Source organism: Coturnix japonica, chromosome 3 (genome assembly GCF_001577835.2).
Source record: "Coturnix japonica isolate 7356 chromosome 3, Coturnix japonica 2.1, whole genome shotgun sequence".
In the NCBI taxonomy this organism is placed as follows: Eukaryota; Metazoa; Chordata; class Aves; order Galliformes; family Phasianidae; genus Coturnix; species Coturnix japonica.
In genome coordinates this window covers 100,092,828-100,368,059 of record NC_029518.1, presented here as the reverse complement: position 1 = coordinate 100,368,059, position 275,232 = coordinate 100,092,828, and the positions used below count along the sequence as shown (strand labels likewise).

At 48.7% G+C, this 275,232-nt stretch overlaps 13 protein-coding genes and 1 long non-coding RNA gene across 24 annotated transcripts in view; 6 read left to right on the top strand and 8 right to left on the bottom strand.

Annotated features, from left to right (window-relative positions):
• Positions 1-17,266: 17,266 nt before the first annotated feature.
• On the bottom strand, positions 17,267-27,957 carry OPN5 (opsin 5). The gene is given in 7 exon segments (NM_001323223.1): positions 17,267-17,330; positions 18,217-18,461; positions 18,928-19,262; positions 20,902-21,072; positions 24,415-24,534; positions 27,749-27,920; positions 27,922-27,957. Coding segments are annotated over 7 exon segments (1,143 nt in total).
• Positions 27,958-42,190: 14,233 nt separating this feature from the next.
• On the bottom strand, positions 42,191-49,237 carry ADGRF4 (adhesion G protein-coupled receptor F4). Its single transcript, XM_015859946.1, has 8 exons — positions 49,114-49,237; positions 48,197-48,233; positions 47,909-48,069; positions 47,072-47,356; positions 45,591-46,955; positions 44,843-44,884; positions 44,698-44,757; positions 42,191-43,648 (listed from the first exon to the last, which is right to left on the bottom strand). Exons 1-8 carry the CDS (start codon positions 49,216-49,218, stop codon positions 43,643-43,645), a joined length of 2,061 nt encoding a protein of 686 aa, XP_015715432.1. The 5' UTR covers positions 49,219-49,237; the 3' UTR covers positions 42,191-43,642.
• A 4,418-nt stretch (positions 49,238-53,655) lies between these two features.
• On the bottom strand, positions 53,656-105,925 carry CD2AP (CD2 associated protein). Of its 2 annotated transcripts, none has more exons than XM_015859914.1 (18): positions 105,878-105,925; positions 92,468-92,629; positions 79,209-79,362; positions 77,275-77,375; positions 74,404-74,524; positions 73,211-73,395; positions 70,520-70,628; positions 67,608-67,699; positions 66,802-66,906; positions 65,544-65,580; positions 65,120-65,179; positions 63,175-63,334; positions 61,636-61,778; positions 57,126-57,241; positions 56,650-56,739; positions 56,208-56,392; positions 55,750-55,813; positions 53,656-54,655 (listed from the first exon to the last, which is right to left on the bottom strand). In XM_015859914.1, exons 1-18 carry the CDS (start codon positions 105,878-105,880, stop codon positions 54,614-54,616), a joined length of 1,929 nt encoding a protein of 642 aa, XP_015715400.1. In that variant the 5' UTR covers positions 105,881-105,925; the 3' UTR covers positions 53,656-54,613. The 2 variants fall into 2 exon arrangements, with proteins under 2 accessions (XP_015715400.1, XP_015715401.1); XM_015859915.2 differs by lacking the exon at positions 105,878-105,925 and adding an exon at positions 102,369-102,482 and having other exon boundaries at positions 92,468-92,628.
• Positions 105,926-123,061: 17,136 nt separating this feature from the next.
• Positions 123,062-153,582, top strand: TNFRSF21 (TNF receptor superfamily member 21). 3 transcript variants are annotated; one of them, XM_015859936.2, is made up of 7 exons: positions 123,062-123,288; positions 126,620-127,274; positions 129,002-129,499; positions 142,834-143,099; positions 148,891-148,944; positions 151,312-151,531; positions 152,442-153,582. In XM_015859936.2, the coding sequence occupies exons 1-7, from the start codon at positions 123,256-123,258 to the stop codon at positions 152,669-152,671; spliced, it is 1,956 nt and encodes a 651-aa protein (XP_015715422.1). In that variant the 5' UTR covers positions 123,062-123,255; the 3' UTR covers positions 152,672-153,582. The 3 variants fall into 3 exon arrangements, with proteins under 3 accessions (XP_015715422.1, XP_032299458.1, XP_032299457.1); XM_032443567.1 differs by lacking the exon at positions 123,062-123,288 and adding an exon at positions 125,363-125,461; XM_032443566.1 differs by lacking the exon at positions 123,062-123,288 and adding an exon at positions 126,106-126,216.
• A 5,818-nt stretch (positions 153,583-159,400) lies between these two features.
• On the bottom strand, positions 159,401-159,752 carry LOC116653111. The gene is made up of 2 exons (XR_004306477.1): positions 159,629-159,752; positions 159,401-159,486 (listed from the first exon to the last, which is right to left on the bottom strand). It is a non-coding gene; the product is annotated as an uncharacterized LOC116653111 (long non-coding RNA).
• Positions 159,753-167,022: 7,270 nt separating this feature from the next.
• On the top strand, positions 167,023-200,111 carry ADGRF5 (adhesion G protein-coupled receptor F5). Of its 4 annotated transcripts, none has more exons than XM_032443613.1 (21): positions 167,023-167,100; positions 182,041-182,167; positions 183,086-183,158; positions 183,735-183,905; positions 184,687-184,863; positions 185,039-185,166; positions 185,611-185,669; positions 186,118-186,260; positions 186,784-186,996; positions 187,562-187,795; positions 188,856-189,020; positions 189,120-189,338; positions 190,042-190,260; positions 191,127-191,276; positions 192,319-192,512; positions 192,654-192,827; positions 193,792-195,156; positions 196,078-196,119; positions 196,207-196,266; positions 198,065-198,149; positions 198,790-200,111. In XM_032443613.1, the coding sequence occupies exons 2-21, from the start codon at positions 182,066-182,068 to the stop codon at positions 198,867-198,869; spliced, it is 4,053 nt and encodes a 1,350-aa protein (XP_032299504.1). In that variant the 5' UTR covers positions 167,023-167,100; positions 182,041-182,065; the 3' UTR covers positions 198,870-200,111. The 4 variants fall into 4 exon arrangements, with proteins under 4 accessions (XP_032299504.1, XP_015715405.1, XP_015715403.1 ...); XM_015859919.2 differs by lacking the exon at positions 167,023-167,100 and adding an exon at positions 173,416-173,663 and having other exon boundaries at positions 183,110-183,158; XM_015859917.2 differs by lacking the exon at positions 167,023-167,100 and adding an exon at positions 173,416-173,663.
• A 1,341-nt stretch (positions 200,112-201,452) lies between these two features.
• MEP1A (meprin A subunit alpha) lies at positions 201,453-213,166 on the bottom strand. Its single transcript, XM_015859921.2, has 14 exons — positions 212,539-213,166; positions 212,429-212,453; positions 212,277-212,330; positions 211,094-211,134; positions 210,907-210,985; positions 210,479-210,596; positions 209,559-209,734; positions 207,069-207,290; positions 206,373-206,522; positions 204,940-205,155; positions 203,938-204,393; positions 202,633-202,806; positions 202,085-202,292; positions 201,453-201,812 (listed from the first exon to the last, which is right to left on the bottom strand). The coding sequence occupies exons 1-14, from the start codon at positions 212,620-212,622 to the stop codon at positions 201,665-201,667; spliced, it is 2,151 nt and encodes a 716-aa protein (XP_015715407.1). The 5' UTR covers positions 212,623-213,166; the 3' UTR covers positions 201,453-201,664.
• Positions 213,167-215,826: 2,660 nt separating this feature from the next.
• On the top strand, positions 215,827-218,574 carry LOC107312469 (taste receptor type 2 member 8-like). The gene has a single exon (XM_015859933.2). It carries the CDS (start codon positions 216,946-216,948, stop codon positions 217,918-217,920), a length of 975 nt encoding a protein of 324 aa, XP_015715419.1. The 5' UTR covers positions 215,827-216,945; the 3' UTR covers positions 217,921-218,574.
• Positions 218,575-218,683: 109 nt separating this feature from the next.
• On the bottom strand, positions 218,684-221,668 carry ANKRD66 (ankyrin repeat domain 66). The gene is made up of 3 exons (XM_015859935.2): positions 221,436-221,668; positions 220,715-220,943; positions 218,684-219,106 (listed from the first exon to the last, which is right to left on the bottom strand). The coding sequence occupies exons 1-3, from the start codon at positions 221,572-221,574 to the stop codon at positions 218,926-218,928; spliced, it is 549 nt and encodes a 182-aa protein (XP_015715421.1). The 5' UTR covers positions 221,575-221,668; the 3' UTR covers positions 218,684-218,925.
• Positions 221,669-223,984: 2,316 nt separating this feature from the next.
• On the top strand, positions 223,985-234,013 carry PLA2G7 (phospholipase A2 group VII). The gene is made up of 11 exons (XM_032443580.1): positions 223,985-224,152; positions 225,911-226,035; positions 227,104-227,254; positions 227,417-227,510; positions 228,158-228,226; positions 228,654-228,801; positions 229,891-230,004; positions 230,258-230,349; positions 230,724-230,897; positions 232,221-232,369; positions 232,804-234,013. The coding sequence occupies exons 1-11, from the start codon at positions 224,098-224,100 to the stop codon at positions 232,899-232,901; spliced, it is 1,269 nt and encodes a 422-aa protein (XP_032299471.1). The 5' UTR covers positions 223,985-224,097; the 3' UTR covers positions 232,902-234,013.
• On the bottom strand, positions 224,687-225,819 carry IMP3 (IMP U3 small nucleolar ribonucleoprotein 3). Its single transcript, XM_015859934.2, has one exon. It carries the CDS (start codon positions 225,769-225,771, stop codon positions 225,214-225,216), a length of 558 nt encoding a protein of 185 aa, XP_015715420.1. The 5' UTR covers positions 225,772-225,819; the 3' UTR covers positions 224,687-225,213.
• Positions 234,014-234,571: 558 nt separating the features above from the next.
• On the bottom strand, positions 234,572-245,115 carry TDRD6 (tudor domain containing 6). Of its 3 annotated transcripts, none has more exons than XM_015859931.2 (5): positions 242,588-245,115; positions 238,641-238,759; positions 237,430-237,519; positions 236,186-236,243; positions 234,572-235,110 (listed from the first exon to the last, which is right to left on the bottom strand). In XM_015859931.2, the coding sequence occupies exons 1-5, from the start codon at positions 244,305-244,307 to the stop codon at positions 235,049-235,051; spliced, it is 2,049 nt and encodes a 682-aa protein (XP_015715417.1). In that variant the 5' UTR covers positions 244,308-245,115; the 3' UTR covers positions 234,572-235,048. The 3 variants fall into 3 exon arrangements, with proteins under 3 accessions (XP_015715417.1, XP_015715416.1, XP_032299470.1); XM_015859930.2 differs by having other exon boundaries at positions 239,411-244,502; XM_032443579.1 differs by lacking the exons at positions 234,572-235,110; positions 236,186-236,243 and having other exon boundaries at positions 237,457-237,548; positions 239,411-244,505.
• Positions 245,116-245,323: 208 nt separating this feature from the next.
• On the top strand, positions 245,324-263,333 carry LOC107312474 (24-hydroxycholesterol 7-alpha-hydroxylase). Of its 2 annotated transcripts, none has more exons than XM_032443684.1 (12): positions 245,324-245,761; positions 246,941-247,076; positions 247,663-247,837; positions 248,818-248,967; positions 252,256-252,349; positions 253,636-253,734; positions 255,214-255,304; positions 256,069-256,202; positions 257,013-257,108; positions 258,454-258,555; positions 261,205-261,292; positions 262,479-263,333. In XM_032443684.1, the coding sequence occupies exons 1-12, from the start codon at positions 245,570-245,572 to the stop codon at positions 262,535-262,537; spliced, it is 1,416 nt and encodes a 471-aa protein (XP_032299575.1). In that variant the 5' UTR covers positions 245,324-245,569; the 3' UTR covers positions 262,538-263,333. The 2 variants fall into 2 exon arrangements, with proteins under 2 accessions (XP_032299575.1, XP_015715425.1); XM_015859939.2 differs by having other exon boundaries at positions 245,334-245,761; positions 258,467-258,555.
• Positions 263,334-271,648: 8,315 nt separating this feature from the next.
• The window catches only part of RCAN2 (regulator of calcineurin 2), a 56,148-nt gene continuing 52,564 nt past the window's right edge, over positions 271,649-275,232 (top strand). Inside the window, exons 1-2 of one of the 2 annotated variants that reach the window (XM_015859924.2) lie at positions 271,726-271,735; positions 273,521-273,524. The gene's annotated coding sequence lies outside the window, so the exon portion shown is untranslated. Of the gene's footprint in view, positions 271,695-271,725; positions 271,736-273,520; positions 273,525-275,232 lie in introns of those variants that run through there. The other variant, XM_015859923.2, reaches the window with a different exon arrangement.

Below are 275,232 nucleotides of genomic sequence, written 5' to 3'. Positions count from 1 at the left end.
GCCTGCTCACAGTCTGCTTGTATTTCTCTCTTGTCTCCTTCCTTTTTCTTCAGATCAGTAGCACTTTGAGCAGGCCTTCCTTTCGTGACTTCAGTACAATGGGTTTATTGTTTAATGTCATTAATGTGTGGTGTAGCACCAATTGCAACTGAGTTGTGTATCAAAGCTGACCCTTTGTCAGCTTTGGCTAAAGTACAACTTTGCAGATTCATCTAACATCTTTCCGAGTCCATGTCAGCCTGTCCTCACAATCTCTTTGTCAACTGGACCGTCTCCACTTTCTGTCTTATTGTTGGATCCTTACTATGCTTATGTAAAAACATACCCACTTTAAAATGGAAATAATAAATATCTACTATCTATTACATAATAATATATCTTGGTATGGTGAATACAATAGCTTTGAAATCCCCACTGCTATTTAAATTGTCAGGAACTCATTACTGCAGCACCTGATACTATGATATGTATCATAGGCAAGCCGTTACTCATAGGTATAAAACATAGCATCAGATCACAGTGGCAATTATTCTTTTAGAAGTAGAAACTCTTTTAGAAATCTGGAACATCTGACTCCTGTTGAAGGTCTGAACTACCTCTGCCATTCACCTGCAGGCAAAGAAACACCAGATGGGGCTGAACACATTGGAACAGGTTCCAGAGCTGTCCACCCATGGTGTGAGGCTGCTCACTCTGTGTGTCCTGCCAAGAAGCAGATAGCATAAAATAAAATAAAGTATAAAATAAAATAACACAGAACACCAAAACTAGAGAGGAGTCGTAACATTTAGAGATGAGCTACATGCCTGAAAAACAAAATTCAAAACCTCATAAAAAGGACTTTTTTGTTCATATTTTTAGAATATCTCTCTCTGTTCTTCCTGTCCTCAAAATCACTCAGCCTCTCTTTGAAGGTCGCTGTGGTCCACATAATACTGCTGAGAGCATGGATTCCACTGACCATTAATCATCCAAGAAAAAAACCTGTCTCAGAGTGCAAAACTTGCCATGACTTGATTGCATTGACGACCTCATCAGCCTTGTGCTGTAGATTTCTCTCCTGTTACCCAAAATCACTCTTTGCTATGCATACTCTTATCACGCCTCTGCTTATAAGCAGACCAAATGCCTTAGCTTTAACAAACCCAATTAGCAATTTGGACTATTTTGGGAAAGATTTCCGTAATTAAAAAACAAAACAAAACAAAACGTACTCCTTTCTTTCTCTGGTACAGAAAGCCTTCTCACCCCTCTGATGATACTGAACAGTGATGATAACACTCCCTGGGCTATGGTTTGTAAGAGCAGCAATTGTTGAAAATCAGTTTTCTGACATCCTTTCCAAATTGATACCGACACAATAATTACCAAAGCCCTAAAATGCGAGACAAGGTAAGGAAGCCAGCATTATTTAAAACACTTCTCTAGCGTTTAAACTTCAGTATTTCCTACCTTCACGCTTCACGGTCTGGCCGTCACTGTCACTTCCAACAGATCACACAGTGTTTGGGAGCAAAGTCAGAAATTTTCTGTGAATATTTTTTTTCATAGAATTTGGGGATTGAGCTGAGATTTCTATTGGCATCTCTATAATGACTGCTCCTAGAAGACTATTTTCTGTCTGTAGGGAACACGTGAAGTTCTCAAAGGATGAAACAAGTCATTTTGTGATACCCTCCCCTACGGACAGCAGCCAATGGGCAAAAGAAACAACTCAGAAACCACCAGAAGTACATTTCAGCTGTTTTGACATAGGTAAAAACTCCATCTGAGACACCCAGGTAGGTCTTTTCGTGACCTCTTGCCAGACTTCAGCAAATCCTCTCTCATTTCTGATACACTCCCAGATCCCTTGGAAACACCAGGAAGTCTTTGGAGGCATAAGGCAGCTGAGATTTGGCATCTGGTTGACATGTGATGTGAGTAGATGTCTTATGCAGGGACATACAGACACCTGAACAGACCTAGGAGTACAGAGGTAATTCCCCAACACAACTGTATCGATGAATGTCCTACTGTGGTCATGAGAATGAGGGAATTGATTCCCACCTCTGATACTGAACTTGGAGGAAAGCATCCAAACCAGCTGGGATACAGGCACTTTTTGAATCAGTCACATCACTTTAGGGTAAGTGAAGATTTTGCTATGGACACAATGCTGCTGCTTCATAGAAACATAGAATGGCTCAGGTTGGAAAAAACCTTAAAGATCCTCGAGTCCAACCCCAACCCAACCATCCTACCCTAACTAACAGCCCTCCGCTCAATCATGGCCCTGAGCTCCACATCCAAAGGGTTGTTAAACACATCAGGGATGGGGACTCAACCACCTCCCTTACTTGGGATGGATACATAGCCAAGGTGTCACCTACACAAATACAGCAACATTTCAGGCTCCTCTGCCAGCCAAAACACTTACTGAGATGTACTGCTTCAAAAATGGGATGTTTTCCTCATACAGAATTGTGTTCTTTGTTTCTTAGTGCCAGCATTAATAAATGCAGAGGAAAATGGTTACAAATCACTTGGTTTGGATGTACCAGATCACACTGCTGTCTTCACAAATAAGGTTTGCAAATGAGAAATTCCTTCAATGAGATTGCTCAGCACAGCTTTCCAGTGATGACTAAACACCCTGATCTCCAAATGACCCCAAAACCCAGGCTTTCCTTCTGCACATTCCATATAAACAGGAATTTCTAATTAAGAAAGGCACTTGCCTTGTGTATATAATAGAATTGACTTGAGTTAGTAAGAAATAGCCTCCTACTATCTTAAAAATTCAGATTCTTCTCAAGTGGGTCTTTAAATCTTTGCACCAGGAATTGATCATCCTCTTTTTGACATCAATGGCCAATACTGAGGTTATTGAGTGCAGCAATTTTAGAGCCACCTCCTTTGTTTTCCGTCATGTTTTACAATTAGCTGTAGTTTTAGCAGAAATATCAGCCAGGAAGAAGCCCTCTTGTCATTTTAGATTCATCGGCTGCAGAAGCTACCAAGAAAGGTCAAAAACAAAAGCAAACATATGTCTTCGTATTTACATTTAAAACAAGCAACCCAAGCAGCAGAGAGCTCTCTGCATTTGTTAAGCACAAACAAAACACCCTCTAAACTGAAGCGCGGAGGTGACTGATAAATCAAGTGACAATGTTTTATGGTAAGCATTTACAAAAAGAAGAATTCAGGACAAACACTTCAATTTGTCCCCCAGGAATGTGCTTACCCATGATTCCACCTGGAAAATGGATCCTCATCAAGAAAAAGAAGAAATCTAACAGTGTACCTTCACTTCTTTATTTCTATTGCTTATTTATTTGCCCTTCTTTCCATTTGTTCCATCTTTTGTTCTTCTGGAAACAAAATTTCTTTCCACTTTCTCATCTTTTTTGTTCCTTAGCACAGATTATCCCCGTGGCACAACACGCAGAGCTGCACTGAGGATAAGCCACAGAAATTTGGTTATTTAGAAATTGAACTACGCCACTTTTGTGTTTGCGTGGAATGCTGTGGATATTTTTATGGTCTGGTATCAAACTTGCTGCCTTTTAGTAGTGAACCAAATTCTGTGTAAGACTCTTTTTGTAGTTGCAAGGCCCATTTCCTGCACCAAATGTACCAGAACTGTTAAATGACTGTGTGTGGTGTGAAAATTAAGGTAGCCTCAGGCATCCAGCCACAGTTTGGGATAAAACTATGATGCACCTGATCTGCCATCTCAGAAGTTATTTTCCCCTGAACCACCCATTTTAAAAAGAGTTCAAATCACTGATATTTCATTACCAAATTCAAGTTTCAGTCCAGTGTATTTTTCAGAGGCTTAATCAGTTCTGGCTCTGAGATCCTTGCTCTTCTTGTCCCACGGCAGCTCACACTACAGACATCCCCACACACTACATTTCAGTGTTCTGTGCACTCTGTGACAGTCAGCAAACCCACAAGATTTCCCTTCCCTTTCATGATTTTTTTTTCAGGCTTTCTCCTCATTAGGAAGAATTTCATAGTACTTGCCCTGGAACTCTTCACCAGTGAGTAGAGCATTGACTGGATGATCTTGTAGGTCTTTTCCAACCTTGGTGACTGTGATTCTGTGAGTGTTTTGGTTATGCTCTCCCACATTTTGAAGAGTAAGTAGCAAGTTACAAGCTCTTCTGTCCTGCTCCCACTGCTGTGTTGGTTTCTCTGCTGGAGAACCACATCCCTGCAATACAGGAACTTTGCTGCAAACCCTCCTGCAGTTCTCAGCAGTCACTCCAAGAAGACTGCTTAAATGCAGCCCTGCTTGAGAAGGAATTTGGATGACTCAACCTCTAGCAGTCATATTGTGCTTCCAAGCTAAATTATGCAATGCTATGATTTAATAACGCAATACTTTATTTTAGTGATATTGATCAGTCCATATTGTGCCAGTTGATTCCTGCTCCAGAGAATGAACCCTGGCAGCATTTAATTCCAGTACAGATGGAGCTTTTCTGCTCCAAAAAATGGACTTTTTATGCCAGAAGTCTGCCATTCCTTCTCCTTGCCTTCTGTGATTATTCACAATGTCACACATATGTATATATATGTAATTTATATATGTCTACATCAACAAGCCTTTTGCAGAGCAAGAAAAACAAAGAACAAGAAGAGAATACCACACTATAATGATTTTCCTGAATATTTAACAAAAAAATCTTCAAAATTGTACCATATGTCTAAGGTTGCAGTTCTAATTGCACCAAAGTCAGGTAATTTGTAACAGACCGTGACATATCCAACACGCATATTGAAAAATAAACATTGACTTTGTCTCCAAGTTATGACAATTTGGCTTTATGTTCCTTTCTGATGTTGCATAAAACGTTCTTCTATGCTCCCCTTTGCTTTTATTAAAATCAGTGCGAAAATCTCATCAGCTATACTGTGATGAGTGGAGGAGAGGTAGATCAGCACTTATACAGCCTCCATGATGCTCAAAGCAGCAGCAAGCTCTTTCAGATATGTCAGAAAATACATACATCCCAGCGACCACTTAAGTCTTTTCCTTTATAATTAAGATCTGGATCACTGAAGTACTTAATATATAGAATAACCTTTGTCTTTTACTTTTGTGCCTTTACCCCAGAGGAGCAATGACTGTGATTCATAAGGTTCATTATGTGCTACATTTGGCACCTTGTCAACTGCACTACCTTCTAAAGAGCCAGGATTAAGTGTAATGGGATGGAAAATTTCCATTTGTCCCATTTTGGGGTCAGTCTGGATGGATCCCATGTATTTGTTTGAAACAGAAGGGCAGAGTGTGGACCTCAAAATCACATCTCCTTTGGAAATCTATAAGGGGAAGACCACAAACACAAAGGAAAACAAAACAAAGTAAAGTATTTGCAGTGACTTAAAAGGCAGTTCGTTTCTTTTGTTTTCTTTCCTTTTTCTTATTAGCTGTCTTTTCCAAACCATTACTAAAAGCATAATTTAGTTAGAGGTTGCCTTCTTTTTTAATGGAATTTATGTGGGTTAAAAAGTAAAAGTTGCCGGGAACTGGGTGCTACAGATGAAAGCCATTCACCTTCTCACAATGTAATCAGTGTCTGGCATTATAACTTGGGCTGATTTAAGAAGATTTTACAAACTGGTTATGCAAATCCCACAACAACCAAAGCTTTTTGTTCTAATCCTATATTACTGTCCCCTCCAAGTGTTACCATAATCAATGTACTATCTATCTTCATCCCCACCCTGACAAACCCCTTTCCCCATACTCTGTGTCTTTCCTACTGTGTAAGGCAGTCAGATGAGTGCAGCTACAACATCACAGAGCTCTACCGACAGTGCACTCTCTTAAGTCTTAATCGTCATTGGGTAAAGTGCTCATGTTCAAACTGCATGCTAGAAGTTTTCTTGACTACTACTGGACATAAAAATAAATAGTAATAATTCCCATTCTTCAAGTTTATTACAGTCAGTTTTCACAGAATGGCTCAGGGTGGGAGGGAGCTCTTCAGGTCATCTGGTCCAATCCATGACCTACTCAAGCAAGATCACCCAGAGCAGGTTGCCCAGAACCATGTCCAGATGGCTTTGGAAGACCTCCAGGGGAGATCTCCTACAGGATCATTGGAAGAAGCCATCATAGGTCCCAGATCATCCCTGGCACTGTGGTAAGTTAGAATCACTCAGGTTGGAAAAGATCATCGAGTCCATCCCCAACCCAACCATCCTACCCTAACTAACAGCCCTCCGCTCAATCCCGGCCCTGAGCACCACATCCAAAGGGTTATTAAACACATCAGGGATGGGGACTCAACCACCTCCCTGGAAGTTGTCACTGCTCACGCTTAGGCAGCTTCAGACTGAAATTCCATGAGATGCCCACATCTGCATCTGTGAGATCTAGTCTGGTTATGACCTCCAGAAGGAGTTTAAGAACCGTCACCGTTGGCTTTGTCACCCACCAGTCCTCAACATGGCATTAGGATACAATGAAACTCAAGGTCCATTCTCCCAGACAAGAAGTTCTGGGCCGGGTTAATTCAGCCAGCATGTCACAGCTGCCTGAGCTTACAGTGCACACAGAGGTGCTCCTTAGATGCTGCAGTGGCGGAACATCTCCCCTCAGTCTGGGGATTTTGTTAAAATTCATCTTGGATCCTTTCTGGAAATTGGAACTACTAAGCATGAAAAATGGGATCTGAGTGCTTGTTGGTTATTTTCCTTTTAAGTTTCTACAGTTCTCCAGGCAGAAGTGAGGTTACCCTGCAGAAACCACCAGACCTGCTCTTGGAAAAATATTAATCCCTTATTTTCTCCCACACTGTGGGACATTTTCTGCCTCCCCATTTCTAAAATAATGAGTGGCCTCGGGACTGACTGTAATTCCTTCCACATTCTATGTTCTATTCTATTCATCTGGACTAATCTGTATGCATTTTGATTTTCCAGCTAATTACTTTGCTCTGTTTGTATCATTGCTTTTATTGTTGCCAGTTTTAAGAGGCTTTTCCTGCCTAATTTCTTGATGTTTTGTTTTCCTGAAGTACGGAGTTACAGAAGGCAGCAGACTTTGTGCTCCCACTCATAATGCCCAATTTCTGAAAATATTGTTCTTTCTCATTGCTACTCCTAGAGAAAAAAATCATTTTAAAGCTATATTTCTCTCAGGTTGGATGTAAGGGGGAAGTTCTTTACTGTGAGAGTGGTGAGGTGCTGGAACAGCTGCCCAGAGAGGCTGTGGATGCCCCGTCCATCCCTGGAGGTGTTCAAGGCCAGGTTGGATGGGGCCCTGGGCAGCCTGGGCTGGTATCAATGTGGAGGTTGGTGGCCCTGCCCTGCCCTGTGTGGGGGGGGATTGGTCCCTTCCAACCCAAAGCATTCTGTGAATTTATGATTCTGTGATGCAATGCCCTGTAGCAAAAATAGGTTTCCCACAAACAATCCCCACAAGCAGGGCCGTGCATGATGCCCATGTCATTTCACATGTTGAACACAGAACACAAAGGACTTGATCCCATGAGAAATCCAGGTCCCCAGATGTGACACGCAGCATGCCATGGGACAACAGCCGTGTGCCTGCACCAGGCAGAGCCCTGTCACCTCTCAGATCACATCAGTGCTCACTGACCCTTGGTCTCACTTGCTGATGCTGCTTGCAGAAAAGCAGTGGATCTTTCTTGCCCAAGTGCTGTGCAAGGAAAACACTCCATGAACAAAAGTGACCGTTTGATTTGTCCTTCTGCTCTTCTGACACTACAGACTGATTGGAACAAAATGAAGAGATTGAAATGAGGAAAAGTTTTCCGAGACAACTCCAGTTCAGATTCCACTCCTTCTCTGCAGGCTGCAGTTTGTAGCCCTCCAAAGCGACAGAGAACCATCCTTATGTCCTTCAGCATCATGTTGCAGCTCATTAGCTGAAGGTGAGGAGCAGGACCAGGCCAGTGTGACAGCCAGCAATCTGCACGCCTGCCTGAGCTGTATTCCCATAAAGGCACTTGGGATTAAACTAAAGACATAAGGAACGAGTAATCCATTCCATCCATGCACAGTTTATTCCAACTCTTAATCAAGATTGTTAGGCACTGGGGTAAGCTCCCCAGGGAGGTGGCTGAGTCCCCATCCCTGATGTGTTTAACAACCCTTTGGATGTGGTGCTCAGGGCCGTGATTGAGCGGAGGGCTGTTAGTTAGGGTAGGATGGTTGGGTTGGGGTTGGACTTGATGACCTTGGAGGTCTTTTCCAACCTAAATGATTCAGAGCTTACAATATGTCATCCCATCTTGTGTTGAGGATGGATTTGCATGCTCCCAGCTGATTCTCCTCTGACACGTCCATCAGTCACTGGCTGCTCGCTCCAGTGACTTTGGGATGAAGGAGGAACTCCCACACTCTGCTGTTCATTAGGATTTATTAAAGTTAGCAGCCAGCTATTACTTCATCTGCTCATGTGAATTGCTGTCTCCCTGCTCCAGAGTGAGGATCAGTTCATTCTTGCATGTGAAGGTTGGCCATCGCCAGATGTGGCCACAGTCTGCTCCATGAGCAGTGACAATACACAGTCCCAAAAGGCATTTGAGAGCCTACCTTGGGCTTTATCAGTTTAAAATAAACAACACCATTTTTTTGTTGTTTCTGGTTTTGGAAGCCTTCAAGACTGAAATCCTAATGAACTTTGCTCCATTAGATATGCACAGCAGCTTTCTATTTCTGAAACATTTTGGTTTTCTTTCACTGGCACAGGTTGCCCAAGGAGGCTGTGGATGCCCCATCCCTGCAGGCATTCAAGGCCAGGCTGGATGTGGCTCTGGGCAGCCTGGGCTGCTGGTTGGTGACCCTGCACACAGCAGGGGGTTGGAGCTGGATGAGCACTGTGGGCCTTTGTAACACAGGCCGTTCTATCATTCTGTGATTCTATGATTCTTTCAGCATTTATCCAGCCACGTATCTCAGCAAAAAGAAAAAGCTACTTGCTTGTATAAACTGATCTGCAATATTTCAGCAAAACATACAAGCTATGCTGCAATGAAGAAAAAAGCAGGTTGACAGCATTTCCAGAATGAGACTATAATGTAATAAAAGCATTATCGTGGCTTGTGTCTGCAAAGAGAATAAGAAAATTAATGAAACATCACGACAAATTAGGACTGGGAGAATTCACAAGAGGAGGGAAAAATGAAGGTAGAGCTCAAGAAGAACAAAGCAAAGCCTTTCTGAAAGGCCGTGTTTAACCCCAGGAATGTATGGCTGCTCTTCTCAGCTCTGTGGACCCTTTGTGAAGGGACTCCCCACACCGAATGAAGGGTTTGTCAGCTGCCCACTAAACACTTTTTCTCTAAAATGCTTAGCTAAATTTAAATGCCCACTGTGTTTCCAGATGGTTGGACTGGATGATCTCGTAGGTCCTTCCCAACCTTGTGATTCAATGATTCTATGAATACCTGAATGCATTCCTTTCACTGAAAGTAGCAGTAATAAACATGGCAAGATGAGGATATATTCTCAGCAGGGCTTTGGGAGCACCTGATGTATGTCTCTATATGCCTACCTACACAGAAACAAACCTACTACTTTATGATGTCTCTTTCTATTCAGCCGTTCTGGTAAAAACCATTTTCTTGCTGCTGTTTTCAGTGAGATACAGCTTTTCTCCAAGTAGCAATGCAGGTTGATTTCTTGCTTCTGTTCCTTCAGGTCTCGAGGCAAAAACCGTGGGAGCAACAAACTGGTTATGGCACAAAAGGGAGTAAGGTTTGCAGTGCTCTGAATTCAGTAGGCTGCACCTTCATGCCATGATCCTCTCCAGTATTCACCCCAGCAGCATTCCTGGAAGGCTGTTACTGTGTACCCAGTTCCATTCTTAGACTCAGATCTCAGTCTGATAGAACTGTTGATTCCAATATTTTATATGGAGATTCAAATCCCTATTTAATTGAGCTAGCAGCAACCCTCGTGGTTTTAACATCCACACAATTCATGTGTATCAAAACTGCTTTTCTTTATTCAATCCATATTTACATTCTTCTTTTATTTTCAGCTTCCACTACAGGAAAGCTTACCATAAGCACTAAGCTCATCCCTAATCTCAGATCTCCATGGAGAGTGCATCTGTCAGGGTTCTCCCCCTGGTTTTGCAGCTCTCACACTCAATTTAAAAGCATTCTTTGCTCATAATTCTTCCTTTCTTTTCTTTTTTAACAAAAGTTATTGCTACTTTTTCAGTAAATCAGAGTAAAGAATGCGAATTAAAAAGAAAACAAATACATGTTCTTTAGTTGTGTCCTTAAAGAAAGCCACAGAAATAACTCCTGACTCACTCAGATCTATTTGTAGGCCATTTAGAAGCATGACCTCCAGAGAAAGACAAAACACTTCCTTCCATGTCTTGAAATACTTGTCAGTGGACCTAAGCACGCATGGATGGAATCCAAGCTTAGCAGCCCAGGTAGCCGTGGGCCCAGGAGGTGCAGGAGGAGCACCCTCCCATGGACATTAAACAGTGTGTTGGAGCACGTTGTCAGGCAGCAGCTCTCTGTGGAAGGTTGTGTTGTGCCTTGTTGGGTACAGCCATTGAGATCTGCCATGCTCAGCCAGGGGGGATGAGTGTCCCTGCTGCTCTGTGATGGCAGCAAGGACAGCACACGGCCCTTCCTTTCCCCCAGGCCTTATGCTGGATGTTTTGGTTTTGTTTCACTTCTGTGCCATGAAAAACAAAATAAAACCCTGCAGGGGCCTCTGTATAAGAGCTTGGACAGCCCAGTTGCAGAGCAAAGGGCGGGAGGACCAACTCTAGGCAGTTTCTTAGCTTTCTCTCACAGCCATGCCTTTGAGTCATCACTGCCTGCACAGCACATCCCTACTGCATCCCACTCTCATGTCCCCTAAGAGAGCAGCAGATTCCAATCCATGCCCTCAGTAGTGTTCAGCTGGGCCATGACAGCCATGGAATCATAGAACCATAGAATGGCCTGGGTTGCAAAGGACCACAATGCTCATCCAGTTCCAACCCCCTGCTATGTGCCTCCTCACCTCAGCCTCTTATCACACCAAAATGGGCCTCACCCCCTTCCTGCAGCCGCTCCAGTCATAGCAGAGCTCTTGCCTACAGACCCATGGTTGGCACTGGAAGAGCACAAAAAGCTGCTTTAGTGTGAAAATACACGGCTTTCTAACCAAAACCCAGAGACAAAGCAACATGTAACAGCATCAGTCCATTCTCCTGCTTTATTTGAAATCACATTCAGACAACAAAGTGCAGAAAATAAAGTTGGCCCATGATGCCACAAAGTCTGGAAATAGAAACAGGAGGAAGAAACAAAAATAACTAATCTGCTGCTTCAATGCAGTGGCAGCAAAGTGTCCCCCGGTGCTAAGTGCAGTCAGTGTGTTTGGTTCTTCACTGCTTCATGCCACACCATTATATATTAACAACACATCAATTCATTAACACCACTAAAAAACTTACATAGAAAGTTATTTACAGGTTCACCCTATTAATTTTCTCTTGCAGCGTTGATTGCAGTCCCAGGATGTTGCACTGACACACAACGCATTTAAAACATTTTCAGACAATAACAACTGAATTTCATTCTGTGAACTACAGGACTGTGGCAGTTTATGAACTCTCCCACTGCTCTGAGGTTCATTAGTGATCAGACTCAAATCTTCCATGACTCTTTGAGCTCCAGTACACAGAATAATGCAGAAATGAATATTTTAGGATGCTCAGTATTCCTTAATTTTGTACCGCTCCATAGAGCTCTGAGTGTTGCTTGCAGCACCAACACGCTGCTACTGACGTTTCTACTCATGGTCCAGTACATTGTTGGGTTAAATGCATCTTTTTTAAATATAATGAAGCAGAACATGGAGGAAGCTGAAACCACTCAGCCACAGGACTAATGCAGCCTTCAGCCTTCCTCATCTTCATGCTGTTGATGGAGGGAAAAGCTGACTGCAAATGGTGCCTTCTCAGCCTGAGGGATAGCTCAAGGTCTGGATAGTAGAGTCAGAGCTGGCAAACAAAGCCTATGAATGGGCTGCTACATCTCACATCTCATGTGCCAGCATGCTCCCATGCAGCTGGACTGAAAAGACACTTTGCTTTCACTTCTTTCACAGCTTCAGAGAACATTCAGTCCCGTGGTTGCACTGGAGCTGCTCATGGTTCATCTCTTCCATAAGTAAGAGAGTCGAGCTTTTTGCCCAGCCCCTGCTTACTTGACTTGTTTCCTATGGACACCATCCCTCTGTCACCCCTCTTCTGAAAGAAGGGGATTCCAGCAAGACAGGTAATGCAAAACTTACAAGACAAACAAGAAGTATAAAAACATTTCTTATGGTAGAAACACTGGAAATAGACATAGACCACGGTCTTCTAAAGATACACGAGAAGGAATCTGATATCCTAAACACAAAAGAAAGCTAACTATTGTGTGCCTGTGATTTCTTGCTCTAGGCTATGCATAGGTCAGTATTAGGATTTAAAATGCAGTTACAATTCCATTGCCAACAGACTGAAACAGTCAATATAACATATACATGAGAAATTACACTTCATTGATGCTCCTAATAGGAAATTCTTTCCTATGAAGAGAATCATAGAATGGTTTTGTTTGGAAGGGACATTAAGGACCAATGAGTTCCAGACTCGTTCCCTGGGCAGTGATGTCCTCACCAGCTCAGGCTGCCCAGGGCCCCATCCAACATGGCCTCAAACACCCCCAGTGTTGGGGCATCCACAGCTTCTCTGCACACCCTGTGCCAGTGCCTGATAGGGGAGAATTTCTCCCTTATGTTTTCTTCAGTATTAGGAATCACTGCCTATTTAATGGACACACCTAAGCCTTGAGATGCCATTGGAGTTTCAGTATCACTAAAAGTCTGCTGACATCTTTGTAAATTCAGCTGTATTAGAAATACAGTTCCTAAGAATGAAATTCACACTCTACTAATAACTGCTTTTTCTAAAGGTAATTTCTTCACGTAATTTAATTACCTTATGTTTATTTGGTGTATTTTAATTTAATCATTTTCAGGTACCAAATTTACCATCACATTCTCAACATCTCAGTAGCAAACATATATGAAACATATTATTACAAGAAATTATCCGAGGCAGAAATTGCAGCTCTTTGTTTCGTCAAGAACTGCAAGTGCTACAAAATGTTGCCTTTCTAAAAACTCATCTAATAACTGAGAAAGCAAAGATATTCCTCTCAAAACTAAGTTTTACACTTGGCACCTACATATGCCACTGCATTGCACCAACTTTGTGTTCATTAAACACAGAGTTTCACTGCATACCAGGCCTCTTAAAGTGTGTTTCAGTGTGCACAGTCTAGTCAATGGCATGACATTGGTATGTTCCTCATGAACAAAGGCAGACTATAAGGTAAGACAGTGTCAATCTTTACATTAGGAAATTTTTGAGAAAATCAGATCTTGGCACTAAAAGGAAGAAGTATCTCAACACTACAAAGAAGTATTTCCAGTTGTAAGTCCTGGTACTGGTTGGGTTAATCTGGTAAATCACATACCAGCTTTTCCCCTTCAGACCCCTTTCCAGGCCTGAATGCTCCCCTCCTTCAGAAAGTCTCCTTGCAGCTTTTCCAGCTTTAGCTTCCACATTTGATTTCTCATTCTATCACCTTCAGAGACTGCGAATAATTCCCTTTCTTCATTTACATTATTATTGCCTTAAAGCTATTTATAGACCGTTATAATTTACTTTCAGACCTTTCCTTTTCTAGGCTACTTAACTTAACCTGTCCTCCTCTTAGCTTCTGCTGCTTGTGCACAATTACATCTTCTTATCACAGAATCACAGCACGGCCTGTGTTGCAAAGGCCCACAGTGCTCATCCATCCCAACCCCCTGCTGTGTGCAGGGTCACCAACCAGCAGCCCAGGCTGCCCAGAGCCACATCCAGCCTGGCCTTGAATGCCTGCAGGGATGGGGCATCCACAGCCTCCTTGGGCAACCTGTGCCAGTGCGTCACCACCCTCTGGGGGAAAAACTTCCTCCTCAGATCCAACCTGAACCTCCCCTGTCTCAGTTTCAAACCATTCCCCCTTGTCCTATCACTGCCCACCCTCACAAACAGCCATTCTCCCTCCTGTTTATACACTCCCTTCAAGTACTGGATGCCCACAATGAGGTCTCCCTGCAGCCGTCTCCAAGCTTCTCATCCCAGTTTCTTACTTTTGGATGCTAAGCCTCTGTGTGGCCCCTTTTCTGAGCTGGCAAGACCTTCACTGCCCCCTTGTCATATATTTTTCCTACAAGTATCATAACATTTTCTAAATGTTTAATATTTTCATTAACATAGGATGAAGCTTGATGCAACGTGAACATTATTCATCATTTAAAATGCATGGCATACCACATGCCACATCCACCATCTACAACTAAAACACAGTCTGTGCGACAATAATGTATTTATCCAGTATTTCACATACATCTCTGTCATTTTACACCACGGGTAAGAAATCTACTCCCAGAATTCCCTGTAGACGCTACATAGAAATAATAATAATAATAAAAGACTAAGGAGCTATTTTGATGGCTGTTGATTAACCTTTACTGTCTGTGAGCACATCTCATCCAGATGTTGCACAAGTTAACTGTTTTGACTTTGAATGTCCCTCCTAGAATAGGTCAGTAACAGAATGGCTGTAATGACGAAACTTCAGTTGGTGACTGATAAAAGCTGATTATACACGGTTAATTAAGAATCCTTTAAGTTCAGAAATAATGAGAGCCTGAATCCCTGTAATCAATCCCTATACTTCAAAAGATTTTGTTGCATGTCATAACTGGGGAAGTGAAGGTCATGCTTCAATTTCAAAACTGCCCTACACTTCTATCTACCAAATAAAGGACAATACAAGTCATCCTGAGAAACAAAGCAAGAATGGAAATAGCAGAGAAAGGCCACTGTGGGATGAGCACTGGCTCAAGAATGCATGCAAAGATGGCAGTGATGTTTATGGCCTCTTCCCTTCTTTGCAATGCTCTGAGCTCAGCAGCAGCGCTGCAGAAATTCTAATTTCAGGTGGCTAAGCTTTATTCCTTGGGGCTGGACAACTACAAAGCCCTGTGACACCTGCAAAGACACAGATAGGGAGGAAAACAGACATTTATCTTAAGAGAGAGAAGGGAGAGGAATGGGTATTCTGGTGAACATTATCTTTATTATGATCTTCCAACCTGAGACAAGAGTCACCTGGGAACTCTCTAAGCTGGGAAATACAGCTAAAAAGATGTCACAGCAAATTTGCACATTGAATTGTCCGGAAGTTTCCTCGTGGGAAAGGTCAGAATCTCAAGCAAAAATGGGTAATGAAGGATAACCCTTCACACTGCAGGCGGAACATCACTGTCCACAAAGACTTTACACTGTCATCCAGACAGTGGATGGATGACAGGACCAATTTCTGTAAAGTCTTCAAGCTCACAACCACAACTTCCATCCTTAGTGCTCTTCTTTCAACTTCTTCTGTTTGCTTAATTCACCCCTGTCAAACGTCAGTACTTTTCAAGTAGCACTGGCCATTCCTTCTATGGTACTAGCAATTCCCAAGCCTGTGGAGGAAAGCTTAAAGGCATTCTACAGCTATGACTGGTAATGACGTAATTAAAAATCTTCATATCCACAGTCTTCACGCTGTTTTACCACCTGTAACCTTGAAATACAAAGTAGAGGGTTATTCCCACTGGGACAATCTTACTGTCTGGGTCAGCTCATTATCTGAATAGGGTTTTACCCATGTCCCTTGTTTCCTTCAAGCCAGTGGCAGTGAATTCAGATAATGCTTTGCTTCTTGGCAACTCTATCTGAATGTGCACATAGGATACACAATATTCATGGCAATTATTCTTCACAGCACTATTATCATTGAAAACCTAATATTAGTAGGTAAAATGAGAAACATTCATAATATGACAGTGTTGAAATATTGAAGATGAAGTAGAAAAAATCCTCCTTCAGAGTGATACTCCCCACACATTCCTGTGTTGGGCTTCGTTGATGATTTGCCTCAGCTCATTTCTGGGTCTTGGGGGTGAGGGTAAGCCAAGGGCTGGGTTACATCACAACACTGCTCTGTAGGGCAAGATCCAGAGAGGTGAGAAGACTTGATTCCGTGTCCATATTTGGCATAGAATAACATAGAATAACATATAGGTATCACGGCAACTCCTCGTCTGTTAATGAGTTTTCCTAGTGTTTATTCAAAGTCCTAAAATACTGTAGAAGAGGAAACAATTCTTCTACCCAGCTCAGGAAATTCAGCAATGTTCGACTTCTGCCATGTTGTCTGAATGTCATCTGAGAACAGAGCAAGTGTTTATACTGCAGAATGGGTGTGCCAGTCAACATCGGGCTACTTTAAATCTATGCTATCAAATGTGATCACATCACAGTTGTGAAATAACAGTCTGATAAAAAGAACTGCTAAGTGTTAAAGAGGAAACCAATTGAAACAGGTTCATGAATGCTTTCTCTCCTCAAAAACGCAGTTCAGAATAAGACTTTAAACCTCGTACCTTTTTTCACCATGAGGTCTGCAAAATCTGTATGGGAGATTCTGGTTTTCTATTAACTTATCTCATGTATCAGTTCCTCCCAGAAGAAACCAGAGACAAGCATCAAAATCATTATTTACAGAGTTAATAACCTGCTTATACTGGGCAGCTCATATCTGGTGAGTAGGGATGCCTCATTTTTAAGGCGAATCCACAAATGAAGAAGAATAGAATGGAAAGAACTGTGGCCCAGGTGCAGCACAATTATTGGTCACAATTATTGCAGATCCTTTCAAAGCACGTTGTTTGTTTAGTGTTGCATTTGGAATTACATGCTTTCTTTGGGACTGTCAGAATCCTTCCTAGACTTCATCCTGCAGTGTTTGGTGTTTTAGAATCAGACTCAACTGCACATGAGAAAGATTTCTGTGTATCTAAGCTGTAAACTTTCTCAGCTGATGGTCTTCGGGGGTCCCTTCCCTCTCAAACCCTCCTGTGGTTCTATGAAACAATAAACAAATTTCAAAGACTCTGAAATGAATCAATTTCTTTCATACAAATGAATCTTCTTATCTGAATAATGAAAACATTCGCCTGGCTCTAATCACACCATTTTAGTTGGTATGGAAAGAACTACATTGTACATAGGACTGTGGAGTAAAAAAAACCACCTGTCATTGTGTTTTAATTTATTCACAGGAAGAGGAATTTGCAACCGTATGATGGTTTGTCATCAGGTTTTCCCTCGCTGTGAAACAAGCCTTCACACTTCCAGTTGGGTTTCGCTCAGTGCTGCTGAATCTCTGTGTGAAGATATGGTGTACATCCTGTGGGAAGGAGAAAGCACAGGCATGTTGCTTGGAACAAGCTGACCATCAAGCTCCTAATTCTGGGAAGGTTTTTATTAAGAACATTTCTTCAACACACAAGCCTGGGAAAGAGGGACTTTATTGAACCTCCTTTCTCTGCAGTGATATTTAAGGCTGTTTTGGGTTTGTCTCCCTGTTGCCCAAAGCTGCAGAGAGTTCTTGGGTGAACTATGAATTTAGCATCTCAATTAAGAAACATATATAGACCCTATACTTCTGCAGATGAGATAAATCTGAGCCTGTGATTGCAGGACCATCTGCTAAGGGACACTGTGGAAGATGTCAGGTGCTTTATTTATAATCAGGTACATTAAAAGAATTCTGGAACTGGCAAGGGAATGAAATGAATGATGGCATAGACCCTCATGCCTCTCATTCATACATACATAGTCATACTTTCCTGGGATTCTACATATCTCCCATCACTTAAATCTGGTAGAGCATCTGTGGCCTTTATTCCAGCCCCCTGACAGACTGATTTACAGCATTATCTTACTGTTCTGACTTGGAAAGTAAGACAGAACTGGAAATGTTTTTCCTCCATGGACTCTCAGTGTTTCCATAACTTCCACTGGTGGTCAGTACAGACTGCACCAAAGCTACAGAGAGGGAAATGGAACTGAGGCCTTTCTGGTTTGATTGTTTGTTTGTTTGTTTGTTTGGTGTGTGCTTTTCACAGTTTCATTGATATAGGGCAAAGAAGAGGAACCAGAAGAGAAAAACCGTGCATAAGTCACAGCCAAAAAGAAAGGCCATGGTCAAAAACAAAAGCAGAGATTTGAGGAGCCATGACTCTTGGGAGCACTGTATTGAAACACACCTGACATCTCAAAGAAGAAATTACCTCGAGTCCTTCAAAGAGCTCTTCTTCTGCAGCGTCTTCAGCCCACCTGACCGGCAGCAGGAGAATTTGCAGTCAATGACCTGGTAAATAATTGGGTTGTACATGGCAGCCGACTTGGCAAGCAGAGTTGGTACCACCGAAAACTGGATGGGAACAGAATCTGGCTGTCCAAAGGCTGACCACACAGAGACCACGGCGTAGGGGATCCAGGCAATGAGGAATCCAGCACAGATCAACATTGCCACCTTGTGAGAGGAAGAGGGAAAGGAGTTAAGCTGGCAGAGTTGTCCTCACTGACAGAACGGCACAGAGCCTGGCAAAATGCATGATGTCACATTGCTGTATACTATAGAAATCTCATTTTAACCTCTTGCAAATGTAATTAAATGAATGTTGGATCAGCCAAGTAAAGGATGCTGCTCTGCAGCATTATGATCCTTGGCCTGGATTGCAGATGATGGTGAATTTTTACCACTAGGTCCATTGTTTTTTTGGCACAAGCTTTTGTATTGAAACAGCAAAATAGCCAGTATCAGCATGGAAATTATGGCTCAGTTCTTGCTTTTTCCCATCTTGACAATAATATGTGAGAAATCTAGACCACCACTTCAGATCATGCCATCGCTCAGCTCAGGACAGCACACTGCTGATGTTCTACAAGCCTGTCTTTATGATCCAACAAAGTAAACGAACTTAAATCTTCTCTCTTACCTTGGTCAGCTTCATTTCAAGTATGTGGCTGTTCTGGATCCTGGTGTCGTAGTGAGCAACCTCTTTGGTGGATGACTTGACCTTTAAAATGATTTTAACATAGGAGAACACAATCACTGCAGTTGGAAACAGGAGGCAAAAGAAAAGAATGCTGAGAACAAAAGCCTGCCCAGCCACTGAAGCCTGCGCCAGCCACCAGTCCAGGGTGCACGAGGTCCCAAACGGCTCAGGAGCGTAACTTCCCACACCAGCAAAAGGAACAGTAGCCCAGAACGTCGCATAGGCCCAGATCAGTGCCAGGCAGATAAAGGCATGGTGTCTCTTAAGCCAGGTACCTGCAAGAAAATTCAAGGGTTATAACCACTGTTCCACACGTATCTGGCACAATGAAACCTGCCATCCTACACCTAAAGTAAGAGCTTACTTCTCTGTCAACAACCTCAGTGGGTTTCATTTCATCTCCTTCTACATTGGACACCCACGCTAACCACCTCAGCACAGCTCCACACCTCATGGAGAGATGCTGCCTGTAGGGACGGCATGATTTTAGGTCTCTGCTTTGAGCTGCCTACAGGAGTCTGTACAAAAGCAATCCAAACATCTCGCTCAGCAACAGCATGGGAATTTCCCTTATTTTGTTGGGGAGTTTGTTCCTCACCATGCAAGAAAAACATCTCTTCCAAACTGTGGCTGTGCTCTTTAACTGAAAAGGGTGAGGCACATAATGCTTCATATTTGAGAGATATACAGTGTTGATGGATATTTCAGTAACAGCTTTCATTGCTAAATTCATTTCCTCCTTTCAAGATCCATCTCCAGACTAGAGAGATATCACATTTATTATGACCTACTTCACATCCAAATCTTTTAGCTGTTTTAGCCTGCCAAATATCTTACAGGAATGTAGGCATCTAATGAGGAATACTTGTGTGTATCAGGTCATAAGACCTTTCAATTTGTGCAAAACTTGAATCTGGTAACACCAGTTAACAGCCAATTAGACACAAAGTGATTTATCTATGAGTGATTACTAAAACTCCCAGCTTAAGCAGACAGCAGAGGGACAAAAGCAAAGAGGGTATGTCCAGCACTACAGATGGACATATATAATAATACCTACAGATTTAGTAGGTATTATTTGGGTCATGCAAACATATTTACTTTATATATGCATTCTTCTCTATAGTTAACATAAGTATTTTGGAGAGCTTAACTATGATTTCCAGCTAGAAACCTCAGATGACAATGGCAGGATAAAAAGCTTAAGATACTTAATATATCCAAGGAGAGGTTAAGAGCACAGCTTTGGTGGTTGTGAAGGGCTTCTGCCATCCAGCAAATGCAGTCTAACAGGACACAAGAGCCTGCTTGAGTCAGAATTAGGCATTTCTCCTACCATCAGTGTGATCTGCTCAGACATACTCGACATCTCAAACAGAAGAATACCTGCCTTCATGGTAATACTCTACTCCATCAGAAATTTGGGTTCTGGTTCAGAAACATTTGAGAACAATTTGTAGAATCATGGAATATACAGTTGGACGACACTGAGTCCAACTCCTGGCTCCACAGAGGACAACGTAAGAGTTAAATTAAGGTATTAATTATTAAGGTTCAAGACCACGATCAATGTTCCCTGAGGACCCTGTTCCAGTGCCTGACCACCCTTCCCAGTGAAGAGAGTTTTCCTAACTTTAAGTAGGATGTTGGCAGAGATAACCAAAGCAGTTGTTTTTGGTCATGTAAATCCTTAACTCCCTCATTTGTAATGTATTGTATTGTATTGTATTGTATTGTATTGTATTTGCTTTATTGGTTTGGGTTTTGTGTTGTGTTTTGTTCTTTTCCTCCTCCTATTCCAGGAAATCATTTCAAATTGTTTTGTTCACAACCCTAATGACCAGCGTCTTCTTGGGCAGGAGGGGGAGAGGAGGCAAAATGAGACCATCTCTTAATACGGTTTCTCTTCCTTACCATAAGCCAAGTGACAGATTTTTAGGTATCTATCCAGGCTGACAGCTGTCATGGTAATAAGGCTCCCACAGCCAAAGAAGAAGCCAGCCCATCCGTACCAGCGGCAGCCCATCCATCCGAAGATCCAGCGGTGAGAAAAGAAGGAAATGATACTGAAGGGTTTTCCTACAACTTCCAACAGAGAAAAGACTGTCAGTTGACTGACAAAATCTGCCACTGATAAAAACATTCTTTTTCATAGCTAAATCTCACAGCATCTGCACATGGTAGGATTATTCAAACATGTTGTATGTGCTGCAAACAGATGCTTCCCTGCAGACCACAGGAAGCAGAAGTCAGCTTGCACTCTAGTGCTAAGCACGTACAAATTCATCCCTCTAAAAAACTTCTGAGTATGATTTATCATAGAATCATAGAATCACAGAATGGCTGGGATGGAAAGGACCTGAAGGATCATGAAGCTCCAACCCCTCTGCCACAGGCAGGGCCACCAGCCTCCATATCTAATACTAGATACTGGTTTAGGTCCACTTGCAAACACAAACATGTGAATCTGCATATGGAACAGGCACAGACCTAGTCAGACTACATCCTAATAACTAATTGAGTATCTTCAAACATAGTAGAAAGAAATTTGCCTTCAAAGAGGTCTTCTGCAAGTGTACCAAGGCCCAGTATTAGAATCTACACTGTTGTACAGTGTTAGGTAAGAAAGACATGTGGTGCAATAGGCAGAGCATGGATCTGAGCAGCAGAATGTCTTCAGCGCCTGCCCATCCTGCTACATGTCCCGAGGGACTCTCAGCGAGTCTTCTGCATGCAGATACTCAAAAGTTTTAAGTATCCCCAGCCAGCAGGTAAACCCCGCGGTGCTTTGGAGATCCTCGTGGCTCTCTAGATTGGTTCTCCACTTAAAGAAGTGGATGGTGTGCTATGAAAGAAGTCAGGATAGGTCATATGTTGTCCCATTCTTGCCTTCAAACAGACTGACATTATTCACATTCTTTGTAAATACCAGGACAATGGGAAATCTTGGAAATCGTGATTTTCTAGTTGGAAATCTCCATCTTCTCAACCATTCAACGGTAACATTCAAACAACATTAAACATTTAACTCCAGCTTTCCATGTATATTCCTGCACAGGAGTTACCTGAGTGCCTGCAGGGGTTCACAGCACCACCAGCTGCCCTGGGCTCCTGCCCTGGCGGTGAGACCACAGCAGTTTAGGTAATGGACATGTGAAGCAAACTCCAATTCCCACAGCATAAATTATTCATAGAAATAAATCAAGAGAATTTCACAAAAACGATCTGAAGTAAAATGTTTCCCTGAATATTCCCCTTCAAATCAAGCTGATGTGAAATAAAATATTTCACTCTCAATGAGAAAATGGAACATTTCTACCAAAAGACAAATCTCACAAAGAAGGGCCTCTGCTCCATTTCTATGTCAGTACTGAGAAGCCCCCAGAATGAGGCGTATTTTTAAACAATGCACTCTGGGCATCTTTTCCTGTAGCTGAAGCCTGCAAGGAAAGCTCTATCTGACATGAAGGCTGTGCTTAAGTCATAGAAACACATTTTTCTTCAAGCAGAAGAGACACTTTAATTTTTCAAGCAAACGCTGACCCCGGTGATCAAAGTTTCAAGAAAAACATGAAATAGCACAAAAGCCGGGATGTACTCTGAGAGCAAGCAACCTTCTTCATGTAAGCCATTGTCAGCTCTAAAGGGCATCACATTTATTTGCACGCAGTGAGGTTCTGTTAGCGCTGCCCTGCCAGGCTCAGCCCTGAACAAGGAGCTGTTGCCACCCAGTGGCGATCTGCAGGAAGTTGGGCTATTGCAGACCTCGCATCTTCAACCAAGTGCCCAGGTAAGCCAATGAAGTAGAATGACTTTGGAAAATGTCCCATCTCCACTACGATTAGCACAAAGGCAGAACTCATCACGTTTTTTGAGTCAACGCCTTCAAGAAGCACGTGTAGCTCTGCCAGTCACCACTGCTTCCCATAACAATACTTCAGCAGGTGAAGTTGAGATCCCTGTGGAAATATGGTGACAGAGATCAGTTGTGTTGGGGATACACCTAAGGAGAGAAGAAGGGAGCCCTCATGCTAGGACTCTTGCTTTCCTAGCCTTCCCAGATGGGCTGTAGTTTGTGTGCTCGGGATACACACTTTAGTGTTTTAGAAATACCTTTACATTACAAACATGTAGCTACAGAGAATTCCCATTTCAGCGGAGCAACTCACACTATTCAGATCTTTATTACTCCTTCCCTAGAGTGCTGCAGGATGGAAATAGCATATCAAGGGTTGTTATGCTAAAACAAACACAGGGATTCATCTTTGTGCTAGCAGAGTGAATGTATTTATACCAACAGCTTTCTTCAGCAGAAGGGATGTGTCTCATTCAGATAACCATGCTTACTGACCACTGAAAAACAACAGAATTTCTGGGGTCAGCAGTCTGTTGGATGTGTGCAGCAGCCACAGCAAGAGGCTGCATCTTCGAGGGGCTGGGAGCCATCCTTCTATGTCACTCTACACTATTTCAGGCATTTGGAAAGTGGCAAAGCCATTCAGGAGGGATGAGAGCAGGGAAACAGTGCTGGACCTGAGGGCAATAGTGCCAGCATATGCAACACATAGGGAACAGATGACTTTGGGAGCATGGGAATGTTCTATCATTTATATTGCACTGAAGACACTGCATGGTCATAGCTGGGTCGCATCAAGCCTTTTTACTCATTAGGTCGTCTGCCATCTAAAAAAGCCTTTTCTAAAGGACATCCAGCTTTCTCCCTCTCGTTTTCCTGTCACTCTGAGCAGCTTAATGAGACTCACGTGAAGAGCCAAAGAAGTGACCTGCAAAGACCCTTGACTCCCCAGTGTTGTGTAAGCCTTTACAAAGATTCCTGTCTCATTCCAGAGCATCTGGGTTGCTCAGCCCTGGCTGATGAGTTAAAATAGAAACCCCTCAAGTTGGCTGATGTTGTTTTACTCTACAGACTGACACAAAGGCTTATTTTCCTGACACAAAGAAAGAAGGTGAGAGTCACTGGCAAGAGAAGTATTACCTTTGATAGGCCAATGGCCTCTGACAGGTTCCAATTTGTTCCCTTCACTCCCACCCCTTACTAAGGTTTGATTCCCTCTTGTTGCACCACGCAGCAAGTAAAGGCAATTTTCTTCAACAGCAGCGCAAGCCCATTTTCTGCTCACTGTGCTGGGATGCACATGGGAGCTGTCTCTGAAGGCTGCACAGCTCTGAGGGGAACACGAGCTTTGCCTGAGACAGAATTGTTAAATGTAGCCCTATTTTCTCCTCCGGAGTTTTCACTTCCTTCCATCAAGTTGTGAAGGAACGTTGTTTTCTGTCCTTCCCTCTGTCGTGCAAATAACAGAGCAGAAGTTTAAGTACCAGAGGCTCTCGTATCTGGAGGACTGCCTCTCCTGCTGCCAGAAAGGAGAGTATAACAAAATGAACAAAAGTAAGACATTAAATTACCTGAAATGCCCAGATCACACACTGCTAAATTAACAGTCATTATCTCCGCGGGTCTTAACTTCTTTTTTCGCTTTGAGGACATAAAGATAACATACCCGTTTCCCAGAGTTGAAAGAATCCCTACAATTTAAAAAGAAAAGAAAAGCAATAAAATTGGAGTTCTCCTTCACAACAGTGATGCTTCATCCCACCACTGAAATTCCTGTTTGTTCTGTGTTCCCAAGGCGAGACATTCTGCAAAACACGACATCTCACCCCCATTTTGTACCTCATAGAGACATCTGCAGGCATGGAATCATAAACTCAGAGAACAACAGAATGGTTTGGGTTGGAAGGGACCTCAAGGATCATGAAGCTCCCACCACAGGCAGGACCACCAACCTCCACATTGATACCAGCCCAGGCTGCCCAGGGCCCCATCCAACCTGGCCCTGAACACCTCCAGGGATGGACGGGGCATCCACAGCCTCTCTGGGCAGCTGTTCCAGCACCTCACCACTCACAGTAAAGAACTTCCCCATGACATCCAACCTAAATTTTCCCTGGGTCCTCATGAACCCAGTTTGTAACACAGCACATGAATGAAGCTCAGCTGTCTGATCAGCAGCAGCTCAGCTCTGACCAACCCTAGTTTTATTCTGCTGTTTTGAGATTTTCACTTTAAAATGAACACAAATTATTTCTATTCATATCACAGACTAACTTTTACAATGAAATTTGATTTATATCACAATCAGAAAGGAAAAATAGGCAGAACAAAAAATAACAAGACCATTCTAAATCACCTATCATAGTCCTGAACCCTTTCCAACCGACCTGAGGTCTGCAGAGCATTCTTCCTCAGACAAAACTGGACTCCTACAGCCACCCACCCTGTTCACTTTTTTTCCCTCTGTGTCCCAGCAAAGCCAGTGGGGACTCTGAGTTGCTCCAAATCATCTTCATTGGAAGGGAAATTCAGGATTGTTTCTGTCTGCAGAAAATATAAGAGCCACCAACAGAGCTTCCTGGGAACAACAGAGATGTATTTCCTTCCAGTTTCTGCTATTTCTGCAGGTCCAGGATATTATTAAAATGTAGCCATCCACCCAAGCACAAGTGGGTAACAAAGACAGGTTTGCATTGCAGGAGATGGTGGTGTAGGCTGGGTGAGGAGCAAAACCAGGCTTGGAAGGTACAACCTACACACAAAGCACCAACCAGCCAAAGTCTTGTTGTGTTGTTTGGAATCAAAAGAGGAAAGAGTTGGCAACCCTGCACATAGCAGGGGGTTGGGAGTGGATGGGCACTGTGAGCCTTTGTAACCCATGCCGTTCTGTGATCCTATGACTCAATGGGCTGATATAATCTGTGCAAACCCAAGGAGGATGCAAATGTAGTATTTGGGTGCATATATGATTAAGGTACTTGGCTCAAATGAAAACTGTTATTGGCATTTGTAAGGACCATAAGGATAAAGTATCTTTGCAAGTAAAATGAAAACAAAAACAACAACAACAACGAAAAAAAAACACAAATAAAAGTTAAATCTATAGCAAAAAGTGGGATATGATGTCTAAAGTAGAGCTACACGTGGATCCAGCAGAGAAGCTGTGTGTCTATCAGCCCTCCTTAACTACAAGATCAGACTCATGGTTGGGATTTGCTTTTTCACAGGAAACGTGATTTCTGTTCTTCACCTTTATTCAACTCTCTCTGTGCTTTGAAATACGTTTCACACCTGGCAGGGCTACTTCTTTGGAACTGAATAAATCTACACTGCATACAGCCCCCACAAATAGGCCCCATGGTGTGCTGAGGAAGGATTCATTTCAGCTCCCCAGACATCTTTCCTGGGATTACATCCAGTTTGCTTCTCCAAGCAAAAAAAAAAGCCTCGAGGGGGGTTTTTTTAGACAGCTCAGTGAAAACAGCTGTTTGTCCAGCAGACATAAAGAAATAACATATATTGTATATTTATGGAAGGATATAAAAACTTAGGATGCATACAAATTGGTACATGAATACTGAAAACAGCACAGAGTCACTGAGGGAAGACAGAGCCTCACCTGTCAGCTCTATAGCTCTGAATGTCTTCTTCAATAAAGGCATAAGCAAAAGGCCTGTGAGAAACAAGGGTTATTCCAGAAGGGTTATTCCAGCCTTTGTGGGATGTCAGCATTGGAAGGAAATAAATAGATCCCTTGTGTCAGTCAGAGGAAAGGCAGTAAGAGAGGCAAGTGTGCAAGACAGCAAAGAAGAACCATGAAGGTAAGACTAGGAGGTCTTTGTGCACAACTAGTAGAGCAAAAAAATGAAGTTAAGAGAAACGAATGTGAAGGAATATCCTCTATAAGCCTGGGTCCAGCTGGCTGAGCCCCAGAGCCCAGCCTGGTGCAGCATCGTTACGCCACCTGGGCTCAGTGTTACTGAGAAAATAGGGGTTGAGCTGTGAGAAAACCCATCAGCTGAATCCTTAGCAAAGGAAAACCAAAACTGCAGAAAGAAGTTAAGTGCTGAGACAGCAGTTAGAAGCTCAGGTATTTGTGAGCAAACCTGTTGGCACAAAAAGATACGATGCTGCCCCACAAATAGCACAACAGGTGGTAAATTGGCAAGAACAGGGACCTGCCTGCTTCTAAGATGGAGAGCAGCATTTCCCAACCCAGTAGCTACCTGATGCATCACTGTTTAACCTTGAAATCAGTTGAAGCTCTCATCTCCATGTACCAGCCAATAAATAACTGCATTTATTCTGCTTGCAAAGTCCCTTTGAAAGTGGTGGAAGATTCCAAAACAAAAAGGAGGAGAGGGTTATGGGCAGAAAGTGATGTCCGATGTAATATAAAACAGAGGAGAGCTGCTGCCAGGAGACGGGCAGGACCTGGGCGATCACATCTGAGGGTGTTCTTTGATGTGTGGGCACATGAGAGACTTGGAAACGAGGCAATAAAATCACAGTGTGAGGGCAGAAGCCTGCTCTGGTCAGAAACAACAGAACTGTGGTTTCTGCTCTCATTGTGTGTGCCTGCAAGGACACAGTGGCATAGAATCACAGCATGGCCTGGGATTGCAAAGGCCCACAGTGCTCACCCAGCTCCAACCCCCTGCTGTGTGCAGGGTCACCAACCAGCAGCCCAGGCTGCCCAGAGCCACATCCAGCCTGGCCTTGAATGCCTGCAGGGATGGGGCATCCACAGCCTCCTTGGGCAACCTGTGCCAGTGCGTCACCACCCTCTGGGGGAAAAACTTCCTCCTCAGATCCAACCTAAACCTCCCCTATCTCAGTTTCAAACCATTCCCCCTTGTCCTATCACTAGAGCTGTACTTCAAAGTTGAAATAAAAGCTCATTACCAATTACTGTCAAATAAAACCCAGCTATGATGTCAGCTTCTCTAGACAGCTTTGATGCAAAGGGGTCTTCCTGCTGCACGTAGTGTGGGAGATATTCTTCCTGGGAGGAGGAGTTGCAGTCTGATGCCATCCCACTCATGTCCAACTCAGTGTCTGAGAAAACAAACAAACAAACATACAGAACGAACAGAGCACACAATAGCACCCATCTGCCACCAGAACTGGCAAAGATGTTTTTCTTCATATGTAAGATGTATCCCCCCATCCTCATCTCTGTCCTCCCAGCTCCCAGGGCATTTCAGGATCTGTTTCAAAATTGCGTAAAGCATCTGGCCATAGTTTGTTTCATGACTTTGTTTACCCAGGAATGTCATGATTGATACTGTAAGCACTGCAGTAACCCATCCGAGCAGTAGCTGGGAAGCACTGTGCTGCAGCACTCAACCCACGGCTCCTGAGGCGCCTTCCCTGATTGTCTGAAGGAGTTTCATGTTTCCAGCTGAGCAACCCAAGGCTGAAGATCTAGGAAAACCAAGCAGGGCAATTGTTGATGTCTGAATAGATTTGTTGTTCAGCGCACTTAATGCGTACTGGACTTGTCTTTATCTATACGCACTATTCTCATAATCCCAAGAAGCTGGGAATTATCAGTTAGACAGTCCCAGCAGTTTCTTTGTGTCCCGAGGGGCACAAACTGCAGCTCTGCACATTGCACAGTTCAGTGAAGAGACATATCCATAATTCTCCTTAGAGTTATTTAGATGGTGGGATCCAACGCAAACAACTTCACGTGGTTTTGGTTATGAATATTAATGGTTATTTAAATATCTGGTTTAAATACCAGATTACAGCTTTAAAATAGTTCCAACATTCAGAAATAGCTGGGCCCCCAAAGCAAAGTTCAAGATTCAAATCTCACTTTAAGAGCAGAAGAAGACAGAAAGAGGATGTAATCAATAAGGCACTGCAATCATTCCTCTTATCATTCCAAGTCAAGGAAAACCATAATCCCCATCAGCATTCTGTTCCAGTGGAGGTTTGGGTAAAAGAACAGTAAGGAGGGATGGAGATGGCTTTTAAACTATCAGGTGGAGGGCTGCAAATGGAAATGTGCATTTCCCAAGACGTACCAAGTTTGAACACCTCACCCTATTGTTTTGTCCCATCTTATGTATGTGCTTCGCTAGATGCCACAGTATTACAATGACTTATCAAAAGGTCAAAAAGGTCCCTAAACATCCCACTTTGGTGGGATGTGTGATCCGTGTATGCACTAGTCTCCACTGCTTACAAGTATCACATCACACTGAATGCTACCAAAAAGTCATCTGTGAAAGCAACTGCAGCAGCAAAGCTTTACTGTGGCTGCTGGACAAGGGAGCATGAGGAATGGATTATCTTGAAAGTCATGGACCACATATGGAATCATTGCCATCATTCATGAAAGCAAATGAATTCACCAAGACATAAACTATAGAGTGAAACAAAAGATACCAATGGATCCCAGTGCATCTGCAAAGAGAGAATTAGCAGAGCTCATTTAAGGAGTTATCTCAGCTAAGTGATAACATTATCGATTGTGTTAATTAAGAAAATAACTTCCCACCCTCTTGTGATATGTAATAGGTCTTAAGGACAATACAAGTATGAATAATTTTAGCAGAACAAGTAAAAGACAAAAGCTAGAAGTTCACATTAGTACCAGAGGGCACGGTTATCTTTCAAGGGGGAAAAAGGGGAATGATCTTTCTCTTTTCTTTGCCCAGTGATAATTATTTCTCAGACACTCATTAACAAAGTTAGTTAGCTCTCAGTGGCAGTTCATATCATATGTATCTTTATTTGAAACCTCTCTTGTATTTTGCAGTGCGTGCTGTGCCATACAGACGGGGGCAGGCATGGGCCACAGTCCCCATGGGCACTGTGTCATCCCCACAGTCTTCCCAGCTGCTGTGCTGTCACCAGAGACCTTGAGTCCACCTCACCAGGTGACAAACAAACTTCTCTCTTTAGTTTGATGGTATCATCAAACTTGGTATCATCAAACTTGCTTCTGATGTTCTGTTTAGGTTGTAGATGCCCCATCCCTGCAGGCATTCGAGACCTTGTAAGACCAATTCAATTCTTGTAAGACCAGAGGACTACTTTGCATCAGGTCTCCAATGACTGAGGTGTGGGAGCAGAGAGCCATGGTGCACTGCTTGCCCACGCACACGTCCACTGCCCATCCTTACAGCACATCTCGTGCTGAAGGGCTGCAGTGAAAATAGATTCAAAGCCACAACAGAGGTCACCAATTTGCTCCATCTTGTGAGAAATGGACTCATGCTTGTTCTTGTGTTGCAGGCAATTCATATTTAATTAACAGAAACAATTCTGCTTTTAAATAATATATTCCTTAAAATGGAACTGTTCCACTATAGCTAACCTCAAAATCCTATAGCTAGTCCTTCAAAGTCCTTACCCAGACTGTATATAAGAGCAATAGCGACTCTCAGACCTTTTGCGACAAGAGACAGAGGAGGGGTAGACTGGAGAAAGATTATGGGTAGCTGTAGCTGTTTGGTTGCACCAATGCTATTTTGCCAGATCTGCCCCAATTCCACTTCATTCTCTCTCCTCAGCCCCACTGAGGAGCTGTGGGCAGGGAAGGAAAGCTCAAGAGCCCCAAACAGGTAACACACATCACAGAGACGTGCACTCATACAGTGACAGTCAATGAGAACTGGGCATCAGCAGTCCTCCTGGTGAGGAAAATCCTTCCTGCTCAGAAGCCAGAGTACAAGGAGGAAAGGGGCCGTCCCCCTGGCACCCCTCCTTGGAGCCCTCTGGCACACTGGAACTGAACAGATGTCCAACATGAGTACTGCTGCCCACAGGTGTCAGAGCTGTGCTCTGCACAGTCAGTCCTGGAGCCCTAAAGGCACACAGCTCTGTCAGTGTGTGCCTGCAGCCCACTCCTTTATCACACAGTAGGGATTGGGGTCATCCCTTTAAGCCTCATGAGAAGGGAGCAGAGCAGGCATTTCACAAGTTGCATTTCACAAGTTGCAGAGCAGTTGCAGAGGATTCACTGAACGTGAGCATTTCTGTGCCACTGAGAGCACTGCAGCCATGCAGCAGGTTTCACACTCCTGTTTTCCTAGTGCAAAAAGCACAGATGGGAGCAGCAGCACCAACAGCGCGAGCCTGGAGAAAAGCGGTCACAGGAACTTCTGGATCAGAAGAAAAGAACACATCACCCAGCATGGCACTGCACGGTGCGCAGCAAGGGACAGCACGGCCCAAAGGCTGAGCTAATGCAGAACCAAAAGGCACCCAGCATGTTGCCCTGCACTTGTACGTGCAGCTCCTAGGATGCTTTCAGGTGCAGGTTTGCTGTTGCAGAGGAAATCCCTTTCCCCAGTTTCTACATTGCTGTCCATTTGTCCATCAGTGTGTCCTGGTGACACACAAACCCAGACCCTGTCCTGGGCAAGGACAAGTGTTTCTGGCTGAGAAGCACACAAAAACCCATCTGTTCTGATCTCATACTAAACACAAAGTCCATACCATAATTGTAGAATCATAGAACCACAGAACGGCCTGTGTTGCAAAGACCCACAGTGCTCATCCAGTTCCAACCCCCTGCTGTGTGCAGGGTCACCAACCAGCAGCCCAGGCTGCCCAGAGCCACATCCAGCCTGGCCTTGAATGCCTGCAGGGATGGGGCATCCACAGCCTCCTTGGGCAACCTGTGCCAGTGTCTTTCTTTCTTTCTTTCTTTTCTTATCTTTTCTTTCTTTCTTTCTTTCTTGTCTTCTCTTCCTTTCTCTTTCCTTTCTTTCTTTCTTTCTTTCTTTCTTTCTTTCTTTTCTTTCTTTCTTTCTTTCTTCTTTCTTCTTTTCTTTTCTTTCTTTTCTTTCATTTTCTTTTCTTCTTTTCTTTCTTTCTTTTCTTTCTTTCTCTCCTCCACTTGCGCTGCTGGGGCTGCTGAGTGCTGTGCTGCATTCACTTGAGCCTGGGCACCGCTGATTGGAGTAACAACAGTGATCCCGGGCAGCACACCAGAACCAGTGAGAAATACTACACTCGAGTTTTGCGGCGACCGAATTGTTTCCCTTTAATTCTATCTGTGTATTTATTGCAAGCATTGGTGGAGAGGTCCCGTGCAGGTTGACATTGCCGTTATTACAAAGCTAAATGGTTGAAAAAGAGAATGGCATTGTCTGTGTCTGCTGCTGGCCGCGCACATGTCCAGGAGACCCTAATAAATCTGACCGGTTCCTTTTGATGCAGATTATCTGATTGATGTTGTTGTGCTGCTGATTATCAGTTGGCTTCAAAGTAAGGAGTGGGCTTGTTTAGCTTGAGAAGAGAAGGAAGGGCTTGCGGGACGAGAAGACTCATTGTGGGCAGCCCCAGTACTTATAAGGGAACGAATAAACAGAGAGAGAGGGAGGATTACGGCTGTTTGTGAGGACTGTGTGCGTGAGTTAAGGAGCAAGGAGGAATGTTTGAAACTGAGAGCAGGGGAGTTCAAGGTTGGATCTGAGGAGGGAAGTTTTTCCCCCAGAGGGTGGTTGACACACTNGAAAGAAAGAAAGAAAGAAAGAAAGAAAGAAAGAAAGAAAGAAAGAAAGAAAGAAAGAAAGAAAGAAAGAAAGAAAGAAAGAAAGAAAGAAGAGAAACTGTATAAAACTTCCAGATTCATCAGTAATTTCAGGTTTGTTTCCCTGCCTCTTTGGGGAGACAACATCATGACGACTTTATTCCTGCGATGATTTATTCCACAGGAAAGAGGAGAAAGATAGAATGGCCATCAGACCGTTAATGAAGCTGCTTTGTAGCAGCTGGTCCGGGGTTAGCGGGACCTTGATGGAGGATAAAGTGAGCACACACAGCGCAGACACCCACCTGTGCACGTCTGTGTGCACCTCTGCACCCACACTCTGCACCCGCAAACTTTCACACCCCCGAACAAGAACAAGAGCCGCAGGACCGGACGTACCTCGCGCACCAGCTCCACGCAGAGCATCCCCCCGAGCTCCGCAGCTTGAAGTCAAACCCAAACCGTCTGCAACAGCGTGAAACCGCGGTTCCTTCAGCGCTCCGAGTCCTACAGCTCAGCAGACGGGGCAGAGCGGCGCCGAGCCCCGTGCAGAGCCGACACTCCGTCCCGCCGGGTGCGGCTGAGGATACTGAGGATGCTGAGGATGTTGAGGATGTTGAGGATGCTGAGGATGCTGAGGATGCTGAGAGCCCCCTCCCTCCTCCCTGAGGGGCCGCAGCTCCTCCACCTCTCATCAGCCCACCCCGCTCCGGAGCTCCCAGCCCCGCCTCCGTCCAGCCCCGCACCGCACCCCGTCCCGCAGCATCCCGGGGGAACGGGTGGCTGATAGGAGATAGCCACGAATAGGAAACTGAAGCGGCACTTTAAAGCATAGATCAATACAGGCTAAAACACTTCTCTTTTGCTTTAAATAAATAAGCACAGAGCGGAGGGGGAAGGACTGTGAAACTCCACAGTGACCTGGCAGACCCAAAATGCTTGCATGGCAAGTGGCATGGGGACAGCCCACTGAAGAACGAATAGGAACACAGAGCTTCACGCTCAATTGACTTGGAGTTGCTTTGCAGGAATTGGTCATTGTTAAAGTCATCTTTTATTTACAGGGTGAAGAAACAGGGCAGAGAAAAACAAAAGACATCAGCTTTTTTGAGCAACCAGTTCATTCTAGTAAGATGTCGGTCTTTCAGATGATTGGGGTGTGCCAGATCAGAGGTAAATGTCAGAAGAGCTCCCAGGTTGTGAAGCTCCAACAGCTCCAGAGCCGATCCTGTGTTAGACTCAAGAGAAGGATAATGGGTAACTCGGCAGAGAGACCCAAACACCACAGCATCCCACACCTCATCTGCATTTGGAGATGGGAAAGGTGAGGGCTAAAGGGGGTGGTACAGCACAGAAGGGTCAGGACGTGGGCAGGGCAATGAATGGGCTCACTGATGGTGTAAGAGTAAAGATGCAAGTTGTGAGATTTAGGCACTTCCAGCATGGCTGCACACGGTGGCCTGAAAGAGGGGAAAGTGAGTGCAAGATCCTCACCCATCATGATGTGTCCATCTGAATTACCCTTATAGCACTTGCACTCACTCATTAAGAAATAGATGCCAGGACTTATTAGAGGGCAATGCAGTGTGAACCTCCAAGTCACACATCATGACGTGTGACAGAACAAATTAATCCATCCTCTCTCGGGGCCTCATTTTCCAGCTGCTAACATGAGTTAACTGAGTCACTGGCTGCACTAAACCTACGAGCATCATTTGGGGCGGTATTTTAAATGTTAACACTTGGACACAATTTGCCTCAGCATCCTCTGCAGACCTTCCCAGTTGAGATGCAGTCCAGTGATGGCTTCAGTACACCTACATGTCCACTGACAGCAGGAGAGTTTTGGAGAGGCCATGGATTGCTGGAAAGCAGCAGAGATAGCACTGCACAACAGGGCACAACAGGGCACAGCAGAAGGAGGGTTTCCACGGCTTGAGAAGACACAGCAGGCAGCTCAAGGCTGTGTGTAGTGTTTGCATAGTCTGGTCACAAATCTGAGACCACTCCAAAATTTCCTTGTGTCCAGAGAGCAGAAAAATACTCATCTCCAAACTACTCACATAGTTCTTCCTTGGAAAATATGAAACATGAAGGCCTTCTAAATGAAGAACAATGATGATGGCTTTACAGGAAGGAAGGAGGGAGGAGGAAGGCAGCATTCGGACATACTGTTGTTCTTTGAGGAAGAGAAGGTCAGGAATGGATAAACAAGCAAAGTGGGAGAAAAAAAGATTAGTATATGTGTATGATAGCAGTGCCTACTAGCAATGCCTACTTACTGCACCACAACCTCACGGCTCCTTCTCATCCACAGATTTCAGATGAAAATTGTGATTTAACACCAACATTCCTTTCTTTGAGCATTTTGGATGCCTGGATTTCAAGCAGCCCCATGCAGCACGATTCCAAATTGAGCATTCAAGTGGACAGTGGACAGTACAGCGAAAGCCATTCTTCTTAGCACAGAATCCTCAAGAGACATATTTCTTTTCCTGGAGGAAATGATACAGAGCAGGTATCAATGTGGGACCTTTCTCCTCATCAGTACAGAGCAGCCACTTCCACAGCTGCACAACAACAGGAGTCGTGTTCCAGCATCTCAGCTGCAGAGATGGCCTCAAAGGCTTTGTTCTCTTGTTTTCTGCCCATCTTTGTCCTCACCTTCTTATAGACAAAGTTCTTCAACCCCTTCCCTGGCTCTAAACCCTTCCTGAATTTCTAACAGCCCATTCCTCTCTTTCTTGCATTAAGCACAACCTTTCTCAGATGTGTTGTCCAGAAGCCTTTCAGGCACTGATCTCATACCAGTCACTGCAGATAAACAGGCAGTGTGGGTCTGGCTGCTGTCAGGGGTCATTTCACCTCTCTACAACATCCACAGCTGGGGGTGGTAAAGCAAACTGCTCTCTATGCTGTCCCTTTTTGTGGGACCAGAGAACAAAACAGGCTGTACCAACCCCATTACAAATGCAAGCTGTCTCTCCTTTAGCCTGCATGTAGGAATATTTCTTTCATCCTACTACATACAAAAAATACGTGATCCATTAAACCATTAATTCTGCCCCCTGGGCCTGCAGAGCTTACCAAGGAGTAACCTTAAATGAGGCCATTGCTGACACTTCAATCTGACCATCTGGGTATGTCCCACAGCAGAGCCCATCTCAGGCAAGGACAACACCTCGGGGTCCTCTGGTTTCAGCTCATGGCCCCTGGTCTCACAAGGAGACAGACATGCCAGGAACAAAGCAAGCAGAGTTACTTAATATTTCATCACTCTGAACACCTTTTGTACTTAAGGATGAGACAAATAAAGAGAATACAACACGTTTCTCACGGAAGCATTCCAAAGAGGAAATAGGGTCAACAGGAAAGAAATGGGGAAAAAAATCCTGACATTTTGAAATAAGAATTTCTACTCATTTTTAATTTCTTTAGCCCTGAGAATATACATCACTTCAGGAAACTGAATGACCATTAGGTTGCTGAGCTCGCTACTTGGATTCTTCAGAAAACAAAGACTGCCCAGGTTCCACACACAGAATCACACAGATTTTCCTCATTTATTAATCCCAACCAACACAGAAATTAATGGAAATCTCTGATTTGAAACCCTTTCAGTGTTTTCAAGAATCAGCAGGAGCAGATAAAAGGGATGGGGACCTCAAGTCCCAGGAAAGAAAGCAGAATTATCACTGATAGTCCTATTGATGGATGGAGGTCACTGTGGGTATCAGCCATGGTTAATGCTTGAGACACTGAACTCCTCGAGCAACAGAAACTCCCATACTTCTGTGTACAGTATTCCTCTTTCAGTGCTCACTGATGTTAAGAAGCAATGGCAAAAGACAACAAGGTTGATTTAGGAGGAAAAGGGAAGATGTGCATTTAGGGACAGACAATGTGAAATCGAGCTTCACCAATTCTGCTTCTTGTGGGGGAAAAAAAATGGTGACTTGTTTGCGTTTGATTTGCATTAAAATCAAAGTAAAACCACCACTGGCTGACAAACCATGTGTATCACCTATTTAGGTCGGTAGGCTGGTAGACCCTATTTCTGTTGATAGCCTCATAAATCTATGTAGACCCCACACATGAAATGAGAGATGCATCCACTGAAGTCTGGAAGAAAAGGCAACTAAACAGGCAGAGCTATGAAAAAAATACAAGATATTAAAATTTAAATTAAAAAAAAAAAAATTAAAGTTGTTTAATCTGAAATTGAAACTATTCAAGACAAATCCCTAAACAGTGCCAAACTGTGTAGAAAAGTGAAAATATTTCCCTCCTGCCTGTGCTAGAGAAGACAAGAAGGAAATGGAGGGAGCATTTCCACCAAGAGGCTGACACCAAACATCCACCAGCATCCAGTGAAATGGTTTTCGAAGAGCAGGGGCAGAGTCAAACTCAGTGGGTTCTCACGTTCCTTGCTCCCCCTGTTTTATGTCTATATAATGTAACTATATCTGTTTATAAAAGCAGAGCATGTGCCATTTAAATGCTGATGTAACCACCACAAAAACAGGGGCTACTTGTCTAAATAGAGCAAGCACTTTTTAAATGGATATTGAGTTATAGTAGAGACCAAAGAGTAGGGAACAGTATTTGGCAGATGTGTGTCAACTTGAATTGCAAATTGCTCTGCTTCATAAGGTGAGTTTAAAGAAGCATTCCAACACTTTTGTTGGCAGCAATTATCCTCATGGTAGTAACCCAAGTTCAGCCCCTGCTGGAATTGAAACACGAAACTGCCTGTTGGGATCCTGACCTTGCTCTTCATTTGGATTCACTCCTTCCCCAAATGAAATCAAATAAATCAGCCTTTTAAATGTTTTCTTTGATGGAAAAATTCCTTCTGGATTCAAAAGCAAACACCCTCCAGCAATTTCAACAGTGATTTTATCATTTAATTGCTAGAAAGTGTGGCATCTTCTTAGAATCATGGAATTGCTCAGGTTGGAAAAGACCTTAAAGATCATCGAGTCCAACCACAACCCAACCATCCTACCCTAACTAACAGCCCTCCACTCAATCACGGCCCTGAGCACCACATCCAAAGGGCTGTTAAACACATCAGGGATGGGGACTCAACCACCTCCCTGGGCAGCCCATTCCATTCTTCTTATATTTAACATCCGTAGACAATAAAGTGTGTCAGCCTGGATGTGGCTTTGGGTGTCCTGGCCTAGCAGGAGGTGTATTTGCTCTTTTACAGGGCAGTGGAACCGGATGCTCTTTAAGATCCCTTCCAGCCCAAACCAGTCTAAGATTCTATGAAAGACACTCACAGGTACTAACAGATGTAGACCAAAGAGCACTGAGCTATGGCAGAAAGGACAGATGAAGATGCAACCAGAAATCACAGCCAAGCTAAATAGCTAAGCCTAGTCTGATGTTCTGAAAGTCAACAAGAACCCTCTGTTCTTTTGTCCAAGCCCTTCTTTGGTTTGTTTCTCACTGCAGTGTACTGTAGTATTGTAGAATACTGTCAGAAGGACAGAGAACACTTCTGTTCCAACAAGGGGGCCCTCTCCACTCAGTGGATTAATTTTACAGTCTTCACACTGTGATGGCCTCAAGTCCCACATCACAACTGAGTAAAGCTCCAGTAAAACGTGTAACTTTTAGTGCTACCCTCTAAAAATATTTTCTTCCTAAAGGAATAAAAGCTCTAGAAACATGCAAACCCATGATGGTGGAATAACCTCCATCTTAACAATTCCCAGTGTTCAGAAGAAGTCTGCTTATTTATTTGAAATCCACTGCTGCTCATAATCTCTGTCTCTAAACAGTGACACATTCATGTTGCAAATTCTCCTGGGGTGTGAGCAGAGGGTCAAAATTATAACACTAAAAGGAACCCCAAATAAAGCCCATCCAAGAAGCAGAATATGCTTTAGCAAATAATGTTTTGTAATTGCAAACACGCCATTTCAAGATAGAATTCTCTGATAGGTGTAGGATGAGAAAATACTAATTACTGGAAGGCCGGCTGGAGCTGTCCTGACTCTGAGAATGAATCCTTTAACAGACCCATACTGAAGCAAAGATTCTGGTGTTTAATGGCACAGACTCACATGCTAACCAGCCACTGATTAACTTTCTTAGGTTATTGTAAGGGTACCGGGCACACGTTATATATGTACCGTGTGTCTGCAGGCAAATATGTGGGTCCAAAGTCACAGCCCTTCTCAAAAAAAAACCCACATATTTTCCCAGTAAAGTTTGGAGTGAAAAAGAAAGAAGACATGAACAAATTCTCTCTGTTACACAAAACCCAGTACAAATTGGGAATGCAGATCAATCAGTCTGGAATGGCATGTTGGGAATTTCTCCTTGAAACAAGAACTAATAAGTTTTCTATTAAAGCTTATTTCCCCTAAGTGAAGCTTAGAGCTAGAATTACAAAACTGCTGCAAAGAGAGGAATAAAACCACATTTGAATCAAGCATTCAGGGGATAGAGCATTTTCCTCCACTCCTGAGAAGCTAAGATGGAAAATATGAACTCATCTTTGTGGTTTGGATCAAGGTTGCAAAGCAATGCCATCAAGGAGAAAAGTGGGCAGCATGCAAACCCCACACAAAAGGTAATAGGAAGATTGTGTGCTGATGCCATACTGCTTCTGAGTACTAGCATGTGCTGCAGAACCCTCCCTCTTCAACCTCCTTGAGGTTTCTGGAGCCCTGAAATACAGCTGAACCATCTCTCCATTTCCACAGGAGAATACTACAGAAGGAGATACTTTCTCTGCACCCTTATGACTGCACTCTGGTATTCTTGGTTTTGCTAAGCAAACTAAAGCAATGTTCAATTAACAATTTATCAGCAAAATTAGTGCATGCCCAATTTATGCTGAAGTTCAGGATGATCAGTACACGTGGAGGATTTTTCTGAGAAAAGCCCACAATCTGAAACGTTGCCTCAGGAACGTTAATTTAATCAAGTCAAAGGACATTCTCCCTGAGGAGAAATGGGATAATAATAGGAAAGACACCTCACTGCGTATTTCAGAAGAAAACAAACACTTGTAATTCCTCCTATACAGAACGTGGCTGTGCGAACCCCACAGCGTTAAATGTTCAGCTGATGGAGCCATTGACCACAATGGCAGAGGTGAGAGATCATGCACGAATATGTGAAGACTAAATGGTGTCTCCATTGGTTTCCCTGGATAATTTTTTTAACATTTTTCCTTGATATGTGATCACAGCCGACGTCAGAGCACACACCCCAAAGAGAAGGACTTCATAACATCTGAAATAGCACAGAAAACCCTAGAAAATAATGTAAGATGGAGGGTTATTTGTACATTTAACTCCAAAGGAAAATCAGCAAAGTCACATCTTTCCATATAAAGGGAGAACAACGTGTCAGTGCTGGAAAGGTGTAGGACTAATTAGAGACGATCCCAATTTGTTCAGTTTGGACAAGCATTGGCTAAATCTGAACTAAGCCTTCATTCATGCAGGCATCAAATTCCACATAAGAATGGCCTGAAACTAATAGAGATGTCAGCAGGGAAAAGCAGAACAAGAGAGGAACAAGAGAGGAACAAGAGAGGAACAATTGGCCTTCTCAACCTCTGCTCATAACCGTGCATAGTGTAGGGAGCAGAACTGGAGGTGGCATTTGCTATTGGTCTTACATTCACTAACTCAGAGCCTACTGTACTCCTCAAGTGACAAAATCCCACACTGATTTCATGAAAATCCACAGAATTTCAGTCAACCCCTCTGTTCTGTCATATCCTGAAGTTTCAATACTCAATTAACTAACGGAAAGAAAAGTCACAAGTCTGGTATTAAACAGCACCCACACTAAGACTAACAAAATGGTACCCACGAGCAGCAGGCATCCTTGTGTAAATACCCCCGGCAGTTCTTTCCTTCCCTTCCCTCCCCCTGCCCATGCCCTGAAACCAGCAGACAAACACAGTTCCATGGGACTACCGCATGGACATGCTCTAAGTCTGCGCAGTGGTGAAAATCCTGATGGTTTGGTTGAGGATCTGCTCAGCAAAGGGGAAGGGAAGGGCTGCTACCCCACCCAATACGTATTTCTGTAGCTTAGAAAATGTACTTTTTGCATTTCCTCTGTGCAGATGATGTTGGCTGATAGCTGAGGTGGGGAGGCCGATCTCAGAGCTCACGCTGCAGATTCCCCAAGGCTCTGTGCTAACACTGATGAAACAGGGGAAATCTATGACATTAGGATGACAGAATCCATTATATTTGCACCTTTGGTGGCTGTCTGCTCAGGAAAAAGAAAGTGTGAATGTGCCGAGCAAGATGACTTTGACTTTAAAAATAGCTTCTATCAAGGTCATGCAAGAGGCTCAAACTTTTAATTACCACAGGGATGGTCTCCACACCCATAAGTCACATCTGGTGTTACACAAGAACAACACCACAGGGTGAGCAATGTCCTCTCTGCTCATCCAAGAGACAGGCTGCCCATTTCCTAAGGTGTTCAGCTCACACGGCAGCACCAGACTGTAGAAACATGGAATGGTTTGGATTGGAAGGAACATTATTCAGTCAGAACTTGCTTCAAATATGAGGGCTGCCACAAAGTAATGCCTCCTATTTCATTGTCAGTTCACCATGTCACAGGCTGATGTTGGTGGGATGGCAGCAGAGGTTGAACCTTCCCACCAATACTCCATTCCTTGCTGTAGCTGTGTGACAGATGGCGGACAGAATGGCATCTGATATAGGAGTGAAGGTGGAGCAAAAGGGTGGAACTGAATTCCTCCACGAGGAATGAATGGCACCCATTGGAATTAATGGATGCTTGGGAATGTTTACAGATAGCAACCAATGGGTGTGAGCGCATTGAAGGTTGGACTCCATGGGTAACATTTCCCTCACAACTGTCCTGTTGCAGCAGCTGTGAAGCTGTGGGTCACCTCCCCTGGGGCAGATCCTTCCAAGCATGGTGTGCAGGATGTGGTGCTCAGGGCCGTGATTGAGCGGAGGGCTGTTAGTCAGGGTAGGATGGTTGGGGTTGGACTCAAAGATCTTTAAGATCTTTTCCAACCCGAGCAATTCTATGATACTATGATTCAGATCTTCAGTAGATCCTTGTGCAGATACTGACACACATTATAGTCAAGTAGCTTGACATCTTACTGATAAAAAGGTCAGAATCTTCTGTTCTACCAACCTATTCCTATTATGAAGAGAAGCACTTAGCTGGCAGCACAGGAGATAAAGAGGTATTTTCTGTGGTACCTCTTCCAGTGCCAGAGATTAAGATGACTTTTTGCAGTACTGCAGGAGGCCGAGCAGGAAACCCAGGCTGCTGCAGAGCTCCCAAGCCAATCATCCCAGCCATGGGAGTGATTGTCAGCCACTCCATAACAGAAAAAAGATCTCATGAGTGTCGTTAACCAGAAGAAGTGCATATTGATAGTGGGGATAATGATTGCTCAGACACACACCAGTGCTATGGATCTGTTGTGAATGAGGCATGTGAGTGGTGCTCCAGGTCCACTTCTGCTCTCAGGTGTCAACAGAAGTCAGGATTAGCTGCTGACACCAGTGGAGTATTTCTGGATTCATCCCAGATCATCAGTAATGATATTTCATTTGTAATAGTAAGACAAACAAACAGAACAATGCCTTCCAAGTTAGATGCCATCCTGAAAAGAAGGGTCACGGAAAACAGGCATTCCTAAATGCACCACACAGCTCTGTATGCATGGAACCTGAAGGAGCAGGGAAAGGGGAAGAAAGAAAGCTCTAACCACTTTGAGAAGTGCCAAGAACAGAAGATGCTGCTTGACACTGCGAAGTGGACTTCAGGGCAAGAGTCTTTTTGAGTTTACATTATCACAGGCACAGGAGTCCAATTTTATATCCATTTAATCATAGCTCTTCAGCACGCAGGGATGGCCTCTTGCTATAAGCCTAGGGTCTAGGCAGAGAGAAGATAGGAGTGGAAATGCGAAGCAGCAAGTCCTGGGGACAAGAAGAGTTGTCTCACAGCCCAGCTCAGAGCTCTGCTCTCCCCATCACCATCTCCTCTGCCACAGCATCCCATCACACTGAGGGTGTCCCATGTATGGACCACATGTGCTGCACCCACAGATCCACTGCCGGGATAGTTTCTCACTCTTCAGTACAGGGATGCTGATGATGTAAGCCAGCATCACGTCAATTAGAGAATTAAATTCCAAACATGGATGAAGAATTACCTCTGTAGAAGCTAAAGGGGGAAGAGAGATTTCTGATTTGAATAATATGAGCTAATTATAAAGGCCATTTTGTTTACACGCATTGGTGAAGCGTGTAAAGGTGGCTCTGGGCAGCCTGGGTTGCTGGCTGGTGACCCTGCACATGGCAGGGGGCTGGAACTGGATGAGCACTGTGGTCACTTTCAACCCAGGCCATTGAGTGATTCTTTGATTCTAAAGGAGGATAGGAACAATGTACTATAAACAGTGAGAAAATCTGTACTTTGAGAGCATCGATTTGTCCTGACAAGAACCGACATTTCTATCCAAGGTTTCATTTGGAAGGGTTTCCCAGACCAAGGGTTGACCTCCCTGTAAAAACAGATACACCATCGTCCATGGACAAACTGCTCCTCAGTCAGTGCAGGGCAGGTAACGAGGAGACCTCCATCTCCACAGCAGCTCTGACGTATATTCAGACTGTGCTCCCCCACATCTGAGGAGGGCAGGAAACTCAATGCTGAGTGCTCCTCTCTCCTCATCTGTCAGCTGCTGTAGGACTGGAGAAAGAACGAGAAGTCTGTAACTCTGTGCTGAGCCGTTCAGTGCAGCTCCTCTGGCACATGGCACGGGATGGAGAGCAGAGCAGTGCAGGAGCAGGGCCACACTCACCCCACCTCCAGGAGCACAGACTGGTGTCTGACGGTGCCACCCCATAGAACAGCATGCATGAAAGGACAGACAACATCAACAGATAATGCTCAGTATTTGTACTTCATGTTAACAATGAAATGTCTGTAGAACAGCCCCACACGCTGTGCAGCTCCTTATTGCACTGACGTGAAGTCCTGAAGCACTGCAATGGCAAACAGGGACAAACTCTCCTCACAGCAGTTTTCACACAGGTGGAAGGCAACGTTTCCCCCAAGGGCTGTAGCAGCACCAACGGCTTCTTGCTGCCAACAGCAGCTCTGGGGCCTTTTCTCCTCTGGTGTTTGTGACACGTCCTGTGGCCGTGCTCTGGGACACTGCTGTGTGCACTCCTGGCTGCCCTCAATCCACAGCTTCTGTACCACAGCTCCTTCTCCTCTCACTGTGCTCAGATGTGCGCAGACAGCTGCTGCTAGGCCTAGGAGAGAGGATAGCAGTGGGTCATGTACGGCACAACAACATGCAGGGGGGGCCCACTGCTGGAAGGGTCCTAAAGCAGCTCCTGCTTGAAGCACCACAGTGGACAATCATAAAATGGCCTGGGTTGTACTTAAACTTAGCACATGACAGCAAAGTTGGACGCTACCACAGACAACGTGGGAGAGGAAGGATGCGGAGAAGTCAGAAGTTGCACAGCCGGCCTCTCTCACACAGAGCAAACTCGAGCACAAGGGCAGCACCAAGAAAGGATTAGCCTTCTTTCTGCTGTTCTTCCCCACCAGGTACATCTGAACACACTGTCACTGAAAGCCATCACAGCCTTCAAGACTACAATCAGGACTGACTGAATAGAGAGAAGCAAGGGAAACTGTGTGAGCAAGTTCAAGCTGAAGTGACAGTGTTTTGGTGGATAGGAGGAGCACTGCAGACAATGGCTGAGAACTAAAGGGGATTCCCTTCTGGAAACACAACATCAAACCATGGAGCCTTGGTTACAGAAGCAATCATTTAACAAAGGTTCCTTCAATCAAACTGCCCTCGTATTAACTTTGATGAGTGCCTAATGTGCTGGCTGAGCTCTGAGTGCCTTCCATCCTGAGCTGACATTCAGCTGGAAGCAGACCAGCCCTCCCAACATGCTCAAACAGCCCTGCTGCCACCCTGCAGTACTTCTGTGAGGAGCACAATGGGGTCACTATGTGGGAATTTGGGGATCCCAATTCTGCATCTCATTCAGTCAGTAACCTTATGGTTAAAGGAGGCCTGTTGTACTGAAGGGAGAAGTCATGCATTCTCTTTCTAAATGGCTTTGATATCGATCAGGGAAGAAATAAGAATAAAATAATACTTGTAGTTTTGTAACAGCAACAATAGTTTACGTAGCAGTCCCAGATTGCCACCTCTCCCATTCAGTACCTCCATATTCATAAAATTCCTTCCATTTATGAGTGAGCAAGTTGGTAAAAATTGTAAATTAAGCCACAAAAGAGAACAAACAAAACAACAACAACAGAAACAACACATCACCTTTGCTAGGCTGCACTCCCGCTTTGATGAAAGGCAGTTCTTCCTTAAGGCTTCTCTGGTCTGTACATTAAAAACAACAGAAATCAGAGGTTGCTCTTTATGGATATAGAAAATATTAACGCATTCCAGGAAATGCCCCAAGTACCTTTCTGTCCAGAAGTGTCCCAAACAACAGAATGAAGAATCCCTGAAACATAGCAAAAACAGTCATCAAAGCCAGCATAGCCACATGTTGTATCTCAAATATTTCTATTTCCACTAGCATAACTACAATAATGCCTTTGAGTGTGTAAAAGATCTCATCACCTATGGCGTAGGTTGCAGCATTGAACATGGAATGGCTTGGTCTGGAAGGGACCTCAAGGATCACGAAGCTCCAACCCCCCACCACAGGCAGGGCCACCAACCTCCACATTGATACCAGCCCAGGCTGCCCAGGGCCCCATCCAACCTGGCCTTGAACAGCTCCAGGGATGGACGGGGCATCCACAGCCTCTCTGCACAGCCATTCCAGCACCTCACCAGTCTTAGAGTTAAGAAAAAATGAGATTTTTTCTCCCAGATCACACAGACTATCCAGGAATGCCAAGAATACATATATAATCCATGCTGATTCTAATTACAAACTGAACTGATGGGTTACATACCACAACCTTTCCTATGTACTTAATTGCAGCATCAGCCAAGAGCAGCCAAGACAGTCTGGATACAGAAGAGTATGTCAGGCAATAGCGAGCTTTAAGTAACGTATGGAACCACCCTTAATGTCTAAGTGAGCATTCCCTGTATTTGTAAATCGATAGAGATGATCTTTGCATCTATTGAACATGAAATACTCCAGTTAATGTCTAACATAAATTATTTCACCCAATGCTCAAACTCACTGAGTTTACCTGGAAGGCATTAAGGAGGGCGAAGGTAACGTGGAATGCCAGAGAGTGACTGTCAACCACCGTTGCTAACCCAAACCCCCAGGTGAGGCCCAGCAGAGGCGTCAGAAGGGCAACATTTTTGCTAATTCGGATCATGTTGCTCAGATCGTGTGACTTGCAGCTTTCTCCAATAGAGGGTCTTGGAGTCTTCACCACAACCACCACCACCACAGCCAGATTCACTGCAACGATGCTCAGAGCAGGTACAGCAAAGGCCAGAAGGGCTTTAGTCTCGTACCAATTGAGCCAGCAGGCTCCGCTCCTTAAGTATCCATTCTTTGGTTCAGTAATAATGACAGTGAGGACAGCAATGACTAATGGACATCCATATCCAATAAGGAACGCCGTAACTATGAATACTGATCTTGTTATCTTAAAAAAAACTAACAGCAATCCATAGAGAATTAAGAGACCCAGGGTAAACATCCAAAAGAACAAGGCAAGGTAGAACAAGTGAAGGAAGAAAGTGGCTGCCACACACAGGCGGTAGTTCAGGGCTGCGTTATGCACAACAGCTGCCACGATGAACAAAATATCAGCAATGAGAAGCGACATGGCAATGTTCACCAAACAAAAATGGCGCATGTAGGTGATTTCAGTTCTCGTAACGTGATGCCAGACAGTGGTCTCGATGACCAGGCACAGAATCAAGCTGAAAATAGAAAGGCCTAACCCCACACACGTAATGTAATCCAGCACTGCGTTTCTCAGCAAGGTGGGGGACATCAGGATGGAGAAGGACCTGAAGGTGCGGCGGCGGTGCTTGCACATGCAGACAACACTGCTGATGTTGTTGGACTTCATCTTGCACGCCTTGTGATCCCACCTCCTCTCAGTCGAGTGCCATCCAACACACTGAGCCCCAACATTCTCCAGCTTATTCACCTTTTCAAAGGTAAGTAAGATATGCTGAAGCTCTTCTGGAAGGGACACGGATAAAACCATCCCATTCACAGAAACAGGGTCCAGATGGCTGGCTTCCATAATGGCTCCAAGTGTGGGAAACGCAATGCTGATCGCTTTGGAAGTCTTTGGTAACTTCTGAAGTTCTTCTTCTGGAATGACCACGTGCCCACTGACAGTGTTTGTCTGATTCAGCTCCATAGAAAAATCAAAGCTCTTCCCTGAAGCATTTTGATGTATGCTGAAGCCTTTTGTAGAGATGAAGCGTTCCTGAATATTTTCCGATCCGTTCCTTAGAAGAAGTTTGCCAGCAAACAGGTTCACTGAGTCCAGTAACGTTGAACTGGCATTTTTGTCCTTTACAAAAGCCCAATTGGAAATAACTGAGCTGTTCAGAATGTGATTTGCTATCTTGCTGAAACTCTGAAACAAAGACAAATAAGTTACAGCTGAAGTTAAATAAACCAATTATATTATTCCACTGGCACAGTCTCTAAAAAGGCTCATTTAAATTGAAGGCTTTAATTCAAAGTAAATACCTGCATTTTTCCTCTATTGACGTCCTCTAATAACATTAAGGAGATCTTCTGTAGCAGTTCCACTATATCAGCGATATTTCCTGGAATTGCTGGTGAAGACAAGATCTCTGGGACGATGCATGAAAAATCTGCTTGACAGTTACTTCTCCCACTGTCATCAGCACCAAAATATTTCGCTCCATCCCCAGGCTTCCCATGCGCTGGCTTTCCTGGCCCTACAAAGGGAAAGCGTCCTCCTGCAACGTGACCTTCTGAGCTTGGAAGGGGTTCCCATTTAGAAATCCTCTGGAGGGAGGAAAATAAATTTGAGACAATTAATGAGCAAGATGAAATGAGACTACTGCTGCAAGCCAGCAAACTGTGCAGTCAGTGTGCTGGAACGCCTGACTCCAGCATCAGCGCTCTGCTGAGAGACACGTCTTGGTTGCAGAATGCACGTGAAGGAAGGGGGAGAACTGAAAGTAATGTTTCATTCTTCAAGTGACTTAGAAAAAAATGTGCTTTTTGTAGTTGGAGAAGAATTTACCATGGATCATCTAACCATTATGGACCTCCGCACTGCTCTTTGCTCAGCTTCATCCCAGCCTATCTTTGCTCTCCACAATCTAAACCAAGACATTCACAAAGTGAAGAAGGCAACTTCATTTCTGAACTGTGTCAGGAATTTCCCAAAATCATTTCCCATTACTTAATTTTAAACAACAAAAAGGCTTTTTACTGCAGGAATCTCTGTTCTAGAATCCCATCTTCTTCCCTTTGCTCAAGACACAAAGGTTGGGTGAGAGTGGTGCACGTTTATGGCCACAGGCCAAAGTGGATGCATAGCAGTTACACTACCTGAAAAAGTGACTGCACGTCCAGATTTGTACAGGCATCTGTGAACATTCGCCACGTTCTGTCTTTGCAGACAAAGCTTTTCTCCCCATGGAAGGAGGGAGAACAGGCCTGAATGCAGAGAGTTCCGCTGTCTTCACAGGGAATCAGATCCCTACACCCATCTGGAAAACAAATCAAGCAGACATTTCTGCTGTGTAAGACAGCATGGCACATTCCATGAGGTATCAGGATCACTGATAATGGATGACAGTTAAAAAGAAATGGAGACAACACAGTTACTCACTGTACCTTGCAGGTCACCAGCCTTGGACCCATTACTGAGGACCTGAAAAATAACACAAAGTGGACTGTTGGTCAAATGTGAAGATAAGGAAAAGATGAGCACTTGGAATAAACAAGGAGTGAGGCTTCATATGCAAAATGGTATCTCTGATGTGCAGACTTCTCAAGGTATGGGATAGAGGGTTCAGAGCCCTTCATCCCATGTGAAGGGCTGGATGTGGCTCTGGGCAGCCTGGGCTGCTGGTTGGTGACCCTGCACACAGCAGGGGGTTGGAGCTGGATGAGCACTGTGGGCCTTTGCAACACAGGCTGTTCAGAACTCTCTGCTAACAACTGTTCCTATGGAAAGCCTTCAGCTGCCCCCTTCTATTGAAGTGACAGTACTGAGGTAATTAGCAAGGCCACGCATGCCTCTAAAATTCCTTGCCTGCAGGTGTTTGCACTGAAAGAACACCCTCTTAAAAATCTGGAGAGAAATATGTTTTGTGTTTCCACCAATCCTCATCAGCCCTTGGAAGAGATCTGTATTCCCCAGCTCAGGTCTGCTTTGTACAACCACATGAGACCAACTCTGCATGCATTATTCAGGGCAATTAGCAGGTCTGGGAGTGTTCTGTCCGTAAATCTAAACACAGAGGCAGTAACTGGTAGAGAGAACTGATACCAAAATAAATATAAATTTCATTTAGATATTAGAAGTGGGATATTACACAAGAACAATGTTGACCCAACTGCACCCAGTCCAAAAAGATGTATCAGTCCTTACATAAAATACAAGATGCTCCCCATTCATTGGAAGCTGAGGCTCAGTTTTGGGTTAACCCAGGTGAGTTGGTGGCTCCCATCCCTCCCCACGCTGAAATGAAGCATCACAGAGCTCTGTAACACAGGGCAGCAGCGCCCAGCTCCGCTCACGGACTCACCCCAGGAGCAGCGAGTGGGAGGATCCCAGCCCAGAGCAGCAGGCAGAGAGCTGCCCTCACAGCCATCGCCTGGCGGTCACCGCGCTTCTCCTGGAAGAAAGGCATTGCACATGACCACGTCTGTTCCCACTTATGAGCATAGCTTGGTTGCTAGTCAGCAAGCAGCCAAACCCATTCCAAAGGCTGTCCTCCATCTGCATGCAACGTGCTCTTCAGTTGTCACATATTATCATTAATCATTAAATTCATCATTTATTTGCTTTTTACTGGATACTTGTGCATTTAATCAGTGCTAGTTACAGAGATTAGCTCAGTAATGACCAAGTCATGGTTATGTAATGATAACTAACCATGTGCATTAAACCTGCTGTTAATGACTGCCAGTCTACAAAGGCCTTGTTTTACAGTTACTTATTTCTTTAAACATCCCATTTGTAGTGATTTATGATTCTCTAACTCTGAATTTTGCATGTATAGCACACGCTTGTGCATGTGTACAGACATGTAAATGTGTTTTGGCGCAGCAGTGTTTCAGCCCCGCTTGTAAGTAAAGAGAAGCGAGAGAAAAACTGTCCATGTTGTGTTCTGGCAAAGCAAAACATGAGTGGTCTCGAAGGAAATCTCTTCCTGTAAGAATAATTCTAGTAATTCTCACTGAAAACAGTTTTCCTTACTCATCAATAAGAAGAAATGGCCACAAGCAATTGAAACTGGACATGAGCCAGCAGTGTGTATTTGTAGCCCAGAAGGCCAACTGTGTGCTGGGCTGCATTGAAAAGGGGTGGCCAGCAGGGACTGGGAGGTGATTGTCCCCCTCTGCTCAGCTCTTTTGAGGCCCCATCTGCAGTGCTGCGTCCAGGCCTGGGGCCCCCAGCACAGGAAGGACATGGAGCTCTTGGAGCAGGTCCAGAGGAGGCCACTAAGATGGTCAGAGCTGGAGCAGCTCTGATATAAGGGAAGGTTGAGGGAACTGGGCTGGTTTAGCTTGGAGAAGAGAAGGCTGCGGGGAGACCTCATTGTGGGCATCCAGTACTTGAAGGGAGCGAATAAACAGGAGGGGGAACGGCTGTTTGTGAGGGTGGGCAGTGATAGGACAAGGGGGGATGGTTTGAAACTGAGACAGGGGAGGTTCAGGTTGGATCTGAGGAGGAAGTTTTTCCCCCAGCGGGTGGTGATGCACTGGCACAAGTTGCCCAAGGAGGCTGTGGATGCCCCATCCCTGCAGGCATTCAAGGCCAGGCTGGAGACCCAGCCTCCATCGTCGGCATCGGCACATGTTGGAACAGAACAGGCCCTGGTCCAATGGATGGGTCTCTGTCCAAGGTATGGAAGGCCAGGCACACAGCTGGCTGCCCCTTTCCTTTGTGTCATTTTCTTCATGTTTTGTATGCATTTCCAGACCCAAGTGTTCATTCATTGAGAAAATACTATGAAATAAAGAGCTACACTGAAGCACGGAATTTTAAGTTAGTTCAATCCATTTTGATAAAAGCACTGACCAGCTTTAAAGTGTCAGTTCTGCTAGGGTACAGAGTTTGATAAAGGCAAGGAAACCATCAGATCAGTGCTTCAGAAGAGCAGGAGTTGGGCAGGGAGCACCTACGGTAGGAGGTAAAATATCGCACGGCCTTCTTGTCCAGTTTCTGCAACCATTACATTTTCCATTTGTGCTGTCAGCCCCAATTCCATCTCACATTTGGGAATTGATTTCACAGTGCTTCATCAGTGATGAATTCACACCCACTTTGCATTTCATCACCTGTGTAACTCCACCCAGGGCTGCCACCTGTTTGCAGCTGCAGATCTGGGGCAGTTCCAGGCAGCTGAGCCGCCCTGAGATACTGACACGCACTGCCCATGAAGCGCTGATCTCGTTCAGTTGCATTGCTTGACTCATGGTGGAAACCACCCGGCCTCATCGCGCCGATAAGCACCGTGCAACACCAGGTACATAAAACACAGCAGTACAGTCAGTCAGTGCAGGGAAAGCAGACGGGTGCTCTCACAGAAACTCGCATTAAAGCACACACACTTGCACTGCCCCAGGCATCTCCCATTCAGGAAATCATCACCAGCTGCGGATCCTCCAACTCCTACTAATGGCATCTGATCCCAGCACTGTGGGGGTGGGCAGAAATGCCAAAAAGAGGAAGAATAAGTGACAAGTAGTGTCTGGAAGGGGTTAAAGGAGAGGAAAGAACCACAGCCTGGTGGGTCCCAGATCTCCATCCAAGGGTTCTCCATCACCTCGGGTCACAGCTTTCACCACCCCAGAAGCAGAGCAAGGCTCATAAGGATATACTGTGCAAAATCAACGTTTACAGGGGGGTTATCTGTTCATCTGTGCAATTCTCCTTCCCCAAACACTCACTGCAGATTTGCATTGTGTGTATTTAACATATAAAGAAAAGGTTATCAAATCCTTCTGTACTGAACCAAATTCTTTATTTAGGGCTTTAATGGCGACGTGGTCATCTTAAAGCCCAAGGAGCTCACAAAGCACCACAGGGTCACTGCTCACACTGCTCACTGCCATATCACATATTGAAAAGGCTGCAGCACGTGTTGCCAATGAAGGATAAAGATTGAGGCTTCTGAATACAGAGACTGGAATGACGTTAGTAGCATTTTAATGGAGCCACACTTGGAAAAGGTGAATTTAAGTAAATCAAATCCTATGACCTCTACAGCAATTTCAGCAATAGGATAATCTGACATTTTCTCAGAGGTGACAACGTTGTGATTAGAGACCAGTGACAGAACCACAAGCAAGAAGCAGAGCTGCCTAATTACTTCCATGGGAAGAAGGAACGCATACAAAACCAAGGGAAGAAGCACCAAGCGAATGGAGTCCAAAGCACTGCGATATCGTTTGGGTTGCAAACAAACCAACTCCACAGACAAAGATTCCCTCGCAGCTAACATTCAAACAGAGCTGGAAATGCACGCTGTGATGGCACTCACCCTGTTCAGAGCTCCAGGTTCTGCTGCACAGAGAATTCACAGCACCAGGGATCCTGGAGACATCACCAGTGAGCGCCCAACCGCACACCCATGGCCATGCTGCTGCGGCACTGCGCAGGGCTGCCTGTGTGCCCCACCTCGTGTCCTCTTCCCACGGGGAAATAACCCGGGGCATCAGCCTGCTTTCTCACTGGCCCCACTGGACTGACTGACAGCAGAGGTGTTGCAGCGCAGAATGCAGAATGCCAGCACAGTCACAGACGCGCCCACAAAGCGCCAGGCTGCCACTGTGCCACGGGTGAGTCACACCTGAGCAGCTGTTCCTCCCCAAGCCCTGGATGGAGCTCCTTCTGCTCTCCTGTATTGCAGAGATCTGCTCAAACAAGTTATGCCCGTGTCCCACTTGTGACCAAACAGGAAGCAAGCCAAGCGCAGCTCAGCGCCCACAGCATCAGCCTGGGTAGGCTCAGCAACTCGCGCTCCACACACTACCAGGCAAAGAATTATCAAGGCAGCACCTCAGCACACCTCTAACTCAAAAGCAAAGGCCCAAACACAGGTAACCCAAAGCACAGCTTGAAGATCTCCTCCCTGGGTGGCCGCAGCCCTGCATCCACACACACACCCAGGAGCTTTGCTGTGACGGCTGAGCAGCCCCTGGCTTTTCAAACACCCCCTCGGCCCAATTTGTGCTCTGAGGGCTGGTGTCTCTCAGCAGACACACACACACCTCCCACAAACCATGAGGTGTAAAGCTGTGCTCCACGGGGCTTACAAACATACCCAAGTTGTGAGTCCCACGGTGAGGAGGGTGCTCTGGACACATGGGCCTCATGTGCCGCAAGCTGGTCGGGGCTGTCTGCATTCTTCATGCTGGAGGTGCGTGCCTGGGCACCCAGCAGGGAGTGGTTCGGCACTACAGCTCTTGCAAAACTGGGTTTCCCAAGACCCAGGAAAGCTGTTTTGACACGGCTCAGGGAAGGCAATCAGCAACACCTCGCAGAGCTTTAGAAACAGCCCCGAGTCCGGAGCCACAGAGACCCATTCTGACCATTTCCTTTGGAAAGACTTAATGAGATTTCTGCTAAATTAGGACTTTTAAACAAACACATTTTGTTCACCAAGGTTTAACACACACTTTGCTAAGTAACCCCAAGTCAAACCCTGCATGACATTAAACCCACCCATCAGAAATGTAATTCTCCTGCAGCAACATGAAGGGAAATGACAGAATAACCTGGCAAGTGAATTCCAATGACAGCATCTCCTGGGTGGGCTATATGAGCAGCAATGCACTTTTCCACCCAGCGTCCTCCTGCTCTTGTCTTTAACAGCACAGGAATCGTTTCTGACCATGAAGTGAGCAGATGTGTCAACAGGTTGAACTCATCTTATTTGCTGATACCTGCAGATAAAGATAATGGCAATCAACGGGATTAAAACTTGTTTGCACACAAGAAGTGGAAGATGCTTTTTGGACAGCAGCACAGTTCTGTCACAGCAGCTGTTCTGATCACCCACTAAGGACAGTGACTCAATGTAGAGGGACACAACATACTGAGATAAATACTGAGACCCTTTCAGAGTATCAAAGTTCAAGTGATTTATTTTGAGCCATCTTATAAACAAAAATTGAGCACTGTAAAAACAGATCAGAATGCATATTCAGCCACTGGAAAGACTGATGACATCAGTTTAGATATGCAGAAGCACAGACCCTGTGAGTTCAGGTTTACTTCCCACATTGCAATAATTGAGGCACAACAGGTTCGGTTCAGAGCAGATCCCAGCCTCCTTTCTGCACTTCTTCCTTCTGCGATATTGAAGTTCATTCTGTTGTGACGTCATGACTCAGTCCTAAATCCCTTTTTAATCCAATAGTGCAAGTGACAAAACGTCCTGCTGAACCGCTCCAATGAGGCCAGCCCTTCTCAGCACGATGCGCAGCTGCGCCACCCGACCCGCGGCCTGAAGGAGTTCCTATCTCACCACCAGCTGACAGACAGCAGACAGGCACACAGCAGAACCCAGCCTGAGACTGCTGACATTAAAGATACACAAACATCATCTCTTCCCTTTCGCACGCAGGGGGAAAGCAGCGACTCTGATTCCCATACAGCTACTCTGTCCCTCCCAAGGGACCGTTTTACAGATTACTTGTAAAGATAGATCACCCTATTCATTGTATAGATCTCTTTAAAAATTAAGCTACAGATATTCAATAAAAATCTATGAAGAATTCCCTCTCCTCTTTATACAGATTCAGTAGTATTGTCAAGCAAACCAAAAAAAATAACGGTCTGCAATTCCAGCACAGTAAGAAATAAGGCCTCTTTTATATTGGCAAGAAAATTACACCATTTTTCTCTCTTGTTTTTTTTTTATCTCTGAATAGAAGACTATATTCCTTTGTTGCACTATATTTCCTTAAGACTGTAGAACTCCGGCATCCATTATGACAAAATAAGGGAGTCAGTTCTACTTGTGTTCAGTTTTGCATTCCTGGCAAGTTAAAGACATCCAGTCCACGGGCGTATCATGTCGACATCACTGCTTTCTTCAGCTTCTCTATTTCAAGCTGCAAAACAGACATTTTGGAAAGAAAAGTCAGTGTTAGAGCCACAGAGATAGGAAGTCTACACGGCTTTCACCACAAATACCACCCTGACATCTCAAAGAGCTGTAAGTAAATAAAACCAAAGAACAGAAGCAGTGACAGCTTAACACTTATGGCTGCTGCTGTGCTTCCAGGCTGCTTACTGAGCAGGAATTCACGATCATTAGAAATCTGCCTGTACTCCTGGTACGCAGAGCTGGACCAACCAGCAGTACCGAAGCTGAAGGGTGGAATCTCTCAGTGTGTCTCTGTGTAACGATGCACTGGATCAGACTGATTTCCTAACACAGCCTTCCTGCAGGACAGCATGCCAGCTCTAACCTTTCCTTCTCTGAATGGATTTAGGAAACACAAGGAGCTCGCTTCCTCTTCCCCCCCAGTGCACATTCCAGGCAGCTTCAGAGATGCATTAAAAAAAGAACTTGACAGAATTTCTTTCTTCTCCAAATCTGAAAGCAGCTTTTAAGTCAATACGAAGTACTGTTCTACAAAGATAACACCCACCTGTATCAGACTACCATGTTTTTCTATCACAAGCTGACCCTATTAACTTAATAACATGACACCATAATGCAGCTTGCTTTCATCAAGAAACTGAGGTGGGCGATGCCCAGAGGGACATTTTTCAGATGCATTCTATTCTCTTTGGCTTTCTCTAGACAGACCATCAAGAATTTAGGAAAGCTGATGTTTTCCTATTTCTCTTTCAATGACACATAATTTAAACTCATCCAAAATCTGTATGGTCTCTCTTGGAGCACGTCCCGTTGTGACACTGTGACACACCTCTACAGCACAGTGCAGAATCCAGCAGCCCTCACTTGATATCCCAACACATGTACAGTTAAAGGTGATTATTTCCCAAACAAAGAGGAACTGTGGATCTCCTGCACAAACCTACCCGCCCCATGAGGCATTCCTGCAATTGCACCCCAGCAAATCAATGCAGGAAAAGGTTGAGAGGGTCCTTCAAGACTTCCCTCCACGATTAAACTCCTGAACAACATAGATATGTCTCTAAATCTTTTATTCGTCCTTTCAATTGCTCACATTACCTCCAGATTACTTCGCATCAGCTTCTCTTCTTCCAGATCCTTCCTTAGTTTTTCCAGTTCTCTCCTAATAATTTATAAGGTAACAGAAACCAAAGTTAGAGGAGGGGGAAGCACAGGCCTTGTTTCAGTTTCACAACAGGGAGTCACACAAGCCTGATGCTGCATCTTACAAACCAAACATGCACAATTAGACCCACTCCGAGATCATTCAGATCATTCTTATCTGAATCCAGTTACAAAACAAAACATTTTATGAGTTTTTACTCTAAAGAATTTCTCTTCTACGTATAGAACTTGTCAGCTTAGTTTGAATTCATCTCTGCAGATAAAGTAATAAAGAAGTCCCGAATGTCAACGTATTGATACATGATATCTTTATCCTTAAGATGTTTGGCATTAAGGACACTTAGAAGACATTAACATACATCTGTTTGTTGGTTGGGAAGGAAAATACTCACCCATGCTCTTTTCTCAGTGCATCCACTAAATTCATCAAATCATGAATCTGAGCCCTGAGCTCTTCCACAGAAGCCTGTGAATTGTCTGTTTCAACTTTAGGCTGGATTTCTCCAGGAAATAAGTTGAGGATGACAGAACTTGGTCTCTGAGATGAAGGTGGAACTGGAGGACTCAACACAGATGGCTGGAAAATAAAGCAGTAGAAAGCTAAGAAATACAGACAGTGTCCAAATTGTCGTGCTGTGGGAGCTATTAGTATTTAGCTCTAGAGACACAATTTACCAGGTGTATTTAGAATTACAGAATGGCTTGGGTCGGAAGAGACCTTAAAGACCATCCAGTTCTGGCCTTTGTGCTGTGATGGGTTGCACCATCAGATAACAAGCAAGGGAAACAGAACAGCCGGCTGCTCAGCACAGCTCCAGCCCCGTGGTGTCGTACCTTTCTCATTTCAACTGGCTTTGGTTTGGCACTTTCCTCTTCTTCCTTCTGCATCTTCAAATTTTTTTCTGGACCGTCATTTTGACTTGTCTGAAAAATGAACAGTTCACAACATTTTCAGAATAAGGAGGGAAAAAGAGAAGGCCCACGTTTCTAAAAATGCCATTTGTATAAAATTAGCATTGCTACACTATTATGGGTTTTCATTCCTTGCTCAGAACTTCCCCTCCCCCCACCTGGGGGGTATGGCTGATCCCTGCAGATCTGAGTTCACTTCTGGAACAAATGCACTGTGATCACAGAATCACAGAACGGCCTGTGTCACAAAGGCCCACAGTGCTCACCCAGTCCCAACCCCCTTGCTATGTACATGGTCACCAACCAGCAGCCCAGGCTGCCCAGAGCCACATCCAGCCTGGCCTTGAATGCCTGCAGGGATGGGGCATCCACAGCCTCCTTGGGCAAAGGATACTCACAGCACTCCCGCAGTTGAAGCGCGTGGGCAGCCTCCGGCCGGGCATCTTGGGCCGACTGGCGGTGGGGTGTGACAGGTTGTCTGAGGTAGCTATTACATCATCAAAGCTTAGCAGATCTAGGGAAGGATAACAGAACAGACAAGAGCTGAAGGTTTTGCTGTGCTGTTTTTTAACATTACTTTTCCATGAGACAAAAACTAAATGCATAAATAATCAGATTTCTTATTGCTTCAGAGATTTTCAGCACATCCAACACACGAGCTGCATAACACACCTACGTGACTTTGGCATCTCAGATAAGTTACCTCCTCCCCCTTGAAAAAACTAAGGATTGATTCAACTCGCTCTTAAATTCAAGTCCTAATTGAAGTAGCGCTGCAGTAACACAGCACCATAAAACAGATCCGGTGTGTCTGGAGAAAAATGTGTTTTTTACTGTTCTTTGAGATAATAATTACAAAAAAAACCCAACCACTGTGAGAGATGTGCTCTCCAACCCTTCCATCAGCCTCCTTTCTTAGTGCCTATCAAGCATGAAAGCACAGAAACTCACATTTAGCAACGGAGTCAAAAGTAAAAGCAACATGGTAGATCCAGAGGTTCCCGTGTGTCAGCGAGACACGAACCTTTCTGTAAGGTTCTAACATCTACACAAATACAGAACATTTGTAATTCACCCAGTTAATGACTGGGCTTCTTGCTGAGTGTCCACACCAGTCAGCCAACCCTTACCTGCCAACAGGTATCCACTGAGACAGGCTTTTATTTAAGCATTGATGTAAGATACGATTTTACAGCACAAATTCAGCAAACTTGTTCTAGGGGCTCTAAATGCTTTACTCAAATGCCACTCAATGGTTACAATGGGCAGCAGAAGCTGCTTCCAAGTTTTGCTGTGTTTTCTGTTTTGTTCTGTAACCTCTCATTTTCCCATGGCATCCCAATCTATCCAGCAGAATCTATGGCAGCCCTATTTTCTCAGCTTTAGCAAGAGGTCAAACAAGAAAAAGCCGTAAGAATACTGGGCTGGACCATTAGTGCCACTTCTGTGTTCAGCTGACATGAAATCATCCAATTAATAGGAAGTTCTACTTGCACTTAATGGCTGTGGCAATCTAAGCCTCCTAATGAGTGTTTTAACGAATTTAACATCTACTACTGTCTCTCATTATCTTTTCAGTCCCTAAAACATTCACATCTTCCAGACATATCTGGACTTCCCACTCCATCCTCTGTTGCCTTCTGAAATAGAAGCACCTGTAGCACCACCAGCTACCAGAACGTTGTGCTGCCATTCAGTTCTACTGCAGAGAACATAAAGGTGGCGGTGAGTAAATGTGTAACCACGTCTGCAATTCTTAGGAAAGCAGGGAAGAACAACAAAGTAGGAAGAAACAGAGGAGTGATGAATGCAAGGGGCTGATGGGGCGGGGAGTGAGGGAGAACTGGCTCTTAGGGCATCATTGCAATCATTTCTAAATGACCTCCTTCTGTAATAATAATCCACTTGGCAGTAAATTTAAGTAAGAACTGAAAATGGAATTACTGCGATGGCTGCAAGAGCAGCCCTGTCTCTGTGAGCAAAATATCAGTTACAAACATATGCAGAACATTGTAACTGCAGATGAAAACCACCACAGTAATTCACACAGATGCAGTTTGAGACCACAGCAGTCTATGATTTAAAATAGCTCATGAGATGAAACAGAGCCCAGGGGTCTCCTCCACCTTCACCTGGAAATAACCAACCCAGGAGCTGCTTTAAGGCTGAGAACACCTTTCTCACTGGAAAGATGGGTGAACCTTAAACAATCACATAGGGCAGACTGTTAGAAGCACCTCCTCTGCAAGCTTAACCTGGATCCCTACACTGTAGAACTGCCAGGAGCTGGAAGAGATACAATTAGGTGAGAGGCTTTGATTCCATTTGTGAATGTCTTAATGTATTCCCATCAGCTTGATTAAAAAGCCCTCCCAAAAAGAAGGAAAACCAAAGGGGTTCACAGAGCCCGTCATGCTGGGATGCAAAACCCGCAGTGCAAGTGAGACCTAACGTATTTCAGAAGACCTGACATTAATCTGCAGGTGGGAAATGTGACAGCACTGACTGCCATCACTCACATTGCAGACCCTGCAGCCCAGGAAGTCAGGGGACAGAGGGAGTTTTCAAATATCTAAATGTGCAGTTGAGCTGTAATAAGGTAATTGCTATAATGAATCATCCGCCCAATATGAAACTTCTGCTACAGCTGCCTTACAAGATTCACAGTAACAAACAGCCAACACTAGAGAATTCAGGGCCCAAATACTGCACGGTATTACATATATGTGTGTATGGAAGGTAATGCCATTCAATCTGCACAGCCCTAAGTGCTATAACTATTATCCTACACCCAGCAGCTGGACTAAGGAGAGGTTGTTTGTCTTTATCTTTCCTGTACAAGTTCCTGCCCAAAGGGCAGGCTTCACTTCTCGTTGAACAGCAAAGGAAAAGAAGCATTCAAATAAACAAAAAAAGGCATTTTAAGTCGAAACCCAAATAACTGCAACTGAAAATTACGCTTATGAAGTAAAGCAGAGGCTACGTGCACGGCATCAAGCATTTGGATTTCCTTATAGATTGTTATCTTACCAAAATGGAGAAGGGTAGGGTAAGATCCTGACACGTAAGAAGGGAAACATGGCAAACAGGATAGGAAACAAAATCTGGAAAGAAAAGTCAAGGAGAGGAATGTCTAGAAAAAGATTCCCAACAAAAAATTATTTCACAAAGCAGGAAAAAAGAAACATTTGTAGAAGAAACAGAACCGCTTTAAACGTTCAGCCAACCGCATTACAGCTTTAGGTCTTTGGTGGAGCTCCAATTCCAACCCAACAGAGAAACACTCAGGCAACTTTTTGAATGAAGCTTCAGCAGAAGGAATTCCAACGTGACCAACGTTTCTGGATGTTTCTGGCTGCCCTTCCTTATCCAATGGATGGCTGGGGGCTGACTTTTTGTCTGTAGTTTTTATAGTTATATACACAGCATTCACAGCTACACCTTCAGCTCAATTAAAGGTAAATTGGAAGTGACTGAACTTAGCACACCTCAGGGCCAAACCAAGCTGCAGAGACTCATAATTAAACAAATTGGTTTACTAGAAATTCATCACTTCCAAAAAAAATAGTGCTGCTAACGTCAGTGCCTGCAAGAACATCCAGAAGTGCCCGCCCCAGCCATACAGTGTCCTCAGCATTTAATAAGCTTAAGATTTTTAGCCCTTCTAAGATTAAACAATACTAAAGGGCCTGATGTCCTGGGAGCATCACATAGCAGCAGCTGCTGCACTGAGCGTGCACACAGCAGCACGCATACAGAGCACGAGGAGCTCCACGTTCTGCTAGCAGAAGCTTGGACTTGTCCTTTGTTAAACAAATAGAAAAACCAGCACCAGCAGGCGCAGATCATTCTGAACAGGGGCACTTTGACACAACAGAGGACTCTGGAAACTCTCCTCAAACAGCAGCTCCTTGCTTTGCCAGTGCTGCAGCACCTTTAGTTTGAATGTCTCTGGCCTGTACCCCTGTTAGCTGCTGCAGGTCAGTCATGGTAAAGCCTTTAACATCCCCTCCAGTATTCCAGACAACAATTAACCTGCTCTGATTTAGACATCTCAGACTGCTGGGAGCAGAAAGCCAATCAAACTGCAAATCCCAGAGCACGTTCTGGCAGCCACTGGGTGCTTTATTTTTATTTTTCCTGTCTATTTGGGTGCCAAAATCTAAACTTCCTCTTCAAGCCTGTAAAAATCTTACATCGGCCAATAGAAACAAACAGGAATAAATAACTGTGTGTTCTGTTTCATTTTCAAATCTGTCTGAAATGAGCTTTTATATGCAGCCTGGTCTGGGGGTTGGCGACCCTGCATAGAGCAGGGGGGTTGAAACTGGATGATCATTGTGATCCTTTTCAACTCAAGCCATTCTAGGATACTATGGCATACAAATCCCTAAGTCTGACAGCTGCTGCGTTGCCATTCTGGTTATTAAGGATACCAGGATTGTTATACCTGAGGAAAAAAAGAAAACCATAACCCACAGGAGCTGCCAACTCAACCGCAAAATGCAAAAGTTAATGGCATTACTGGAAATAGGCAAGTTAGCTAGAAATGCAAAAGTTACCTGAAATGCAAGAACAGAATGAACAAAATGCAAGATAAAAGTGATAGCAAAAAAAACATGCTTTCCAATTGGAAGAACAAGCTGTTTCCTGTATTCCTCCCTTCCTATCACAGCTGTAACAGAGCTTAACTGCCCCCAAATACCCTGTGAAACCTGTACTTTGTGTGCTAACTCTTAACGTGAGCTGTCTGCCTGTCTGCACTACTCAAAAAATACACGTTTTCAACAGAATGGGCATAAATTGCACTCTGAGGTACTTTGAATAAATCCAATGCCTTATTCTAAGGCTGCAGAACACCACAATCCAAGCAGAAATACCCAGAAGAACTTCTTATTGTTTTCTTACCCGATTCTCGAGAGCTCTTTACCACAAGTGAATCTACCTCTACTGATTTTGGTCTCGCTGGTAACTGCTCAGAGTCTAACTTTGGTTTTGCTACTGGCTCAATTTCAGATTTCGGTCGAAGATGAACAACTTCTCCATTAGATCTGGAAATAGAAAAGTGCCAATAGTGAGTCATGACATTCAGTAGTTTATACCATGCCAACAATAAGAATTTATGTAAATATAGATATACCAGATTTCACTGCTTTTTTAATCCTTGCTTAAAACAAAGTCTTACAGAAAGCAATTCCAGTGCGATAAAAGCCAGTTCATCTGTTCCAGCTCTTACAGAGTTGTCAGACATGTTGAATCCCCTTGAAAATTATCTGTAACTTTTAGTGTGTTTACTACAGGGCATATTTTTGCACTTAAATCTAAAATGTCACACCTCAGTGCTACAGGAAACAAGCAAGCTGAATAGCACCTTCGGTAACCTCTCTTGAAATACTCAGAAGCAATCACTCAGATTCCCTCACGCCAAAATTCTCCTGCAAAGAAGAATGATGCCAAGAAGAAGTTCTTTCCTTCTGCATACAGGACCTGTGTGTGGCTCTTGTTCTATTGTGCATCCTTTGAATGCCAAGCCAAGGGATCAAAGAAAGAAGAGGTAACCCAGTTCTTGTTACCATTTATGCCACGGTGTAAAAGCAAATTACATAAATGATTCCAGTCTCAACATCTCCCTTTCATTAATACTTGTTCCAGTTTTTCCCTATTTGGAAATCACACTGCAGCAGAGGAAGCAATTCCACATTAATCTCCCTGGAGCAACGTTAAGCTTTCAGACATTTAACATATTTTAAAATCCCTAAAATGTGATGTTGGCAATTATTAGAGGATGACAGTTTTCTACACCTTCTGTTGTAAATGCAGACATACTCCTTTTTCCATCCTTAACCATGACCTAACATGGTTAGAGATGAGAAAATCTCCGCTTGGCAAACATCCCAAGATGCCAAGTGACAATGAACCTGCAGGTAAGAACCTGGCAAAACTCAGCTGGAGGCAGAAAGGGGGGAACTGCAGCAGGGGGTGGGATGGAGAAGGATCATATTGATGCAAAGTTCTTGGAACTCTATGAATTATTATTTCAAACTCATGAGAAAGAAACTTCAGAGAGCTGAAACTAAGAGAGAGCAATTGCTTGCTGTTACGTCCCCTATGTAACTGTCCAGTGACTCAACTGATGGTACTCAAGACAAACCTGAGAACAACCTCCAGTCTCTACACTAACAGCTTTCTTCCCCAAAGAGAAGATGAGCCACTCTGAGCACCTTCTGCACCGTATGGAGCTGACCTCTCCTTTTACCTCTACTTTATTCTGAAGTGCTGAAACACTGAACTTTTGACTCTAATCATTTTTTCCCCAACTCAATAACATTTTTCTTAACATCCATGGATTCTTTTATACCACACTACAGCTATAACCAAAACTTCTTCATCTTGTGGCATATTGCCACATAAAATATATTTATTAAACACAAATGAAGTTATACTGACTTGGATACAGATGATGGCAAAACTGGTTTTTCTGGACGTTTTAGTTGAAGAATCCCCGCTCTCAGTAAGCTGTTAGACTTGCTTGGAGGAAGGGGCTTCTTCGGTGGTACTTGAGGAGCATGCGGCTTCAAAGGCTTCTGATCCAAAGTTCCTTTTTCATCTGACAAAGTAAGTCACCAAAACGTTAAAAACCTTGTTGTCTAGGATTCCTTCAATGCTAATCCCTCACAAAGCAACTGCTGTCACAAACACTTCCTCTGAAGTTCAGGTAGTAGTGAAAAAGCAAATATGCAAGTGTCTGAAGTGATACCTTATCATAGAGTCATGGAATTGCTCAGGTTGGAAAAGACCTTCAAGACCATCCAGTCCAACCCCAACCATCCTACCCTAACTAACAGCCCTCTGCTCAATCACGGCCCTGAGCACCACATCCAAAGGGCTGTTAAACACATCAGGGATGGTGACTCAACCACCTCCCTGGGCAGCCCATCCCAGTGCTGAACAGCCCTTTCTGTACAGAAGTTCTTCCTGATATCCAACCTAAACTTCCCCTGGCACAACTTGAGGCTGTTTCCCCTCATCCTGTCACTTGGCAGCAGTGAGACACACAAAGCACACAAAAGCCACTTACCTGAACTTAAAGAACGTTACACCAAACACAACTCCTTCCTACTCACATGAAGCAGTAATAAACTCTGGATTCCCATTACTGTACTGCAAATATCATGTGAAAAACAAACCTCTCTGTACTGCTGCTGCTTTCACTGCACAATGAATCTGATTGCATCTCTTATTATACAGGTGAGGGCTTTTGCTTTAACTTTTGCTTTCTTTCTGACATAAGGGAAAAAATGAAGACTATTCAACTGACATGTTGCCTACACACAGCCTGTGGGATATCCTTCTGTTCTGCATGCAAAGCAATGCTACAGTTCAGTTATGCATGTAACCAGCATAGGCAGTTTGAGTAATTCCCAGTAGGTTACAGTGGAAGATTATGGTCCTTTGAAGGCGGGACAGTAAATCAGCAAATGAATTACATCCAAAACAAGCCCTGAGGTAGCAGACAATGCACGGCTACGCCACTTGGTGGTGCTGACTGCCCTGTGCTAACCCCACTGCTCATGGGGTGGTCTCCTGCCCATGCTTCCTTAACACTGGGTGGCAGTACCGACCATCATCAACCACCCCCACTTCCCTTACATTTCCGCAGGAAACAATTTAAGAATTACACACTTGGTGTATAAGAATATGTGAGTTCATGAACAGGGCAGAGAAATGCTGCCACCAAATTGTACTTGTGAATTCTCATCTGTCATCACCCCCTCCAATGACTCCCGCCCATAACCTGAACATAAGAACTACCTGCAGTTATGTGGGGGATGTTAATGCAAAAGGTCAAGGTCCCTCATGAGTCCAGAAATCAGACAGTCCTACAGTATGCCAATACTACCTGCTTGATTAAGCATACCAGTAATTACTCAGATTGACCTTCCATGGGGGGGAAGTTCTTTACTGTGAGAGTGGTGAGGTGCTGTAACAGCTGCCCAAGGAGGCTGTGGATGCCCCATCCCTGCAGGCATTCAAGGCCAGGCTGGATGTGGCTCTGGGCAGCCTGGGCTGCTGGTTGGTGACCCTGCACACAGCAGGGGGTTGGAGCTGGATGAGCACTGTGGGCCTTTGTGACACAGGCCATTCTATGATTATATGATCTTTCAGGGAGCTATGCAATAACAAGGAGGACACACTTAATAGAAACAAGGCTCTTCCTCCAATCACTCAAAAGGCAATTCCATAGCATCACAAACATGGCTACACCACAGATAGTATTAAGATCAAATTAGATTGTACTGTTAGCTAGAATCTGCATGATTCCGAACAACACCTGCTGCATAGCACAGCTCAACTAAACAAGTTTAACACCTATCCAGAAAACTGCTCTCACCTTTTTCTTCAGACCTCAAAGGGAACTTCTTCTCTCCAGTTGGCAATTCAGGCTTGGGAGCTGCACATCAAACCAAAGCACAGTTTTAATTATCTTAGTCACAAACTAAAAATATGATATACACTAATTTGTGTTTATATTCTTTTTCCTTTGCAAGGTGGGTAATACTATTCATAACACCCATTTAGACCTAGGAAACCATAGGCTCCTATTACAGTGTTTCCAAAGTAGGCTCCATCATCATTTGGAAGAATATACAGGAGCAATATATAGCAGCAGTAAAAATGTAAGGCATAAAGTAACCTTAAAATACAACTAGGGGCAGCTTCAGCACTGAGAAATACAAAGCTACGGCTCAATTTTCTTCTGAAGTCGTGATCTTAATACTTCCACAGGCACCTACCAGCACGCACATCATACATACCTGGACTTTTAACTGGAGGTGGAGGCTTCCTTGGCTTCTGTAAAAGAAGTAAATAAACAAGACAGATATTTTCTATCAATGACAGACACATTTGCTTTTTATTTTGCATAATGTAACACCAAGCTTATGAATGAGCTCGTTTCAAAGCACTTCACAAAGAAAGCAATCAATTTGCAGACAGGAAACAAGGAGAGAACTGAAGTAATTCATCTGATATCTCCCTGCCAACGAATTACCAGAACAGGAACAAAACATAAGGTTTCTTCAGATCTTAGAGCAGCACTTCAGCTGCAGAATAGGTTTAAATAGTGAAGTGTCACAGTTTGCACATTGGATATGTACCATTATACAAGGCAGACACTCTTTACTCTCCTTCAACTGACAAAAATCACAGAATTACCAAGGTTAGCAAAGACCAAGGTCATCCAGTCCAACTGTCCACCTACCACCAATATCTGCCCCATAATCCCTGTACCTCAGTACGTCATAACATTTCTCCTGTCCAAGGAGCACTGGTTGATCTCAAGGCAGACATTTCAAATCACCTCATTCTCAGAACCCAAGTAATGAAAATGCATCTTCATGGCCCTGCCAATGACAGGACTCATGGATAAAATAGTCAGAGAAATCTACTAAAACACTGTTGCTTATATAGGTTTTCTGTAGGTATGGTAGAAGGAGGATGGCTGGACTAGATGATCTTATAGGTCCTTTCCAACCTTGTGATCTCTGTGACAAGATTCTCTGACAGATTTCAGCACAAGAGACAGTGGGAAAAAAACAAGAATCACCTTTTCTAAATCCCAGTCAAAGATTCTCCTACACACACAGCAACCTACTCGCAAGCCTTAGCATGGAAAAATCCAAGTCCCACAGGGACTGTTCAGCTCCTTGCAAGCACACTTACAAGGCTACAGATGAAAGAGAACAAACTGCTCATCTCCCTTCAGAACCATTTCTGTGGTAATGGTTCTGAATCAGGCAGAGTAGTTACACACTGGTTACACACATCAGCACTTGACCTTTGACTTGCCTACATGACCTTATCATCCTCATTAATTACAGTTACTCTGAAAAAGCATCTTTCTATTAAATATTTAAGAAAAGTTAAACCTTTAGATCTGTCTTCTTTGATAATCTTTTCAAGTTGAAAACTGACACGTTTGTATGAGTATTTTCAAGAACAGAACATGCTGTGAGTCTTACAACCCCTGTTGATACGTTCTTGTTTCACTAAATGAAAGGCAAAGGAACTTACAGGGAAGTCTTTATCAAATTCTTGTATTTGAACAGCAAAATTATCAGGGAAGACTCCCTCTTTCCCGTTGAGTTCTCCTCTCCACCAGCCTGGATCTCCAGTATCCTAAAACAAACAACACATTATTTCAATTCATATTTCCATTTTTTCCCCAGGACTGACAGTGAAAGCTCTGCTCCTGGAACCCCCTTTTCAAAATCCCGCATTCAGAAGAAGGCTGTGGCTCCCTCAGCCATGGAAACAGCTCCAGCTCTGACTATGTTTGGCCACCTGGATTACAACAAAGCACAAAATGGTGCTGTACCATCATTCAGAGATGGACAAGATCAGTAAATGGGAGGAGAGATCAAAACCAGCTACGATCCAACGCACAGCAGTCAATGTTCTCATCTTCCTTGATTGGAAACTTGTGCAGTAAATACTTGGTGTGGTTGGAATTACACACAGTTCTACAAGATGAAAGTAATTCGGATGTGACTGATCTGGCTTATGTGTCTGAAAGGCAGGAAGTAAACAAAACTGCCATTCTAAGAAAACAGGGGCAAGTTAAGATGGATAATAGCAACTAAATAATAATAGCAAAAAAAAAGAACTGTAGCATGGAAATCCATTGTATGATCTGAGTGGATGGAGACTTTGGTTGGTCCCTAACAGAAGAATGTCCATTAATACATAAAGCTACTCAAATATTTTACCAAATACTTAACCCAGCCCAGTAATACCCTCCTGTCACAAGTTTCATACTTCACTTAGCAAAGCAAAGCTTATAAAAGCAGTAAGTGGTGAAAGGAAACAGAGTATCTTACCTTACTGATAATCTGGATAATCTCTCCTTCTTTAAAACTCAGTTCATCATTTACGCCTTCATGGGGAAATATTGTCCTGCAATATTCCTTGGCTGAAACAAAGCAGCACATCATGACATTGCACACCATGGGGACCAAAGTCCTAACAGCTGACTTTTGCTGTTTGAAGGGAGAGCTCAGTACTCATACTGTAATCACTTCTACAGCGGCCATCCAGCACTACTTTACTCACTGTGTCATTCATGTCAGGAGGAAAACAAGATCACAGTGAAATGTAAGGGAGGTAGGTCTTCACTGATGGGTAAAACCCTCCAGCCCTTTTATCCACTTATCCACAACAGACTACTCATTCACAATTGTAACATCATAGACTATGCAATATATCCCATCTTCACTGACTTATATAGATATATATATATATATTCCATTCTGCTGCTTCAGACAAAAACACTGTTTGGCTGTAGTGCCTATGAGTAGCACATACATAATCACCCCTTATAATCTCAAAATTATCATAAATTCAAAATCTGCGAGCATAATTAGATACACTCAATTAGATTGAATTAGATACATTCAATTGCTTCATGGTGACTCCCAATTGCAGATGTTTCAAATACCCAAGCAGTGATTTGCTGAAGTCCTGCAGTCAAAACAAGCCGTCGAAGCAAAGGAATTGCTTGGCTGTAACCACCTGAAACCAGAGCTTGTCTGAACAACCAGCTCTGACAGTCGCAGCCCCTCTGCTATTAGGAGGAAGAATGATTACATTACATTATTACAAAATAATGAATCTGAACTTTGGACTCCCTCTTAATTATAAGTACTGACTGAATTGTGCCCTTTCCAATGACTGAGGACTGAGTGTACAGCAGCAGGAATCCCAATGTTGTACTCAAACACAGTGGGGGAAAGAAGGGGGGACAATTAGTGATTTCTATCTCATTTTTTAAACAAAATAGTTTTTTTACATATTTGCCCCAGAGGCCACACCAGGCTTCCCAGAAATAGCAGAGGCACCCTAAAATAAGGCACAGCAGTGTAAGCATTTTAAGAGATCTCCTTTTAGTTCTTAACGTATTGAACACGGGCTATTTTGAACTCTCTCAAAACTGAGGATCAAATAACTATACCATGGTCTGTACTAAAACAAAAACACTAAGAAAGAATACCGAGCTTTCTTTCAAAGGTTACAAGATAATAGATAATATCTATTAACGCCACTTAATATAAACATTCACCTGTAAAATTTATAACTACCACACGTGTGTACCTTTCAGGTGTGCTTACTTCTCTGGGGGTAGAATCTTAGCACAGAATCACAGAATGGTTGGGCCGGAAGAGACCTCAAGGATCACGAAGCTCCAACCCCCCACCACAGGCAGGGCCACCAACCTCCACATTGATACCAGCCCAGGCTGCCCAGGGCCCCATCCAACCTGGCCTTGAACAGCTCCAGGAATGGACGGGGCATCCACAGCCTCTCTGGGTTCTCTGGGTTCCAGCACCTCACCACTCTCATAGCATGAGAGTCAATGCATCACACACAAACTTATTTTGCCAGATGTTTTGCAATGACAGAACGTAACAGCTAACTGCTCTGACCCCACTCCATCAAACAGCCCTGGCAGCAATCCTCAGCACGCCATCCAGCATAGAAAGCCATGGACTCTCACACAGCCAGGCACTTTGAACACCATTAGAGATACAGATAAGGCAGAGCTCTTACTAACATCTCTGCCAATCCAAGTGCTCTACTCTGCCTGATTACACAACTCCCAAACGCAGACAAAAAGCCAATGGCTTTTTGCTTAATTCTGTTGTTTGCTTAATTCTGCTAATTCTGCATTCCATGTACAGTAACTCATTTATGCCAAAATAACTGATTTCTGAATTCAAATATATTTGAAATTCCAATACAGAAGTTCAAAAAATATCTTTATTTGTAACCAGGCACAATGAGCTGTCCACACTTTACATAGCATCACAGCATGGCCTGTGTCACAAAGGCCCACAGTGCTCACCCAGCTCCAACCCCCTGCTGTGTGCAGGGTCACCAACCAGCAGCCCAGGCTGCCCAGAGCCACATCCAGCCTGGCCTTGAATGCCTGCAGGGATGGGGCATCCACAGCCTCCTTGGGCAACCTGTGCCAGTGCGTCACCACCCTCTGGGGGAAAAACTTCCTCCTCAGATCCAACCTCAACCTCCCGTCTCAGTTTCAAACCATTCCCCCTTGTCCTGACTGAAGTCAGTTTTTCCGCTGGGGCTGGCACTCCCAGAAGAGGCTTTGAATTGGCTGAAAATAAATGAAGATTCCTCTAGACAGAAACTATGCAATTTGGTCATTCAATGAAGGCATCAATTCTTAGAGGCAACTTTTATTATTATTATTATCAACAGAAATCCAAAGGAACTGGGCTATCTGGAGAACAGATTTCAACAGAACATAAATATTAAGTTTTCTGATGCAAGAAGCTCAGCATACATCCATGACAGGATGCAAACCAGCATCTGTACCATAAGCCCTAACCCTGCAGCCATAACCCCGGGTCAGAAACCAGGTCTAGGGCCTGCTCACACAGCAATAGTTCTCCAGCATCTCAACTGGCTGCTAAGAGATAAGCAAAATAGAAGCCAGTTCATGTATGACAACCCAGCAGATGAGTGCCAACTGAAAACCCTAGCCTTGTTTTCTTCCTTGCAAATGTTTTCAATTAATATTCTTCCAGCATGTAAGCAAAAACCCCATCAGACACGGCTACATTTGTGTAATTCCTCCAAGGCAAAGAACATAACACAAAAAAAACATGCACAGAAATACAAGATTATAAACAAGAAAATAATACTAATCTGGTTTGACAAGCAAATATTTCCCCACAGAGAGCCACCACAGAACAGCTGTTTCCATCCTCACCTTTTGGTTTCCCTTCAGCTTCTGACTTCGGTGCTTCGGAGGAGTTTTCCACTTTTGTTGCTCGAGGAAAATGAGCGAGCTTTGTGCCAGGAGGATGGGTGGGTGATGGCTGCAGGAACCAAAGAGAGATTTGTTAACAGGAGCTCATTCTGAGCTGAGATGGTGTGAATTATCACCTCCAAGAGATTCACCAGGATCCTCCATTAAGTACTTAGTGCAGTAGCCATAACAGTAACTGCAGTAAGGGTTATGCCTCAAAGGCTTTGGGTATATCAGTAGGGCTTGAAAAGCATAGCTTTCAAACTGGAAACTATATTGCCATATATACTCTTGCAGCGGTATTTCAATCTTCCCAAATGTTACTGTTCTATTACTGAAACTGCCTCTTCTGGCCCAGAACAAAAGTGCTCATTAAACAGCTGTGCTGACAGTAACTCACTGACCGTATTTACAGCAGGAATCTCCAGCAGCCTCACACCATCTCAGCTGCAGAGTTAATTTGTTTTGAAACTGCTGCCACAGACATAAGAGCCCATGAAAGCCTGCCCTGACTTCCCTTGGCTGCCCGTGATTCACAGAACACAACCCAAACTGATAACCATCCAACAGACATTTACTCCTGCACCAAAAGATGCTTGAGAGTATGAAGGCTGAGAGTGAAGATGGAGCCAAAGTAATTGTTCCAGTCTGCACGACACACACCGAGCTGTTGGGAAGACTCAGAGAGCTCCAGCTGCATTCACTTTTTCATAGCCATAACAGTCACAAACAGAATACCTGACAGTCAGACCTTACCTGAGCACCCCTAGCGGTGTTACCAACACGAAAAATCCTACTGCCTTTACTTATTCTGTTCCTTGCTATTTACTTTAAGCTTCACAGACTTACCACTGCCAGAGAGACCAGAGTTCCTCTCCTCAGACACAGCTGATGGCTGCGTGCTGGTGCGGGTACCTCTGCCATGCCATACAATAAGCTATCTATGGCCATCTGGGATGTTCTGAGAGCGCACATGCAATTTACTTCACTCCATAAAGGAAGCACTAAAATAGCCCACCTATGACATTAAACAAGTCCAGTACGGAATCTTTCCTAAGTTCCGTCTTTCCAAAATGAGATGCAATTAGAAGTGTGAGAGGAAGTTTAGGCAGACAGGGTGTAAATAACCCGAACCCATGCAGGATGCTGCAGCGAACTGAAAGGCACAAACATCTGAAGTGCTCAGAGTGCTCAGTCTGCCCGTGCTGAGTGTCCCTGGAAAAAAGCCTTCTCTGCTCTACCTGGCATAAAGATGGAGAATATCCATCCAGTCCCCCTCCATTGAAATCCAAAGTGAGCTGAGCAAAAATCCTGATGCAACCAGCCATTTCTGCAAAGCTTCCATGAGAATCATCTCTGCGGGGCTCTTTGTGCTCTTCTCCAGGCTTGTCTGCCTTTGGGACGACTTTGGCACCAAGCATAAGTGGAATATTAAATACAGAACTCAACTGTTTATTTTAAGCTATGAGAAACTGCTTTCTCACTTCATTTCCTGTCTTCTGAGAAACAGCCCATAACAACACAAACAAGCTGAAGAACAAAATAAAGCACCAATGCATTTCAGTGTCCACGTAGTCAAATAACACAGTCTCAAACAGCTTAGCAGATTTCTTATCAATCGAATGTATTCCAGGTAAGATCTCCCACTCCCAAGTTATAAGCTAGAAAGTAGGGAAAGCTGCCTTTCAACAAGCAATCACCAGCAACCCAGGCACACTGAGAGTTATGCCCTGAAACACTCTGACAGCATTTACACAAAGGTGGAGCAACTCCCACATGTGTAGCATCTCCTCAGCATTAAGTTATGTGTGGAGAAGAACTTCTTTCACCATATACTCAAAAAAGGGGAAAAGCAAATGAAAGAGGATGCAAACTTGTTAAAAAGTGCTTTTTGGACTTGCACAACCTGCAGGTCACAGCAACGTCGATGAAGCCAAAAACCTGGCAGCATTCACTGCAGGACACTTCTGCTAGTAACAGTGCACCATAGCCAGTACTATACCTCAACATCCAGCACAAAACTGAAGGGAAACAACAAAATGATATTCCTTGATGTAAAGGCTGCACTTATTAGAGGAGGAAGAGACTCAGCAGCCCAGCCACAGACTACATACAAAGTCAGTTGAAGAGAAAAGAGCTACCAGAGACTGCTGCAAATGTGTTGGAACACCCCTTATGTCCTAAACCACCAGGCTTTAAAAGAACACTTTTCATATTAGGTTGATTTTCCCTCTCTACTTGTTTGTTCTTTAAATGTCAGAACATTTGAATAGACAGACCTTTTTGCCTCCATGGTGGATATTTGAGGCCAGGCTGGATGTGGCTCTGGGCAGCCTGGGCTGCTGGTTGGTGACCCTGCACACAGCAGGGGGTTGGAGCTGGGTGAGCACTGTGGGCCTTTACAACCCAGGCCATTCTAGGATTCCAAGATATAACTTAGAGAAGTTCAGGGGCTGTTGCTTTGTTTTGTAGCTAAGGCTACTCTTGCCTTTCCCATGGCATCCTCTCAGATTATTAGAGTCTGATTATTGAACAACACTGACAAATTTTAGAGCAGCCAACACCAATACGATGTTTGGTCTTCAGATGTCACATTTTTTCTTCCTTTTTTAAATACAGGAAACCCCAAATGGACTACGAAGCACTACAAACCTTATCTGGCCTTTTATCTTCCGATTCATTACTGGATAATCTTGTCTTAAGCTTAACTGAGCCTTCTTTAAAGATGTCTCCAAACCCAACACCTCGAATTTTCTTCGGCTGTGCTGGTCCAGATCCAGGTTCACTTTCATTCCCGGGAGAGGCCACAGGTGAGGTAGGACCACTGAAAACAGGCTCTGAAAGGAAAAAACAAAGAAGGAACAAATAGTTGTTTTAATAGCTGAAAATATTTCTTTGCTCTTTAGAGGAAAAAAACAGAAGAGAAACAGCTGTGTGAGTGACTGTCAAACAGCTTCCTACAGCTGTAACCCCTCACGCTTTGTTCCAGCTGTACATTGAACATAAGTCCATTTGAAACGATGCCAGCGTTACACTGAGTACTCTGACAACTAAGCTGTCAGACGGCTGATACTTCTCGCCATTACAAATACAATCAATGTTGCACAGCCTGTCCTCATCCTTATGTTTTCTGCTAATTTTTGTGCACACACAGCACAGCGATGGCTGCTGAAAGCCAGAATCAATGCTGAATAATAACGACCTCAAAGACTCTGCTGTGTTTCAACAGCCATAGCAAAGCAAACTGATGCACTTACAGAGAGCGACATGTCTCCAGGAACCAAGAGAAGCTTTGCTATTGCTCAAAACAAGTACTAAAGCATGACCCAAACAACCTCTTTGTGAATGTATTGAACACTGTAATGTTATTAAAATGCTATTTTAAAGTGCTGAACGGTTAAATCAGATGAAGCAGTCTGAGATTATTCACCAGTAGGTAACAAAAGTGTTCACAGTTTTGTTCCAACTTTCAGATTTAAGGGACAGCATTTACCCCCAATCCCACAAACTAATATTTACAGGCATGCCATTTCCACAACTGAAGTACACTGAAGGCAACAGAACTGAAGTTCTGAAGTACACTTGGAAGGCAACAGACCGAGTCACAGCTACAGACAGCCTGCTGTTACCTCCGCTACACAGCCACAGTGGAACAGCTCGATGTTAAGCCGCCTTCCAAACAGATCCAGTTCTGACCCGGTGTCCATTTTTGTATTTCTCAGACAGCACACCAAAAAGATTTTATTCTTAGAATCAAATATAAGGTTGTGCAACCACAGCGCTCCAAATTACACCTGAGGTTTAAAATGGCTTTGCCGAGGGATTAGGACAGGACAGAACAGCACCTGCATCATCCAGAGCATCCTGTGTTTCTCCATCGTCCGCCAACTCCAACTCCTTCACAAAGTTGGAAGGAAACAACCCCAACCTGCCGTTCAGGGTTCCACTCCACCAGCCCTCCTCCACCTGCACGGAAAAAGTTTGCACATTACTAAGAAGAAAAGGAGGTGTAAATGTAGCAATCACTGTGACATTTAATTACGGCCATATGAGCAATTAAGAAATGCTTATCCATTGCATTTACACCTCACTTCTAAAAGCCTGTGGACAATTCTGGGAAGTGTCAAACGACCACGACTTACCTTAACAACAACAAGATAGCACAACAAACACATAGAATCATAGAATTACCCAGGTTGGAAAAGACCTTAAAGATCATCAAGTCCAACCGCAGCCTAACCAGAACCCTAACTCTAAAAAGCCTACACTAAATCATATCCCTGATATAGATATACATAGATATACATAGACACAGTCACCAAAAATAGAGCAAGTCAATCATTTCCTGCCCCCTCCGCCCAAACATCAGAACTTTCTTTTAACTCCACCACGTTCTTTCTATGACAGGACAGCACTCAGAGCACTGAGCAAAAGGGAAAATACGACAAACAGCTTTGCTGGTCTGAATTCTTTTTGAAGATCCAACAGTAAAGCCTGACACACCACAGACAAGCACACTGTGCAGCTCTGTATCCAACAGAAATGGAGGAAAAGGAGAAAAAGGAAAAAAGGACACAAAAGAGAAAGAAAAGGATGAAGAAATCATACAGTTATCATTTGTGCACATGCCTTGCACGCGTAGCCCACAAGTTCTGACAACAGAAACCCTGCTTAAACAACCGTACTGCACACAGCTCTTCTTCCCTGTTCCTAAGCCTTATAGCCAGCTGTCCTCGATGCTGATCAGGTCATTTCTGAAGGCATCTGCCTCCAGTCTTGAGCTCACAATCAATGGGACGGGATGTGGGACCAGAGGACGGCCAGGAAAATGCTGAGAGGGATGGAGCATCTCTCTGTGGAGAAAGGCTGAGGGAGCTGGGGGTGTTCCAACAATTGAGGGAGCTTGTAAGCAGGAGGGGGAGTGACTTTTTACATGGTGTGATAGTGATAGGACAAGGGGGAACGGCTTTTAATTAAAAAGAAGGGAAATTCAGATGGTTAAGGCAGAATTCCTTCACTTGGGGTGGTGAGGCGCTGCCACTGCCCAGAGCTGTGTTGCCCCATCCCTGGAGGCATTCATGGGCCTGAGCTGGGGGCACCCAACCCATGGACTGGGGCTGTGAGGTCCCTCCAACCTGAGCCATTCTGTCACACTATGATAACACTGTAAATAACTGACTATTCAATTTATGAGATCAGTTGCATGTGTTGTACACTGCACTGTCCCTAAGGCAGATGGCAGTACTGAGCCCTAAAAGTAGGGCTCTTTATTTAGTTTACCTCTTTATTTCCACCACAACAGTAAGCACACAGCCTTGGGGGAATTTGCTCTTCATTGAAAGCTGCGTAGGGTGTGGGAAAGGGTAAGCGAGGGCACAGGAAACAAGCTACAATAATAAACTGAAACCAGAACGTGTCCCCAATAAAGGGTTCCTAAGCAGAGGAAGCACGGCTATGGAGCCATGACTGCTGTAATTAGCAGCCTCCACAAATTAAGCTAATGAGGTTACCCAGGAGCACCCCTTTACAAAATGCCCATCCATGGTATCTGTGATGGTGTTGTTAGTGAGTGGGTTTACCAAGACATCTGCTAACAGTGACTGCTGCCTTTATTCAAAGCTAACAGAACAAATGGCAGAACTCAGTGGTGCATCTGGGAGCACAGCTGTGCCCTTACCAAGGGAATGGAAAAGTCACGCCTGGCAATGCAGAGAGGTAGCACTCTCTTCAGAAGGAGTCAACATGCAAAAATAGTAACCTCCAATCTTCTTTAAGAGCACTGACAGACACACAGCCGGAAAGGAATGTTAAATCTCCCTCCTTTCTCAGATTTTCAGTGAGACAACAAGGAGAGGCTGCACAAGCAGGCTGTGCTGTGCAGAAGCTTCCCAGCTGCTTCTAAAAAGAGCCTTCTATAACTGCACTGGTCTCTTCAGCAGGTTCTCTGGCCAACCTAGTTCTTACAAGAGATGTTCTTCTCACACATTCAAGCCTTCTACAGAACAAACTGCTATTGAATGGGACAGGCATCAAGAAGGTATGCAGTTAGGGAAAATAAAACAAATACCCTCACAACAATTCAGATACATGGGGTCATTGCCATCAAGTTCTGAATATCAAGACAGATGATTCACTGTATTCTTCCCTGGTGTAAAAGGTGGTGACTGGTGACCCTAAACATAGCAGGGTGACTGAAACTAATGATCATCATGGTCCCTTTCAACACATCCAGCCTGGCCTTGAATGCCTGCAGGGATGGGGCATCCACAGCCTCCTTGGGCAACCTGTTCCAGTGCGTCACCACCCTCTGGGTGCAAAGCTTCCTCCTCAGATCCAACCTGAACCTGCCCTGTCTCAGTTTCAAACCATCCCCCTTGTCCTATCACTGCCCACCCTCACAAATAGCCGTTCCCCCTCCTGCTTATTTGCTCCCTTCAAGCACTGGATGCCCACAATAGGTCTTCTCAGAGACTTCTCCAAGCTAAAAAAAAACAAAGTTCTATTGCTGAGAACACCAAATACTTCTCCTATATTTCTAGTATGTATTAATTCAGTTTGAGAACCTGGGAGAAAGATCTCCTCAGCTATTCACTTTACCTTCTAATATCTTGCTTTAAATGCTATTTTTCCAACATTCTTGTAATTAACAAGTAGATCAAATCTGAAAATAGCTTTTGTCCACACAAAGAAGAAAGCAGCTCTGGAACACAACTCACCTCCTCATTGATGTCAATCACATCCCCCACCTTGAGCTCCAGCTCATCTTCATTCTGCGGGATGTACTCGAAGAGCACTTTGCACTGCCGCTTCTTGGCCTCTGGCGGGAGGGAAATGGAGAAAATAACAACACTTAGAAATGAAAGCTACCTTTTTCCTGAGCTCCTGAGGGCCAGATGTGAGCAGAACACTTGTAAGTCATCCCCGACAGCTAAGAAATATGCTTCTGGTTTCCCAGTTTCTGCCATTTCAGCCTAAAACACCATACCTTAGATGTAGCATGAAAACCATTCTTTTCCCAGTGTGAGTCAAGAAATTAAGCTAAAGCATTGATCAGCAGTTGTTTCACAAGGGCAAAATTAAAATAAAGAGCTGTCTGTAGGTGTTTACCACAAAGAATTAAAGCACTTCTGGTATTAAAATAACAAATGACATCCTAACAGGGGAAGGTGCTGAAATGGCTTCCAACACTCCCAGCCAGTGGCGCAGGAGCCTACCAGCACCCCATACACTGCAGCGCTGCTGTGCTCACACAGTTTATGCTTTTTGCCTTCAAACTGAAGGCTGTGCCTTGAGCCCTTGCCCAGAACAGCCAGCACAATTCTGATGGCAACTGTCACCAGCAGCAACAATCCAACACACTTACTTGGTATAAAATCACGCTATTTTGTCCAAGTGCTAAGGCTCACAGGGCCCATTTAATTTCTATACTCCGTTAGATGAGCTGACATTGCCTCCCAAGCTGCTTTATTTAGCAGAGGGTTGTTAGAGTTAGGGCACTACGGTTATGTCGCAGTCAGACTTGATGACCTTTAAGGTCTTTTCCAACCTGAGTGATTCTATGATTTACTACAGGGGAGTTGATAGTCCAACCTCAGAATACCAGAAGACCATCAACACGCAGCGCCCTCAGTACAGAACAAACCAGACACTGAGTAATATTGTGGCATCTGAGAGGGATCAGTGAACTGAGGAACTCAGTGCTGGTGTGCAGCCTCAGCTCTGGAGGGCAAAAAGTCAGGAAAAGAGAACATGAAGCTCTGTATTTTCATTTCCCTGGATAAATGCACCAAACTAACAGAAAGACACATTGCCCAGAAGCTGATGCACAACATCTGCCTTCAGTGGGAGCCATCCAAGGCCAACACATGGGACCTCCTACACACAGCTCACCTGGGCTCAGCACCTACTGCCATCCCAACATCCGACACTGAGGGCCAACACAATGAAATAGGAGGCATTACCTTCAGAGCAGCCCTTGAAGAATTATAACAACCTGCAGTCCCTGCCTGGTAGAGTTTTCTCCCCTAGTTTTTAGTAACTTTGATCTAACTGCCATTACAACACAGAAACTACAAACATGAAGGCACCAAGTCACACAGCTGACCATCCTAGGGGCTCCAGTTACAGCCAAAGGAAGATCACTACTTTTTCCTGTACTCCACTATCTCCATGTTGATTCATACTAACAGAAACTTACCCAGTAAGAGGAGCCTGAACTAGAAAGTATTTCTTCATCAAACAGCCCTGAATTTGTAGCTAAACTTATCTAGACAGAAGTGACCACAGGAGGCTTTTAATTATGATGAACACACCTTCAGCTCTCATTTGGATATGCTACAATATGAATCAAGCTCACGTGAAATTCAACACCAACAATGATTTTTCATTGCCTTCTTTGCACATCAAAATAGCAAGGCCATATTCTCTGGGATCTGGAAGGAGTCTAAATTCTGCTCCTGTAAGAATCCATCCCTACTACCATTAAGAACTACACCATCTACCAGCTTAGAATAAAAAGCTTGGGCTCCCTAGGGTCCAGCACATCCCTAAACCTGAGTCATGCATTAAATAATTAATGTTTATTAATGTTTATTAAAAAAAATACTCATCAGCTGCTTATGCCATTGAAGGAATTATAAACATTACGTACTCTTCTTGAAGCTTTTGGATGGCGGATGAGGCTGAATTCCTCCTGCTGGAAGCCCATAGGTACAAATGCGCTGCACAAGACTTGCTACATTGCCAGATTTCTCCCTTCTGGGTGGCAGGGCATCATCCTTGGGCTCTACATCCTTCTTAACTTCCTGAAACAAGAGATTTGACAGATTGAGAGGCCATTGAAATTACCCAAGAGGTCAGAGCTTTTAGTGAAGCACTCTAAGAGATTTCACATACTTACCATTCGGTGTCTAACACTGTACTATGCCCAAAAACTATGGCACTCAGAAAGTACTAAAGGCTTTTATAAGCATGACCCTCATACATATGACCACATTAGGAGCTGGGTAAGTTACGTGCCAAGAAAATTCAGAAACAAAGCAGCATTTCAGACATCAACTCCAACCCCAGGAAAAGCAGCTTCAAGCCCCAAGAAGTCCCACAGCACAAGTTTTAAGTTCCTATTGGAAACTAAAAACAAAATACAAATATGAGCTTAATGACAGAACCACGGCATAGTGAGTTCATTAAACATAACGTTCAAGCACATAAAGCTGCATTATATGATCATCTCTGCCTCAAAGCTCAGAGTTGGTTACTGACAGGATGTAAGGATACTGCTAAAGGAAGGAAAAGAAAGTAACATGTGAAGAACACCCCCTGCTAACAAAAAGAAGCCCCCTGCAACAAGCTGCTTCCAGCTGACAGCTTCCCACTCCCCACTTGTGCTCCTCCTTTAGTTCACCACTGCCTCCAAAGTCACGAGAACCTGGATCATGCCTCCTCAGCTTCATCTTTGCAGCTGCAGTCCCTGCCTTGGCAGCTCCGATGTCACAAGGCAGCTGCTCCATCCCCATGATCATCTACTGCCCCTGCTCAGCAGCCTTCCTCATGACATCCTGTCCATCCTTGGCTGCCACTTCACTTGGAATTAAGGACTTTGGAGAACTGGAAGTCACTCAGCCAAATGTTCACAAGCTGATGCTCATCCCAACTCACATCTTCCTACAGCCACAGCACAGGGGTTAATTTTTCTTCTATCCACGGCTTGGCATTTACCAACTTCATGCTCACCTACCACCCCTTTCACTACTCAGCTCCCCACCATTAGCACAGTATTTAACTATCCAAGACTGTAACAAGACTGAGAAAATGGGGTTTTTCACTGTGAGATGCTCTCTGCACATCACTGGGGACACGGAATAAAGCTGGTACCAGGACCAGCTCCTCAGAGATCCCACCGGCATGTCACCCTGACAAAGCACCAGCAAGTCCAGTTTACGTTGGTCTATCAACCCAGGTCCCTCTGCAGTGCCTTTTTACTCCCCGGCACTCAACACTCCCTCCCAACCTGGTGTTGCCTGCAAGCTTACTGAGGGTGCACTCAATCCCCTTCAATGAAGATGTTAAATAGAAGCGGTCCCAGTTCTGAGCCCTTGGGGATGCTGCTTGTGACCAGCCACCCACTGGATTCCACTCCATTGACCACAACTCTCTGGGCCCAGCCATCCAGCCAGTGCTTCACCCAGTGGAGCGTGCGCCCATCCAGACCATGGGCAGCCAGCTTCTACATAAGGATGTTGTGGGGGACAGTGTCAAAGGCCTTGCTTTACGACAGTAAAAGACATGAATGGATGAAAATACAAAAACATATCCACCAGGATACAGCTCTGCTGCTTTCTGGAACATTAAAAGCCTGAAAGCTCCTCACTGCTGCTGTCCAGTCAGGAAACAGAACAGGTCTGGAAAGCTGCTGGTGCTTTCAAGCACACCATGAACTTCATGATAACAGTTCTGGGCACTTTCCTATTTCCCAGAGGAACAGAGTGGAATAAGATTACTGACAGCACAGTTTTTCCTCTCGCTCATTTCCATTACATAAGGAGGCTTTGCAGCAAACAGCCAAGTCATCCTGCCTCTGCTCTCCCTCATGCTCAGAGACTTCTGCCCTTGAGATCTCAAGTTTTGCAGAGATTCTGTCTTCCAAGCGAAAAGAGTCTCCAGCAAAGAGAGCACTGTGAGCATCTCGCATTGAACACCCACCTGGATGCCCACCTGCATGACCTGCTGTAGGGTATTGCTGCACCTCTCGGGGTCCCTTCCAACCCCTGTGATTCTGCATTGAAGTGTGCACTCCAAACTCAGACATCACTTTTTGGCAGTGCACGCATTTGTAAGCAATGATTTTCAAGGACGAGGTGCAGGAAGAGGAAAATTTCATCAAAAATCTCAGACAAACACCTTGAGACCTCACTGCAAATGTCAGTCACTACCACTGACCCAGGCTGAGGCTTCAATCAAACACCCCAACAGTTCTATGGTTTTGTTGCCTCCTATTTTTTTAATACAAAATCTTTTGATTCAAGTAAGTTGTGTTATGTAATGATGTTAAGTATACTATATAATTTAGAAGGGCTGCTCCAAAAGCAATGCCTCCCATTTTATTACACTGGCGCACAGTGTCCGAGGCTGATGTTGGTGGTATAGCAGTGCAGGTTGATCCTTCCCCCCAGTGTCCCATTCCATGTTGTTGCAGTGTGACGGATGGCAGCAGAGGGCAGCTGACTCAATGATGACTGTCATAGGAGTGTGGATGGAGCAATGGAGGGGAACTGAACTCCTGACTGAGGATAGAATGGCACCCACTGCCATTCAACGCTGCTTTTCCCCTCAATATCGTGGCAGTGACTATGTTGAACAACAGCAATTTGTAGCTGACTGTGTGCACTAACAATACTGTTGTGCTCTTTGTACCTGCTGTAGTTTCCATGGAAATAAACTAGAGGCATTACTTAGAGTGCAACCCATGTAGATGTGGCCCAAGACAAGCCCTGCCCCGTCAGTGCAGCCCAGGCAAGGCAGCAGGCTGGACACACATGAGTTAAAGCAGCCTCCAGAACACTCACCACGAGGGAGTCCATCCCTGTTTGTACTAATGCTGCACTTTGCACAGCATTTCACAAGATGGAACTGCATGCACTTAGTGAAATGGGGGACACAACGGAGGAAAGGATGCAGGGAAAAGACCAAGAGGACTATGGGGTAAGAACACAGGCAGGCAGCTACAAAACCATTGGAGAAACTCTGCTATGAACAGTGAAGTACCAGATGTCAGCAACACTCAAATCCAGAAGTGGATAGTAACTGACATGGGTGAATCAGAAAGGACAGTGAGCACAGCATCATTGAAAGCTGCTTCACAAGGCCGGGGGGAACAAGAAGCACATGGAGCCCATCGCTGTGGCTGCCAGCAAGAAATCTAGAGACAAGATGAGCAAAGAGGGTGGTGAGTAGTGCACAAATAGGTCAGCAACTGCTGTTTCAACATTTAAGCTACTAACTTTTAGAATATCCTTGTAAAGCAAAGGCTGTGATATTGCCAATGAGGAACTGAAGCATTAATTATCCCTCCCCAGGGCATTACTGGTGAATGGGACGCCCATCTTCCAAAAGGGACAGAAAGACGATCCTGGTAGCTACACACCTATCAATCTCATGTCAGTGCCAGGAAAGGTTATGGAACAGGTAATGTTGGGAGGAGCCATCACAGACCAATTAAAGGTCGACCAGGGGATCAGGCCCAGTCAGCAAGGGGTTATGAATGGTAGATCCTGTCTGACAAACCTGATTTCATTCTATGACAAGGTGACCCGCATAGTGGATGAGGGTAAGGCTGTCAATGTGGTCTGGACTTCAGTAAGGCCTTTGACACCGTCCCCCATTACATACTCATGGAGAAGCTGACTGCCCATGGTTTAGGTGGGAGTACACTCTGCTGGGTCAAACACTGGCTGGATGGCCGGGCCCAAAGAGTTGTAGTCAGTGGAGCAGTGTCCCCCAGGGCTCAGAACTGGGACCACTTCTACTTAACATCATTATTAATGATCTTGATGAGGGTATTGAGTGCAGTCTCAGTAAGTCTGCAGATGACACCAAGTGGGGAGGGAGTGTTGATCTGCCTGAAGCGAGAAAGGAGCTACAGAGGGACCTGGATAGACTGGATCAATGGACCAAGGCAAACTATACGAGTTTCAATAGGGTCAAGTGTTGGGTCCTGCATTTTGGTCACAACAACCCCAGGCAACCCTACAGGCTTGGGGAGGAGCGGCTGGAAAGCTGCCTGATGGAAAGGGACCTTGGTGTGCTGATGGACAGTGGGCTGAATATGAGCCAGCAGTGTGCCCAGGCGGCCAAGAAGGCCAGTGGCATCCTGGCTTGTATCAGGAATAGTGTGGTGAGCAGGACTAGGGAAGTCATCCTGCCCCTGTACTCGGCCTTGGTGAGGCCTCACCTTGAGTGCTGTGTCCAGTTCAGAGCACCTCAGTACAGAAAGGACATGGAGGTGCTGGAGCAGGTCTAAAGAAGGGCAATGAGGCTGGGGAAGGGCTTGGAGAATCAACCCTGCGAGGAGAGGCTGAGGGAGCTGGGGCTGTTGAGCACTGGGATGGGCTGCCCAGGGAGGTGGTTGAGTCCCCATCCCTGATGTGTTTAACAACCCTTTGGATGTGGTGCTCAGGGCTGTGATTGAGCGGAGGGCTGTTAGTTAGGGTAGGATGGTTGGGTTGGGGTTGGACTTGATGGTCTTGAAGGTCTTTTCCAACCTGAGCAATTCTATGACTATTAAAATCACATCAAGGTAAAGCAAAACCAGGAATCTCTGTTTTCCACAACTGCATACCACAAACCTGTATTTCATCACTTCTAGCAGCAGGAAACTGCTCTATGTCCATTTCCAAAGGCACACATCAGGACACTCAACATACATAGCAATTACTGCTTCCACCAGCTTCATCCTGAGCATCCAAGGCTGGATGTGGCTCTGGGCAGCCTGGGCTGCTGGTTGGTGACCCTGCACACAGCAGGGGGTTGCAACGAGCTGAACATCGTGGCCCCTTTCAACCCAAGCCATTCTATGGTTCTACGATCACTGTTACCATTCTGACCTTTTGGACACATTAAGATTTTACAAAGGAAGCCATCTTTAAACAAGACACATATCATTTGGGATCACTGAAAACAGACACTAATTGATTCAAACGTTTATTAATATCCCTATGACAAAACAGTGCACACAGGTCTGAGCTCTTCACCCAAACCAAAACAACACGTCCCAGTTACTGTTCTATCTGAACCTTCCCGGGACTGCCAGTCATTGCCTTCAGAACAAGGAAGGGGTTTCTCGTGGTTTGTGTTGCTGTTTGAAGGCAGACCTGTGCATCTCAACAGAGCCTGCATTATGACAATGGAAGCTTTCCCAGACACTTCAGCTTGTTCTGAGATGAGGCCATCACTCATCGCCAGCCAGCAAAAACAAAACGAGTCTGACATCCACTGCAGCTGGGAGTTTTAATATTCGTATTATGCCAACCCACTACAGCGAGAGGCTTGTCAGCATTTCCATGAGCAACACAGACTTCATGCATGTATGACTTGGCACTACGAGGTCAGCAAAGCAATCCCAGCATCAAGAGCTCAGCCTGGGAGCAATCACCCACTTATTCTGGTGCAAACCACAGCAGTAATGGCTCTCCTTTTTTATAGCCTCCATTAAATGTGTATGTCACACCCCTTACACACTGCTGGCACCAGCACAGATCAGGGTAATGCTAAGCCCACTGCCTGCCCCACAAGGAATGACCGATGATGCAGAAACCAGGTCAGAAGGCTGAAAGGACACAAGGGATGGATGGCCATAAATTTCGCCTGCTCCTGAACAACAGGACACAGAGAAGTTCATTATCCAACAAACCTGAATCCTTCAGTGGATTCTTCAAGCAGCAGCACAGTACATAAGAACAGGGAGATGAAAAGTCACAGACCTAAGTGTTGGAGCCTCCAGATCATCTTCTCAGCTCTTGTTCAGCCCATCAGAACAGCAGTAATGGTACTGTCTACTCCTGCTCTTGGAAATGAGGTTTCTGATTCACACTCTACTGGGCAGGAAATAAAGATGAGAGTTGAACCTGCCACTCATTGTAGGGAAGAGAAGCAATTGGAACGAGCAAATTAATGAGTGCAGAGGAGGTCATTAAGATGATCAAAGGACTGGAGCAGCTCTCCTATGAGGAAAGGTTGAGCAAACTGGGCTTGGTTAGCTTGGAGAAGAGAAGGCTGCAGGGAGACCTCATTGTGGTCTTTCAGTACTTGAAGGGAGCACTCAAACAGGAGGGGAATGGCTGTTTGTGAGGGTGGGCAGTGATAGGACAAGGGGGAATGGTTTGAAACTGAGACAGGGCAGGTTCAGGTTGGATCTGAGGAGGAAGTTTTTCCCCCAGAGGGTGGTGACGCACTGGCACAGGTTGCCCAAGGAGGCTGTGGATGCCCCATCCCTGCAGGCATTCAAGGCCAGGCTGGATGTGGCTCTGGGCAGCCTGGGCTGCTGGTTGGTGACCCTGCACACAGCAGGGGGTTGGAGCTGGGTGAGCACTGTGGGCCTTTGTGACACAGGCCGTGCTGTGATTCTGTGAAACAGGCAACTGCTCTGCTTGTACCACCTCAACCCTTCACCCTACAGCAGCAAAACTGCTTTATCAAAGACTAACATCACATCGGTGTGTTACTGTGTGCAGATGCAGACAAACACCGTCACATACAAATGTGAGTCAAAAACTCTGACCAAGTGCAGTGAAACACGATGGCTCCTGGAGCACAAGGCCTTCCCCTCTAACAGTTCAGAGCCCACCACCTCCTGCCTTCATGGCCTTAATGACAGCAGCAGACAGTCAGACACTTGGCAGCTGTAACACCATCAGCCTCCTGAACCAACAGTGTCCCATGTCCATTCCCTTGGACTGTGGTTCCCCATGGAAGTAGGTTTTCTCATCTTGAATGCAAGTGTCCACAGAACACCAGATGTGAGGTGTTTAACCACAGCAAGGAAAGGACAATGAACAACCTGCCCCATTCTTCTGTCACGCCTGCCATGAACTGAAAGGACAGATCTAGACACCTTATGAACACAAATAGCTGAGCTGCTGCCTGAACCCCATCCCTGGAGCACTCCCCATCACCCAGCAGATGAGCTCTGCTGGCAGCTGGCGCAAACAGCGCTGCAGCAACCCAGGGGTTCAAAGTTATTCTTGGAAACAGAAACCAATCACTTTAAAAATGAAAGCAGTTACAGTCCCTCAAAGCTTTGAACAACACTCAGACTTGATAACCTTTGTTTTCCAAGACAAGTTACCTTGTGGGCAATTTCATGTGTCCCAGGGTTGGTTTATCCCCCAGCTTATGGCTGAAGCAGGGACTGCTCAGCAGGAAGGCAGCATTGCTGCTCTTCCTGCTGAATTCCATCTCTTCCAAAGCTGAATATAAATATAAATATAAATACTTTATATTTTGACTTCCATACACTCCAGCTAAATGTATTTCAGTTCAGGACTGTGAGGCTGGAAGGAAAGCTGACATTAATCTCCAGCAACGTTCACAGGAGTAACAGAAACAAACTGGCCCAGAGCAGCACATGCTCCATTAACCACCACAGGCACTTTGATGTTTAATTAGCAGCATCCTTCGTCCCTGCTCACCATTGCCCCGGCTTCCTGTACCTGCTGGCATTACGGCTGTTCTCTGCTGTGAGACTCCAAAGGATTCCAGCTAAGGTAATTATCAAGCACTGGTGAGGCCTCACCTCNTTCCTGTACCTGCTGGCATTACGGCTGTTCTCTGCTGTGAGACTCCAAAGGATTCCAGCTAAGGTAATTATCAAGCACTGGTGAGGCCTCACCTCGAGTGCTGTGTTCAGTTTGGGGCACCTCAGTACAGAAAGGACATGGAGGTGCTGGAGCGGGTCCAGAGCAGGGCAACAAGGCTGGGGAAGGGCTTGGAGAATAATGGCCTATGAGGAGAGACTGAAGGAACTGGGGCTGTTTGGGCTGGGAAAAGGAGGCTCTCCTCCTACACCTGAAAGGTGATGGCAGCAGAGTGGGGCTGGTTCACAACCCAGGCCATTCTGTGATTCAGTGATGAAGGCCTTGGTGCTGCAGGCTGGCAGAACAGCAGAGGTCAGCTCACACGTACTTGCACACTGTACGTTTGCAAATCTAATTGCTTCATTCAACCTCATTAAACAAAAAGCAAAGACCAGCTGTACCATCAGCAGCATTGGGTGTGCACATCTTGTTCTCTGACACGTGAGAAAGTGCTGCAATGCCAGCGCTGGGACGCACACCCAGAGATTGCCAGGATGCAGCATTACATATTACCTGTGTAATTGACCTCTTCACTATCATTACACACGGTAATTGCACAGCCCATAGTTAGGGCAGTACCTTAGATTTCTGTACATAGAAAAAGGTCTAAACTTAGTCTAAGCCTCCTATGCATTTTGCTAGTTATTCCTGGCCCAGACACCACATACACTCTGCAGCTCGCTTAATTGTAGCTGCAAACTGCACCTGATGCAACATACTTTCCCTACAAACTTCCAGCACTTGGAAAGGAAGTTACAAAATTACACACAACGCAGTGGAACGAAGGAAGGGCAGAAGTGCACATTGCTTCATGTGGCTGAAGGAGTAACCACACACATACTGCAGTTCTCCTTTCCAGCCCACAACACCTGAGTGTGGCTGCACACATCCAAGGGCACACAGCTCCACGGAACTGCATGGGCAGATTCATCTTTATGGAAAGCAGAAGTATCAAAGGATGTACTGGGTTGAAAAGGCCCACAGTGCTCATCCAGCTCCAACCCCCTGCTGTGTGCAGGGTCACCAACCAGCAGCCCAGGCTGCCCAGAGCCACATCCAGCCTGGCCTTGAATGGCTGCAGGGATGGGGCATCCACAGCCTCCTTGGGCAACCTGTGCCAGTGCGTCACCACCCTCTGGGGGAAAAACTTCCTCCTCAGATCCAACCTAAACCTCCCCTGTCTCAGTTTCAAACCGTTCCCCCTTGTCCTATCACTGCCCACCCTCACAGTCATAGACATGATAGACATACATAGACCTAGTTGTAGGAAGAAATAAAGACCCATATAAACATGAGTAATCTGTGATGAGCTCCGAATCCTAACAAGAACTACTACACACATCTGCATTTGAATGTCATTGGCTTTATCTGCCAAGGCATTTTATCTTTTATTTCCTTTTTAGAAACAAAGGTTCCACCTCATTATATGCAAGGCACAGCCGAGCCATTTACCTTCACACCTGTCCCACTGTTCATTCACACAGGGCAGAGCTGTGAATTCTCTCACCCCACAGTCGCACTAATCCCTGTTACCATCCTACTCAATAGATGGGATTGGGAACAGCCTGGGTGCTCCTCCAGCACCAGCCCAGCCCCACTGAGCACTAACCCCAAGTCCTACCAAATAAAAGCTGCTTCCCCACCAGACCAGCTTTCCTCCCCCCTCAGCAGGAAGCCAAAGAAGCCTCCATACCCCCAAAGCCCCTCATCCTCTGGCAAACCTAATCTGTGCCAATGTCCTCAAAACAGCACAAAAGGAAGGAGACAGCTACGTAAAGCAGAGCATCCCTGCACTGCTAGGGCTGATTTAGTAGCATACATTTAATTTCCCCCAAGCATTACTTGAATGCAAAGAATTCAGAGCGAACAGGTGTCAAAACACACGGCCTGGTGTGACGCACAGCAGCGCCCATCTGGAAGCTCTGGAAGCAGGTACGCATTTCATTGCTGACTTTAATAAAGAGGACTCCCATATCTGCTTCCTAACCGCATGGCCCATTACACAGACATTAAGTACAGAATTTTGTAGCTATTGATCCATTTTTTCAACTGTTACAATACAAGTTGTAAGAAAACTAGGAATCCTTCACGCAAGCACTGCAGCCGACTACAATTCCTGCCCATCTCTGTACACTGGAAAGAAGTTCACCCAAACCAAAACCGAATCATTCTGTTACTCAAACAGCTCAGAGACAGCGCATACACAAAGTACATTAAACCTAACAAATCATACCGCAACCATCGCTTTTTTAACTCATGCTGCCATCCGCATTCATTTCCCTGAGCACAAAATCAACGTACGCTATTTGGTTTCAAGAACGTACAGAAATTAAAGCAAGCTTACCACTTCCAGGGACATATTTGCTCGAACACACCCTGTGTTCTGCTTTTTTTATTTCAGAGGAGGAAGAGAAGAAAATGTCGTAGCGAGCAAAGTTCAGGGGCTCACTAACCTGAGCAGGACGGCACACACCTTGCGGGCAAACAGCACTGAGCACAGCACAGCACAGCACTGAGCACAGCACAGCACTGAGCACAGCACTGAGCACAGCAGTGAGCACAGCACAGCACTGAGCACAGCACAGCACTGAGCACAGCACAGCCCTGCTGTGCACAGGTGGGCACACCCATCACATGTTTTCAGAAGGACCCCAGCCTGCTCCCCACTGTGCCCCATGAGCTCAGCAGCCTGTCTGCCTTCACCAATGGAAGCTATGAGTTCATCTATCCGCTGCCCCTCCCTCACTTGAAGCACTGCCCCAAGCTGAGCTTATGACCCAGCTGGTTTCACTGTCACGAGCAGCAGATCCACAGTCTGCCTGGCTATAAAGATTAAAAGCTGCTCACTTTATTTCAATTATTGTTACAATCCTAAAAACCATTTCACTGTGTGTGCACAAAAGGTTTCTAAAACAAGTAGATGAACAAACACCAAATCATCAATGCAAGAGTTGGAGGGTGACGGTTCCATTTAGCAGCATTACAGGCCACTCCAGCTCGTATTGAACACGAATGGGTGTGGGTACGTTTCACAGTGATGAACTTTAGAAAGGAAAAGCTGCTGTCAAAGAAAACAATAGAAGTCTGCGAGGTTTCCACTGCTCGTTCCTTTCAGGAATTTATGAGGTTGTTTACTTCAATGCTGCCCATGTAGAAAGCAGGAAGAGAAATGGCAATAATAACCATGTCAGGAACAAAACACTCAGTTCAAGTATTACAGCTTAACTAAATGCACACAGGAACACAAACCAAGCCGGAATCTTAAATGAGAACTTGGAGCTGAGGTTGCAAACCTTCATACCTGCAAAGGAGCTCTGCAACTAAAATAAGAAAGGCAGAAATAAGGAGTGTATGAACCAGGAGTCAGAACCAATACTGAGAAAGTACCTTTTGTTATGAGGCAGGGAGGAAAAACCTCCCACCTTCCAGTCAAGCACACTGTGGCACTACTAACCAAGAACATGGAAGTTTTATGGAGCATCTGATTCTCCTTAACTGAGGGTTAGGATGCACTCTCTTTGAATGCAGAATAACATGGTGCAAGTCAGCTCTAAGAACCACACAGAGCCTCAGGCTTTGGCTTACCCTGCCAAGGTTTGGGCCCACAGAACAGCCAGCACACAGAATCAGCCACCAGCCTTCTTCAGCATGCAGAAAGTCTGATAATAATAAGAGCTATCTGCACACATTACAAGGCATCGAGCATTATCAGCAGTGCATCAGCATCCACAGGAAGCTTACACAGACTCCCTTTTGTTTAGAAGTATTATGGGTTAACACAGCTTAGCTCACCTACTCGTCTGTGCAACAAATTAACCCTAACACCCACCAGAAAGCACCATGTCAGCTTCGTCTGGTGCACCCTGAACAGCGCAGGACTAATTGCTCCCACTGTACAGCTACCATCAAACTACCACATGGAAACACTCAGAAAGTCTGAGAGAAAATGAAGACACCAACACAAAGCTATTATTTCCTGCAAGGCTGTTAGCAACTCAACTAGTAGCAGGTCACACAGGAAGGCATCCATCACAGGACCTGACTGCTGAGAAGGAAAGTCCACCGCCCCTGGGCAGCAGTCCCAGCTCCGCACAGCAAGGAAGTTCTGCCTTGTGTTTGTATGTAACTTCCTGTGTTCCAGTTTTCCCCCCTTCATAAACATCTCATTGAAAACAAGACAGCGTGTCCAGCTTTGTCCAATTTAAACTATCATGTATTTATTATAATTCAGGACGTTTCACATAGGAAAAAGCCAGGCAACTCTAGTGAGTAGCACATGCACCTTCAGCTTCAAACGCTAACCTACCCAAAAAGCAGATTACAATTTACCATCCAGATTATTCATGGAGAGGTTACACACTGGCCTCCATTCAATTCTTGTGATGTATTTATATACATACATGCACACACACACACTGCTTTGCATACATATATAAAACCAACCAATCAATTCAGCCTTCTGATGAACCCAAGCCAAGTCCCCATGCAATGCATGAGATGACACTGACGCCAGTAATACAGAGATCCTTTCAGAAAAGCATGAAATCCAAGCTAGCCACATTGGTCCCCCTCCTTCTTGTCACAGCCCACCCCACCGACCTGCTCCATTCTCCACTCCCAACTGGTTTGCTCTGAGGAGCTGCAGGGTGCTCAGAGCAGTAACACAGCCTGCTCCATAGGAAGCCCAGCTGACACACAGGCCACCACCTCGTTTAGAGTTACAACAGCTGATGGGTGAGGTAACCAACGAGACAATTCATTTCTCAAAGGACCTTTCTTGTTCGTAAGGCCAAAGTACAGCTCTGCTCCACTTGCTTTTTTACCACCTTCCTGCAGCTCACCAGCCCTTCATGTGTTGACAACACAATGATTTACATCAAAGTCCGTGGAAGCTCTCCTTGAATTTGGAGACAAGCAAAACAACATGCAATTAATTCAGTTCTTCACATAAAAGCAAGCCAGCTCCAACCCTCTAAAGTTATCAGCAAACTGACCTTGGTGAGCCCAGACCTGGCATGAACTGCCGTGCTGCCTGACGCCTTCCTACATGGCACCTATGGGCCAGGCAAGGATGTCCTCAGCACAATGAGCATCGAAAAAGAAGTTAGTATTTATACACAGCCCTAGACCTCAAAGAGATCTGGCAATGAGCTAAAACAAGTTAAAAGTGTTAGACAAGCGAAAAGCATTCCTGCTAAGGGGCACAAGAGGAACAACTGGTTAACTCCAACCATTCTTAAAGGTGGGCAATTCATTCTTTCAGCAGCGCATAAAAATGAGTAAAGAACAACTGCAAGCAAAGCCTTCACTTAAAGCCAGGACACAAACACAGTAAATGCAAAAGGCAGCCTGTTTTCACAGCTCCACTCATTTCACTGTTGCTTTTCAAGCTAGAGCCATTCCATGCCCTGGACCTTCACACAGACACAGAGAAGGCTGTGTCAGGAAGGAGCTCCTCAAACAAACAGCTGCCATCTGAGCTGAAGCATCACATAACTGCAGCTCAGCTGACTGAGCCACGACCATCCTCTCCCAGTAGAAGTCACTGGGGAAAACTCACCTTCACAAAGTTATCAGGGAACATGCCCCGCCGGCCGTTCAGCTCCCCTTCCAGCCATCCTTCTTCTTCCAGTTTTTTCACATTCCGGATGATTTCCCCAACTCGGATGGTCAGCTCATCATCATGCACTGCGTCGTAGTCATACTCCACAATATACTCCACTGCAAGAAAAGAAAAGAAACAAACAGCTCAGGCAGGTGTTAACATCCTCACAGCAACACTTGTTTGTGAACTGCTGCGAGCCCAACCACTTCAGAAAGGTAAACGAGGAAAAAGTCACTTATTAAGGTAAAGCAAAACCAGGAACAGCACATTTTGTGTGTGGCGGGTGGGTGGGTTTTTGTACTGTAAAAGTTTGAAGGAGAACAGTGCCCAAAACCCAGGGCACAGACTCAGACTTAGCAGCTATGAACCACTGCCAACAGGCGAAGGCCTTTGCTATGGGATGTGTAACTGGGGCCTAACAGAGAGATCAGACTGGGCAGGTATGGTACACACAGCACTTGGTCAGCACTCACACTCACTACCACGCCTACAAAAACATCCCAGTACTTCAGCAAGTTTCAACCAAGAAATTTAATAAAACCACAAGGATATGGTGAAGCAGTCACTCACTGGCACCCATATTTAAAGGGCATCTCCCTTTAGATTCATCTGGTTTGGGATAGAGCAATAAGTGAGCAAGCTTTAATGCTGACATAACTAAGTTTCCACAGAAGAGCCTTGCAATGCACTGGCATACTTGAGCACTCATTGCACAAGACCCATTGGAGCTGCTTACTGACAGCTCCTGGCTTGTTTGGAAAGAAGGGCTCACGTGTTCATCAAGAAATCCTGCTCGTGCCAGGACTTCCCACAGACCTGCAGCCATCATCTCCACTCAGCCCAACCCAGTCACATCACTGACGCTCTTGGTGAGGTGCTGGAACAGCTGCCCAGAGATGCTGTGGATGCCCCATCCATCCCTGGAGGTTTTCGAGGCCAGTTTGGATGGGGCCCTGGGCAGCCTGGGCTGGTATTCAACTTTTCTCCCACTGAGTGGTTGAGATAAACACTGCTGAATAGATCAGAAATTCTGCCATTCACACATCATAAAGACAAGAGCCATCCATCACCTGGAAATAACAACGTCATCTTCCAACCAACCCAACCCACCATCTTGGAAACCTGGACACACAATGACTTCACACAAGGCCACGCCACGTCCTTTGCCCAGGCACACAAACAGGCACTACATTCCAATGCACACAACACAGGACCAGCTTTGCAAAGGTAACTGCAGGACGCAGAACACAAGGTGCCAAACACCTGGTCCTCTTCCCACAGGACAGCATGAAGCAGTAATCATAGCCTCACTGTGTCAACACAAACTAATTACTTTAATGCCTCTTTATTTCCTAGGGGGAATATTTCTGTATTTGCCCTTGGAACACACAATACATTCATTGTGGTCACCCAGCTGTAAAGCACAGACGCCGTCACGCCAACAGTTGGAGGAGGTTCTCAAGAACCACCCAGACGTGCTCCAGGAGGCTCCATGTTCTGGAGACACTCCTATCTATATCCAACATCGCTTCTCATTTCCTCAAGATCAGAAGCGCTACTAAAAATGTCCACTACACATTAGACTGCAGCAATATAGGCTTGCCATGACCTGAATAAATAAAGACAAAAAAGCAAAACAAAGTCCTAAGTAGTAAAAGGTCAGCAACACAACCAAGCAGGAATACCCATCCTGCCTCCCTTCTGCTTTTTAACACAGCCATTAGAGAATACATGGATAAAGTCATCATCCAGGGATCAGCCACGTCTAGAACTGACAGATCAAGCACTTCCCTTGGTACTTCGTTCTAGTAGTTGAGAACCTGACCCAGAAACATTCAGATGAGTGTTTAAACTGAGACAGGGGAGGTTTAGGTCAGATCTTAGGAGGAAGTTTTTCCCCCAGAGGGTGGTGACACACTGGCACAGGTTGCCCAAGGAGGCTGTGGATGCCCCATCCCTGCAGGCATTCAAGGCCAGGCTGGATGTGGCTCTGGGCAGCCTGGGCTGCTGGTTGGTGACCCTGCACACAGCAGGGGGTTGGAGCTGATGAGCACTGTGGGCCTTTGTGACACAGGCCATTCTATGACTCTATGATCTTGGCTGCAGGCAAGGGGCTGGATGCTCTGTTAGAGGAGCTCAGCTTAGTCTGGGCCACCCAAGAGCACCTGGGTAACAAGCAGTAAAAATAAAAGACATAAGGAAGAAATCTTGCCTGCCCACACTGACAGCTGACTTCAATGCAAAACTAGTTCACCGAGCGAACAGAAATCTGGGGACGCTGTTTCTCACCCAGTTCTAACAAGACTTTGGACAAAAGCTCCCATAAAATCCTCATACATAAACTGACAGGAGCACAGGCTAGAGAAGTATATAGTGAAACGGGCTGAAAGCTTCCCCCAGCTGCCAGAATCAGAAGGTCATCCCCACTGATACAAAGTCCAAGTGGAGGCCGCTCACCAGCGGAACGCCCCAGGAATCAGTGCCAGGGCTGTACAACCTCATGGTGAATGCTCAAAGCCAAACCAGGCACAGCCTGCAGCAGCTGGCCCTGCTCACAGAGCCACAAGGTTGGAAAGGACCTGGGAGATCATCCAGTCTGACCACCCTCCTGTCAGCATTACCACACACTAAGCTACTAAACCATGCCTTGTAGCTCCTCATGCAGCTCAGTGAGGCTGGGGCACTGGCTGAACTGACGGTGTTAAGAAAAAAAAGCCAAGCAAACACCACACCAACAACTGGAAATCTTAGGGGGAAACATGGGGTTATTTTGGCTTTGTGGGCACGGTCTGTTCAGCTCTTGGTTCCCAGTAAGATGATAACTTCCTAATGACATGGATCTAATACATCAAAACCAGTCAGTAGTGCCATTGCATCCCCACGGCAGAGGTGTAAAGCACCCAACTTAATGACACAGCCCCTCTGCTCATAGCAGTGGGCACTGTTCGCCAGCCTATCACCCAAGCAAGGCATTCCGTTTCTGCTGGCACAGGTGAACTCTGTGCTCCTCCAAAGCTTCCCCAGGCAGCGCTGCAGCGTCAGCACCGGGAAGAATCCTTATCAGCACAGCCACCCAACGCCCATCTCCACTGGCTTTAAAGAGAGCCCTCAGCTACTTGGGCTCTTCCTTAAGCCACCTATTAGAGAAGCCCTTGGGGTTGCTCTGGGAGCTCTACAAAAACAAACAACAGAAAAGACCAGAAAATACACCAGAATTCCAGCCTGCCTTTGTTTTGAGTGGCAATAGCTGGGGGTCACGTGCCCATCCAGCACAGAGCACATCCTCACATTAACGCTACTTCATTTAGGATATTACAGTGCTGTCGGGGACCTTCCTGTATGAGCCAGAAAAAAAGACAGAAATCAGACAAAATAAACCTCTTGCAACAGACACTGAATGGCTTTCAAAACAAAACCAAAGTCACCCGTGGGACCACTGACAACCCCATATATCAACTGCCAAGATACCCAGGAAGCCTCGAGCGGAGCTGGAGGGCCAAGTCCAGCATCAGGCTGCAGGAGGAGCCTGAGCCGCGTGCTGTGCTCTGTAAGGGTCCCTTCAGGTTGGTTTCAGGTCGGCCCAGCCGGAAAATCACTTACTGGAAGCTGAGCCCTGGAAAGTTGTCTGGCCTCCAGAAGCACCTTGCCAGCAAAACTGCAGTTAGGTCACAACACACAGTTGCGAGATGCCTGAAATAAACTTTATTAATGCTCTTACCCTCACTTACACAGCTATCACAAAGCCCAACATTTAGCCTCTTCTAAAACTATGGTAACACCTTGGTCAGTATGTACAAATGCACAGAGTTACAGTAATGCAGTTTCACAGCAGACAAAACTTACATTAGAGACAAAAGATAACAGCAGGGAATCCCATCCCTTTAGCCTTCAAGAGCAAGAAACGCACTGCTGGACCCAAGCAGATTCACTGTGGGCCTTTGTAACCCAGGCAAAGGATTCTATGACTCTATGATTATGGGCCCCTTCCAACTCAGGATATTCCACAATTACCTTACCCAACAGAATCAAAAATTGCCTATTTGTTTCCCCCCCACATCCTCCAAGTACTCTGAGCAATAATCACCATGCCACCCTCATCCCCCACTGAATGATGAGACTTGATGGTTGGGCTGGATCATCTGATCGTGGTTGGGCTGGATCATCTGATGGGGGTTGGGCTGGATCATCTGATGGTGGTTGGGCTGGATCATCTGATGGGGGTTGGGCTGGATCATCTGATGGTGGTTGGGCTGGATCATCTGATGTGTTGGCGGATCATTCTGATGCGCTTGGCTGGTCATCTGATGGTGTTGGCGATGATCTGATGGGGTTGGGCTGGATCATCTGATGGGGGTGGGCTGGATCTGATGGTGTGGCTGGATGAGCTTGATGGTGGTTGGGCTGGATCATCTGATGCGTGGTTGGCTGGATCATCTGATGGTGCGTGGCTGGAGCATTTCTGATGCGTGTTGGCTGGATGATCTGATGGTTGGGCCGATGGATGATCCTGGTGTTGGCTGGATGATCTGGGGTGGTTGGGCTGATCATCTGATGGTGCGTTGGGCTGGATCATCTGATTGGTGTTGGCGCTGGCATCACCGTGATGGTGGTTGGCGGATTTCTTCTTTCCCTCACCTCATTTCGATGGTGGTTGCGGGATCCATCTGATGTGTGTGGGCGGGATCATCTGATGGTGGGTGTTTTTTTTTGTTGTTGATGTGACATGAAAATCTGTGGATGTTGGGCTGTGTGCTGGATCATCTGATGCGTGTTGGCTGGATCATCTGATGGTTGGTTGGTTGGATGATCTGATGGTGGTTGGCTGATCATCTGATGCCGTGCGTTCGCTGGATCATCTGATGGTGGTTGGCGCTGCCATCTGATGGGTGGTTGGGCTGGATGATCTTCTAGGTCTTTTCCAACCTTGATAATTCTGTGATTCTGTGATAGAACCCAGCAAGAGGAGATACACAGCAGAAGCATTATAGGAACACCTGCGCTAACTGCAAGGATTTTAGACTATCATGTAGAAACAGAAGAGGTCGAAGTGTTTTACTGGGGAAATTCCCTTGAGCAGAAAGTGATGCTTTGTGCTGCCTCTTACACTGTCTCAGTAGAGCTCAGTACATGAAACCAGAGTAGAAATAGAGAGGTGACAGCAGCAGGAAAGGCTGCAAATGTCTTTAAAAGTAAAGCTGAGCTGCCACTAATCCAATAAGCAAAGAAACCACGGACCACAAAAGGCTTGAAAACAAAAACCAAAACCAAACCAACCCCAGCACCACTTCCTCAGGCCGTGACTCAGGTACAGTCCCACACACAGCTCATGCCCCCCTTCCTGTTTCTTCCTTTACATTAGTTTTGTTTCACCTATTTTGGTAAAGCATTCAAAGTGAGTCACAGAACACCAGCCTACAGCAGCTGCTAAAACCAGGCCATGTCAAGAAGCTCTGAACAAGGAAATGAGCACATCTCACTTAGACCTGCCAGCCCCTGAACTGAACATCAGCACTGAACATCAGCAGATGTACCACAGGGTCAACATTGTATTTCCAGGTTTGTTAGCACTTTTCTCACCCAAAGCTGCACTAAAGCATCAGCTCACAAAAGACACCTGAAGATTCTGTTGCTTATCTGAGCTAGAAATCCTTTTACTGAGTTACAGGAAAATAAAACCTGCATCCGAATGATAAAAAATAGATGTACCTGTATTCAAACTATACCAGAGTTCCCTTCCTTTAACATCAGGACAAGATGCTGATGCTGCCAGAGCTGCATTCCTTACACAGCCGGCTCTGAGGACTCCTCCAGCCCCAAAGGGCAGCACATCACAGCTCCAGGTTCAGCATTCCCACATTGCAGTGATGAGCTCAACCAAAGCCCTCTGCTCTGACCACAAACTCCTCCCACGGCATGAAAACACCACCCGGATGCTGTGATGGACGGCCTTCAACTTGGCACATCTCTCATTCTGAATGGCAATCAGTATTTCAGCAACCACGGCAAGAATTGGGCTTTGAAAGACATCCATGGAAACTTAACAGCTTCATTGGGATGGTGCACAAAGTGTTCCCTTCAGCTTCCAAAACAGGAATGATGCAATGGTCTGAACGGCCCCAGATGGGGATCTTTCAAGAACCACAAAATATGCTTATCATTAACATAGCGGCAAGTGCTCCTGTCTGACTTCATTGTGTCGGGATGGCCTGCTCTGATTACTGCCTTAATGAAGTTCATTCATTTAATAGCACGGACACTTTAGTCAATAGGACAATCGAACAGCTGATTGAAAAGCACTGACAGAAACCCTTCTGCAGCGGGTATTTACAGCAGCCAGTCAAAACCACTAAAGCTCATGGGCACCCTAAAGCTTCAATTAGATACTTCAAAAAGAGATTACATTGCTTCTGCAGCTCAATTATGTCCTGAAATGTAAGAAATCAAGTCCTTTAAAAATCCATTTGTGACGTGAATTTAGAGGGGTTTTAACCACGTCTTATCAAGATGATGATTTAAGCCAGCAGGGTTTGCAACACTTTGAATCACAGTGGGGAGGAAATAAGTTTGAAAGAACCTCAGTAGGTCACATACTGCAAACCATTCAAAGCAACTGTGACCTCAAAGTCAAAGCAAGTCACACAAGGCTTTGTCCAGCTCCATCTTGGGAGGCTGCAAGGGATGGAGGCAACACAACCCCATTGCAAGACAAGCATGGCCTTCTCTCCTCCAAGCTGAACCAGCTTCCCATGTAGTACATGCACTGTCCTCCTTGCTGTGCTTGAGGCTCTGCAGCTTGTTGACATACAGGGGGAAACAAAACTGGACACAGTATTTCAGCTACAGCCTTGTGAGCAGCAGGTAACAGAATCACAGAATCATCCAGGTTGGGAAAAACCTTAAAGATTATGAAGTAACCCTGCATTTAAGCTGCTGATTGCCTAACAGGCAGATATGCAGCCTGGACACAGCTCCAGCATGTGCCACATCGTGCATAGCTAATTGATAGTAACACAGAACTTCGGTATTTGAGGAATTCAGGAAGGGAGCAGAGACATTACAGAAGGTTATGAAAAACCATCTGGGGCACAGGACAGCAGTCACTGCAGGCAGGAGAGCAACAGAACCAAAGCTCAAAGAAAGCTAAGCATCACCTCTGCCATTCTCAATGCACTTGAGAACAGCACCATTAAATGACACATGGCCCTACAGCATAGATAAGATGCACCCTCACATCCTCCTCAAGCTCCAAAGGATTTCATCCAAGATGACTTCTGATTCTGCCACAAATACTGGTATGCTTTCCATAAGAGCTGTGATTTTTAATAGCCACTGTCTTCCACTCTAACCCTCTGCTAAAGGACTTATTAAATTTCAGAACCACATGTAATTTGAGTCATGCACACAAAGCCTTGCATTCGCTTTCTGTGAGCAAAACAGCATAGCTTACAATCATTTATGATTAATAAAAAGACTTACTCCAATGTTTGCAAGTGCTTTTCCAAAAGATTCCCTATCAATTACAATTACAGATGGCCTGGGCTGGAAGGACCTCAAGGATCATGAAGCTCCAATCTCCCCACTGCATGCAGGGCCACCAACCTCCACATTGATACCAGCCCAGGCTGCCCAGGGCCCCATCCAACCTGGCCTTGAACAGCTCCAGGGATGGACGGGGCATCCACAGCCTCTCTGGGCCACTTAATTGTCTCAGCCCTTCCACCGCCCTGATTTCAGAGCAGCATCTCACTGTACCTGGGTTCAGAAGAGCAGTAACTGGGGACAGTGAAGCTCCCAGCAAGCAGCCTGTGGCACACACACTCTCGAGATGATTATCTGAAGCTCTGCAGACACTCCCAAGCAGCTTGTAAACACGGCCAAATATGTGAAGCCTCACGTCAGAATCTCTACACAAAATAACACTCTGATTAACCACTTACAAAACCAGATGGGCTTTGTTTTACAGGAGCAGACTGTTCAGTTGCATATAGAGAACACAGTTTCTTACGACTACAGGCAGCAGTTTGAGGATGAGGAGCAGCCCTGCCATGCTCTGTCCCTCTGCATTCCCCCAGAGGGTGGTGACGCACTGGCACAGGTTGCCCAAGGAGGCTGTGGATGCCCCATCCCTGCAGGCATTCAAGGCCAGGCTGGATGTGGCTCTGGGCAGCCTGGGCTGCTGGTTGGTGACCCTGCACACAGCAGGGGTTGGAGCTGGATGAGCACTGTGGGCCTTTGTGACACAGGCTGAAATGAAACAGGTGAGAGTGTCTTCATTCCCTGCCCTAAGATTCATTCCCATCCACTCCTGCACAGGATCCAATGATCACACAGTCAGGGTAAGGCCATTCTGCTTGCTGACACGATAGTAAACCTCGCAGAGCAGTTTACCACATCAAGCAGCTTATCAGCTCACACCACAGCCAAATGAACCGCAGCAGCCAGTGCTGGCCAGGGGGAGCAACCACAGGGCTACAGCCCTTTGCAGCAGCAGCCTCCAGTTATCTCTAATGAAACACAGCACGAAGCTGCACTCACAGGGTGACTTCCAGTGCAAATCAGAGCGCATGAAGTGCAGCCCAAAACAAAGCCTTTCGTAATTGGAAGCATCACTTCAGAGTTAAGCGCTGTGATTCTCCCTTAGTAAAGGCAAACTTGATGGTGCTACGGTGACTTCATGTTTGGAGCAGCAAACATAGGAGCTTTTCTCATCCAGTCCCAAAATCACATTTCATGGGAACGACTCAACCCGTTGTGCCAAGTCACCTTACTGCTCTGCTTTTGATTTTTCTAACTTAATAAGTCAATTAAAAAGCAGCAACAACGCAGCTTGGAAAGCAAACCCTACGTGCAATTAATGCCAGGGCATTTCCAATGAGCCCCACAGAAGTAAAGCTGGAAGGAACGTTCCCATCAGTCCTGTCCCACGGCAGCAGCCAGCCCAGCCCTGAGCAGCCCCACATGCTCCTCCACAGCCCTGAGCTCCCCATCCATCCCTGCAGGGCCAGCCAGGCTGACAGCAGGAAGGCAGGGAAGTGTCAGATGATTCAGCTCGAACAAACAAGCCAAGAGGTCGGTAACTACCGGCCAGAGCAAAGGCTGAGAACAAGCTTCATACGCAGCCCAAAGCATCTGACTAAAGCTGAGCAAAAGGTAAAAATGGATGATTAAGAGTCGCCTTGAAAAGGTCAGGAGAATCTCCAGGAACTCTGAAAAACTGTTTTCTTAGTGTAAAAGGTAAATAATGAACAACTGCAGTGCACAGAAACCCACTGACAGCCACTGAGGAACCAACAGAAGGAACAGAGAGACTGATTGGTGCTGCTGCATTTCCAAACCACCCACATTCTTCTCTACTGTCAAAGAGCATCAGGTCACGGTGACTGAGGGGCTGCTCAGGAAGCTCAACAAGCCTGAGCTGTTCAAATGAAACATGTGATAATAGTCTACCAGCAAAGGCGGTTAAAAAAGGGGAGTTGCTTTAACAGTGATGGCAAATGGGAGCTGGGAGTTGCAAGCACCGTGCACATGAGCTCATAGACACAGCCTTGCCTCACCTACAGCAGCACGGCTTGGGCCACGGCTTCTCCTGTAGCAGCTCAGCACAAACAGGTGGCTCAGGTTACAGGGAAATGCCATGCTGCATGTTTGGGAATATCCTGTACCCGAGTGATTCCAGCAGGAACCAACTGAAAGCTTCTAAATGGCCCATTTCTCAAATATCAGCTGTCAGGGCTGTTTCAATAATTCATAATATCAGATTCAAAGTTATTCCGCAGAAAGCAGCCCTAGTACAGGACTTGGGTGTCGGACCTGGGTCGTGTTACAGGTAGCACACATCCCTATAAGAAAAGCTCACTTAATATCCCGTGCGGCCTCACGTTGCTTTCTCTTCAGTGTGCAGCATTCCAAAGGGGAACGATGGAGCACCTCGAGCAGACACGGCCCATCACTTCTCCTTCACTCAGATCCTGGCAGTAGCGGCCCTAAATACTTCAGGAAGTGCAGATCATAGAACCATAGAACGGCCTGTGTCACAAAGGCCCACAGTGCTCATCCATCCCAACCCCCTGCTGTGTGCAGGGTCACCAACCAGCAGCCCAGGCTGCCCAGAGCCACATCCAGCCTGGCCTTGAATGCCTGCAGGGATGGGGCATCCACAGCCTCCTTGGGCAACCTGTGAACAGTGCATCACCACCCTGTGGGTGAAGCACCATTCAAAAACACTGCACAGATGCTTTGCTTTTTCATTTCAGCTTCTTGAGAGAGCACCAGCTCTGCACATTGCTGGAGCAATGAGCAGCATCCAGTCCAAAAATAGCTGCAGCTATTAGTCAGAAAAAGTAAATATTTGTGCTGGCATCACAACATTATTCATCTCATTTATGCCAAGAACCACAGAACAATTGAGGCTGCAGAGGTCACCTGGGTGAACATCCTGCTCAGAGCAAGCAAGCTACAAAATCCAATCTTTGCTGCTCTGTCACATCACGTAGCCAGCAATGAGAGCAGAAACACACAGTGAGCAGCTCAGTGTAACAGCCACGAGCTGCTGGGTGTCATTGCAGGAGCCAGCTGAGGGCAGCGTGTGAGCAGGCAGATGATCACAGCAGCACAGGGAAAGTTGCATGTAACTGCTGCTCAGAAGGAGACAGGCTGCACAGGAACAAACTACACCCTCGTGGGGCAGGAGGGACATTTGAGATGGCTACAAGTATGGGAGCTTGGAATAGAAGAGGAAAAGCAAAGGTTATGGAAAGGACAGAGTCAGGAGAGGGAAAGTTCAATTATGTTTAACCACATTACAAAATAAAGACTGTCCAAGCAATGCTTTAAGTGAGGGGAAATGGCCTCAAGTTGCACCAGGGGATATCAGGAGAGATATCAGGAAGGGTATTAAGCACTGGGATGGGCTGCCCAGGGAGGTGGTTGAGTCCCCATCCCTGATGTGTTGAACAGCCCTTTGGATGTGGTGGTCAGGGCCGTGACTGAGCAGAGGGCTGTTAGTTAGGGTAGGATGGTTGGGTTGGGGTCGGATGATCTTGAAGGTCTTTTCCAACCGGAGCCATTCTATGATTCTATATCCATGCTGTAAACACCAACTGGACACCTGTATGAGTCGTCCCCTCTCAGCCATTAAGTTTCCACCTGTAATAGCTACACTCCAGAGCCACCAGCAACAACTTCCATTCGCTCACCTTGCCCTCTTCCATCCAGGTAACCCACACCACATTAACACCTGTGCTGCTCTTCTTTCCTAACACACCAATTCCATGTTATTGGGTTAGAGGCAATGACAGTATGCACATGGAACAGCTCACACAGGGGACAGGTGGTGTATGGAGACTGAAAGACAAAGAGTGGTAGCGGGCAGAAATGAACCCACAAGGTAACAGCTACCAGGAGTCTGCACAGCTCCACAGTGAGCCCTCAGCATTGATTCCAACACAGCCAAACTGCAAACAGCTTTAAGAACGCCCAGAAGTTACTAATTGCACAGCACTGGGTAAAACCAGAGAGTGCCCAGCTAACGTATTTCCTTACCCTCCTCCTACACAGCGCTTGGTGCAGCAGCTCTCCAGTTCTCCATCTGTTTGTGGAGCCATGCACTGAATCCCCACAGTTCATGTTGTGTGGAAGACAGAGCACTGGAAGGACAGCCTGAGCCTTTGGCTGAGTGTCAGCAATGGCATCACACAGCGCTGCTGACAATACCTTTGTCACCACAGAACAGCCTGTGTTGCAAAGGCCCACAGTGCTCATCCAGCTCCAACCCCCTGCTGTGTGCAGGGTCACCAACCAGCAGCCCAGGCTGCCCAGAGCCACATCCAGGCCTGGCTTGAATTGCCTGCAGGGATGGGGCATCCACAGCCCTCCTTTGGGCAACCCCTGTGCCAGCGTCCATCAATCACATTCTTCACATGAAATCCAATAAACTATTACAAGAACAAACAGAACTATTCCAAGGCCCTCTGTGTTGCCTTTATCCACTTTTAGCTCCCCAGAGTCGTTGCCTGTCCTCTTGTTACTTCCCTGTTAATCTTGGGAAACCTGAAATCATCGGTTGCCCCAGGCAGTTTCCTCCAAGCCTCTCTTACACAACAACGCTTTCTTTCACCAGGCTGATATAAAGACAAACAGATAAGTTTATCAAGAGCCAGCTCCACCATGACGTCAATCATATCAAACAATTAAATAAATGGCTTCTCAAGTATAAGCAAAAGCCATCATTAAATACCAGCAAATACAAACTAACACTTGAATCTTACTCTTCCTTCTTATTTTAGATGGTGGTTTAATTGATATTCCTCCTTGCTTTTCAGTCTGTAGGAGTGGTAAGGGGTGGTAAGGATGAGATTCTAGAATAAATCTATTTTCCCCAAGGCCAGGTTTGGATGGGCCCTGGGCAGCTCTGGGCTTGGGTATCCCAATGTTGTGGTGGCCTCTGTGTGTGGGAGGGGGTTGGAGCTTTGTGATCCTTGAAGTCCCTTCCAACCCAACCATTGCTGTGATATTTAAAAGGCTCTCGAATTTAGCACTGAGCCCATTTGCAGACCAGCAGCACCTGGCAGAAACTCTCCTACTGATATTGCAGTAGGCGCAGGAAATTGTTGTGTGTTATAATTAAACCCGCACAGCAACAATAAACACAGGCTAAGCCGGCCCTCTCCATTCAGCCCACCTATGGCAGCACCACGCCTTTCACCGCTGGAATCGGGACGCAGGGATACGAAACCAGGCTAAGAGAAAGAAAACGAGATGGAACGGTGGCTCATTACAGTAATGACATCTGATAAACCGGATGAGCCCTTCCACTGCATCGCCTCATACAGAATGCCAAACAGCACCACGTAACGCTTCTAATAATCCCCACTTAACCCCCATGGAATAACTCCCGGTGTGCTTTTCGCACTGCAGGGCTATGGAGGTCAGAGCACCCCAAAGCAGGCACCCACAGTCAGCACAGACACAGCAGGCACCCAGCCCTGCTTACAGCCCCACTCACCTTGCTAGGCAGCGTGTGCGAGCACTGATCGTCTCTGCAGTGCTCTGCTCTGCTCTGTGCAGCAGCCTGGTTAGCTGACAGCCAGGGGCGCCCCAGGGCCGTAAGAGCAGCACAGCCACAGCACGGCCACAGCGCCAGCACAAGCACACACCATGCTCGCTTCACCTTTCAGCCTTCGGTTTTAAGCACGCTCTGACACAAGGCTTCCCTCCGATTCAAAGACAAATACACAACGAAAGCCTCTCGACCTCCGTCCGTCCCTCCCCCCCAGCGGGCACAGATGGTACCGCACCACATACAAAGGAAACCCGGGTTGGGGGACGCGGTCCCGCAGCGTTTGCCCCGTTGCCCGCCGCTCTCACCATGCTGCCGTCCCGCCGGGGGGCTCAAGCGGCACGGCGGCTCCATTCGGCCGGCCGCTCCGGAGCGTCCCAGGCCGCTCCCGAGCCGGCCGTGCGGCCCGGGTTGGGATGATGCTTGAGATGGGCTGCAGATGGGGCGGGATGGGATGGGCTGATGCTGGGCTGGGGGTGAGCGGAGGCGGCCGCCCCGTCCAAAGTCCCGTCAGCTCGCTCCGAGGGGCGGCCAGCGCCAAATCCCTCGCGATGAGCCCGCGCGGCCGCCGCCCCCAAACGCCGCGCGGCGTTGCCATGGCGGGATGACGTCACAGGGCGCTGGCCCGCCCTGGTGGTGATCCCGCAATATGCGCGGTCTGGGCTTGGGGCTGCGCTTTGTTGCCCTCAGCCGCTGACTGTGTTCGCCGGTGGCATTGATGGGAGCAAGCCCGCTTCATTCCAGCTCCCAACCCCTGCTGTGTGCAGGTGTCATCTCCTATATATCGCGCGAGCATGCCCTCCAGGTCTGCCTTGTCTATGTAGCCAACATCCAGCCTGGCCTTGAATGCCTGCAGGGATGGGGCATCCACAGCCTCCTTGGGCAACCTGTGCCAGTGCGTCACCACCCTGTGGGTGTAAAACCCCCTCCCCACATCCAACCTGAACCTCCCCTGTCTCAGTTTCAAACCATTCCCCCCCAGCCCTTTGCCCCCATTTGAGGCTTCTGAGTTCTGGGACAAACTTCCCATGCTTGGTGAACACATCGCTGAGCTTTGCACATTGCTTTGGGCTCACAGCATTGGGCGGGTTGGGTTTTTGTGGCCAAGATGTGTTTCTTGAAGGGAAAATAAAAGAAGCATTCGGAGCTATTTCGAGCCGCCACCACTGAGGGGTTTGTGGGAAACACAGGAAGGGTGAAAACGGCCACTTAGAACTGAAGAGATTTAAAGGAAAGCAGCGACCTCGAGGCCAGAAGGGCACGTAAACACGGTGTGGTTGTGGTGCAGAGCATAGAGCAGCACCACATAAATCTCCTGCTGCAGGAACCAAACCCTGCTGCTCTGGATGAGCCATTTCTGCCCAGCATGGGACTAAATTAGCCTGAAAAGAATGTCAAGTATTTCCAGGAGGAGCATCCTCCTGACAGACACTGAAATGAGTCAGCCCATGGCTCCTGGAGGCTGCTGTGAGGGCTGAGGCAGGGAAGAAGCTCGTACCAGATCCCATCTCATACCTTACCTCCTGTACATGGTACATGTAACTGCAAGTGTGCAATAAGTGTGAGAGATTCCCTGAAGCACATGCAGTGTTCTGACATGGTCCCATGGCACTTCCTGCAAAGGAAAGTCTTTAGTTAAAGTGGATTTATAACAGCTGATATTAAGAGATTTGGGACTGAAGGAAACCTTTAGAGTTTGCAGTGACCTCCAACAAAAAACGACCAAATAACTTTATTAAGGCTGAACTGTCTCTTCTGTTTCAGGTGTATTTTTTGTCCCCACTTCCTCTGAGGAACAACACACATTTTGGATGTGGTGCTCAGGGCCGGGATTGAGCTGCTGGTCAGGGTAGGATGGTTGGACTCAATCATCTTTAAGGTCTTTTCCAACCTGAGCCATTCAATGATTCTATGTTTGTTTAGTCATCATTACCTCCTAAAAAGGTACGTTCTATTAAACAAACCCACCTGCTTTGGCGCTGTGTTGATCTGAGCAGCACTCTATGGCTTCCACATGGAGAAACCTCAGCATGGAGGTTTCCAAACTTCACCCCAGAGCACAAGGAGTTAAAGGAAGTTCATCTTGTGAACCAAAGTCACGTGTCAGCTGTTATCGGGTTGTGGTCTCACACCCACTTGAGCAGCAATCACTGAATAACTGAGTGTTCCCCTTTAAGCAAATAGTTTGCTCCCGCAGTTACAGGTGGGTCGGTTTTTCCTGCTTTTGACACTGGATTGCTTTTATCGTGGCAGCTGCTTCTTGCACAGCCCCATCTGTACGTGTCACATGGACGCACACAGCCTGCAGTGTTCAGGAGCTGGACGGTCTTGGCTGCAGGAGTTCTGTTGTTTTCAGAGGCCGTTCCCATGAGGTAACATAGCATTGCTAAGAAAATAGAAAATACAGTAAAATAACAAACAGGCTTCTATTTCAGAAGTGAAAATATTACGTAGAAAACTCCCTCTGCTGGTTTGAAGAAGCTGCAGATACATATTATACATTGAAGTTTTTCACCCAGGAGGTGGCGATACACTGGAACAGCTGCCCAGAGAGGCTGTGGATGCCCCGTCCATCCCTGGAGCTGTTCAAGGCCAGGTTGGATGGGGCCCTGGGCAGCCTGGGCTGGTATCAATGTGGAGGTTGGTGGCCCTGCCTGTGGTGGGGGGTTGGAGCTTCATGATCCTTGAGGTCCCTTCCAGCCCAAACCATGCTGTGATGCTGTGATTCAGTACTGCACCTCTGCAGATAGCTGGTGATATTAAGGGGTTTCAGATGGTGCTTTCCAAACTGCTGAAGGAGTCATTCAGCATATCTTCAATTCAATTCATATCTTTGCAACAGGGCCACTATTGGAGCGCACTGAAAGTCTGGTTACTCCATTACATTTGTTCTCCCTTATCTCTTTGGAGGGTTTAATTGGTTGATATTGGGCTCTTGGAACCACTGACTGCAAAGCTGCAAACAGCAGGGAGTGTGGGGAGAAGCTCTGCCCCCAGAAGGAAGACTTTTCCTCTAATAAACATCCACCTCCCCCCTTCCCTTGCAGGTACGCCTGGTGTTTGGCATTCATACCAAGTTCCTTTGGCAGGCACTGCTTGCCATTTCCTCCTATTAACATCCAGCACAAAGAAATCTCATCTCCAGGCTCCAGCAGGCTGATGGCTTCCTTCAGCACCTGAATGCATCAACAGCTGTGGCTTCAGCCATTTTGTCTGACCAAACCGAGAGCAGCCCCAAACCTGCTCCTGCACCTGGAGTGGATAAAGGGGCCTCTATTGCAGAGAAGGCTTCCCACAAAACATACAGAACTGCAAAGGTAATTCTTCCTTCTCTCCTCAGTGCTGACTGCAGCAGCAATGAATTGTCAGAGCAGCTTGGACTTGCAATAAGCTGCTTTAGTATCAAATACAGAAATTCTGCACTTCTTCATTCAAAAATGGTGATTTGAGTGTGATTGTCCTGGGCTTTTTGTTTCTGTCTTTGCTTGTTTGTTTTCCTCTTTTAATGCAAGTGAGGAAAAGCCTCACCCTGCAAGCATGAAGCCAGCATTGTCCATAGTGAGGGCTCTTAGGAGCCTTTTGGAGGAAGGGGTGTGGAGTTATCTACGTGTTTACATCTTCTCCATTGATATCTCTGAGCTGACCACACAATGAACAGTGCGTGGATGTGCAGTCTGTGCTAAGAGAGGCCAAAGAGCCAAAGCTGAGTGCCAGGCCTCCTCTGAGCATCAAACAATGCAGGGTCATCACTGACACTGGTGACAGCGCAGCCTTTTTGTGAGTGCTGTGCAGCCTCCGTGCTTTATGAGCAGCATTCCCAAGGGACAGCTGCAGAATGACCCAGACTGACCTAAATACACCGTGTTTAGAAAATGCTAAAACAGCCCTTCCCTGACAGGTATCCACGACTCTATTTCTGCTCCAACACTCAGCAGCATCTCAGCCAGGAGGAAAAGCAGCTCCTGTTGGGCTGTCAGAGACAGGGAGGTGACAAAGGCAAAGAGAAGTTTGGCTTTCTGTAAAAGCTTTTGCAGTTTCCATTTCAGCTGGGACCTCGGGCTGAAGTTTTCTCTCCTTTTCCAAATAGAATGCAAGTGACTGCAGCTTTTATGTATACGGTCATAGGAAAATAGCACAAAGAAATGAGTTATAAGGAAGGCTCTGCTGGATGGCTTGGGGTTGCATTTGCTCATCAGAACGTGCAGGGGGGTGTGTGGTGGAAACAGGGAGTGTTCTCAATGACAGACATATATCACCAGAGATACTCACACACCTGCATTTCTTTTCCCTAAGGAAAAAAGCCATTTAAGTGATGGGCTGCTTTGTGAGCTAATTACCCAGAGGTGGGGGTGGGGGTGATCCAAACCCTTCCTACAGAGAGCTGAATGCTTTAGCTGGCACCCTCCCAGCAGCGCCAATTCTGCAGTGTGCAGGCAGTGCTTGCTGGCCCTTCTCACTTCTCCATCTGTCCTGTTTCCAGATGAGACGGCTTGAAAGTCAGCATCCCTTCTTAAGCTAATTAACCCTCGTGACTTGGCCGTCCTCGTCGAGTTCCTTCCCTTTCAGAAATGGCCATTTCCAATTGTTCCAGAGCTCCTGCTGTTCTCAGGAACTTCCAGTCACTCTGATGTCCTCTTTTGGCCCAGCAATCAGCCAGCAGGCCGTGTTGTTTTCAGTGCGCTGTGACAGGGCAGGATGGTTCTGACATCAGGACAGTAACATGGATGGGTCTGAGGCCATTTCCTGTCTCAGGGAGCTATATTCTACCCTGGCTAATCACATCTCTCCTATGGGAAATCAGGACTCCAACCCTGCTCTCGTTCCTACTTGTAATTGCAGCGGGGCTTGCAGTGAACATCCTGGGGATACTCACTGCTGGAGAAGGGTCCCGAGCATCGAGTGTTTCAGTGCTTAGGAGACATGCAGTGCCCTGGGGAGGTGCCAGCACTCCATGGGGCTGCACAGGGAGCCCAGGGTTCAGTGAAGTCTGAAGAAGTGCATGCCATCATTGGAGCACCTATTGCTCTTGTATCATCTCTGCTTGATTTCGGTTCTGATCATAGTCAGTGTGTGTGTTTGTTTGTTTTTCCCCGTGCAAACAAATCAATACTGAATTTTGGGTAATTCAGACTTAGACTCCGTTTGTGGTTTTGGAGATTGCTTCATATACCCAAATGTGAGACAAGAGCTAACACAGCTGCCTGAAAGAGGAAGTTCTGAAGTGAGAAGAGCAATACAATACTTGCCTAACCCAATGATGCCCCTACTATTTTAAGCCTTGCAGGGTGACAGATTAATTCAGAGTGCGAGGTCCTGCAATGGTGCTGCAATGGTGAGGATGTGCGAGTGCTGTCACTACGAGACATGACAGAAAGATGTGGGAGAAGTAAGTGGGGTACCCACAGATAGAATGGGGCCTCCAACAGTGACAAACCTGCTCCTTCACATTGTGCCTTTGACAAATGAATCCAGATATTCAGGAGTGACTGCAGTGCAGCACAAAGAGGCCTGAGTGACCTTAGCAGTACCAACACTGAGCACCAGCAGTGTCCTGACCAGAGTGAGCTCCCCAATGGGATGATACCATGGCTCCACTTCTGTCCTGTTCTTCTCCTCTTCAGGAAAGACAGTTCTGGCTGATGGAAGGGCATCCCTAAAGAGCCAGACCTGTGATAAGGAGTGAAGCCCCCCCATCTGCCAAGCAAAGAGAGAAGAAAGAGGGGGGAAAGAGGAGGGGAAAAGAGGAAAACAGGAAAAGAGAAGGGGAGCAAAAGGATGTGAAGCAAAGCAAAAAGAAGAGAAGGGGAAAGGAAGGGAAAGGGAAGGAAAAAAGGGAGACGACACCTGAAATGAAGAACTGCCATCTTGTCCCAGCTCTGGCTGGGCTCCCTCGGTGTTAACCAAGGGAGGGACCACCCCAGCTCAGAAGAAATGCTCCAGTGTTGCTATCTGGCAGCTGCTGATTAACCTGTGTGTTCCAACAGGCGACTGGTGCCAGCCAGAAGCCAGACGTGTGAACTGCCGCCCCTCGTGCAGACTGCTGGCCTGCAGTATCCATTTCTGTGGGGCTGCCAACACAGCATCTGTCACCAGCGTGTAGTTCCTAAGGAAACCAAGGAAGTGCGAGGACTCATCTTCCAGCTGCAATCCCAAGGAAGCGCCAGAGGGGGGCAAGAGCATTCCTCTGAAATGAGAGCGTGGGCAGGGTATTATTGCGCATCGGGTATGCACAGCGTTGAGTTTCACCTCCACCACAGACTATCTTTCCCATTTGTCGGTGCTGGTAATCTTTGTAATATGTTTTAAGGTGCCACTTCACAATGAAGGACTGTCTGTATTCCCATTGCCTTAGACACAAACTCAGGCTGTTTTCCATACACAGTCTTAGCAGCTCACTTGAGCTACTCCACATCACTGGCACAGAGGGGCAGAGCAGAAGAGCATGAAGTGTGTGGGCTGGGAAGGAGGGGGAGCTCTGGGCACAAAGTTAAACCTGCAGGAAAAGGAGTTTGGAAGGAGAGAATTGATGGGCTGCAGCCAACACAGCGAGCTCGGGGCAGGCAAACAAACACCTGACCCTGGAAATGAATGTATGTGTCCAAACCCGCCCCACGTGTGGTCTTTGTACCACCCGGATCTGACACAGCACTGAGCCATAAAGCTGATGTTGGGGGCTTGAGGATGAAGGGGTGGCAGCCTGGAAGGAGGAGGCAACCACTCCAAGCGTGGCACCAGGGAAGGGATCAGGGCAGGATATCAGCGTGGTTTGAAACGGGCGTCTGAAAGATGCTGAATCTTCATTTCAGTTTCTTGTATTTGGAGCATCCTCCCCTCTCCCTTGGATCATGTGTTCTACAATTGAAGGAGCTCTGCTGCCACGTGCTGTACATGGCCTCAGAGAAAACTTCATCCATGCGAGAAGACAGAGTCAGAGTGTGTCCATCACAGCACTACAGTGTGCTCTGCTCTGACACACCTCACAGCCCCCAGACCCACCCCTGCCACGGGCTGGGATCCCCATCCATGGCCTTGGGCACCTCCAGGGATGGGGCACCCACACCATTTGTAAGCAGCTTAATACTTCCCTTGTGTGATGGGATCCCAATTATTGGTGTGATTGCGTGGTATTAATTGGGCGTTGTGCAGGTGGCCATGAGCACAAGATGTGTGACACACTGCTTGCAGTTTATAACTGCTGGAAAAGAAACTTGTCACCATCCTTCCCCAGGACAGGAAGCTCCAGGGCAGGGAGGCCAGCATGGCCCAACCCACTGCCTTGTGCAGCCACCCACAGGTGTGGATGCCCCGTCCATCCCTGGAGGTGTTCAAGGCCAGGTTGGATGGGGCCCTGGGCAGCCTGGGCTGGTATCAATGTGGAGGTTGGTGGCCCTGCCTGTGGGGGGGGGTTGGAGCTTCATCATCCTCGGGGTCCCTTCCAACCCAATCATGCTGTGATGCTGTGATTCTATGGCCGCCAGCAATGTCCCATATTGGACTGGGAGCTCTGGGCCAGCAGGAGGCACTGAGGGCAGCAGAGAGCTCCTGTGGCTTTGGGACTTTCTAGCAACACCAGCTGCTTCTAATTGAATTTGGAATCAGGGTGGTTTCCCAACACGACATTCTGCTTTTGAAACCACTCCCTTAACTCCTCGTTTGTCAGTTCATTAACAGATTAGGGTGTTTCTATAGCAGCTCACATTCACAACTGCACAACATTGGCTTCTAAATAGTAAGGAGAAATTTGATAGCTGAAAGATGGGGTGTTTGCTTGGAGAATAAACACATCTCCAGCTTTAGCTCAGCCTTTAAAACAAGCTGCTAATTGCTTCCAGAGACAGAATATCCGCGAGCTGTTATTACAACACTGCTCCATTAAAGAGGAGGAAGCACAGCTGACTCTGGGGCAGGCAGCAGCAGCAGAGGACGCTGTGCTCCGTAATTGGGCTCGGAACTGCCGGCACTGCTCCCCTCTGACAGCTCAATCCTAAAGGCGCACCGTGCAGCGCTCAGTGCTGCTGTTAACCGGCCATCCCAGAAAGGATGCGAGTTGGTTAATTAACTTCTAGGAAACACCGCGGTTCCTTCTCTGGAAGCAAATAGCCCAGAGAGATACAAAACCCCTGAATTCCCACCTCACCCCAGTTAAGTAGATTGACACAACACGACTCCACCACCTCTGTCAGCATTAGGCCCTTATGCACCCATACATGCATGGTGTGTGTGACTGGTATGGCAGCTGGCAGGAAGGTGCGTAAGTAGATGGATGGATAGATTCATAGATAGGTAGGTATATGGATAGGTAGGTGAGTAGATAGATAGATAGATATGGATAGAGAGATAGACAGAAATAGATGGTCTCAAGTTGTGCCAGGGGAAGTTTAGGTTGGATATCAGGAAGAACTTCTGTACAGAAAGGGCTGTTCAGCACTGGGATGGGCTGCCCAGGGAGGTGGTTGAGTCCCCATCCCTGATGTGTTTAACAGCCCTTTGGATGTGGTGCTCAGGGCCGGGATTGAGCGGAGGGCTGTTAGTTAGGGTAGGATGGTTGGGTTGGGGTTGGACTCCATGATCTTGAAGGTCTTTTCCAACCTGAGCAATTCTATGACTATAGACAGATAGATGGGTATATGGATGGATAGATAGATAGATAGATAGATAGATAGATAGATAGATAGATAGATAGATGGGTAGGTACTCCATGGGAGAAGGATCTGTGTCTTTTGTGTCCTCTCTTCCCTTCCTGGCAGGCAGGTGGAAGCAGAGCGCAGAGGCTGGGTGTTCTGCTGTTTGGGAAGTTCTTTTTGAGGGGATTTCTTCCCATCTCTTTCTGGGAATGCTTCGCTTTGGCTGCCCTTCTGCCAAAGGAGAGAATAGGGACTGTTACACTAAGGGCAGGGGTTTGGTGTGTCAGCTGTTAGCAGGAAAGTGGTACTTTCCTTTTATTGTTCACAACAAACATTTTCCTTTACGAGAAGCAAAATGGAAAGGCAAATCTGAACAAGGGAACAAGGTGTCTGCACACTTAAATCAGATACAAACAGCTCATGAAGTCCTACAAGTACTGTTCTGTTTGCAATAAGCAACACCCAGTGATACTTCCTCTTCTTTTTTGAATGCACCACTACAACAGGAGGAAGTTTTTCCCCCAGAGGGTGGTGACGCACTGGCACAGGTTGCCCAAGGAGGCTGTGGATGCCCCATCCCTGCAGGCATTCAAGGCCAGGCTGGATGTGGCTCTGGGCAGCCTGGGCTGCTGGTTGGTGACCCTGCACACAGCAGGGGGTTGGAGCTGGATGAGCACTGTGGGCCTTTGGGACACAGGCTGTTCAGTGAGTCTGTGATGATTGCAGAGGGATTGATGGGACAGTGGGTGAGTGCAGGATGAATGCAGCCCAGCACAGGGGGCTGCTCGGGGAATACAACACAGGCGGTGCTTGGAGGGTGGGCAGCATCTCTAGGAAAGTATCAGGGATTTACAGAGATCTTCTGTAGCAGCTCACAGTGCTGCATTGAAAAGGACCCAGAGTGATGAATGGACGGGCAGTCTGTGCTGCAGTGAAACACGGAGTGAGGGCTCACCACCAGGTGGCTGCAATTCTGCGTCCTACAGGAGATCAAACGGGATGATCCCACACAACGCAAGTTTGCCATTTGCCAATGTTTGTTGCAAAGGAGAAGCTTGAAGACGTGCCTTTGGTGTCCCATTGGCGATGGATGGCCCTGGGGGTCCTGCAGGCCTTGGAGCAGGGGAGCCCTCCAGGACCACTGAGGACCCAGGTGACCTGACATTCAGCCCAAGGCAGTTACAGACCCACAGCCAAGCTCAGACCCCATGGAGGTCACATCACCATTTGTGAGCAAGACCTGCTTGCCAGTTACCAGGTGGCTGCTTGGCCAGGGCTTGGTTGGCTGGAAGCCCCCAGTGTCCCCTCCATTGCTGGAAGGTAAAAGCAACCCTGACACAGCCTGGAGACAGACAGAGCTCCGATGGGAATGCGGTGCCTTGCAGAGGCTGCAAGCAGCTTCATGTGCCAGTCGTGTTTTACCATCTTGTCCACCGTGACATGAATCTCTCCCCAGATCTGCATGTATAAAATCCTACCACAAATTATCAGCTATTAATTGTCTGCTGGACTCAAGACAGGATGGCCACAGCATCCAGAAATGACACCCAACAGGGGCAGAACGGCCTTTTGTTTCCCTCTGCAGAATTATATGCATGACCCAGTTTTTCCTAACACAGCAGCAATGGCAGAGACGTGGCATTGTTAGTTCAGCACAAATGGGGAGGGACAGAGGGCTCTACTTTGCTGCATGAGTTGCACTGAAGAGGCAGAAGGGATGCTCGAATCTCTTGCTACAGGTAGCAGCATTTGCACCGGCATCTCACAGCTGGGGCCAAAGTCAGACCCCAGTTTCCATTTCAAACAAGGACCTCAAGGACCATCAAGTTCCAACCCCCCACCACATGCAGGGCCACCAACCTCCACACTGATACCAGCCCAGGCTGCCGAGGGCCCCATCCAACCTGTCAGTTTTCCATGCACCAGGACCCCCTTCTCTGCAGGGCTGCTCCTTCCAGTCCGTGTACATGCCTGGGATCCCTCTGGCCCAAATGCAGTTGGGGCAATAAGGAATAAGGAACATGAATTTTTAAGGCACACTCACTGTGCTGACGCTGTGCATCATAAACAGCACTGAAACTTCCTGTCCTTGTCGGGATGAGGCAGCGCTGGGGGAGCACGTGGCCATGCAGGGAGTGCAGAGAGGAGGAGGATGAAGAGAGCTGTGTGTCCACTGCCAGGAGCAGCCATCGTGTGGTGTGCTTTGATGAAGAGCTGCAGTGAGACCCAGCTGGACACGTGGCAGGTGGGGGCGGCTGCTGGGCCCCTGTGCTGCAGCTGCTGCCGTTTCTGCTCACCTGAACACCTTCCCTGGGCTAAAGAGAGCAGAGATCAGAGTCTGACCGCAAGGAAGGAGGCTGATTTTGGGGACAGTGACCACAGAATGTCAGAATTCCTTTGTTAATACAGGGATGGAGGCTCGAGGGGACGGTTGCCATGTGGGCAGCCCAGGCTGCTGCAGGCACTTCACCCTGGGAAGCAGGGAGCAGGGAGGCAGGGCTGCAGCCTGGCAGTGCTGGGGTAACCACGGGCAGCAATGGGGTGGGGAAGCTCAGACCATGGGGACCGTGGGAGCCGGCCATACATTTCCAAGTAAAACCACTCCATTGCAACACCATGAGGGAAGGCTGGATGAGTTCCAGCCAAAGAGGGTGGGAAGGCACCAGGAGGATCTATGAACATGTCAGAAGGAAAAGAAAGAGGAAAGCGATGACTCAGAGAAAGCCTGGGCTGTGTTCACAAAAAGGGCCTTTGTGACGGGCTCATTCATTTTCACTGAGTCATGGAACCATAGAGTCACAGCATGGTTGGGTTGGAAGGGACCCCAAGGATTATCAAGCTGCAACCCCCCACCACAGGCAGGGCCACCAACCTCCACATTGATACCATCCCAGGCTGCCCAGGGCCCCATCCAACCTGGCCTTGAACACCTCCAGGGATGGACGGGGCATCCACAGCCTCTCTGGGCAGCTGTTCCAGCACCTCCCCACTCTCAAAGTAAAGAACTTCCCCCTGACATCCAATCTAAAACTTCCCTCCTTCAACTCCAATCCATTTCCCCTTGTCCTGCTGTTATCTGCCCTTTCACAGAGCTGACTCCCCTCCTGTCTGTAGGACATGCTGTAGGTCCATGCTGAACAAGCCCAGCTCCCTCAGCCTGTCTTTGTAGGGGAGGTGCTGCAGCCCTCTGAGCATCTCTGTGGCCTCCTCTGGACCCTACAGAAGGAGCAAACCTCCTTCCAGGATGCAGCAATGGGGCAGTTGTGAATAACCCAGAGGAGCAGGGATTCGGCTTTGCTTCGTGCTGTTGAGCTCTCAGCTGGTGCTGGTCTCTTATTTAGGGCACACTTTGGAAGAGATGTTAGTTAATGAAAGAGATCAAGATATGCAAAAGTAGAAAGGTGGAGCGGGTCTCCTGGCTGCTGCCCCAGCCTGGAGCTGTGAGATGCTCCATTGAAAAGAAAGCCAGCAGTAATTAAAGCACTGTGCAATGCCTTCCACTGGGGGAGAAAACTTCAGCAGGGGAAGGGGGAAAGGAAGAGAAACGTTTGTATTTTTGGCCCTGATTTCCATGTTTTTTTGCCACAGAAAACAGTTGTTGAGGATGGCTGTGCCACATCGCTGCCTGTCCATGCAAAGACTAAAAGCACCATTAGCACCAACAGGCTGCTGAGCTCACTGCTGCCTGGCACAGCCTGACCGGGGCACACAGCCTCCCAGAGGCCATCAGAACCCAGCCATGGGCTTTGGGAGCAGCAGGAGGAAACACATGAAAGCGAGGGGCGCATTCAAGTTACAGCTCTGAGTTATGGCGCACCAGGAATTGCTACGGAGAGAAATGAATGAGGAAAAGCCTTTGTAGCATTGCTGGCTCCTGAGCACCATCAGTGCAATATTTGTCTGGCTGTCAGAGCCCCGGCAGCTGGGCGCTGTGGGCAAGGCAGCCCAGTAACCACCCCCAGAGCCCCCCGGGCCTCACAGTCAGGGGCTCCATGCCTGCTCAAAGCAGCCTGGAGGGGAACCCAGCGAGGAGTCGGGGTGTGAGATAACGGAGGCAACGGAGCCTCGGCTGGGAGGGGTGGGAGAGGAAATGGTCCATTAGCAGCTGAGGTTTGGGGAATCAAAGCTCCATTGTGCCTTGGTGTGCGGGCGCTGCCTGCGGCTCTCGGCATCTTCCCACCTCCCCGGGGACATCACTCAGCCTCTCACCTACTTCTTACGTCAATGCAGCCCCAGCAGATCGGCCCAGCTGCTCATCGTCCCTGGTGGTGGGGGATCTCTTGGGGAGCTCCTCGCTCTGCATCTGCTCTAGTGACAGGCTCCGCTCTGTCTGCAGGGGATGGATGAGCAGCTCTGCACAGGGAAGGCTGGGAATGTTCCATCCCTGTCAGCACGGCAATAAATCCTGCGGTCTGGGGACGGGACCTTCCTGCCCATCACAAGGGTCAGACCCTGAGCCGCTGCTGCGCTAAGCTGGGGAGAACGGGAGCGTCTTGTCAAAGGAGCCGAGGGGTCTTTGTCTGCACCTTAATAAAATAAACGGTGTCTTCTTACTGGTCTCACTTAATAAAGCCTTTATGGGCACCACAGCTTCTCTGTACGTACTGCCACTCCTCAGCTCTCCTTATTCTGCCTTCCATCGCCACATGTGATGAACACCTTCCACCAGGGCTGCTGGCCAGAGGGATCACACACACACACACACACACACACACACACACACAGTGTCGGATTTTCACACACACACACACACACACACAGTGATGGGGGCTCACACACACACAGAGGGGCTCAAACACTCAGTGAAGGGGGGCTCACCCGGGGCAATGATGGCCACCAGCCGGCAGTGGGGACACAGCAGCCCAGGCCACCCAGGAGCAGCTCCTTGCCACTCTCAGGCCTGCACTGTCTGCCTCCTCAAAGCAGCTCCGCAATGAGACTTGTGCTGTTCCACCAGGTACCCCCAGACTCCCAGAGCTGCAATGACACAGGCCTCCCCCCCCCGACAGCACCGTGGCCAACAGAGGACACGCCAGCCCGTAACAGCTGAGGAACTGAAGAAAGCCACCATCAGGACAAGCCCTGTGTGAGGAACACAGTGCTCCTACATTGCAGTCAGAAGTGAATATAAGGGAGTTCTGGACTGGATATGTTGAAAAATACTTCCACCACGAGAACAGGTCCAGCACTGATAGAGCCTGTGCTGCCTCCTCCTGTGCTGACCCCCAAGGCAGCTCTGCTCAGTCAGGAGTTGGGCTGCAGACCTCCATAGGTAGAGTTCCTAGTAGTGAACTGACCCTGTGATCCTCTTAGAATCATCACATCATTTAGGTTGGAACAGACTCACAAGATCATCAAGTCCAACCACTGACACTACCAAATCCGTGACCAAACCACATCCCTAAGCACCACAACCACACGTCTCCGCTGTACCTCCAGGGGAGAGCGCTGACACTTCCCCTGTTCGGAGCCCAGCCACCATGAAGTAATTCTTCCTAATGCACAACCTGAACTTTCTCTGGTGCAACCTGAGGCCGTTTCCTTTTGCCCTATCACTTGTCACCTGAGAATAGATACAGTGCCTACGGGCATTGCATGCCCACACCACACACCTGAGGCAGAGCTGGTGCCAAGCACTGGCTCTCTAGTCTATGAGCAGGAGGTTGGTGGCTGCTCATTGCCCCTGGCTGTGGACCACCACGAAACCCACAGCTACCAGGAGGCCAGGAGGTGCCTCTCCCCCAGTGAGAGCAGAGGGAGGAAGAGGGGGAGCAGGAACTGCTTGGTTCTGTCCCAGGCACCCCCAGCTTGTGACTCCAACCACAGCACATTGTTCTGGGCATCAGAAGCAGCTCCAAACAAAGCAGGACACCATGAGGGGGTGGGATATGTCATCATGTCCGGGATGCTGAACGTCAGCCCCAGGAACAAAGCCTTGCAGGAGGGCACAGAGGCTGCGTGTGCTCCCCCAGCACAGCAAGGGATGAGCAGTGCAGACCTCCACCCTCTGCTGCAGTCAGCATGTGATTATCCAAACCAGGGATTGTAACAGTCCCCTGCTCATCTGGTAACAATAATGTGCAGCGGAACAGCTCGTCCCTTTGCTGCGCCACATCACCATAGAGTCATAGGACCACAGGAGGGTTTGAGCAGGAAGGGACCCCGCAGGCCATCAGTGCACCCTGCAGTGCACAGGGACAGCACAGCTCCTCAGTGCTCAGAGCCCCGTCCCCTGGCCTTGGCTGTGTGCAGGACGGGGCAGCACCAGCTCTGGGCACGCTGTGGGATAATGGGCTGGCTGCTTGGCTTGTTGCTTGGTTGGACAGCTGGATGAATGGGGCATTGAATGGCTGGATGGTTGGATGAATGGACAGATGGACATGTGGTCATAGGATCATAGAGTCACAGAATCACAGCATCACAGGATGGTCCGGGTTGCAAAGGCCCACAGTGCTCATCCAGCTCCAGCCCCTGCTGTGTGCAGGGTCACCAACCAGCAGCCCAGGCTGCCCAGAGCCACATCCAGCCTGGCCTTGAATGCCTGCAGGGATGGGGCATCCACAGCCTCCTGCTGCCCAGGATAAACACATGCATAACCTGAGACCTGACCCCAGTGAGAGCTGAGGTCATTAGAAGGCTGGAGATGGAAGAAGTAGCCAGCTATCCTATGAGCCCTGGAAAAGCAAAGAGAAAGGGAGAGCTGAGCCTTACTCTGCACAATTGGGCTGGGGTACATTTATTGTTGTACTATCTGTTCCCCTTGCTTCTCTTCCTTTCAGAGAAGCACGGCTAGTTCATGAGTGGAGAAAGACAGAAGGGAGGCACAATATCAAACTGTTGGCCAAACACATCAAAGCAGTGATTCACCACATCTGTGTTGATCAAACTGCCATAAGAACGCAGAGAACAAAGCTCTTCTTGAAGGCTGGTGGCAGACCCTGGCTGCACGATGCTGACCGGTGGTACCGAGATCTGCAGTTAGTTCTGTCCTTACTCTGTACTGAGGATAAAGTCTCTGGGGACACATGAATTTCCTCACTGCTAAATGGGAGCAACACTGCAGCCTTTAAGCTGCAACTGTTTGTGGTCACTCAGCATCACATCCCACCCCGCTGGGTGCAGCTAAGCAGGGTCACTCGGGAAGCGACATCCTCGTGGGGCTCCAGAAATACCCCAGAGCTGCACATGTGGTGTTCACATCTCACTCGAGGGAAAAAGCAAAACAAAATGTGCTGAGCCGGCTGGGCTGGAGGTGCTGAGAGCCCTCGGCTGCTTTATCTCTGTGCCAGGACAGCCTGCACGCTCAGTGTCTTTATATATGTGTGTGTATGTACATGTATATGTATGTCTATATGTGTGTGTATGTAAATGTATGTCTATATGTGTGTGATGTACATGTACATGTATGTCTATATGTGTGTGATATACATGTATATGTATGTCTATATGTGTGTGATGTACATGTACATGTATGTCTATATGTGTGTGATATACATGTATATGTATGTCTATATGTGTGTGATGTACATGTACATGTATGTCTATATGTGTGTGATATACATGTACATGTATATCTCTATGTGTGTGATATACACTCCCTCTGGGCGCAGCTGCTCTTGGCAGACGTTTCCCTTCCCATTCCCCAGAGATCATCATAAGGACCAGAAGGGTGAGGAATCCCACCCACGTTCTTCCTGCCCTCGCCCAGGCTGAGCCCATGGGCTCTGCTGCCTTCACTTCCTGATCTGTGTTTACTAAAGTGCTGGATGTGGTTTGTACAGGAATTTGGAAAAGCAGCTTTTCTCACACGGGTGATTTTCCTCTAAAAGCCCCAGAACACAGAAGTTTTCTAAGGGGGATGTGAAAGTGACGGTGCACATACAGAGAATGAGAAAGTCCTGCAGTCACTTCCATGTGCCCCGTTGGGCTGCCTGCCCTCATTGTAAAGGGGAGATGAAGACATACACAACCATTGGCTTTTCTTCACAGGAAAGAAGGAAGCCATCTTCTCTGCAGCCTCAGACAAGATGGCTGCTGGTGGCCAAGCAGGTTGGTGGGCATCACTCCGTCACCTCCCAACCCCCAGCCCCACCTCAGTAAAGACCCACTGGTCTCTGGTGAATAAGAGCAGTGAGATTTGCTGGCTGTGATTAAAAACACCCCCCTGGTACTGCTCCAGTCAGCAGTTTGGTGACCGGGCTGATCCCACAGCCCGTGACCGGCTGCGTCTGCAGGACTCGTGGGGTGGCACGAGGGGAAAAAGGAACCGAAGGGAGGAGGAACTCCTGGAACCACCAGAAACACTGAACGTGAAACTGAGCTTGGTCACACACTTCTCTCTTTTTCTGCCACAGCTGCAGAAAAGCAGCGGTGCATTGAGAGGAGGATTCCATCAGCACTTTCTGGAGCAGACGGCCCGATCCGGCCTGAGCAGTGTGACCTAGAGTCACAGCACGGCCTGTGTCACAAAGGCCCACAGTGCTCATCCATCCCAACCCCCTGCTGTGTGCAGGGTCACCAACCAGCAGCCCAGGCTGCCCAGAGCCACATCCAGCCTGGCCTTGAATGCCTGCAGGGATGGGGCATCCACAGCCTCCTTGGGCAACCTGTGCCAGTGCGTCACCACCCTCTGGGGGAAAAACTTCCTCCTCAGATCCAACCTGAACCTGCCCTGTCTCAGTTTCAAACCATTCCCCTTGTCCCATCACTCCCACCCTCACACACAGCCGTTCCCCTCCTGTTCACTTACTCCCCCCAAGCACTGGCTGCCCACACGAGCTCTCCCACATCCTTCCCTTCTCCCATCTCTCCGCCAGGGGCCGCCGTTCTGTCCCGCTCCGCAGTGACGCCACAAGGCGGCCCCTCCCCGTGCCGCCTGATGCAGGTGTTCCGGGCGGGTTGGCGGCAGGGCCATCCCGGCAGGGCCATCCCGGCCCGGCCATGGGCTCCCGCCGCCGCGGGCAGCCGCCGCCGCCGGCCCCGCAGCGCCGGTACAGCGCCCTATGAGGGACGGACAGCGCTGACCGGGCAGCGCCCCGCTCGCTGCGGCGGCCCCGGCCAACATGGGGGCTGCCGTGCTGCCCGCAGTCATCACGGTGAGCAGTGCCGGCGGGACGGGCTGGGCTGGGGGTAAGGTCGGGGTTGGGGTTAAGGTTGGGGTTAAGGTTATAATGGGGTTGGGGTTATGTTGGGGTTTCCGTGTCCCTGCGGGGCCGCATCTCCTTCCTGGCGGTTCCAGGGATGCTGCCGCACTCCCGGTTCCTTTATTTCCCGTTATCGCTGCTCTGTTTGTCGCCCCCCGCCCCCACGCTCTGTATCCCGGGGTTCAGCTCCCGGATCAGCTCTCGAGGCCGGAACCCGCCGTGCTGGGGGCATTGGGGTCCTGATGGAGGCTCGGCCATCGCTGCGGTGCGGCGGGTTGTGTAATAACGGCAGCGCGTCGGCTCCTGCGGGCACGGCTGTGCGGGGCTGGGCTCAGGCACAGCCCGAAGCCTCCCTTCCCTCTCCTCTCCTCTCCTCTCCCCTCCCCGCTCCGGGCACAGATCAGGACTCTGGCTGCCCCTGGGGATGCCGTGGCAGCGCCGTGAGCCGCAGTGCTGCAGGAGCGCTGCCCTGCCGAGCTGCCCGGCTGCTGATGTGGCACCTGATGTGGTTACCCACAGACCGGCAGGAGCAGGAGCTGCTTGTCATGGCGATACGGCCGGTCCCAGCAGTCAGTACCGGCTCCTTTGGGCCGCAGACGGGCTCCTGGTGTCGCTGAGTTACCGTCACACTCGGCCTCGCTCTGCGGTGCTGCTCCTGCTGTGGTTTTCCCCCTTGCAGAGATGCTGTGCCAGGCCGCTGCTGCAGGGAACCTCACGGATATCGCTCAGCAATGGTCACTGAGCAGCTGATGATGTGATGGCCCTCAGTGCCACCCCCAGCTCAGGCCCATCCGTGGCCTCGGGTGCCTGCAGGGATGGGGCAGCCCCTGCATCCTGTGTACTTGCTCTTGGGTCAGTTCTAACTACTGAGTTCACATTGCTAGTTGGGATGTGTGGATGCAATGTGTGGGATGACAGCAGTGCTGCATTGATAGTGAGCATTAGGACTGACTCATCCAGCTCCTTGTAAGGTGGGTCATGCCTGTGTCATCTCCCGGCTCCAGGGCTGGCTGCTTCCCATGGGAGCCCTCCATGTGTTCGATGGGTTGGACCAGGAGGGCAGCCATGTGGGTGCTGAGCTGGGTGGGACCTGGGAGCCTTTGGGCTGGGTGTCCAGAGCCGCTTGGGTGTGAAGAGCCGCACTGTGGGCTGTGTTACTGCTGTGGGCTGTTACTGTGTGCTCTTCCTCTGGTATTGGAGTAATGAACCAGAGTCTGATGGCAGGCAGGGCTCCCTTCCTTCTGCTGGTGCTTCTGCCTCTGAAGCTGTGTGCATCATCCCCAGGAGCAGCTGCAGAGGATGGTAGATGTGGCTGGCAGACGTCCTCCTCCTCCTGCTGCCCATCTCATCCTGCTGCTGTCGGAGCCACAAGCAGCGCCAGCCTCCATATCTCAGCAGGGCTTATTTTTAGGGAGCAGGAGCACCGTTCCACATCAAAGCTGCACAGTTGCTGTGTCAATGCAGTGTGTAGGTGTGTAGGTGCCTGTGCCTGGAGCTGCTGTCCCATGGCAGGGTGATCCATGTGCTGGTGTCCCCTTGCAGGGCAGCAGCACGCCCTGCGAGCTGGATCCTGTTGCATCTGGTTTGCTAATTCAGCGCTGTGTCATGGAGCTCGGGGTGGCAGGTTCCTGTAGCGCTTTGTGCAATCAGATCTTGGGGAGGCACGGAGGGAGCCTCGCTCTTTGTTTTAATTCTTGGTGCTGTAATTGGCCTGGCCGCCGCAGGCTCCTTGTCAGCTCCTGCAGGCCCGTCTGCCGCTGTCTGTGTGATTGCTGCCTCGGGGAGATAATGCAGACCTGGAGCGTCCTGTAGGGCCGTGCGTTATGTAGCAGGTGGAACAGGACGGCCCTGCTGGGCTCTGTGTTTTCCAGGAAGACGGAGACTGCACCAAAAATGACGCGGCGCGGCGTGCAGCTCTGCTGCCATGTGTTCTGCAGAGTCATGGTGGTGGAGGCTCTTGTTTAATGTATTCCTGCTGGCTGATAGCCCCGCTATGGAGCGGAGCAAAAGCAAGGTCCTGTGCAGCCCAGCAAGGTGATTGATGGCTGTGACTGCTCCTCTGACAGGCATTGGGGTCTGTGGTCTGTGTGCCCTCAGGGTAAGAAATCACCCTTGGAAATCCAAGGTAACGTTAACTCGTTCCTCTTTCCCAGCCTGCTGCTGCTTAGAAATGCATCTCCAGCTGCTTTGTGTGCTGAGTAAGGCTGGGGCAGCTGCTCTGGAGCTGCCTTTTGTTCTCTGTCTGTTGCTGCTGCGGGCATAGCTGGTGCTGTTCTGCAGTGCAGAGCTCTCCTGGAGGAAGCAGAGCTCCTGTTTGCGTCCCTTGGGGATGGAGCAGCCTGTTGGTGTCAGCACACAGGGCTGAGGGAATCAAACCATGGGGCTGGATGTAGGTACTGGTGAGCCCAGCTGGCTGCCGTCGGGTGTCCAGAGCTCAACACCTTTTACCTGCATCTGATGCAACGAGGAACTAAGTTACAGCAGAGCCCCTATGAGAGCTTAAGAATAGTGTCGTATTTTCTTTTCCTGTTGCAATTAAGGCTGGTTTTGAGCGGTGGGGCCCTGGCACAGGCTGCCCAGGGAAGATGTGGGTGTCAGTCCCTGGAGGTGCTCCAGGCCGGGCTGTGGTTCCACTGAACCACAGCAGGGGGTGGAACTGGGTGAGCTCTGAGGCCCCTTCCAACCCCAACCAGTCTGTGGCTATGGTGGAAGCAGAGCCCCTGAGGGCCGGGCAGCTTGCATAGAGGCACGTGGGCTGTGCCAGGGTAGGAGGGCTGAGAAGTCATGTGCCAGCCCAGGTTTGGACCTGTTTTGTGTTATTTAAAAAGGCAGATGTTGGAACAAGTGCTGCTTAATGCTCAGAGGAAGGCAGCTTCATGGGTCAGTGCTGCCACCTGCATGGGTGCTGCTCTCCTGGCTCCTGCGGGGACCTCTCAGCCTTGAAATGCGGAGCTGCTCTGAGCGCTCTCAGTGCAGGCTGTTTGTTGAGATGGCAGCGCTCGCTGCCCTGGCAGCCTGCAGAGTAAATGATGCACAGTCTCTCTGAGAAGCGTGGTATTGTGTTTAAGGAGTTGCAGCTGGTTTGCAGTGCCCCGGTAGCCATCTCTGTGTCCGGGTGCAGGTGGAGCAGCCAGAATGTGCTCCAGCATCCCACCCTGACGTGGTGCAGGACCTGCCCTGCGGTCTCACAGCACTGGGATATCCCGTATGGGGTGTTGAAGGTATTTGGCCGCGGGCTCCAGCCGCGTTCTGCTCTGACTGATGTTTGACTCCTGTCTTTCAGTTGCTCGTGTTCCTTGGCACCGCTGACGCTCAGCCCAAGCTGACCTCGGAGCAGAACGCCGTGAGCCTCCCTGCTGGCAAGTACCTGCACCTGGACCGAGCCACCAACCAGGAGCTGGTCTGCGACAAATGCCCCGCGGGAACCTACGTGTCCAAGCACTGCACACAGAGCACCTTAAGGGAGTGCAGCCCTTGTCCGGATGGGACCTTTACTAAGCACGAGAACGGCATAGAGCGGTGCCACCCATGCAGAAAACCCTGTGAACTGCCAATGATTGAGAAAACTCATTGCACTGCCTTGACCGACCGTGAGTGCACCTGCCTGTCGGGTACGTTTCAGATTAACGATACCTGCGTCCCTTACACGGTGTGCCCGGTCGGCTGGGGCGTCCGCAAGAAAGGAACCGAGACCGAAGACGTGAGGTGCAAGCCGTGCCCTCGGGGGACTTATTCTGATGTGCCTTCCAGTGTGATGAAGTGCAAAACCTACACGGACTGCTTCGGGAAAAACATGGTGGTCGTGAAACCGGGGACGAAGGAAAGCGACAACGTCTGTGGCTCCCCGGCATCTCTTCCAAACACATCTCTGACTTCATCCAATGCAGAAGCGGATGGAGAGACCTACAAAGCTCCACCAACCACTTCCCTTCCCAAAGGTAAAGTCCCCCATTGAAATCCAGCTGTGTTGTTGCTCACGGGGCAGCGTTCCTGCCTCGGTCATGGTTGTTTTTAGGCTGTAGAAGGGCAACCTGATCCACAGTGTGGGTGTTGCTTTTGCTTTTTGGCCAGAACACAGCTGTGGAGTACATCAGGTTAGCATTGCTTGTGTTAAACTGCGTTTAATAATGTTTTTCCCGAGCCTTTGCTGATGACTGGACTTCTGGCTGTCCTGCTCTTTGGATTGAAAGGACAGCGTGTTCCCAGCTGCTTTTCCCATCTGTGTGTTGTGCTGGCACAGGTCTTTGTGTTTGTGGCAAACGTGAGCAGAGTGAGTGCAGCAGAGAAACCCCAGCAAGGAGAGGAAAGCTGCTCTACCCCGGCCTGCTTTCCTGCTGGGTTTGTTGCTTTTGTGCCCGCGCTTTCCCTGGTTCCTTTTACCCTGTGTTGTGTCACTGTATTGGCTTGAATGAGAACCGTTGCTAGAACAGGGCTCTAGGAACCTGGGCTGTGCTTATTAACTTCTTTTCTTTAACCACTGGGACTTTCATTCCTTATCACTGATGGGGCAAACTGACTTGAATTCCCCATTCTCTCACTTAATTAGAAGTGACAGATCCCTGTAGTCTTCATCTTGTCTGTGCACAGATAGGTGACCACCCAGAGACCCCGAGGGCAGCGTGCTGTTGTGTTCAGCAGCGCTGCTGTAGCCATGGCTGGCTGTAGAGGTGCTGTAGGGCTCTTCTTGAGGTGGTGCTCACCACATCTTATGGTGTCTGATATGTTGCACTTCAACAACAAAATACAACTTCTGATGCCCTTTACACCTGAGGAAGTGTTGACGGTGGTGGGTGCCATTGCTTCTCACTTGTTAGGACTCAAAGCTCAGTTTGATGTCGGTGCGTCACTGGGAGAGGTAGGGAGGGTTCCCTGAACTTTGCTATCAGCTGTAGACAATTAGATAGAAGTTAGTGGTTTCCCTGTTTGTACACTGGTCAGAGTGTTTTGGGTAACCGAGTCAGAGACAAATCGCGTTGCAGATGGCTACACCCACGCTTTGGCTCAGCTGGGATGAGACATGGTTTTTAAAAGCCAAGTTTCCAGAGCAGGCTCTTGTTTCTGCTGCAGCAGCTCTTCTTCTCATCAGGCTGGCTGGGATGTGGGAGCTGCGTGTTGGTAAGACAGCTCAATGAAGGTGGGAAAGAGGCTCTCAGGAGTTGGGTTGTTTCTGTCCCTTCAGAAACCTGTTTGGATGTTGAAGCACTCATGCCTGCTTACAGCATGGATACATTTGTGCTTCTTTAGATTAATGGAGAGATACCATAAGCCTCTGTGTTCTTTTGTGTTTCTAGCCCAAGCACCAGATTGTCCATGATTAAAGTATTGTTCATAAGCTAGGAAAGGAAAGCCAGCTGCCTCCAAGGTGCAGATCTTCCAAGGACTGGAATTGAATCCTTGAATTAGGATCAAACACAAAGTGACTCAGAGCATCGCTCAGTTTTGTGAAGGAGCTGCCACTGGTGTTAACCAGCAAAGGGCAACTTGGTGTTGAACCCGACTCTGTAACATTGCTGTCTGTCATAGACCTGAACTTCAGTTTCACCTCTTCCCTTTCTCATTGCCTCTCGTTGGGTTTTGGTCTTCAGGCCAGTGTCCAGAGAGGGCCAAGACTATGGTCCCTATCGCCTGAAGAGCTGCGACACTGACCGCTCCTTTTCTCTTGCAGGTCTGAACTCTTCAGTTTTTGATCTCAGCTCCTCTCCGGTGCCTCGTGTTCCCAATGGCACGGCAGAGCCAACAGCTGACTACAATGACACCTCTGCCAACGGCACGGCTGGTGCCCCTGGGAGCCTCTCCAGCGCCGGCACCGCTGGGCAGGCACAGAGCTACCGGCACAAGCACACCAGCCAAGCCATGGGCAAGCAGCCGGCGCAGGAGATGGCCGGGGGTGAGAAATCCAGCATCCCCTACAGGCCGCCCAGGAGGGGGCCGCCCAGCGTCCACCAGCACTTCGATATCAATGAACACTTGCCCTGGATGATCGTCCTCTTCCTGCTGCTGGTCCTGGTGGTCATCGTCGTCTGCAGCGTCAGGAAGAGCTCACGGACTCTGAAGAAGGGGCCGAGGCAAGATCCCAGTGCCATTGTGGAGAAAGCTATAATGAAAAAATCCACCACCCCCACGCAGAACAGGGAGAAATGGATCTACTACTGCAACGGGCACGGTGAGCAGCAACCACCTGGGGCTTTAGCAGCAGGTTTGGGAGCAGTGTTCTCTCCTTGTGCTGCAGCAGATCTCGTGGTGCTTTGGGTGGGCCGTCCCATGCCTGGCTCCTGGCTGCTTTTCTGGCATGCTGGGTTTCATGGTACGGGCAAAACACAGAGCGCCAGTTCCTCAGCTGGTTCTTGGCTTCTGCCTGTCCCCGTTCTGTTGGCTTATCTCCTGTTCCAGGAGGAATTAATAATGAAGGAAACATCACTTGCTCTCTTCAACTCCTCTCCTGCTTCTGCTCTTCGTTAGAGGATCTCAAAAGAAGACTTCATTCGTTTTTAATTGATCTCACCCTTTCCATTGCTCTTCTGTTTTTCTCCATCCTTATCTTCTTAGTGATTCAGGCATGCATCTGATTATCTTTTGTGCTGTCCTTTTTCCTTCACCACTTCTGTTTCTGGAAGGCTGAGTCATCCCTCTGCCTGTTGGCAGCACCTCAGTCAAAGCCCTAAATCCCGAATGCTGGCGTCTTTCCCCAGCCCTTTTTTCTTGCTGGTGTGAGCAGAGTTATCCTTAACAGCCATAGGGCGCAGTGCTGCATGTTGTGAGATCTTGGAGGTGCTGCTTCCCTCGTGTTTTCTATTCTATTCTATTTTGGAGGATGACTTGCTATATGCTTTTCAATGAGATGTAAAGACGAGCAGCTGTGGTCATAAATAGGGATTCGTAAAGGTCAGTGATAAAACAGTCATAGAATCACAAGGTTGGAAAGGACCTATAAGAGCATCTAGTCCAGCCGTCCTCCCTTTACCATGCCTACAGCAAACCCCTAACCCATAGCTCCTAGCTCCCTATCCAGACACTTTTTGAACACTGCCAGTGATGGCGACTCCAGCACCTCCCTGGGCAGCCATTCCAGTGCCTGACCACTCTATGAGAGAAAAAGATCCTTGTTATGAGAATGTCATGAACACGAGCAGCCTGTCTGAGCATGGTGTTCCAGTGCTCTCCCCAGCAGGATGTGTGGTTCTACCTCCACAAAGCCACGGTGACAAATGTTTCCCCCTTATCTTGCAGAGACAGACTGAGGAGTAACAAAGATCCCTCCATAGTTAACTTTAGGAAAGCCCTTTCAGCAAGGGACCCAAGCAGAGAACAGATTGGAAAATACAGATTTAAAGGTTTAAGAGATCAGTGCTTGATGAAAGTCATCCTTGAGTGCTTAAGTACAAAGCAAAGAAGGCTTTGAGTAGGGCGTCTTGTTATGTTCTCTGTTCTCCTTCCTGCTGATTAACGGAGCTACGCTTTGTTTGCCTTCATTAATGCATTTATAGAACCAGTAAAGTCATGTTGGAATTAGCTTTGTGCCTTCTCTTGTTTGTGCTTTTTGTTGGCTTCCTTTTAACTCTCCAGTTCTTGAGGAGCTGTTTCTCCAGGGTGGTTTTTTCCTCTTGCATTGAGTTCTAACAACTTTTTCCTGTAAGATCTGCACTCCTTTGTCCCCAGAGTCAGTAGTACCCAAAGTGTGTTCCCTGGGGCTGTGCCAAGTGATCCACAACAGGGTCAGAGAACCTTTTGTAACACCTTTTATTTGTGTGTGCTTTGGGAAATACCAAGCTTCATTGCTTCAGCCACGGTTCATTGGCCAGAAGGTACTGGCTGTTACTAACCCAAATTGTTTCTTCTTTCTCTTCATTTTCCTTTTCTTGTTTCTCCCAAGTCCCTCATTCCCAGTTCCCCGAGTTGGTTGGATTTCTCCTTCCTTTTCTTAGCAGTGAATGCTGTCTCTCAAAGCAAAGGTTTGTTCTGTACAGCTCAGGGAGTGATGCCATCGAGGGCCTGGTGTTTTGGATGCCTTCTGGCATGTCTGCCCTACAGCTGGTCCTTCTGCAGCAGTGTTAGAGCTGCCTTTGGGCAGGGCTCGTTTGTTCACTGAGGATGATTCAGGTTAAACCATGCAGATAAGATAGGCTGATAGGTGGTGAGTAACGTGGCCATGTACAACTGCTCAGATGTAACCCCTCCTCCTAGATTCTGTCACCCTTTGGAGGACTATTTAATTCCTGGGTCATCCTTCGCCTCCCATAACGTCTCTTCTCTCGTGCTTTAACAGCTGAGTTCAGCTAATGCATCAAATCCATCGTGTGTTTGCAAAGCTTTCTCCCTGTCTTGGCCGATAAGCCAATATAAGTGCAGAAGCAGCGCTCAGCTAATGAGCTGGCCCAGTATCTGATGGAGCCCCTGCAGCCTGGAGGCACATTCCCCGTTGCTCAGAGCTCTGGTCAGGCAGTTCTGGCCAGTCATGCTGGTAACTGCTTGCCCAGCTGGCTTCATGACCTGCTCCCACCACTGAATGTCCTCAGCTGAACTTGTTGCTGCAAAGGCAAAATGAGCACACACCAATTAATGCTTTGTCTTGCTCTAAGGGCAGCTCTCATGTTGCCTAAATCACGCTGTTTAGCTGGGACAGCCTTGCTCATTAGTTCTTACTTGGTTGTGTTAATCTGCTGCGTCAAGCACGTAAACTGTTCTTCTCCACAGTGATACAGAAATCCCTCTTGGGGTTTTGTGTTGACATGTCTGGTTCTTAAGACCCCGTTTGCTTGAAATGAGAGAAAACGTAGTGAAATAGCAGAACTGACTGTTATTTTCAGAGCAGCTGACCATGCTGCAGAGTGAAGCCTCACAGCTCAGCTTTCTGCTTGTCCCCACGTCGTGCTTTGTGGGCTGTATCCCGAGGCAGCGTGTTGGATGAGGATGTAGCCCAGAACTAACTTCAGGCTCTTGCAGAGAGGAGGTCTTTGCCCTGCCGTGCTGCTGGTGCCAATTCCTCCATGGTGGACAGCCAGCACAAAGCCTCCGTACATCTCCCAAATTGTTGGCTTGGTTTGTGGTCACACTGGGGTTGTATGGGGCAGCCGATTGGGCTTTAAATCATCTCTGTGGGCTGACAGTGAAACCTTGGGCTGTGGTGCTGACAGGTTATGGGCGTTTGCACGACCTCTTTTCCTATGAGTTGGGTTGGTAGAGTCATTAAAAAAACCCATCAATTCATAGAGATCCCCCCAGGATCCCTTAGTCCCACTCCTGGCTGCGCATCACCCACACCCAGTGTCAGAGAGCAGTGTCCCAACACCCTCTTTTCCCTACCCCAGCCAACCCTCCCCTGCCGCAGCTCCGTGCTGTCCCTCAGGCCTTGTCACAGAGAGCAGAGCTCTGTGCTGCCCCTCTGTGCCTTGGGACGGGCTCTGTGGGCTGCCATGAGGCCTCCTCAGCCTCCATGGGTTGTTCCCACGGGCTGAGCCAACAAGATGTCAGGGCACTGATTGTCACAGTGGAGCAGCTACGTGACAATTGCGCACGGTTTCTCCTCCGCTTCCTCCTCGTTGACCATCTCCTCCCTCCTAATCCTTTCAGCAAACAGCTTTAACCTTTGAAAGGGAAGAGCTGCTGTGATGCAGGTGCCAGGCCTGGCGCAGAGGAGCCGTGCTGGTGGAGGTGTCCCATCGCAGCCATGGGAGGCCAGCACAGCTCACCTATGGGCTTTGTCCTCCTTGGAAGCTCTGGGGCTCGATTCCTGCAAGCTGGGTGTGCCATGATGAGGGCAGTGCTGCTGGAGCAGACCCATCTCAGTGAGTTTATCCACGTGCAGGAGCTGCAGTATGTCAGAAAAAATACATATATATATTTCTGCCCATTTATTGTTGCTGCTCTGACAGGTAAACGGGCCCAAAGCCCTGCCAGTTCCCGGGGCACTCACTACCCAGTATCTGAAGTCGCTGTGATGCACTTGTGACCCAGCAGTTGTTGTGGTGGGGCCTTTTGCTCGTGTTCATCCTCTGATGAGCTGCTATCTGCCCCACGCTCCCTTTGGCCATAGCACATGCATTAAGGAACAAAAACTAAAATTAGCAGTGGTGCGGGAGGCCGGTGTTGAAACAGGACCCGTGTCCTCAATGTGGACCCGTTCCAGCTAAGGCTGCAAATGACACTGATTCTCACTGGATTAAATGGTTCAGAGGTCTGAGTCTTCCCAGACCTCTAGTTTGTGATGACTAACGGCACAGCCAGCCTTCCTCCATGGCTGCCCCCAGGGTGGGGGCTCTTGGTGGTCCTGGAGTCTCCGGGTCTCATCTGCGGAGGATCTTAAAGCTGGAGCCACAGTGGTGTAGCCGTGCTGGGAGAAGTTGGATCTCACTGCTTCATCCCACCCTGCAGGTGGGACATGGAGGGGTAGGGGCAGCTTGGCCAAGATCTGCAAAGAAAGTCGTGGTTAATTGTTAGCACGGTGCTTAAACTATGTACAGGGAAGTGATTTTAACCTTGTGTGACTCCTTTCTTTGAGAAGGCTGAGAGCAGCCTATGAACTGGAAATATTGTTCTTCCAGTCTTTCTTCATCAGCTTCCAAAGGGGAGGAACTGAACAAGCAGAGTCTTTGTGAGTAACAAAGGGGAACCGAAGCTGTAATTCTTGGCAAGATCACATTTTGCATCAGTCTATGTTAAATATGAAGATGGGGTTGAAATAATCTTTCAGTGGTTGTCTTTGACTGTCACCTTTGGATGGAGTAGCAGTGGGTGAGCAGTAGGGGCTGAAATGGGTTGTGTAAGAAGTTCCCTTTTGGTGTAAAACCTCATGCATGCAGAGCAAGGTGCCCGAAATGATGTGCTGAGAGACAATAGGAGGATTTGGCGATTTCTGGAGCTGAAAGACTGAAAAATGCATCTTGGCATTTCCTGCCAGGCCAGAGCTTTCATGTTTTTTTCTCCTTCCAGTCTGGTAGATGCGCATTATTGCAGTGGGCGGTGAGAGAAAAGCCAGGAAGCCTGTAGTTAAATGATGAAGAGAAATGAGTTCTGCAAAGCTGTTTGCAGCAGGGAGGGAGCTGAGGCTGACTGCAGGTAGAAGAGTTTACCAGAAGTGTGTATCTGGATGGCAATCTCACCTGGAAGCAGAGTGGGGAGCTGAGAAGCGATGAACAGAGGCAGTGTTGGGATCTGGGGGGTCTTGGTTGCTTGCTCAGCTGCCGTCCTGCTGTGCTGGGATCTTCTGCATTGGTGATTGTTGGGGGAATAGTCCTTGCCTTGCAGCTCAGTAGCTGTAATGCAGAGCTAGACGTGAGCTCGTTCTGCTCCAAAGCACAGGTTTCCCAGGCTGGTCGGTTGAAGAGAGTCCAGATCCTCACTAAAAAGCCCCATGGCCTGTGCTGCGACTCGCAGGCATCCCCACGTGAATATGATAATGTGTGTTGGCAGCGTGCACAGGGACATCACGGGTACTGCAGGCTGGTACTTGCATGAAATCAAATCTCTTTTATGAGTGGTCTTCAAAAGTGCTTTTCATAACAGAATTGGGTGTTGTTCTTTTGGGAGCACGTTGACTAACAAAGCCTTCCTGCAGCCTTCATCTGTACAGCTCCACCACCTAAAAAGGTAAGCAAGTGTATGGGAACAACTCAGCGGCGGGTGTTCTTCCATAAGCCTGCTTTTTCTCACCCTTCAACTGCTGTCCTTGCCAAAAGGGTGAGCCCAGCTGCAGGAATGGCACTCACGAGCCTACAGGGTGGCTCAGTGTCACTTCAGGCCCCTTCCTTAGCGCTTGTGTAGGTAAATGAGTTAAAAGCCAATTGGTGAGATGGTTTTGCAGTTATTTTCCCTTTGATCGGCTCCTGACTACATGTCTGCAGAGCGCGGGGAGGAGAGATGGGCATACAATTGAATGTGGATCGTGGGCAGGGCAGAGCAGCATCTCCCAAGGGCAGTTGTGCCTGTTGCTGCTGCTAATGTAATTTATTAATTGTGAGTGTGCCTGGGGTGAGGGAGCTCTGTGCATGTGTGCGAGCCCTAATACAACTTTGGCAGGCAGAGCATGAGATGAGGAATTAATGTTTGTCCCTCTGCCAAAACGGGGAGGCAGGAGGGTGTTTTAAAGCTGTCTTTCCACTGGGATCTGCAGATGATTAATAATCTGCAGATACCCATCAGGTCCTCAGGCGTCAGCCTGTCCTCTTCTTCAGAATGAGGCCCACGACGGGAGCTTGTTGGTGAGGCGGGGTTGTGCCCCGAGGAGTGCAGGTGCTGTGGGTGCTGCTGTGCTCCTTCCTTTGGATGGCTGGGATGCATGGAGCTCTGCCCAGGTGGGTGCTCCATTTCCAGGTGGGATGCAGGATGCCCTTCACCTCCAGCTGCTTTGTGCAGTGCAGAGCTCTGCTCTGTGAGGTCTGGGATGGTGTCTGTTGAATTTGAAGCACTGTGTTCTTCAGGCTGCTTGGCCTTCAACTTCACTCAGGTTTGCCCCACAACTGACCCTTCTGGACCTGCTGAGGCTTTGTGGTGAAAGGGATCTCTGGAAAACACAAATGGGAGGGAGGGAGAGCGCTGTTGTGCTTAGAGTAGGAAACCTGGTGCTGGGTGGGTTTATTACATCTTCAGTCTCCCTGCATTAGCAGGCTGGAGGCTGGTGCTCCATCACTTGTAATGCGCGCTACCACATGAGCCATCTGTTCGCAATGTGTGCAGGGCTGCCCTGGGAAGATGGTGCGTGTGCTCTGAAATCTGCTCCAAAAAAACCCCACCAACCTCTGCCATCACCAGAAAATAAAGGCAAAAATCCCCGTGTTGGTTGAATGGGGAATATAAGGAACTCGTGCCTGCCTCTAGGCAGGGCTGAGCGCCCATGGTAGCTTGGCTTCTCTTGCAGAAAAACATGCTGAGAAGGTTTATTTGTGGAAAGCCCCGCGCCAGCTCCTGCAGCAGGAAGGCTGTGATTTCTCACCTCTGTAAGTCAGTAGCACATAACTCCTGAAATAACGAGGCAGGCTTCCCCTGCTTGCCAAGTCTTCCTTGGAGGGGAGGAAAACAAACCGGAGGTGAATTTAATCCCCAGGCTGGTATCTGTGTGTGTCTGGATATTTATACGACCCTGGCCACAGCAGTGTGCTTGCTAAGGGTTTACCGGCCTGTCCGAGGGAGTTATAATGAAGATTAACTCTGCAAAAGCTGTTTAGGACCTACTAATGACACAGAATGCTTACGCTGAGCGCTCCCTTTTAAACCCAAGGAAGAGCAGCTGTTCCCAGGCAGGTTGTTCTGCAGCATCCTGGGCAGGTGGTCAAGCAGTGAAGGGTGGGCTTACCATGGGGCTGGGTGGGTTGTGTAGGGCTCTGAAGCATCACACGTGGCCGATGGAGCCTTCCCTCACTGCCTTGGTGGAGTTACTGCCCAGAGGGTGCGTGGGAAGTGCTTGTCAGCAATCCGCTTCCTGCATTGGAAGGTTCCTGCGTGTGTTTGGCTTTTTTGTTTGGAGAGAGAGGGAAAAAAAAGGCAGTTAGTGGTTTATTGCCCAAACGGTGCTTTCTGAGGATGTGAATCAGTGGCTGCTGGGAGGGTCTGATAGCAGCAATGCCCTCCATGGGAAGGACTCGCGATTGCTCATATGAGTTCTTGATTGTGTCCATTATTCTTCTCTGCACAAAGGTTCTTGTGCACTTGTGTACGTTTCCCAACCACGCTCTGAGAGCTGGGATATAGCCGTGCTGAGGGGATTTCCAGCACCTCCCTCCTATTTTGGGAAGGTGGTGAAACTTTCTCATTTGGGGAATCTATTTGCATCAGGGCCTGTGCTTTGCGAGGCCTGGTTTGGCTGGGCTGCGGACAGCTGGGCTCTGGGTGTGCTGTTCCGGCTGTGCTGTACGTGTGGGCTCTCAGTGTATTTTTGGAGGTATGAACAGGCTGCTGGGGCTGAGTTCTGTGTGAGTCAGTGAGAGATTGGAGGAGGTGGGTGGGATGAGCTCAGGAACAGTTGGGTTAGCGGGGATGTGAAGCTTGGCTGAATGTAGGGGAGGGTTGTGCTGCATGGCCATGGTTTGCCTGCCGGCTGTGCTCAGCTGTGCCCTCCACCTCTGGTGCTCAGAGCTCCAGCTTTGTGCAGATGTTAAATCTATCCAGCCTGAAGGTTTGTCGCTCCACGTGCTGCCCTGTGCTCAGAAACGGGCAGCTGGGAAAGTGATGAGATGGCCGCCTTCCTACACAGAGCTGAGACCTGGCGGCAGCAAACTGCCACACAGAGGAGATGAGTTTTACGAGCTGTGTTACGGGGCTGAGTTATGTTGATAATCAAGTAATTAATCCACTCATTGGGTGCATACAGCAGTTGATGTTGCCCTCTTCCATTTTGGCACCTATGCCTGGAGGATGATGCTGGGAGCTCAGGGCTGTGGTGGTATGGGTCAGTTCCTGCAGGCACAGTGCATGGACTCTCACCTTGAGCTCTGTGTGCATGTCGGAAGGACTTAACGCTATCTGAGAGCCTCCAAAGGAGGGATGGGGAGATGGGGAAGGGCCTGTAGGACAAGGGCTGTGAGGGGCCCAGAGCAGGGCAGGCTGAGGGGAGGCCTGATGGCGGCTGCAGCTCCTCACAGCGAGCGGAGGGCAGCGCTGAGCTCTGCTCTGTGACCGCATGAGACCCTGTGTGATACAGGCCATGGAAGATCTCAGCTTTCCTCCTTTTCACTTAAGCTGATGCATTAACCCCTTTCTCCTTCATTAGTGGGACAAGAGAATGACTTTGGCGTGCTGTACAGACTCAGCAACAGATTTCCCCTCGAAGGCAGCAACTTCTCAGCAAACTCCTCTGAAGAATAGCAAATGACATTGCCTTGAGCTCTGAAACTGAAAATAACGATGGCTTTTTGTTTGTGAGAGGGTGGGGAGGGGAAGGAACGGATGTTTCTCTGTGGTTAGGCAGTGGTTAGGCTTTCCCATATGCTGCCAGGTGCTGGGTGTAGCCTTCTGGCCGGGCAGCCCTTCCACTCTGCTTGAGTTTGTTGAGAAATATCAAAAAGCAACAGTAGGGAAATGGGCTCCTGACCCTGAGCAGCGCTGGCTCCTCACCTAAAGGATCACAGGGGAGCTCAGTTCATTTCCATTCTGCATATAGCTTTGCTGTATGAGATGAGGGAAACTTATCCAAAACAGTTCTGAGTTACGAAAGCATGGAAAAGCCCCGTGTACTTGTGTGATGACCATCTTGGTGGCTTTAATAAACACTGTGCTAAGCCAAACCCAGTGTGCCGACAGTGAGGCAGGAGATGGAGATGGAAACGGGTGGGGGAAGATGTGGTGTCTGATACAAAATAAGCAAGTGGAAGTCAGATCGTGTGGGCGAAACAGCACTTATGGGAAAGGTTGGGTGAAGGTGAGCTGCAGACAGGATATGGAGTTCACAGCAGGGAGGTTCAGCTGGGAATATCTCACAGCAAGGGCTGCTCTTTAATTTCAGCTCTTTTTGAGGTGATTAATAAATGATGGTGGTCCCTGCAGCATTAGTAGCTGAGTGGTGGGTGCTCTCCCAGGCTGCTCCCATTCCCTGTGTAGGGGCCGTGGTTGTAGGGGAGATGGGCAGGAGTGTCTGTAATCCATGTTGCTGTTAACTGCAAGCTCAGAAGAGCTTCAGTGTCATGCTGATGTGGCTGTGACCACCCTGTGCATAGGAAGCACAAAACAGGTGGGTTCAAGCAAGTATCCCTTCCAAGCTCAGCTGTTTTAGTTGCAGTTACTGGGCCCTGAAAAGCATCAAGCGTTGTCTCCAGTCTCAACTGACAGGAGCAGGTCCATGTGGTTGACAGATGGGGGAGACCTGGGGTGAGGCTGGCAATGGGCACTGTCCTGCCCCATGGTGTGCTCTGGCCTTTAGTACTCCCTGGGGCAACCTTGTGAGGGCTCTAAGGTATGAAAATAGTATGTCGGTGAGCTTATTATCAGCATTAACATTTCATTTCAGCTCTGAAGAAGTGAATTAAGTTACTGCAAATGGCTCGAGGAGTAACACTTGGCAGCGTGCAGCAGCAGCTTGTCGTGTAATGGTTTTAATCTTATTTTTCAGGACATGGGGCGTAACTGGTTCTCTGTGAGACTCAAGCCAAATCTGTGCTCAAGTCTGTCTTCCATATCTCGTAAGGGTTTTGTTTGCACAATATTGCAGTGGATATAGTGAACATATGGGGCTTAAATTCATTTAATAGTTACAAGAAAATGAGTTGAAGGTTCCTACAGCGTTAAGGTAGAAATTTCCAAATTCGTTTTTAATGGAACATTTGTTCTCTAAAGATTATTACACACCATTAAGTTCTGTGCTGCTGCCGTGGGATATCAATGGCAAGAGATGTAAACATGTTTGTGAGGCCGCCTTGTTGAATCATGAGATCCAGCACCCCGAAGTCGGAAATGTCAGCAGAGGTGTCGTAAGTGCTGCATGGGGATATAAGTGTCATAAGTGCTGGTTGGGGATATAAATGTCATAAATGCTGGTTGAGGATATAAATGTCATAAACACTGGTTGGGGATATCAGGGTGTGGTGTTACGTCACTGTGTGAAACTGCTGCAGATCAGGCTTTGTCTGGCTGCCAGTTCTCAATGGCGCAGCAGCTATAAACAGTGGGATGGGTCGGCACTGGGAGGTGGAAGCAGGGACTGAGTGTAGGGGCTATTCCCTCTCTTAGGTGGGCTCACTGCGCTGCAAGGGGCTGTAAGCTGCAGTTACATGCTTTGAGCATCATGCTGCAGGGACCCTGCTCTGGGTAGGGCAGCTCTGGCCCTGCTCATCCCTCCCAGCATCCCTGTTGGTGTCCTGGTGCACGAGTTGTGCAGGGCTTTTCCTACGGGCTATTCCAGTTAAACCCTTGGATTTGGGTTCTTTTCTTCAGACTCAGGCGGTTTTATTGTGCTGCTTCCCAGCAGCAGCCTGTAATGCCTGAAGGCACAGGAGCTGGTTACTAACATGACGTGGGGTGCGTGCAGCTCCTGCTCCCAGCTGACAGCTTGTGTGCCCACCGAGGGCAAGGAATAGGTGACTCCTGGGGCACGTGTAGGTGACCTGTGCTGACGTGATGGCTGGGGCTTTGTGGGACTAAATGGGAGAGGCAGCAAGACCAGACTGAATGCTGCTGCTGGCAGCTGCATGCTGACATTTTATGGGCAGGAACATATTTCTTTTTATGTGCCTCGGATAATTAGCCCCATCATAAAGCATAATAGCGTGTTGGCAGCCTTTTTTCTTCCTTTATGCTGGGGAATATTTCTTTTGCCCTGGGTTTGTTCTGAATAACGAAGAAGGTTTCCCCACACCCTCTTCTTTTTTCTTACTACTGTTTTCTTCTTTTCCTTCCCCTCCCTTCACCTTTCCATAGTTAAAACAGAGCCCTGTGGCTGCAGCTTTTGAAACGCAGAGCTGGGGAATCCTTGCCTGGCTGCTCCTCAGTTTGAGTTTAAAGCTGCTTAAGAGGCAGCTCAGCGATGTGTATCTTTGCTGTTAAGCCCCTTTGCTGTCATGCTCTAAATGCGGTCGTTAATCTCTGTGTTGTTGCTGGGGCAGGAGGGCTCTTGGGGCACACCTGTACCTCCCACCTGCCACCAAAAGGAGAGATCCTCTGTGCCAGGCTGCAGGGTTGAGGTTTTACACTACAGAAGCCAAACCATCACTTACTGTGATGGCTGGTGAGATATTACGTGCTCCTTCCTGCAGTGAGTGGAGTCAGACCCTGCTGCTTGCAGGCTGCAGTCCCTGAGCTGTCCACAGGTCTTGCTGGTATCTGTTGGGAAGGAAGCTGTTGTGGTTGCAGTGAGGAGGACAGGGCTGTGCAGAACCCTAAATGTGCTTTGGTGTTTCAGCTGCAGAGCAGGTCCAACACCAGTCAGAGCACAGTGGGGTTGTGGGTACTGGAAAGTGCTGTATGGTTATCCAGCTCAAAACTGAGAGCTGGTGTCTTTACATAGCAGTACTGAGAAGCTTGCTGTAATAGAGAGGAATTTGGTCAAAAGCAACTGTATCAAGCCATGTGATATTTAACTATATCAGAGCTGAGACCTGCTGGGAGATTTGGATTGAACGGCTTTAGATAGAAGCTGCTGAATTTCACAAGCTCAAGTGTCTTGAGCTTTCTGGGGGAATTCCTGCCTTTCTGCTCTTCATTGGGCTGGAGAACCAGATATGAGAAACAGCTGAGGTTACTGGAATTGCTGAGTCTGGAGAAGAGGCTGAAAGGAGTCCTTATCTGAAATGAGGCTGTAGTGAGGTGTTGGTCTCTCTTCCCAGGTGACAAGTGATAGGAAACCTCCCCTGATGCAGCTTGAGGCTATTCATGGAAAGGGTGGCTGGGCACTGGAACAGGTTGTAATGGAATGGAGGTGTCCTCATGCTTGGACACATGGGGCTTGGTGGTCATAATTGTATCATACAGCTGTAGCACAGCCTGTGTCACAAAGGCCCACAGTGCTCACCCAGTCCCAACCCCCTGCTGTGTGCAGGGTCACCAACCAGCAGCCCAGGCTGCCCAGAGCCACATCCAGCCTGGTTGTGTTCAGCTGATGACTGGATTAGATGATCTGGAAGGTCTTTTCCAACCTACGATTTAAATCCCATAGCAAATCTTCCATTCTTGCGACACTTGCCTGATGCCCCAGGTCTGCCTGGAAAATTGTTCTAAATATGGAAGTAGCTGCTGCGGGTGCTGTGTTATGAAAGCACCATTCATCTTGGTAGGGGAGCTTTGGTGACTCATCTTGTAATCAGCTTCCATTCAAAGTCGTAGCTGTGATGCAGGTGTGAGGGTGAGCCCATAGCAGTCCCCTGCCTGCAGCAGTGGCTGAACATCGGGGCTGTCTGTGCTCAGGGCTTGTAGGCAGCAGTCACTGTTCATTTTACAGTGCATGTGCCTCCATTGGACCAGCTGATGGATTTGCCCTGCTTTATGTGCATAGCAGGGGTTAATGCTTTTTGAACACATCATGGATTTTGACCTCAATTGCAGCCTTCCAGTCCCAAAAGGGAGTCTACAAAGAGGAGGGGAGTCAACTCTTTGAAAGGGCAGATACCAGCAGGACAAGGGGAAATGGTTTGGAGTTGAGGGAGGGCAGATTGAGGTTGGATGTCAGGGGAAGTTCTTTACTGTGAGAGTGGTGAGGTGCTGGAACAGCTGCCCAGAGAGGCTGTGGATGCCCCGTTCATCCCTGGAGGTGTTCAAGGCCAGGTTGGATGGGGCCCTGGGCAGCCTGGGCTGGTATCAGTGTGGAGGTTGGTGGCCCTGCCTGTGGTGGGGGGTTGGAGCTTCATGATCCTTGAGGTCGCTTCCAATTGGAACCATTCTATGATGATTCTGTGATGGGTGCTCTTGTCTGTAAAGCTCTTTGTGGCCTGGGTTCATAAGTGTTTCCATTTGGTAATATCTTAAAAAAACAAAAGCAAAGCTTGTTTACTTGAGAATGAGAAAAGCTTTGCTGGAGCTTTGGTTTGCATTTCCGGGAGGCTGTGAGTCTCCCTGTGCCTCACCTGTGGCTCTTCTACCCTGCAGGTATCGACATCCTGAAGCTGGTGGCGGCCCAGGTGGGGAGCCAATGGAAGGACATCTACCAGTTCCTGTGCAACGCCAGTGAGCGCGAGGTGGCCGCCTTCTCCAACGGCTACGCGGCCGACCACGAGCGGGCCTACGCCGCACTGCAGCACTGGACCATCCGCGGGCCTGAGGCCAGCCTGGCACAGCTGATCAGTGCACTGCGACAGCACCGCCGCAATGACGTGGTGGAAAAGATCCGCGGCCTGATGGAGGACACCACGGCGGTAAGGGCAGGCACAGCTCTGACGTGCCTCTTCCATTGGCTTGCTTTGTTGTGGTCAGTCTGGGTGTGTATGGAATCACAGCATGGCTTGGGCCGAAAAGGCCCACAGTGCTCATCCAGCTCCAACCCCCTGCTGTGTGCAGGGTCACCAACCAGCAGCCCAGGCTGCCCAGAGCCACATCCAGCCTGGCCTTGAATGCCTGCAGGGATGGGGCATCCACAGCCTCCTTGGGCAACCTGTGCCAGTGCGTCACCACCCTCTGGGGGAAAAACTTCCTCCTAAGACCCAACCTGAACCTCCCCTGTCTCAGTTTCAAACCATTCAGTGAGTACCATCCTCCTGAACTGTTCCCCTTCTGCAGCAGCTCTGGCCTTATAACAGACTTTCCCACATTTTTGGGAAATAAATCACTGCTGCAGAGTATCCCATGGCAGAGTCTTGGCTGATGGTATGTTTTGGGAACCCAGGTCAGCTGCCAGCCTTGGTGACCTTTTCAGATTGTTTTTAACACTTCTAACTTCAGATGTTTGTGTGCTTTTATTTTGGGGGGCTCTCATTCAATGGTGGCCTTCTGGAAGTGTTCCTAAATGTGGTGAATGGAGGAGATTCTTCTCAATGTGGAAGCCTCTGGGCAGTACATAGATTCAGGTGGGAAGGCCAGTGCAGGGCTCTTTCCCTCGAACCAGTTGGTGAAACACAGAATCACAGAGTGACCCGGGTTGGAAGGGACCTCAAGGATCATGAAGTTCCAACCCCCCTGCCTGGCAGGGCCACCAAACATACACATTTACTAGATCAGGTTGCCCAGGGCACCATCCAACCTGGCCTTGAACACTTCTAAGGATGAGGCACCATCTTGCTGGTGTGGAGCAGAGGGTTCCCAAACCCCTCACTGAGACAAGGCCATCCCAAATTGCCCCCTCTGTGCAGGGCTCTGTTCGCTTTGCAGTGCCATAAACCCTGCATGGTTTCCTGTTTTACTGGGATTTTTTTAAACCCCAGTTCCAAATCACAGACTCTGTGTTAGCAGAAGTTCTCAGCTTGCGTTGGGTTCAGCAGCCAAGTGCTTTATACTTAGTTTTGCTCAGCTCCTGGTATTTAAGCAGTATGTTGCTTCTTCCTTTTCCTTGTTGTAGGTTTTTGCTTGTGTTTTTTTAATTTTTTAAGATACAAATGCAAGCCTGTGACACAATTATAGTTAGGAAAAAAGGTAGAGAAAATTTGAGTCCTAAAAGTCTGTGGTATGTGTGAGTAAAGTTTCCAGCCCAGGCAATGTGCCAGGAGGACACGTCGTCCTTTGGTCTCCTCCAGCAGGTAGTAAACTCAGCTCTCCTGGTTACTGTTTTGAGTGTTACAGTAAAGTGCTGGGCTAGGACATCAGATAAAGCGTGGGGTTGGTTTGTTAGCACAGTGTCTGATTAGCAGACCTAGATTGTGCAGTGCTCAGTGCTCCTGAACATTGCTCTGCTCCAGCCAGGATTATCAGGTGCTCATTTTCAAACGGCCAAAAAATGAGGTTGGCAATTTTGGCAGCTGGGTTTATAAGGAACCTGCTGAGACTTCTGATGGCTGAGAAGCTTGCTTAGACATGTGCCCTGTGATCTGAAAACCCCGGGAGCTGATGTTTCAGGGAATAAGCAAGCCCAGGTCTTGTGGATACTTGTATTGAGGATTATCGGACCTTGTGGCTGTTCGGCAAGGTGCCTGCTTTAGTGGACATAGTGATATTGGGTTGGCAGTTGTAACAGATGATCTTGGTGGTCTTTTCCAACCTTGATGGTTCTATGATTGGAGACTTGGGCTGAAAAAACAGTCAGCCTCCCACGGGAAAACCTTACTGAAGGTGGGAATGGTGAAGAACCACGTGGGACATGCTGTGTGTGCTCCTGCAGCTCTGCATAATCTCAGTAGACAGAAGACCTTCAGCTTCTTTCTGAGAGGAAAACAAGTACATTCTCTGCTTTGCCTGCGTTGCCTATACAGAAAGTGGATTTTTTTTTCTGCTTTTTAAAATAAATTCACCTGGACCTGCAAGTTTTCCTCCCCTGTCTATCTGCTGGGACTTCTTTGTATGAGTCCGTAACGATCCACCATCCACGTGCCTGTTCCCAAAGGCATCAGACCGGTGATTGCACTGCAGCAGGGTGTGGGGTGCTGGAGCACCTCGGGGCTCAGATCCTGCAAGGTACTGCCTGCTGGAGCTTGTTTCCTTCAGTCAGGTTCTGCAGTTCGGTGTCGAAGGCCCTTGGGGCTGTTCCATTGCTGTGAGACACAGGAAGGAGGCAGAAAGCCATGGGAAATGTGTTGTGCAAGGGAGCCCGAAGCCCTGCGGCCTCACGCCTACAACTGAGCTGCATCGTGGCGGTCCCAACCTGGGCAGCTTATTGCTAAACACCAGCAGCAGACGTTGAGGTTTTGTTTGGGTTTGGTTTTAATTGCTCTGGTTTGAAAGCCTTTAATTAGCGCTAATCTGTTTGGCTCTTGTCTGTCCAAATGCAGCCCGGGTCGAGGCGGTTTCTCTCTGCACCCAACTGGTTTGATCTGAAGGAGTCGTGGCAGAAGTCGGTGCTGTATTGCATCCCTCCGGCAATGAGCCGTGCCGAAGCAGTATTGCCAAAAGCAGAGACATAAAAAGAGCTCGTTGGGTTGTGTTGTGGAGCGAGGGCTCTCATAAGCATTGCAAATAAATGCATGTGGCAACCATCGGGTTGATGCCAGCAGCACACACCGAGGGGTGTGATGGTATGAGAAACGGTGGGAAATTCCCATCCCTTGTGGAGAACAGCCATAGCAGGACAAGGGCAAGAAGAAAACACCAACACCCCCCAGCTGGCACCTAATAACACAGCTTTTGGACTGCAAATAATACCCTGAACCCAGCCGCCCACTGCCATCCCATTCTCTATTACATCACTGCCCCAGACCTTCTGTGTAGCTTCCAGCTCCAGTGTGTGCAGTGTGCAGAGCTGCTCTCCAGCAGTTCTCCGTGCCCACAGGAGCCTCTGGGGCTCTGACATAAATATTTACAGCCGCTGATAATGCAGGAAAAGCAAATTAATACAAAGCTGTGGATCGTTATGGTATGTGACAGGAAGGTTTTCCTTTTGGGAAAAAAGCTCTGCTGATTGCCTGACGGCTTTTTGAGCTACAAAAGATTACGGTGGTTTTACACCATGCTGCATGAATTTAGGTTAAAACTGGATTAGCCCTGTGAATCACTTTGCAGGTTTCTCCAGCATTCGCTGATCTGGAAAATAGGAAGAGCAGGCGGCTGTGGGAAGATGTTTGAGGCGTGCTGAGCTCCTGTGCAGGGCTCACAACAAATGTTTTCTCTTCCAACTCTTGTGGAAGGCTTTGCCAGATCTCTCCCCTTGGAGCTTGCTGGGGCAGGGGGATGGCTGTGGGGGCTCACCCTGTATTAGTGATGCCAATGGAAGCAGCGAATGGAAGGTGAGGAGAGAAAGGAGGAGCCTTTACTGCAGGTCCCAGCAAATTGCAGTTTTGAGGGTTAAAAGGGAAACATTTCCCATGGCACAGATACAGGGTGGGACTTTTAGGGGGTGAAGAGCATTTCAGGCAGCTCCTGAGCAGCATCCATGAGCTGTGCTGTGTTTGCTGCTGTCAGCTCTGCTCCGAGCCCTTATCTTTGTGTTTATAGCTTTCCTGTTCTCAGCTGAAGCATTCTGGGGGAGCTGCTGGAGGGAAGCAGACAGCCTTGCTTGAGATGTTCAGCAGCAAAGGAAATAAATTAACAGCGGGGAGGATGGCTGCAGCCCTGATTCCAGTGAGATTTAGGTCTGTGGCTCATTTCATCTTGCAGATAATCCTGTGAATCAGCAGATACGGCAGAAGAAAAGCCCAGTGTCAGGGATATATGGAGTTATAATCCATTCTGGGGGCTGCTGGGGGAGAAGAGGATGCGAAAGCTGAGGCAGTGGCAGTGCTAGTGCTGCTTGGTGCCTTCGCTTCCCTTTTCACAAGGCAAAGCCTCGGGTCAGGATGCTGCACAGCAGTGTTTGCTTCCAGCCTTAACTTTGGGTGGTTCTGGGTCCTGCAGATTTGCTTTGTTTCCTCTTTGTCACTGAGCTGGGGCCAATGAGTGGCCCAGAGCTGCGGTATGGAGCAGCCAGACGCTGGGGAGGAGCAGGGCAGGGTGGGTTTGCTGTGGCTGCTGGGCGGGTGTCTCTGGTTTCTGGTAGGTCTGCACTAAACCATGGGTTGGTTCTCAAGGAACCCACACTGCTCTGATGTAGGGTGGGGTCTGGGGGTGCTGTGTGGGGCCAGGCCCAGGGATCCCTTGGGGTTCTTTCCTACTCAGGATGTTCTATGAGTGTGGGTGTAAGGGTTTGCCATGAGACTGCTCGACTCCCTCAGCATTGGTGACCCAGCCAGTCGCCCCTGCTGTCACTGGTAATCCCACCCTGTCCCCCTGGGGAGCTGATGGGACGTGACAGCCTCACTTAATGGGAAATCTCCAGTGCTGGAAGAGCACAGAGCTGTTAATCTGGACAGATCTTAGCTATGTGCTACAGGGAGAGCATCCCCTGCACCACAGCACCACCAGCACGGTGTTCCTGCATGCTGCCATTTCTCCTCCCATCCCTTCCTCAGCGCCATATGGAGCTATAACAGACCTGGACACAGGGCTCCTGTCTGCCCGTGTTGCCTTTCAGCTGGGAATCTGGGCATCAGTGACCTCAGCACTAAATTTATCCCTTCCGGGCTGACAGGCAGCCACCCAACCTGCTCACCCCACCACGTCCCTCTGCGGAGGTTTCTCCTCCCACCGCAGCCCCTTGTGAGTTTTCTTTCATTAAAATAGCATCTGTTTCATCTGTGTTTGCGTTGGGCAGGAAAAACCCGACCTGACCCCAGCTGCTGCTGCAGGCTCCGTGCCCAGAGTCAGGCTGACCCAATAGCAAACTCTGGAGCTTCTGGGGCCTTTGCTGGGCAGGAGCGGCTCCAGCAGCATTGGAGGCCTGGTTCTCCCATGGTTGTGTGCATTCATCTCCTGAGGCTGCTGTCACTTAGAGATGGCAATCGTGAGCCCTGCAGAAGTTGCCTGGAACAAGCAAGAACAAGCGCATCCCTCCTCCTCAGCATTTCTTCTGAACGTCGATTCAGCAGGTTGATAAATGACCTGCAAGGGTTGTTTTGAACTGACACAGCCCCAGTTTGAGGTCTGTCTGTGCTCAAGCTGGCGCTTTTCTTTTAGTCGCAGTGGCTTTGCTGACAGCTGGTTGCAGTGGGAGGGATTGCTGGAAGTGTCACCTCTGAGACGTTTTGTTTTATTCTTTTTCCCCCAGAGGGTGGTGACGCACGGGCACATGTTGCCCAAGGAGGCTGTGGATGCCCCATCCCTGCAGGCATTCAAGGCCAGGCTGGATGTGGCTCTGGGCAGCCTGGGCTGCTGGTTGGTGACCCTGCACACAGCAGGGGGTTGGAGCTGGATGAGCACTGTGGGCCTTTGCAACACAGGACCTTCTGTGATTCTATGATATGATTCTTAATTCCTATGTCCAGTTCTCCCGGATGTGAACAGCATGGCTGCAGTTCCTCCCAGCTAGTCTTGTATTGTGATATGGTGAAATAAAGGCATACACTGAGCTGTGGCAAGCTTCTTGCTGCAGTGCAGTGCTTAACAACAGATCAAAGACCTGCAGAGCATCCCAGCAGGACAGAGCTGCACTTGGTTGCATCAGGCTGCTGGTGTGTCAGAGCCTTGCATGGCTCCCTGCCACTTATGTTGGCATTTGCCTCTCAGGACTAACAGCTCTCTCTGTCTGTGCAGGTGCAGATGCAGCCTCAGTGGCAAACGCAGGACTGCCCGACCGATGATGGAAAGGTGAGAAACGCGGCAGTGTGGGAGGGCAGAAGCTCTGCAGAGGGATTTAGTTCTTTTTGCAGCCAGGGCAGGGGCACGGCCGCCGTGGTTTCGCTTGAAATAGGGATTGCAGGGCTGGTTTCAGGCAGATGACTCATGGGCTCTGAATGGTTGTTTGTACGCCTGTTCACCGGCTTCACCTCAGAGCAACTTCTTACTTTCTCTGCCCTTTCAAAACCTTCATTCCCACTTGCTTTCCTCCTGCGGTTTAAACATTAACACATCGAGCATCCTGTTTGCTTTGCCTAATAAGCTCACAGGCGCTCAGCTATTTGGAAGGCTCCAGGCTCTGAGGACGCCTACAGACAAATAACCCCGGGTGCTTTTCTAACGTGCTTTAGCAGCTGTTTAATTAAACTCCAAATAACTCGCACGCTTCTGGGAAGTGTTTTGCCCTCTGCTGGGAAGGCAGGCTGGGGCTGGCGGCTTCCCCATGCCCTCTGTTTTGGGGGTGCTGAAGGGTCAGCTCTGTTTCAGAGATCAGGGCTTGGCTTTCCAGCTGGGTGTGAAATGAAATTGCAGAGGGGAGAAACAAACCTCTGGAGCCTGTTTGTTTTTAGGGGGAAATGGGAGCATATTGCAGCTTGGATTGCAGCCAGGGCAGCGTGTTCTCCCCACTAATGGCTGCAGCTCACCGATGCGCTGCGTCAGGGAGGGAGCTTGGAGGGAAGAATGCTGATTCTTTTAATTAAGAATTGAAGCTGACATTTATTTATAACGTGCCTATTGCACAGTGTGCCGAGCCAGAACAATTCCTCCCTGTGTATTTTCAACAGGGGGGAAAAGAGGGGAAAAAAGAATGCCCCATTGAAACACAACCCTTTTATTCCTCCACAAGCAGCCTGAAATGTTAATTTGATGTGAACAGGCACACAGCGGACACGAGTGTGGGTGGCGAATTCCTCGATGCAGACAAGGAGTGCGTGGGTACAGCCATGTCTGTGCCACCACGGCTCTGCCTCCCCTGCGTGGAGGTGGCTCTGCAGCTCCCTGCCTCTCATCCGTGCCTTGCTTTGTAATTCCTGGCATGAGTGGAAGCACAGATGGGCAGGAGTGATCAGGTGCAGGAGGAGAAAACGGGGCTGAGAGATGAATCTGGGAAGGGAGTTGCACATGAGAGGATGTGAGTGGAGCAAGGATGTGGAGTCTGGGTTGAAGTTAAATAGTCTGCATTCCTGGTGCAGCCTGGTGACCTGCAGAGGGGCACAGTGCTGGCCAGGGACATGGGAGCACTGTGCTGAGCCTCCTGTCTGCAGGGAACGGAGACCAGAATTACTGAGATTGAGGTATCCCCACCTCAAGAGAATGCTGAGATGCCAAGGGGCCACTAAGTGTTGGCTGTTGAAGCACATGAAGTGAGATATGGAGTATTGTGGAGTTGGAGGCTTCACATCTCCACTGAGGTGATGCTGCTTCCCAAAGTGGCACTTCTGGCTCTCCAAGCCTTTGTGGTTGTGGAGCCAAATGCAGTCTCCTGGTTTGCTTCGGGGCCGTGAGTGAGAGCTGAAGGTGCTGAGATGCTGTTGTGGTCAACCCCAGGCCCTGCTTGTCCTTCCTGACTAAGCAAAGTCAGGTGGGATGGGTTTCTCTATAACACGTTAATGGGGTGCTCACGAGTACAAGGGCCAGACAGGGCAAACAAATTATTAACTTGGAATGTGGCTCAGCATCCCAGCGAGGGAGGTGGGGGGATGTAAATCAGGAACAATGTGTCCCAACAGCCAAAATCCCAGTGATGCATGAGGAACCAGAGTCTGAGGCCACCAGAAGTGCTTTGGCATTAATACCATGTCAATGAGCATTGTCTGGGGATGTCACCAGGGGGGTGGAGCAATTCTTGGTTGAAAGCATGGAGCCAGGCTGTGCCTTGTTTTTAGGGAATGAGAGTTGTGGAGTAGTTTTAGGGCAGGGGACAACATGCTTGGGGTGCTTAGCCTCCAAGAACTCTGCTTTGGGCTTTAGTAACCCCTTCCCTGAGCAGGAGGAAGAGAAGCAAGTTAGTGTCAGTAACTGAGAAGGCATGTGCCACCCCAGTGCTGTGGTTGCTCCTGCTGGGAATGCAGGCTGCTGTGCCCCACCTGTGTGCTGTGCCGTGTGCTGTATGCCAAATGCTAGCACTGATGTCTGCCACAAGTCACCTCTGGGACTGGCGGGTCCCTAATGGGGCTCACTGAACACGGTGGGCTCTCACAGGTGTGGGCTCTCTTAGCTTCTTCTGGGGGTGGGCTGAAAGCTGCCGTGAAATCCCTTTGGGATGCAAGTGGTTTGGAGCACAAGTGCAGCACGTAGCATCCTCACCGCTTGACTTTCCCTTTGCTCCCCTTGCAGCTGGAAGGTGACAAACTGGCACTGCCTGTGAGCCCCAGCCCGCTCAGCCCAGTGCCTGCCCCCAGCACTAAACCACCCGAGGCGGCCGTCCTCACCGTGGAGCCCTCTCCTTCAGAGAAGAAATGCTTCTTTGTGGACGAGTCTGAGCCCCTCCTGCGGTGTGACTCCACCTCCAGCGGCTCCTCTGCGCTCAGCCGGACAGGCTCCTTTATTACCAAAGGTACCAAAATCAGCCCAGAGGGGTGGGGAGGGCAGCAGGAGGGCTGCAGCAGTACTCACAGTGGCCACGGCACAGCCCCTGCCATCAGCACACACACAGCTGGCCAGTGAGCACTGAGGGGGTGATGTCACTAAAGCAAATAACTGAGGAAAACCAGCTTTCCAGGATATGTTTATCACATGCTGAGTCAAGACCGGGAGTGTCCTTGGAGAGGGCTTCCAAGGGAAAACGCCTTTAAAGGGTTTTAACTCTTGGAGGTGTTGTCAGAAATGCATCATCCTTGGATGTCTGTGGGACCTCCTGGCTTTTGGTCCATGCGGGTGGGTTATTGCGTGAGATGAAAACAGAGAAATGCCATCTTGGATTGTCTGTGTTCACCTTTCACCCTCGGTCCCATTGCTGCACCATTCATCTTGAGATGTAAATCACCGTTAGTCAGCTCTGCCTTATGAGGGGGTTTAAGTTTCTGGCATTTAATTTGCTGTCTTGAATCTTCATTGTCTTCTGGTGAAGGTGAAACACTGAGCTCAAGCAACATAACCAATTTATGCCGTGGTGCAGAAATGAAGCCGACCCAATGAGAACAACTCAAAATAGCAGAATTTAGCTTTTTGGCTCCCCTCCCACCATCTCCTTCACTTCCAGTACTGCCCATTCAGCAGTTATTATTGCTGTGTATGCTCTAGCAGGATCCCAGCTTCGGTGCCTCTACAGCATTTCTGCAGCTCTGGTTTCTCTGTCTCCGTTCCTCAACACAGATTGCTGCTTTCTCTGGTTTCCCTTCATGGTGTGTCCCTCTCCTGAGCAGGTGTGGGGTTGGGCTGAGGTCTCTGGTGATGTTTCCTTGCAGGCACCCAGGAGGAGGCCTTCCAGGAGGCTTTTTTTAACCCCCTGCTCCTTTCTCCTACAGAAAAGAAGGACACAGTCTTGCGCCAGGTGCGCTTGGACCCTTGTGACCTGCAGCCCATCTTCGATGACATGCTGCACATCCTCAACCCCGAGGAGCTCCACGTGATCGAGGAGATCCCGCAGGCAGAGGACAAGCTGGACAGGCTGTTTGAGATCGCCGGAGTCAAGAGCCAGGAAGCCAGCCAGACACTCCTGGACTCTGTCTATAGCCACCTTCCTGATTTACTGTAGGCAATGGTCACCGCGCACTCTCCGAATATCTGCTAGAACTAGCTTGGCACTCGTTAAGATGACCGACAATGCACAGGCAGGTCTGCTGTAGAATACATGGCCAGTATTTTCTTTGAGGTTTCCCTGGTTTCTGGAGGGGGCGGTTTGCGAGCGTTGCACCTCTCAACCTTAACTCTGTTGCTCAGTTAAGTCTTTGCACCCTCTGCCCCCTTTGAAGTCTTTCTCTTGTTCCCATTCCAATTAGATCAGTTGATGCACTTTAAGATGCAGTGAGTGAACTAAAAGGCCACGAATGCAGTGTCACCTGTAGGCATCGAGTCCGGGGGTGCTCTGCAGCCCGTTTCAGTTCTGTCAAAGCCCTTGCTCCGAATGACTGTCGTCTGCTGCCTCCCTTCCGCCTGTGAGTGGGAAACGGTGAAACACACAAAGCCAATTGTTGCTGGTTACCTTAACGCACCTCAGCTTCCTCCCTGGTTGACCTTTTTTAATGTACTATCATAAAGCTCATGCTCATTGCTGAGATTTTACTAGCACGATTATTTATTGTATGGTTTTCACCTGGACAACGCGTTGTGCTCCTCTAAGCTAAAGCAGAAGCGGATGAACGGAAAGAAGAGGTTCAGTTCCACCAACCTTCGCGACAGTACGACCAAGCGAGGAGCATCTTGCCTGGCCTCAAAGAGGATGGCGGGTCGTGGCAGCACCAGGTCTGGACCTGGGGAGCCCCACTGGTGGTTCTGCTCTCTGTGTGCCGTAAGACTTCCTGAGCTATGCTTTTACACTCGTGTCTCTTGTTTTTTATACAGACATGGCCCATAGGTTAGGTTCTCCCAAGGCCCTGCCCAGCCTTGGATAGTCTCTTCAAATCACACTTCACTTTTTATTAAAAAGAAAAGAAGGGGGGGGGGGGAGGAGAAAAACAAAAACAAAAACAAACAAACAAACAAACAAAAAATCAAAAAAATGTGAATAATAAAAGTCAAAAAAAAAACACATAAAAAAACAACAAAAAAAGCTGCATCGTAAGAGGTCTGTCTGATTCTAATTGCAATTATTATGCTCCCGTAATGACCAGCCTGTACTATGCTCCAATGGGAAAATGGCGTTAGGGCGGCGCGTGCTGCCTTGTGGGAAGGGGTGGGAGTGGGGAAAAGGGGGAATGAACTGAGAAATTGCCTTCCAGTGTACTAATTTATTAATAAATACTAGGTGTTTGTTACTTGACCTGCCTCAGTGTTAACCTCCTTAACACCCTGCTTGGGGGCACTGAAGGACTGCAGTCAGTGGGGTTCTGTTTAGGGCCGTTTGTTGTTTCCCTGTATGATTGGCAGGTGGGACTGGAAGGTGTTTGGAGCAAGTTTGATGGTACTGAACTGGAAGGAGCTGCTGACTCAGAGCGTGGAGTGTGTTTGTGATGTCCTTCTCATTCTGCTTCCAAATGACAGCCCTTGTTGTTCTGCTGCACAAATGGAAGCCCCGGTGGGACACAGGCTTTATGATGCTGTCACTTTGTACACTGAGCTGCAGATCGTTTGCTGCTGTGCTTCCTTTCTGCCATCAGAAGTTGCTGTTAGGGGAGCGTATGTAGGCGCAGGATTCATCTCTGAGCGCAATGAAATATCTCCTATAGAAACAGCACAAAGCAGCAACAGTGCTGGGAGTGCTGGGCTGGGATTTGTCTCTGGGGGTGTTCAGGAGCCATGGAGACGTGGCACTGAGGGACGTGGTCTGTGCAGGTGGGTTGGGATCTGAGAGGCCTTTTCCAGCGCTAATAATTGCCCCTGGTTGTGAAGGAGGCACTGGGCTCTGTGGCTGCGATGCATGTTTGGTGCCATGCAAAGCAATGTCAGCATGGCTGCCTGCCCCACGTATGCCTGAGTGCTAAATGTGGCATTTCAGAGGCAGAGCTGCGTGCCACCCTGATGCCGAGGGGTTTTATCTCCGTGCTGGGAGCGGTTTGGAGCTGCTGATCAGCCTTGGGCGAGAATTGGCGAGGGAGGAGCAGCCACGCAGAGGGAAAGGCGTGTTAATGTACTCACTGATAGCTTTATGTAAGCACAAACCACCTGCTGCAGATAATCCGCAGCGGGTTCCTGCAGTGACTGCCTGGGCTGGCTGGAAAATGGGACGTGTGTCCTTTGCTGACGGTCCAGGTGCCAAAGCCACAGGCTGTACATGAAGGAATCATTGTGCCTCCCTGCTGGGGCACCACCACCCCATGTAACCCAACCTGTGCCATGTGGTGGGCTGGGACAGGACTGGGGCATCTCCAGCTCAGTGCACACCTGCAGCATTGCTCCCTCCTTGGCTTACACGGGGACGTTGGGCTTGTGCTGGCTCCCTCTGAGCTGTGACCTCCAAGCAGGCTTATGCTGCATGCATGAGCATTGCTATGCTCTCCCTCTCTCTATATATATATGAACAGACATGCATGAAAAATATTCGGTGTATCTGGGAGTGTTTGGGGGAGGTTCTGCGAGCAGCTGCACGCTGCTATTTCCTGCTGCTCGGGGCGTGGGAGCTGTGAGGAGCCGTGGATGCTGCCCACACCCAGCCTCTGTGTGTCCTGCTTAGAGAAAGTTACCCACGGGTGGGAACGTAGAGCAGGGGTGGGTCTGTGCCCTGCAGGCGTGAGGCCTCGGGCTGCTCCTGTCCTTGTGCGTGGCTGGAGGTGTTTGGGCAGCGCTCAGACCTGCGTGCTCCTGCTGTGAGCGGAATGGATGGAGCTATTGAGAACAAGGGGCTGGCAAGGCCAAGCTATGAACGCGTGGTCTGAAAGCTGCTTTGCCCTGCTTGCTCAGCCATGGGCGCAGTGTTTGTGTTCCCATACATTGTCCTCCTGCCCGCGGGGACAGCTGACACCATGGGGCTCTGGTGTGTCCCCCCGTGGCAGAGCTGTGCTGGTAACAAAGCCCTCTGTGCAGGGATCTTTCCTAATGTACTTTGCTCCTATGAATAGCACAAGGGAGAAGTTTCCAGGGCAACTAGAAGAGGAAAATGAAGGAGTGGAAGGAAAACGGTGATCATCTACGCATTCACCACAGTCGGTGGTGGCAGTGGCCTGGATGGTTTATCGGAGCAGCCCCTGGGATGGGGCTTCCCGCTCACCATGCCGCTATTTAGAGCTTTATGGTTTCCTTCTGAAGGCCAGTTTTGCCTTCCCAGCTTCCTGCCTTCCCTTATTTGATACAAGCCAGAAGGAGAGGGGAAAAAAATTATTGAGGGCAACAGCGTCCAACTGAGTGGGATCTGCTGGAGTGGGAGATGCCGGCAGCTGGGGCTGGGACTAAGGGCTGTTCCAGAGCTCACACAGATGGTTGCCTTTCTTTTCTACAGCCACAGCATGACTTCACCCACAAGGTGGTGACGCACTGGAACAGGTTGCCCAAGGAGGCTGTGGATGCCCCATCCCTGCAGGCATTCAAGGCCAGGCTGGATGTGGCTCTGGGCAGCCTGGGCTGCTGGTTGGTGACCCTGCACACAGCAGGGGGTTGGAGCTGGATGAGCACTGTGGGCCTTTGTGACACAGGCCATGCTGTGATTCTATGATTCACGGCTGAGCCGGGCAGGGGGCTCTGGCACCACATGGTCCCTCTGTGCTCCAGCGGGGCCACCCAGAGCAGCACCTGGCACCATGACCAGGGGCTCCAGCAGATCTCCAGGAGCACCAGGCTGACACTGAGTCTCTGAGAAGCTGAAATGTCCTCTGTGTATTCACTAAATGTATGTTGTGAGTTGAAATTCTCCCCACATATTCACCAAACACACGTGGGCAGTTGAGCCATCCCCATTGCTCAGCATGACCCAGATCTTCCTTCTGCTGCTCCACAGCTGGGTGCTGGCAGTGCCCGCTGCTGATGTCCCTATGCCCCAAGTGGTGCCATCAGTTGTGTCCTCTCACTGGCTTCTGCTCAGGGACACTGGATGTGGGTTTCATCAGGCTGCATGGAGACATCTTCACCTCTCGGCTGATGATATGTTTGTCATTTATCACTGCAAACATTGGCAGCTGGAGGGAGCTGCAGTGCAGGAGCCAGGCTGGTGCATCCCAGGAGGCATCTGAAGGTGAAACCAACCCAGGCTGACTCCTTCCTGTGTTCCTGCCCTGCTAAATGTCCTCTGCAGTGATCCTAAATCTGGGTCCTCCTCACTCAGCAGATTTGCTGGGACCATTTTCACATAACCTGCATAAAATCATTTGATCAGCCCTCATCCCAAACCTTCTCCAAAACAGGAAAGTGTGAGACAGCCAAACACATCCAATGTGGTTCTGTTGTTCTTCCGCCTACAGTCACTTACAATGAAGAGCTTTCATGCTGGGACAGAGAGCGACCCTCCCACCCTCAGGGCGCAGGGTGGGCACACAGGTTGTGGTTGGACCCCCAGAAGTGCCCTGCAGAGGCAGGAGCCGCTTGTTGTGAGCAGTTCTGCCAATTATGTGCTGAGCCAGCCACAGCCGCTGCCAAACGTGTGCCCTCTAAGCAGGTTGTTAGATCACGCTGGAGGAAATGGAGATGCACTTTTAGGTCCTCCTTAGCCCAAGGCTATGGCTCGGCAGGAGCCAGCCTGCCTCTTGTTCTGCTCTGGAAGCTTCTATCTCCATGTGGCCACAGAGCTGGCTTCAGTGCCAGGAGGGGAAAATTCCCTTTTTATTGCTGGGAACATCATCGTTCCGCAGCTCGCCTTGTCAGTAACCTCACAATGCCTTGTGTCCGAGCCAAAGGACTCAGTGTTACTGTAAAAACCTGCGTGTTCTATTTTCTTCCTTTCTTCTCCAGTACTGTGTTGGGGAGGGGTTGAAGTTGGCCTTTAGGACTTAGAAGCCATGAGTTAGACCAAGAGGAGTCCCCTGCTGGGTGTAAGGAGGAACGTTTTCTTGTTTGAGTGCAGAGGTTGCAAAGAGAGATGGATCCATCTCCATCCCTGGGGGGGTTCAACACACGACCACACAGAGCCCTGAGCAGCCCCACCTGCCCCAGAGCTGGCACTGCTTGTGCTGGGAACACCCACAGCCCTTCCCACTCCCTATGGGCCATCCCATTCTCTCTTTGCTTTCCCTGTATAGTACAGTGCCATCCAGAGTGCTCTGCTAGAAACATGGACTATGCTCTGCAGGAAACACAGCAGTGCAATCAGTGCAACACAGAGCCAGGATCTGCCCAGCTCCTCGGGGCCCACAAATAAAGCAGAGTGCAGGTAGGCAGCGAGGAGACTGAGCAGGAGATGAGCAGCTGTGCCTGAGATGCTTATGGAAGGTGGCTGCTGAAGCAGAGGTTTCCTACCATGGCTTGGATGGCACAACCATCCTGCTCACAGCATTGCTCCAGCAAAGGAAATCCCACGTCTGCCCTGGGAAACCACCCACAGGAAAGGCAGAATATTACTGTTCTTGTTTTTGGAGCTGAGAACCAAGCTCATGTATCACTGATCATCCAAGGAAGGGTCCTCGTGGATGTGGTGATGGCGTGGTCCCAGGCACAGTGCTGGAGCTCCCTCTGTCGTGGCTCATCCCCACACCCAGCTGGGCCATGGCCACTGCCCCGGGGTGACCAGGGGGGGCTGGAGGGTGACATTCAGCTGAAGGCTGGACCCATGGAGCGCAGCAGAGCAGCCACGTGCCCTGGATTACCTGCAGGTGAGTGGTGGGCACCCAAGTGCTGAGCTCCAGTAAGTGCTGCTCCCACACCCAGGGTTCCATTCATTAATGTGCTCAATGAACCAGCTGCTGAGCCTGCAATGACCCGACCCAAGGAGCATCCCAGGGCCCCCCATCTTGCTCCCAGCCACCCCAAGCAAGAGGACGGCGCAGCTCCAGGCCCCCAGCAGGGCTGCCCCATCCAAACCCTTCTGGGGAAAGGCAGGAGAAAGGTCCTTAAGGACTGACTGCACCAGTCCTGCCTCTCTTTCCCAGGGCTCTCAGATCAATAGTTTATGTAACAGGCTGAGTCAGGATTTGCTGCCTGGGATAAAGCTGCGTGCAGGTTTCTGCAGGGCAGGCCTTGCATCTTCCATGGTCCCACAAACAGGGACACCAATCTAACACACACGTCATGATCTCCCTCCTGCAGTGACAGCAAGTGGGGGTGATGGTCAGGTAGCTGTACCCCTCAGCTGTACCTTGGGACAGTAACCAGCAACGTGCAGGGCTGATGTGTGAGGTCTGGGAGGAGGGGAGGCGTCTTTAGCTGGAGTGAAGCAGTGAGAGCAATAGGCAACGAGTCCTATTAATCTCCCTTATGCTGAGCCTGTTCTGCCTGCCCACTCAGCAGCTGCCCCCCAGGCAACCTTCCAGCTATGGGGCAGTGCAGGAAGCCCTGCTGGAGCGGCTGAGGGGAATCTGTGTGCTGTCAGTCCCCCGAAATGACCCCTCCTGGAAAACAAGTTGCACAATTAGCACTGCAGCATCAAGGCACGCTGACACAGCACTGCTAATTATAGAGCTGAGGCTCAAGGAAGCGCTGCACCGTTAGCACTTCTTGGGCAGGGCTGTCAGTGTGTGCTGCAGGGTCAGAGCTGCTCCTGGAGAATGGAGGGCACAGCAAGAGGCCGTGGGGACCGGCTGTGTGATGGCAGGGAAATGCAGCATTCAAGGCCAGGCTGGATGTGGCTCTGGGCAGCCTGGGCTGCTGGTTGGTGACCCTGCACACAGCAGGGGGTTGGAGCTGGATTGTTGTTCCTGGTCTCTGTGCTTCCATCAGGAGAGAAGGGAATGGCCTGAGTACAACCTGCTGCTGTGTGTAACCTCCATCATTGAGCCAGAAGCATCTCACAACCATCCATCTCTGAATGCACAGCTATCTTCTTACAGGGGAGACCTTTAAGATAAAAAGAAATGAATACGTTCATGTTCAGATCACAGCAACCAGCAATTGTCCTTTGCTTGATGGTTTTGGAGGGTTGCTGCCACATTAAAATCCTCCCTAACATCATCCTCAGCACTGAGCCCCCGCAGCTCACCATGGTCCTTGTTCTGTGGGTAACATCTGTGACCACTGAGCTCCCGCTGTGGGTCAGGGCCAGTCCTCACAGCCCAGCCTGTGCGGGGCAGGGAACCGAGGCCAGAACCCTCCCAACTCCAAGGGTTCACAGAACCACAGAATTGTGATGTGGTTCTGTGATTCCACCACCTGATGTCACTGCCTGACCTGGCAGCTGGGTGTGTGGGTGTCAGTGAGCTCCAAACAAAGTGGTCACATCCACATCCGCGGTGTTTGGTGGGTGCAGGCAAAGCATTAAAGATGCCACTTAGGGAGGAATTTCCCAGCTACAGAAGTTAATAGCATTAAAGCCTCCACTCGGCTCCCCACAAACGTGGCTTTAAGCTGCAAATCTCTTTGAGACTCATAATTCAATCCTATTTGGAAACAAGTTCCTTAGATTTAGAGCAATGAATATTTAAAGTTGAGCAGCTGAACCTTTTTCAATTTCTGAGACTGTTGGTGGATGAAAAACTGACCATGAGCCAGCAGTGTGCTCCTGAAGCTCAGAAAGCCAATGGGATCCTGGGCTCCATCAGCAGAGGGGTGGCCAGCAGGGACAGGGAGCTGATTGTCCCTGTCTGCTCTGCCCTTGTGAGGCCCCATCTGCAGAACTGTGTCCAGGTGTGCAGACCCCAATACAAGAAGGACAGGGAGCTGTTGGAGAGGATGCAGAGGAGGCCACAAAGATGCTCAGAGGGCTGCAGCACCTCCACGACAAAGACAGGCTGAGGGAGCTGGGCTTGTTCAGCATGGAGAAGAGAAGGCTGCGGGGTGACCTCAGTGCAGCCTGCCAGGACCTGAAGGAGCCTACAGACAGGAGGGGAGTCAACTCTGTGAAAGGGCAGATAACAGCAGGACAAGGGGAAATGGATTGGAGTTGAAGGAGGGAAGATTGAGGTTGGATGTCAGGGGGAATTTCTTTATTGTGAGAGTGGTGAGGTGCTGGAACAGCTGCCCAGAGAGGCTGTGGATGCCCCGTCCATCCCTGGAGCTGTTCAAGGCCAGGTTGGATGGGGCCCTGGGCAGCCTGGGCTGGTATTCCAACCCAACCCATTCTGTGATTCTGTGACTTGATGGCAGCTGGGAGCCAGAAGTTCCTGTTCTGTAGGTCTGCCATTCCCACCATCTCTTGTTTCTTCAGTTCATCTGTGAAGGATCCACTTTTCCAAGCAACCTTGCAGGGCTTCCTACACATGGAGCATTGCAGCACACAGTGGTTGTGCCCTGGGAAGCACACAGTCACACTGCATGCACAGCACTGCTCATGGGGCTGCCTCCCACTGAATCATATCGTGTATGACAGAACCATAGAATGGCCTGCGTTGAAAAGGACCACAATGATCATCAAGTTTCAGCCCCCTGCTGTGTGCAGGGTCACCAACCAGCCGCCCAGATTTTCCCTTGGCACAGAATAATGCAGGAAAATGGTGGGCCCTGACTATGTGGGATGGGATTTCCTGTGTGCTGGGTCTGGCAATGTCTGATTGTATTCCCTTGTGTCTTTCTGCTGGCACTTGTTCCCAGGTCCATGGCATATAACACATGATAGGAAAAGGGGGAATGGTTTGAAACTGAGACAGGAAAGGTTTAGGTTGGATCTGAGGAGGAAGTTTTTCCCCCAGAGGGTGGTGACGCACTGGCACAGGTTGCCCAAGGAGGCTGTGGATGCCCCATCCCTGCAGGCATTCAAGGCCAGGCTGGATGTGGCTCTGGGCAGCCTGGGCTGCTGNCCCAAGGAGGCTGTGGATGCCCCATCCCTGCAGGCATTCAAGGCCAGGCTGGATGTGGCTCTGGGCAGCCTGGGCTGCTGGTTGGTGACCCTGCAGGGGGTTCCATATCCTCCAAAACCTCATCCACTGCTTCTTACACCCACCTTCACGCTCAGCTCAGGACAGTGCTGCCTACATGTGACCTGTACAAGTCAGGAGATCACAAAGCTCCCTCGTGGCCCCACCTGGTGGCCTGCATCACCACGTAGGGTTGAATGAGAATGAAGTAACACCTTGCAGCATCTTCACCTCCACCTTCAGTGCTTCCATTTGGGGTCAGCCCTGCTCTGCAGGACCACTAACGGGAGAGGCACACACCATTTCCAAGGAGGAGATCACAGATTGTGGAAGCAAAGTTGAGATGGGAGAGCAGCCAGCTGGAATGGGCTGCCCTGGGGGGTGGTGGGTCAGCAGACCTGGGGGTGTTCCAGGACACTGAGGGACAGTGGGAAGTGCTGGTGGGTGCACAGCTGGACTGGATGAGCTCAGGGGTCTCTGCCAACCCTGTGATTCCTGGGTGCTTTATGGAGTGCCTTCATCTGCTCACTGTGCACAGGGGATGCGCGGTGCCTCACAGTGCATCCAGTGAGGATGGGGAAAGGAGAAATCAGTGTAAGGAGGGGAAAGGCTGATGGTGGAAAACAGAAGGGTGAAAGATGGAGGAGAAATAGAAGAGAGCCTCTGCAGGAACTACAGCAGAGCTCAGCCATAGGATGGCACACGTCCCTCTGGGCTCATTAACCACTAATGGAATCGATGGGCAGAATCTGTTGTGCTCTTAAGGAGCTTATGGGGAAATGAAGAAATAAGGTGGGAAGAATCTCAAACCCTATAAACATCTTTTCTTTCTCCTGAACGCTCGATGCCCGATTCCCCGCGCAGAGCTGAGCTTCTGGGGTCTTCTTCCCCCCTGGTCTTACTGGTCTGAAACACACAGGGCGCAGCCGGGGGCATTTCGAATGGCAGCAGCGCACCCAGCGGCAGTGCTCGCTGCTCAGCGCTGGGTGGCAGGCTGTCCCCAGGCAGGAGCCGGCAGACGGGAGCAGATACAGGGTCAGTCTTATTACGGAGGAAGAAGTTACTTGTCCCCAGTGGGAGGTGGGACGAAGGACACGGGATTAGTGCGGGGCCTGCGGTGAAATGAGGGGAGCCGGACCATGGAGACTGACCTCATAAGGCCCAGTCTGCAGTGCTGCGTCCAGACTTGGGACCCCCAGCACAGGAGGGATGTGGGGCTGTGGGAGCGGGGCCAGGGGAGAGCCAGGAGGATGCTGAGAGGGCTGGAGCAGCTCTCTATGGAGAAAGGCTGAGGGAGCTGGGGGTGTTCAACCTGGGGAAGGCTCCTAGAAGACTTTATTTCAGCCTCTCTGTCCTGGACACAGTGCTGGAGCCTGGGCGTGCTGCCTGTGGCACTAAGTGGCACTAAGTGGCACTAAGTGGCGTGCTGCCTTCCCCTCAGCTCAGCCGAGAGCAGACCCGATCATGAAGCCAATTTGCATCCAGATCTATATGAAGTCATTAAGAAGTGCCAGACATGAGAGTGAAACTGGATGAAAGCTCCACCGGTGGGAACAATGAAAGGAAATCCCAGTGCTCGAGCTCCAGTTGGCCTCAACAGAGAGGAATTCAATTAAGGCCGGCTTTGATTTGTTTAGTTGGGAGCAGAAGCAGCTGACGGGTTGTTGGACGTTTCTTTGGCTCTGAATCATCCCTAAATACCGCAGGTTGCTGTAAGCAGGTTGGAGCCAACACACCGTCCCCAGCCCACCAGCAGCCGCCAGCTGGGGAGCAGAGAAGGCAGAACCAGCCCTCAGAGATGCAGAGCAGACACGAGCTGCTCCCGGGGCTCTGTAGGAGAAAGCCCTACAGACTTTGGCTGCCTCGGGTCCGTGCTTCCCCCAACAGCCGGCTGTGCTGTGAGCCCCCCCTGCACACAGCTCTGCAGCTACAGATGCAGCTTCTCACCTCAGCAGTTTGATCCAGCAGTCGCCTCCCTGGGGGCCCTGAGATAAGGACGGCCCCCCGCCGTGCCCAGGAGATGATTGGGCATCCTGTGTTACTTATTACCTTCCTGTTCTCATTTTCTTCCTTTGAGCAAACGCTATCTGTTAAATCAGGCGATTCATCCTGTGCCAACACACGGGACAAGCAGTGCCCCGCTTGGTTTCCGTGTGCCAGGTTTTGGCTGGGGGCTGAAAATGGCTCTGAGCAGCCCCCACATCCCAGCTCACCCCCAGACACTGCCTTTAAATCCCATTCACTGCTGGACGGAGCAGTGCCCAACCTTTGGGCTGTCGGCCTGGGCCACGCAGTGAGGACAGCTGTTGTCTTGGGCTGCATGTAAAACATCACAGAGTTATGGCACGTAACTGACACAACTGGTTTTATTCTTTGGTTTTATTCTTTTTATGTGTGTCCACTAAAACACAGGGGGAAAAAAGAGGGCAACAAAAGCGTAAAAGCCAGAGGAAATCACCGCTGTGAGTGCAATGGGGATGGCAGCACTGACACGCAGAGCTGCCTCGCCTGCACAGCGAAGCAGAAACACCCTGAGCCCATGGCACAGCTGTGCTGCTGGTAAACACGGGCACCTGCTCTGCCCCTCACTGCTTGCAGGGCTCACGGGGCAGCAGCAGAATGCAGCGGGGAGCAGAGGGGCTGCTCAGAGGGAGCCCCATCCCCAGCAGGAAGCCGTCCCATGGGAGGACAGGGGGCATCTTCTCATCTGCTGAAGCTGAATGTGAAATGTGCAGCCCCACAAAGGAGGAATGAAGTGGTTGAAATGGATTTGTCCTTCACCTCTTAGGAAGCCAATTGGGTGCTGTGCCTGAGCTCACATTACAGATGTGTGTGCAAGGCTCTCACTTGTCTCTGCTCCTCTGTGTAAAGGTTCTCTGCTTGTCTGTGCAAAGCACGGGCTCATTGGCAGGACTGAGTAGAGCTCCTCTCTAATTAAAATACTTAATGGGAGGAGATATAGATTTTCTGCTATCCCCTTCAAGCAGGGCAATCCCTTGGCTGTGGGCTCACCAGACTTCCTCCCATCTCCTGTACATGACACATGAGTGTGTGAACAGAGCTCATCTCTCCCCCTGCCCTTGTCCATGTCCTGCCCCCATCCCCTGCCCTGTGACCCCCCAAGTGCTCAGCCAGCTCCACAGCACTTGGCAAAGACTTCATTTAACACTAAATAAATACAGCATTCTTGGAAGCACTTCCCTTTGAGATGAGCAGGCTGGATGAAAGGCTTCCCCGGCTCTTCCAGCCTCAAGATTTATTTTCTTGCTCAACGAATCAGCGCTGCTGGACGGCCATGCTGCAGGTTTTCCTTCCTGCTTCTATCATGTCTGTTTATCAGAAATTATCACCTGTTTACCCGAGATAAGGCAAACAGTTTGCTCATCTGAGGCCCTTCAGAGACACCCTACAAACATCCTTTGTAGTCTGAACCGGACAGGCAGCATCCTACAGCCCCATGCGGGTGCACAGCTCACACTTGTTGGGTTTGATGGCGCTGTGAGTGAGATCAGTGTGTGGCTCCAAGTAGAAGCGATGTGGAAGCAGCTCCGTGCTTGGTGGGAGCATCTGGCCAACTTCAGAGCTTGGAACAAAAGGAGAAAGCAAAACCTGCTCTCCCCAGAAAGCAGAGGGGAAAGGCACCTCTCCCTCCCGAGCTGGACTTTGGGCCATGGGCGCACTGTGGCCACACACACAGATCTCCACATTACCCCATGGCACCTCTCTTTTTCTTCTGCTGGATGTGAGTAACCAGTGATCCTGCACTGCTCCCTCTGCTTAAAAAGCACATCTTTGCTGGGGCAGAGGAACACTGCGGTCTGTGGGGTGATGGCGCATCTCTCTCCGCATTCCTTGCTGGGGTGAGGGTAGGGCCAATGCTTTCAAGTGCAGACTAGTCACAAGGAATTTATCTTGCCAGCTTCCCTTTCGTAACAGGAAGTGAACCCGACAAACAATAATTGTAGGAAATGTACAACTGACCCAGGCAAAGGTAGAAAGTTTGCTCTCAATCATCACTGTGTGCGGATGGGACAAGGAGAAAAGGCAGAGCTGAATAACTGTGGGTTTTCTTCATGGACGTTGATTTTATTTTATTTTTTAATGATGAGTGTTGTTTTGTCACAAAAGCAGCTGGCTCTCTTGCTGCTTGGGAACCTTGACCAGCAACATCAGTGCCGCCAGGGAATCCCATATGGGTCCTAGGGCATCCCAGAGCCCTGCAAGGGAGCCAAAGCATCTTAAACCCCTGTGGTCCAATTTTGGACACCAGGGATCACAGAATCACAGAACCATAGAACGGCCTGGGTTGCAAAGGCCCACAGTGCTCATCCAGCTCCAACCCCCTGCTGTGTGCAGGGTCACCAACCAGCAGCCCAGGCTGCCCAGAGCCACATCCTTGATCCCCTTCTCTCCCACCCTTGCAAACTAAGGAATTCTGCTGTTGAAACCATGTGAAACTGGGGTGAGGGGAGCAACAGGTTGAACATTTGCTGTCCTTTTTGTTCAGCTGGAACTCGTGAGGAGCCCAAACCCATGCCCAGCATCAGCTGAGAACACTGATTGCACATGCTAACCTGAGAGCAGTGGCTGTTTTCACGTACACAGTCCTCTGTTGATATTTCTTCCCATTTCCATTCCAACAATTAAGAAAGAGCCCTCATTGTGCTGCTGTAATAAAAGGGCCAGGTGTGCTGGTTAATAAACAGACAAACCTATTTCACCCATAAATGTCCTTTTTAGGACTCTGATGGCTCTGTGCCATCCTGCCCCGTGTTCCCCATTTTCCTTTGGAAGGCTTTTGGGACCTGCAGAAAGAGTTTCTCTCCACATCTGTTTTACATGGGACGTATTTCTGCATCAGGCCACAATCCCATAGATTTCTGGGCCATTTCTAGAGCAGAGCTCTGAATGTCTAATGGGAGAAAACAAGTTTGGCAGAGATCACAGCATACACATGGAGCCCATGGGCTTCCCTTTGGCCAGGGGCAGCCTGTCATCCTCAGTGATGCCACTGAGCTCGGGTAACATCTGCACCTTGCCACAGCCAAACTCCTCAGGATAGGACCCCTAGAAATCTTCTAAGTTGAACAGAGGGCAACCCCAGTAAGAACTGAGATCGGTAGAGGCTGTGAGTGCTGGACTATAGGCTTAGGCACTGTCTGCTCAGGCATTTTGGCAACATAACAAGATTATGGATAACAGACAGGGAACCTGGGGCATGAAGGGGAACTAAGTATTCACACTTCTATGGGCAATAAGTTTTGCCTACAGAGTTTCCTACACTGAAAAGCACAGGGACTTTCCAGTAAAAGCTCCTTGTGTGACACAACAGCACACACCCATGGCCCGTTTTTCCTACCAATATGTGTGCAGCCTCAGCACATCCAGGAAATGCTGATGGGTCTGTGCCACCGTGCTGGTCTCACCCAAACCTCTTCAGGTTCTGCCTGTGGTTACTCAGCAGCACCTACATCAGTTCTGCATGGGTGGCAAAGATGCCAAGCTTAACCCGTAGAATCAGACCAGTATGACTGCATGCCACAAGGGCATTTTTTGAGCTGGCAGATGAGAGCCCAAACGAAGCCCAGCTGTGGTCTTGGATCTGGGGACCTTCACTGCAAATCTGGCATTTGAATCTACTCCTTCAGCTTCTGACACCAAGGTGAGAGTTTTCTTTGCAAAGGTTTTTCTTTGGCTACTTAAATCTCTCCTAATCTCTCTCCTCCTCCCCCCAACCCTTACCAAAAAATGGTATCCCAAAATATCAAGGTATTTCTGCAATACAGCTACATCTCTATGCGCCTCAATGCTCCCAGTCATCATTCCCCACATATCACAGTAAGGGCAGGTGTTGTCACAGCTCTATAAGTTCTTTCCTTCCTTCCTTGGATTTAGTTTGTCTCTGTGCAGAGTCATGTCTGCAGTGGTGTGGCTGTGTGGCCTGGGATCAGACTGGCAGGAAAAAGCTGACTGATTAAAAACTGGAGATGTCTCAATGGAGATCACCCTTGGCTAAGGAGGCACATGTAAGGTTTGCCCTTGGCTGCAGTCTGAGCCATGTGGTTCATCTGCCTGCACTCAGCCCTGTACCTTGCTAATCCCAACACCAGCTCATTGACTTGACCCTACAGCTTGATCTTGGGCTTGCACCTTTGTTGTGTGCTTGTCTTGTGATGAGACTGTGGCCAAACCTGGTCACTGTCACCAGCCCTGCTCTGCTTTCCTGGCTCAGCCGCCTCTGGTCTGTGCCCATCACTGAGGTCAGTGCCCTACTGGGCTTGGTGCTGGCACAGCTCCCAGCTCCTGCCCTGCAGCCCACTCCCCTTGTTGGCTGGCAGTGACTCCTTTCCCTCTGGGTTAAGGAGCCACCCAGGGAGTCGTAACCAGGCCTTAGGTCCCTCAGGCAGGTGCCTTTCTTGTGAACTTGTTGGTCTCTGGGGATATGCAATTGCAAGAACAGAAGCTGTGCTGGAGGATTCCACACCAACAGAAAGAACTTGAACTTTAAGGGTTCAGTGTTATCCAGCGTTTGGGATATTGAGTAGATTAATCTGATTTTTAAGAGGGTTCCGTTTCTTATGGCCCCATTTACTTTGATTCAAAAGCACAGAGAGGCTGGGCATGAAGCAAGGACATTAGGAGGAAGGTAACCAGCCATCACAACCCCGCACTGCTGTGAGCTTTCTGCCAGGTGGGGTGGTGATGTTTATCAGCATCTCCCAGATAAACAGCTGAATTGTGCCAGATTCCTTCTGCTTTACAAAGACAACAAACTGCACCCTTCCTCTGTGCTGTTACCAGTCAGGGTTGCCCCATTTCACAGGGCTGTGAGCAAACGAGGAAGTCTCTGTTAGAAGGTGGGAATTCCAGCCATTGCTGGAAGCACAGCAAACAAGTGTAGGCAGTTAGGTATAGGTATAGAGGTATGAACCATACCTCTCTTTCAAGTAATGCCGTTGAAAGCCTGCTGAAGTCCTCCCCTGCTGAGAGCCACACTGCCTTGCCCCATTGCTCTTTTGACATGGTTGTCTCACACCCAGAGCCCTGAGGGGGCAGGAATGCTGTCCTGTGAGCCATGCAAGTGATGCATTTTTCCATCACTTGATGGAACCAACAGCTTCTATTGCAGTTCCACCAAGTTCCACTGTAAGCCCTATAATAGCACAACAGTGAAGCCCCCTGGCCTGCCCTCAACCTTCCCATGTCCCTGCTGTGCCTCTGCTCCCAGCTGTCTCCCATATCCCCATAGTGCCCTGTGAGGCCCTCCCTCCTCTCATAATGCTGGCTTCCATCCCACCACCTTCTGCCCAGAGCAGCTTGGCTGTTGGCCTGACAATGGGCTTCCCCATCCCCTTGGCCAGGCCCTGGAGCTCCTGGTGTTTGAATAGCCGGCAGTCTTTTCCAGCTGCTGAGCAGCCAAGCTAAACATACCTGTCCTTTGGGTCACCCTCTGGGTCTGCTCTTCAGCCTCTGACATTCAGGAAGCACGGAGGTATTTATTACCGCTGAGATGGTGAGAAATGACAACAGCTCTGTCTGTGTGATAAGCCCAAAAGGCACGAAGGAAGGAATTAACAAACATTAAAGCACCTTAAAACACCTATTTTTTTAACTAACATAAAAACACATCTCTCGGATGACTTGGCCTCTCCCAGTACAAAAGGCGTTGGCAGGGTTTGGTGACCTTATCTGGCCAGGAGAGCTCTGAGGCAGCACTGCCTTCTTTTCAGCAGCAGTGGGGAGAGAGCTTGTTGTCCCAGAGCCACACTTAGCACAGAAGGGCTGGATTAAATAAAATAGGGCTGGATCCTAAATCAGTGGGTCAGGGGGCACACATCACGGAATCACAGATCCCAGAATCACAGAACGGTTGGGTTGGAACGGACCTCAAGGATCATGGAGCTCCAACCCCCACCACAGGCTCCCCTGGAGGGGTCTGGTCACACTGTCTCATGGCCACAGGAGTCTGCAGGTGCCTGGGAAGCGGCTGTATGACCACAATGCTCTTACCCAGTAGCCTGCACGATCATGAGCACGTTCTGACAGGGTCAAAGGGCTGATTTTCACTGGAAAATGTATGCAAATCTATGAACTAAGTATAGGTGTAACCCACTGAAATGTGCTTCTGTCAGCACATGTTACATGTACATCAGTGCAGCCTGAGCAGCCCATATGCTTCCAGCTTGGAGACTCTCACAGATAGCAGATGCCTTTCTCTTCTCTGTGAGATATTCAGCACAGAGGACCAGCCCCTCCGAGGTGCTGCACCTGAAGATCATGTGTGACATCATGTGTTGTGGCTTTGGCTGGGATGGGGTTAGCTTTCATCCCAGCAGCTGGCGTGGTGCTGTGCTTTGGATTTAGGATGAGATCAGTGTTGGTAACAGAGCAATGTTTGAGCTGTTGCTGAGCAGTGCTGCACAGAGCCTTGGACCTTTCAGCTTCTTGTACTGCCCTGCCAACTGAGACTCGGGTCACACATTGCTGGGGGAGCAGAGGCAGGACAGGGGCTCCAAGCGGCAGAAGGGATATTCCGTGCCATATGGCATCGTGTGCAACAGTGCAACCATGGGAAAGAAGGAGGAGTTGGGGACAATTGGGGTCATGGAATTTGTCTTTCCAAATGACCGCGAGGTGAGATGAGCCCTGCTTTCCTGGAAATGGCCTGCCATGGGGGAGGAGGGAATTAATTGTTTGTTTGCCTTGCTTGTGTGCACAGCTTGTGCTTTGCCTGCTAAACAGCCTTTATCTCCAGTCACAGGTTCTCACTCTTTTATCTTCCCAATTCTCTGCTCATTTGTTTTTATCACTGCCACACCAGGTGAGGTGTTACCATCCTTTCTGTCTCGTCCCATCTGTGTACCTTCACCTACTGCCTGTCCTCCATTGTGGAGCAGAGCTGTTGGTCTGTGTGCCATCAGTGTGAAGGTATCTTCCCAACTGGGTGGTGACGCACTGGCACAGGTTGCCCAAGGAGGCTGTGGATGCCCCATCCCTGCAGGCATTCAAGGCCAGGCTGGATGTGGCTCTGGGCAGCCTGGGCTGCTGGTTGGTGACCCTGCACACAGCAGGGGGTTGGAGCTGGGTGAGCACTGTGGGCCTTTGTGACACAGGCTGTGCTGTGATTCTATGCACAATGTCCTGCTTTGCACAGAGCCCCACAACGTGCAGGGTGCATCACTGCAGAGCTCTGCACCCCCACAGCCCTCAGGTGGCCGTCCCTATTTGATATTGTACCATTCAAAGACATTTCCTTCGTCGACCATTGTCAGAAGAAAGGGTGGGAAAGCAGGCTATTTTCTGGAACCGTGTGTTTTAAACCGGGTCCTGCTAACCCAAAGGAAGTCGTCTGAAGTTTCAGAAAGAGATGTCTGGGTTGTGCTTTCTGGACAGGGACTCAAAGGTCCCTGAAGGAATTACAACATTTTCTGCTAAGGGAAATCCAACAATCACACAAACACAAAGGCCACCAGTTCCAGGCGTTTTCCACTTCCTCTATTGGTTTCCACAAGTGCTCAATGAGTTCTCCATCATCCCGCACCAGTTCCTTGTTTGGCCCACATCTCTGCGCTGGGACTTCCCATGGGCTGCTAGGCCCTTCTTTGCCTATTGTCAATGCTGCTTTTAGCACATGAGCCTTTATATAACCCCAGACAAAACATGTTGGGGAAGACAACGTTCCACCAAAGCACTCATACTCCTAATGTAATAGTTAAAGAGCTCCAGCAGAGGTGAGGCTGTAAGTAGGTCTTACATTAAGTATGCCGAATAGTGTTCCTCTGTACTGAGCCCAGTAATGATGAAAACTGAAGCACCTTGTGCAAAAGGCAGCCTGCTATGGACACAGCCATGCCAAGTATTAATGAATCTCATGGTAGTTTACACAAACAGCTGGTTGATGGGGTTATTAAAATGAATCATAGAATCATAGAATCACAAGGTTGGAAAGGACCTATAAGATCATCTAGTCCAACCGTCCTCCCTTTACCATGCCTACAGGAAACCCCTAAACCATATCTCCTAGCTCCCTATCCAGACATGATGAGGATCTTTGCTTTTGAATTAAATCTGTCCAGTTCCAGTTGTTCACATTTGTTTGTTTGGTGCTTTTCTCTAGAAGATTACATACACACCTCACACTTTGCACCTCCCCGACATGAGGGTTGCATGGCAGTGCTGTACGATCGCTCTGCTATGAGGAAGCAACTCACGCAAGTGTGATTAATTAGCCTAAAAAAGATGGTAGAAATTCAAGTCATTTAAACCTCAGGGAAACCTGTAGTGTTGAGCAAGACAGAAACACACAGGGCTGAGCTATGGCAGCGTACATCTGCAGTGCTCCAAACACCTGAATTAATTCTTCTGTCACTAAAATGTGTTCCTGTTGTGTCAAAAAAATGTAACCTTTGGGAACCTTCCCCATCTGGATAAATAAGGGCTGCAGGGAGGCAGGGCTGAGCACATCAGTCCTTTCAGCATGGAACTGCGCAGCTTCAGCTCTGCTGCTCCTTCTAAATACACTGCTCCAGCCAGATGTATAATGAGACATTTCATTACTTCCTTCCTTCGCAGCAGATTAGAGCAAAGTGAGTCGGGATGTGCTGTCCCCACTGTGAGCAGAGGTTAAATGTTTGTTCTCTGCCAGACTCAGGGCAACTGGGACTTCCCTTTGCTGCCCCATGCATTGCAGCTCACCCCATGGCCGTGCCAGCCTCAGTATGGCTGGAGATGAGTTTGCACTTGGGCAGATCAGATTGTTGCTGGATGCTGCTGCTGCTGAGCCATGCTGCTGGCTCTTATCTTGCAGTCCAAAGAGCCATTCCATTTTGCATAATACAGCCAGACACTGATCATAGGAAGCTTCACCCCTCTTCAGTGGAAACATCAACAATGCAGATACCTGTTTCTGAGATAGATTTTGGACTCCCATTAGTCAGTAGAGAACATAAGCATCAGTTCTGAACCAATTCAAATACTTTATTCTGAGCAGTTTTAGATATTTATCCAACGCTTTGGCAGCACACCCATCTCCCTGCAGCTCCCGCACATGACAGCACAGCCTGCCCAGCTCTTCTTGTGCATCTCAGTGCTGAACAGGAGCATTTCTGACACCTTGGGGCTGAGAAAACTCTTCCACCCACCACAGAAAACCAGGATGCAGAGGGGAATAAACCTCACCAAAATGAGGCTGAGCTATAAATATTCCAAAGAGATTTCCATATACTTTTTAACTCAGGGGCTCTATTTTAAAGAAATAACCACTCCATCGTTCTAGTCAATGTATCCCAGTTGTGTTATTTCCTGAATGTCCCAACCATTGTATTTCACTCATCCCAACCAGCAGGAGCTGCATGGGATCAGAACTTTCAGCTCCAGACAGACAAAAGGAAATCAAACTGGAAAGTCCACTGAAAATGATTGGTCTTACATAGTAAAGGGATATGGAGCAGACTTGTTAATGGAAAGCCAAGTGTCCATTGCAATGGAAAGCTAAATAAAGGCAGGGTAACAGCCCATGCTCCTTGGCACCTCACAGGGGATGCCCTGTGCCATCCAACAGGTTGATGCTGGGCCACACTCATGCAGTCAATATAATCACAGAATGGCTTGGGCTGGAAGGGAACTCCAGTTCCACTCCCTGCCATGGGCTGGGCTGTGAGCCACAGAATCAAGCAATAGATCTTGCAAGAATATCAGAGCTGAGCACAGGGAGGAGAGACAGAAGCAAAGTGTCAGCGGTAACCAAAGAAGTTCCCCTATTAAAAACAGCCTTTTTTCTTTTGATGACCCCCAAGGTGCTCTCCTCATCTCACAGTTACACTCTGAGGCAGCTCTGTGAGTCCCCCCACCCAAATGTCCCTTCCGCCCGCTGTCCCCACAGCAGGAAATCACTCACAAAATATTTCCCAGGTTCCTTCCTGGCCAGGGGTCATCTCCGTGGTCCGGAGCAGCGGGAATCGCTCTGTTCCCTGACACAACAACGGAGAAGGAAAACCTGCCCTGCCCACAGAGCACGGTGCTTCCAGCCCTCTGTTTTTCAGCTGCAACCCCACCCCAACTGCAGAAGGTTCCCACTGACTGCAGGAAAGGGAGGTCACAGCAATCCGTGGATGCACACAGAGGTTCTCACTGCCACTCACGGACAGCGTGATTCACTCCAGAAAGAAAAGCAAAAGGAAAAGAAGGAACCCTCAGTGTGACAACCAACAGCACAGCACGCATAAGGTGTGTCCTGAGCCTTGGGGAAACAGCAGGCAGGGAGCAGGGCAGTGGGCAGCACTGCATGGCAGCAACTCGGGGAGAGCGCACGGCCAGCGCCTGGCTGCAGGTATGGCCGATGGGACGGAATGCATCGTGCTCCTGTTGTGCTTTAACCACCCGGGGATGGTGTCTGAGGGATGCACAGGGCTGGTCTGGCCATGCAGAGCCCTGGGGATGCTGCGGGCACTGCAGAGTGGCAGCCACTGCACTCCCATTTCATGGCGATGCGGTGGTACAGACTGTGCCGGTGCAGTGCGGCCATCTGCCAGCATGGGTGGTGGCATTTAACGGGGGCTGTGATCAGTCTGGGTGAACTCGGTGTGTGTGGTAATGCACTGCTAACCTGCTCTGTGTTACTGTGACATAAGGCTCACTATGGGGCTTCGGAAAAGATCAGACTCTGGGCAGCCTGGTCTGGTGGTTGGTGACACTGCACAGAGCAGGGATTGATACTGGATGAGCACTGTGGTCCCTTTCAACCCAAGCTGTTCTATGGTTCTTATGATTCTATGAAATGATTCTGTGGTAAATATATCGACTGCATTAAGGGATCTTTTGGTCTGTTTGGTGCTGGCTCAGGGCTGTGGCAGGACTCTCAGTGCAGGCAGCTGGCACAGTGTCTCTGCCAGCCCTACAACACGGTGCACTTGTTTCCTTTACCATCAGCCTCCAGCATCCCCTGCAGCTGGGATGATGCAGGCAGAGGAGAGGGACTTGGAGCACCCAGAGCCACAGGCTGGGAATGCTGCATGCTGCATTGTGTTTATTTTGTTTCTGTTCTGTTCTACCTGTGTTTTGAGCTGCTTAAACTAAATCCATTTCCACGGTGGCACGCTGGAATGCTGAAGTGCTGTTCCCAGCGCTCGGTCAGGGGACACAGGGATGTTCCTACTTCTTTCTCCCACTGTTTATGAGGATGGACGGTGATAGGACAAGGGGGAATAGTATTAAACTGAGATGGGAGGTTAGGTTGGATCTTAGGATGAAGTTTCTCACCCAGAGGGTGGTGATGCACTAGAACAGCTTTGCCTACCAGCTCCATGAGGACTGGGATTCTCTGCAAAGGTGGCTGCAATGGGAGCTCCTGCAGCCGTGGGTCACAGTCCCCACCAGCAGGAACGTACTGCTCTCCAATGTGCACGAGGACCTGGCAGGTTTGGTGGATGAGGGTGTGGTGTGAATGCTGCAGCTCTCACCACCAGTGACAGCTTTCTGGGAAGCAGTGAGATTGTGGGATGCAAGGGAAGAGCAAGGGGAAGGATGCTGGAAGCTTGGAGCCCGAGCCAGCCCCCATTTCTGCCTGCTCCATCCCTTGCTGTTGCAGCAGGACTTCTGTGTTTCACAGTGCTCAGATCCTACTCTCATGCAGGAAATTCATTACTTCTGTCACTCAACCTGTCTCATAACATCTGGCAAAATCGGGTAATAAAATCTCCCACAGGCAGTGCTGGGGACAGCCCTGGTGGGTGCACAGCAGCGATGGCAGAGCTCGGCCTGCCAGACCTGGACAGCGCTGCGCAGTGGCAACGCATGGATTCCAGCTTCAACAAACAAACAAACAGGGAATGTGCGTAGGCTGGAGGAAGATATCTTTGTCCCCATCTCCTTGACTATTTTTGTTGTTTTTAACACCTCTTAGACAGCCTTGATAAAGCACTTTTCCAAAGTCTGAATTGGAGACGTGGGAAATTCCTCCAGCTAGGCAGAGCTTCCTCATATTGTTAGCAGACAAAAGGCAGTGCGGCCTTTTCTGGAGTTCCTTTCTTTAACCCATTCATCTTGATCAAGGAATTGCTGCTCCCAGCAGAAGGAACGAGGCAAGCATGGAGGTGAATGGCATCGTCTGTGAGAACAGTGTTATCTTGGGGCTGTACAAATGGCAACTGCAATGATGTGCTGCTGGATTTAACCTCAGCAGGTTTAACCTCAGCCTCATGCAAGAACCATGGCTTTTGAACACAAGATGGGATGAGTTTATGGCAAAACCCAACTCCTGCAAGAAACGCAACTGCAGGCTTGCTGGAAATCATCACTCAGGACTGTTGTCTCCAGCTGCCATTCATGGGCTGATCCATGTTGATGTGTGATTATACAGTTTGTTTCTCAAATGGTTTTGCATATTGCCCTGTATGTGCAGCTGCCACCCTCACACCACCTGACCCAGCACCTGCAGCAGTGCAGCAGGCTGTCCCCTTCTCTGTGCCCTGCAGCCTCCTGTCCATGGGCTGGGAAAAGAGAAGTGGGGAGCCCAGGGTCCTGCAGTGGGCTGGGGGTGTTGCCCACTGGGGGTGTTGCAGTGGGAAAGGGGGTGAGATGGAAGACTCAAGGTGTGCAGGAGCAGGGAACATGCTTAAGGTCTTCCCAGAGATGATTTGCAATGGCCTGTTGCTCTCCTACGGAGGAATGATCCACTCTGCACACTTGGCTGGGAAGAGCAGTTCCTGCACTATCCCACTGCAGCAGGCTGTCCATAGTTACTGTGCCATGTTTGCATGTTACAATGCTACATCAGGGGAATTACTTAAGTAATTTTAAGTAATTTTTTACTTCATCTGCAGCCCATTCTGAGAGCTTCTCTGCTTACAGTTGTGGCTTTCAATGGCCCTCCCATTTTATAACACAGATCTCATCACCTTAATGCATGATGTCTGCACTCAGCATGTAACCGTTCCAAACTTCAGTCCAGAGAAAGCCAAACAGGATGGGTGTAAAGAGCCTGGCTGGGAAGGACTTAATTTTCATCATCACAGCCCAAAAGGGGCAGTGGTTTAGATCTGTTGCTAAAACAGCATTGAGGGCACACCGGTGTTTTGTTTATTGCCAACAGTGCTGCACAGCATCAAGGCTTTTTCTATTTCCTGCTCTGTCTTGGTAGTAGTGAGTAGGCTGTGGGTTGGGAGGGGATGGAGCTGGGAATGCTGAGGCTGAGGCTGCTGTGAGCAGCACAGCTGGATGGATTCCCCATGTAAATCTTGATATGAAACATTCATTTCCAAATGACTTCCCCGATAGCATAACAGGGCTGTGATCTACTGTGCAATTTACCGTTCTCAGAAATTCTTAGAGAAAGGCAGAGCTTCCCTTCATTGTTCACATACAGAGGAAAAGCTCTGCTCCAAGACCACAGGCTTGGCCCTCAAAAGCCATCTGGTCAAATGTGTAAAAGCCATCTTCATTCCAAAGCCACCCTACGTGCCTTGTGACAGGCTATTCCCAGCACAGCCCTTGCTCCCCAAATGGTTTTGCTCTTCCTTCTGGAGGGAGAAAACATTTGAAGTCCATCATTCTCTGAAGCCTGGCTTGACTGTCCGGGGCTGCAACAGTGCAGAGCCTGCAATTCCCCTGGCCCCTCTGGATGTGGCATGGGAATGGTGGGTGACCTTCCCCTCCTTCCTCTCTACGTCTGTCTTATTTCAAGCGTATGGTGTGAGAAGACTGATTGCCACCCATAACTCTGCTCCTCCATTCATAAGATGTTCTGTGCTGTTAATGAACATCTGCCTCAAAAGTGACCTGCTCCCTGCCCTGCTTCCAGCCGACCCTGCAAGAGCAGCTGCAGCACTGCAGCAGGAGATGTGTGCTTCATCATCCTTAGGAAAAAGAGGCAGAGTAAGACCTCAGCAGCTCACCTGACCGACCCTGTGTTTGTTTCAGCTCCTTCATGACACCTCCTCGGGCTGAGAAACACCACCTACCCCCCTAAACTGGCCATCAGGTGCAACAGTGTTCTCCTGCACCACCAGAGCCCAGTGTGTACAGGGAAGTCAATGTCCCTCTCTACTCAGCCTTTGTGAGGCCCCATCTGCAGTGCAGTGCCCAGGTGTGGGGCCTCCAGTTCATGAAAGATATAACAGCAGGACAAGGGGAAATGGTTTGGAGTTGAAGGAGGGAAGATTGAGGTTGGATGTCAGGGGGAAGTTCTTTACTGTGAGAGTGGTGAGGTGCTGGAACAGCTGCCCAGAGAGGCTGTGGATGCCCCGTCCATCCCTGGAGCTGTTCAAGGCCAGGTTGGATGGGGCCCTGGGCAGCCTGGGCTGGTATCAATGTGGAGGTTGGTGGCCCTGCCTGTGGTGGGGGGTTGGAGCTTCATGATCCTTGGGATCCAACCTGGGCCATTCTGTTATTGTGTTTGCACCACGGGGTACATGGATGCCGATTTGAGCACAAAGTACAGTGATATTTGGAGCCAGTCCAAGCATCTGTCCAAAGTCCAATGTTCTTGGAAGTCTCTGGAGTGTTGGTAAATGAATGAGTCCCGTCTGTGCTGCCTGGAGAGCTGTGGTGTCCATGGCGGCAGTGCCTGAAGCCACGGATTGTGGGGGGTTCCCTGCCCACGTGGTTGGGACTGGTGGGCATGAGGTGCCCTCCAACCCACACTGTTCTATGGTTTTGTTGGTGACATTTGGTCTTGATCTCAAGCCTAATGCCTACAATGCAGGTGGCATGTGGCGTGCTGCCTGTGTTCAGGTTGCTGGTAGCACGGGGCAGCTGTGCAGGACACAGTGCTGCACAGAGCTGGGTTTGCAGATCCAGAGCACAAACACCTGCACAGCTGCACCGCCGCCTCCCACGGGCTGCCCTGCAGCAGCAGGAAAAAATTGAGAGGTTAATAAAACACAACGAGCAGGAAACGTGCGGTCATCAGACTTTCTAGTACTTCAGAGCTTCCATATCTCTATAGAAGCAGCCTGTGGCTGGCCTGACCCAGGGATCTAATCCAAAACTCACTGCAGTGCATGGAAATTCCACTCTGACAGGTGTTGTTAGACCTCACAGTTTAGTGTATAAATACAGGAGTGAGCACATGGAGATTCCCACCTTCCCCGTCCCACACACAGCTGCCCTACACATTGCTTTGTTAACATGGGCTGTGCTGTGGGAAGGACCAGCCCAACAACTGCTGCTGCTCCAGAACGGATGAGGAGGGGAAGGGGACATCTGTGGCTCCATCCCTTCTCTCAGCACAGCACCAGGGATGGGTGAATGCCCCTGACCTGCACCTCTCCAAACAAGGCGCATGAAGGCACCTGAACAGCACAGAGCTGCTCTCCTACTGTCACATTTTCTTTGGTTTCTCAGTCTTTCTGTCATTTATGACACTCCAACACAAAGCTGTAATGGGAGCTGAGCAGCACATACGCAGCGGGGAGAAAATGTGCCAGGAAGAAGGCAAGAATAGGGAAGGACCATCTTTTCCCAGGGAAGGGATGGCTTCAGTGCCTTCCCACCCTGGGCTGGGTTGTGGCTATTTTCAGCCTGCCAGACCAAACATCACGTGGCACATGGAGCAATGAGCCGTCTGCTTGGGACAGCCACGGCATCTGTTTGTGCACAACCACCGTGCCAAAAATCAAAACCTCCACTGCCAAATCCTGAACCTCTGCCTGAGCCCCACACCTCCCTTCACTTAACCAGCCACCTCCCCTGCACCCCTGCTGGGCACAGAGCTGGGGTAGCACAGCTCCTTCGGCATCACAGCGTGTCCCACCACCTGTTTATTGCCCGTCTGGGCCCTTATCACTCCGCAGTTCAGCGTGGAGTCCTTGATTAATCTGTGTTTATTTCAGTTTTGTTCTCATTCTGATGTGTTATCTAAGGTCAGCGCAACTTCCCCCGCCCCCTCTTCCCTTTCAGCCAGCTCTCCCATGAAATATTGTTGTGCCTGGGTGTGTGTTTCTTAAAGTCATTGTGTGTTTCATGTCTGAAACAAACACTGTCCGACCATCCAACTTATTACGCACTCCCAAAGGTCATGTTTGAAGCACAGAAGGGAAAGCTCTTGTTGTGACTGTGGAAGAACAAAGCAAACAGGCAGGGAGGGCAGGGGATTTAGCCCCAGAGACCAAGGCTGAAATCGAGCACTCAGTGGCTGTCTGACCAGGGTAAGCCACGGCCTGGCTGCTCTCTTCCCATCTCCTGCTCTGTAGCAGCTCCTGGTTCCTTTCTCCATGTGCCCTTCACCCCCACACCTCTCCCATCATCATAAAGCATTCATACAAAGTGCCTAAAGAGAGGAAGAGCTGTTTAAACTGCAGGAAAATGCTTTTGCAGGGACAGTGCAGCATGATTAAGTTCCAAATGTATAGCACACTTGGAAATATGAGGTACATCAAGTACTAAAGATGTGGTATGACCACAGTGCTGGAATAACACAGGAGCCCATCAAGAGTAAAATTCTTTAGTCATCGAGAATAAAATATCTCTACCATGGGTGGTTGCATGAGGATGCTCTGTGTAGAAATGCTTGCTTCAGCTTGCACTCAGAACCCCTCTCCAAATAAGCTGCTCCAACACCTTCTGGTTCTTGGTACGCATGGATGAGCTCTCTCCAAGACTGCTAGTGGAACAGTGCCACTCTCTCATCATCTCGTGGCATGACAGATGCTCCGGCCCCTAAACATCTTTGTATGGCCACGTTTCTCTACAAAGCAGATGTGCTACCAGGTGTGAGAGAGAAATGGGCACCTGGGAGCCAGGCAGAAGGTGGATAAGCAACCTGCCAGATGAATAGGCCTAAACTCAGGAACCCAAGCAATGAGCCATGGGACTGTTGGTGTCAATAGGAGCACTCTAGCCACCAAACCTGAGATAAAACCCTGCTGCAAGAGCAACACGCCATGCCAAGGATACAGTGTTTCTGTCCTAGGTGGTATCAAGGGCTCTTTGAACCATGCACAGTGGTAAGACCACAGAAGCCATGGTCTGCATGGGCATTAACACCCTGCTTAAAGTTTGAGGTAACTGCTCCAAAGAAAGGTCAGCTCTCAGCAAACCTTTCCTTTCCCAACATGGGGCAGTGGCTGTTGGAGGATGCCATTTTCCACCCACTCAGCTGGTGATTTCTGTGCTACCCGCTATGCAGTGGAATGGGTCCTATCGCAGTTATCTTGCTTTGCAAACACAAGTCTTGCCAAGTTTTCCTCTTCTTGCAGGAAGCCCTGCTTGGTCATGGCATGGATTGGACCTGTTCTGCTGATAGATGGGACCAAATTAACTTTCATTTTCCATGCAGACTCTCCGAGCATAAAGAGGTTGTGACTAATAGGAAGGCTTACAGAGGAACAAAGGAATTTAACGTTACAGGTCAAGGAGGATAAAGTTATGTTTCACAAACAAGGGTGACCAGTGTGACATAATGTAAAAAGGGTGTGAGTCAGAGCACTTCTCTGGAAGCACAGCCTGAGGAAACCCTGGACAGGGGTGTATGTGTGGTTCAGCACCTCTGAACCACTGAACAAACTCCCTCAGATGAATGTCTTAGATGCCTTTTCCCCCAGAGGGTGGTGACGCACTGGAACAGGTTGCCCAAGGAGGCTGTGGATGCCCCATCCCTGCAGGCATTCAAGGCCAGGCTGGATGTGGCTCTGGGCAGCCTGGGCTGCTGGTTGGTGACCCTGCACACAGCAGGGGGTTGGAGCTGATGAGCACTGTGGGCCTTTGTGACACAGGCCGTGCTGTGATTCTTTGACTATGATTCATTTCTACAAAATCTCATGGTTTTAGTCAAGCTAACCTGACTGCTAAACAAGCTGACCATATCACTCATACGCTGTTGAATCTTCAGAGACTTTCCTCAGTGCTTTCCTTTCTTAGAGTGGTTTCTGCAGTCTGCTTGCATTCTGTCTCTCACCATTGCTCCCTGCTGGCTGTTAATCTGGAAGTGAGAGAAATGCTTTGTCAGCAAAACTCAGGAAGTGCATATTCATACCAAGCCACAATTCTAAACATACCCATCAGCTCCCTTTCTCTGCTCTCTCGTCACTCAGGATGGGTCAGCACCTGCTAGAGGGGTTTGTGAACATTCTGCACCACCTGTTACTCTTAGTTTAGATATTCATGATCTGAAAGATGTTGTTTTTCTGGGTTGTGATTCCAGGCACCATGCGATATTCTGGCATGTCAGCACTGTTACGTTCCATGTTATTCACTTGTTGGCATCAGTGCCATTAGTGGAGCTGCATATTAAAGCTTGGATTACATGTACTTTTTTAGCAGGGGATATCATTTTCACTGTTTCCCTCGTTAACAAGGGGCAACAAACACACAGACATCTCCAGCTGAGCCTGTGATGTAACTGTGCTGTCTCCAGAAGGTTCTTCCTCTCTCCATCCTGAGCAGGTGTAGGCGACATGAATGAAAGGAAAAATAAAGGAGATATGGAATAAATGTTCTGGTGGCAGCAAATAGGAAATAATTAGGAATAACTGCAGACCTTGTTTTGTGCTCCATCTGAGCAGCGTGCTGACATAGCCTCAATGCAATGCTTATATAGGGCCTGGGAGTATTTCCCACCACGAGAGACAGCTGAAGATCTTCTTATCCTTCTCTGCTTTCCTTCTAGACTGTACAGCAAAGCTGACAACAACATGCCATCCCCAATTACTGCAGCCCTCCACCTCCTGTATCTACTGGCCACATGCATCCAGATGCCTCCAGCCTCAGGCTTTGAGCCGTTCACCCAACACTCTGTGAGTATCCTAACCCAGAGCCATGGGTTTTAATTTGGGCTCTGCTCATAGAGCCCAGCTGATACAGCCAGAAAGTCTTCAAGGAGGGCAATACAAGATAAAATGGGGGACGTGAAACCAAAAAACATCTGCAGTATGGAGAATGGATAGGGATCCAGGAACTGGGCTCTTTTTTTCCCATCCTTAAAGCCTCACCAGAAGGAATTGTGGAAAACCTGTGGGCTCTCACTTGTGTTATTCTACAAGGGATTTAGTTTGCCATCCCCCTCTGCTCTGCCCTTGTGAGGCCCCATCTGCAGTGCTGTGTCCAGGTCTGGAGACCCAATACAAGAAAGACAGGGAGCTGCTGAAGAGGGTCCAGAGGAGGCCACAAAGATGCTCAGAGCTGTTCAAGGCCAGGTTGGATGGGGCCCTGGGCAGCCTGGGCTGGTGTCAATGTGGAGCTCAGTGGCCCTGCTGGTGGGGGGGGGGGGGTTGGAGCTTTGTGATCCTTGAGGTCCCTTCCAACCCAACCATTCTGTGATCTCACAGCAGATGGTTCCTCTGTGCACACAGATGGCTGAAGGGCTGCCAGCCTATTCACCCCTTCTGTAAACAAAGATTACAGCGGGGCTCAAGAAACTGGCCAAGCTGCAGACTTCCTGCCTACATCTTTGCTTGTTCCCTGGCTTTCCTTTTTAACGTCAGTGCCAGTGAAGCTCAGGGCATGACTGAATAAGCAAGGTGATCTGCAAGGCACCCCGCTGCACCCCGGGTGAACACAGACCACCAAACCTGTGCCACCCCTCCCTGTTAAAGCATGGTGGGGTTTTAGCATTTCCCAGCACATAAGACACAAACATTCTTCTTACAGAGGAGGAGTTTGTTAATGGGAAGGTTTTCTTCACTACTTTTAAAGCTCTGTTTCTTTTTTCACAGAACGTGTCTCTGTTTCTCCCACAGACTGGCAGGGAGGTAGCAGAGGAAAGCTTCCAGGGGCAGAAGCAAAATGGTACGTACACGTATATATGGCAATGGAGCGGGTCTCCAGTAAGGCAGGGGTGAGGTCACTGCTGGGACAGAGCTTTGAGACAGGCAGTCAGAAGGAGGAGGCAGTAAAGAGATAAAGAAGAGAGGTGCAGAACTCTGTGTGGTCACAGGTGGATACATATGAGCAAAGGTCCTATGCAAGATGGAAAGAAAAGATAGAATGAAAACCAAAGCACAAGCTGCTGAGCGGTGTGGGGTCACAGGATAACCTGGCACTGCTTCAGTTCTCCTTGACAACCCATTTGACTTACTGAGTCAAAAGAGAGGAGGGGCGAGATGGCTTTTCTCTGTATATCTTATGCCATTTATATTTGCTTCCTATTGGTCTGAGACCACGGATGTCTGTCTTTGGTCTGGCAGGCAGTGGGTAGAAGCAGTGCAGAGTATCTGCACAGCAGGAAGTAGGAAGTGTTCCTAAACAGAGTGCTGTGCTCTACTGCTGTGACATTGCAACCAAGAGCCCAATGCCACCCAGGAAGCCCCCAGTTTAGGAGTTCCCCTCACACAGCTTTGCAGTCTCACGCCATTTCTCTTGCAGTGCTTATTTTCAACCTTCCACCCCTGGACTATGCCATTGACATTGAAGTGAGCCTTACCAATTCATCCTTCCTGGAGCCAATCAGGGAGTATTTCAGAAGCTTCAGTCTTCAAGTTTCAAGCAATATTTCAGATGGAGAAATGACAGTTTCAAGTATCAATGTTACAACAGGTGGGTTGGTTGGTTAGTTTTGTATTCTGGCTGCTGTTCTTGCTTGCAAGTATTTGATATTTCTCACTCTTACAGAGTGGTCTCTGCTGCCCAGCAAGAGACCCAGCAAAGCCCTGTCACACAAGGCGGTTTGCTACCTCCACCCCACTGCTTCTCTTTACATAACGCTGGCATTAGTAACCCCAAATGCTTTTCCTAAGGAAGGGATGGATTGGAGGAAGCCTGAGTCAAAGAATTTTGCTGCAGTTTAAATAACAAGCAGTTCAAGTTACTTTCAAGTTTCAGGAAGCAGCGACAACAGCCATCAGACTGTTTCCTTCCCTCCCACTTGTGTTTGGAGTGTGAATCACTGCAAGGACCCTGCTCTGACCTGGCAGGCTGCGTGAGATGCAGTCAGCACCAGGCTTACCATTATGGGTAGCAGGCAGGTTTTGTTACCTTACTGTGGTTGTGAAACATCACATCCAAGCAATTAACGCAGCAGAGGGTGTATGAGCACTCCAGGCCTTTACAGGGGCAGGGGAGGAATCTCTGTGCCATCCCAATGGCCCAAGAAGCAGTGAAAGCAGGAGTTCTCAAAACAACGGCAAACAGATCTTATGAAGGCCTTGAGGGTCACATCCAGTGTGTGAAAATCACTTTGTTAATCTGCTGGGACACTGCTCTGACATCGGGATGGGGGGCCAGGGCTGGGCCCAGGGATGCTTAGGGGCCCCTTCCTACTCAGGATGTTGTGTGATTCTCTCATTCTTACCGTGTCTCTCTGTCTGTCCACCACTAGTCTGTGTGTCCAGTGAGAACAAGAGCTGCTGTTCCTGTGAAAGCGGATATGCCTGGCCCAGCACAGGGTGCAGTGACCTGATAAGCTGCCCTTCTTCCAGCTTGGCTCCCAACCAGCCTTGTGGCTACATCAAGGAAAGACCTTTCTGTGGGCCCTACTGTGAGCCTCAGAATGGAGGTAAGGAGAGATCACACCGAGCCTGAGCATTGCACACCTGTGTGCTGCTTCAAAGATGGAGCTCTACCTGCTGCCTCTACAACCCAAGGCAGAGCTCATGAAGGCTTTGAGGAAGCCACTGTGGCTTGTTGCTGTAGTTGTAGCTTTTGATTTATTTTTATGCTTTTCCTTACAGACTCATGTGGTATGGGAAAGCCCACTGTAATGAATATGTCAGTAAGACTTGACACAGCCTTCCACGATGACCTCAGGAATCCTTCTTCAGAACTGTACAAAAAATACAAAGCTGACCTCGATAAAGTGGTAATGGTTTTGTTTTCCATCTATAAAGCTACAAAGCCCTCTTAAAAAGCAGCATTTATCCTGTGTCTCAGCACCTGGTTTGTCACTGTCACTGCCCCACTTTGCAGTGGGGAGCTGCAGAGGCTGCAGCACTTGTAGCTGTGAAGTGGGTCACAGCTTAACTCCACCGTAAGGACAAAATTCCCCTTTGTTTTAACACATGGGAAGACAAGGAAATATTCAGAAATCTTTTGCATCAAAAACATGTAAAAATTCGCATTATTTGTTCCAGTTTCAATCCCCACGAGCGTGTAGAGAATGGAACCACCCATCTAAATGTATTCTGGTGGTCTCAGATACGCTGCATGCTCTCGCTAACAGCGATGTTGGATGGAGAGCTCCCTATTTAGGCACACTGGATGATATTCAGAGGTCTCAAGTCATGTCATCTGTCTTTGTTTACAGTTTAGTGCTAGCTACGGATGCTTACCGGGCTTTGTGTCAGCAACAACAACAGGTTTCAGGTAAGTAAACAATTCTGTGTTTTCCTGGGGGCACAAATCTCTTCTCGAGGTGACACAGTTCAGCAAGGCCTACACTCACACTGCTCAGAACTCATGCACAGTATGCACATGTGAAATAAGAGTATCATAGCTGCAAAGGAAATCCCAACCATTAGCATGGAAGTAGGACTATGGGTAACATTGGGCAGCCTGGGCTGGTGGTTGGCGGCCCTGCACACAGCAGGGGGTTGAAATGGGATGAGCACTGTGGGCCTTTGCAACTCAGGCCATTCTGTGATTCTATTATATGATTCTATGATTCTTCTTATACACCAGAACAAGCTGTGAGTCCTACGGGAGCCTTTGGCTCTCATACCTTCCTAGCCACACAAGATGGTCCCACACCATAGAAATACACCAGTATGCAACACTGCCAGTTCATGGTGCTTCTTTTATTCTGTCTGCTCAGGCCTGGGAGTGTTGATGTGAGCTACACAGTGGAGGCAGGATCCGCGAGCTTCCACCAGCTGGAGCATTCCAGCAGACTTGCAGCACAGTACGTGTATGAAACATTCAACATACCGACTACCTCCTTCACTGCAAATATGATGAGTAAGTGCAGAGCTCTCTCAGCGTTTCCCTTCAACACTCACCTTATGTTGTTGATTATCTAATTCTGGACCTACATACACTACTTGTTTCACTTCACCCTGTGTCACCAAAGTTTAGAAGTGGAATGAGATGGCCATGCATGCAGCATTTCCCTCTGAACACCAAACCCTTCCAGCTACTCTGTTAAACCCTGATGCAATATCTGCACAGTGCCCAGCAGAGTGCCCCCATCTATCTCACATGGTCTGAACACTGACCCAGCTCTCTCTGAGGGCCCTCTCCTTGGGTTGCTTCTCCTCCCAGATTTCCTCCTTGTAAAGCAGAGTGCAAGTCCACCTTCATAAAGCTGTCTGGGATCTTTGGTTGAGGCAGATGTTAGAAGACCCTGTGGGAAAATGTAGTATCTGCTATCAGAAGCAATGCCCTGCAGCCAAGGCTGACTGCATGCAGCTGCAGGGCAGCTGGGATTTCCGCAGTGAAAGGGACCATGAAGTAATGCAGAGGGCTGCACTTTGTCTTCCAGATCACGTAAACTTCACAGTGAGTCCTGCCCACATTTTTGAAGGGGATACCATCCAGCTGATGTGTGAGACAAACGCCATGACTGAGAACACGACCTGGTCTCATGGCAGTCAGATCATCCTGAACAGCTCACGGCACTCCATGAAGACAGACAGTAACGCTGCGATGTCACAGGCGGTTCTTACCATTACCAACGTTACGCAGGAGGATTCTGGTACGATTTCCTATAACTGAAAAGGCAAATGCAAATCTCTAGTGCAGGTGATCCTATGAGAAGCATAGTGTAGGTAATTCCATGAGAGGCATGCAGTGCCTGCGACTCCCTGGAGCATCCCTTATCATTTTCCTGTCAGCTTTCGGTCCTTTCTTGGTCTGACTGTTTTCTGTAACAAACCACCTACTGACCTGCAGTTACAGTGCGATGTAGAAGACTGACATGGGTACTTTTGGTGCTAGGATTCCCAATCACACCACAGGAGTGGCTGCTCAGCAGTGAGGCCGCCTCATCCTCTGTGTGAGGTAACTGAGGCTGTGACTGCATTTTGCCTCAAAGGCCCCTGCCCCTTTCCAAATGTAACCCAAGTAGTAAGAACCCACCAAGTTTGGTTTTTCACATGCCCTTGTTTAGAGCTTTTTGCAGATCAGAGGCAGGGAGATGGGTGGCATTGTGTCAGGACATGTAAAACTCCACGCAAAGTAGCTCCCAGTTCACAGCTCCAAATGTAGGGGAACCAGCAGCAAAATGTGCTCCGTGTAAAGGTGTTGTCTTTGTCTTACAGGTACCTACACATGCACTTTTGCAAACAGATACCTGTCTTTAAATCTGATAAACAAAAGCACAGAGGAAATACAAATCTCTCCACTACGCATCATCTCACACTCAAACAACTATAAAGTTATCTGCAACAGCCCTGAGATACAGGCAAACAGCCCTGTGCTGTTCTGTTGCATTGACAGACAATTGCCACTGCTTACCGGTGAATGGAAGGTGAACGGAGCGATCAGTATCACAGGTGAGATTTACAGAAAGTTGCCTTTCACTGCTGGGTTTGCACGTCTGTCAGACACCTCCAGCTGCTCAGCAGCAGCTAGCCCAGAGGTCTGAGCCCAACGTGGGCATGGGGGATACCCATACCAGGGGCCAAGTGTATGTACGCATACTCCATATGCCCTGCCCAAGTGTAGGTGGGATTCTGGGCATCTCTATGCACTCACATCTGTGCCATCCTGATTGGGAGCAGCTGTCTAGACCACCATCACACTGACTGCCCAGAAAGCTTATTTCTGCATCCTTTGCTTTTGAGAGAAACAATGAGTTTGTAAGGGTGTCTGTGATTATCTGCTGTCATCCCTGGGGGATGGAAAGCCTCTGTGTACCATGTAACAAGATGAGCTGTTCCCTTCAAAACCGCTCCAGCTTACCTAAAAAGTGACTCCATGCAGGACTGTGATCCATCACATACCAATTGAACAGACTTCCCATTAGGCTTTACTAATAGCACGAACATAAGAGTTAATAGATTTCCAGGCCCAGTGTGTTGCAGAGAGACACGAAATAACATCAATATTATATGTGTTTACTGGGTATGGATTCCTTAGATGTTTTATGGGTATGGATTTTCTGTTTAGTGCTAACCATTTGTTATTGAATGAATTTAGCAGAAAGTGGGACATACAGATAAACCTTCAAAGTTTAGTTTGGGTCACCAACCAGCTGCCCAGAGCCACATCCAGCTTGACGTTGAATGCCTGCAGGGATGGGGCATCCACAGCCTCCTTGGGCAACCTGTTGCCCACCCTGACACATCCAAGCACTGTTGTGGCTCTGAGTTAAATTAATTTTGGCTGCAGAACTGTGCTGAAATCAGGGCATTGGGCCTCTGAGACCTCTGTGAGCACTTCCAGAGAGAAGGATTAGAAAGGACTTTCTCACTGATGTGTTCAGGTGGCGTTCTATCAGAGGGTGTCTACAAAACCACCAGGCTTCCTTAGCTAGTGTGACTGCTTGGGATTTCCAGAGCCTAACTGCTGTTAGACACAGCCTGACCTTCAATTAGTTCTTTTTTTCTCTAGGAGTTCCCAGTTTCAGCAGCAACTGCAGTGAATACAGGCTCAATGTGACGGACTCGCTGTGCTTGGCCAATCAGTCGGGTACGGTGACAACATACACGTGTGAGCTGCAGACAGGGCACGGTGCCCGGAGCAGCCAGGACATCCAAGTGATGTACTTCAGAGAAGGTAGGAGGAAGCACAAAGAGACCACCTGCTGTCAGAGGTGATCTGCAGTGCACACCACACCTCAATATAATGACATTTGTCTTGTCTTGTCTCACTCAGCACAGGTAAAAATATCTTCCAGTGTAAACACATCAGTTTCTGTGGGATATGGCTTCAGTCTAAAGTGTGAAAGTGATGTGAGCAATTATGACAGCATCAGCTGGGAAATCCATTCTGGAGGTAAAATACAAGCAGTAGAATGTGCTACATGCATTAGAACCAACAAATCCACAGCCACGTCCACGCTCATGGTGAACACTGCCACTCTAGACTGGAATGGTGAGTGAACATGGCTTACACTAGCTACAAAGGCAAAGAAATCATATAATCACAGAACGGCCTGTGTTGCAAAGGCCCACAGTGCTCATCCAGCCCCAACCCCCTGCTGTGTGCAGGGTCACCAACCAGCAGCCCAGGCTGCCCAGAGCCACATCCAGCCTGGCCTTGAATGCCTGCAGGGATGGGGCATCCACAGCCTCCTTGGGCAACCTGTGCCAGTGCGTCACCACCCTCTGGGGGAAAAACTTCCTCCTCAGATCCAACCTAAACCTCCCCTGTCTCAGTTTCAAACCATTCCCCCTTGTCCTATCACTGCCCACCCTCACAAACAGCCGTTCCCCCTCCTGTTTATTCGCTCCCTCCAAGTGCCCACACTGAGGTCTCCCTGCAGCCTTCTCTTCTCCAAGCTAAACAAGCCCAGTTCCCTCAGCCTTTCGTCACAGGAGAGCTGCTCCAGCCCCCTGACCATCTCAGTGGCCTCCTCTTGACCACTCCAAGAGCTCAGCATCCCCAGCCCAGCAAATAGCTGAGATTCCTCATCATGGGAAATACAAAAAATGAGAATTAAAATTAAAATTGCTCGAGAGCAGAAAACCTCGATGCTGTCAGGATTGTACTTGTTCAGTACCAGGGCTGATGAGCATGCAGAAGCTGAGGAGCACTTCCCCTGACTAAGACATGGCTTTTGTGTCACTGCTTTCAGGCACGTATGTCTGCACATTCTCCCAGGACTCCCTGAACAGTTCTGCTAACATGACCATCCATGTGATTCCCTTGCCGCTGAAGCAGCACATCCGGATAGACCCCATTAAAGCTCCTATCATGTGCGGAACGACCCAAGCCCTCAACTGCTGCATAAGTGCTAACAACATGGAAAACTATGAAGTTACATTTGTGGTGCAAGAAAAAGAATTTCAAGCTGGTAAGAAAGAGTAAACATGTAGAATCACCCGTTACGTACTGCAACCCACACCCCGTGCTTTTTTGTTGTTTTCAGTTATGTTAGTGTAACCAAATTGTACTTAGTGCTATTACGTCTACCTGCGAGTACCACTAAGGTATGAAAGGATACAGAAATGGGCTTTTTTAGGATGGCTGCCATGCCTAGGGAGCTGGCTGAGATCAATCAGAAGAGTCACTGAAGTGCTGCCATAGTGATGAGGTGCACTCAGCATCTGCTGCGCTGTGCAGGGCAGTGGGAGGGGAGCATCACCAGCACTGTTCTGGTTGGGGATGGCTGGACTACATTTATTTTCTTTTATATTCTGCTCTGCCACCTGCTTGAAATGAGTATCCAGGCAATGTTGCCTATGGCATTCCACTCATTTCCGAACAATGTAGAATAACAGTTCAAAGATCTGTCTTCTTTGTGGCTGTAGGTACCATCTCCAGAGCTGAGGCTTCCATGTCTTTAATCTTAGGGTGGGTGTTTGGCTTCCCTGCTACACCTCTACAGACTGGAAGCTTTCACGTAGGTGACAGAACAGCTGGATTAGAAGTGATCACAGAACACCTGAACTATCTCAAAAAGCATCAGGAGCAAAAAAGACAAAGGGATGAAGTGTGAGCAGGGGGAGATGGGGGGATCCTTGGGGTGCTGAGATGCGTTGGGTTCACTCTGGAGGGACTGCAGTTGGGGCATACTGAGAAGCAATGGGAGAGTGAGATAGACTCAGCATTCAGAAGATCCAGACAGACATGGTTGTGGCCCACAGAGGAATGTCAGCTTTCTGCTGCCAGCTGGTTGGCCTAGTACCAGTACTAACCCACCTCCAACTCTCCATGCAGAAAAAAAGGAGCAAGGAAATTTCTTGTGCTATTCGTACAATTACACAGAGTCAGAATGCAGGGAGAAGGAGCTGGAGGCGTACTGCAAGTTTGTGAACAGCATTGGGCAGGAGGTCAACAGCGAGAGGATACAGCTGAGCCCTATACCTGGTAAGCACAGAGCTCCTTTTGGCTGCTACATGGGAAATCCCAGGACTTCTGGTAAAGTAGATGCCACCAGTTTTATCAGGGGTGACACCTAACGGGATTAGCTCTTGTTTGCCAAGAACTTTTGTCTCCTTGCTGGTGGGGAATTTTGGAATGCAGAGCAAAACACGCATTTTGATGACATAAAAAAAATAATAATCCAACAGCACATTCTGTCTTCACAGCCTTTGCTAGGGCAGGCTGTTATGTGACAGTGCCACATATATATGCAGGCACTTGATTTTAAGTGGCAGCTACTGTGAATAATCCAATCAAAGCCAATTAGCAGATGCTATGTTCATCAAAAAGGTGTTAGGGCATCACTATCAAGACCTTAATGAGCTTCCTATGGGAGCTACAACAGAACTGAATCCTTCAGCATAATAAACTCACCCTTAGGTTAGAAATGACCACAGATATACAGAGACTTACAGTTCACAAGTGGTCACTGTAGTCACAACCCCCACCCCTGCTGTGCAGTGCAATCCAATGGACTGAGCCTGAAACACTGAGTATTCGTTTGGCAGTTCAATCAAGTACCCCAAAACGAGGGGCTTTCTTCAGGTTTCTTTCTGATTTCATGGCTGAAAAAAAAACTGGGATGAGAATTTAGAGGCCAACATTCTTTTCATCAGGTTTTACTTGCAGCTTTTCCATGAGCAGCAAAACACTGCAGGGCCATAGCAGAGCAACCAGCATACAGGGACCCACAACATTTCCCAGCTCCCAAAAAAGATCCTGCTTAGGCCTTGGAAGAATGTTCGAAGCTATAAATTAATCTGTGTATTCTTATGATGGAGGGCAGTGAAAGCTTGGAAGTTACTGTGGGGAAAAAAAATGGCTTCCAAGGCATCTAACTACTGAAAGTCATAATTAACGAAAAGAGAAAACTGAATTCCTAATATTAAGAACTTACAACACTGTGTGGTCCCTTGTCTGATGGGAGGTAAATTATTCATCTCTGTGCTTCTCAGTTTTCCACCTTGGTGTCTTTTTCTCAATACAGATAAGAACAGCATTTCCTGCTCAGCAAATAATACTCTTGGAAGGGAAGGAGACAGATTAATAAAGCCGTGCTCTTTTTTAAATACTACTTTTATCCGAGGCTGCACAGTTTACAAGTGCTGCAGCAAGTCATGGCAGATGGAAAAGAATGACTGCGTGTCCGAACAGATAAACAACCTGCTGCTCACTGCAGAGGTAACGTGTATGGAGGGGCAGGGTTTACCTCTTAACAGTGCGGTGCTCTCTGTGTTATTAGTATGGCTGTAGTCTCTATGAGGGAGGATCAGCCTCCAGGCAAATTGCATACATGTGATACCCTGCTATCTTCTGTTCCAGTCCTTGGTCAACAGTCCCCATGCAAAAGTTGATCTACCTACGTTCCTTCAGTACCTGAAGAACGAGACAGTACTGCTGCAAAATGACAATTCTTCTGCAGACCTCGCTGCGATTGTTACCATCCTCTACAACGTCTCTTCTATTCCGGTGGAAGCAAAGACATCCACTGTCATTGTAAGGTTTTATTTAATACTTGTTAATACTCATCAATACCTTTGGTCACTTCTGTCATAAAGAATGACATTCCCCCTAATGGACTTCTGTGGTTAGTTAGAGTCAGGAACAGGAGAGAATTAAAGGAATGAGATAAAGTGACCACAAGGATTAAATGACAGCAAAGAAACAAGTGTTTATGAAGGCTCAAGATGATGAAGACTAGGAGCACAAGCATGAAAGAGAGATTGCTGTATTCTAGCTTAGCGGCTCGTTCTAAGGGTTCATAAAGGCCAAGGAATGGGCTGCCCAGGGAGGTGGAGGAGTCGATGACCTTGGAGGTGTTCAAGGAACATTTGGACATTGTGTTGAGGGACATGGATTAGTGAGAATTATTGGTGATGGGTGGATGGTTGGACTGGGTGATCTTGTGGGTCTTTTTCTTCCTTGGTGATTCTGTGATTCTATGAATGATGGAGTAGGAGAGGGAATAGAAAATAGGGTTTAAATAAAGATAGGAAGAGTAAATACCAGGGGCGACAATGATGCAAGGAAAATCAACTGATGTTACAACAACTGAATTGAAAACATATCATAGAAATGCTTGTAAGCTTTGATTGTCAGGTATAGAGGAATAGCACTGCTCTTCTGAGCAGAAATGTGCAAGAAGACTTGATGTTTTCTAGTTGGAGAATGAGATAAAAGATAAGAAATTCAAAGATAGCATAAAGGTTGAAGCCTGGGAAAGAAGGCTGGAGAAGAGAAAACATTAGCATGTAAAGACAAACTAAGCAAATCTACTTTGGAAGCCTTGACTTGAAAATAGGGTGTGAAGAGGATTAATAATTGAATATTTGTTATGGACTGAGCAAAAGAACACATAGGGCTTTTTCAGCAGGCAGTTCTGGGTCAGTGCAGAAGTTATCACCAAAACCAACTATTTGTACACAATTTCAGTTACAGCATTAGTGTTCTGTTCTTACAGGATTACTTCACTACAGTGGACGTTATTGTTGCTGATTCCAAAAAGGATCTTTGGGCTGACCTGAATCAAGGGCAGATACCTGAAAGTTCTTTGTTACTGAACGCAGTGGAGAGATTTTCTGAGAGCCTCCAACCGGTTAATAATACCATTCCACATCTGTTCACTGAAACCCTTGAGCTGCAAGGTATGGTTGTCACAGATCATAGCCCCGCAGACTACAATAAGGACTTCAGCCGCCTAGGAAACCTCACAGTGAATGTGCTGATTGATAAAATTGAGACTCTGCCTCTAAATTCAACCATTGTCAGTGTGGCCTACTCAGCACTTGGTCATATTTTGCCTGTGACTGATAACAGGTATGTGAACAGTTTAGTGGTATCAACAGCTCTGAGTTGTGAGGGAAACCAGAACTTCCATATTAATATGACCTTTCAGAAAGAAAACCAATCTCTGAAGATGCCGAAATGTGTCTTTTGGGACTTCAACCTCAACAACAGTAGAGGAGGCTGGGATACTCATGGTTGCACACTGACAGAGGATGAAGGCAATGTCATTTGTTCCTGCAATCACTTGACACCATTCTCCATTCTGATGTCACCAGATGGACCTGCCCACAATTCTGCTGAAGATTACATTACCCACATTGGCCTGGCCATTTCAATCATGAGTTTAGTGATTTGCATTGTAATTGAATCCTTAGTTTGGAAAACTGTGACAAACAACACAACCTCCTACATGCGTCACGTCTGTATTCTCAACACAGCCATATCTCTTCTAATTGCTGACATTTGGTTCGTTGTCACTGCCTCCATCAATGAACGCAACATGCAGAGAAGAAGAGATCTCTGTATTGCAGCCACATTCTTAATCCATTTATTCTACCTGTGTGGCTTCTTCTGGATGCTTAGCCTTGGCCTCATCCTTTTTTACAGACTAGTCTTCATCTTACATATCACAAGCAAGACATCTCAGAAAGCAGTGGTGTTCTGCCTGGGTTATGGGTGCCCCTTTGTGTTTGCAGTCACCACCATTGCTGTCACACTGCCATGGGACACGTACACCAGAAAGAATGTCTGCTGGCTCAACTGGGAGGACAGCAAGGCTCTCTTGGCCTTTGTCGTACCCGCCCTGGCTATCGTGGCCATGAATTTGTTCATCACTGCAGTTGTGATAATAAAAATACTAAGGCCAAACATTGGGGACAGGACAAACAAGGAAGAGAGGAAGACCTTGTTTCAAATTTGCAAAAGTCTCGTCATCTTGACACCGCTGTTAGGCCTCACCTGGGGATTTGGTCTTGCCACCATGATTAAAAAAAGCCACCAAGCTTTCCACATCCTCTTTGCTCTGCTCAACGTTTTGCAGGTGAGTTACACGTAGGCATGGTTTTGTTTCATCTTATGCCCATTTAACAAGTAGTGACATTCCTGCAGTGCTGTGCTTGAGGGGAATGAAAACAGCGCAGGAAAGCTCAGGTTTGTCTTACACATCTTCACTCCCAAAGGGCTCTTTGGGAAACCCATTCCAGGCATTCCAAAACACCTTGTGTGATCACGTTGGTTAACAAATGTGCCTTGTAGATCAGTCTGGCACAGACACAACTTCTAACTTTGCCGATGCTTTTGGCAAGAACTCCTATCCTGAAGATGAGGAAAATAGCCCCATTATTTTCAGTCGTGCAAGCTACAGCTCATCAAGTGTCTGCTCTCATGACAGCATATCTGGAGGCATTGCACGATCCTCTTGTTTTTTCAAGTAATGAGGAAGTAAAAACTACATGAAAATCCCCAAACAGCTGAGTAGTGCTGATAAGAGAGGAACTGACCAAACCCATGTGATGAATTTTCAGTCAGCATGGCTTTTACAGCCAGAGATTCAGCTGGCCAGTATGATGGATTTCTTAAAGACAACAGTAGTTATATCTGCTCTGTCTCTTAAGGAAGTCCTCAAAACCATACACTCCAGACCAGTCTCTCTCGTCTTTTCTATTGTGCACCTTCCATCTTCGAAAAATTGGAAGGGCATGACTTCCATGTAGAAATACCCATTCTTCCAGATGGACTTAATGTTAGCAAACTACCTGGGTCATCTTCTAAATCAGATATTCAGTCCATCCTGGAGAACTCCAACAACATCAACAGCCCACCATTATGTGAAATGCACCTTGAAAATGGCTTCTATCCAAGAGCTGGGAGTTCTAATAGTCAGTGGGCAATGTTTGAGATAACTGTGAGGTACTGCAGTTAAAAGTTGGTGTTGTCACAAATGTCATTTTTTGTTTCCTAGGGGTTATTCATTTTGGTGTTTGGGACTCTATGGGACAACAAGGTAAGAAGTCAAACTATTTCCTGTATTATGTGACAGACTGTTGGAGTTTGTACATAGTTACTGCATTTTTCTTTCTTGAACAAATAGATAAAAGAAGCCCTGCTGAAGAGGAATTCACTGTCCAGATGGAGCTCACAACAAACAAAGGTGAAGTGCTTGATTTAAGAACATATTTCTACATTACTGTTGAATAACTTAATGTTCTCCTTGTGTCTCTTAAGCCCAATGCACTTCATATCCTGAATTATTTTTTAGAACTGGCCAGAGAAAGAAACAAACAACACAAATATGGATACACTCCCCTTTTCAAAGTTCATTATTTCACTTATAACAATTGGTCAAAAATGAGAAGGAGCTTGGTGGGCATTTGATCTAGAGCAGTACATGAAAACATGCTGAATTTCATAAGAAATAAACTACAAAATGTAACTGGAACTTTAAGTTAGAACAAAGACAATTCCAAGGGCACCATTAATTATTCACAATGTAGGGAAAATTCAGAAGGAATTCCTTGGGGCTGATACCCTTCAGCTCTGAGCAGGGAAGAATAGACGTGCTGCTGCTGGGACTTCTAAGGCAGCTGATAGGTCAGCCAGCACCTTATTCTTAGAATACAAAATGGGAGGAAGAAACAATATTCTGTCCAAATTGTGTCCATCTGCAGTCACAGAACAGCTGAGGTTGGGAGGATGCTCTGGAGGTCGTCTCGTCCAGGCTGCAGGAGAAAAGGGTGGCAAATGTCTGTGCCACTCTTTTGGTGACCGAGTCACTCTCATGGTGCTGAGTTTTCACTTTGTATAGGAACAGAATTTATTCAGAAGAATCTGCTGAAGTTCTGCTTAAGAAAACTCAAAATAGCTCAAAGGATGGAGACTCCCCAACCTCTCTTCCCCATCTATTCCTTTGTTTGACTTTGCTCACAGTGGAACCATTTTTCCTCTTAGGTGGGGTTCCTTCTATTTTGCATTTGTGCCCAGCACCTTTTGTCCTTTCATTGGGCACCAGTGAGAAAAGTCTGTCTGTCTTCTGCTGAACAGTTCTTCATTTAAGATCCTGAGAATAATCCATCTGACTTCTTTAAGCTGGTACTCCAAGTATTGCAATGTTTTCTGTGGGAGAATTCCACTGGAGATTCAGAGCTAGGAATATTTCCTAATGCATTTTTGAAGTGCCATTCCTCGTCTCTGTCCTGAAAATGATGTCTGCTGGATGTGATGTTATTTCAACTTCTGGAAAACCTCATTTTTTTCTCAGGAAAGAAGGAATAGCTTACACAACTCTCATTAAGCATGGTAGCTTTGTATTCTGCCGCCCTCTAGTGTGTAGAGTTAAATTTGCCTTTGATTATCCCAGCAGCCTTCATGGCTAATCCCAAGTGTATAACTCTTTGCCTTACTTCCTACCTTAATGGATAAAGGACCAGAAACTTCTGCTGTCTGACACTGATAGAGTGCTGTGATCAGTGGCACAGTCTGATTGGGGGCTGTAACTAGTGATGCTTCCCAGCAGCCAGTGCTGGATCCAGTCTTGTTCAATACCTTTATCATCAACCTGGATGAAGGAATAGAGTCCATCCTCCTCAAGTTTGCTGATTATACGAAGGAGTGGCTGACACACCAGAAGGCCGTACTGCCATTCAGAAGTCCATTCCAACCCCTGTGATTCCATGATTCTGTGACTGACCCTGAAGCTTACACCATGTTCCCAACTGGCCAATGATTAGAGATAGGCTGTTACCTTTTGTGCCGGGTAGTTTTGTTTAAGGTTTGTCTGTCTTCCCCACTGCCATCACAAACATGCACATGAGTGAGCTGATACCAACAAACATCCATCCTGTCCCCTGTCTGTGCTGCAGAACAGCTTTTTATTTTAACCTTTTACTTTTCTCCATGTGACTGCAAAGAAAGTTCTAAGCTTCTGACAAAAAACCATTTCTCTCTTTCAGTCAACTTCCCTGATCCTGGTGACGCCGATGTTTTCCATGAGCTATCCATTTGCAAGGACATTCAACAACTTATGTGGCAAAACAGGTACGTGACAATAGATTTCTTCTGTTAAAGCACTGATGAAGTTTGGTCCAAGTTTCCACTCGCTGGGTTTGTCTATTCACTATCCATCAATCTGCCTATCCATTCATACAGAGACAGCACTCTGTCTTCTAGAAAGAAGGAACCGAACTGCAATGACACAAGTCAGTGGAATCACTAGTATAGATTCTTGTAATCATAGCAATGCTAGCAGTGCAACTGCCTAACGCTAAAGCAGCCATCAGATTGTGGTGCATTTCTAAAAGCCACCAGGTGAGCTTTGCTTTGAGCTTCATGTTACCATGATCAGTGATCTTCATGTAAGTGTTTTGGTATCCTTCACCACCTTGGAACTTGGAATTGTCATTTCATGGATGTCACCACTTCACGTGTGATTTTATTTTCATAGAATCATAGAATGGTCTGTGTCACAAAGGCCCACAGTGCTCATCCAGCTCCAACCCCCTGCTGTGTGCAGGGTCACCAAGCAGCAGCCCAGGCTGCCCAGAGCCACATCCAGCCTGGCCTTGAATGCCTGCAGGGATGGGGCATCCACAGCCTCCTTGGGCAACCTGTTCCAGTGTGTAAATACCAACATATCTCTCTGTCTATCCTTTAGCCTGATCAGTTTCTTGTTTTGCAGGAAAATACACAGTGTCTTCTTCAGAGCCATCCAGCGCTTCCACAGAGAACACCTCCAAGTCAGATTCTATGCTCAACTGAAGCACAGCAAACGATAAACCATTTAACTATGAAGGGAACTCTGCCCTGTCCATGATACACACAAAAAGCATCTGTGAGTCAAGCAGTGGGCTGCTTCCCATTGACCAAACTGTGCCTGAGCACATTCTTCTGGACCAACCTGCTCTGGTTACCATGTAAGGCAGGGAAGCTTTGTGAGGTGGAATTTGACAGGTGTTGTCAATACCAGAAGAGATAAGAGAAGTTTTGGACTTGGATGGATTTGAAGACCTTCAAGCGCTAATGAAGCCACTGAAGAATTCTCAGCCTTTGAGAGGGTGCTTAGCTCTATGCAGTACTGAGCCATGAATCACAGTGCTATCCACAACTGTTGTCATAGTATTTCCCCTATCAAATCCCAGGTGATTCCAAAGGGCTGTGCAGATAAACAAGTACCTCAGTGCCTCCCACCTGCCCTTCTCTTAGAGCCTGGAAAGGCCGTGTTAAAGGCTTCTTGGAACCAAAGACTGACAACCAAGACAGTCCATTTCAGATCGTCACTTTTGACCCAGAAGAAAAACTGAAGACCAGGAGGATTTCTGAGGGGTTTCTTTCAGATAGAATGTACTGGAAGCTCCATGTAGCACTTTCTGAAGAAGAGGAAGCTTTATATCTTTAACTATAATTGTTTCTCCTTGGTATGTAATATAGTAAGAAAAAGAGGGTTGCTGCCCTCTACTATAGAAGAAGCTGCAATTATTTATTGTTACATACACAGGGAGTCTCTTGTATAGCCTGTACATTTAGGTCTCCTTCCAGAGAAGAATCACACTGGGAGGGCTCAGAGAGTCAGTTCTGCAATGAACATAAACCAGCACGTGCCAGGCAGGGTGAAAGGTTTTGCATCAATTATTGTTCTGTGATTACATTTGTGGAATCAGTGATTTCCAAGGCTGTGTGCCTTCACAAGGCAGGACTCCTATTTCAAGCAGAGGGCTATGAAAAAGCCTGCAGAATACTTGTAGCACATCAAATGTTACACATCACAATGCATGGAGACTTAAATTTGAGGCCAATACCAAGTAAGACTGTCAGGTACAGCCCCTTCTGGTTCCTGGGGAATCAGGACTACGTTTACTGGTGGTAAACTTGTTCCCAGGACTTTGGAATGGACCAGGATGGGAAACTGTTGCCTACTCTTCAAGGCACGTGTGATGGTTTGGTAGGGGCAGATGGTGATGAATGCAGACAATAAATGAGCATCAATCAAGTGTATTATTTATATTGAAAGCAGTTTCTTTGAGGATGTAGATACTAATGTTAGAACTATTACACAATTAGCCAATTAGCAGCCACTCTATAGCCCTTCTACCCACTGTCAGCAACAAGAACCAGGTCATTGGCACACCCAGGGTGAGCAGTGTGCTCACCAACAGGAGTGTGGCATTTTGGTGAGCTGGCTACATTTGTTCATCTGTCCCAATCCTTCACCCCAGCTCCTCCTTGTGCCCTCCATGAACACGCTTTGCTGAAGTGAGGGCTGCCATGTGAACTTGTTTTCTGACAGTTGCCATCACTTGGATCTTTGGTTTAACTGCAAGGCACTAAGTTAAATGGCATCCTAATAACAACCTGCCATGTTCATCTTATCTCCGGATTTCTCTCCTTGCAATGGAACAGTCACTGCCCTCCCACTTTCCTCTGATTTAGTACAGCTCAATAAAAGCAGTAAAGGATGGAATTCATAGAATCACCAAGGCTGGAAAAGACCTCCAAGGTCATCCAGTCTGACCGTCCACCTACCACCAATATTTCCCCATAAACCATGTCCCTCAGTGCAACACTGGCAGCCTTAGAAGGGGCAGAGCTTGCAGACAGTCCTCTCCCCCTCTGTTGATGCAGAGTCCCTGCCTGCTGCTCCTTACTTTCTTTTCTATCCATATCATTTGTTGGCCACCAGACAAGCAGGGTGGTAGAGGAGTTTGTCTTTTTATCAAGAAAGAAAATACGTGGTTGTGGTCATGAGACTCACCTGATCCGAGTCACAGCCTTACACAGCCTGCTGAGATCATAGAGTCATAGAATGAGTCATAGACACATAGAACGGCTCAGGTTGGAGGGGACCTCACAGCCCCCACCCCCCACCCAGGGCCCATCCACAACCTTTGGGCACCTGATGAGGATGGATGATGAGCACTTCTGTTGTGGTAGCATTGCACCGCTTGCATTGGATGCACTCTGGTTTTGTGCCTCTCTCTGGGCTGCTGTTGTTGCATTGCTGTCCAGATCTGCTCTGCTCATGCTGTGCTGCTGTTGGCCGGGCAGAGTGACACACCTTGCTGCCAGGTGACGGTGTTCCAGCACTCCTTGCTGCCAGGTGACAGCAACACTGGCAGCCTTAGAAGGGGCAGAGCTTGGGGACAGTCCTCTCCCCCTCTGTTGATGCAGCCTGGGATGCTGTTGTTCTTCTGGGCTCTCTGAGCACACTGCTGGCTCGTGAGCAGCTTCTCACCCACCAGGACCCCAAGTCCAATTAAAGTTTGAACCGTGACTGGGATCGCTTGCATGGACTCTCAGCACAGCTGCTTGCTATTCAACAAGGTAACGAAACAATAAAGGAATACATAAGAGAGGCAGGATATGAACTTTTATTGGGCAGCAGTTCATGTCATGAGCTTGAACTGCCAACTCCTATGAAATAAATGAGCAGCTGCCAAGATGCTGGTAGGGCATTTCAGCATCCAGATACAAGTTGTGTTTGTTGCTTTTCACTGAAAAGTGATGCCTGGTGAACCGCAGGAAAACCACCAGACCTGCATTTATCCCTCTGTGATTCTTTATCTTCTAGCCATCATGGAAATGAGGATGATTGTTAAGACAACAGTTCCAGCAACTCCACCAACTGTCATTCCCAGGATGTTCCCATGGACCTGCATGGACTGGCACCTCTCACCTGTGAAGAAGAAGGCTTGTCCTGATGGGCACCTGGGAAAATAAGCACAGATTTATGTGAAGCAGGAGGTCTGTCCTGCCCTGTAGACCCACCTTGGACCCTCACACTCCCTATTCTGGATGAGCAGCTCCCATTAGACGGGTTTGCATTACAGTGATCCCACACTGTAGTGTGGTCAAGTTCCTACTGTTATTTACAAACGTAGTGACTGAGACCTGTGGGGTCTGTAGCTCTGAACACTCAACTAGCTGCACCATTTGGTTCAAGAGAAAGTCCAAGCAAGCGGGGTAGAGACGTGCGATACCTGCAGCTTGGTCTTCCCTTCACATTCACACAGACTCCATCATTCTGGCAGGGGTTTGGATCACACGGGTCTTGCTGATAAGGCAGCCAGCGCTGCATGGGCTCCACCTCCTCGGCTGCTCTCTTCTGCCTTTCCAAAGTGTGGCCCTCTGAGACAGCAAATTGCTGGGACACAACCGGGACTTCAGTGTTATTGAGGTGAGTTAGATCTTTTACAAACAGAAACAGAGGAGATACAGATCAGAATACAGTGACTGATGTTACAGACAGTTTATAGTCAGCATTCTTCACCCAGAGGAGGAAGAAGTTAGGTTAGCGTGCCTAGGAAATGAACCTTCAGCAAATTGTGACCACTTACATTCCTTGCAATTTACAAACACTGCAGTCAGCACTGAAACTAAGACACAGAAATGCTTCCAGTGTTGAGCCCCAGTAGAAGAGAAGATGGCTTGGGGACAAGTGGTGGCAGTAATTGGAGTGAATGAAAAGAGAGAGAAAGGATCAATCAGTCCCTGCCATTCGTGAGGGCAATCAGAAATCAGGCTTTACCGTGGAATTCTGCAAAAATGATCAGGTTATCATTTTTCAGGAAGCTTCTTTGTCTCAGCTGGCTGTGTGATATGAAGTTGTTCCACCCCCAGTCTTTTGTTCTATAGCAATTGCATGAGGCATCAAAGGTTCCATTAATTGATGGCCTCTCCCACACTATGGTTCCATTTACACCTGCAAAGAGAATATGAATGTCAAATAAAAACCACAGAGTTCCACAGCCTAAAACTCTGACATCATTACTTCATGCATTGTGGTGTTCAGCAGTGCTGCAAAATCAAGTTCAGGGCTCAGATGTCCTAACAAAGGACTGGCAAACAAGGGATGCCAGCAGATGAGAAGTGACCTCCATGTCTGTGTGAGGGCACTGAAATTTCACAGCTCCCCTTTCATTGTGGACTGACCAAAAGCAAATGGCCTTTTCCTCAGTTGTTAAGGTTTTATTGTGGTTTAGAGTCCAGCAGATTTTGTTCTTTGCTATTGTTCTGTTCAACACACTCACACCTAAGGTTCAAAACCTCTTAGTGAAAAACCGTGTGCCAAACTTCCACTGAGAAACAGTGGAGAGGGATGGAGACTCATCTCTGGTATTTCATATTGTAGTGAATTCAGTATTGTTCTATTTCTTTGAATGATCGCATCCACAGGGGATCCTGGGGCTGGACATGGAACCATGGTGCTGTGTGCCATATAAATCTGGAACTAGGTAGCTCCTGTGTGGAAGTCTTCAATCTGCATCAGGCCTGACAAGACAGGCTTCCGATGCTGCAGATTGATCTCAGTTCAGTTTAACCAAGTCCCCCAAATGTAATTTTAAATTCCTGTTGGATGCAGTGGAATAAAGCACCCTACTGGCACTGCACCATCCTGTGGTGACAAATCACACACATCATCATGGTCAGACTGCAGGTGGAATAGGAACTGCCAGCTATTTGGCACAGGAGAACTCTCTACAAGACAGTTATGAAGGGGTAATGGTTTTAAACTATATATATAGTGAGAGGTGTCCCTGCCTGTGGCAGCAAGGCCAGACTCGATGGCCTGTAACATCCCTTCCAACTCAAACCATTCTATATGTTCTATGATTCTATTTAGATAGTTATTCTAGTGACTGTTCATCACTTTCCACTGTACGCATCACTTTCCACACTAGATGAACTTTTGAAGGCAGGGATTCTGATCCATAAAAAGAAAAATGTTCCAAACTGGGAAATGAAGCCAAAATTGACCAGCTGTGAGCTCTGTGCTGCCCTCTGTCCTCCCTGGCTTTCATTTTCACCATTTCTCCAGGCAAACAACACTTACTCAATGTTTGGTCTCTGCTTGTGGTGAAGCTTCTGCTTGCAGACATCCTCTTCAGCACGTCAGGGTCCTGGTCGAGCACTGTGAGCATGGCTTGGCGGTTCAGAGCTGGCCACTCTAGGACAGCATCGTTCTCTCCGCTGCACATGTGGAAGGCAACGCGGCTGTAGCCACTGCTTGCGGAGTGGGGGTACAAACTTATGCCATAAGCATAACCCTCAGGGCTGTAAAACCGAGGGCTCTGAATGACACCATGTGATGCATTTTCAAGGATCTGACTGAAATTCCGAACGACCCACACAGCTGTGGGACAGGGGGTCTCTGTGAGTGTGACATCATCGATAATGATCCCCCCAGAGGAAGAGCTGGGGTTGCCCTTTAGTCCTTGGAAGAGGTATCGGAACTTCTTCTGAGCACTGAGGGTGACGTGGGCGATTTTCCAATTGTGGTCATTATCAGCTTTTGTGAAAGGAAAACAAAACATTGCCATCAGCATCATCACTGAGATCATGAAGCTTACTCCTTGTTACCTATCCCAGCTGCATTCAGACAACCTAGAGGCCAGGTCTTGGGTATCGACAACTCTGCATTGAAAACTGAACAGCAACTCAGTGGTTGAATTTCCACTTTCCAGCAAAACCACCCAAAGTGGGAACTCAATTCACATCTCCAGAGTTACCAGCAGTTTTGTTTCCAGACACACAAGAACTCAGGCAGGGGTTCCTAATGTCCATGGATGGGCACAGCAATTTACACCAGAGCAGCTCAGTGGCAGATCATCTTATAGGCCTTGGAGGTCTAGACAATGGTCTCTAATGGGTTTTGGGGCTCCTCCATTCAATAAGCATAACCTGACACGATTTCAAAGCTAAATAAACTCACATAATACCCAAATCCCCAGCTGGATTGCAAGATACTGTCCTGGTAGCTCAAGGAAGATGTTTTGATTTCTGAGCCAATTTTTCCTCCCCACAAATTCTGTCTTCCTCATGTTTATAGACTTACCCTGAAAGGTTTCAATTTTCCTCATCTTGCGAACATTTCCAGTCCCATCATCTTCCTTAGTCCAGATGACCAGCTTGTCAGATGAGCTTCCTGTCATCTTATAGAAGAACTGGAGGCACTGCTGAGTCCTCTTGGGATAAAGGATTCGAGACTCCAGGACTGCCACCTCTTCTGCGTTTCCAGAGCTGGTGTTGAAGTACATGAAATAGCCAGCATCTGCCAACAAAGCAGAGAGTATCACGGTCCCTTTCCAGCTTTCCAGCCAGCTGCATGGTGCACATGCACAGTAAGCATTCTGTGTAGCCTGGGGTAGGAACAGGGCTGGTAGTTCAGCATGTACGTGGGACTCATCACAGGCAGCTTCTGTCCATTTTGCATTAGCTGGTCTAGGCTGGACGCTTCAGGAACGTGTCCCATGCTGACTGCAAGTAACCAGCAGATGGTTTTTCACTTGCTTTGTATTGAAGATAATACAAAGATGCGGTCTTAGAGATCATATCCTGTATTACCTTAGGTGGCTGGGTCATGTAAGGGGAACAGCCTCCTCCTACTTACAGCAAGCTAAGTTTTGCCTTTTTCAAAGAGCACCAAAGTACAGCTGGATGTGATCTAGATTAGGATTTCTTCACCCTTTGCTTAGGCAACACTTAGCACCAAAACCACTTTTTCTTTCCTTGAGGTCTGTAGAAGCTTTCCCTGTCTAAAGAACAAGAAATCAGGACCTTGCTTTTCAGAAGTGCTTGTGTTTAGCCTTCATTCTCACTCATAAGCCTGAGCCCTGTAATTCTCATTGAGGATGACTCTGCCCTGTTTGGAATGTTGAAAAGAAAATAATGCTCAGATTCCTATCATAAAAACTTTGTAACTTTCTTCTGCTTCCAGAGCCAGCACTCCTCAAGCTTAACTTATTATTTGCTTTGCAAACATGTTTATTATTTGCTTTGAAAACACATTTATGGGTGGCTTATAGAGTGCTATTCCATTCTTATCATGGGGCAGCATAACTCTTACTCAGACTTTGGAAGCTGCAGTAAATCCTTTTCTAGATTGTATTAAAAGTTAAGATTGTTCTTTGTCCCCTTTTATAGTGCTGATATGGAAAACATTCGACTATGCTGAACAAAAGCTTAACGAGAGCACTAATACAACCATAAACTCAGACCCACAGTGCCAAGTCAAGTGCAAAGTAAAAGGCTGTTTTGCTTAGCTTGAAGTGATTGCAGTGAAGAGGTTTGCTGGGTAGTCTCCTAAACACGGTGGTTTAGGAATGCATTTTCAGAACAGCCAGCATTGGGGTTTCTGAAGGGCTGACGGCAGTGACTGGATCAGGGAAGTTGTTAAATGTGTTTGCGTTTATAGCACAGATGTGCAAATGTGACCATTACTCCAGCTGAGCCCTTCCCATAGGAAAGTGTTCTGATATCATCTTTTACCTGCACAGCGCCCAGAAAGTGTGTGGTCTTCCTCTCCTGTAGGACTGCTCTGTTGGTGGACCCAGTCTAAGTCATCTCTGGTGCCCTGAACCATGCCGCAGATATTCTCGTACTCAAAAGAACACTGATCCAAAAGGGTGTGAGTGGAAGCTGAAGGAAAGATGCACACATCAGCACCTCCGAAGTGCTATTTAAAACAAAACTGAGGTCCTTATGAAGCGGATGCTTCTGATGGCCAACCCACAGGGATGGCAGCTCCATGCTGACAATCACACCTGGTGATATCTTCAACTGGACCAGCAATCAAACAGACGGAGTGTCAGACTCCAGAATCACACAACCCGAGGTGCAAAACAATCTAATTAAGACTGAATGCCAGTGAAAAGAGGACAAAGTACATTGCCCTCACCTCATAACAGAGATGTGAGGAAACTGCCCACACATCAGCAGAAAACAGCCACACCTCTAAGTGAGCCTCATGGAAGAACAGGTGGGAATGGCTCAGCTTTTGTTGCCTAATTTGAGTCCTCCAAGGAAGCTGCCAGCAGAGCACAAGAGAGGGATGAGGAGGAAATGGACATTTTGGGTGTCAACACTCCTCTCTGATATTGCTTCAAGCGCATCAAGAAGGGCTGCTGTGTCTTTAGACATAAAGCTCAAGAACCAGTAAGTTGTAATGTTTAAATCATGACTTACTGCAGTTATACATGCGATTAAGCCTTTCCAGGTCAATGGCACTGAAATCCAGACGCTGTCCGATGATGTCATTAAATGCTGGGATCTTTGTTGTGATTGTGGGGACGCTCGCATTTTTGTTAAAGGAAAATGGTGCGTAGTGCATCACTGACTCGTAGTCATAGGGCGTGTTCAGGTCAGTGATGTAGCTGTCATCGTACTTGTTAAAGTTGTGCTCCCTCCCTGGAAAGGATAGGAAAGTACTTGGTCATAGAGTTCAATAGTAAATAAAGTGTCTTCATCATGGCTCTTGGGACAGAGCTTTCTGATGCAAAATTATCTACCTGAAAGCAATTACTGAGTGACAAAATGCTCAAGTTTAACACAATCTGTTCAGGAAGTAATTTTTACAGTACAGCATTGTCTTTAGGTTCCATTTCTGCATCCCCGTGTGACTTCAGGGGCTTCAAAATCAAAGATCCCTGAGCTGCAAATCCTGACGGATTAACCTGGAGGGTCAGTGTGCTCCATTCCAGAGCCTGTGAATAGCAATGCAAAAGTTCCGCAGCATATTAGATGGCATGTGAACAAGGGGCAGTCCTGGAGCCATTCACTTTTTAAGACAACAGGAATGAGTGACAGCCCTGGTCTGCCCCCAGCCTCCACCCTGTATTGACAATATTGTTGCTAGAGAAATGCCTTTTGGAAACGTGCTTCTGGAGGTTTCTGAAGTCGTTTGTTTCTTAGAGAAAGAGGTTTTTGCCGTGATGGAAGGAGGGAGCCATGTCACACCTTCTGGTACTGAAGCTGAGGGAGATTCCCACCACGATCAGCTACAAATAATACTTTCAAAATATCTGGTATTCTCCCTCAGAGAAAGACCAACACACGACTGCCCTCAGGGGATACCGCAGCTTCTGTCTGTAGGGCTGCCCTTCCCCACGACTCCATCCTGGGCACAAAGGTCTCCAGTCCAAGGCTTGGGATTATGTAACAGCATGGCCTGAACTTCTTCAGATGCTTGAATTGCACCTTTTATCAGAAAGTGATGGGAGCTTTGCTAATTACATGCTATCATTTTTTACAGCTAGAGGCCAGACCTTGGCAGTACAAAGGCACGTGCAGTAATGCTGTTTTTCATACTCTTGCTAGGCATTTATGTTCTGTAAGATACATTTTATATGTGGTCAGATGATGTATGGCCCAAAACTTCCCATTTTTCAAAAAAAAGGCCGGATTGACTCCAAGGACATTCCCACCCCAAGGTGGAAGCTACATGTCACAGTCCTTGCTGAACAGCTGCGTAGCATTCATGTTCCCTACATACAGAATGGAAAAGTCCAAGACAATAAGTGTTGGCAGATTAGCCTTTCTATTTCATCTCCAGTACGGCTGTCCTTTCAAATGGCTTCAGTAGAAGTTTTCTACTTAATAAATTTCCCTAATTGGAAAATGAGATTTTATAGTGTGGACAGAAATGTACAGAATATAGATATGGCTTGGACTATATATTTATATGTATATATCAGGGCTGGACTCAATGATCTCTAGAGGTCCCTTTCAACACCTACAAGTCTGTGATTCTTTGATAGGACCATAATGATATCAGACCAGCACTAGAGACCTACTCAGATCAGTATCACATGAAAGACAAAACCTATATTGTTTCTCAGGTGTTCCTGATTTGTGGCTCCTTAACAGAACACACAGAAGCTGAAAGGATCCAATGATGTTTTTTTGGGTGGAAAAAAAAAAATGAATATGTGGCAAATCCACACTGTTTTGTCAGGCTTTTCAATACTTCTGTACATTGTGGAGCTCAATCATTCACTGCAAGTCCGTTGTAAGACCTGTTGCTTTGGAAGCAGTTAGCTGCAGCACACAGCATAACGGAGCCCCAAAGCAGAATCGAGGTGCTGTTACTGACATCTTCGCTACCTCGATTCTAGCTGAGACCAAATGAGCAATAAATGGGACTGGTTTTAGTGCTGCTGATAACAATTAAAACACGGTCTGCAAGATGAGCAGGCAAATCCATTTCGGTTCATATACCCCTAGAGAGACTACATTTACAGAGACAAGGAGCAGTACTTGTGGCCATTCAACCTGGAGCAGTTCAAGGTACTGCACGTAGAGGTCAGTAGCAATTGCTTGTGCCAGTAATTTTATCTATGCAAAAGAGAACACAACATTCCCTGGACCCAATTATTTCCTAATGATCCATTTGCATGTGTTTTCCACATATCTGCAATGATGCTGAGTGCACAGTGCTGGAGACTGAGCTGATCTGGCTCCCACAAGGAGCGATGGCAGGGCACTCCCTGCACTGGCATCACAAAGCCATGAGCAACACTTTGTTGTCTTTGCTAGGATGCCTGTCAGGGCTCCTCGCAGATTCCCACTCTTTTTCAGTAGAAAAAAATAAGTTTTAGGATCTGGCAAAAAACAAACAAACAAACAATCCCAACAAAACAAGCAAACAAGGAAGATAGTGAGAAGTTCCAAACTAACCTGTAAGGATTTCGTCCCACCAGATGGTCACGTAGTCATCACGATCCATCCTTGACTGCTCATGGTAGAACCCCAAAGCATGCAGGACTTCATGTTCCACGATTGCTTTGTAGTCACACCCTGCCCCAATGGAGAGGTTCTGCCCACTCTTCAGGTCCCCCACCATGGACCAGCACCTGAGAAAGAGAGAGATCTCACTGTCTGCAATTAGGATTTTCTTCTTTGTGTTTATGTCTGCTTGCTGAATCTTAAAATGCATGTATTTAAAAGAAAGGTTTAAGTATAAAAAGATGACGATAAATTACTCCTTACGTGCTGATCCTTTGGTTCTTACCACATGCTCTACTCTGAAGGCGGACTAAGCCCCAAAAACACACCTGCTATCATTTACATGAGGCAGGTATTTTACATACCCCCCATTTTAGGCAACGTCACACCTGATTTTTGAGATCCACAGAAGTTCTGTGCCATATCAGCTATTGTTTTGCCAAGAAATTTCATACATGCATAGAACTGCAAGCTCGTCATGGCAATGAATTCTCTTGCAATCCCTGGGGCCAGTCCTCTGGCAAAGCTGGATGTGGCTCTGGGCAGCCTGGGCTGCTGGTTGGTGACCCTGCACACAGCAGGGGGTTGGAGCTGGATGAGCACTGTGGGCCTTTGCAACCCAGGCCATTCCATGGTTCTGTGATTCATTGAGGGCTTCTTGGCAACCATCCCCAAACCAGATGCCTGTTTCAAGTTCCTCCCCGAACATCCCCTGCAGCCAGCAGAGTAAGGCAGCCAGCTCCCAAGCCCCAGGATGAGATGCTTTCTTGGTGGCCTCTTTCACTACAACAACCAGCTCACACAGAACTGGATGAAATGAATTCCCGTTGGTTCTGCACAGAAGAAATAAACAGAAGTTGATGTTCCCCTACCCGCTTTCTTTTCTGAAGAATATGTAGCTTGCTTCTCCTTCATACGGCTTGAAATCCACACAGGACTTAAGGCGGAACATTTCAAATGCCTGGAGAATGACTCCTTTGGCGTTCAGATCTGGAGAACAAACATGAACAGAGCATCGTTAGCACGCAGGGGAGGTTCTCCACAGAGAGGTAATGGACACAGGTTTATGTATGGGACTGGAAGGAAAATGAATGGAAACAGAACTGATTGAATGTGATGAAGCTATGTTTTGTTATGATAGCTGTAGGAGAAAAAAAGGGTTTGATGCAAAGGAGCAATCTGGTTAATAGTGGATATCAATGGGACAGAACCAGCTCTGAACAAAGCACATTTTTTTACTGCACTGATTCCAGTGCAAACAAATACTGGAGTTAGAATATGAATAAAGTACCAGTATTACCTAAGTCATCACCCAGGATATAGGGAACGGGGAACTTCCACCTGTAGGTGTCGTTCCTTAAGGCATTTCGCTGGTTGACCTGGAAAGAGAATGGACAGCTGGTGATGCAGGTGATACAGATGGGCTGGTGGGTACCAGAAGTCCAATTGGGACAAATGAGAGCAATAAGGTTTTTGTAATTACTTACGGGAAGCAAGATATCACCCTGAAAGAGGTCCAATCCAGCAGCTGAAAAGCAATTTATTGAAAGGTAATGTAAATGGAATATCAAATAATCATTTTAACTCAAAAGCCACATTTGAGCATACTCATCCAAAGACACGTCCTCATGCATTTACAGGAAATCAAAGTCTATCCCCGGCTTCTACTCAGTATTTAATACTAAGCACTTTCTGTGGCAGAAATCTGGTGACAGCCTTTATCCAGATCATAGAATCCCAGAATCACAGCATGGTTGGGCTGGAAGGGACCCCAAGGATCACGAAGCTCCAACCCCCCACCACTGGCAGGGCCACCAACCTCCACATTGATACCAGCCCAGGCTGCCCAGGGCCCCATCCAACCTGGCCTTGAACACCTCCAGGGATGGACGGGGCATCCACAGCCTCTCTGGGCAGCTGTTCCAGCACCTCACTGCTCTCACAGTAAAGAACTTCCCCTGACATCCAACCTCAGTCTTCCCTCCTTCAACTCCAATCCATTTCCCCTTGTCCTGCCATTATCTGCCCTTTCACAGAGCTGACTCCCCTCCTGTCTGTAGGCTCCCTTCAGGTCCTGGCAGGCTGCACTGAGCTCACCCCGCAGCAAGTTTGTAAAGCTTCATACATATCATAAACGTATGGAAGGACTCCAGAGCCCTTAAACTGATAAAGGGTGATACTGTCTTTACACCAGGAGCCCATCCAAACAAGAGAAGCAAAAGACATCTGCATGCTTTGCTTACAGAGGGTCGCAGAATGTCTAGACAATAATTTTATACAGGAGGGACCTGAGACATCAGCATTTTGCTTGGTGTAGAGCAGAGTAGACTGGAGAAGAATGGAGTAGAGTAGAACAGCTCAGTTGGAGGGGACCTACAGTGATCATCCACTCCAACTGCCTCACCACGTCATGGCCAACTAAAACTTCAGTCATTACTGTGGGCTTTATTCAAATGCCTCTGGAACATGGACAGGGATGGGCACCAACCACCTCTCCAGGAAGACTGTGCCACTGTTTGATCACACTCACAGCAAAGAAACTTTTCCCAGCACCTACTGTGAACCTCTCCTGGAGCATCTTTGTGCCATTCCTGTGCATCCTGATGTAGGATACCAGGGAGAAGGCACTGGCAGGTTCAGAACTGATGAAGAATTTAGCCATGAACTCACCTAAGTTTATTTCTGGAATGTCTTTGATTATCTCACCAGCATCACCTTCTCCAGCTGCAAGACAGACAGAACATCGTGTGCTCAGCTGTGGTGGAACACAGCAAGGCAAAACAAAATGCTTCAGAACTCAAAGCAGTTCACAGAGTGCTTACCAGGCACACTGGAGAGATGCTCAACCTGCAAGAGAATAACACAGAGCCAGCATAAGGTATGGGGCATTTCTGCATTGAGAGGAACCCATTGAAATCAGGTTTCTACTTACAGAGACTGGATTAGCACATGCATAACATGACAGGAGAGCCAGGAAGAGCAGGGAGCTGTGGGTGCCCATTTCTGCAGCAGACATGGAAGCTGGCTCCCCTCATCTCTGGCAATATATAGGGCACGCTGCTGAGCTTCCCACAGGCACCAGCCAACCAGCTGCCAGCTTTCCTCCTTGGTTGTTATCATAACTTCATATTGTCCCCCTCAATGGCAGGTGATGATATTGCTGCCTTACCCAAGTCCACTTTAGAGGAATGTTAGAGAGGAATGCGATCGCTCCCAGTTCCATGCAGCACAAGGCTCACGTGGGCTCTGTGCACCATCTCAGTAGGGCCCAAAGTTGCTGACTCCTTCCACCGTGTTTATTGTCTGTCAGCATTACGATCTCAGCTGCGCTGGATAAAAGCCACGTGCTCGAACAGAATTATTGAGTTTATAGCACTCTGGTGACATGATAATTTCAGCTGGCATTTCTCTCCATTAATAATTAACAGTATATCATAAAGATTAGAAATAAGAGAGATATGATTACAAATGCCCTGACAGCAGCTTCCCACGGCCGATGCACCCCAGGACACACAGCTCAGTGCACAGCACAGCCCTGCCCTCCAGAGACAGCCATGGCCATCAGAAACCAAGGTCCTCAGGGCTGCTCTCAGTCTGTTCTCAGCTGCCCAGAGAGGCTGTGGATGCCCCGTCCATCCCTGGAGCTGTTCAAGGCCAGGTTGGATGGGACCCTGGGCAGCCTGGGCTGGTATCAATGTGGAGGTTGGATGGGGCCCTGACTGCATCAGGGCAGTTGGAGCTTTATGATCCTTCCAGCCCGGGCCATTCTGTGATTCTATGATTCTCTCCTGACCTGCCCATCTCAGCCCCACTCTATATTCCATTTGTAATCAGTTTCATGAGGGTGACATGAAGGGCTTTGTGTAACAGCTCACCACATCTCTACGGGCACTTTCCATCCGCGTGGCAGTGGGGTCTCCCCAGGCCCTATGGCTGCACCCATGGGTGCACTGTTTGCTGTCTGCCTGAAGCCAAGTGCTGAGCAGCCAAGGCATCAGCTCCTGCACCACGTGCTCTGTCATGCAACCAGAGCCTCGGGGTCAGCAAATCCTGAAAACCACAAGAGAACGGCCAACAAAGCAACAGGCAAAGCTGTTCCTCTAAAAGCAGGAGAGCTCTTTTTCCTCACCAACAAGCAATCCTGCTCTTTGTTTTCCTCCCTGCTTGGTGGATCTTCCACGTGTCGGCTTTTGCCACTCATTGGGTGCCCCCCACCCACGTCAGTACGGACCCCTGCAGGATGAGAGCAGCAAATCGCCCTCTCCCCACTGCCAGGTGCTGCTCCCCACACTGCCCACACTGCCAGCCCACCTGCTGCTCCTCCCTTGGAGCATCCCGCTCAAGTGACTTCCTCTTCTGTTTGGGTGAAAGTCAGCTTCCTATTTGGACAGCCCTGGACTGGGTAATTCTAATAACCTATTTATCTCTGCACATCTTCCTTTTCACCTCTCTAAAAAGCATGGTGAAGTCTAACGGCCGTCAAAAAAGCACAGTTTCCCACCAAAGCATGGCCTCCATCTGTCTGCCCAACGTGGCCCCATTCAGCAGCACTTGTCTGCTTTGCACCATTCCATGGACGCTGATGGACTCTAAGAGCAGCAGGCCAAGAAGGTGACGCTCGAAGCTGCCAGGAATGGCGTAATGTATTTTATGCCTGTCAGTATCAAGTCAGATCTTCCATGTTAACCCCATCCCAGAATGCTTCCATGCTGGGTTCAGGAACATTCAGGAAATACGTGCTTAATACAAATGATAACAGAGAGTTTCACATGAATGTGGAGCATAAGAGCTATTTTTTTCTTTGAGGACTCAGCACGATGAGTTTCCATCATTCTGAGGATCCCACGGGTGCAGTGATTCTGCTCCTCCCATGTGAGCCCATCTGTGTTACCATGAAGGCTGAGTGATTCTCAAACACAGGTGTGAGAAGTGAGCTTACTGCAGTTGTACACTCTGCCTCAGGAGGCCAACCCTGCAGAAATCCAACCTGCAGAAATCCAACCTCTGCACAACAGACTCAGAAAATTCAGGAAGGTTTGTTGTGGTGGAAGGGGCGTTGTAACTGGTGTTGTAAGAATACAGCCCATAGTGCAGGGCTGACTCATTATCATATGGGGTCATCAAGGAAACGATCACTGTCAGAGCTCTGTGCAAACCCCAGACAAAAAATCAGATGGTTATGATTAGGCAAGAGCAGAAATAAAACTCACTGCAAAATGCCCCTTCAGAATGCCTCACCCATGGCTCAGCAATGGCTGTCAGCAAGTTGGCATCCCCTCTCAAGTGAAGACATTCTAATGCTACAAAAAGGGGCACGCTTCTCCTGATACTTCTCAAGCATGTCAGGGCTGCATTGCACCTCCCATTCATCCCACAGTGTCTGAACACAGTCATTGTGACCCTAACTGGATGGTGAAAAATCCTCAAGCACTGGGATGGGCTGCCCAGGGAGGTGGTTGGGTCATCATCCCTGATGTGTTTAACAACCCTTTGGATGTAGTAGCCCCAAACTCAAACTTTAAAGTAGTCCCTACAATTAGATGGAAACAAGAAGACACAATGCTCTGAACGCTCTCATTTCTACCTAGAGGTAACGCCTGAAGGGTGCAGCAGAGCAACACGTGTGTTCCTGCCATCAGGATTTCCAGCCCTGCTTATGCAGAGATTGCAGCCAGAAACCTGCAATCCTGAAACCAGCAGAGACTTCAAGCATCGCAGCTGGTATTTAGGTGGAATGGGATGTGGGCAGAAGTTACACACCTGACAGCCCAACTCGGCTAACCTATGATGCTTATCTGGCTCTCTCAGGTGTTCAAACCTGAAAGGCAGTGATCATGGAGAGGAGTCCAGCTCAGCTTCAAACACCTGAGCCAGAACTAAGGTCAGACTCAAGCCATTAAACCTAAATGCATGCTCTGTAGTGCCTGTGTATGTGCTGTGTGCCTCAGGTCCCAGTACAGCCGTGAATCCATCCCATTGATTAAACAGAGGTACTTGGTGCCATCTGAGATTCTGTTGGATAAGGTGATCATAGAATATCCTGAGTTGGAAGGGGCCCATAATGATGGAGTCATATAATCCTTTGCCTGTGTCACAAAGGCCCACAGTGCTCATCCATCCCAACCCCCTGCTGTGTGCAGGGTCACCAACCAGCAGCCCAGGCTGCCCAGAGCCACATCCAGCCTGGCCTTGAATGCCTGCAGGGATGGGGCATCCACAGCCTCCTTGGGCAACCTGTGCCAGTGCGTCACCACCCTCTGGGGGAAAAACTTCCTCCCCAAAATAATTTATATTCTCCCCACATATGTATGAAGACAAAAGTTCTTGCCTCCCATCCTCTGCTCTGTCAGCACAGTTTGACAACTTGCCCCAGGGCACAAAGCAGATAACAGCCACTGCCAGGAAACGAGACTGTTCCAGGGTAATGTCACTGAAGCCCTGAGGCAGAGCTGAAGGTACTTAAGATTCATATCTTGGCCACCAGCGGTGAGAAACGAAGCAGCTTCCTTCCGATGAGCACAGATCAGAAAGCAGAAGCTGAATGGGAGCTGCTGTGTTGCAGTGTGGTGTTGGTGTGGGTTTGGTTCAGCTCAGAGGATGCTCCCCCCATGAGCAGCTGAACAAGTTGAACTCAGCACTGCTCACAGCCCTGACTTCCCTGAGCTTTCTTCAGACGTGTCCTTCCCCTCTGCCTCCATCAGCATCCTCAGCTCTCCAAAGTAACACACCCAAGTCAGTCACTGACACAACTTGGTGTAATTCCCCACCTAATGACTGATAGTCTTCCACTGACCTAAAGACACTGCATCCTCACCTCTGGATTCAACAGTTTGGGGTCTGAGACGTAGACAGCATAGTTCCAAAATGGCAGACAGTTGCAGTGCCATCTCCTCCCAGACCCAAGGCAGAAAATGAAGGCAAGGATGGGAACACCAATCCTTGGAGCATTTATAGCCCCCAGGAAACAGGCACAGAGAGGAAGAGCTGCCAGCTTCCTTCCCATAGCTAGATGGCAGGTTGTTGGGATTTAGAGCCCAGCATCAGCTGCCATCTGCTCAGTAGCTGCTTTCAGCATGCCAGGCTCCTCACAAACCCAGACGTGGAGGAACTCTGCCCGACAGAGTTTCACACACCCCACCTGTAATGAGCTGGAATTCAAATTCTGGAGGCTGACACCGACGCTGGGTAAGGGGATACCTGCTGCATTTACATCCCTGCACCTGCGCTGCTCTGGGTGGGAGCAGCACTGAGGTCCCCCCAGCCCTATATAGGGCTGCACTCAGGACACACAGCCCAGCCAACCTCAGCTCCAGCACAGAAGAGCTGCCCCCGGTGCAGGATGGCCGAGCAGCACGAGTACAACGTGACTTTATCCATTAACACCTTTGTGGTTGTCTTCACCTTGCAGGCTCTGGCCGGCATGGGGATCAACGCCTTCATCGTGGCTGTGTCTTGTATGGCATGGTTCAAAAAGAAAAGCATGAACTCTAACGAGAAGATTTTGCTGTTCCTGGGCTGCTTCAGGTTTTGGCATTTGTGCGCCACATGGATATACATGATTATTTCAGCATTGTTTCCCCAGCTTCTTTCAAGCACGAGCACATCCCTCGCCTTTGCAATTTTCCTGTGCTTCTTAAATTCATCCAATTTGTGGACTTCTGCCTGCCTTTATGGGTTCTACTGTATAAAAATCGCTAACTTCAGGCACCACTTCTTCATCTACCTGAAAGCCAGAATCGACAGGATTGTGCCATGGCTGCTGCTGAGCTCCGTGCTTCTGTCCCTGCTCAACTGCAGCCCTTTCCTTGAGGTTATTGATGAAGAAAACAGTGGCACCAGCACCAATTTCACCACCCATGGGTTGTTCTGGAAATTGAACCAAGAAATAAGGGAACATTTTAACACTATCATTTCAGTCACCGCATCTGGGTTTTCCATGGCATTCATCATGGTGATCTTCTCTGCCTCCCTCCTCCTCTTCTCCCTCTGCAGACACAAGTACAAGATGCGGAGCAGCTCCGCCAGGAGCCTCTGTGTGGACGCCCACATCAAAGCCATGAAATCCCTTTTGTCCTTCTTCTTCACCTACAGCATCAACTACATCATCTTGATCTCAACGGTGAATTACAACAGTGAGAAAAACCTGCTGACATTGCTCCTTTTGGTCCTTCAATACGCTTTTCCAGTCCTGCATTCCCTCATTCTGATTTTTAGCAACCCCAGACTGGAAAGGATAGTGCTAAGGATTCTGCCCTGTGCAAAGTGCAAGGACTGCACCAGGCAGCCCACCGAAACAATGATGCTCTGTTCTTAACCTCAGGTCCTGCCATCTCCAAAGGACTCCTCAGGACACAGCGGGCGATACAGGTCTTCTAACTTCTATTTCTAAAGTAGAACAAATCATTACGCTCTTGTGAGCTGAATGAATTATTGTTATTGCTTGCTTGGTACCCACACTGGAGCAGTGGAAGAGCGTGAGGAGGTGTGAGCCGCAGTGCCCCTCGTGTCACTCAGAGGGGAGGAGGTCAAAGAGCTGGGAATGAAGGGGGAAAGTTGAGCCTGGGAAAAAGGGCGATGTGAGAAGGTGTTCTGGTTTTCCTACTCTGTTCTCTCCATGGGCAATAAATTAACTTTCCCAAGGTCAACATTATTTGTCAGTGATGGCAATTGGTAACGATCCCCTGCTGTTATCTCAGCCCAGGAGCTCTTTCATCCCATTTTTCCCCCCCAGTCTGCAAAGAGGGGGCACTGAGAGAGAGTCAAGCAGGAGTCTGCCAGCAGCCATGCAACCAGCACAGCTGGGTATACAGCAAATAGATCCAGCACAGGGCAGAGCCTGAACTGTTCACTGCTTTGGCCAGATCAGGTCCAGATGAGCTGCCAAACTCTGCTGGGTCCCACTCTGTCAATGGGACACACTCTGCATCACCCACATGTCCTGAGAGGGTCAGATGCCATCCGGTGCCATCTGGACCCCTCTTGCTACTATATGGCCCTTATAGGTTGGGTACTGCACCTCCCTTCCTTCCCTGCTGGTGCTCTTGTAGTTGCTGCTTTAACACAATGGCCCCAATTGCTTTTTTCTTGAATTAGAGCATCTGTTTATTTAAACACCTTCTGCAGTGTTCTGATATTTGAGGCCTGATGCACACAGACACCCAGACAGGCAGCACTCCCACACACCCCTGACCACAACAGTGCAGCACATCAGAGACACGTCCTGGCAGCCATCTCTGCTGCTGCCCATCCAGGTCTCCCCTGCGATGCTCCGGTGCCTCAGCTCCGCACCGTGAGTTGCCAGCAGCCCCAAATGATGACACTACAGCTTCCTTCTCTTCCTCTGGATCTTCTTCTGAGCAGAGGTTGCACAGCTGTGCCGGGCACACGGTGGGTTTCTCATCAGCTCCTCTTTCTTGAGTTCCCAGTCTTCATCCACCTGGTCCAAAGGCATTCCACTCACCGCGGCCGCCTGGCGGTAGTTTCTGCACTCTGCTTCTGCCCTGGGGAAGAAAGGAAGTTTATCTTCAAACCCTCACCAGCTCATCTCCCATTTAGGCAACATGAGAGTCCTCAGCCTTCAGGTGCTGAAAAATATAAGGAAATCTGATGCAAATTCCATGTTTGTTATTCAGAGGTCGCTCAGTGTTTGAAGGGTTTCAATGCTTTGCATGTCCGTGCAAACTGCACTGCGCATGCAAGAGGGGCTGGTGGGGAGGGAAGGGCTGAGCCGGGGCTGACCAAGGGTTTGGGTGCTCAAGCAATCACAGAATCACAGCTTGGTTGGGTCAGAAAGGACCTCTCAGCCCCCAGCCCCCACCCACCCACCAGCTCAGGGCCCAGCCATGGCCTCAGGCACCCCCAGGGATGGGCACCCCCAGCTCTGGGCAGTGCCAGGGCCTCACTGCCTCTGGGTACAGCATTTCTGCCAGCACCTGACCTGACCCCTCCTCTGTGGCTGTTAGCAATGCCCTTCAGCCCCACTTTGGGCACAGCCCCTCCGTCTGTTACTTTAAAAATGCCTTTTCTTGCACCTCTTTGCCTGGCAGGCAAATACTCCATCCTGGCAGGGGCTCCGTGTAACACAATATCCCTCACATTTACATCCCAAATCAGCCAAGGCCACGACCAGGGAACAGATCAGGGAACAGATCAGGGAACAGATCGCACTGTGCAGCGCTGGAGTACACACACAACCCCATGTTGTGCTGCAGCTGCAGCCTCTGCTTTATCAGAACCAGCCAGTCCTGAACCACGGCTGTGCTCCTTCTCCACTCTGAATTTGTCACCCACCCCAAAACACCACCCAGAGGCCACACGAGCCGCCTCAGGCTGTTGCCCCTCTGCTCTGCATTGAGCTGGATGTCAATCATCACATCAACCATCACATCAACCCTCATGTCACCCCCATGTCAGTCACTCTGTCAGTCATCCTGTCAAACACCTTGTCAGCCATCCACTCAGTTACCTTTCCCACCACTACAGCAGATGACCTGTCAATCACTCCAGCAACCCTCTGCCAACCCCTCATCCAACCCCCAGTCAACCCCCCTGCCAGCCCCCCATCCAACCCCCACCCACCCCCCATCCACCCCCCAGCTCTGATGCAGTCAGTGCCATCCCATCCCCCATGGTCCCCTCCCAGCCCTACTGGGGACGCTCTGCATGGTGTCACAGTGCCAAGGGGCACAGCCAGGAGCCGTGGGGCAGCACGCCTCTTGGTGTGCCAGCATTGCCCCACTGAGGCCAGGAGCACTTGGGCTGCTAGAGACAGGGCTGAGCCTTTAGATCTATTTGAAGCTGCTCTTACATAGATAAAAATAACTGTGAGCCAAACGAGCAGGTAGAGCTGAGCTGAATGGGGAAACGGCTTCAAACTAAAGGCGGGGAGATTTAGATTAGACGTCAGAGGGAACTTTTTGGACTCGGAGAGCAGTGAGGAGCTGGCACTGTGCAGAGATGTGCTGCCACGTCCTGGAGGGGACCGAGGGCTGGGAGCTGGGAGGAGCCCTCCGACCCTGCGGTGCTGCGATGCGGTGATGGTGCTGTGATGGTGCTGTGATGGTGCTGTGATAATGCGGTGCTGTGCTATCAGAGCCCATCACACTCACGTCTGCAGGAAGCTGACGCACTCTTTGTGCCCGTAGATCTCGGCCAGTCTCCTGGGGGTGTCCCCGAAGGGATCTGCCGCGTCCATCGGGGCGTGCACGGCGTGCAGGGCTCGCAGCGCTGCCAGCCGCCCCGCCTGCGCCGCGCAGTGCGCCGGGGTCCATCCCGCAGCGTTACGCAGGCACGGCCGGGCCCCGCGGCCCAGCAGCAGGCGCAGCATCGACACGTGCCCTGCGGGGGGAGAGGGGACGAGAGGCGGCCGTGAGGGATGCGGTGGGGGCTGCGGTGGGGGCTGCGGTGAGGGCTGTGCAGGGAGGGCTGCAGTGAGGGCTGCGCAGCTCCGCGTCCTCAGTCCCCTTCGCTGACGGCCCCTGTGCCGGTGGGGCTGCGCTGGGGGACGAGAATCGGAGTAGAAGAGAACCCCAGAACGGAGCGGGTCAGAAGGGACCTCACGCCCCCCCCCATCCCCCCGCCATGGGCTGCCCGCCCCCCCAGCTCAGTGCCCATCCACGGCCTCGGGCACCGGCAGCGATGGGCAGCACAGCTCGGGGCAGCTCTCCGCCCCTCAGCTCCCCTCCTGCTGAGTGAGGTCGCCCCCCATCCCCCCTTTCGTCCTCCCCCCACCGGGCCGTGTAAAGAGCCGCGTTCCCTCCCGCTGTAAGTCCTGGAAGGGCACAAAGGGCTCCGGTGCTCGCGGTGACTCGCTGCCCCCGCCGCCCCTACCCCTGGCAGCGGCCCAGTGCAGCGGGGTCCAGTCTGCCCAGTCCGGGTCCTTATGGTTGGGATCGCAGCGCTCCGCCCGCAGCAGCCGCTCCGCCCGCGCGTATCGCCCCGCGGCCACGGCCTGGTGCAGCTCCGTCATGATGCGGGGACACGGAGCTCAGCGCGTCGCTGCTCGGCCGCCATGGGAACAGCCCGCACCGCCCGCACCGCGCCCCAGCACCGCCCGCTGTGCCTCCTCCCTCCCTCCCTCCCTTCCCGACGGCGGCAGGCGGAGCGGGGCCGGGCTGGGAGCTCGGACCGGGACACGCTGCTGTGTGTAGCCAAGGGGTGACCCCAGGGATGGAGCAGCTCCATCAGGACGGGCTGAGCTGGGGCTGTGCAGCTGGGGAGGAGAAGGCTGCGGGGAGAGCTGAGAGCTGCCGTCAGTACCTACAGGGGCTGTAGGGAAGGAGGGGACAGACTCTTATCAGGGAGAAGGGCAATAAATGGGTTCGGAGTAAAGGATGGGAGATGAAGGTGGGATGTAAGGAAGGAGCTGCTTGCAGTGAGGTGCTGAGGCACTGCACAGTGCACAGAGCTGGTGCTGCCCCGTCCTGCACACAGCCAAGGCCAGGGGACGGGGCTCTGAGCACTGAGGAGCTGTGCTGTCCCTGTGCACTGCAGGGTGCAATGATGGCCTGTGGGGGTCCCTGCCTGCTCAAACCCACTGGCCGCGTCCCTCAGTGCCACAACACTCTCACCCAGAGGGTGGTGACGCACTGGCACAGGTTGCCCAAAGAGGCTGTGGATGCCCCATCCCTGCAGGCATTCAAGGCCAGGCTGGATGTGGCTCTGGGCAGCCTGGGCTGCTGCTTGGTGACCCTGCACACAGCAGGGGGTTGGAGCTGGATGAGCACTGTGGGCCTTTGTGACACAGGCCATTCTATGGTTCTGTGATTGTATGATACTGATGGGTTTCGGAGCTGTTCAGCTGGGTACAGCCCTGTCATTGGCTTCAAGATCCCCGTTAATGCAATCATTCACGCTCCTCCTCCCGGCCGCCTCCTGCTGACCCTGAAAAACCTGCTCTGTGATGAGACAGAGCTCTGGGATCAGTCCTCCAACGCCTCTCTTCGGCGTTAAAGGAGATATTTCCAGCCTTGGGCACTTTCACGACTTTCCCGTTCCCCTCCAAAGAACCGCCCACAACGTTCCGTGTGTTCTGTTGTTATTGTGATGCGATTTGGGAGCCCTCACTTTGTGTATGTGCGAGTCAGCGCTGCGGAGCGGCCAACACCGCATGGGCACATCTGCGCCATCCGTGGGGCCCCGAGCAGCTCCCAGCGCCCACAGCCGGCACTGAATTGCGGGGCTCACCCCTAACGGGCTGCTGGCCCCTTCCCGGCTGCTCGTAAAGCCGGATTTCGCCCCACGAGACGCAGCTCCCACGGGGCACGTTTCCTTTCCAAGCTCGGGGAAAAGCCTCTCCCACAAACACCGTCCCAGCTGGGAAGTGAGGCGGGGTTTGGTCCCTCCCCTCCGGCAGGGCCCGGTGTTCATTCCGTCCGTCCGTCCGTCCGGCTCACGGCTCCCTGCGGAGGGCCGGGACAGCACAGCAGGTACGGGCAGCGCTGCCCGTGGGCAACGAGAGCCGAGGGGCGGCGGTGCTGCGAGGGGCGGGGAGGAGCTCAGAGCCGTACCGAGCTCACAGCGTTATTAGCACACCCGATAAGATGAGGGGGGGTGGGAGGGGGTTTGCAGCTTGGGGGGGGGGGACGCGGCAGCGCTGGTCGGCTCCGCCGGGTGGGAGGAAAGGGAAAGTGCGCCGTCATCGGACATGGCTCCGGGTGTCCCGGCAGGACGCAGGACGGGACGGGGCGCTGACGCGCGGCTCGGGCTGTCCCTGCTCGCCCTGCACGGCTCCGTCCCACCCGCGAGATCCCAGCCCCCGTCCCGGCTCCTTTAGAGCTGATGGGCAGCGACAGCCCCCTCAGGACGTGTTACCTGGGCAGTGCTCAGCCCCATGAGCTATAGCTGGGCATGTGCTGAGCTCTGGACTCTGCTGAAGGATCTGCCACCAGGGCCTGATGGACTTTACACCTCCTGCTCTTCTGAGCAGAAACTGGGGTAGAGTATCACAGCATCACACAATGGCTGGGTTGGAAGGGACCTCAAGGGTCACAAAACTCCAATCTCCCCACTGCATGCAGGGCCACTGAGCTCCACATTGATACCAGCCCAGGCTGGATCATCTCCCTGCCAAGCTGCGCTGAAACACCGGGCTTTGGAGGCTGCCCCCACGTGCAGAGTTTGTGTTGACTGGAACAGCAGCTGAGCGCAGCACATTTGTATTCCAGTGACAGCCTCAGCCTTGTGGTCCAACACAAAGGCCTCAGTGTGAAGGACCCCCCTCCAGCCCCCCCGCTGTCCCCAGGCCAGCTCCTCCCCTCAGCTGCCTCCAAACAGAGCACAGAACAGAGTCGGGGAAAAAAAGCCTTTAAAAAGAGACTCACTGGTGCACAAGTGAAGGGTGTGATGGTTTCTTTCAGGGCGGAAGGAGGTGGTGTGCAGCCACAGGTTTCCATCCTGCCTCGTGGGGAGCAGCCCTGTGCTACAGCAACCCTGAGCAGAGCAGGGGGAGCTGCCTGCACCCTGTGGGACCTTCTGCCCTTCCTGAGAAGTGATGGCATCGCTGTGGGTGAGAGCTCGGAAGCTGTTCATGAAGAGTCGTTCTTCAGGTAAGGAACGTCTTTTCTGCATCTATTCATGTTATCACAGCACGGCCTGCATCACAAAGGCCCACAGTGCTCACCCAGCTCCAACCCCCTGCTGTGTGCAGGGTCACCAACCAGCAGCCCAGGCTGCCCAGAGCCACATCCAGCCTGGCCTTGAATGCCTGCAGGGATGGGGCATCCACAGCCTCCTTGGGCAACCTGTTCCAGTGCGTCACCACCCTCTGGGGGAAAAACTTCCTCCTCAGATCCAACCTGAACCTCCCCTGTCTCCGTTTCAAACCATTCCCCCTTGTCCTATCACTGCCCACCCTCACAAACAGCCATTCCCCTCCTGTTTATTCGCTCCCTTCAAGTACTGGATGCCCACACTGAGGTCTCCCTGCAGCCTTCCCTTCTCCAAGCTGGAACTGTGACCAAACACAACCTGAGCATGGTGCTCACGGTGCTGTGGCACAGAACAGTTCAGTGAGATAAGTGCTGCTCACACCAACAGCCCCGGGAAGCGTCAGGGAAAGGCAATAAGAGACACCACGGGGAGTTCTTCAAAATGGGACATTTTATTTCTGCCTTTTTGGGCTGAGGACTAACACCCCCAGCATGGAGCTGCAGCCTGCCCTGCCCCGCTCTGAGCTGTCACAGGAACGCCAAGTCCGCTTCTGTCTGTTGTCTGTGTGAGGCCCAGACACCCACAGTCCCATTATGCACCACTGGGTCCCTCGCTGACTGCACAGCCCTCCCTGCTGGCACGTTGCTCTGGGCTGGAGAAGCCTTCCTGCCTTCCTGGGGTGGCAGCAGCACTGGGCACATGGTACAGCCCTGCAGTGGCTGCTTGGCCTCATGCAAAGCTCCTTCAGTGCCATCCTTAGCAAGGGAGCAGCTGCAGCTGGTGGGTGAGCCCGGCACCTCGGTGTGCTTAGTCTGGCAGCATCGCAGTGAGGTCTCATGCAGTGTGTGTGTGTTGTGGGCAGAGCAGCTCAGTTCATTTCAGTGCTGTGTGTGCTGTGTGCAGGCCGGGCTGGCAGCTCTGTGTTCTCCCCGTGTATCTCAGCCCGGCTGTGCCGTCCCTACGCCTCCAGGTCGAAGTCGTCCCGCTCCTGGTTGTAGTCCAGCACCTTGACGCGCAGTTTGGAGGCGTCGGCCCAAGTGACGAAGTCCTCCATGGCGCGGGGCACGAGCACGGCGGGGTCGGTGACCAGGTCCGGCCCGACGCGGACGTGTCCCTGCTCCACGAAGGTGACGGCGTGTCGCATGTTCTGCGCCATGCGCAGCTTCAGCAGCACGCAGGGCAGGCGGCGCCGGCAGAACGAGGCGGCGCACACGCGCTCGCACACGGCCAGGGAGCGGCGCGAGCCCACGATCCCCATGGCGTACAGCTTGTGCAGCAGCAGCGCGGAGCTGCGGGAGCGGAACGCGGCGCTGGCCGGGCCCAGGTCCCGCAGACGCCGCGCCAGGGCCCGAATGTCCCGGGCCAGCGCCCGGTACCGCGTATAGTCCTCGCGCCGCCCCACGCGGAACCGCCGCAGCGCCCGCAGCTCCGCCACGTGTCCCGGAGCCGCCTCCCAGCTCACCAGCTCCAGCCGCCGCAGCAGCTTCTGCTCGTGGTACTTGAGCTTCCGCACCATGTTGAGCTGCCGCCCGGATCCACGCGGCGCCTTCCGGGGAGGAGCGACGGGGCACGGCCGGCACCGCCCCCACGGAGCGAGCGACGGGCGGAGCCGGGCCGGGCCGAGCCGGGGTGTTTACACGGCGTTCTGTCCCCAGGTCTGTCGGCGAAGGCAGCCCCGGAGATGGGCAGCGGCGGCGCGGACAGGGGCTACCGGATCCCCGCCGGGAAGGGCCCGCACAACGTGGGCTGCACGGACCTGATGACCGGCAACGCGGCCGAGGTACGGCACCGGGATGAGCCCGATGGACGGCGTGATTGTGTGCAGGGCTGATGTACGCGACCCCAGCTGAGCCTGCATCACATCCCGTCCCGTCCCGTCCCGTCCCGTCTCACCCCATCCCATCCCACCCCATCCCATCCCGGCGGGGCACAGCTCAGGGTCCAGCAGCCCCCAGCCGTGTGTCCCACGGGCCGTCCAGCTGTTGGCCCCATCCCGGCTCCCTCTGCCCGCTGTGCTCGGGACGGTCCCGCTGGGGGCTGGGGGCTGGTGGTGAGGATAAGCTGCTTCAGCTGCAGGACGGAGTGTGAGAGGTGAGATGGTGTCTGCCCAGAGAACAGGGTGTCGGTAGTGCAGGGAGACACCACGATAAGGCAGGAACGGCAGTACCATCTGCTGGGCTTAACTACGAGTTTCTGTTTCATATCCTCTTGCTTTTTCATCTTGCACTGCAGTTTTGCTCTCCAGGCCCGTGAGGTATCACCCAGTCACAGAGATAAGCCGTGGGTTTTGCTCTGCTCCACCTGGCTTCTCTTACAGCACCACAACGGGGCTGGTTTCTCTCTGCAGTCAGCCTTCCCTTAGAGCATTGAGCACAGTTACAATTCCTAGTGATGGCAATGGACCTTTCCCTGTGTTGTTCAGCAGTTGCTCATCAGGGGAAATTCACTGCGACTACCCTGGGGTTGAGTTAATATAATTACCCGTCTGGCTGAAGCTTTGCTGCTTCCTTCACTGCCCTTGTGTCACACGTTGGTGTAAGTTTAGGAAGTTCTTTGCTCTGAGAGTGGTGAGGTGCTGGAACAGCTGCCCAGAGGCTGTGGATGCCCCGTCCATCCCTGGAGCTGTTCAAGGCCAGGTTGGATGGGGCCCTGGGCAGCCTGGGCTGGTATCAATGTGGAGGTTGGTGGCCCTGCCTGTGGTGGGGGGTTGGAGCTTCGTGATCCTTGAGGTCCCTTCCAACCCAACCATGCTGTGATGAAGGTACAGGTGGAGCAGGTGTAAGTCTGACCTTTCATTGCCATACATCAATAAATTACAATCTTCCCTTTGTTTTTTTGCTAATTCCAGGGCAGCTTTTTGCGCCTGTATTATCCATCATGTGACGACACAGAGATTGAAGAGACGCCGTGGATTCCGGACAAAGAGTACTACCAGGGGCTGTGTGACTTCCTCAACATGTACCGGGCTGTGGGGGAAAGGCTTTTCCAATACTATGTTGGTAAGAGCGGGTTTGGTCCCCCAGGTGTGTGCAGAATCAGACTGATGCTCAGATGGCCACTCTGAAACCTGCAGCCTTCGGGTTACTGAGCTATCTCCTACAGAGCGGGTCTGTAGGTCTCTCATCTCAGTAATAATGACACGTGCTTCTGTTTTCATGTAGGTTCAGTGACCTGTCCTGCAAAATCTAACGCTGCTTTTAAGCCAGGAGAAAAATACCCACTGCTCGTTTTCTCCCATGGACTGGGAGCTTTCAGGTAACTGCAGCTCGTGGGCAAACTCTCTTTGTTGTCCACAGTAATGTCAGCATCCAGGAATGGTGCTGAGTGGGTCTCAGGGTGGGGCGAGATCCCTGTGGGGCTGAACATGATGCAAAGAATGGGGTGCTGTATATCACTATGCTTCCATTGAAATCAAGGCCTGTAAATGAGGCAGGGTTGGCTTCTTAGTTTGTTTCCCTGTTAAGTTCTGAAGTCAAAGAGCAGTGAGGTGCTGGAGCAGCTGCCCAGGGAGTCTATGGATGCCCCGTCCATCCCTGGAGGTGTTCAGGGCCAGGTTGGATGGGGCCCTGGGCAGCCTGGGCTGGTATTAAATGGGGAGGTTGGTGGCCCTGCCTGTGGTGGGGGGTTGGAGCTTCATGATCCTTGAGGATCCAGGATCCAACCCAGGCCATTCTGTGATTGTATATTAGAGGTGTAGGTATTTACTGAGCCATAAGGATGTTGTGAAGATGAGCTGCAACTAAAAGCAAAAAAGCACCAAAAATCACCCTTTGGGGACTGGGATACACAGCCTGCCCTGCTGGCTGAAACAGGCACAATAGAGTGGGGCACAGTGAGTGTTTAAGGAGCCGTGTAACCAAACATTGTGTACCTGTGGTCACCAGAGTGTCTTTGGATTGCAGGACCATCTACTCCGCTATCTGCATAGAGATGGCTTCTCAAGGCTTTCTAGTGGCAGCTGTGGAGCACAGGTGTGTGTACTGCATGTTACTGAGCTGTGCTGGGAAGGAACTTTCTCATAACAGAATGCTTCTTGTTGTGTAGGAGAACTCGCTTTTATAAGAGCAACTAACATCTCAGCTTCAGCTTCCCGCTCATCCAGCTCTGTTCCCACCTGGCTGTACAAAGGGACATTAATTTGGAGGCTTTAAGTGGAATTGTTATGGGTGGTTATCGTTTGTCACTCTTTATCATGCTCTTTTTTGCTGTTAGGACCCACAGGACATAACGGTGATGGGATTTTTGGTGGGGTTACTCTGTTGTTTGCAAGGTCTTGTCTGCACTCAGTGGGGCTGGGAGCTCTGATCTCTTGAGACAGGTCAAAACTAAGGCTTTGTTGGACTTTTTCCCAAGCCAAATGGAATACAACGTCAAAATAACCTTGTGCTGCTATTTCAGAGATGAATCGGCTTCAGCAACGTATTTCTGTAAGAAGAAGGGTGATTCTGAGCCAGAGGAGGAGGCTGCGTCAGGTGTGGAGAAGGAGTGGATCTACTACAGGAAGCTCAGGGCAGGGGAGGAGGAGCGCTGTCTGCGGCACCAGCAGGTACAGCTCTTGTTTATTGCTGGATAGCGAGATGAATCATGTCTGCTTTAAGGGGGTTGTTTGCTTTGTCACCTTCAACACACTTAACGTGGTTTATAGCAATGTAAACAATGCAACTTCCTGATGATAAGCAGCATCCCTGCTGGATGCCATGCAGCCATAGCGATAAGCTCTTCCAAGCACTGAGCCGACCTTTAAAAGGTGGGAGTGTTTTCTTCCACGCATTGTAGACTCAACCAGAGAACTGTTTATCTCACTGGGCCAAATGGGCAGCGGTACAAGCCTGCTTTCCTGTGTGCTTAACAACATCCTCCTAAATGAAGCTAAATATATCACGTTGGAGCTCGTACATCAGCTGCAGGAGCTGTTGCCTGTGTATTTCACTAATCAGGAGGTCAGGAGATTGAGATTTACTTGTAACTCTGATGCACAGACACATTGCTGCCTGGCTGCACTCAGTTCTCAAAGATTCTGCTGCTCTTTGGTTTGTCCTGAAGTTTCTCTTGTACCAAAATCCCAGAACCCCAAACCACTTCTCATACTGAGCACCGAAAGCCTGTATTTGCAACAGCTTTAATATGTTTTTCAACAGTGTGTATGCACTGAAAATGGGAAGGGCTTCTAGGCTGCTTCCTGTTCTGGGTATATCCAGCATAAAGGCAGCTTCACAGCTATTGAGATGTGGCAAAGTGATGCAATGGTGTCTGCTTACCAAAGTGAGCATGAGGAAGAGGCACAAGTCAGCCCTCCTGGTGGTTGTGTAATGTAACCTCTGCACATCCCTGCACCTCTTCTGTGAGCAGGGAGGCACTGCAGGGGTTGCAGGTTTTTGGCCTGTGCTATAGGGACAGATTGCTGTGTGTGTGCAGGATCTACATAAGAGCTTCAGCACTTTGGGGCCTCCAAAATCCAGATTTCACATTGAAAAGTTTTGCTCAGGCTTTGGTTTCACACAGCTGCTGTGCAGTTTGTAAGTGCTGTCTGTATCAGCCACTCAGGTACAATGCTGTGTACAGAGGGCCAGCAAAGCCAGCAGATATCCTATAACTCCCAGTTCATCCCTATGTTCTGCTCCTGCTCTGTCCCCAGGTACTGCAGAGAGCACAGGAGTGCATCAAAGCGCTCGACCTCATTCTTAAAATCAATTCAGGAGAGGACGTGATGAATGTGCTGAACTCAGGCTTTGACTGGAACCACCTGAAGGTGAGTGAGAGCTGCTGGCTCCCTTCTGCTAAACTCCCAGTAACGCTTCTGGTTTCCCTCTGCCATTTCTAAACTGCTTGTAAACTCTTCCGAATGCCTCACTGTAGACCTATGAACGTGTTCTCAGGTCATCTGTATAGCAATGGAGCTGAAACTGTGCTCTTCCAGCTTCATTAGGATCTGTTGCCTGAAAAACTTCTTCAGGTTGAGAAAAACAAGGTGTCTCTGACAGCAGCTGGCTTTCTTTTGGCAGGATTCTGTTGATACTAGCAGAATAGCTGTGATGGGACACTCTTTTGGTGGTGCTACAGTTATTGAGAGTCTCAGCAAAGAAATTAGATTTAGGTAAGTATGTAAAACAAGGAAAGGGACACTTGGCACCTGAGCAGAGCACCTTGCTTAAGGTCCCACTAACTGGCTCTTGAAGAACAGCTGCTTGGCACATCTCTTTTTGTCAGCTCATGCTTCGTTCAGTGTTGGGCTTGTGGTGGAACTTAATAGCTCAGTGATAGTTGGTTGTGATACCCTGAGAGCTGGCAGACCAGCAAACACAATTCTGACTGGATCCTCTTCCCTCACGGTAGAAACACGCTGCTACAAAATGAATCAATTCTGTTTACCTATTCAGTACCTTCAGATTTTCCCCACACCGGCTGCAAATCAAAGCACCCCTACAAAGCTGTGGAGCTGTGATATCACCCAGATGTTGTTTCTGGCAGGTGCGGCATTGCCCTGGATGCATGGATGCTGCCAGTGGGCGATGACACTTACCAAAGCAGTGTGCAGCAACCACTGCTCTTCATCAACTCGGAGAAATTCCAGTGGGCTTCCAATGTCTTAAAGATGAAGGAGCTCAGCTCCAACGATACCAACAAGAAAATGATCACCATCAAGTAAGTGCCGTGGATCTGCCATTTCTAAAGCCTAAGACGAGTCTTTGTTTTCAAAAATTATTCTCATGTTGGAGCTATTCAGTTGCATGTGGCTGCAGGAAAGAGTGACATCCCTACTTCCTGAAGGCTACACATTTATATTAAGGGGGGACAGCAGGGACAGGGATATGATTGTGCCTCTCTGCTCTGCCCTCGTGAGGCCCCATCTGCAGTGCTGCGTCCAGGTGTGGGGACCCCAATACAAGAAGGACAGGGAGCTGTTGGAGAGGGCCCAGAGGAGGACACAAAGATGCTCAGAGGCTGCAGCACCTCCCCTACAAAGACAGGCTGAGGGAGCTGGGCTTGTTCAGCATGGAGAAGAGAAGGCTGCGGGGTGACCTCAGTGCAGCCTGCCAGGACCTGAAGGGAGCCTACAGACAGGAGAGGAGTCAGCTCTATGGAAGTGCAGATAACAGCAGGACAAGGGGAAATGGTTTGGAGTTGAAGGAGGGAAGATTGAGGCTGGATGTCAGGGGAAGTTCTTTACTGTGAGAGTGGTGAGGTGCTGGAACAGCTGCCCAGAGAGGCTGTGGATGCCCCGTCCATCCCTGGAGCTGTTCAAGGCCAGGTTGGATGGGGCCCTGGGCAGCCTGGGCTGGTATCAATGTGGAGGTTGGTGGCCCTGCCTGTGGTGGGGGGTTGGAGCTTCATGATGCTTGAGGACCCTTCCAGCCCAACCATGCTGTGAAATTAGACAGCAACATTTCTTGTGTAGTGGGACAGCAACCTTCCCAAAGCATTCAGTCTCCTTCATATGCTCCAAGGCTCCCTTTGGCTCAGGTTTTGCTCTGCGCTTCACACATCTGTATTTTAACATTTTAAACAGCCTTTCAGGGGCAGTTGTAAAAGCACCACATAAAGGTGATCAGACACCTGTGTAACCCACCCATCCTCACATCATCTGAAAGCTTTGCCAAATCTACAGCAGCTTGCTGTTGTGGTTGTATTGACTTAAAAGTAAGCACATAGAAAACTGCCTCCTTTTAGTTGAGTGGAAATGGCCTCAAGTTGTGCCAGGGGAGGTTATGTTGGATATCAGGAAGAACTTCTGTACAGAAAGGGCTGTTCAGCACTGGGATGGGCTGCCCAGGGAGGTGGTTGAGTCCCCATCCCTGATGTGTTTAACAACCCTTTGGATGTGGTGCTCAGGGCCGGGATTGAGCGGAGGGCTGTTAGTTAGGGTAGGATGGTTGGGTTGGGGTTGGACTCGATGATCTTGAAGGTCTTTTCCAACCTGAACCATTCTATGATTCTTACAGATCTACTGATCATTTCTCTTTGCAGGGGATCGGTACATCAAAGCTTTCCTGATTTTACTTTTGTGAGCGGAGAAATCATTGGAAAGTTTTTCAAGTTAAAGGGAGAAATCGATCCAAATGAAGCTATTGATATATGCAATCACGCTTCATTAGCCTTCCTGCAGAAACATCTGAGTAAGTGTCATTTTATATCAAAGTACATTTGCATTTCAGTACCCTCGTGCTGGTGTGCACAACTGCATCCCCTACTTTCCCAAACTGGACAAGGGGGAATGGTTTGAAACTGAGACAGGGCAGGTTCAGGTTGGATCTGAGGAGGAAGTTTTTCCCCCAGAGGGTGGTGACGCACTGGCACAGGTTGCCCAAGGAGGCTGTGGATGCCCCATCCCTGCAGGCATTCAAGGCCAGGCTGGATGTGGCTCTGGGCAGCCTGGGCTGCTGGTTGGTGACCCTGCACACAGCAGGGGGTTGGGGCTGGATGAGCACTGTGGGCCTTTGTGACACAGGCCGTTCTGTGATTCATCTCTTCTATGTCATTTTTTAGTATAGTGTTACAAAATACCTACATAACTCACTACCATTTGGGTTTTCTTTCCCCCATTTTACAGGTCTTCAGAGAGATTTTGATAAGTGGGATTCACTTGTGGATGGCATAGGACCCAATGTTATTTCTGGTACCAATATCGACTTATCTCCGACTGAGTAAGGAATACAAGAAAGTACTTCAAGGGCCCCATTCATCAGGACACCAACACTGGCCACCTATTGCTTGGAGCTGAGATAGCACTGCCTCCTACACAGCTTTTGGGGTGTGAAACAACCAAAACAATCACAATGGAGAGAAACTTAAAGTTCAGAGGAGCTGGTGGGGTTCTCTAATTTACTGCTTTGCAGGCAGCTGATAGGAGGAATCACTTGATGGTAATTTAAACATTTCTGACCTAAAATCAACTTTACAGGGATAAATTAAGCTCCAAGGAATTCAACTACCCAGTTCTGTCAGTCTGCAGCACCCAGCACATTTGGGGATTGTTTTGCCCTGTAAGAAAGAGCTCCTTTGATTTATTAAACTACAGAAGAGTATTTCAGCTCTGCTCCAGGATCAGCTGGGGCTGGGACAGACTTCACTCCATGAAGATGCCACTGGAAGAAGCTCTTCTAAATTGGCATTTAAATGAATGTCCCAGTAAAAGCTACATGAAATAGTGTAGGGTAACTGCCAAAGGAAGAGTTGGATCTGACAGAGCCTCCCCTGTGAGCTGACCCCTTTTCGTGTTCACACTGCAGTGCTCAGAGGTGGTTTCCACTCCAAAAGCTGCTAAAAAGGTCACTCAGAGCAAGTGTAGTTTCCTGAGGCAGAGCTTCACAGCAGGGCCTCCCCCATCAATCCCTGTCTCACCATCACTAGTAGTGCTGCTGATTAAACTGTGCATCTGTTCCACCACTGCTACCCACTCCCTTTAAAGAGGGGCACACAAGCAGTGGTTGATTGCAGTGATGTCTCAGATACCCTCCACGTACTCATCTTTGTTCAGGTGCTGGCACTGCTGTCTGTAGGTGCCAGCAGACACTGGGGGCTGTGAAAGGCCAAATGCAGCTCTGCTTTCCAGAGCAAAACTGCCTGGAGCTGCTACAAGGAAGGACTTGTAGAGGAGAACTACTTCTGACTGTAACCTGTTTGTTCCAAACTAAGGGTGCAAACAAGATGCAACTGGAGCAGTTAACACTAATTAAGTATTTTACATAGATCTGATCTTAATGTGAGATTGCAATGACAGCTGCAGTCTGCTTTTCAAGTATTAAATTCTTTACAGCCTACTATTGTGTCTCGTTTCTACTAAGAGCATCGACATGCAGGTGTTTCTCTTACTGGGCCAGCACTAATACTTGAGATCTCCTGTAACACTCAGCAACATTACAACATGAGACCTGGCATTTCTAAGGCACTGTGGCAGCCTCCAAAGAGACAGAACCTGTGCTATAGAGAAGCATGGCACAGGACTATAAAGAGAAACCCCTTTCCAAACCATTACAAAGATGAAACACATGGTGAGCTGCAGCTGGATGTAGAAGTCCTTCCCACACTGTATGGAACAGCAGCAGAACCATTCTGCTGGGTCATCACATTTAGAGGAAAGGCTTCATCCTTAGTGCCATGAAGGCTGTGCTAAGAGCCCAAGTTCTGTTTTGTACCAATGGTGCAGTGGTTCAAAACGCTCAGCATGGCTCACAACGTTCTATAGAACTACCTGGGGGTCAAAGCAGAACCATTAACTGCAGGACATGCAAAGCTGCATCTGACTGTGGTACAGGTGAGTGAGTACCCTCTGTGTGCACACAGTGTTTGGCCACTGGAACAGAAAGCACTGAACAGCATTTGCCAGCACAAGCTTTATTCCAGCTTCTCCAATTGCTCTGTAATGACACAAATACAAGGCTTTGGTCCTGAACAACTTTTGTTTCTCTACAGAGGGAAAAAAAAACTTCTCTCAAAAATACTCTGAATTTCCCTAATCCTAAAGAAACAAAACCAAAACAACAGTGCAACAGCAAATATCACCACAGCAGCTCAGAACCTTCTATCAGTTAGGCATAAGGTCGAGCCACACCAGCATTCAGTGAGGGACGCCTGACAGGAGGCACTTCTTGTTTGATTAAAGCATAATCTTATAGTACCCAACAGACGGCACCAGTCTTTACCAACCACTGCTCATGGCAGTACCAGGCATTCGCTCAGTTATGTATAAGAAACACCCAGGTGATTTGGTTGTATTGTTCCTATAAAAGCCCGTTTCTGTGGGAATGGATGTGCATCCAGGGCCCTGTCACACTTCATGTGGTCAATAAGTCCTTTCAGAAAGGCTGGAGAACATGAGGATCTTCAGATTTAGCTGAATTGCAACCACTTTGCTCTTCTATGGAGGAGAAGAAACATCAGATGCATGAAGACATTTCTATAAACATGTATATTATGCATATAACATGCATTATTATCTGAAATCATCTACAAGCCTTCAGACCAAACCTACGGGACCGCACTAACAGACCACACTTAGGATAAGTTACAGTAATAATGACAATTCACCTGAAACAACTCAAGTGTCCCAGCAGAGCAGGGAAATCCTGGTCTCAGACTGCAGGTTTAAGTTCAAAGCCAGCCCAGCCCTCAGCGGGCACAACAGCAGCCACAGCTGGAGCTTCTGCACTCCGTCCATCAGCTCCCTCCTCCTCCAAGTGCCCCTCCAGCCCATAGCACAGGTGTGTGTCGTGCTCCAGTTCCACCACATGTGGCTGTGTGGCCTTTGCTAATGCTAACTCAGCTCTTGCTAAGAGCGCGTGCTGACTTCAGACCATCAAAGCATGCAAGAACAGAGAAATTTGGACAGTAATCATTAGCAGCCACAGAGGTAAAAGAGTACTTAAATGAAGTGGTAAGAACTGTAAGCATGGCAGACCAGAGAGAGCAGGAGAGTAAGCCCAGATTTGTGTGGTGCAACTGAGAAAGGGCTGATTTGTGGATTCACCGGTCCAATGTTCTAATCAAGCTCTCTCAACTCCTTTCCTGCCTAACACCACACTGCTGCAGGCTTCACTGTTTGCTCCTCACAGACTACTCAACTCAGCACAGTTGTACTGAAATAGTTTCCCATGGGTCAAACACAGGAGCAGGCTGCTCAGAGAGCTACTGTAGACTCCATCCTTGGGATGGAAGGCCCTAAGCAACCTGATCTATTTGACACTGCTTTGAGCAGGCACAGGAAAATAAAGGACCTTCAAAAGCCCCTTTCAACCAGAACTGCTCTACAGTTCCATGGGTCATAGAAACTGGGCATGATTAGAAAGAACCTGTCCTACCTCCTGTGGTACACAGAGCAGATATCTGACTTCAAAATTTCTCAATAAAATCAACGTTGTGTAAATAAAATTTACTAAAATTTGAATGCAATCCTTGAGCATCCAACCTCTTTGAGGTGCTCAAGGTAGTCTTACCTTGAAGTAAGAATTCCTCTGGCAGGGACAGCATGTCTTCTGTCACATGAGTAGCTCCCTGAACGAAAGGAGATTCCATTAGGAAGCCTGCACTATTGCCAAAACATTCTCCATCCACGTCTTTCTTTTAGAATTAGATGAACTTTTTACATCAGCCTTGCTGGACACTCCAGCACTGCTTCCCTGCACTGCCCTCATCCAGAAGTCACTACAGGTATCTTCTGCTCATTTTTAATTTGATGCAAAAACTACATATGAATCACCAGCTAATCATAATAACAGTCATTTGGCTGCCATCATCAGTAGCACAGCTGAAAACCTCAGTTCTGAGTTCCAGAAATGAGTTTTTCATTAGTTGGAGTTTCCTGAAGTTGTAGAAAACTTTGCCATCTCCTAATTAGTCAGCATTAAAAGTATTTTCTATCACCAACCAATGACATGGTATGCTACCATGATTAGGAGCAGAGACTGACCTGGTGGAGAGGAGCTCTGCAGAGAAGGACTTGGTGGCCCTGGTGGACAACAGGTCATCCATGAGCCAGCAGTGTGCTCTGTGGCCAAGAAGCCAATGGCATTTTGGGGTGCACTGCACAGAGTGCGGCCAGCAGGTCAAGGGAGGTGATCCTCCCCCTCTGCTCTACCCTGGGGAAGCCATATTTGGACCACTGTGTCCAGTCCTGGGCTCCCCAGTTCAAAAAAGACAGGGATCTCCTATGAGGAGTCCAGTGGAGGGCCACAAAGATGATGAAGGGCCTGGAGCATCTCCTGTATGAGGAAAGGCTGAGCAACCTGGGGCTGTTCAGCCTGGGGAAAAGAAGTCTGAGAAGAGATCTGATCAGTGTTTATAAATATCTAAAGGGAGGTGGGAGGCAAATGGGTGAGGCCAGGATCTTCTCAGTGGTGTGCAGTGACAGGACAAGGAGCAGTGGCCTAAAACTTGAACATAGTAAGTTCCATACTAACATGCAGAAGAACTTCATTACTGTGAGGAGGATGGAGCCCTGGCACAGGCTGCCCAGAGAGGTGGGGGAGTCTCCTATGGAGACAGTCAAGACTCCTCTGGACGCTGATCTGTGCGACCAGCTGCAGGAACTGCTCTAGCAGGGGTTGGACTTGATGATCTCCAGGGGTCCCTTCCAACCCCTGCGGTGCTGTGAAAAGCCACGCAGCCCCAATGCTATTCTAAACCTGTAAGTAAACAGCTCTTTCTAAAAGCTTGCAGTTTCCTCACTACAGCACCATACCTCAGGTGATCTGCCAGCCCAGCTGGGAATTACGTTCCAGACGTTCTCAGGATCTACAGTCTCCTCACGGCCACTGCAGAGATTCAGTACCTGTATGGACAGAGCCAACTATGTGGAACCTGGGAATACATTCAAAGAAAACACAGTAGTAGAAAAAACACAACCGAGGATTCCTCACCTCTAAGAACGCTTTCAATCTGGACCTTCTAAGCAAGATATAATTAACCACTAGTAAACCTGACTATCACTACTGATCTCTTAGAGTCACTGTTTAAGTACGTCACGTTTGGTTCCTTCTATAGTACCCTAGGCTCAAGCCTCTCCTCGGATTCTATTTCAGGTATTGTAAGAGAAAAAGGCTGGAAAGCATCCCCTAAATCAGAGCCAGCAGGAGACAGGTCAACAGAGATGCCAGCCCAAATCCGACCCTCATCTCCTACGAGCAGCTGAATTGGCTTTAGATGCTAAGGAATTTACTAGCAGTGGTCTTGGCTTCCACAACCTGAAGCATTCAGTCTTTCAAAGAGTTATCTCCATGAAATAATCTCTTGGATTTACAACTGTAAATTACAGTTTAAGGACCTTTTATAAACATATGACGTCTGTGTATTTATGGACACACACCCCAGACTGAAGGAAGAATCATGACCCATTCACAAAGTCACTCCCACTTTAAGGACAGTAGCACAAGGCACCCAATGCGTTGTAATGCAGTGTTTATGTTAACTCCCACCAGCCATAAGCTCAGGAAAGATGCCTCTTTCATGGCAGTAACAATAGATTTATATTAGTCATAATACATGCTACAACTCAAATTTCTAAGTTTTCGCCGTTTTAACAGTAATTCCTTAAAACATCAGTAAAAAGATGCCAAGTTTCATGGGCATTTCATGGTAACAGCTTCATAGCAAAATGCTGAGTTGCAATCCCAACATTAACAGAGCTATACCAGTAAGCACCCCAGAAACCAGGGCCACATCTTTCCATCCTCACAGACCACAAAGGTGAGAAAGATTGTGAAGGCAACACCAAGTACTGAGAGAGCACCCATTCAGGATCAGATGACTGTTTCCATCTAGTCTAGAAGCCCAGAATCAGACTTTGCATTATTAAGCCCCCAGCAGACTTCTGAAAAACATTCTAAGTCTGGCATAAGACAAAAGAAGGACCATGTCTTACAACTACAGCAAGGTGCATTCAATCGCACTTACCCTGGTGCCCTTCTCAGATACCTCCAAAATGAGAGCCTCGCACCATTTCAGAGTTGTCCACACCACACACTTTGAGCCAACAGAAAAGCCCTTGAGCTTACAGGTATATCCGCTGCACCCTGCAAAAGCACAGCATCACAGCATGGTTGGGTTGGAAGGGACCTCAAGGATCACGGAGCTCCAACCCCCCCCCCCCGGCAGTGGTGCCCACCTTCCCCTTTGTTCCCGCCCCGGGTTGCCCGGGGCCCCTTCCACCTTGGCTTTGACCGCTTCCGGGGTTGGCGGGGGCTTCCCCGGCTTTTTTGGGCGGTTTTTCCGGCCCTTCCCCCTTTTCCGGTTAAGAACTTCCCCCTGACATCGAACCTAAACCTTCCCTCCTTGTGATGTATGAATGGAGGAGGAAAGCAAACCAAAAAAGCCAAAAGACTCCACTCCCTCACTACTGCCCCAAAGTCCCCCTGCAGCCATCCCAACTGTTTTAATTAATAAATAATTGGAAATCAGCAATCTGTTGTACTGAACAGCCTTGAAAACGTATTCGTGTTTAGAATAGATTTCCAATTGCAAAACCATTAACCTCTCAAAGATTGACTGCTGTTATACTGTCATTTTACCCACGAGTTACTACACATTCTGCTTTCCATAACCCATCTGAAGTTATCACCAACATAAAGCTTATTAGGGAATAAAATCAGATTTTTATAGGGAAGCTATTCTCACATTTAAATGAACAATTTGATTACTTAGCCCCTTAAAATCAGATACTCTACCTGCATTATAGTCAGCCATGTTATCACTTTGCTTTTCTCCTGCTTCTTCATCAGCTTTACAGTCTGAAGACTGCACATGTGTAGGAGTGCTTCCACATTCTTTAAACAGCTCGTCCATGTCTTCCTGCATCCATTCTGTCACACAACAGCCATCTTTCTTTTGCCACTCTTTACGCTTCACAGCTCTGCAGGGATATGTCTGTGCAGTGCTAACAGGCTTCTGATTTAAGTCTTTTGGAAGAACTGAAAATTGGCCTCCACTATTTGAAGAACTTTGTAACACAGTGTGTCCCAGCCCTAACGCGTCCTCCACTCCATCCTCCTCTGAAGGCAGGACCAAATCCAGGAGCTGCTCAATGTCAGCACTCACCGCTGACAGCGTATCAGGGGCCTTTGGTTGCTTCTTGGGTTTACCATCAGATGAAGGTAGCACAAAGGGCGGCTCTACTTCCGTCCAGTCTTCTTGCATAGCTTCTGCTTCATGAACTCCAGAGCAATTCAATTCCGGTGTCTTCATAGTCCATCTCTCTGTATCAGAAGGAAACAGCTCTGCTGCCTCCCTAACAGAAGGCTCCAAGCTCTCTCCCTCACCCAGTGAAGGTGAGGCTTCAGACTGCAGCACTGCTAAGCGCCCCATCTCCTCACACAGGAGCAGGGGCTCATGTACTTCCCCTTCCAGTGTTTTCTCTCTTGCTTTGCCTGAAGCAGTCTGCATTTCAAGTGCCTCCGTTTCCAGCACTTCCTTCATCTCACCAGCAACTGAGGGCAGTGCTGCTATTTCCTCCAGCTCCAGTATCAGCTCTTTTAAATCACTATAAGAAGAGTGCATCTGTAATTCATCTAGTTTGATCAGTGCCTCTGTTGTATCTCCCATCGAAGGCTCTACCTGCAGCCATCTCATCAGCTCTTCTTCATTTCCTAGCTTAGGGCTTGCTGCCTTGCCTGCTGCCAACGCTTCTGCCTTCACCTCAACATCCTGCAGACACAGTAATTCAGCTGGCTCTTGCACTGCAGATTTCATTCTACTCCCTGAACTGTGAAGACTGCAGCTTCCTCTTGGTTCTAGTAACACTCTGCTCCTGCTCTCATCTTCCAGTGGATCAATCTCTTTATCAGAGCTGCTTCGATGCTCAGCAGTTTCACACCGACCAGCCACCTCCCCAGACACCTTATCTTCTGAACACCCACAGTGTGCACCCGAGAAGAGCTGGGAACAAAGCAAGGCACTTTCACTTTCTTTATGAGCTAATCCACAAGTAGCAGTTTCTCTTTTGAGACAAAGACCCACATCACTGCTTGGACTTCTGTTACCCTCTAAGGGGCTCTCAGGGTCTGGGACAGCTTTGTGACCACTTCCCATATCAGCCTTCCAAAAAGATTTCATCTCTTCATTAATATTCCTCCCAGAAGACTCCAGTTTGACAGCACACAGAGGGACTTCAAAAGCTTTATTCTCCTGAGTTCCTATGATTTCAGCTTCTAGTAGGAGCTCTATAGTTATATCATAGAACTTGTCTTTGGCTTCACTAAGCCATGAGCCCTCTGAGGGACTGAATCCTGACAGACAGCAAGCAAATGCTTGATTAGGCACCTGAAGCAATTCAGACGGAATTGGCTTGAGCATCTCCAAGCTAACAGTTTCCTCACTTCCATAGTCCACATGGATAACAGCTATGTCACTGCCTTTTACGCCAGTGACCTTAGCCCTGTAGAGCCTCCCATCCTCACTGTACTTTGCTAGGCAAACATCCCCACTTTTAATGCAGCTGTCCATAGAGCTCTGCCCAAGGTTTTCGGCTTCCTTTATTTTTTCCTCTATGTAGGTCATGTTCTCTCCATCAGCAAAGCAGCTCCAAAAATAGTCTGGACCACTTACCACCGTGATATAAACATTTACAGTCTGTCCTGGCTCAGGGAACTTCCAGGTAAGTGATGTACAGGCACTGGAATCTTCATGTTGTGCCTGAGGAGATGAAGGCTCACACGTATTTATCACGTCTCTTCCATCAAGCATGTCAGCTGAATAAGATCTTTCATCAGCTAAATCCACTGTTATTTCACCTCGATCATCACTGAGAATAACTCTCCACTTACCACCAACCTCCTCCACAAACTCACACGTCAGCAGAACCTCACTTACCCTCTCGGTGAAGCAAGGAGCTGCTTTCTCTGCCCAGTCTGTGCCCTTTTTGCCTTCAAGTCCACTTAGGAAGCAGTGAATGCCTATTGCTGGGATGGATTCTAAGTCTTTAGGAAGCCTGCGTACTTGATCAACATCAACTACCGAAGTATTGCCATAATCAATATATTGTACACTAATTGAATGGTCAGAGGCCATCTCTTCTACTACAGCTCGGTACCACAGGCTGTCATCTGCATACAGAGCACAGATCAAGTCCCCAGCTTGCAAGAGCTGTCCACGGGGGATCTTTGGCATTTCATCCTTTAAGCGTTCTGAGATGCTGTTAAGTTGAGCCTCATCACTTGCCAGTTGAACATAAAAATCTAAGGGGCTGTTTACATGAGAGACATATGCTGACACTGTGAGAGCTGGCACCACGCTCTGTTGTGGCAGATCTGTTACACGCTTCAGCAGCACACATTGGCCTTCAGTATCACGATTACTATCTGACTCTGCATCCATCTCAACAGGGAGCAGAGACTGCATTTCCTCCCCCGCTTTATTTAACAGAGCATCTTTGTTACTGCTGACCTTCCCCTCAGATGCCAGTATCTCAGCAGCCCGTTCTCTCTTTGCAGCAGGCTGGAGGTTTGCATCTTTTTCTATGACATGCATTTTGCTGCTCCTCTCTCCTTCCTGGGCTTCAGATCTGCAGTTGTTACTTTCTCCTGCACTTGGAGGAGACTGTTCAGCCCCATTCCCCTTCTCCATATCCACACTAGTGTACAAAGCTGCACTCTTTACACACCTACACGCTTCTGCATTGTTTCTTAACCTGAACTCCTCCTTCAACTTTGCATTAATTTGCACGCTGCCATCAAACAGCTCAATCAACAGCTTACCACCAGATTCTTTCGCTACAACAATCGCTTTTAATTGCCTTTCCAGGACAGCTTGCTTAAACCACGCCGTAGCTTCTTGGGGAACATTCTCTATGTCAACTAAGGAACACTTTACAGCCTGCATTGGCAAAAGCAAGATCTCATGGGCATCACCTGGTATAGGAAGCAGATGATCTTCTTCCACGGTCTCCGTGTTCCCGAAATCCACAAAGAAGACCTCCCTGGTGGGCGTTGTTTCGGTGAGGACCCCCCGGTACCACTGGCTGTCAGCGTACCTGGCCAGGCACAGCTCACCTGGCTTCTGACAGGTTCCTGAGCCTGACGCTGTTGCACTGAGACGAGCAATGTTCTCACTGAGCTGCATTAGGGCACCCGCACACCTCTCCAGCTGGAAGTAGAACGTCTGGGGGTCGTCAACGTGCGTAATGAAAACATCTTCCTCGCTGCCGATCTTGATCTCGTGCATGGAGTAATAGAAGGAGTGCAGCCGAACAGAGGCTGCCAGGGGTGACTGGGGCGGCAGACGTTTGGCCAAACCTCTGTCTGTCAGGAACTGGCATGCACTCTGGAATGGTGTCATTAAGTCCACAATATTGAACAGCTCCCTGTTGTTCCTGGAAGCCAAAGCAAATATGGTGCACTGCAGCTCAAACTGCTCCGAGGAGGTGTCCACAAACTCCTGGAAAGCCAGGACGGCAGCTTCATCCCACACAAACGGGTCCCGGCCATTGGGCTGGATCAGGTTGTAGAGGCTGCACCTGAACGCCTGCGCCTTCAGCTCCAGGAAGCGCTCGTTGATGGGGCGGAGGCTGGTCAGGGGCACCAGCTCCCTGTTGCCATAGTCAACATACATGACTTCCACTTCTTCTGCAGCAGTGACGTCGCTGATGATTAAAGCCCGGTACCAGCGTTTGTCCTCTGAGTACTGCGCTAAACACACCGACTGCGGCCATGTGTGCGGGCGGGACGAGCTCTCACAGTACTCCTGTATGTCAGCCATCAACGCCACGAACTCACTGCACTTCTTCAGCTGGCACCAAAAGTAACCGGGGCTTTCAGCACACGTTACAACAACGTCCACCGTACATCCCACCTCCAGCTGCCCCCCGCAGGAGGAGCCGGGCCGCATTTCCACGTAGCTCTGCCTGCTGCGTGCAGGGGGGCTGTCCCGGCCATCGCTCTGAGCAGGGCCGGAGCCGCCGCTGTCGTCGAGCATCAGGCAGCGGCGCAGCACGCGGCCGAAGGCGCAGGGTGACACGCGTGCGGCCAGGCCCAGCTGCCGCATCTGATCCACGAGCGGGGGCAGCTCGAGCACCAGCAGCAGCTGCGGCATCAGCGTGTCCCGCACGGCGCCACGCAGCTCCTTGCCGTGCAGGTGCCTCAGCAGCTCCATCGCCTCCTCCGTCCATTCCGAGCTCGGCGCGTCCCCGCCCGCTCCGTGCGCGTCGCTCCCGGCCGGCAGCAGATCGGCCACCACGCAGCCCAGCGCCTCGGGCGGCGCCACCAACAGCTGCGGGCCGCCCCGAGCCAGGTACGAGGCCGAGACCGTCACCGTGTGTCCCTCGTCCAGCAGGAACACGCGGCAGCCGCGGCCTCGTCGGCTCAGCACCCGGCAGCGGTGCCACAGCCCGGCCAGCTGCACCAGCCCCAGCTCCCCGGCACACAGCTCGGCTCCCAGCCCCAGCTCCCCGGCCCCCAGCCCGGCCCCGTGTCCGGCCGCCTGGACGTGAGCGCTCAGCGGGCCGTGCTCGGCGCGGGGCTCCCCCAGCGGCCCCCACAGCCGGACCACGGGCACGGCCGGACACACGTCCACGGCCCGGACACGGAGCGACACGGCGGCACCGGGGGCGGGCAGCGCCGGGACGGAGCACATGGCGGGACCGGGCGGGAGACAAGGCGGGAGGGCACATCGGAGCCCCGGGGGCGGAGCGGGGCGGAGCGGCTCGGCTCACCACGGCACGGAGCGGGTCGGGTCGGTCAGCACAGCACGGCCCGGTCCGCCCCCGGCCGGCGGAGCGGTAACGGCACGGCGCGGGGCGGGAGGTGAGAGCGAAGCGTGTCGGTTATTGGCTGCCGGGGCGGCGGTGTCAGGGCGGGCCGGAAGGTGCCGTGATGCTCCTGCAGTTCGTGGCGCTGCCGGCAGGGGGCGCGCGTGAGCCGCCGCTCGGGACGTTGTACCGGATCAACCTGTGAGCGGGGGTGGGTGGATGGGGCTGAGCGAGGGACAGGGCTGAGAACCAGTATAGGGATGCACGGGTGTGGGGCTGTAATGGCCCTACAGCTGCGTGAGGATTAACGTGCCAACATTCACAATTAGCACAGGATCCAATCGGAGCTGCTCTGCTGCACAGCACATGGCACAGAGCGGCCTGTCTGCCACAGGTGACCTGAGATCAATGAGTGCAATGAGGGGATTCAGCAGGTGTCATTACAGCAGACAGAGGAATGGGCCGTGATATGAGGCAGGACGGGGCAGGCACGGCCCCCTCGGGGGAATGTGGCTTTTCTGTTCTTTGTTTTGTAAATATTGACACGGTTTTGTAACATTAAAAGGACGAACAGAATGCCGGTAAGCAGGGAGCATGCTCACACTATAATGACACACTGCTCGGCTTCATGGGATCATAGACTCACAGCACGGCCTGTGTCACAAAGGCCCACAGTGCTCATCCATCCCAACCCCCTGCTGTGTGCAGGGTCACCAACCAGCAGCCCAGGCTGCCCAGAGCCACATCCAGCCTGGCCTTGAATGCCTGCAGGGATGGGGCATCCACAGCCTCCTTGGGCAACCTGTGCCAGTGCGTCACCACCCTCTGGGGGAAAAACTTCCTCCTCAGATCCAACCTGAACCGAAACAACAAGGAGTTAAAGATCAGAACGTATTGATTATTGCAGGTCACAGCTGGGCAGGCAGGGATCCAGGCTGCCCCCTCTCAGCTGGGTTGGGTTGGACTCGATGATCTTTAAGCTCTTTTCCACCCGCAGCCATTCCGTGTTTCTCTGTAGGTTCCCACCCCCATCACCCCGCACTCATCGTCCATTCCTGTGGCCGTTCCGTCCCATGATCAGCTCGGTGCAGCCGTTCCCGTCCCGCACTGCCCGCCCGAGGCCGCGGGGCGGCGTTGCGGTGCGGCCATGGCGGTGCTGGCAGTACTGGCTGTGCTGTCGGTGCTGTCGGTCGTTGCGGTCTCCGTTCTCTCGTGGGTTCTGTTTCCCCCCACCGACCCGCACCGCCCGCCCTGCATCGGGAGCCGCGTGCCGTGCCTGGGGGCCGCCCTGAGCTTCGGCAGAGCGCCGCTGGACTTCATCCAGAGAGCCAGGGCCGAGGTGAGCCAGCGGGACGGGCCGAGGGGACGGCGGACGGAGCCGGGTCGGGTCGGGTCGGGTCCCCGCAGCCGGTGCGGCACCAGCAGAGCGCTGCCATGAGCTGCCATACGCTGCCATGCTCTGCCATGCGCTGCTATACGCTGCTCCGAGCCATTGCTTCTCCCCGGAGCTGTTGGGCTGCTGCCCTCCCTGCCCCCCCCCCGCCGCTCGTTCCCAGCTTTTTGCATTACAAAGTGAGGATCATTATAGCGGCACAGATTACGGCTCTGTGCTCTTGCGTTGTCCCAAGCAGTGCAGCCCGTGCTCTGGTTCAGGTGCTGGGCAGACCGACCAGCACTTCACGTGCTGCTCAGCGATGCAGAGCGGGTCAGTCAAGGCGTTAAGGCTGGAGGCAGCGTGGGCTGCAGTGACTGCCATGGCTCAGTTTGTGATCTTGGGGCCTGGCAAAGAGTGGGGTCAGGATCCTGAACTTCAGGAGAGTGAACCTGAAGCTGTTCAATGGATTGTTGGCCAGGATCCCCTGGGATGCCATCCTTAAAGACAGGGATGCTGGCTGCTCTCAGCGATGCCTTTCTGAGAGCACAAGAGCTGGCTGTCCCTCGGAATAAGAAAGCAGGCAGAGGAGGCAGGAAGCATTCTGTGCCAGCAGGCGGGCTTTGAGCAGCCCCACAAGTGCACTGAAATGCACCAGAAGTGCACCAAAATGCCCCCAATTCCCCTCAACTGCCCTAAAATGACCCCAAAAGGGACTAAAACTGCTCCAGAGTGCACCAAATCTGCCCTGAAACGACCCTGACATGCACAAAGCTGGGTCAGAATTGCATTGCAATGCACCAAAGCTGCCTTATGCCTCCTGCCCTTCCTCCATTTCTGTCCTGACTCCACAGGCTGCAGTTTGCCTCCAGCTGATCCCAGGAGGGAGGATTGGCAGTTAGTGAAACATGGATTGAACTGGGTGGTATCTGCGGGCATGGCAGTGTGGGGGCTTTGCTTCAGCAGCTGAGGGATGCAGGGATGTCCCCCCTTGTTCAAACCCAGGTGAGCTGTGCTCTGTGGGACGCAGAGGGACTCAGCCCCAGGTGTGATGCTCAGGGAGGGGCTCTGTTCTGCTCCCACCCCTGCAGCTCTGGGTCCCCCCAGCAGGAGCTGCAGCATAACCCACACCCTGCTTTGTTCCAGCATGGGCCCATCTTCACCGTGCTGCTCCTGGGGAAGCGATTTACCTTTGTGACTGAGGACGAAGGAGCTGAAGTGTTTTTTACATCCAAGGATCTCAACTTTGAGCAGGCGATACAGCGAGTTGTTGAGAAAGCAGGTAAAGGAGAGCTGCCTCTTAGCAGAAATCACACCTACGTGCCCAGCAGTGGTAAAGGCCAACCCAGAGCTCCATGAGGGGAAATGGCATCCCTTCCTAAAGGCCCAGCACTGCTGTCTGCGGGATGGTTTGGGGTCAGTCACGGGGGTGATAGAATCATGGAATCATAGAATTGCTCAGGTTGGAAAAGAGCTTCAAGATCCTCGAGTCCATCCCCAACCCAACCATCCTACCCTAACTAACAGCCCTCCGCTCAATCCTGGCCCTGAGCACCACATCCAAAGGGCTGTTAAACACATCAGGGATGGGGACTCAACCACCTCCCTGGGCAGCCCATCCCAGTGCTGAACAGCCCTTTCTGTACAGAAGTTCTTCCTGATATTCAACCTAAACCTCCCCTGGCACAACTTGAGGCCATTTCCCCTCATCCTGTCACCTGTCAGCAGTGAGAAGAGCCCAGCCCCGCTCTGCTGGTCTCTGCTGGTGAAGGCACTTCAGGCTGTCCCAGATTACACGTGACCATTTTCACTCTGTTGTTTGCCAGCTGCTTTACCTCCAACACGCTTCTCTTCCTTTTTGTCTGCAGTGTCTGTTCCCGCCGAAGCCTTCTATGAGAATCATGGCAAGCTGTACAGCATGATGAAGGGGAAAATGAATCCCTCCAGTCTGTGCGCGTTCACGGGCACGCTGTGTAAGGAGCTGCACGAGCACATGGCACAGCTGGGCACTGCGGGCATGGGCGACCTCATGGAGCTGGTGAGGTGAGAACCCACATTGCACGTCTGTAGTGCATGGAGCAGAGGTGGTACCGGGAAGCACGTGGAGCTCGGCTCTTATTTATACCAGCACAGCCCATGGCCTGCTGCAGTCAGCAGTGCTGAGGGTGCACAGAGCTCTGCACGCTGTCCCATCCCTGGTGCAGCCCTGGGGAACAGAGCATGCCACGGCCACAGCTGATCAAACCCAGGTCTGGTTGGCCTGAAAAGTAAAGTACTCGTGGATGATAAACTACGGAATCTGTAAGAGACACCCATGTAAATTTGTACCGAGTGTGACCTGGCTCTGCGGGATGAGGTGGGGTAGAAGAATTGGAATGCAGTGTCCTGGCTGAGCGTTATTTCCCTGGCTCAGTGTTGCATCCAATGAGCCAGCAGGTGGCTGCATCTCCCCTCTGATCTGTAGGAAAGCAGGAAAGGGAGAGGCATTGCCTGAAATATATGGTTAGAAGTAGCTGGAGCCAAGCAAAGACTGCCTGTAAGGATTTTCTGGAGCACAGCAATCCAGGTGAAGCGGTCTGGGAAGGGAGCAAGGAGTCTGCAGGTTGATGGAGGAACACAGAGGGTGGGGGTGAGACTAAAGGAAGGCAAAAAAACATTGTGCAGTGCAGCAGAGCTGTGGCTAGAGGAGGGTTTGCTGTGGGATCTGCTTGCAGAAGGGGCTGCATGGCCAACCTGCATGGAGGTGAGTGGGTTATGGGAACAAGGGGACCACAATGCCACCGCTCATGGGACCAAATGCCCACTGATGAGACTTGGCCATACTCATGGGCTGAGCCTGAGGTCTGTGCATCTCCCACCTGTGCTGAGATCTGTGAGAAGGGTCTGGCTGAGGTGCAGACCTTGTGCCAGCACTTCTGTGCTGTGTGGTGCACGAGGCCCAGCTGCAGCTCAGCGCCGTGTCCTGAACCCCATGCGCTCCAGCAGCTTCCTGCCGGTCACTCACAGCCATATTGTCCTTGCAGGCACATCATGTATCCAGCAGTGGTGAACACCTTGTTTGGGAAGGGCACCTGCCCGACCAGCCAGAGCGAACTCAGGGAGTTTGAAGAACATTTCTGGAAGTACGACGAGGACTTTGAATATGCTTCTCAGATGCCAGAGTGCTTCCTGAGGTAATGGGAGTTGGTGCACGTGCTGTACCCCATGCAGGCACCTGGCGTGCTGCAATATTAGCACTCAGGGATCTTCTCCTGGAGGGATGTGCCGTCCTGTGGCAAGTGAGGCACGGACTCTATTGCTGGTGCAGAATGAAGACATTTATCATAGGTGCCCACAGCCACCCATCAAACCAACCCTGTGAGTTTTCGACACGTAGCTTTTGCCCCATGGATCAGACACTTTCTGAGGCAGCTGTATTGCTTGATGCTGAGAGGTTGGCTGCATTACACACAGCCTGGTTGTTTCTGTAGGCTCCGGCTGGGAGGATACCCAGCAGGCTGTTATGGGTCCAGGAAGCAGCAGGAGGAGCTGGTGGTACAGTCAAGCAGGGCTCTGTGGCTCTGGCTGTTGCCCATTGCAGTCCAGCACTTGTGCAAACCTCTTCCCCAACCTTTATTTTTGTGGTGTTCCAGCTGTGACTGATTCATTTCATTCTGACCTAAAATGAGGTTTTGCACAGCAGCACAGATCACCTTTTGTAAAAGGGAGTGAAGTACAGGATGTGTGGGTACAGTACGATAAGGGGAAGAGGTGGAATATTCTTCTGCTTTTAAGAACCCGTTTAGAATGTGAGAAACAAGTGAGACGTGGTACAAACATCAGAGCTTCCATGCGTGCCTTCAGGTATCTTCTTTTAGAGGTGCTTGTACTCCCTGGACTTCAGTGTTGGGTTGAAAGCATGCTTTGGAAGAAGTAGAAAGCTCACACTCCTTTAGACTTCAGTGTGATGTTAAGGCCAAAGCACACCGGGTACGCTTTGCCTGCATCTTCCAAAGCACCATCTGTTGTTTTACTCAAAGATGCGTTAAGCTTCCAGCTCAAATCCAGCCCAACTTTGTGATCTCCAGCACTGAAACTCTTGCCATCAATCAAGCCTGAGGGTCAGCTTTACACCAGGTTGGAGAGCAAGAGTGTCACCAATTCCAGTCAGGCTGCCATTATTCAGGGCCAGGCTGGATGTGGCTCTGGGCAGCCTGGGCTGCTGGTTGGCAACCCTGCTGCATTCTAAACAGCAGGGGGTTGCAACAAGATGGGCACTGTGGGCCCTTGCAACCCAGGCCATGCTGTGATTCAGATATTCACACACAATGGAAGTCTTCTCGTCCAGTCGGTACTCAGCAGCAATACCAAAGCATGTCTTGCTGCTGCCAGCAGTCCATGCAAGACTGACTGATGTCTCAGCCTCATTATTAACCTTCTGATAAACAGACCCACCAAACTCTGTGCCATCATTCACATTAAGGTGCAGCTGAAAGTCTCCTGCCTTATATCCCAAGGCAGAGTTGTTTTGTGAAAGCTTAGATTTGGCTCTCTCAGAAGCCATCTGACAGCCAGCAAGCCAGTCTGCATAACCCAGCGCTGCCCAGCCAGAAGTGGTTGGTCCGGAGAGATCAATGTCTGTATTGCAGCCTAGATTTATGCATTCTCTTCTGCAGGAAGTCTTCAACTTCAACAATCATGATTCAACAATCACAAACACTGGGCTGGTAACAGGAATGACGTGGCCAGCTGGTAACTGTTCCTCAACCAGCTCATGCAAGCGGTGCAGCTTTTCACTGCTAAGGGGGCACTGATCCGCCCACAAAGAATCTGATGTCTTCGTATGAGTGGTAATGTGGGCTGCACCGCAGTGGCCCCTATGATAGATTCATCCCCCAGTTCAGTCCCCACTGAGAGGGTCAGTCCTGTCCCCAATGAGTCAGTGGCACTTGGAGAATGAACGTATGGACAAACGTGGCTCTTCTGCCTTCGGAGCCCACTGCTGGAATCACATGTGCACTTTGTACAGGGACAAAGTGGCCTCCTATACCCATTAATGCGGCATGAACCTGTGAGGTGAGCCAGTGTGATGGCTGAGCACTATGGGCAGTTACTGTTACATCTGCCCCTGTGTCTGTGGCAGCAGACACCTCAGATCTCTGCAATGGACTCCATGACTGCAGCATGTAAGTCAGGGTTGGCTGAACGTGTGATACCTTTGGAGCCCACAGGATGTGGGGGAACCTGTATAGCCAAACCACTTGGCTTATCTCAGTCAATCGCCGGTACCTGTTGCACATGAAAATGCATCAGCTGTGCAATATGGGCACCTGATGGCACCTGGCAGGGAGGCATTGGCGTCCACACCATAGATTTAATCTCCCCTAAGAAATCAGTGTCTGTGTCCCCCAGTAATACAAAGACACCTTGCATCTGGGGTGGCACTGGTGTGTGTAATGCTGACCCTTGCAGCACTGGTGCATACTGCGGTACAGGTGGTACTTCTGTTTGGGCACTCGGTGCCAGTGACCTGGCTGACCACATGCAAAGCAATTCTGAACAGTGTAATTTCATTGCTGTGAGCGCTGCAGCCATCACATTGCACTGATACTGCACAGTGCCCGCTTGGCTGTGCATGCCCCATCCCTGCAGGCATTCTAGGCCAGGCTGGATGTGGCTCTGGGCAGCCTGGGCTGCTGGTTGGTGACCCTGCACACAGCAGGGGGTTGGAGCTGGGTGAGCACTGTGGGCCTTCGCAATACAGGCCGTTCTGGGATTGTATGGTTCTTGTTAGCATTTTCTATAGCCATTTTTTGTAGCAAAATTTCCCATGCCTCCTCATTTTCCACCTGTTTGTCCAGACTTTCTTTCAGTTTATCAATAAACTGCATGAAAGGTTCACCCGGCCTCTGCTTCTTGCTGGTACATGAACTTACCTGTCTCACCTGCACCAGGGACCTTTAGAAAGGCACCTCTCCTCTGGGTCCCCTCTCTGTGCTTACTCACACCTTTGCTGTTTTGCTGCTGGTCTGATCCCATGTTACATTGCTGCAGAGCTGACCCTGGGCAGAGGCAACCAGAACCCAAGGAAAGAGCTTGCAGAGCTCTCAGGGCCTCAGCAACACTTGGTGTATCTCAGAGTCGCCTTCAGAGAGAAGTGGGGATGCTCTGAAAATGAGGCCTTTATTTACTCAGCGATTGGCCAAAGGGATCCATCCAAAACCAAAAGGAAAAGCTCAGGTGGGGTGACTGGAAGTTGAGGACTCTCAAGTGGCCGGGCTGCAGGGTGAGCCCTGGCCAAGGGAAGGGTCCAGCGCTGCTCCTCCATCAGCCAGCACTGCTGCCCAGCACAGTGATGTTCATCAGCTGGATGCTGCCATGGTGCTTTTGGAAGGAGACCAAGGAGTCCTTCTCATGCAAAAGGAAATGTTGGTTTGTGCCGCCCGGGTTATGCACTACTTGCTTGTTGCTTTTCTTTACAGGAACTGGTCTAAATCCAAAAAATGGCTTCTAAAATTATTTGAGAAAGTAGTGTCAGACGCTGACAGAACCAACCCTTCGGAGACCACATCCAAGGTAAACAGCCAAGGCTCCGAAATAAGAGGACTCTGTTGTGTATTCTGACTGAAGGAATGAAGGGCACTATTTAAATACTGCAAGGAATACACCAGACAGGTCAGCTTTCATAGATACACGTTAGTTGTCCAGTAGTGCTGGTTCTTCCATTCACCCACACTTTTGTGCACTGCTGCTCAGTGCAGTTTGTCTCCTACACTTCCGAGACTTTCAGGTTCTATGGAGAGTTTGAAGCCAGGGGTCGGTGCTGCAGTTATAGCGAGCAGCTGAGGGGGATGGCAGGACCTCTCCATTGCCTCTCTGGGGCACTGGGCTGTGTGATTTCAAAGCCTTCCAGGTACTATTTTTAAGCCTCGGTGTAGTGTTCAGATCCTCCAGCAGCCAGACGAGCAGGAAAGAGGCAGATAAGTGGATTGGGAGGCAAGTACCCTGAATATTGCTTGTGTCAGAGTGGTGACAGGTCGTCCTGCTGGTTATTGTCCTGTGCCATGGCAGGAGTGCTGCTGGTGTGGATGACAGGCTTGAGTGCAGGCCGGCCTGGGAGTTTCCATCTACCACATGGTTATAGAACACATCATTAAACAAACCATATTTTGGGGCGACTCTAAAAGCTTTACACACCACGGTTTCTTTCCTAAAATAGATCAGAGTAATGGAAAGAGGCAGAGGGGAGGAGAGAGGAAAACAGGAGGTGCAGGGAGTGGGGGCACAAACGTGGGGTCTTAGATAGGCAGGAGCTTCTGCTGTGAGCAGCAGCTGGTGCTCCAACATTCTGCGGTTGCAGCTGCAGGGAATGTCACACCATTACGGCCACTGCTCAGGTCAGTAAGGAGCACCCAGAGATGGCACTGCTGCCACTCAGACCCCACTGATGGACTGAGCACCTCCATGGAGGTCACAAAGCAGGAACGTCATTCCTCCTTGTCCTGTTGGTTCAGTGTGGGCTTTGGGCTCTTCAGAGGGCAGAAGTAGAGTGGGAATGGCAAAAGAAGAGTTTTCTCTTTGCTCCACACACAGGCAATGATGGGGAGTGGGGTATGAGACCCCCTGAAGGCACTGAGGGAGTGGAGGTGGTGCATGTGCTCAGTGGGGCTCTCACAGTGTGGGCTCCCTTGGCCCCTCTGCCTATTTGGGAGGCTCCGTTCCTCTCAGCAGCTGTCATCGCTGTGCTCTGGGGCTGCCAACAGCCCGTAACTAACGCTGCTGCTTTCATGTTACCTCCTTGAGTTGTCAAACCGGAGTTTAATGTATTTTTAGAAGTGCTTTGCATTGTTTATTTATAACAGACACTGCTTCAGCACCTCCTGGATAACTTGCAAGGAAAACATCTGGCTCCCAACTACGGCCTCCTGCTGCTCTGGGCCTCCCAGGCCAATGCTGTCCCTGTGAGTACATGGGTGGGAGCGAGGCCTTTCCTGCTCAGAAGCTGCACAGTGCTTAACCCGCCGGTCACCACGCGGTGTGTATTCCAGGAAGGGATTATCACACCCACGTACATCACCACAAATACACCCAGGTTGCAATGTCACAGAGGCGGTGACGAGAAAAGTTTGTCCTGTATTTTTCCTAGATTATAATGTCCTGCGTGGTAACATTGTGGGAGCTATTAAGCTGTTGAGATCAGAATCTTAAGCCATGAAATGCATGTAACTCCATTTTGAAGCACTGTGGCTGTCTTACAGTGGACACTGTATTTTAAATACTCTGTGTAGAGTGAATCTAAAGCACAAAACAGGGTAACTTGGCCTGTGTGTAAAGCCAAAGTGATTGGGGTTGTTGGGCTGCATGAATGCAGCCATGAATTCAAGGCCAGGCTGGATGTGGCTCTGGGCAGCCTGGGCTGCTGGTTGGTGACCCTGCACACAGCAGGGGGTTGGGATGGATGAGCACTGTGGGCCTTTGTGATACAGGCCATGCTGTGATTGCGTGGTTCTATGAATGCCAGTGCTGTGTCAGAAGAAAAGCAGTGGTTTGATGTTGCTGCCACTTCAGTTCTGTCTGCATTGGGAATGGGTTTGATGGGAAATGAAAGGGGTGTCTCTGTGCTAATGAGACCAGTGTATTTAACACAGCTGATTCTGACCAAAGCCACTCACTGGAAGTGCTCAGATGAGAAGTCCATAGAGGGAGAACCATCCTTTGTTTGCCATGACTTTGGAGTTCTTTCAGTTATGGTACAGCTGTGATTTAGGAAAAGATGACAGTGAGATACTTCCATATGTAGCTCCCAAAGGGTATGCCTATAGCTTTTGTAGGCTGCCTAATACTGTAGCCTACCCTAAAGGAACGTGGTCCGTTTCAGTGGGGTTTCTGCAGATCCATGTGTCGGAATAAGGGAGAGGCACGGCCTGCTGCCTGTTATCAGGATAACTGGCATTCCTTCCATCGTGCTATCATGGCTTCCTTCTGTAATATTCAGCTCTAAATAGACCTGCAGATATTTTGCTGTTTCTCGGAATGGTCACAAGGCACCGCTCTGCTGGGAGCAATGAGGAAAAAAGGCCTTTCAGCTTCCAGAGGGAGGTTTGAGAAGAAACCCTTTTATCTGACACAACTCTGCCGATGTAGTAATTCATTTTGACACCTTGTTCCTTGAAATCAATGAGAGGATTTTGTGTCTCTAAGCTCCGAGCCACACCTATGTCATGTTCAGTGGAGATCAATTCATAGCAGCTGAGCAGACCCAACCTGCCAGGAGCTGAGCCCTTGGCTGTAGGGCTGTGTGGGAAGCACAGCTCCCGTGTGCCCCAACCACGAGGGCTGCCTCTGAAAACTGCAGATGTTTTCTCTTTCCTCTCATAGCTACAAAGATGTTGTGATTCTGTTCTGTATTCCGGAGCTGAACTACTCTCATCTCTGTTTAGATTGCATTCTGGACCCTTGTTTTCATACTCTCTTCTCCTTCTGTTTACAAGAAAGTCATGGAAGACCTGACTTCTGTTTTTGGCAGCTCAGGTAATGATTCAGATCATGGCCTTCTGGGAGCTCAGAATGGTGGTTCCGTGTCGGCCCAGCATGCAGCACATTGGGCAATGGCTGGGAATGGTGATTGCTGCTGATAAGGACACTACCAAAGCCACAAGGTCCAGCTCTGCCTGTTCAGCCTGTACTCACAACTTATTTTTAAGCACAAGCACCCTTGATGTTAGTAAGAGAAGGCAGAAAAAGAGCCATATGTACTCGTCTCTTCATTCTACACCAATTATTTAGACCTAGTTTGTTTTTAACATGCTTTGGTTGTGGGGTCGGATGAGATCATTCAGTTCAGTTTGGCCTCTTAGAATCACAGAGCAATAGAACCAGAGTCAACAAGGTTGGAAACGACCTCCCAGGTCATCCAGCCCAACCCACCACCAGTATTTCCCCACCAAAACACATCCCTCCGTACCACACCAGCCCACCACGTTGCTGGGCAGCCCATACCAGCCTATTCCAGCCCATTCCAGCCCATACCAGCCCATTCCAGCTCATTCCAGCCCATACCAGCCCATTCCAGCCCATTCCAGCCCATTCCAGCCCATACCAGCCCATTCCAGCTCATTCCAGCTCATTCCAGCCCATACCAGCCCATTCCAGCCCATACCAGCCCATTCCAGCCCATTCCAGCCCATTCGTCTTCTCACCAATGCTGTCACTACAGCTACCTTAGAGTTACTAAATTACTTTCAAAGGCTTTTCTTACCAGTGTTGGACTCAGAATTGTTCTCACACCCCAACAGGTAAGGATGAAATAGAAGTGTCTGAAGAGGACCTGAAGAACCTCCCCTATATTAAATGGTGCACTTTGGAAGCCATACGGCTGAGGCCTCCAGGTGCAATCACCAAGAAAGTAATAAAGCCCATAAGAATTCAGGTGAGGGATGGGGTGTTGGTTGGCTTTGGGTGGTGGGTGGGTTTGGTTTGGTTCTGGTTTGGTTTTTCTTTGTTTTCTTCAGAGGATGCTTTGTGATTCTTCTATAAAGGGCCCCTCTAATGGGTGTAGATGAAATTGAGATATTCCACAATCTTATGTGTGTGCTCTGTTTAGCATAATAGACTTAATAATCATTATTAATTAATCATTGCTAATACAAGTGTAGCTTTGCTCCTCATACTCACAGTTGTACCTTCAGTGATAAACTTAAAGTCAATTGAACTGAACTGAGAGATATTGCACCAAAGGAATGGGGAACCAGACCCAACAAATGTATGAGAAGGGACCGCCGTGTTGTTGGTCCTCTTCACTGTCATGCAGATCAGAGTGTCTGCTTTCAGGGGTCCTGAGGGAAAAGCACCCTCCCTTTAGGAAATGGCAATCTTGCCCATCTAAGTACTGAAGTCCCACAGAGTCTGCTGTCCTACAAGGCTTCCCGTGAATTCCTTTTTGTTTTGGAGGAAGCGTTAAAGGAAAGGTGCAGAAGGAGTAAAACGGCCCAGTTACATCAGATGGCCTTTCTGTTACTTGCGCTCCTGACAAACTGGGTTAGGACAAAAGGTGTCTTTCCACATCCTCTCCCATGTAGGCCTCCCTGTTGGGAGCACCAGACGTGATATGGCCACTGTGGCTTTGCCACCGTGACGAGCCCTCTGCTGGGAGCTGGTACTGATGGAGGAGAATGTAAGCGGGGGCTGCTCTGTGAGCTGAGCCTGTGATTTTCAGTTTGTTTCCTTTTGTCCCTTTCAGAGTTTCACCATCCCTGCAGGTGACATGCTGATGCTGTCTCCCTATTGGCTGCACAGGAATCCAAAGTACTTTCCTGACCCAGAGATGTTCAAACCTGTAAGATGACCCCCATAATATGGGGGTTTTACGGTCTGATCGCCCCTTTGTGCTGTTGTACCACTTCATGCCGGGTGCCTTCCCTCCGCGGGGTGTCCTCATGTGCAGAGCCGTGTCTGGGCAGAGCCCTGCAGAGATAACACAGACGTTCCTGTTCAGGTTCCTGTGTCAGGTAACCCCGTACTGCCTCATGTCTGCTCCTCATTCACAGCCCACTGTGGATGAACACCTCTGACATCACCATTGAAACAACCTCCTAGCACCCCCCGCTCCCTGGTTCTCGTGTAGCTTATCTGCAGTGTTTCTTTGTGGTTCTTTGGCCCTTCCAGTCAGATGATTTCTGGTCGGTATTAGCTCTGCTAATTTAGCAGCTCATCTCGAGTTTCTGGCTGATTATTCCACCCCAGGTGGCCGTGTGGGCAGGCTCGGAGCTGCTCTTTTTAGCACCATCCGCTATAGAACATTTGTCTTTTTTTAGAAATACAGCAAGGAGTAATTGAAACAAAATTCCCCCTGTGGCCAACTCCTCACCCATTCAAAACCCCTCTCAGCAGTTCCTGCCTCTCTGAAACCCCGCATGGAAGCTCTGATGCAGCACCTTATCTCCCTGATAACACCTTATTGCTGAAAACAAGGTCTCTTGTTTAGAAATTTGCTCCTTTTCCCATAGGAATAGGGCAGCTGCCCTCTGTGTGCAGAGGAGGCTCCTTTTGCTGCAGTTGCCATGAGTGTATTTTCTCACCCCAGGGCTCACTCCTGAGAATGGGGTGGTGTCATCCTCTTTCCCCTCATGTGACATACAAACACCTTGGGTTTGTTGGTGTGTAACCGCTGTGTAACAGAGGCTGTGGATGCCCCATCCATCCCTGGAGGTGTTCAAGGCCAGGTTGGATGGAGCCCTGGGCAGCCTGGGCCTGTGTTAAATGGGGAGGTTGGTGGCCCTGCTTGCTTGGAGCTTTGTGATCCTTGAGGTCCCTTCCAACCCAACCATGCTGTGAGTGATGTGGTTTGTGGAAGGCGCTGCCTGGAGCTCACATCTTCATTGGCATCTCAGCAACTCAAGCAGCAGGTTTAGAGAAATGGGGATGTCGAGTTAGATGCTTTGTGGGGGTGATTCTGAAAACCCTTCTGGCATTTTGAGGCATCTCAGTGTGTTTCACGTGGGACCCTTGCTTGTTTCCCTGAGTCACTGCTGGCTTTTGAGGCAGACTCCTACGCTACCAGGTTGAAGGCAAAAAATGGCATTAGTGCCACTTGGGATGGAGGATTAGCTGTTCAAGGTCATTTTTAGCCCAGAGAAATAAAGTTGAGCTTTATTTATGTAAGACTGATTTGGAAAAAAAAGTTTCTTCCCACAGGATCGTTGGAAAGAGGCAAATTTAGAGAAGAATGCTTTCTTGGACGGCTTTGTGGCATTTGGAGGAGGGAAGCATCAGTGTCCAGGAAGGTCAGTGAAACAGCTGGGGTTTATTTATTCCCAAACCCTCCTGAATTGGGCTCCTCTTACACTTGGAGATACGCTGCTTTCATTGTTTTGCTTTGTCAGTGCTCTGATGTTCAGCACTATCTGGACCTTATTTAAACTAATTGGGAAGGGGCTTCTTTCCTGGAAAAGAAACAAACAGGTGAAGCCATAATGGAAAAGCAGAATCTGAGCCAAGTGTCCCAAGGGATGCTCCTCAGGGAGAAGGGTCAGCCTAACCCTGCTGCTGCTGAGGCCCCTTTGCATCAAGGGAGAGTTGTTCCACTCACAAACACGCCAGTTTACAGACATGGGCTTTAAGGTGCCATAAGGCACTTCCAAACAGAGAACACTGCTCTGCTCTGACTCTCTCTATCCATCCTCTGTGCCATCGACATCTTTGCTAATCTTCAAATCTCTTAAATGCTTCCTCTCTGTTTAAAGCCTCTGCGTTTGCATTACGGCCCACACAACTGCATGATGGCTTAAATTGCAGATCCTGCCTCCGTTCCTTCCTCCAGCAATGCCAGTCTCAGTGCTTCCTGCATTCCTTCTGCTGTTTTCTCTGTGGTCCCTCTTCCTGGAATGAGTCCCAAGGAACCAGCTGCTCCATGTTTCTGTGTTAAAACATCCCTATGCTCATTTCTCTGCCTTCAGAACCCAATCTTCTTTAGGCAGCAAATGACCAAGAATCCTTACAAGAAGTCAATTTAACTCAAGAGTCCTGTGAGAAGTGAGGAAACCAGAGGCTGTTGTAAGGGAAACGTGCTCTTGAGTCTGCACCCTGTGTCAGGCTGCCCATGAGCATCAGATAGACTTTGTGAAGGCACTGCACACATAAGCAACGTGGGTAAAGCTGTTCAGGCTTGGCAGAGGAAAGTGCAAATTGCATTGCAAAAGCCCGTCATGAAATTAGAAGGTAATTCAGTTAAACTGAAAGCTAGAAAATAACTTTTTAAATATCCTAGCAAAGTGACACGGGAAGAGCCCCCACAAAGCCATTTCTGTACCCAAGGGAAAGGTTTGGTGGCACTGAACCTACCAGCTCAATGGACTTCTGTCTAACCAGGAGAGCTGTGCTGGTGCGGCTGTGCTTATCTTGCACGGATCTGTCTGTTATCTCTGATCCTACGCTGACATTGTTCAGCACAGGAGGTGTGACTTCATTCTCAGGCTCCATTTGCTGCAGGATCTCAGTGCCTGGGTCCCAGCACCACCCGTCTGTAGCAGTGTGCTGGGGACAGGGCTCCAGAAAGCACATGTTAGTCAAACCTCCTTGGCTCTGAATAGAACAGCACTCAGTTTTCTGAGGAAAGCTGCTCAAGCATGCAAGAATATGAAGGACAAGTGGGAACTAAAGGGCATTCTGCTGCAGGAGAGCTCGTGGATTCTGCATGGGACATGGCCAGGATGAGAGGGGCACACTGGGACCTCAGCCGTGTGTTACCATCCCTGTGCCAGGAGAGACAGCAGCCTGTTTGCAGCAGCACTTTGCAGTCTCATGGTGGGATGCAGAGGCTGGACCAGCGAGCAGTGCAGGACTGCAAGGAACCCATCTTTGTACAGTGCTGCTGGCATGGAGTTTGGGCTAGGAAGTCCAGCTCGGCCTGAGCTCATTTCCATTCAAGTAGCTCTGCTCTGCATTCCTCTGAGCACAAGGTCACCAAAAGCACCCTACTTCAAGGTACTGCACTGTGAAATCACAGGGATAATTTGGGTCTCAAGCTATGTCAAAGCAAACAAGCATCCTTTCACTGCAGAGTGCTGGGCAGTGCAGCGTGCAGATCTGAATGGCTCTGCAGGAGCTTTCTTGGGTCCCGTGGGGCTTATTAGCTTCCTCTTCACACCTGCCAGGCCGAATCCAGGCTGACGCTGTGTGCAGTCATGCGCTCTTCTCCCCAGTGAGTTCCCCAATAGCTGTTTTATCCAGCAGTTCTCAGAGGATGGAAAATAAACTGTGTAGGAGAGCAAGGTAATATGACTATTTTAAGCAGCTCTTTAAGACATATGTCTGACTTGTGCGGTGAGTAATGCCATGAGCTGGCAGAGGTAGACGCTGGCGGCTGAATGGAGGAAGTTCTTGTACATACCAGCACTTAGAAACAATAGGTGGGAAGAGTTCACCTGCAGTTATTGCTGAGATATGGCTGGGAGCTTCCTGAGCACGTTACAGACACAAACTGTGCCCTTGGCTTTATCCTGCATTCAAACACTGACGCACTGAGTACCAGCTCCCGCTGTCACATCTACTCTGATGTCACCGGGCTCCCAGCTGTACGATACAACTTTATATAGCACAATTAGTCATAGAGCCTCTGCTATATTTGACTGTCTGCTCGGTCCTAGGAACTTATTTCAAGTCAGCAAGACTTAGAAGAACATCAGTGTTTACACAGTGGAAAAAACCCTGATGCCAAGGAGTTGTTCTGAACTGGGCTGCTCTGAGGTGTCACCTGGCAGAAGGGACAGCAGTTATGTTTGCATTCTTCGCTGAACAGCCCTATTTCCTACTGAGGATAAATGCACACTGAGGCACGGGATGCAGGGTGTGCAAGAGGCAGCGTGCTGCTCGTCTGCTGACATGCGTGTGAGCAGCAGGATGGACACCCAGTGCTCTTCTCCCTTCTTTTGCAGATGGTTTGCTATCATGGAGATCCAGTTGTTCGTCGTGCTGTTCCTGTACAAATACAAATTTGTGCCTTTGGATGCAGTGCCAAAAGAGGTAAAAGCTCTGTGCCTTGATCTGACATTCCACATGAAAGTCCTTCATTCAGTGAGCTCAGCAAGAGCCGTTCTCAGCTGAGCTTATGTGTAACGAGGCAGAGTGCTTGGAGGAGCATTAAAAAACGTGCAATCAATAATTTGATCTTCATTTTTACTCAGGAAACACAGAATAACTCCAGCAATGCCGTAGAGCTGTGCTGTCTATGCAAGAGTGCACCTATGAGAGTATTGTATCTCATCATTGCCTTAACATTACAGGAGGCTCTACAATTTCTGCCACTCACAACTGCAATGAACATGCAGTCAGATTATTAGTGCTTATTAGTGCCTGCAGGGATGGGGCATCCACAGCCTCCTTGGGCAACCTGCTCCAGTGTGTCACCACCCTCTGGGGGAAAAACTTCCTCCTCAGATCCAACCTGAACCTCCCCTGTCTCAGTTTAAAACCATTCCCCCTTGTCCTATCACTGCCCACCCTCACAAACAGCCCCTCCTGTTTATATGCTCCCTTCAAGTATTGGAATAGGGTAAGAATGAAGGAGCAGCCATGACACAGAGGGGTTTTACTATAAAGAAAGAGCAGCATAATCACTCCTTCCAGCTGTGTGCAGTGTCCCTCCTACTTTCCACCAACCATGGTTCCTCACAGACGTGCACTGCTGTGAACAGAACCTGCCTGCTGTCAGAGGCTGAACAGGGACTTGTGCCCTGCAGCTGAACTAGCAAAGAGAAGAGGGAGGAGTTAAAAGTGGGCTGAGCTTTGTGGCATTGTCCTTTGGGCTGGAAATTGAATAATCCATGAAGAAGGTGAGAGGTTGATCTCAAGCAGTTGTAGACAGCCTGGCCACAGTAAGGAGGAAGGTTGGCTCTTCCTGACTGGTGCTGTGCTGCCGTGCCTGGAACTTATTGTACTTGAGGTCTTCACCCACCCAGGCAGTTCTGGTGGTGAACAAATCCCAAACCAGTAGAGTTAAGATCTCGTGTGTCACCCCCTCCCAGGAGCTCAAATAAAAGTAGGAAGGCCCTATTCAACTACTTCAGTGGAGCCAAGAAATATTCTCAGTATTTGGTCTTGTTTCTAAGACAAAAGCTCTAAGACTATGTCTATGTATTCATAGTAAAGCAAGGTGATGATAGTTCCATTAACTGAACTAACTTGAATGTTTCTGTCTATCTCTTTGCAGAGCCCTTTGCATTTGGTGGGGACACAGCAACCCCTGACACCATTCCGGGTCCAGTATAAATGCTGGGAATGAAGGGAGCCCAGCACTCACTCACCTTTCTTTGCCTGGATGAATGGTCGGCTGGGCTGCTTCTCTGCTCTACGCATTCAAACAAGTTCTCTGCTGTTACAGTTCTTAATTCCAGCTTTAAATTCTGTACACACTGTGTTGCAATATGCCATGACAACGCAGGCTTATCTATGGTCGTCTTCCCGACTGCCTGCCTCCTAGCACTGAAGAATCAAGCTCTCTTGCCAAATGAGTCACAGTCTAACTGAGGTGCTAAACTCACCAACCAGACGGTCAGGACAAAACACTGCGATGTCTGAACGTCCTGCATGGAAGCGTTGCCAGAAGCAACAGAGGGGCAGGTTGCTGCTTCCTGCAGGTGTCTTCAAGCCAAGGCCAAAGCTGCAGGCGTGACACACAGCCGGGCTGCTGCTCCACTGGAGCACCTTCCATCTCTGCTGTGTTTGATTTGCTCACAACTGGTCCTGGCATGAACACGCAGTGAAAGCTGGATGGTGGTGGTTGGCCCCAGTGCAGAGTGACTGCAAGAAAAGCCATTGCTGATCATTACTTTGCTGGTCTGGAGATGAAAACCTTTTAATTTTTTAACATGATTTACAGAACACATTAATAAATCTCAAACCATTCAATTCTAAGAAGATTACCTCGTAAATGTTGCTCAAGGAAACTCACAAGTAATTAAGTTCAGCTCCCAACACTTTAACCGCTGTCGGATTTCATATGCAATAATAGCAGGCATGTATTTTTAGTCTTCTGAGTAAAGATTATTCATCATTTCATAAGTGCTTGCAAAAAAACCCACAAGTGGCCTTTTGGCAATGGTGGAAACTATGGGAATCAAATCCATAGGAAAATAACACATGGTATCATTCATTACATGGTTGGGTTATCTCAGTTATGGATACTACAAATTACCAATACCTGCTCTTGCCAGCCAGAGAGATAGCAAGCAACAACGTGAATTAAAGTGGCTTTGTGAGTGTGCCTCTGAAATGCAGCACTGTGTGACTGCTCTGCTGTCAGGGGCAGCTCTGTACTTTCCCAGGCAGAGAAAACCACGTGGGGTGGATTAGTAAAGCAGTGTGATAGTCAGGTGATAGAGCTGAATGGGGTCTTCTACCTGGAAATGATTCAGAAGCTTCTGGGGGAGGGAGATATAGCACCTTACCAATGGGTTAAACAAGTATTGAAGGGTCTTTGAAAGGCCCTGGGCAGCCTGGGCTGGTATCAATGTGGAGGTTGGTGGCCCTGCATGTGGTGGGGGGTTGGAGCTTTGTGATCCTTGAGGACCCTTCCAACCCAAGGCATTCAGTGATGCTGTGATCCAGTGATGCTGTGATTCAGTGATGCTGTGATTCAGTGATGCTGTGATTTCAATCCCCTGCACACAATTGGATGAAGGGTTTCTGAGTTAGTTTCCTTCAAATGTTTGTCCAATTCACTTTTAAAAGTGGCCGTGCTGAAGTTCCAATGTGATCGTTCCTCTCACTGATTGAAGGCTTCCCTGCAGATCAGTGGGGGTCACAATGAGCTTTTAATTCATGCTACTGCTGTATGGTGCAGGAGGCTTTAAGTCCAAAGAGAAAAAAAGGAGCAGTTTTTGGTCTGTCTTTGTGTTTCTGCCTCCTGTATGAAGTATGGATGTTAAAGGGAGTGCAGTGTGAGTCCTGTGGTGTCTTTGAAAATGAATGACTCCACCTCCAGACAGACAGCATCCATCAGAGCACAGCCCTCAGCATGGCTGGTTGGGATGGGATATACAACCTGGCCTTGAACACCTCCAGGGATGGACGGGGCATCCACAGCCTCTCTGGGCAGCTGTTCCAGCACCTCACCACTCAGAGTAAAGAACTTCCCCCTGACATCCAGCTTCAATCTTCCCTCCTCCAACTCCAATCCATTTCCCCTTGTCCTGCTGTTATCTCCCCTTTCACAGAGTTGACTCCCCTCCTGTCTGTAGGTTCCCTTCAGGTCCTGGCAGGCTGCACTGAGCTCACCCCGCAGCCTTCTCTTCTCCATGCTGAACAAGCCCAGCTCCCTCAGCCTGTCTTTGCAGGGGAGGTGCTGCAGCCCTATGAGCATCTTTGTGGCCTCCTCTGGACCCTCAGTAAATCAGTGGAAATACAGTATTTGGCAGAAAACTCATCAAAACACCCATTAAAACTGTTGAACTGCTGCAAGTGAATCTTCTCCAGTCAGCAGAGTGAGAAGGTAACCCTTCATGTCAGCAGCCGCCTCCCAGAGTAATTGCAGCTTCTTTTATGTCTTCCCTCCAATGAGCCTCCCTGACTGCCTCTTGTCTGTGCTCAGCAGTCAAGTACTTGGAGTGGTCTCTCTCGTGGCTGTATCCGACCTTTTCTGTGCTGCTGATTATCACAGAACCCAGAGGGTTGTGTATCTCCTGCAAACAGATTGCTGGGAACTAAAAGATAGGGCTGTGGCCATTGAGAGGCAAGCTAAAAATAATTACTTCCTTTCAGAAAGAAACGCAGCTGAGGGCTGCAGTTCTGTGTCGTGCTTAAACGTTGTGCCAACAGAACTCCAATATGTGTTTTGCTTTCAGCAAACACTTAATTGATTTGCAGAATAAGAATGGATTTCAATTCAAGCACATGCTGAAGCACTTCCCTGCTCCAGTGCCGCTGCCCTGGCTGCTGACCTGCTCACAGTCACTCCTATGGTTGTGTTGCAATTTTAGGGCTGGATAAGGATTTATGGGAATACTGAAGTAGCTTTGCTCATTTCAGGTGAAACTGGCAAACATGAAGGGCTCCCAGGAAAAGTCCCTTAAAAGCACAGGTACAGCATAAAACAGGAGGCTTCACTGGCAGCAAGCATCTGCCCCACTTAGTTGGTACATTCTAAATGTGTGGCTCATCGCATGGCAAAAAACATTCGCTCTCCACTGTTAGAGACAGGAAAGGCATTCAGAAGATAGCGAGCACCAGACTGAAGAAACCAAGGAGGAGCTTTCATCGTGTGGCCATCCTGAATGACATTGAGCACGCGGCTGAGGGGCACAACGTGATTTATAGTTTTCACTTTGATCAGAAAATTACTAGGAATGGCTTAATGGAGTTATAAATACCTTGTTTCCAGGAGAGACCTGGGAGGGTAATTATAGCACTGAAGTCTTTAGAGAGATAGAGCCTCTATACAGTGTTATTATCTAAGGACTGTGATGGATAAGGCCGGGAATTCTGCGTGCTCTGTGCAGCTATTGACTCAGTGCACTCTTTGGGCAGATCACTTCATCCCTCCACGACTGTTGGCTCATCCACCAAGTGGGGGAATAATAACAGCTGCTGCAAACTCCATGAATTACAAGTTTGCTCCTCGTACTCAGCACAGCCTGCTTACCTGTAGTGATGGATGGCTGCAAGACTTGGGATAAGCTATGTGCTCTCCTTAATTGTAATGGCCATGTGTTATTGAGAATACACATTGCTCTACTTAAGGTAAAAAGAATTAGAATAAATGCTTCACATCACTTAGTTCACACTTAGGAAGCTGATGTAGCTGTTGGATCCTGGACGTCAGGAGTGTTTTGTCTTTAGTTGGACTCCACAGGCTTTGAGTTTCTTGCTGAGTAGAAGTACAAACTCCTTGTGTAAACCAACCCCTTGGTAGGATGGTTTCATCTAGAAGGGTGTCCAGCATGTTCCTGTGAGAAAATAACTCCACTTACACACCAACCTTCTGCAGTTCTATCAGGCTTTTCTACCTGTGTGCTGTTTTCAAGGCCAGGTTGGATGGGGCCCTGGGCCCCATTCAATGTGGAGGCTGGTGGCCCTGCCTGTGGAGGGGGTTGGAGCTTCGTGATCCTTGAGGTCCCTTCTAGCCCAACCATGCTGTGATTCTGTGATTCACCACATAAGCACATGGATACATCACCTTTCCCAAGTACCAAGTGGAGTACTGGGGTAACAAATAGAGGAAGAGTAAGCACAAGTATGCTGCAACTCCTGTTCTTGTTTCTGCTGACGTAGATCCAGAGGCAACTGCATGGCACTGGCCTTCTATCCTGTCCCTGTTCTGAAAAACAGCTCGCTCAGAAAAGCATTCAGTGTGCCCTTCTATTTATTCGATACCAAAAGAAAACAGAGCGATCACAGCATGGGGCCACTGCTGTCTTGATTCCCAGGCTAAAATGAGGATTCTAAGATAAAAAGTACGGTGTGATGGAGTCCAACACAATTCATCACAGCACAAGACACTGCCTGGATGCTCTTCCTCTGTCCAGATCTTGGTGTTACCTTTGGCTATTTTAAGCTTGTTTATAGAGCTGGAATAGTGTGCAGATATAAAAGATGATGACAAGGGTGCTCTCAGGCATTACAGCTCAGCTTTGGAGTTCTTGAATTTTTCAGAAAAAAAATAAACCAAAGGATGTTTTACTTTCTGAAAGCCGAGCAACTGGGCTTTGCTTCCTATGAGCTTCAATCAGCCTCCAGTTTGCTAAGAGCCACTCTCAGAACGATCTGGTTGTTCCTTAAAATGATGTAAAGACCTGAATCAGCAGGAAATAAATGGTCATCCCTGTCCTTTGGGCACCAACCTACAGATCCAGCCCTGCTGTTTGGCTGTAGTTCTTCATACAGCCTCTGGAATTTCGCTCTGGCTCAGAGGTTTTGTAGGCATGTAGTCTGCACATATAGGCACATGGTTCTTTAGGGACAAACTGGGTAATGAGTTCTTTTAAGTACCCATAACCCTATGCAAAGCCAAGTGACAGAACATAGCAAAGGTTGCAATCACTAAAGCATCTGCCCTGAGCTCCCACACCTGCCAGCGCTGATCTGCACATGACAAGGCACATTTATCCCTCTGCATGAGACAGAACTGCGCTGGCATCTTTGTGCAGGGCTGGAGGGTGGAAGCTGGGCAAAGCGGGCCGGGGCTGTCCCCACTTCTGGACTCTGAGCATCCTGTAACTGCTGTGCTGCTGCGTGTCTTGACGATCGTGTCGTCTGGATGGGACACCTCCAGTGCAGGGTCCTGTGGGTGGATTTATGGGATAAATGTGCAGCAGTTTTCATCCCAGAGTTGGTCCCGGGTCAGCCCCGAGGCAGAATCTTGCCCACAGACCCTTCTCTTCCTCCCCTTTTAACTTTCTTTCTCTGTTTTTATTGACTCCATGAGCTTCACTAGTGCCCTTCAGTCACTCTTCCCAGCTCAGCTCTAAACCCTTGCTCTTTCCTCCAGGATTTTCAGATATATAACCAGCCAAACATCTGGGAAGCCCAAAGTCAGCTTGCAAAACTGGATAGTGTAGGAGGGGTTAGTGCCAGTCAGTGCCCCTCAATAGCACGTAAAGCCTGGAGGGACTGGTTATCCCTTGGGGCTAAAGAAGGGGCAGAGATTTCCCACTGGCTGATCTGGAAGGAGGGCACCCTTCAGAGGCTGCTGTACGTTGTGCCTCAGTGCCAAGGAAGCTGTGACTCCCCAGGAACATTTGTATCACAGATTGCTCCTCCATTTCACCATGCCCAGCGAGGTACATACCCACAAGGTGGGTAGGACGCAGGCAGTGGCACCATCTAGGGGCCAACTGTCAGCCATTAATGTACGTCCAGACAGTGCCATCAGATACAGTAATGATAACACGGAGAGAAGCACACATTAACATCATTTGTCTAACCAAAACAAGTTTTAACACACGTGTTGAGAAATGCGGTGAAGTCTGAACTTCTAGTTACAAGTCAGGAACAACAATCTATTCCCAGTCATTATTACCTGCTTGGGCTGCTCGTATCCTATTAACTGGATGTTGTGCTGTTATCTGCCACCTGATCACTCACTCACTCACTCACTCACTCACACTTCTCTGCTCCCACTGCTATAATTATGACTTCAGCAGTTGCCTGGAAGTGTCAGAATTAGGAATGAAGATTGCAGAGAGAAAGAAAACATAAAAAGCCCTTAAAAGCATTGATCACTCTTGTGAATGAAGCATGTAAATATCTTTCAATGCAAACAAGACTCCTTAACCTGATGTGTCTGAAAGCCCTTCTGTCATCACCTCTCTTATTATGGACAAAGATGAACATAAAGCAGAGATCATGGAATCACAGAACCATACAATGTCCTGTGTCACAAAGGCCCACAGTGCTCATCCAGCTCCAACCCCCTGCTGTGTGCAGGGTCACCAACCAGCAGCCCAGGCTGCCCAGAGCCACATCCAGCCTGGCCTTGAATGCCTGCAGGGATGGGGCATCCACAGCCTCCTTGGGCAACCTGTGCCAGTGCGTCACCACCCTCTGGGGGAAAAACTTCCTCTAAGATCCAACCTGAACCTCCCCTGTCTCAGTTTCAAACCATCCCCCTTGTCCTGTCACTTTCTATCAAACCTGTCTTCAGAACTAGGGCTCCCAGATTCTATTTCTCAACAATTAATAAACAATAATTACCACACTATTCACTTTACTGGGGTAGGTTGTGTCTTGCAGTTGATGACACTGTGTGGCTTTCTAATTAGCACACGTACAAGTGCAGTTTGTAGAGCATCCGCTTCCTTTGCTGTTTACATGCTGAAGCAGATTAAATAATATATGCAGAAGCTCGCTCTATATTTAGGTACCTAAATAAGCATCTTGATCTTTTTCAGAGCACCTACAAATGTCAGGATGGCACAGTGCTTCTGAAAATCAGGCCATTGAGTTAGGCACCTATATTTAGGTACATGAGTTTGAAGTGTTTGGCTCGAGGTCACATAGCTACGGCTCATTGCCTTTTTTTCTTTCCATTTGGGTCACAACGGGCAAGTCACTTCTAATAATTCTCATCACAGATTGGGAAATAACGGGACAAGTGGCAGGGATTGCTTATCAAGTACCACTGTGGTGATTAGCACTTACTCAGACACGTGAGGCTTCTTTCCTAGGGAAGAAAACAGCCGATCAGGAAGGTGAGGCGCTACGTTTAGAGACTGAGGTTGTGCTCTGCTTACACTGCGGGCATTTCCTGGATCTTGTCTGGCATTGTCGGCATTCCCTCTGTGAGCTTATGCTCATTTTGACGAGCCAGATGCTTCAGCTTCCTGTACGGTGGGTAAATCCTAGAAATCAAGTGATTCCACATGTTAACACATGGCAGCAAACCGACATCTCGTAGAATCATAGAGTCATAGAATCACAGAACGGCCTGTGTCACAAAGGCCCACAGTGCTCATCCAGCTCCAACCCCCTGCTGTGTGCAGGGTCACCAACCAGCAGCCCAGGCTGCCCAGAGCCACATCCAGCCTGGCCTTGAATGCCTGCAGGGATGGGGCATCCATCTCCATTGCTGAGAAAAGGCCATCGGGAGGATAAGATGATCCATTCAAGAAGAGAGGAAGCAGTTTCCTTACCACTGCAGCTTGTCAGCCCCTTTCACACAGCAGGGAGCTTGGAGCTTCGCAAGCAGATAGATACACAGGCAGCAATTCCCACTGCACTGCCTTAACTTTGTACAGGGGCGATAGCTGAGAAGATACAGGAGACCAATAGGTGAACACCTCGCACGTTTCAGCTTCCATATCCCTGGTGATATGGTGTCAGATGTAAGAGAACCATGCTTGTAATTAAGGCTGGTGTTGTTACAGTAAAAAGCCTTCCCTTCCCTTCCCTTCCCTTCCCTTCCCTTCCCTTCCCTTCCCTTCCCTTCCCTTCCCTTCCCTTCCCTTCCCTTCCCTTTCTTACAATGAAGATTGTTTTACAAGTCAAACTCATTTTTCCCCTGGTCTGTTGGTTGGACTCGATGTTGGGTATGGAATTTTTGTGAAGTCAAATCCAAAAGCCCTTTTTTTCAGGCACTCTCAGAAGTGGATGGAAAATGCTGAGTCTTTGTTCCTGTTCTGGTTGCCTTAAAGCACAGCCTCCTGTTCCACCTCTGTCTCACCCTGGGGATGCTCAGAAACAGCTGGGCTATACCAAAGGTTGGGAGTTCTGGAGTTGTAGAGGAAGGACAGAGAGGAGGGCAGTAAGGAATGGAACAGCTTTTGTATAGGAAGCAGAGAAAACCAAATCAGCTTGAAAAAGAGCTAGCTGATGGGAAACACAATGAACATCTGCAAAATAACGATGGAGAGAAGGTTAACAGGGAAATCTCATTTACTGCCTCTCACAACAAAAGATCATTTAATAAAACAAGCAGAATGGCTCTTGCACAGTGAAGAATTACCATGGCTCAGCACAGTGTGGAAAGCAAAGCCAGAAATGGGCTCAGAAAGAGCAAAGAGCAGCTTGGAGAGGGCAGGACCACTGGCAGCACTGGCTCCACTCATTAGCTGCTGGAAAATGATAAGGTAAATAGGAGCGAGGTCTATTTTTACAGTGTCCCATTAAGCACCCAGCATTGGCTGCTGAGACAAGACACAGAGCTGGACAGATCCAACTGTGGTTTTATATTCTAAAAGAGGAACGGAAACAATCAAGGGTGCAATGATGCTGACATAGCCAACATTGCTTTTACCACTCTAATCTCTGGACTCGACCACTTGCAAGAAATCACAATCCATATCTGGCCAAAGAATTTGGGATGTATAAGGAGCAGTGCTTGAAAATCTGCTCATTTTGTGGCATCAGCTCCTTGTTTCTTCTGAGAAGGCCTTGGCTCTCAGGGGGCTGCAGGAGCATCAACTCTTCTCTTCTCTTCTCTTCTCTCCTCTCCTCTCCTCTCCTCTCCTCTCCTCTCCTCTCCTCTCCTCTCCTCTCCATCCCATCTTACCTCACACTTCCTTACCTCACTTCTATCCCATCTAACGTTTCCCTGCTCCATCCTCACTCCATATAACCCCTCACCTCACATCTCACCCCATCCCCATCCCCATATCCCCATCCATCCCCCCTCACTCCATTCCTGCGGTCCCTTTCCCCCCCACCCGTCCGGTCCCTCATCCCGCCCACCCGCCGTCGACCAGCGGCGGACTGAGGTGGGAGTCTCCAAGAGAGCGCGGTGGGCGGGGCCATCTCTCTCCTCGCATTCTTACTGGCTGCGCCGCCTGCCCGTTAAGTCAGAGCGCTTTGATGATTGGCTGTCTGCGGCCCCTTCCCTCCCGACCTCCTCTCCACCTTCTTCTCAGCGCTGCGTGCACGCCGACAGCTCTCGGCTGGAGCTCGGCGGTTGCTGACGTGGGCGGTGCTGGCGGGGGGCCGAGGGCCGCAGTAGGTGAGTGTGAGCTCGGCCGCAACTCAGGTGAGCTCCGGCCGGTTGCCGTGGTGCGCGCAGCTCCGCCGTGCCGACCCCATTGGCGTTATGTAAGCGCCCTGCCAGGAGGCGATACCCGCGGCCGTGGGGAACATGGGGGGTCGGGCGGCATGTGCCGTGTGTGGGACGGTTGTGGTGAAGGGCTGAGAGCGGGGAGAAACAGCGCAGAAACAGCCAACTCATTGCATTGAGTGCTGGAGAGATTCGTGGTTTATAGTACGTTGTTCGTGCTGCTACCAGGTAACTTTATCTGACTGCAGGAGCTGCGTGGAGCCCTGCTGTGCTCCGAGGGATGGAGTGCTGCCCTCTGCTATGCTCTGTATTCGCATCTAGAGGCTGTGCCGGGCGTTGTACAGAAGGTGTTTGTTGTGTCCGTGTCCTTAGAGTTACATGTGAGCATATAGACTGGATGGGAACGGCTGCTTGTGAGGGTGGGCAGTGATAGACAAGGGGGATGGTTTGAAATGAGACAGGGGAGGTTCAGGTTGGATCTGAGGAGGAAGTTTTCCCCCAGAGGGTGGTGACGACTGGCACAGGTTGCCCAAGGAGGCTGTGGATGCCCCATCCCTGCAGGCATTCAAGGCCAGGCTGGATGTGGCTCTGGGCAGCCTGGGCTGCTGGTTGGTGACCCTGCACACAGCAGGGGGTTGGAGCTGGATGAGCACTGTGGGCCTTTTGACACAGGCATTCTGTGATTCTACAAAAACTACTGACTATACATTGCTTGATATGAGGCAGGTGAGCTGTGATGATGTTATGAGCACAACTCAGAACAGAACAGTCCACAAGAGTCTTCTAAGCACTAAACACCCTGAACAGCTCCAGTTGCGGATCGCTCTCACTGCAGGGCTTCTTTCTTTTTCTCCTCCTTGCAGGGAAAGGGAAGTAGGTCTTGGTGAGAATTGGGCTGTATGTGGGAGGGCTGTTACACTGCCCTGTGTGAGGTGACAGGTCTGGCCGAGGGCCGGCACGTTGTAATGCTGTGTGCCACTTTACAATTGGATCACTGATAGGGTTGGATGGGCCCTGGGCAGCCTGGCTGGTATCAATGTGGAGGTTGGTTGGCCCCTGCATGTTGCATGGGGTTGGAGCTTTCTGATCCTTGAGGTCCCTTCCAACCCAACCATCCCGTGATTCTATGTAAATTCTTCCCCCTGGCTTTTGGTTCTCCCATTACCACCTTCCATCGTGGCAGGGACTGCAGTGCGTCAGCAGGGCTGAGCACGGGGCTGTCTGCTGCCTTGTTTCCCCCATGGCAGGAGATGCAGAGTGTTTGGCTGGGCTCCTTCTCTCAGCGTAGGATGCAGCCAGGCGTGGGAGGCACGTCTCAGTCTGTTGAAGCAACGTGCAGGTCTTGAACAGCTCGAGCTGGCAGCCTGTTGGAGATGAATAGAAGCGAATAGTCCTTGGATGTTAAAAGCCTCCAAAATAGTTTACAAAGGCTCAGCTAAATTTAATACGGCTCTAATGTCAATGGGAAGGATTAGAGACGATTGGGATTTGCACCAGTTAGCATAAAAAAAATATCCTCTTCCTCATAACTCTGCCTGTCTGTGTGTGGGTGTGGGGTGGTTGGCCGCTGTGTGGTGTGGGCTTGAAATGCGCAGTCACCTGCATTGTGTGGGGCAGCTGTGGGCCGGGCAGGGTGCAGGGGGGAGATGAAGGGAGGGTGGCCGGTGGTCTGTGCTGCACTTAGACTGCAGCAGTTCATTAAGCCTGGCCCAGGAGCTTCCCGTCCTGCTTTTCTAATTACAATGTCTCCATTTAAATCTACAGTGAAGAATTAGCACCTGGGCGGTAACACCAATCTCCGGTGCTCATTTAGCAGAATGGAGTGACATTTCAGTGTGGTGTTTTAGCTGGGCTGTGCCTTCCTCCAAGTCTGTGTGGGCCCAACTGCGTTCAGCAGGAGCTGTGTCTGTAGGGTAACCCGCAGCCTGGTAACCCTGCTGCTTTCACAGAATGACCCGGGTTGGAAGGGACCTCAAGGATCTGTAGTTCCAAACCCCCCTGCCTAGCAGGGCCACCAAACATACACCTTTACTAGATCAGGTTGCCCAGGAGACCCCATAGAGACCCCATGAGAGACCCCATAGATCCCATAGAGGACCCCATAGATCAGGTTTGCCCATGGCCCTGTCCAACCTGGCCTTGAACACTCCAAGGACGGGGCATCCACAAACCTCCCTGGGCAGCCTGTTCCAAGGCCCTAACCACTCTCCTAAGTGAAGAAACTTCCCCCTAACATCCAACCTAAATCTTCCCTCTTTTAACTTAAACCATTTCCCCGTGTCCTGTTCACTTTTGGTGAGTATTTTAGGTAAGATCTAATTGATTCAGGAAAATCTCAGCAGAGGGGCTTATTGGGTTAACGTTTCTTTTCCATTCTCTTGAGTTAGGATAGAAACTTAACTGATTTCTAATGGAACAGTGGTGAGATCGAGGCTTTCTCTGGATCCTTCTAGAAGAACACACACACAGACCACTCTGCTTTGTGCCAGCTCCCCTCCATTCCTGCAGCTCACTGTGTGGCAGTCAGAACTTCAATAACATTATTCTATGATGATATTTAAAGCTTGTATTTTGTAGCAGTTTTGTTTGCTTATTCTATTTTTTAGTCGATGTTGTTTGTCCATGGTCAAGCAGTGTTTAATTAATAACAAGAACAGAAAGTCTCCTAGCAATTGGGAGAGTTATGGCGCCTGTTTTCTGTGGTGTCCAAAGGGCTTTCTTTTTTTATAAAACCCTTAGGACAGTGAAAATGGTCCACCGAGAAAATGCCTTCTTAGTTTCCATAAATACATGGATGGTAAATCTATACATGCATGGTGATATTTAAGCAACTGGCCCATTGAACAGGCGTTAGGGATGGTGACAAACTGAATGTAGCAATGCTGCACCCAGAGGTAAGGATTGCTTATAAATCATTTATGAGGGCTGTTAGTAGCTCTCCAACCTAGGAAAGGTTGAGGGAACTGGCGGTTTAGCTTGGAGAAGAGAGAAGGCTGCAGGGAGACCTCATCTTGCACCAGTACTGAAGGGAGAGTTTAAAATGGGGGGGAACGGCTGTTTGTGAGGGTGGGCAGTGATAGGCACAGGGGGGAAAAAAAATGGGGGTTTGGAAACTGAGACAGGGGAGGTCAGTTGGGTCGTTAGGAGGAATGTTTTTCCCCCAAGGGTGGTGACGCACTGCACAGGTTGCCCAAGGAGGCTGTGGATGCCCCATCCACTTGCACGGCATTCAAGCCAGGCTGGATGTGGCTCTGGGCAGCCTGGGCTGCTGGTGTGGGACGCTGCACACAGCAGGGGGTTGGAGCTGGCTGAGCACTGTGGGCCTTATGTGACACAGGCTGTTTTGGTGGTTGCCGTTATGGCAATGTCTTCCCACACCAAGTCAACAACACAACACTTGCATCTAAGGGGTTTGGTTTGGCCTTTAATGAAGCACATGTAGTTATGACTGGTGTTATTAGGCATCACAGCACCATATGCATCACAG

Coding starts and splice junctions, on each gene's coding strand:
- ADGRF4 (XM_015859946.1), bottom strand. CDS start 49,218: ATGCCTTTCTTCCAGGAGAAGCGCGGTGACCGCCAGGCGATGGCTGTG. Junction 46,956..47,071: donor TCAATAGAGGAAAAATGCAG/GTATTTACTTTG, acceptor TCTTTGTTTCAG/AGTTTCAGCAAGATAGCAAA. Junction 44,758..44,842: donor GGACACTTCTGGACAGAAAG/GTACTTGGGGCA, acceptor TTTAATGTACAG/ACCAGAGAAGCCTTAAGGAA.
- CD2AP (XM_015859914.1), bottom strand. Junction 61,779..63,174: donor TTGCCATCATCTGTATCCAA/GTCAGTATAACT, acceptor TTCTATTTCCAG/ATCTAATGGAGAAGTTGTTC. Junction 56,740..57,125: donor GCTTCAACTGCGGGAGTGCT/GTGAGTATCCTT, acceptor TTCATTTTTCAG/ACAAGTCAAAATGACGGTCC.
- TNFRSF21 (XM_032443566.1), top strand. CDS start 126,121: ATGTGCCAGCCCAGGTTTGGACCTGTTTTGTGTTATTTAAAAAGGCAG. Junction 127,275..129,001: donor AACCACTTCCCTTCCCAAAG/GTAAAGTCCCCC, acceptor TTTCTCTTGCAG/GTCTGAACTCTTCAGTTTTT. Junction 148,945..151,311: donor GCCCGACCGATGATGGAAAG/GTGAGAAACGCG, acceptor CTCCCCTTGCAG/CTGGAAGGTGACAAACTGGC.
- ADGRF5 (XM_032443613.1), top strand. CDS start 182,066: ATGCCATCCCCAATTACTGCAGCCCTCCACCTCCTGTATCTACTGGCC. Junction 195,157..196,077: donor CTCTGCTCAACGTTTTGCAG/GTGAGTTACACG, acceptor TTTGTTTCCTAG/GGGTTATTCATTTTGGTGTT. Junction 198,150..198,789: donor CAACTTATGTGGCAAAACAG/GTACGTGACAAT, acceptor CTTGTTTTGCAG/GAAAATACACAGTGTCTTCT.
- MEP1A (XM_015859921.2), bottom strand. CDS start 212,622: ATGTCTGCTGCAGAAATGGGCACCCACAGCTCCCTGCTCTTCCTGGCT. Junction 212,454..212,538: donor CATGTGCTAATCCAGTCTCT/GTAAGTAGAAAC, acceptor ATTCTCTTGCAG/GTTGAGCATCTCTCCAGTGT. Junction 202,293..202,632: donor CATTTTTGCAGAATTCCACG/GTAAAGCCTGAT, acceptor TGTTTGTAAAAG/ATCTAACTCACCTCAATAAC.
- LOC107312469 (XM_015859933.2), top strand. CDS start 216,946: ATGGCCGAGCAGCACGAGTACAACGTGACTTTATCCATTAACACCTTT.
- ANKRD66 (XM_015859935.2), bottom strand. CDS start 221,574: ATGACGGAGCTGCACCAGGCCGTGGCCGCGGGGCGATACGCGCGGGCG. Junction 220,944..221,435: donor GCACTGGGCCGCTGCCAGGG/GTAGGGGCGGCG, acceptor CTCCCCCCGCAG/GGCACGTGTCGATGCTGCGC. Junction 219,107..220,714: donor TGCGTCAGCTTCCTGCAGAC/GTGAGTGTGATG, acceptor TTTCTTCCCCAG/GGCAGAAGCAGAGTGCAGAA.
- PLA2G7 (XM_032443580.1), top strand. CDS start 224,098: ATGGCATCGCTGTGGGTGAGAGCTCGGAAGCTGTTCATGAAGAGTCGT. Junction 228,802..229,890: donor GCTGTCTGCGGCACCAGCAG/GTACAGCTCTTG, acceptor CTCTGTCCCCAG/GTACTGCAGAGAGCACAGGA. Junction 232,370..232,803: donor CTTCCTGCAGAAACATCTGA/GTAAGTGTCATT, acceptor CCCATTTTACAG/GTCTTCAGAGAGATTTTGAT.
- IMP3 (XM_015859934.2), bottom strand. CDS start 225,771: ATGGTGCGGAAGCTCAAGTACCACGAGCAGAAGCTGCTGCGGCGGCTG.
- TDRD6 (XM_015859930.2), bottom strand. CDS start 244,307: ATGTGCTCCGTCCCGGCGCTGCCCGCCCCCGGTGCCGCCGTGTCGCTC. Junction 238,760..239,410: donor CATGGCTGACTATAATGCAG/GTAGAGTATCTG, acceptor GTGCTTTTGCAG/GGTGCAGCGGATATACCTGT. Junction 235,111..236,185: donor AGAGGAATTCTTACTTCAAG/GTAAGACTACCT, acceptor TCTCCTCCATAG/AAGAGCAAAGTGGTTGCAAT.
- LOC107312474 (XM_032443684.1), top strand. CDS start 245,570: ATGGCGGTGCTGGCAGTACTGGCTGTGCTGTCGGTGCTGTCGGTCGTT. Junction 247,077..247,662: donor GCGAGTTGTTGAGAAAGCAG/GTAAAGGAGAGC, acceptor TTTTGTCTGCAG/TGTCTGTTCCCGCCGAAGCC. Junction 258,556..261,204: donor AAGCATCAGTGTCCAGGAAG/GTCAGTGAAACA, acceptor CTTCTTTTGCAG/ATGGTTTGCTATCATGGAGA.